Source organism: Schistocerca piceifrons, chromosome X (assembly GCF_021461385.2).
Source record: "Schistocerca piceifrons isolate TAMUIC-IGC-003096 chromosome X, iqSchPice1.1, whole genome shotgun sequence".
NCBI lineage: Eukaryota > Metazoa > Arthropoda > Insecta > Orthoptera > Acrididae > Schistocerca > Schistocerca piceifrons.
Window position 1 is genome coordinate 282,658,823 of NC_060149.1, and position 288,358 is coordinate 282,947,180.

Consider the following 288,358-nt stretch of genomic DNA (forward strand, 5'->3'; position numbering starts at 1 on the left):
CGTCGCTAGGTATTTAGTTGAACCGATAACCTTCAAATTTGTGTAGTTTATTGTCTGACCGAAATGTAACGGCTTTCTTTTTAGCACTTATGTGGAGGACCTCACATTTTTTGTTGTACAGGAAGAACTACCACTTTTCGCATCACACACAGCCTACTCCTCCCTAACAGATAACTGGTGTTGTCGATGTTAGCGTCCCCATTCTACGGGATGATCACTACCAACAGTGTTAAAATCACACGTCCATTAGAGACTGTGGAAAGATTAAGAATTGATTCTAGGATATTGCCACATCTATTGGTGTTCAGGAACCGGACGCTTCCACCGCTCTTCGCCTTGCAGATCAAATACCGGCTGTGAATTTTTTTCCACCGCCATGTTTCGAACAGGCTATCTCAGAATTGGGCTCCACCGCACAATCCTGCGTTTGCGACATCGGCTACGACAGTGGGTAGGATCACAAATCTGAGGAATTTGTTATCGCAGCAGACAATACTTAAATATTATCGGTCTTTTTGTGTTTCTGCATTAGAGGGTGTCCTTCGATAGATAAACTGATCGTTCTACGAAGCAGCCATTCATCAGACAATGCTAAATGAAGGATTACTTCAGGTTTCTCCACTGATTACGGTCGTCAGTAAGACAAATCCACATAGTTTCTGCATATTTTTAAATGTGATGTACTACCTGTCCATTAGGTCGTGATATCGTCTTTCCTCACTCTTCCATTCCAGCAAATAACTTCCTTCAGGTATCTGTTATCAGTTTTCCTGGTAACATGTTCCATTCATTTTGATTTCTTTTTGGATAACACTCATAATTACATATTCCACACCATCCTGTTACCCGAACCATTTTTTTTTAATTTCCTGCATCTCTCAGCTACTCCCGATAACTGTTTCTCCATTGGCCGCTGAGCAAACCGCAGTTTTTGAATTATTTTCGCATTGTAAGTCCACGTCATACCGTATAAGTGAAAACTAGTGACTCATTCTCATTATAAACATTCTGCATCAGACAAATCGTAAAGCTAGTTTTGAAACGTCTGCTTAGTTTCCCTAAAGCATTAAGTTACTTTTACTTTTCTGTTCTTCCACTCTTTATTGAAGTTTGCCAGAATTAGAGGCAAGCAGCACAACGTCAACAAGAAAAAGGTGATTCAGATACGTTCCATTTACACATATTCCTCCTTCGTGGGTCAAAACTTTCTCTATGACTGCTGAAAATAGTTTGGGTGACACGCAATCTCCTTGAATGGGGGCCTGACCCAAGCCTGGATTCCTTTCTATCCTAATGAGGTCTATAGGAAGTTGTAGCATCGCTGTACCTGTTCTTCAGTATACTAAGCAGATTTTCTTATAATAGAGATTCTGTTGCACTTGAATCAAAACTTTTCACAGAATCGATGATTCTCATTTTAAATGGTAATTCATACTTGTTGCTCCGTTCTATAATTCTGTTCACAACTTGCGAAATGGTCTGTTACGTTACATCCACATCCAATGTCAGTTTGCTCCATCGTTTGATTAAAACCTAATTTTTCCCAAACGGTTGGTGATAATTTATGTGAATATCTTGTACAATGCGAAGAGAAGACGAATACTCAGTAGTATTTTACGTTTTCTCAGTCTCCCTTCGCGCGAGGCATATCCATAAAGGCATTGTTCCAGGTACCGAAATGGTGTTCCTCCTCTAACATTCTGTAAACCACTTTGCAGTTTTATTTTTCAATAGGAATGTTCTCACTACCATTATCTGCGGCCATAACGACACTGGATCTAGGACAGTGGAAAGGAAGGAAATTAGTGTCCAATGAAAACAACATCATTAGAGACGGATAGGAAAAGAATGGAGAGGAATCAGTCGTGTCTATTTTAAAGAAACCATCTCAGCGACATTCACCTCAATTGATTTAGGGAAACGACAGAAAAACTGAATCTGAATTTCTCGTTGGGTGTTGAACCCATTTCTCTCGGATATGAGTCCAGAACTTCGCTGGGTCTCCGTGCAATATTTTCTCTGATGTTTTGGGAGAGCTGACGTCGGCACTGGCTTTCTGCACTATCTTGGTTTGTATAGAAAATAAAGTGTCTCACACTTAACTTAAAATTTTCATAACAACATCACACAAAGGAATGCACATCCACATGTCGCAGACGCCATGTGTATGACGATCTGGCAGCATATCCCGACAGTTTCTACAATATTATTATACTAAATTGTGAGTGATAATACTTACCTGAAGAAAAGAGCGTAACACCCAGAAGACATGGTCGGATGTGAGTGTAACGTCGTACACGTACACCCCCTCAGTGGATATGTAAATGATTGAAGGAACGAGCCCCTCTCCAGGCTGTGGAGGCATAAGAGATGTCTACTGGCTGCCGTGTCATCCTTTGCCTTGCACTAGCATGTGCGTTATGGAGTGGTATGTGGACAGCACACCGCTCTTCCTGCCGTTTTGCAGACTTTCCATACCGTGGAACCGCTACTACTCGCTTACATACCTCATCATTTGACGACTCTGATTACACCCCATACCAGCCCTCCGATCAAGGAAAAATCCTTGGCAGTACTGGGAATCGAACCCGCGTCCTCCGCCATGGCAGCCATCTACATTGGGCACTCAGATACGGAGGCAGATTATATAAACGATTAGGTCAATGAAAAAGCGCTCCAGCTGCTGTTGGTAGCTTCATCGATTCCACTACCAGTTTCAGCCTTTATATCAGGCCATTTTCAAGTGGTTATTTTGCTGCAGAGAAGCGCCGTACAAATGATAAAAATTGAAGCCAACTGGATATAAAATGTTGAGTGTGTATTTTCACACTGTTTCTGTGCTGTTGTGTTATCTAATCACTCCAAACTCAACCTCAAAATATTTCAGTTTAGGAATAAATTGCCTGAGAAAAGAAAGTGAAGCACGCAGAGGGAGGAGGAGGCAACGAAATGAAACTTCACCGGTTGAGAAGGTGTGTGAAGCTATTTCAGTGATTAGTGTTGTGTACTACTTCGTACACAAGGGTAAGGAGAGGTGGGCTACGGAGTGGTGCAGCAGCTGTCGTCATAGGAAAGCTGGACAGTAGCAGAAATGATTAGCGAAGAAGTAAATATAGTGAACAGAAGCCTTAATTAACTTGTAGCTTTCTCAAAGCGCATGAATACTCTTTAAAAATGAATATGCAGCAATAAAGTCCAGCTAATACAATGGAAACAAGAGTATCGTAGGGTGAGGCTCTCTTAACTAATGCACAAGTGACAGTGACAGGGCTGCATCTTCGTGGCGGCTCCGTTGCGACTGGGCTTTTTGACTAAGGATGGGGCCCCTCCACGCCCACACCAACGTGGTGACCAAACCAAAAGTTCTACTGTCACCTCCGTATAACATGTTAGTTTTTGGTCAGGAGTCAAAGGATGTGGGCTGTGATGTTATCCATGCGTCTGGGTAAGATTACTCATTAACAGGGTCCATCAGGAGATAGAAAGTGGACGAAAGCGATCGAAGGGTAGCAATTGTAAGGCAGAGGAAAAAAAGTGCCAAGGCAAGCGCCAAGGGAAAAAAACCTCTGCGACAGTGCGAGGTATCGTTCATCGTTACCTCTGTCGTTGCGGAAGCTCGTTGTGTGGCTAGCTGCAGTTGCTGCGTCCCTGTAACAGTTCAAGGTCGTCATACATTAGTGGGCGATCGGTCATAGATCGGCTCACAGTGTAGGGGGGGTGTGTGGCTGGTTTGCGTGCTGTGCACAGTACGGTTTCCTTGCGGTTGCCTGTTTTTCGGCGGGTCGAGCATCTGGGGTTACCAGTAGTAGCTGTGTTGCAGGGGCTCGGCAGAACTGTCGTGTTAGTGTGCTATGGACCATAGATGTTTAGTTCCTTGCCAATAGTGTCTTTGATCTATTATGTTTCCATCTATGGTTGTGGTCGTAGTTACCCAGAGAAAGGATAAACGGGTTGCGCGAGTGTCTTGTGTTATTGTACAGTCGTGTAGAGAGTTTTTGGAACACATGCAAGATGGTATCTAGCCAATATTCCCGGTGAAGGTCCGCGGTGTGTGTGTATCGCGGAGCGTTGCCTATGGTTCTGAGTACTTTGCTGCCGGCCGGGGTGGCCGAGCGGTTCTAGGCGCTACAGTCTGGAACCGCGCGACCGCTACGGTCGCAGTTTCGAATCCTGCCTCGGAAATGGATGTGTGTATTGTCCTTAGGTTAGCTAGGTTTAAGTAGTTCTAAGTTCTAGCGAACTGATGACCTCAGAAGTTAAGCCCCCTAGTGTTCAGAGCCATTTCAACCATTTCATTTGTCCGTGAACTCCTGGAGGACACGGTTTTGAATGCCATCGTGACTAGGGGCCTTCCTAGCGGTGGTATGCATGATGGCCCATTTGAATTCAGCTGTGCTAGCTTGTCGGATGATGTTGCGCGCTGGTTGGGCCAGGATGCGTGTCACCTCCTGGTCGGTCGCAAGTGTGAACGTTGGGTCTGAGGGATCCAGGTTCGGTGTGAATGATGCTGCGAGTGTGAGGGCTTTCTCTTCCGCAGAATATGCCGGTCCGTCGGGCCCTTGTAGCGTGGGTGCGCACAGTGTCTCCCTGGTGAAGTGTCGGGCCATCTGCCACACGCCAGGTCGCGTGGTGTCCAGCCCTTCGAGTTTCTGGTTTCACTGTTGTGTTTTAAATGTTTGTATTTTGTCCCGGATTATTCCCTGGAGCCTGTTCATGTGCTGTTTGAAGTGTTGGAGCCAGGTACGCTGCCAATATCTCCTGAGGTGGTTCCTCATTGAGATAAGGCCCAGGATCACCTGGGGCAGGGCAGCACTGTGTTGTTGTGGTGTGCGGATCGGTATGGTGTCGGTTATTGCGTCTTGGACGGCGCTGGTGAGGGATTCAACTACCTCATCAATTTTAGCTGTCTCGTTAATCGCGTGGGTGGGTGGGATGCGACTTTCAAACGTTTCCTTGAACAACGTCCAATTCGCGCGTCTGTAGTCTAACATCCTGCGTTGATCCATGTGCTGCAGTGTTTCTTCAATGTACAGTATAACGGGTTGGTGATCTAAGGGCAGATCGTTTTCAACGGCAACGTTGAGTGTCGTTGTTATGCCCTTGATGAGAACCATGTCTAACACGTCTGCCCTGTGTCCCCTCCGGTAGGGAATGTGCGTCGATTCGGTCGGCGCTGGGCCGTGCCTCGCTGCGGAAAGGGTGTGGGGCTGTCGCCGACTATCTTATATTGCGGCGGCAGAGAGAGAGCTCACGGTATGGAGCCACTGGAGATATGGCTCACTGGTTGTGCTCCATCGGGTTCGCCAGGTCCTGCGCTACAGCTATCGGCCTCTGACAGAAACTTTCGTTGCCGTTACCAACTGTGGGACACAAGTGGAGTTTAATCGATCTATGATACCAAAGAAACAATTCGAGTCAAAGTTACAAAGAACTTGGCGATATGAGCCCACTTGTCAGTATGATGTTACACCCCTTCTAGCCTAGATGCATGCACTGATATACACTACTGGCCATTAAAATTGCTACACCAAGAAGAAATGCAGATGATAAACGGGTATTCATTGGACAAATATATTATACTATAACTGACATGTGATTAGATTTTCGCGCAATTTGGATGCATAGATCCTGAGAGATCAGTACCCAGAACAACCACCTCTGACCGTAATAACGGCCCTGATACGCCTAGGCATTGAGTCAAGCAGAGCTTCGGTGCCGTGTACAGGTATAGCTGCCCATGCAGCTTCAACACGATACCACAGTTCATCAACACTCCTGACTGGCGTGTTGTGATGAGCCAGTTGCTCGGCCACATTGACCAGACGTTTTCAATTGGTGAGAGATCTGGAGAATGTGCTGGCCAGGGCCGCAGTCGAACATTTTCTGTATCAAGAAAGGCTCGTACAGGACCTGCAACACGCGTTCGTGCATTATCCTGCTGAAATGTAGGGTTTCGCAGGGATCGAATGAAGGGTACAGCCATGGATCGAACACATCTGAAATGTAACGTCCACTGTTCAAAGTGCTGTCAGTGCGAACAAGAGGTGACCAAGACGTGTAACCAATGGCACCCCATAACATCACGCCGGGTGATACGCCAGTATGGCGATGACGAATACACGCTTCCAATGTGGGTTCACCGCGATGTCGCCAAACACGGATGCGACCATCATGATACTGTAAACAGACCCAGGATTCATCCGAAAAAATGACGTTTTGTCATTCGTGCACCCAGATTCGTCGTTGAGTACTCCATCGCAGGCGCTCCTGTCTGTCATGCAGCGTCAAGGGTAACCGCAGCCATGGTCTCCGAGCTGATAGTCCATGCTGCTGCAAACGTCGTCGAACTGTTCGTGCAGATGATTTTTGTCGTGCAAACGTCCCCATCTGTTGACTCAAGGATCGATACGTGGCTGCACGATCCGTTACAGCCATGTGGATAAGATGCCTGTCATCTCGACTGCTAGTGATACGAGGCCGTTGGGATCCAGCACGGCGTTCCGTATTACCTTCCTGAACCCACCGATTCCATATTCTGCTAACAGTCATTGGATCTCGACCAACGCGAGCAGCAATGTCGCGATACTATAAAACGCAATCGCGATAGGCTACAATCCGACCTTTATCAAAGTCGGTAACGTGATGGTACGCATTTCTCCTCCTTACACGAGACATCCCAACAACGTTTCACTAGGTGACCCCGGTCAACCGCTGTTTGTGTATGAGAAATCGGTTGGAAACTTTCCTCATGTCAGCACGTTGTAGGTGTCGTCACCGACGCCAACCTTGTGTGAATGCTCTGAAAAGCTAATCATTTGCATATCACAGCATCTTCTTACTGTCGGTTAAATTTCGCGTCTGTAGCACGTCATCTTCGTCGTGTAGCAATTTTAATGGCCAGTAATGTAGTTTCGAAAGGAGACATAAAACCATTGTATCCTCTCCTGAGACAAGCTGGTCCACAATTGTAGTATCTGGTCCTTGGCACTGGGGCGCTGCTGTCGTCTGAGCTTGTGCCATCGGAACTCCCTCAATCATTGGCAATTGTGACATCAAGTTATATCCAATGGCATCCACAACATGACGCCAGGAGTAACACCGCTGTGCCTCTCCAGAATATTGAAAGAATAGGACCTCTTTCAGACCGCCACCATACGCACTGTTGTTGGTCAATCCAATGTCGTGCAGAACCGCAATTCATCGCTAAACACAGTGTGATGCCTTTCATGAGCAGTCAATACTTCCCAGTCACGGCACCACTCCACACACACCCATTTGTCTACATAGCCTACACATGGGATGGTAACTCCCTAGTCGGGCTGCTGCTAGTCTCCGACCATAGTGCAGGATGACACAGAATATTGTAGTGAGTTCGTTACCTGCTCTCGACTGGCACGCCATGATGTGAAGGGATTATGATGCGCTTGGTGCACCGTACGGCGGTCGTCCCTTGTTGTGACTGGACGTGGTAGACTGTAGCCTTGACGACGAGTAGGCCTGCCAACACGTTCCCATCTAGTCCAGCATCAGGCCACTGTCACATCGGTGTGCCCCACAGATGCGCACATTCCATAATTCGACCAGCCTGCTGAACGGAGACCAACAAAGAAGTCTCCGCGAACTTCACAGTGATCACTCAATATCCGACGCTGTTCTCGCCCCTTATATCCCCTACCAGGTCTAGTAACAACACTAAACACGAGCAACACTAATGTTTTGTGGTTGTCATTCTACCTGTCACTCTTAATCTTTTACACACCCACCAGTGGTGTGTACATGTACGAAGAAGTTACAATGATGTCTGACCATGTTTTCTTGGTGTTTCACTTTTTTATCAAACTATGTACGTTATTTGGAGAGACTAACTGATGGAGGAGGCACATGTACTGTTTATCCTCATTTTCCATACTGCTGTAAAGTTTCGTGTTTTAATTGGCCGATTCCTAATCATGCAGTTTATTTGCTACTCCATAACGATACCTTGATATAAGTAAACGTTGTGTGACTTGGGCCTCCCGTCGGATAGACCGTTCGCCGGGTGCAAGTCTTTCGATTTGACGCCACTTCGGCGACCTGCGCGTCGGTGGGGATGAAACGATGATTATTAGGACAACACAACACCCAGTTCCTGAGCGGAGAAAATCTCCGACCCTGCCGGGAGTCGAACTCGGGCCCTTAGGATTGACATTTAGGCGCGCTGGCCACTCAGCTACCGGGGACGGACTACGAAATGTTGTTATTGTCATATTTGGTGTCAACAGATTTTCTTAAGTGGAAACTAACTACGTCGATAAATTAGAGGCACATCACTTCGCTGTCAAGAACACTGTTAGGGTGAATCACTTTGTTAAAAAAATGCATTTTACAATTAAAAAACGAATTTTCAGTGAGCTTCAATATGAAACTGAACAACAAATGTCTGCTCTGTATTGTATTTCATCACTGAGACCAGAATGAACTCAGTGAATATAGGTACGCAATTATGACTATTAATTGCCACCGGTTTTAGTGCATCAGTCACCTCCGCATAGCCGGCCGAGATGGCCGAGCGGTTCTAGGCGCTACAGTCTGGAATCGCGCACCCGCTATGGTCGCAGGTTCGAATCCTGCCTCGGGCATGGATGTGTGTGATGCCCTTAGTTTAGTTAGGTTTAAGTAGTTCTAAGTTTTAGGGGACTGATGATTTCTGAAGTTAAGTCCCATAGTGCTGAGAGCCATTTGAACCATTTTTGATGCTATCAAAATTCATGTTTTGATACATAACCATTTGTCCCCGTCTGGCTTTCTATTTATTCTTTTTCCGATTTGTTAACTATTGCCATTTCGCGATGTAATCGCAAGAAGCGACTTGCTTTCTAATAATGGCACCTGCATGCATTGCTACCAGGAGTCATGAACAGAATCCAATTTCTGGGTGGCCTAACGTATTGTCAGTAAGGAGTCTAACGCGAATCAGGACCATGGCCGTCGTCCAAAAGGCGGGGAAGTGTAGGTGTTTAAGTATGGCATTCGTGATGTGTGTGAGGTAGTCTACTGCTTTGTCCGTGAAGCCGGCCGGTGCGGCCGAGCGGTTCTAGGCGCTTCAGTCTGGAACCGCGCGACCGCTACGGTCGCAGGTTCGAATCCTGCCTCGGGCATGGATGTGTGTGATGTCCTTATGTTAGTTAGGTTTAATTAGTTCTAAGTTCTAGGGTACTGATGACCTCAGATGTTAAGTCCCATAGTGTTCACAGCCATTTGAACCATTTTTTGTTGATAGTTAATGTACACACACTACATCTAATTTTTATATTACTTTTGTTCTTAATTACAGCGTCCAGCGACAATCGTAGCCTAAGAATTTAAATGACAAAATGTAATGAAACAAAAGTTAGTTAGTGACGTATTCCATAGATCATTTTAACGATTTTTTGAATCTATGTGTTGAAGAACGAGTCAGTTTACAGGACTTATATGCATGATTAGTTTTAACATAATTGTAACATTACTGAACATACCTATTTTCAGTCCTACTCATGCAACTAAAGTTTAAGCTAATGATTTCTCTTTTTCTTTTTTTTTTTTAAAAAAAAGGCTACTAGTTTTTAAACATAAATTTGTTTATGGAATTAAAGGAGTTTCGAAAAGAAATGATTTTATTGTTGTGTTAAAACTTGCTCTGTTACCTGAGCGACAGTTTTTGTTGTTTGGCAATTGATCAGAAATTTTTGCTGCTGCATACTGAACTCCTTTATGACTCACCAGTAGCTTTAATATTGTGCAATAAAGATCATTTTTCTTATTGATTTGTAGTTATGGGCATCATTATTTTTTCTGAAATTGTGATGGATTATTTATGGCGAATTTTATTAGCGAATATACACTCCTGGAAATTGAAATAAGAACACCGTGAATTCATTGTCCCAGGAAGGGGAAACTTTATTGACACATTCCTGGGGTCAGATGCATCACATGATCACACTGACAGAACCACAGGCACATAGACACAGGCAACAGAGCATGCACAATGTCGGCACTAGTACAGTGTATATCCACCTTTCGCAGCAATGCAGGCTGCTATTCTCCCATGGAGACGATCGTAGAGATGCTGGATGTAGTCCTGTGAAACGGCTTGCCATGCCATTTCCACCTGGCGCCTCAGTTGGACCAGCGTTCGTGCTGGACGTGCAGACCGCGTGAGACGACGCTTCATCCAGTCCCAAACATGCTCAATGGGGGACAGATCCGGAGATCTTGCTGGCCAGGGTAGTTGACTTACACCTTCTAAAGCACGTTGGGTGGCACGGGATACATGCGGACGTGCATTGTCCTGTTGGAACAGCAAGTTCCCTTGCCGGTCTAGTAATGGTAGAACGATGGGTTCGATGACGGTTTGGATGTACCGTGCACTATTCAGTGTCCCCTCGACGATCACCAGTGGTGTACGGCCAGTGTAGGAGATCGCTCCCCACACCATGATGCCGGGTGTTGGCCCTGTGTGCCTCGGTCGTATGCAGTCCTGATTGTGGCGCTCACCTGCACGGCGCCAAACACGCATACGACCATCATTGGCACCAAGGCAGAAGCGACTCTCATCGCTGAAGACGACACGTCTCCATTCGTCCCTCCATTCACGCCTGTCGCGACACCACTGGAGGCGGGCTGCACGATGTTGGGGCGTGAGCGGAAGACGGCCTAACGGTGTGCGGGACCGTAGCCCAGCTTCATGGAGACGGTTGCGAATGGTCCTCGCCGATACCCCAGGAGCAACAGTGTCCCTAATTTGCTGGGAAGTGGCGGTGCGGTCCCCTACGGCACTGCGTAGGATCCTACGGTCTTGGCGTGCATCCGTGCGTCGCTGCGGTCCGGTCCCAGGTCGACGGGCACGTGCACCTTCCGCCGACCACTGGCGACAACATCGATGTACTGTGGAGACCTCACGCCCCACGTGTTGAGCAATTCGGCGGTACGTCCACCCGGCCTCCCGCATGCCCACTATACGCCCTCGCTCAAAGTCCGTCAACTGCACATACGGTTCACGTCCACGCTGTCGCGGCATGCTACCAGTGTTAAAGACTGCGATGGAGCTCCGTATGCCACGGCAAACTGGCTGACACTGACGGCGGCGGTGCACAAATGCTGCGCAGCTAGCGCCATTCGACGGCCAACATCGCGGTTCCTGGTGTGTCCGCTGTGCCGTGCGTGTGATCATTGCTTGTACAGCCCTCTCGCAGTGTCCGGAGCAAGTATGGTGGGTCTGACACACCGGTGTCAATGTGTTCTTTTTTCCATTTCCAGGAGTGTATATACTGGGAAAGTGCAGTTAAAATGTCTAATTCGTTGAAGAGGTACAAGATGACTGAAGTGAACACCTCATATTATCCTTACTGTTCCCTTTTGTACGATCAATACTTTTTTCTAAGTGATGAGTTATCGCAGAAAAGTTTTCCGTAAGACAATATAGAGTGGAGATTGGAAAGTATGTTAGGAGGCTGATTCGTTTGTTTCAAAAACTAGCAGTTATTCAAAGAGAAATAGCAGTTGAACATAATTGTTTGAACAGCTCAGTAATAACTTTCTTGCAGTTCGAGTTTTCATCAAGTTGAAGTATTCTGCCCTGTTTGCTGTCTCCCATTGATGTGCTGTATCAATTGTTGATACGATTCCATTTGTTGTACGGAACTGAACTAGAGCGAATTATTCTTAAAAGTTACGCATTATGTGCGCGTCACAAATGATAGACGTGCGCTCGAAACCACGCTCTCACCAGTTTTCATTCGCTAATGAGGCAGTTTCGAAACGTATGCGTTATCGGTGATTCAAAATTAAGTTCTATTAATCATGAATAAAGTATTTGTTTTGTTTAACTTATGTGTCTTTCCCGTACACCGACTAATGCGTACTAGTGATTCACAGGTATTTGTCAACATTGTCACGAAACCCTGGCTGAGAGAACCGTTTCCCTATGCGAAACACGGAATGAGTGCATCTTTGTGAGCTTGTATGTATGTTTAAATGTGTGGGTTCGCAAGCAAAACAAGTTTTTTTTTTTTTTTTTTTTTTTTTTTTTTTTTTTTTTTTTTTAAGAAACGTTAATTCCGTTGAAACCGAGTGCGGTGGAGTAGTGTTCGGACTCCAGACTCACATTCGGAAGTAGTAGGGTTCAAATCCCTGTCCAGCCATCTAGTTATTTTTCTCTCTGTTTCCCTAAATAGTTTAAGGCAATGTCGGAATTTCGTCCCCTTTCCTCCCAAATCCACAGTTAACCAACCGCTATTTTTTCTTTTTCTTTTGAGTTACACTACACCTGGTGTATTCTATTCCGTCCTATGATCACAGATGGATTCATAAGGAACATCATTTATTCTCAAAGCAGATTCTCTCTCAGTAGAGTTTTGGCTGCACTTACAGTAGCAGGAATATCATCTGAATCGTGTAAAATGGGTGATTGTATTTACGAGACTGACTGATATCAGCAACAAATGAAATTGGAGTTTCATATTTTTATTTTATTTTGTGCACGTTTCTTATAGCGATTGTATTTTCCTGCGCCATGCTACTAATTATAAGGATTAAAGTTTGTTTTTTGTTGGTCATTTTCAGGCCCTCAGCTACTGACGAGAGAGTTGCAGGTAACAGGCTACAGATGCAGTCTTCGCATTTCAGCAAAACACGTGTGACTGCTGCTTGAAACACTTCAGAAGAGCAGACATCGACGGCCGTCAACAGAAAGTTACTACGGAAGCCTATATCCCAAACGACGACGGCCCCCCACGTCTTGCAGGTAAGATGCAGAAAAACAGAAGTATTTCTACGAATTAAAAGTAATGCACGGCCACTAGGAAATAAGTGTCCAAGCCGACATTGATATCGTCATTGAGCTTGACTGTAAATGAATCGATAATTATTAGTTCTGTATTTGTTTATTTCAATTTTTGAAGCAATACTGAAATCATCACCTCATCAGCTGTTTACAGATACCTCAATATTCACTTTCGCTCTCATTTTAAATGGCTGCTAATGTAACGAGAATGATTGTCCCATTCGAAGATGTGAAGAGTATGACGCGCGACTATTGCGGATACATGTTGTGTGTAGCGCAATTGTAGACACGATATGCGAGCAGTCTGTTGCAGTCGCGTCTGCATTGAATATGGCACAACGTCGTGATTTAACCGACATTGAACGTGGGATGATAATCGGTGCAATTCGCATAGGACATAGTATATCTAAGATTACACAGAAACTCGCATTTCCCGACATCAATAATTTGTATAGAATAAATCTTTAGTGTCGCACAGACGATGTTTTCAAACACAGGACCACTAAAAGTATTTAGCGAGCTGAAGTCACGTCCCCTCTGCAGAACTATACAAGGCGAAAAATCATCACCAATTTCAATGTATGGAAATGGCGCACTTTATAAATCTAAAACACCTAGTATCCTATAAAGACAATATCAGTAAGTCCAGAGTTGGAATCAGTAAACTCATACAAATACCTAGATGTAACACTTACTAAGGACATGAAATGTAACGAATACATATTCTTTGTCATGGGTATGGTAGGTAGCAGACTTCGGTTTATTGGCTGAATATTAAGGAAATGCAATGATTGGACAAATAGACTGCTTACAAATCCCTCGTGTGATCAGTCTTAGAATATTTCTCATGTGTTGATGATGATGATGTTTGGTTTGTAGGGCGCTGAACTGCGCAGCCATCAGCGCCCGTACAGAGTCCCAATTTTGACACAGTCCAATTGTTTTCACAATCCAATCTAGTCAGTGTCACGAATGATGATGATGATGATGATGATGATGATGAAATGATGAGGACAGCACAAACACCCAATCCCCGGGCAAAGAAAATCTCCAATCCGGCTGGGAATCGAACCCGGGACCCCGTGATCCAGAGGCAGTAACGCTAGCCACAAGTCACAAGCTGCATACACATTTCTCCAGAGCGTGTTACCCTTACAAGATGGAGCTAGCAGGGGAGTTTGAACGTATAAGGAAGAGGGCGGCACGAATGGTCACAGATCTGTTGACACGCGGGAGAGTGTCACAGAGATGATGAAGCAATTGAACTGGAAGTCTCTTGAAGATAGTTTCCGTCTAACTCGAGATCGTGTATTAACCAGGTTCCAAAAACGGACTTTAAATGATGACTCTAGGAATATACAACAATCTCGTACATATAGCTGCCATAGAGATCCTAAGGACAAGATTAGATTAATCACAACACGCGCAGCGGCAGTTAAATAACCATTCTTCCCGTGCTCCATACGTGAATGGAACGTGAAACCCGCAATAACCGGGTCATCGGGACATATCTTCCATGAGGCACTTCATAGTCGTTCGCAGAGTGTATATGTAGATGTAGATATAGAACTCATTTCTACCAGGAATGTGCGCAGATACATGCACCGCAAAGACTTCTTCGGCCAAGGACCGACTAGTGTCACAGGTCCTTCCCATGATTTATTATGACTCAGTCCGTATACGTAAACCTTGCAATAGCAACATACTGAACTGAAATGAAGCTATAAATCCTATTATTGACCCCGTTTTGAGTCGTAGACCTTTGGCTTTGTATCAGTCTCATGAACAGTGTCAGGCTGACTTACGGTAGTTCTCAAAACGTAGGAAGACCTTCAGAGGATCAAAGCTTAGTACAGTGATTGGCAGTTGACCCTGAAAGTAAATAAATGTCACGTCTTCGCATAAATAGGGAGAAAGGCCCATTACTGTATGATTACACGATTAAGTAAATATCTATGGGGAACTTAAACTTACAACTTACGACCAGTTCCAGCTTCTTTTTCTTTCCTTTAGTGCTGTCGTCTGCCAGCGGTCTTGTCCCAGTGGTAACACCGGCTCCCGTCAGATCACCGAAGTGTAGAGCTGTCGGGTTTGTCTAGCACTTGGATAGATGTTCGGACGGAGTCTGACTTTGTTATTTCTTCCCCCCGCTCGCTGTAGGCTCGATATGGGCTGTCAGTGGTACAACACCGAACACTTCGGACAAAAGCTTTAACAATATAAACAGACACACCGAACAAGAATAAAGTATGCAAATTCGAGAACTTTTGAAAATCTATAAGAAGATGAATGTTTCCTCCTACAAAATTACACTGTTGTTGGTATTCATATTTTTAACATTAAAATAAAAAAATAAAGGTAAAGATAAAATATATATTTAAAACACGTCGAAATGGACGGAGATGTTCATTTAAATGGAGCACCGCACCATCACCAAATACTGAAAGATCTGTACTGGGAGAAATGGGGTGTTCTCTAAGGTTGGAAGGTGTAGGTGAAAGATATAGGGGTCCACTGGTAGTAACTATGGAGATAAAATTGGGTGCTGGAGTGGACAGTGGAAAGATATAAAGTGAGGAGGAGTTTGACAGGTGGGCAGAGCTGCTCTATAAAGAGAAGAGCAGATAGGAAGAGGGAGGGAAGAATGTATGGGGAGAAATGGAGAGGGATGGGGGAGTGGGGGCGAGCCCTGATGAGGAGTAGTATAGGTGGGGACGAGTTATAGTTGGTAGGATGAATAAATATTGGGATTGATTTTTATTGTTAAATAGAAAGAGTTTATGGAAGTAGCGTTGGGATACGTTCAGCAGTTTGTGTAACAGTACATATGATTGGATGTGTTACTAAAGGCGCGGCAGCATACCAAGATTCGTGATCAGCGGAGAAACGATGATGTTATTGGAATCTAGTTTTCAGATAACATAGGCTACACGAAGTGTTCGATGTGGGCGAGGAGGGATGGGAATATGATTGGGTACTAGGTGATCTGCGTGGGGGAAGGTAAACGGATGCGGAATGCGATGTGGAATGTATGGCGTTCCAGGATTTAGAGAGACTGATTAAACTTAGTAGGAGCAGATGTTCATACGAAATTTGCATATTGTAGGGAAGGAGAGGGGGGGGGGGGAGGGAGATCGGAGCAAGATTTTGAAGGTGTATACAGTAGTGGAGGCGTTTAATTCTCAAGTTCGACCAGGTAGTAGTTTAAGTTTATTGTGGGATTTCTGTTGGATGGTTAGTATCTGAGGTTTGCATGTTAGTTGCCGGTTAGGGGTTATTCCAAGGTATTTTAGCACATTATTTAACTGGACAGGACGGTTGTAAATGGTGAAGTACAAATCATTGAGGGGGAAAACTGCAATTGTTCGTCCCTTAATTATTGCCTGGGTTTGGAGGAGTTGATCTTGTGGAACCATTGGTTGAATTCGAGGTGGTTTCGGAGGGATCGTTGGAACTTAAGGAGTGTAGGGTAGAGGGTGATAAAAATAGTGTCATCTGTGTATTGAAAGAGGGCCTGGTGGGTGTGGTTTGGGCATATTGGCACTGTAGAATAGATAAAGGAGAGGAGAGAGGGCGGAGCCTTGGGGCACACTACAATGGGATGGAAGGTGTGGAAATTGTTATTGTTAATAGTAACGAAAGCAGTCGAACGCGCTGCTCCCCAGTATGAATCCGCCCGGCATATTAGTGTCGAGATGGTGTGCCGGCCAGCCTGTGGATTGTTTTTAAGGCGGTTTTCCATCTGCCTCGGCTAATGCGGTCTGGTTCCCCTTATTCCGCCTCAGTACACTATGTGGGCAACTCCCGGGCAAACACTGTTTCCACGTACGCCATCACTTCTGTCTCTATGCTGATCATTTTTGGAATACAACCAGCTTAGTGACAGAAGTGATGACACTTTCTGCAAGACCTGACCATCATTTTGCAGGACCATGTTCAAGCACGTACAGTGCAAGCTGTTACTGATTTGTTTGACTGATGGGGCTGCTAAGTGTTATACCACCTAATGCACTCCCCTGACTTAAGCCCTCGTGAGTTCAACTCGATTTCTAAACCGAAGGAAATCCTTCACGGCATTCGCTTCAGAACTGCTACAAATTCGTCGGGCAACAGACCGCGCCACTCGAACTGTCAACACAACTGACACTGCTAAGAGTATCTTACGACTTCCACATCGCTGGCAACGGTTTCAAGACATTGCTGATGACTACTTTGAAGGTCAGTAAAACTTTGAAACACGTATCTATTTTGTACGAGCCGTAAATAAATAGTTGCCACTATTAAAGCTCCAAACCTCGTACTTATGAGTTACCGCTGTATGTACGTAGAAACATATTTAACAATTTTTTGAATGAAATACTTAGCGCCTTTGTATTTTGTTAATTGTTGTGTTCAACACAGTCGTCTATTATAGGTGCCTAAGAAACCTGCTTTCTCGGATCGCTAGACAACAATTCAAGCAAACCGTATTAATAGAGTTTATTACAAAATGGTTCAAATGGCTCTGAGCACTATGGGACTTAACATCTGTGGTCATCAGTCCCCTAGAACTTAGAACTACTTAAACCTAACTAACCTAAGGACATCACACACATCCATGCCCGAGGCAGGATTCGAACCTGCGACTGTAGCCTAGAACCGCTAGACCACCGCGGCCGGCAGTTTATTTCAGTAAGATAAATAACAATACTTAACTTTTCGTATTCACAAAGTTGTGTCGCAAGCAAATGGCGACATGCAAATCATCATGCAATCAATATACTGAAGTGTATACAATTCCAATGCAAGTAAAGCAATACAGTTCATGCCTTTGTGTCGTCTTAGAGAGGGGTCTGTCAGCATACTATTGACTGACGTCGTCTCACAGCCCTCTCTGCTCTTCCATTCTTGATCGTCGTGCCGGCACTTGCCGTTACGCCGGAACATTAATTATGTTTTTTATTCTAAATACCAAATAACGTCAAAATAACTGTTCTTCTCATTCATGTTTGTTGTTAAAAAGAATTTTTGATGAAAGCCGTTTCATCAGTTTATGTTCTTATTTATGCAAATTATAGGTTTTCCATTGTCATGGGATTGTAAAATGCAAATCTTTTTCGCGTTTACATATTGTGTCTCTTTTGTGGACGAACACCCATTGTAAGTTCTCATGGAGTCTTGGCCAAGTTTCACTGAAAAAAAGGAGACAGTTAAATGAAGATAAAGAAGGGAGAAAACTCTTAAAATCCACCACTATAACGTGAGTGAGAGCAGCGATAATGGGGTAACTTTCGATGTTAGCAGACAACACGGCTCTCCTCCCGCTACCGACGACGATGGCGGAACTTTCATCCCGAGAATCCTTGACGCTGACGTCCTGTTCCGTTGCGTTATTTTGGTTGTTTGAGTGGATGCCACCCTTTTAAATGCATTATGGACGATTTTGACGTTCCGTTCCGTGGCGTCCAGTGCGAATGAACCCTTAGGAAGCAGGTAACGGCAAACTTTTCTATAATGGAAGGTATTCTGTTCAAAAAAATGGTTCAAATGGCTCTGAGCACTATGCGACTTAACTTCTGAGGTCATCAGTTGCCTAGAACTTAGAACTAATGAAACCTAACTAACCTAAGGACATCACACACATCCATGTCCGAGGCAAGATTCGAACCTGAGACCGTTGCGGTCGCTCGGTTCCAGACTGTGGGGCCTAGAACCGCACGGCCACTCCTGCCGGCGGTATTCTGTTATTTGCAGTTGTATCGAAAGTATCGGAACAATCGATTGTTTCAGGCATAATCGGAAGCGTCAAGTTGACGACGACGTCGGTATGGCACCCTGTGTAACACATTACGAATGTAAGGCCGTGTCTTTTCATTGCATTCACGTAGAAGCTTACATGTTTTGACAACACCAAGGGACTGTAGACTTTAGTACGTGACATAAATTTCTGTTCGGTACGTCTACCCGTTCCTGAGAGATAGTGGTCTTCACTGACGGACACTCGGATAACAACTTGCATAAAAATAGTTTTTTGCGTGATTAACTATAAATTAACAATTTTCGGATTTTTTCATTTACTTCTACAATGAAACCTAGCTTCTTGCCTACTTTCAGGAACTCCCCTGTAGGTTTCGATGAGTGAGTTTGCGAGTATCACAATATTTGACGTAAATGGCATTATCTTCTGACAGCTTTGATGTTAAATCTAAATTTTTTGCATCGCCAAGGGGCCATAGATCTTAGTATGTGACATAAGTTTCTATTTAATGAGTGTACCCGTTCCTGAGTGAAGGGGCTCTTAAGCGACGGACAGACAGTCAGATAACTAATGACAAAAATATCTTTTTCGCGTGATATAATTACAAATTAACAATTTCCGGCATTTTTCCTGCACTTACACTGTGAAACGACAAGTATCCTACAGGTCTTGAGACGTAAGTTTGCGAGTATCATCATATGTGACATAAATGGCCGTATCTTTTGATATCATAGACGCAGAAACATACATTTTTTACATCGACAAGTGGCCATAGACCTTAGCATGCGACATAAATTTCTACTTGATACCTCTAACCGTTACTGTAAAAAAGATTCTTAACAGTCAGATAGACAGACAGACAACAAAGTGATCCTACGTATTAGAGTTCCATTTTTACTGACTGGAGGTACGGAACCTTAAAAATCTATGGTTAGTGTCAGGAGCCGATGACTCCCGATGTCTTTTCATTTCATCAGGTTTTTCTTTCATTTCAATCTTCGGTTTCTATCCGCAGCATACTAAAAAGAAGAACACGAGGCTTTTCTGAACTCCGCATAGCAGACGGCAATAGCCGCACGTGTGGCTCGTAGGTTCCAACCTTGTAGCGGACAATCTCTAAAGGATATGACTTTCCTTCCACCGCTAAAAACCATTTCTATACGTCAGCTATATTTTGTACGCAGAAATGTATTGCGTAAAACGCACCAAATGTAAACTGGCCAGTGGCTACATTTTTCGCTGCAAACTTTTCAAAATATGCTTGGTGTTGTACGCTGCTTTGAAGCATCACAAATAGTAAAGCTGTAAGGACGGGCGTGACTCGTGCTTGGGTAGCTCAGTTGGTAGAGCATTTGCCCGCGAAACGCAAAGGTCCCGAGTTCGATTCTCGGTCCGGCACACAGTTTTAATCTGTCAGGAAGTTTCATCACAATAAGTGTCGGCAATAACGAAAAGAAAACAGGTTTCTTATCAGGTTGTGACGTGTGGCTATATGGTGGTTTTTTTTTTACTGAATAGTTTCCTCAAAGTCGAATCAGAGAAGAGAGGCACAGCAGAGGAGCCGGCCAAAGTGGCCGTGCGGTTCTAGGCGCTTCAGTCTGGAACCGCGCGACCGCTACGTCGCAGGTTCGAATCCTGCCTCGGGCATGGCTGTGTGTGATGTCCTTAGGATAGTTAGGTTTAAGTAGTTCTATGTTCTAGGGGACTGATGACCACCGCAGTTAAGTCCCATAGTGCTCAGAGCCATTTGAACCATTTTTTTGAACACAGCAGAGGAGAACACGCGTGAATCGCAAAACAGTGGTTTTTATTTTTTTTACACGAAAGGTAGAAGTTTTACTTAGAAACTAACTACAACAACAGATGTAGCTTTGGTTCATCAACATAAAACTTATTATTTTTAGGCAAATCAGATAACTCCATATTGCGCTCCCCGTGTATCGTACAATCCGAGTTGCGTGAAGCGACCAGCATCTCTGTGGTTGTAAGTACCTAGAGGGAGAGGGAAGCTTGATCCACCCCTCGCTACCCGAAGGCCACATTAATTTGCTTCAATCCCTCATGTCTGTGTGTGTTGCAGGCGGTGCTGGAGGCGTAGGGAGGGTGGCAGCAGCGCGGCGCCATGCTGGTGGCGCTCCTTGCGCTGCTGCCGTTGGCGAGCGCGCTGCCGGAAGTCATCCGCATCGGTAAGCTGCTACTCCACTCTTCTTTCATTCTAAAGCTTGACTAGTGTTTCACGATAGACTGCCGGGCTTGTATCACGTTGTAGATAACAATGTGACAATGAAAACTGCTGACCATAAATTATATCACTGATTAAGTGTATATGGGCAAGCGGATGCCGTAGCGTGGTTTCAACAGAGATTGCAAATACAGAACTGAATACGGGTTACGACACCCAGCGCCCTCCCCTTTTCCAAACTTACTTCCAGTGGCATGTTATAATCTGTACACGAGATAAGATGACTGTTGTGATAATAATGGAAGGTAAGGAGTAAGCACTTAATAGTAAATTGCAGACTAATCATGTAGATAAAGGTTTAAGTTGGTTTTCATACATAACGGGAGAGTTACAATCGATAAATATTTCAAATGTTGGATATATAAACGAAACACGTGCAAAGGTGAAGATGGGAAATCGCGTAACTGAGGAGTTTGAAATTGTGACAGGACTCAGGCAAAGAGATGGAGATGAGTTGTCCCCTATACTGTTCAACTTTGCCCTCGAGAAGATCGTACGCGAGACCTTCCAAGAGAACGAAGGGATCGAAATCGAAGGAAAGAGACTGGCATACTTAGCCTATGCAGACGACATCTGTTTACTCTCTAGGTTTGAAGAGGAGTTGGAGCAAATGACCAAAGCACTAAAGGAGGCTGCCAGCAAATTTGGACTAAACATAAACGAAACCAAGACAGAGTACCTCGTTATGACGCGTGGTCATTGTCAGACTGCTGATCATCTACAATAACTGCAGGTTGGGGACCATTCCTACAAGAGAGTGCAAGAATTCAAATACCTAGGGGCACTTTCCACTGAGAACTCGTCATGTGAAGCAGAGATCAATGCCAGAATACAAGCAGGAAACCGATCTTACCACAGCCTAGCACAACTGCTTCGGTCCAACTATCTCTCTAGACAGTCCAAGATTCGACTGTACAAAACCCTGATCCAGCCTGTTGTTCTATATGGCTGTGAGACATGGAGTATCCGGAAACAGGACTTCCATAAGCTCCTTGTTTTTGAAAGAAAAGTGCTTCGGAAGATCTTCGGTCCGGTTCTGGATGCAGATACAGGGGAATAGAGGATCAGATACAACCAAGAGCTTGAGGAACTATACCAGCAGCCCAACATAGCAGGAACTGTCAAAGCCAAACGAATGCAGTGGGCCGGCCATGTGGCCCGGATGGAGGATCACAGATGGTCTCGGAAGCTCCTGGATTTCACACCTACAGCAAAGAGACCTCCAGAGAGACCCAAGAAGCGTTGGAGGGATGGACTCCATGAAGATTTAAACCAAGTGTCAATAGATGTGAACGGATGGCAGATAGCAGCAATGGACAGAATACAGTGGAGGAGGAAACTTGTAGATGCGTGCGGTCCACTGGGCCTGATCACGTAGTAGTAGTAGGATATATAAAATTTAATGCAACAGATGTCCTAGTTTTTATATAGGACAGACAGGGACGGCTTTCAAGACCCGTTTTCGTGAGCAGTTACTCAACAAATATGGCGGGAGTTCTTATAAGTCAGCTTTCGCAGAACATCTCTAAATTGGAAAACCCATACGTATCGACTTTACTCAATACGAAAATTTTGCATGTATTGGATAAATTGTGCAGAATGAATCTTCAAGAAGAATTTGAAACTTATAAACATTTCCGCCTTAACTCTACGGATTTGCTGATCAACTCGCACTGAAGAGTAAATTGTTTTCTGACTGTACAGCTTCCCCGTTAAGTGATTTAAAGTGTCCTGCTTCATGTCGAACTCTTGTTGTATTGAATTACAAATTAGGAGCTGGCTTGCACACACACTTTAATAACTCTTTCCGGTCATTTCATTGCCTCAATTTAGTATGTGCCATTGACTTTAATGTAACACAGCTTTTTTTATTTTTTAACTGTTATTTCTTGTCAAAGTCACGAGCTACAAGTAAGTACAGTATGTAACTGCCGCACTCTTGCTAGCTAAAATGCGCACTAAACTTCCATGTTCTAGGCTTTGTTTAGCGGTTCGGGCAATAAGTGGTGTAAGCTCACGAACCTCTTGTCGACCACTGTTCACGAGTCTGGGTATTTTGACATTGGCCTCTCAATATACATATTCCTTACTGTCATTTCTTGTTATCAATACTAGCTTATTCCCAAGAATAAGCAGCTTTCACTCAGTTAATACTCGACAGAAATCAAACTTGCATTTGGATCGGACTTCCTTCACTCTTGTGCAGAAGGGTGTGCGGTGTACTGCTCCATCCATTTTCAGTAAGCTACCACTAGAATTCAAAAATCTTAGCAATAATTCATGCGCTTTCAAATCGAAACTGAAGAGTTTCCTCATGGGCCACTCCTTCAACTCTGTCGAGGAGTTTCTTGAAAAATTAAGCTGATTCTTGTATTGTTGATTGCGTTTACTTAACCTTATGGATTGACCTATTTCGGTTTCATAAAAATTTTATTTTTACCTGTTATTACTTTTATGTTGTAATTTCATGTACTGACACTTTCCATGACCCTGGAGACTTGCTCCTCTATTTGGTCCTACGGAACTTAACGTGTAAATAAACAGATAAATAAATGAGCTGTAGGCAATAGTTCCACATGAAGTGAACTTGTAAACTGGTGCTGAAGTCTCTAGTACGCTCCCGGGTCGGCGGTCTCCGTTCCCTGACATCGTACCCAGAGGGCAGCTCAATTACTTGGGTTTTCTGCAAACACGCTTCCGGATGCCGGCCTCCTCTCCAAAATACTGAAAACTTCAACGAATCGCCGCTTCTCCATTGGCCCATGGCACCACCGTCGGCTCATAATAAAATATAACGTTTTACCTGGCTTTGCATAGCTCGCTTTACGTCTAATGATATTTTTATACATGTTTGTTTGTTTAACAGTGGATCCAAAGTTTAATTATCTATTTACATACTTATGTTAAACATTTTATATCGTTTTATAATGTTCCCACTATTCCATACTTTTATTAAGGTTCTATCAACAGTAACGCTCCTACTTTTTATATAGGTATTCTCGTCATGTCCTCAGTATGTTCGTTGACATTCGTCTTGTATATTATGCGTGGTTTGCAATTTGACAGTCTGTTGCTTGCTACTCATCTCATATATTTTGTATTCTTTTGTGATATAACTCTACTGAGTCTGTAATGAAGGTACATTTTGGTTGCCATGCTTAAATATTTTAAATTTGTTTAACAAACCTGTTATACTTCTCTGCTGTTCAATTTCTGTACATGTTTTTCATATACTGTTTTTATACAGGGTGTAAATTTTAAGTTGACAAACTAGAATAACTCGAAAACTAAGCTTCACACGAAAAAATGTGTAGAATCCAAAGTTGATTTTTTCGAGGGGGACATCTGCTGGTGCTAAAATTAGCCCGCCACCCCAGCCCCCTGGCGGTGGGCGGGAGGCAACTTTAAAATTTCAAATGGGAACCCCCATTTTTTATCGCAGAATCAGATTCTACATAAAAAACTATGTATATTTTGTCTTAAACATTTGTTTTGATTCTTGGTAGTTGACGCTGTAATTTAAGAAAATCCATATTCTCATTTTTGCGTGGAAAATTGTTACCGATAAATAAAAAATACTTATTTACTTCGTAAATTTTGATTCGATAAAACTAAAACTCTCCCTCTGTCCCCATAGGGTGGGGTTTGAGAGAGAGGAATTAGAGTTTTACAAATGTTGACCCAAATAGTAATATTTTCCGCAGATTCGGATAAGTTTTGTTTGTTTTGTTAAATCAAAAACCAGAGGAAATCGCTTACTGGTCACTTATGTGACAAGGACTTCTTAACTTTTACTGCTTTGAGCTTGTGATTTCTCCACTGCCACTATGGCTAACAGCTCTTCTTGCTTGCTAATTTCTTTGTCCGCTTGCCTGTTATCTGTTTAGTGACCTGTCAGCCATCACTGTACAACTTCAAGGGAATCCGCTAGTTGCTTCGATAAAATAAAGGCCCAGAAGCTTAATTTTACCCCATGGAACGACAGAATCATCCTTTTAGTATTGGTTAGCTGATTGAGATGTATTATATTAAGATGAGTCCTGTCCGTCATTGGACTGATAAATATTCCACAGCGGCGGCTTTCATTGAGTGCACCCACTTAATTATGTATTTGAGAAGACTGAGGGATTAATGATGTCAATACATAATAACATACCTATTACACATATTATTCACCACGTTTAATTCTTACACCTAGCTCGTAGCGTTGCGAAAGTTTTAAAGAATTCCTGTAATGCTTGTTACGATAGACCACTATTCGCTCACTACGGAAAATGACTGTGCGTGTCTGACACAGCTTCTTAACCATCAAATATCGCAAGAAATTCGTCGAATATCCATAGTCTGTGCGCTCATCCTCTCTCGCTGACATGTATCGTAAGCACATAAAATAATAATTTTTTGGGCATTACATGCTCCCTGCTCGGCAGATTATCGTGGACCATTTTCTGATTTCATTTCCACTACAAGATTTTAAACACCGATATCTGTATTCATTTCAACAATCTCCCACAGAGTACCATTTTTGGGCCACTCCTGTTCTCGTATTTAGATGAAATGTATTCGTAGTTGCGATAACGAATAAACCTCAGCTATATAAGGGAATGACGACAGTAAAACGTTTTGTTGGACCAGGACTCGAAACTGGATTTCCCGCTTTAAGAGACGGGTCGCCTTAACCACTTTGGCCGTCAGTACGCGACTCATGGCCAGACCCAGACTTCCATATGTCGTCGCTCCTACTTCACAACCGGTACTCGTACACACGTTATGTAATTCTTGTACAGGGGAGGACATTTTAATTGGAAGTCGTTGCCTGGTATCGGCGTATAAATACGATATTGCAATACATGTGTTGTTAAGAAGAACGATACAACGTTCCTTCGGAAGTGCATGAGCAGGTTGTGACGCAGGGACGGCGACGTATGGAAATTATGGTCTGGCCGTGAGTCGTGCACGGATAGCCAAAGCGGTTATGGCGACCGCTCGCGTAAAGTGGGAAATCCAAGTTGAGTCCCGGTTCGGCACAAATTGTAATTGTCGTCATTCCCTTGTACAGTTGATGGTTATTCGTATTCGCAACTACGAATACACTACATGTATTTCATAACGGCTGAAGTCGCCGCAGTGCCTGTTCTTTCAGACATGAGTGCACCTCCGTAGGAACATTGCATCGCTCTTCTTCACAACACAGGCAATACAATATCGTATATATAAATGACCCTCCATCTTACACTGATAAAACACAAATACTCCTCTTTGCTGATGTTTGCAACATAACCAAGTCCAACAGAACTGCATCAGCAGGAGAAGCAATGAATGAACTTTTGGGAGTGATGCCGATTTCTGGCGCCACTCTCTAGGGTGAGCGGTGGAGTGACAGACCGGTCGTCGATAAAAATATTTTATTAGGATACAATTACACATCTCGTCGTTGACAATGTGATGCAGTCACATCCCGCTCTGGCAGGCGACTGGTTTCCGCCCCAGCGATGAGGTGCACGTGTCAGTGTCCTTTGTTGCTGAGGTGAGGCCGAGCAGCGACCGGTGATCTGTCAGTGGCCTAAGACCCTGACGTCAGCAGAGCATTTCTTCTTTTTGCTGCGACTGCATTTTGCTGTTGAACGCCCGCTCCCGGGCGACTATGGTCCAATTCACATTCATACCATGCTCTGGACGAGACCCACTGACCTCTGGCAGAAGTCTGGCGGCACCAGGTACGGACGGTAGGTTGATGGCGCTGTTGCATGTAGTTCGACAGGGGAGACTTATCCAGAAAGCAGCTCGTCCAATCTGGTCCGAAACCGTGTCTGCAGCTGATGGTACCACATCGTGTCGTCGTCTAACATGGCCGTGGCGTCGTGGTGGAATGGCAGGACTCAGAATGATCTGTCTCAAAGCTCAAAGCTATTTATACGGCGCTGGGGCGCATTAGTTCAACTATTGCCCAGCCGCAATTCACATAGCTTATAACATGGTTTTTCTTCCCTGATGGGGTGACATCGTCCCGCCCACTTCAACCATTACCGCTGAGCAATGCACTTTTTGCCGAGCACAGTTAGCCTGTCTCGCAGTCTCTTCTGCACATATTGGTATAACTTACATGTCACCACACTGCGCTTACTGGCCCGCTGTAGCTAACGCATTGCTCCTCGGGTAATAATCAGTTTCTTAACTTACAAACATTGTTCAGTTCTGTACAAGTTAAGATTTTGCATCATCAGTAACAGATAACAGCAGGGGGAAAAGGAAATAAATCAAATGGATTGTTGAAAATTCCCAGGTGTGCATACTGATCAGAGCTGTAATTGGAAATCACATATTACATATCTTCTCAAACGGTCGAGTGCAGTAATATTTATTCTATGCGTCACTGCTGATTTTGGCCATGAAAGCATTGTGAAATCTAGCTTACTTTGCGTACTTCCTTTCACTGATGTTATAAGGAATAATTTTCGTGGGCAGTTCTACTCATAGACAAAAGGAATTCATGATATCCAAGAGTCCTGTACGAATAATATCTGGTGTCCACTGTTGAACTACATGCACGCAACTGTTTTAAAAAAAGGTGCATACTGTCAACAGTTCAACAATACATTTACTGTCTTAAGAAATTTATAATGAAGAATCAGGGCCGGCCGCTGTGGCCGAGCGGCTCTAGGCGCTACAGTCTGGCATCGCGCGACCACTACGGTCGCAGGTTCGAATCCTGCCTCGGGCATGGATGTGTGTAATGTCCTTAGGTTAGTTAGGTTTAAGTATTTCTAAGTTCTAGGGGACTGATGACCTCAGATGTTAAGTCCCATTGTGCTCAGAGCCATTTGAACCATTTTTGAAGAATCAGGTACACTTTGAAAATAATATTAGCATTCATAAATGCAACACTAAGAACAGAACGGCCTCCACTATAGCGAACTTAACCTTACTCTTCCACAGAAGAAGGAAATTATGGAACCACAAAAGCATTCGTCCACTTTCCTTGTGAACTGAAGCTATGCTCTAAAAACAAATTGAAATCGTCTCTATCTAACAACTCCTTGTACTCTCTAGTCTAGATGAATGTTTGAACAGACAGACAGAAAAACATGAAAGAAGACAGAATCATGAGGCAGTTACATCACTAGGTCCGCAGATGGCCGACATCGTTGACAGAAGAAGAAGAAGAAGAAGAAGAAGAGGAAGAATGTATGCGGTTACGTCATATTTTTGAAATTCTGCGGTAAAATGAGATTTAAAAGATCCATTTGTGTAAATGGTCAGCTTCTAGTAATATTGTCACAAGGATAATGTATGTTATTTGTATTGACACTTTCCACACCATGGCTAGATGTTAAGTCCCATAGTGCTCAGAGCCATTTGAACCATTTTTCCACACCATGGCGAGTTGTCGCGAATATGATCGATAGAATATGTGCAACATGCAGGACACTAAACTAAACTAAATTAAGCTAAGGCTTCACTCTTATGCAGTCACAAAGTGGTAAATGACTCGACGCATACAAATGTAGCTCAGCAGCATCGTAAGTTCAGGAAGAGTGCAGCCGATCTAAAAAAGGCCCTTTCTGTTCGCCATCTCCCCCCCCCCCTCCTCACTCTCTCTCTCTCTCTCTCTCTCTCTCTCCCTCTCTCTCTCTCTCTCTCTCTCTCTCTCTGATTCTTTGCCAGTAGCAGTTTATTAACACTGTATTTTACTGGCGTGTACTGTGAACATGTAATTGCTGAGCGTTTCTTGGTGCGATAGGGGGGCTGTTCCACCCGGCGGACGACCGGCAGGAGGTGGCCTTCCGGTACGCCGTAGACCGACTGAACGCCGACCGCAGCGTGCTGCCCCGATCGCGGCTCTCTGCGCAGATCGAGAAGATATCTCCACAGGACAGCTTCCATGCCTCCAAAAGAGGTAAGCATCACACTCCGTCTAGCAAAATCGCCTGTACTGTTCCACATTATTTAAATCACGTGAAACTTCAGCATTTCTTTATCACTAGTAAAACCCCACCTCCGAACTCCCCGTATAAAACGTCATATCTCCCGAACAACGGATTGTACAAGGATATAGTTTTACAGTTACATTCAGTGGTGTAAGTGGATACTGCGTGCAACATTCATCACGAATAGAGTCAATAGTAAAGAAATAATAGATTAAAACGGCATGTCGAATGCTGCAGTTTTATTACATCAAAAGCGAACATTTTTTAAACGTTAAACGTTTTTCCGTTCACCATTTTTCCACGTGGGTCGGGGAGAAAAAGTTTTTTAAAGGTTTGCAATAATGTGTAAAGTTGTTCAGAGCTGCTAACTGCTCTCATTCTCAAATACTGGGTGAACGTAGTCTGGGTAATTAGCGCTTCGTCAGTTACGTTGCCTCACGACTTATACTCAGATTCTAACTGTAATACCTGATTTATTTTGTTAAGGGGATACGTAATCACCTATCCCCGCAATGTTAATATATGCCTACTATAGGGAACATTTTCTCACAAACTACTGGAGACAGAGAGGTAAAAATTTTACTGTATGTGCATTCATATGTTACAACAATACTGAAACAACAGTTTATTGTCAAAGTATTTTCTTACAGAGATACTGTACATTTATTTTTAAGTAAATTTTTTCCATCGCTTTTTACTAGACTATCACCCCTAAGTCTTTTGTAAATCAAGTAATTAAAAAATCGTTGTTTCAGTATGTAATAGGGACCTATGTCACTACGTCATAAAAATTTCAGACTTCTAGGTTGACCAGTACCTGAGATAATGTTCCTAGATGAAGTAAAAAGTAAACTTACGGGAAACGGAGAAAGAAGATTAAAACATTCCTGATCCGTAGCTAATACCCCCTTCACAGTCTTCATAATCATCTTCAAGTCTTCTTTTGGCACCCCTCTGCACCTGTTTTGCTTTTTTCACTAATGTCTTGATTATATTATCAGCATGCCTTAGTCTGTGCTGATCTAAAAAGAACATAGCACGTACCGTACGGGAACCAACACACATACCCAACTTTTGAAGGACCTGGCATTTAGTTATATTTCCAAGATTGAAGGTTGCCACAGCATCATACACACCAAAATGTAGTGTATTAATTCCGACAAACACTGTTTTTGGGAGACGATGCCATATCACACTATTCAAGCACTCGTTGGGGTTCTGCGTTTTTCCGTGAAGACATTTCATCAGAAGACTTCTGTCAGCCAGATCTCTGAAAATGGGCTTTATTTCTGCCATGATGGCTGATGGTAGACTGTGGTGGTGAATGTATTTCTCTCCTGTTGTTAGTCCCCTATTGTATTTACACCAGCTGTTTTCACCTTTGGGGCACAAACCATGTTGTGGATGCTCATCCGTGGATGCGGTGTGGAAATATAAAGCCCATATAGCTCTCCTCATTTCTTCAAGATTGCCTGTATTTTGCCTGATTGCAAGGCCATAGCAGTTCTGAATGTGGTCTATTATGGAATCAGTCAATCTTCCTCTGCCATCCAAGGTTTTCCCATCATCTAGTTTTTTCCCTTTCATAACTGATTTTAACCTTCTCAGCCTGGCACCCATTCTCTTCTGCACATGTCCTATACATTCAAGTTTGCTTATATTTACACTGTTCCCATATGGTTTGCTTTCCAAAACTTCTTTGAATGCTTTAGAGTCACCATCTCCCAGATATTTGACATAGCGAACATTATACCACTGTGAAGAGCGATGAAAAATTTTCTTCACCCCAGCAACCTCCATGCCACCACTACTACCATAATAATTAGCAATACAGTCATCACTGTGTTCATTTTTCAGCCTGCCTGTGCACCTACAGTATTTAGACATTATTGCAACATCAATAACCTTGCCAGTATCAACACTAGTTGCTGTTACAACACCATTGTTGGAGGTGTGGCCCCTTTTCTGCCACGTGCCATCAAACGCCACTGTGAGGTCACGACTGCCGTCATTTTCTTCCACTGCTTCTTCCACAGCAACCTGCATTGACTTCTGTGCTACATCTTCAGCTGCAGATCCTAGTACATAATTGTAAGCTTCAAACTTTGAAGGTGCACTTGGAAGATTTAGAACACCACATAGCATATCACCAGCTGCTTTGCCCTTACCAATTGCTCGCAATCCATAAACTAACCTAATATTTACACTATAAAGTTCAGTTTTCTTGTATCCATTATTTACAGTTACTGAAACCGAACTTGGAAACTTACAGCTGTATTTACAAACACTGCATATTAAATTAAACTGGGCAGCCAGGCCAACATGGGATTCTACTTTCAGAGAAACGTTTCCATGACATTTTTTGCAGCACAAACTGTTTTCAAGAGCTTCACACAATATATTCGTATCAATGAGTTCAAAAACTTCATTCCCTCTATCAAGTAAATTATATTTCTCTTCCAAATCTCTTAGTTTTTTATGAGAAGCACTGTTTTCATTTGGTGTAAGTTCGTTCGGCAAATCAGTAATAAGTGGATTCACATTTTCCAACAGTGATGATGATGAACTGCTTTGCTTTGCTAATGAATCATTATTTCTTTTCTTTTGCCAGTTCACATGCTTTTTAAATACTTTTGCTTTAGCTCTAGGCATTTTCACTGCGAAAAATGAAGCACTAAATACGAAATAACTCAACAACAACTACTTTCTTATATCACACTGTTTACAAAACAGTCCCGCCACAAAGTCAAAGAGTAACTTGAGGAAGCCAGAGAGAAACATTTTCGGGCAACTAGTGTATAAATAGTCGCTGAAAACCGGGATATTTGAATTCATGTCACTTTAAAGGTACTGCCAAAAAGTTCATGGTCAGCCACGAGAGACGTGTATAACTAAAGCGCAATACCCGATCTCACAAATATATAAAAATAAAATAGTTATAATTGTAGTAGAGCTATGTATGATACGTCATTTTAAAGAGGAAACATGGCAGAATATAATACGCCAATAAAAAAAAATTCGATTTTTTAACCCAAAATCCGATTCCGTATCCCCTTAATCCAGTAACGTGAATTTATAGTTATTAATGAATAAGTTACTCTAGCATTTCAGATTTTTAAATTCGGTAAACAAATTTTTGTCGCCCCTTAGATAGGCTACCTGCAACTGAGTCTCTTTCCCACGTTCACCGTTTAATAATACAGGGTGGGCCATTGATCGTGACCGGGCCAAATATATCACGAAATAAGCGTCAAACGAAAAAACTACAAAGAACGAAACTTGTCTAGCTTGAAGGGGGAAACCAGATGGGCTATGGTTGGCCCGCCAGATGGCGCTGCCATACGTCAAACGGATATCAACAGCGTTTTTATAAATAGGAACCCCCCCTTTTTTATAATATATTCGTGTAGTACGTAAAGATATATGGAAGTTTTAGTTGGACCACTTTTTTCGCTTTGTGATAGATGGCGCTGTAAGAGTCACAAACATATCGCTCACAATTTTAGACGAACAGTTGGTAACAGGTAGGTTTTTTAAATTAAAATACAGAACGTAGGTACGTTTGAACATTTTATTTCGGTTGTTCCAATGTGATACATGTACCTTTGTGAACTTATCATTTCTGAGAACACATGCTGTTACAGCGTGATTATCTGTAAATACCACATTAATGCAATAAATCTTCAAAATGATGTCCATCAACCTCAATCCATTTGGCAATACGTTTCACGACATTCCTCTCAGCAGCGAGTAGTTCGCCTTCCGTAATGTTCGCACATGCATTGACAATGCGCTGACGCATGTTGTCAGGCGTTGTCGGTGGATCACGATAGCAAATATCCTTCAACTTTCCCCACAGAAAGAAATCCGGGGACGTTATATCCGGTGAACGTGCGGGCCATGGTATGGTGCTTCGACGACCAATCCACATGTCATGAAATATGCTATTCAATACCGCTTCAACCGCACGCGATCTATGTGCCGGACATCCATCATGTTGGAAGTACATCATCATTCTGTCATGCAGTGAAACATCTTGTAGTAACATCGGTAGAACATTTCGTAGGTAATCAGTATACATTGCACCATTTAGATTGCCATCGATAAAATGGGGGCCAATTATCCTTCCTCCCATAATGCCGCACCATACATTAATCCGCCAAGGTCGCTGATGTTCCACTTATCGCAGCCATCGTGGATTTTCCGTTGCCCAATAGTACATATTATGCCGGTTTACGTTACCGCTATTGGTGAGTGATACTTCGTCGCTACATAGAATGGGTGCAAAAAATCTGTCATCGACCCCTAATTTCTCTTGTGCCTAGTGGCAGAACTGTACACGACGTTCAAAGTCGTCGCCACGCAATTCCTGGTGCATGGAATATGGTATGACTGCAATCGATGTTGATGTAGCTTTCTCAACACCGATGTTTTTGAGATTATCGATTCTCTCGCAATTTTCCTGCTACTGATGTGCGGATTAGCCGCGACAGCAGCTAAAACACCTACTTGGGCGTCATCATTTGTTGCAGGTCGTGGTTGATGTTTCACACGTGGCTGAACACTTCCTGTTTCCTTAAATATCCGGCGAACGGTCCGGACATTTGGATGATGTCGTCCAGGATACCGAGCAGTATACATAGCACACGCCCGTTGGGCATTTTGATCACAATAGCCATACATCAACACGATATCGACCTTTTCCGCAATTGGTAAACGGTCCATTTTAACACGGGTAATGTATTACGAAGCAAATACCGTCCGCACTGGCGGAATGTTGCGTGATACCACGTACTTACACGTTTGCGACTGTTACATCGCCATCTATCACAAATGTGGTTCAACTAAAGCATTCATATTTCTTTACGTACTACACGAATATATAATAAAAAATGGGGGTTCCTATTTTTAAAAAACGCAGTTGATATCCGTTTGACCTATGGCAGCGCCATCTAGCGGGCCAACCATAGCGCCATCTGGTTTCCCCCTTCAAGCTAGACGAGTTTCATTCTTTGTAGTTTTTTCGTTTGATGCTTATTTCGTGAGATATTTGGCCCGGTCACTATCAATGGACCACCCTGTATACTCCGCGCACCAAAATTAAAGGATCACTTTTTCGAAACCCTGTAATTATTTCCAGATTGCTATTTATAAGAGGGACGTTTGGCTCAAGCTACCTTCCTCTGAAATTATGCAAAAGTGTGGCGCCCTGTGATTTCATCCTCGAGCTCGGCTGCGCGTCAAACAGCACGGTGGACACATGTGTAACAAGGTGAGCTCAGAAGTTCGTGTAAGGTGTTACGTGGTTTAATGATGCCACATTGGAACAAAATTTCAGAAGAATTCTGACCATCGCCACAGTGGACGTGCCACTCGATACGAAGAGTGTTGCAACTTTCACCCCTTCTTTCGACTTCTCCGTCATGGAGGTTAGAACCGCGACAGCCATCGTTGAAATCATGCGGTTTTCTTATGGGTGAACGAGTCAAACGTTCCACACACACCGTCTCTCTGAAACGACATTAAAACACCTCACAGCGTGGCATAAAGAACGTCAATGAAAACACCCCTTCCCTTGACGCAATGGTTCCCACACATTTTGCGGTCGAAAGCGACAATTTGCAGTGCAATGAGCAACAGGTCGACGTTCTTGACCATCTTTGACTCTACTGACGCCCAACGGACGCTCCAACCCTTCTCGTTACACTCCACTGACACTTCATCGCTTCTCTAAGGACATCGTGGGCTAAAAGTCCCACCGAACGTGATTGCACCACTTCTTTGGAGTGCACTGCGACCAAGGTTTTTGCTCTGGTGTACAGTGTGCAAACACAAGGTAGCGTTCAAAACCATTCGACGAAATTTGAACGCTATCTGAAACAATAAAGAGGGCTTTTGCTTTTTCAGCTCTCCTGTTCTATGACAGGTAATCTGTAACTGGCTCAATATACACTACTGGCCATTAAAATTGCTACACCACGAAGATGACGTGCTACAGACGCGAAATTTAACCGACAAGAAGAAGATGCTGTGATATGAAAATGATTAGCTTTTCAAAGCATTCACACAAGGTTGGCGCCGGTGGCGACACCTACAAGATGCTGACATGAGGAAAGTTTCCAACCGATTTCTCATACACAAACAGCAGTTCACCGGCGTTGCCTGGTGAGACGTTGTTGTGATGCCTCGTGTAAGGACGAGACATGCGTACCATCATGTTTCCGACTTTGATAAAGGTCGGATTGTAGCCTATCCCGATTGTGGTTTATCGTATCGCGACATTGCTGCTCGCGTTGGTCGAGATGTAATGACTGTTAGCGGAACATGGAATCGGTGGGTTTAGGAGGGTAATATGGAACGTCGTGCTGGATCCCAACGGCCTCGTATCACTAGCAGTCGAGATGACAGGCATCTTATCCGCATGGCTGTAACGGATCGTGCAGCCACGTCTCGATCCCTGAGTCAACAGATGGGGACGTTTGCAAGACAACAACCATCTGCACGAACAGTTCGACGACGATTGCAGCAGCATGGACTATCAGCTCGGACACCATGGCTGCGGTTACCCTTGACGCTGCATCACAGACAGGAGCGCCTGCGGTGGTGTACTCAACTACGAACTGGGTGCACGAATGGCAAAACGTCATTTTTTCGGATGAACCCAGGTTCTGTTTACAGGATCATGATGGTCGCATCCGTGTTTGCCGACATCGCGGTGAACGCACATTGGAAGCGTGTATTCGTTTTCGCCATACTGGCGTATCAACTGGCGTGATGGTATAGGGTGCCATTGTTTACACGTATCGGTCACCGTTTGTTCGCACTGACGGTACTTTGAACAGTGAACTTTACATTTCAGATGTGTTGCGACCCGTGGCTCTACCCTTCATTCGATCCCTGCGAAACCCTACATTTCAGCAGGATAATGCACGACCGCATGTTGTAGGTCCTGTGCGGGCCTTTCTTGATACCGAAAATGTTCGACTGCTGCCCTGAAAACGTCTGGTCAATGGTGGCCGAGCAACTGGCTCGTCACAATACGCCAGTTAGTACTCTTGATGAACTGTGGTATCGTGTTGAAGCTGCATGGGCAGCTGTACCTGTACATGCCATCCAAGCTCTGTTTGCCTCAATGCCCAGGCGTATCAAGGCCGTTATTACGGCCAGAGGTGGTTGTTCTGCGTACCGATTTCTCAGGATCTATGCACCCAAACTGCGTGAAAATATGATCACATGTCAGTTCTAGTATAATATATTTGTCCAATGAATACCCGTTTATCTTCTGCATTTCTTCTTGGTGTAGCAATTTTAATGGCCAGTAGTGTAGTTGCATGGGTCGTACCGAGGGTGTTACCGAACTGGGAGTCTTAGTAGGGATGGCGGTTGTCAATGAAACAACTGGTTTTCGGTTATATCGATTTTTTAACAACAGTTTTACCTGACTGTTAAAACCGCTGAAAATAACCGATTTCTGAAACAACTAATTTTTGGTTTTTTATTACGATTATTTCCTGTAATAAACACAGGAGTCGAACAAAGACTGAAAAATTCTGACTCCCTCACTTTTAAGACAAATAAAATCAAAATATTAAATTATATAAGCAAATAAAACAAAATTTAGTCCGTCCACCGATCGCTGCTTTACTCGTAAAGTGACAAGTGGCTGAATATCACCAGTATTCTCTTATCGATTCTAATTTGTTCATACTCTGTTCAAAAATCATGTTTTAATTAAGAATCGTACCACTATTTGGACATTACGAATAGTCAGTGGTAAAGGGCTAAAACTGCGGTTGAAAAACTCTATATTTCATGTTAATTTGCTCGTTTTCAAGGGCTACAAACAGATAAAGACATAATATGTAGACACAGGCAGTAGATCAGCTACTTTCTATTTTTATCGTAAACTATGAATGAATTGTTAAGTTTTGTACTTATATGATATTACAAGTTTGTTGTGACTCCACCCAAAAAAAAAAAAGTTCAAATGTGTGTGAAATTTTATGGGATTTAACTGCTAAGTTCATCAGTCCCTAAGCTTACACACTAATTAACCTAAATTATCCTAAAGACAAACACACACACCCATGCCCGAGGGAGGACTCGAACCTCCGCCGGGACCAGCCGCACAAGCCTCCGATTTTTAATCTTTTAAAGCAAATGGACCGTTGATATCATATTACGTAAAATACTCCCAGACCAGTGATAGTGAGCCGGCCGCTGTGACCGAGCGTTTCTAGGCCCTTCAGTCCGGAACCACGCGGCTGCTACGGTCGCAGGTTCGAATCCTGCTTCGGGCATGGATGTGTGTGATGTCCTTAGGTTAGTTAGGTTTACGTAGTTCTAAGTCTAGGGGACTGATGACCTCAAATCTTAAGTCCAATAGGGCTTAGGGCCATTTGAACCATTTTTGAACTAGGAATAGTGCCATTCTGTAACACATCTGAAGTTTGACGACGACAGTGAGGAGCTACCATGTAGATCAGATGGGTCAAGTCTTGCGCTTGTACTCTCTAAAAGGCCACGCCACATGGTAACAGGTACATTGTTGTCTCAACAACGATGTACCAATTCTTACGCCATGTTCTTGTTGCTCGTGTCTGCAGGAATTATTAAAATAGTACTGATAGCTTTTCCCATTGTCTATTATAACGTAATATTTCAAAGCAATGAAAGTTTTAGGCAGAAAAATTTTATTTTTATTTACTTCATTAAAAACCATATATTTAAGGTATGCTATTATGGCTACTGCAGTTTTTTACTTGGTTATTAGTAAAAAATAAAAAAAACAATTGTTATAACCGAAGCCAACAAATATGAAAAACGCCGATTATTCGGAACTAAAATACCATTATCGGTTTTAACCAGTTGGTTTTTCCCACCCTAGGTCTTAGGGGCAGCCTTTGCCGTTTTACTCACGCACATGTTAATGTTGCACTCCCGCGTGATCACGCCACCGGAGGGCGGGAAACAGGAGGCTTGAGAAGCATAAGCATCCTTTGCTATTTCGATCACGTTCTAATTTTGTCGAACGGTTTTGAACGGTCCCTTGTGGTTCCAACCTGAACGCGAGAGCAAAACTTGCGGTCGCGCTGCACTCCAAAGGGATGCGTTCACGTTCAGTGGGGATGCACCCCACAGTGTCTTTATACAAGGTCTGAAACGTACGATAGTGTCAGCCAAAGGGATGCGTTCACGTTCAGTGGGGATGCACCCCACAGTGTCTTTATACAAAGTCTGAAACGTACGATAGTGTCAGCCGTATCGAAGGTTGTCAAAGTCCTTTGTTCATCACAATGTGAACTGCCGTTTACGACCGCAAAATGTGTGGGAATTAACGCCTCAAGGGAAGAGGTGGTTTTATTGACGCCATTTATGCCAGTCTATAAGGCCTTTTCGTGTCAATTCCGCGCAGCGGTGTGTCTGAAATGTTTTCCTTGGCCACATACAAGAAAAACGCATGATTTCAACGCTGGGCGTAGCTGTTCTAACCTCCATCGCGGAAGTGTTAAGAAAAGGGATGAAATGGGGGTAAGAGTGGGTGTGACGACCTTCCCATCGTGCGACACGTCGATAGTGGCGTTGGACAGAATTTCTGTGAAATTTTGTGCCAACGTGACATCGTTAACCCACATTACATCTCACATGAACGTCTGAGGTCTGGCCTCTTTAATGCGTGTGTCGACATCTAGCTGTTTGAAGCGTCGAGCCCGAGAGTGATCTCGCATTATCACAGAGGAAGTTCCTAGGTACCTTTGAGGCAAATTTCAAATTTATATGTCGCAATGGAAAAGTTAATACCTGGAGGGAAAGCGACGTTCTTTTCGATGAACACTACTGAGAAAATTTAGACAACCGGTGTCTGAAGTTGACTGCAGAATGATTCTGCTACCACCAACACACATGCCGCGTACGGACCGCGAAGACAAGATACTAGAAATTAGGAACTAGAAAGCAAGTGGTACAGAGTACCGTCCTCCACGCACCGTAGGGTGGCTTGCGGATTATACTTCTGTTGCGCAATGCAGATTGGTGGAGACTGTCTCTCACGCGTGGAACACCCCAATTCAAAATCCAATATCTTTAATTGATTGTCGAGGCTTTGCTCTTTACGTGTGAGAATGAGTTTAGTCATCCCCTTCAACAAGAATACTGGTCTGGCTGGGGCGCTGTAGATGGCGAAGAATTGGTACTAGGCGGTCATTTGAACATCCACCACTGACGTAAGACATGGTAGCGGTTTGTATGTGCCAATGTGTTAAATGGAGTCAATGCATTAAGACTGGTCGTCGTGGAGAACTGACAGAATGGCAAAAAGGGGCTTTCAAGTTTGGACGTATCTACGACCACACTATGATGCAGTTGCTCGATTTGTTGGTGTATCAACACGGACAGTAAAACGTGGCTATTAGGAACGATCAACCACTCGCAGCCGTGTAACAGGACGTACGGACAGCGGTCAGAAACAGGGTCCAACCGATGACGAAAGGAGATGAGTGTTACGCCTTTTCAGTGACATTCTATTTCAAACGCGATTGCAGCTGCTGCTGCCAGAGAATGTAGGTCCATCCAACCAGTTTTCATGTGAACTTTGTGAAGGAAACTACAAGCAATGGGCATTTGGAATCATGTACTACGCAAAAAGCCGTTGCCCACAGCGGCACATGTAATTGCCTGTTTTCAATGGGCCAAGCAACATGGGAACTGAACAGTAGCTGACTAGAGGCGTGCAGAGTAGTCCGACGAGACTCGAATTTGCCAATTTTCAAATAATACAAGGCTTCGACTGCATTGATTCCCCAATGAGGTGTTTAACTCAAAGTGTGCGGAGGGTGTAGTTCCGGCCGGAGGTGGTTCTGTGATGTTTTCATGGTATTTTTCACACCACGACTTGGGCCCCCTCATTTAGTTTACAGTCAACGTGGAACAGGTAGTTTGTTTCAACGTTCTCGGTGACCAAGTGTTGCCTTTTCTTACACGTCTTCATGATGAGCACTCTGTTGGCACTCGAGTCTTCCAAGATGAGAACAGCCGTGTTCATAGGGCTGCGCGCACACGTTCCTGATTTGACGAACCCTCAGATACCATGTCTCACCTCGACTGGCCCGCTATATCACCCGATCTAAAACCCATAGAAAATTTCCTGGACTCCAGAACAGCGTTTAAAATGGGGAGTCAACATTCGCGCAGTTTGATAGCTCTACGGTGTTTAATCATCAAGGAGTCGCTTCTGCTGAATATGACATACTTGAAGAAACCTGTGGACCCTCTTGAGGCTGTTCTCAAAACTAGAGGCATGTTATAGGGTATTCGTGTGATTTTTCGTAGGGGTGGATAAGTTTTTGTTTGGTGCGCTGAATATGGAGACAACAGCAGAGACTACCACTGTAAATTGATGTCAGATTTCTGCTAATTTACATGCAAATTCAGCATATAGTCAAAAAATTTGGAGAAAATAGTCTTCGCTTTAGTCTTCTACATGCGTCATAAAGCTCCATCACAATGATATGAAAGTCGACATTCGATATCTGTGAAAAACTAATTCCAGTTTCAGACAGACTTCACCAACCGAGTACCGCAGGCTCAAATTCTCAGTTGTGCGATTAACACGATGTTATGCCCTCCCTAGAACAATGACTTATGGTGATACGATATCGTGATGGACAAATTCGTTAATCGTTCTCATTCTGAGAAAACATCATTCCATCGTAACGTCCATGTCGACACTGTACTACCGGCTGATCATGTCAGTCATCCGCGAATCAGACACCAAAAAGTTATTTAACAAAACTGGGAAGTAATATAAGTGATATTGAAACATAAGACTCAATGATTTCGCACCAGTCGACCTAAGATTGCGCATCGGTTACGTGGAGGCAAGTGGAATAAGCATGATGGGTTTGCGTCGAATAAAGTAACGCCATTCCCTCATCTTTTAGTCTGCAGTATTTGCATCCCTTATCGGACAATTGTGCTTTTCAGAAAAGGTAAAATTTCCTGAAGTATTATGCCGTGGTCGAATGTATTCTCTAAATCGATGAGGTCGAATATTGGGATGATTCCCCTGAAAAGGACATAGTCGATTTCCATTTCCATACTTGTTCAACTTCGGTTTGTGTTCATTTCGCAATTACGTCGTTATCGGCGGAAAGTTACACCTTAATTTCCTTTCTTTTTGTTTTCACGGATTGGTTAAGTTAGATGAACATACCGTCTTCCGCCATTTCAGTGAGTTGACGTTTCTTTACCAGTACCACCACATACTTACTACGTTTTTGTAATTTATACGTACGTCAATATATTCCGTTGTACTGTATCTTCTGTGTTTCTGTTGACGGCCTGAATCCTAAATCCTCGTGCTATCTGTCTGTATAATCTGTCGTACATAGTGATTCCCTTCGTTATATGCACACTGATCTACACCAACATCCGTGTCGTCAGACTTCTTCGCTGAAGTCAAAAGTGAATACCTCGGGATAAATTTCCGCCTTGACATGGATGTAGACTGTTAATGTATCGTTAGTTCGCGCAATCTTTAACTTGCATGTTTCTAAGATGTGTGTGATGATTGTAAACGAAAGAGAAAGAAAGTTCTTCATGGTGTAAGTTTTTCGAGCAAAAACAACCGGCACTTCCATATAATTAGTGAACTGGGTATATGGACGTGATGCCGAAGGCAAATTTAGAAAAAGAAAAACGTGATGTTACTACTCGTTGCACGGAAACAACGCATTTCTTGTTTTGTTGATACAGAATTATTTATGATAGATAAATGAGAAACCGCACGTAGTTCAGCACTTAATTACGCGTCATTTATATTCATGAGATAGTATTGACTGACTGTGCTATGCAGCTGAATGCACTCACGGACGTCCATAGGCCTAGATGACTACGAACCACTTGTATATTTGTTACTGAAACATTCAAATGTTACAGATGTAAAACGAAAACGGTGTACTGCTTTTCTTTGTCGTTCACCATCCGAGGAATCACGTAGAGACATTTTTAAAATATTGGCAGTCTTTTTACTCTTGGTATCGAGTTCATTGTTACACCTGGCAACTTTATGTAAGTGTTCCAATATATTGGCACTATTAGATTACTCTTTAATTATATTTCAGTAATCATAAAGCTACTCTACGTGACATAACGCCATCAGATAACTGATGTTACTTACACTCCTGGAAATTGAAATAAGAACACCGTGAATTCATTTTCCCAGGAAGGGGAAACTTTATTGACACATTCCTGGGGTCAGATACATCACATGATCACACTGACAGAACCACAGGCACATAGACACAGGCAACAGAGCATGCACAATGTCGGCACTAGTACAATGTATATCCACCTTTCGCAGCAATGCAGGCTGCTATTCTCCCATGGAGACGATCGTAGAGATGCTGGATGTAGTCCTGTGGAACGGCTTGCCATGCCATTTCCACCTGGCGCCTCAGTTGGACCAGCGTTCGTGCTGGACGTGCAGACCGCGTGAGACGACGCTTCATCCAGTCCCAAACATGCTCAATGGGGGACAGATCCGGAGATCTTGCTGGCCAGGGTAGTTGACTTACACCTTCTAGAGCACGTTGGGTGGCACGGGATACATGCGGACGTGCATTGTCCTGTTGGAACAGCAAGTTCCCTTGCCGGTCTAGGAATGGTAGAACGATGGGTTCGATGACGGTTTGGATGTACCGTGCACTATTCAGTGTCCCCTCGACGATCACCAGTGGTGTACGGCCAGTGTAGGAGATCGCTCCCCACACCATGATGCCGGGTGTTGGCCCTGTGTGCCTCGGTCGTATGCAGTCCTGATTGTGGCGCTCACCTGCACGGCGCCAAACACGCATACGACCATCATTGGCACCAAGGCAGAAGCGACTCTCATCGCTGAACACGACACGTCTCCATTCGTCCCTCCATTCACGCCTGTCGCGACACCACTGGAGGCGGGCTGCACGATGTTGGGGCGTGAGCGGAAGACGGCCTAACGGTGTGCGGGACCGTAGCCCAGCTTCATGGAGACGGTTGCGAATGGTCCTCGCCGATACCCCAGGAGCAACAGTGTCCCTAATTTGCTGGGAAGTGGCGGTGCGGTCCCCTACGGCACTGCGTAGGATCCTACGGTCTTGGCGTGCATCCGTGCGTCGCTGCGGTCCGGTCCCAGGTCGACGGGCACGTGCACCTTCCGCCGACCACTGGCGACAACATCGATGTACTGTGGAGACCTCACGCCCCACGTGTTGAGCAATTCGGCGGTACGTCCACCCGGCCTCCCGCATGCCCACTATACGCCCTCGCTCAAAGTCCGTCAACTGCACATACGGTTCACGTCCACGCTGTCGCGGCATGCTACCAGTGTTAAAGACTGCGATGGAGCTCCGTATGCCACGGCAAACTGGCTGACACTGACGGCGGCGGTGCACAAATGCTGCGCAGCTAGCGCCATTCGACGGCCAACACCGCGGTTCGTGGTGTGTCCGCTGTGCCGTGCGTGTGATCATTGCTTGTACAGCCCTCTCGCAGTGTCCGGAGCAAGTATGGTGGGTCTGACACACCGGTGTCAATGTGTTCTTTTTTCCATTTCCAGGAGTGTATATTGTCCATGGGGACTGATGACCATAGATGTTAAGTCCCATAGTGCTCAGAGCCATTTGAACCATTATATTGTCCATGCTTTTTTCGCAGTACTTCAACCCATGTTACTGTGCAGTGTTTATGTTACTGTGCAGTGTGCCACCTGCTTCGGAGCGGCGTGGCGGCCATCTTTGGACCCCAATCTGGCCAGACGGCGAGCCACGTGCAGTCCATCTGTGACACCATGGAGATCCCCCACTTGGAGACGCGCTGGGACTATCGCCTCCGTAGAGAGAGCTGCCTTGTCAACCTCTACCCGCACCCCACAGCACTCTCCAAGGTCAGTAAGCTTCTGTTTTACATTACACTGCAGTGGACAGTCGAGATGGTCGTTCCGTTAAATCAACTGAGATATTCATTGATATTAATACCATGTCGGACCTCCTTTTGCCCGGCGTAGAGCAGCAGCTCGATGTGGCATGGACTCAAAAAGTCGTTGGAAGTCCCTTGCAGAAATATTCAGCCCGTCCATAACTGCAAAAGTGTTGCAGGTGCTGGATTTTGTGCTCGAACTGAGCTCTTCATTATGTCCCATAAATGTTCGATAGGATTGATGACAGACTATCTGGGTGGCCAAATCATTCGCTCAAACTGACCAGAATGTTCTTCAAACCAATCACAAACAATTCCGGCCAGCTGACAAGTGCATTGTCATCCATAAACCGTCCATAGTTGTTTGGGAGCATGAAGTCCATGAATGGCTGCAAATGGTCTCCAAGTAGCCGAACATATCCATTTCCAGTCAATGATAGGTTTAATTGGAACAGAGGGTCCAATCCATTCCAAGCAAACAGAGCTCACACCATTATGGAGCCACCACCAACTTGTACAGTGCCTTGTTGACAGTTTGTGTCCATAGCTTCGTGAGGTCTGCGCCACATTTGAAACCCACCATCAGTTCTTACCAACAGAAATCGGGACTCACCTGACCAGGCGAAGGTTTTCCAGTCGTCTAGGGTCCGACCGATATGGTCACGGACCCAGGAGAGGAGCTGAAGACGGTGTCGTGCTGTCAGCAAAAGCCTCGCCTCGGTCGTCCGCTGCCATAACGCATTAACGCCAATTTTCTCCCCACTGTACGAACGGATACGTTCGTCGTACGTCCCACATTGATTTCTCTGGTTATTGCAACCAGTGTTGTTGGCCTGTTAGTACTGACAATTCTACGCAAACGCCACGGTTCTCGGTCGTTAATTTTGCACAGCATACAAACCATACTTAAAAGTGTATGAAACACTAGAATTTTCCAAATCTATTAAAAACTGCGGTAAAAATTGAGGTAATTAACTATAAAATTTGTGTTTTTTCTAAACATGAAGTTTTAAATATAACAGTTCATTCGTTTTTTCATAAATTAAATAAATTCTAGAGTTTCATACACCTGTGAGTATGGTATGCATGCTGTGCAAAATTCAACGAAGAATCTCTCTAACTTATGAAGAAAAGTGCACCTATAGCAACAAATGCAGCCATTAGTAAGTAAAAAAATGATGAAATTTCGCATGTAAAAAAAATTATTTAGTTATGTTTTCAAACATCCACTGCAATGAGTGTGAATCCTGAATCCTTCCTGGTATTGCTGACAAAGTTTTATGAATTTATTTGTAAAATTATAGACACTGGAAATTAAAATGTCCTGTGATGCCTCTCCTGCTCCAAGTCGGCCCGTTTGACGTCCTACCCCCCTTAACTGAAGACAGTCGGCCACTGTGCTGTGCGTGGTGAGAGGAAATGACTGCAGCCGGCCGCTGTGGCCGAGTGGTTCTAGGCGCTTCAGTCCGAAACCGCGCTGCTGCTGCGGTCACAGGTTCGAATCCTGCCTCGGGCATGGATGTGTGTGATGTCCTTAGGTTAGTTAGGTTTAAGTACTTCTAAGTCTAGGGGACTGATGACCTCAGATGTTAAGTCCCATAGTGCTGAGAGCCATCTTAACCATTTTTTGTAATGCCTGAAATGTGGTATTCTAGACACACTTTTGGCACTGGGGATGTCGGAATACTGAATTCCTGAACGATTTCTGAAATGGAACGTCCCATGCGTCTAGCTCCAACTACCATTCCGCGTTCGAAGTCTGTTAATTCCCGTCGTGCGGCCAAAATCACGTCGGAAACCTTTTCACGTGAATTAGCTCAGTACAAACAACACTCCGCCAATGCACTGCATTTTTATACCTTGTGTACGCGATACTACCGCCATCAATATACGTGCATAGCGCTATCATATGACTTTTGTTATCTCAGTGTATACGTCAATGGCTACGAGAATTAAACATTTAACAATGATTCCACTTCCCCTGATATCAGAGCACAAACACACACACACACACACACACACACACACACACACACACACACACACACACACTGATCAAAAGTATCTGAACACCTATTAGTGGTCATTAATGTGGTGTGTGTCCGCCCTCGCCTTCATGACGAGCTTTAACTCTGCTGGCGACGCATTCAGTGAGGTGTCTTAATGTCTGTGGAGGAATGCCAGCCCGTTCTTCAAATGGTTCAAATGGCTCTGAGCACTATGGGACTTAACTTCTGTGGTCATCAGTCCCCTAGAACTTAGAACTACTTAAACCTAACTAACCTAAGGACACCACACACATCCATGCCCGAGGCAGGATTCGAACCTGCGACCGTAGCAGTCGCGCGGTTCCGGACTGAGCGCCTTAACCGCGAGACCACCGCGGCCGGCAACCGTTCTTCCTCAAGAGCCGAAACCAGAGAAGACAGTGGTGTTGGACGCTGGGGTCTGGAGTGAAGTCAACGTTTTAACTCATCACACACGAGTTCTGTTGGGTTCAGGTTGGGACTATGGGCATGCCAGTCCATTTCAGGAATAATATTCTCCATAAACAATTGCCTCACAGGCGCTGTTTATGGCCGGGTGCATTGCCATGCTGATATAGTCTTCGACTCCGCACTTTGCCTCTACAGTACGCAGTACAGAACGGTCTAAAGACTGTTCTTACCAGGCTTTATTTAAGTTATCATGGTTGTAGAGTCCGCCCCCGGTAGCTGAGTGGTCAGCGCGACAGACTGTCAGTCCGAAGGGCCCTGGTTCGATTCCCGGCTGGTTCGGAGATTTTCTCCGCTCAGGGACTGGGTGTTGTGTTGTCCTAGTCATCATCATTTCATTCCCATCGACGCGGAAGTCGCCGAAGTGGCGTCAAATCGGAAGACTTGCACCAGGCGAACGGTCTACCCGACGGGAGGCCCTCGTCACACGACGTTATTATGGTCGTAGAGGATCACATGTGACTGACTGTTCATCTTTTCGAGCCTCATCTAAGACGTGTGGCCTAAAAATGTTTTACGCCTTCCGTAGTCGGTTTTCTAATGAAATTTTAATACATACTGTTTAATTTAGTCGATATCTCAACAGCTGAGTAAAAGAAGAACGAATAATTGTATTGTTACAGAATAGCGTTACAACAGATCATAGATTTTAATGACCAAGATGATACATAATCTTTACCTAAATCTTTACTCCCAAATGAGAAAGCAATCGGATCTGTGTTTTATGTCAAAAGGTAGATCATTACAATGTCATTTCTCTGCTAGCAGCCGTAACAGTTTCTCTGTAAACAGTTCTCTGATGTTTTCAATATAGGCTATTTTCTCCATAGAAGGTTACATCTATTCCCTTAGACTACAAAATAATAACATGCTGGTGAATCGCAGAAGTTTGGTTTCATAATATTTTTATTCATATTTATTTAGCTAATTACATTTTTATCATTTACTCAGTCCATAGTTCTCATTTGCTACGTAGGCACTTTCAGTTATCACTAAGTTGCCTCCGTACTATTTATGATTTTATGTATCTGATATTATGTTAAAATAAGGCACGACCATGTGTTCTAATGAAAGACGGGCTACATCCTCCGCGATTCAATACAATTCAAGTGAGGTTAGGTAAGTTTTCTTATCTGACATATATATATCATCCAGTTTTTGGAGTTCTGAAGTTGTCAGCAATAAAACACAAGGAGTGGAAGGTATTACACGTCTCTTTGCATTCGCACCATGGTGTTCGGCAGGCTATGGTCTCACGAGGTAGGATCGTCTTCCTCCCACATTGTATTATACGTTTCAACTTACATCATAATCCCGTCCTAGAGTGTGAGCATTTGCACTAGTTACAACCCTAGGCGTGCGATGTGTGAGTCAACGCATGTTACGTACTACATTATAAACTGAACCAGAAAGTTGAACGAAAACGAATGGTATGATTTTGAACGTCATAATTTCTCCCGGAAGTTTCTGTGGGTGTGTATCACGTGCAGTGCTTGCAGTGTGTGCAGTGACTAGCGAATAGATAGCTCAGCACATGGTAACTGGAAAAAACGCGTGGTATTTAGCACAGAAAGCGTAACTGGTGAAGTTATATTAGTCTCAGGATGTACAGTTTCACGGTACAGTCTTTAATAGCCATAATTTGTAGTCACTGAGATATTGTACTGTAATTCCATTATGTTCTTATATAATCTTTACATACTGTGTTTATTCATCTCATTAATTACCAACAACAGACAGCAAAAGGCCATTCCGACTTATAGCTTGAGGTAAAGGATAAAGTTGTAATTATATATTCTCTTTAAATCTTCTGTGGTCTTCGCAGTTGAAGCTGAGTGAAGGGAGGTTCACTTTACAAGTCAGAACAATTTTGCTCCCGCATTTTTAAAACCTCAACCAGTCGTCGTCTCTAATGACTTCACTGTCGCTGGGACTTAATCGCTAAAAGCAGTTAAGACTCATCAAGTTAGATGACACAAGAAATTACAGTGATTTCCATAACTAGAACGGATAGCATGAACATCAATAGCTGTGAAACCCCTTAAACAATGAACACCGGGGTTGAGAAAACTACCAGTATAGTGTTACAATACATAAGCAAATTCCTACCAGCCGCGCGGGGTACCTGCACGGCCTCAGGCGCCTTGCCACGGTTCGCGCAGCTCCCTCCATCGGAGGTTCGAGTCCTCCCTCGGGCATGGGTCTGTATGTTGTCCTTAGCGTAAGTTCACTAAGGTTAGATTAAATAGTGTGTAAGCCTAAGGACTGATGACCTCAGCAGTTTGGTCACACAGGAACTTACCATAAAATTTCTTAGCAACGGTGGTTAATTTCACTCGTATCATAGCAGATGCTCGCGTATTTGTCTGCAACACGGTAGTTAGTTCTGTCAGAGTCAAGCAAGATAGATGGGATGGCGAATTTGACACTTTGTTATTGACGTATCAGCAGCGATGAATCGCCTTCGGCGGGTTGGAAGCAGGTCAATCTCAGACGGTGGTGGCTTGGCCAGGCGATTAAGCGATCGTATTCCCGTTGTTCATAGACTACAGTGGCAACTTCTTACCTAAGGTTCGGCATCCAGTGTGTAAAGTGCCTCGCGGCACTCCAGTGGCCATTGTCTGCTGTTGCACAGATGAAGGAATATCACCATAACTCCATTCCAACTACGATCTGTCCCTACTGTAGTCATAGGAAGTGTGGTACTATTCAGATAGGTAGGCTGAAAGCATCTTGATGATCTTATGCATGCAAGGAAACAGACGAATTACCACTCATGATAGGAGGAAGTATTTGCAGTGAAAATGCCACCATAGCAACTAGATTCCAAACTAGTGGGCGATAGTCATGTCTACAATGAGTCTCGAGTTAACTTGCAAAGTGGCAGCATGTGTGTTTTCATGTGGCGAAAATTTTAAACTGATTTCCACTCATCCAGCGCCTGCGAAACGAATAGTTGCAGGATGTTTCATATAAGGCGTTTTTCTCAATAACTTAATATATGATTTTTTGTGGATATATAAAGAATCATGTGTATAAAATTTTGTTTATTTCTTGCCGGTTTCGGCCACAATGGTCATCTTCAGATGCTACAAAAATTAAGAAAGCTTAAACACTGAAGCGCCAAAGAAACTGGTACAGGCATGCATATTCAAGTACAGAGATATGTAAACAGATAGAATACGGCGCTGCGGTCGGGAAGGCCTAAATAAGACAAAAAGTATCTGGCGTTGTTGTTAGATCGGTTACTGCTGCTACAATAGCAGATTATCAAGATTTAATTGAGTTTGAACTTGGTGTTATAGTCGGTGCACGAGCCATGGGACACGGCATCTCCGAGGTAGCGATGAAATGGGGATTTTCCAGTACAACCATTTCACGAGTGTGCCGTGAATATCAGGAATCCAGTAAAACATCAGATCTCTGGCATCGCTGCGGCCGGAAAAAGATCCTCTAAGAACGGGACCAACGATGACTAAGGGAATCGTTCAACGTAACAGAAGTGCAACCATTCCGCAAATTGCTGCATATTTCAATGCCGGACCATCAACAAGTGTCAGCGTGCGAACCATTCAACGAAACATCATCGATATGGGCTTTCGGAGCCGAAGGTCCACTCGTGTACCCTTGATGACTGCACGACACAAAGCTTTACGCCTCACCGGGGCCCGTCGACACCGGCATTGGGCTGTTGATGACTGGAAACATGCTGCCTGGTCGGACGAGTCTCGTTTCATATTGCATCGAGCGGATGGACGTGTACAGGTCTGGAGATAACCTCATGAGTCCATGGACCCTGCATGTCAGAAAGGGACTGTTTAAGCTGGTGGAGGCTCTGTAATGGTGTGGGGATTGTGCTGTTGGAGTGATATGGGACCTCTGTTACGTCTAGATACAGCTCTTAACAGGTGACACGTATGTAAGCATTTTGTCTGATCACCTGCATCTATTCATGTCCACTGTGCATTCCGACGGACTTGGGTAATTCCAGTAGGACAATGCGAAATCCCACACGTCAAGAATTGCCACAGAGAGGCTCCAGGAACACTCTTCTGAGTTTAATGCGTTTAAACACTTCCAATGGCCACCAAATTCTTCAGACGTCAACATTATTGAGCATAACTGGGATGTCTTGTAACGTGCTGTTAAGGAGAGGTCTCCACCCCCTCGTACTCTTATGGATTTATGGACAGCCCTGCAGGATTAATGGTGTCAGTTCCCTCCGGCACTACTTCAGACATTAGTCGAGTCCATGCCACGTCGTGTTGCGGCACTGCTGCGTGCTCGCGGAGGTCCTACATGATATTAGGCAGGTGTTTCTTTGGCTCTTCAGTGTATTATAACCTTAAAGAAATTAACAATTTTACTAGGTCTGCTTGTGAACTAATCTTGCTTGATCAATGGAACTCGTAACTAACTAACTAACCAACAAACCTAACTAAACAAAGTGCAATTCAAATACATGTAGCTCATACCTAAAGCGAAATTCGGCGAACACACGTTCATACGTTTTCAAACTGAATGTAAAACCAAAAATCAAGGAATTGTGAACTGTAGGTACAACTGAGTGTAATTTTCTTTCCTTTCTCTTTGCTTTGGATACACACGTTCTGTATAAGACAATCCTTACAACAGGAAACCATAAAATATGACAAATACTCCAATAATAATTCAGTTATACGTGAGATACAAAAATTGAGTGCAGTTGGCAATATCAGTAAAACCATATTTTTGGAACAAAGTAAGGTATTCACAATAGAAGGAACAAAGCTTATAGCTATGCAGTTCTAGCTGCTGGATGTTTAAGCCACTGCCCATAAGATTACAAAGACGATACGGTCTGGACGACAAGGGCGGTATTTTGCTGTAGCTCGCTGGCACTCTTCTTCCGGCTGCGAGGTGCGTTTACATTTGCTGGGCAGATGCTAGCAATAAGATATTTGACTGTTCTCTAGAAATTGTCTTAAATGAATAATTATGTCTTTTATGATCCTAACATGCTTCTTCTTTCTTGAATTTCAGTATTCTTTTATAAAAGCGGAAATGAAATTTAGATAATGTGAACGCCCGCTGAAACGCTCCATTCGAATCATGTGGTGTCCGTGACATCACTGGTTAGCTCGCTGCTGTCATAGCACTAATTCACAGTGATGTCTCGTTCTGGAATTTACGTTCCGGAAAACGGATTAAAAATGGTGTGTGATACCACACTGTACAAATATATCTACAAAAACTCCTGAAAAGTTGTTTTTGAGTGTTCCAGAAATGAGAAGGTGCGTAAAATGTGGTTGCACTGTACCGGCAAATTGGCACCACGTCGACGAAGGTCACTCACATACTTAAAAATGAGTTGACCTGTGAAGTTAACATTAACTTATCTCCGATATATGCTTTTCCACTGTTAGAACGAAGGATAGCTTCATTCAACGAAATTAAACACCTAGTTCATATTGTCGTTTTACCTAACTACACCTCAGTTAATCGGTAGCTCAGTTGTTAGAGCGGTAAACCGTCAAATTTTATAAGACGATGTCCATAGATCGCTGTTTAGAATCTAACCCAAAAGAACATTTTTATAAAACGACTTCGCTGTCGCCTCACATGAAAATCGAATCACAATTACAAAACTTCATCACACGTCACTTTCAAAAAAAGATATTTTCTACTTATGGGACCACACACTTTTTACTTTATTAGAAACAATGATTTTATCTTCGTACTGTCTAGGTAGGATCCTTATTGTTTAAACTTTCGCATTTTATCATCTTACATAAAGATGAAATAAGTCTGCTTCAGATGCTAACGCAGTTTACACTCACAAACATCACAGCCCTTACGTTTCCGTAACCTGCTTATTGTACGCACTTTATATCTCCGTGCAACCTCATCGTCCTACACTACATTATACTGTGGACGTATGGTAATATCTTCGCCACTAGCAATGCTTTCCAAAGTAGTGAACTGTTTGTTCGCAAAGTAAATGCATTTGTCCTCTGTTGTTGGTTTCTCAGATTAAGATTAATGTGAAGCTATATGTGATACATCCCGCAATCGAAACAACTGCTGCAATGACTTCTTGCTAATGCTAGTTTCGTATTTCGTGAAAAACTTTTTGAAATATGTGACTCTTCCAGGATTCGAACACACGACCTCTTTCACTGCAGTCAAATGCTCTAGCCGTTGCTCCACGGAATGCCCTGTAGCTGCATCGTCTCTTCTGAATGTGCTCTACACAGGAAGTCAGCACTAAGTTTTACCAAGAATAATTTTGCTGTGCTTTTGGTTTTAGCTCATCACTGATAGTCGACTATCTAGTTGCAATATACGACCCCATTTGCAAAACTTTATAATTCCTTAGTTTTGAGCGAGTTTAATGATGTTGCAGGGAGCAGGGAAAAGAACGTCCGTCGTTGCACATATCACCGCTCTAGAAGAGTGGAGAGTAAACGCAGCAACTTTCGCCAGGCTTCCACAATCGGCGTTCCCCAGATTCCTTTCTATTGTTACTTAAAAGCGGTAATAGCGTTCTCCATCACTATATAGCTAAACTTTTCACAGTCAAAGTACGTAAAAACCTCGTAAATTTGGCTAACGATCCTGTAACACAAGTATACCTCCGTCTTCCTCCTGGCCTGTGACGTCGCCAGAGCATCAACCAATAACAGACCGTTTTAGATCACGTGACCAGACCTTGATATTTAATGATTTTTAAGCTTTAATTACATAAAAATAACAGATATTTTGTAAGAATATTGAGCGTAAATGCTATTTAAATGTTATAATCAATTAGAATAACAACAGTCCGAACCATATTTTTAACAAAGGAAAATAGCCTATTGACGGCGCGGCCCAGACAGCACAGTGCAGCACTCGGTCGCAGGGAGGCCCCGTCATCATTTGGAGCATGTATGTACGACCCAACGACTGCCTAAACTGAACAGAGGATCATAAATATAAAAATATGCATCTGTTACAAACTTATTCTGTTCTATTGATGATTTCGTCTGGATCCCTCCTGTTAGTAATATAAATCTTCTAAAATGTCTAATCGTTCACTTTTTTCAACTTTATATCAAATTTGTAGTTGCTCGTCAGTGCTACCAATATTATGTCCCTTTTAATGCATACGCTAGCCTAGTGCTTTCTTATTACCGGCATAGATGCGCTCTTTAAATCTCACGTCAAAGGACCAGTCAATATAACTTTTTAGGTCGAATAAACGGTTACCGGATCTTAAGCATCCGTACTGGGTAAGCTTAAAAAGATATAGCGTTCTTCGCAGCCACTACATGACATTTCACAGAACCCCGATTTCCCATATTTATTCTTCTTACGTGTCGAGTTATGATTGACTCTGGCAAAAGTCGTCAGGCGTATTTTCTATGGTGCTTCGGCAAATATTTGAAATTTAATTTTCTGCACTGAGTAGCTGGAGTCACCCCAGACGCATTGAGCCCATCACGCATTTCATGTGACACCCACTGCCGACAGAAAGAGTCCGTTGATTTCCCGTTGCAAACAAAATGGTTTTTAAAGCGGTATTTTTCGTGCCCATTCGATAGAGCGATCCCAGATTCGTCTAATGGGACATTTGTTTTATCGATGTGTATGAACTGGGCCAGTAGAACACAATGGATAACAGTACTCCAGCAGCGGTAGCACCGCCCTGGCCCGTGCTGACTGCTACCGCCAAGCATGCAGCGCTACTGAATCGCTGCTGCTTTGCTGTTAATTCTTCGTGTTTTACTTAGGAAAATTTGTGGTAAGATCTTATGGGACCAAACTGCTGAAGTCATCGGTCCCTAAGCTTACACACCACTTAATGTAACTTAAACTAACTTACGCTAAGGACGACACACACACACACACCCATGCCCAAGGGAGGACTCGAACCTCCGACGGGGGGAGCCGCGCGGACCGTGACAAGATGCCTAAGACCGAGCGGCTACACAGCGCGGCGTCGTGTTTTATTGCTCTTGTTAATACACATCGGTAAAACAAACATCTGACTAGACGCTCTATGGAATGGGCACGTAAATTGCGATTTAAAAATAATTTTGTTTGTAATGGGAAACAAACTGACGCTTTCTAGTGACACTGGGGGTCACATGATAGACGTGACGAGCAGTAATTGTCTGCGCTGACTGCAGATACACAATGCAAAAACGAGATTGTAAATATCTACCGAAACGGCAGAGTAAATGAGCCTGACGATGCTTAGGAGGTGTATTAGAGGTATATTATCGAATATCCTGAACACAATGACAACGATTACATTCAAAAGACAGAAAACTTCTTTATGAAGAATAATATTGCAGGGGTTAAAAAGGACCGACAAAGAGATTCCAGGAAGAACTGAACAAGAAGACAGATAATTTGAATTTTCTCTTTTCACATAGAGATAGAAAGTACCTAAAGTTTATGAACACACCTACACATCTCCTGAGGGCACAAATTAAATTGCATAAAGAGATGAAATCAACCACTTCGATAGTTAATAAAACAGACTGTCCTAGATATAAAATTAATAGGGAGCTCACCGAAATATTGAAAGCAAACTTTTTATAAAAAAGTCTACGATATTAATAACAGTGCGACCATCGACCAAGAAATAAAAGATATCGAGATATCGTGTTACGTTTGCGTGAAGAGATATCGAGAGCTTGTGAACAAATATTAGAATTAAAGAAGCCTTAGATATTATAAAATTAAACCTTCTGTGCAACAAACGCTGGGACAAGTTAAAATTATAGAACTGATAGATATGCCACAGACTGTTGCGTTATGTAATTATTTTCTGTTTAACAATAAATGGTCGGCCGGAGTCTCTGTGCGGTTCTAGGCGCTACAGTCTGGAGCCGAGCGACCGCTACGGTCGCAGGTTCGAATCCTGCCTCGGGCATGGATGTGTGTGATGTCCTTAGGTTAGTTAGGTTGAAGTAGTTCTAAGTTCTAGGGGACTGACGACCTCAGATGTTAAGTCCCACAGTGCTCAGGGCCATTTGAACGACGTTCTGAAATATATAGACAAAACACAAAATAGAATTGAGCACATATTTTGCATAAATGGTGTTAAAACTGCCTTCAGGAAATGAGATAGTTTATAAACAATGGTGCATCATCACTTGCCACATATGAATAATAAATATGGGAAATCAGGGATGTGTAAAATATCTTTCAGTGGTTGAGAAGAAAGCTATATCGTCCGGACAGGATAGGCTCGCAGATGCATGAAGAGGGACATAATATTGATAATGCTGACGAGCAACTATAAATTTTACATGAAGCTGAAGAAAGTAAACGGTTGGACATTTTGAAAGAAGGTGAGATTCGTATTACGAAATACAGTGAACCAGAAAAACTCCTCAATGAGTAGAACAAGTTTGCAACAGATGCATATTTTAATGTTTATGACGATCAGTTCAGTTTAGGGAGTCGCTGAGTCCTACATACATGCTCCAATTGATGATGGGGTCTCTAAGCGACTGACTGCAGTCCGGGACGTGCTGCTCTGAGAATGTAAATGCACCTCGCAGCCGCAAGAAGATTGCCAGCGAGCTACAGCAGGATGCCTCCCTTGCCCACTCCGTATCGTCTCGTCTTACCTTTGTCCACCTCCGTAGCCGGCAAGGTAACTCAGAGTTTTCAGTCAGGGGGCTGGTTGCCCCTGTAATAAAAATAACTGAGTGATTGTATCATAGGTGAACTAGAATGGGTGTCATGAGACGTCCGCTCCGAGCAAATACAAAAAAGGGGGTCAGTGGGTTCAAGTCTCGTCTGGGTCGGGGATTTTCTCCGCTCAGGGACGTGGAATTCTGATGTCTTAATTATCATTTCATCCTCATTGACCCCCAGGTCGCCCATGTGGCGTCAACCAAAACGACTTGTACTAGCCGACTGGTCTACCCGACGGGAGTCTTTAGCCACAGGACATTTCATTTCATTTCTAAGCTTTGGTCAGTGGTGTAGACATCTAGCGCTCAGAAGTGCAGCGCCGTCAGCGAGCGGAAATTTTTACTATAAGGACTGCTTTTTTGTTAATTTTATTGCAATGTTATTCTATTGATTTAAGGACCTGCACTCTATTTTTATCTTTTACTAGTAACTGATTGTAATATTGTTGTTATATTTGTCATATTTTATGCTTTTCAAAAGTAGAGATTGTCTTATAGAGGACTTGCGCATCTACCGTAAGCCTAGGGAAAGAAAAGTACACTCATTTCTACTTATATAATTCCTTGATTTTTGGTTTTACGTTTAGTTTGATAGTTCATGAACATGTATTCACCAAAAGCCACATTTACCTATGATCCACATTATTTCATTAGCACTTTACTTGACTCACATGTGGACCTAGTAAAAATATTGCTAATTACTTTAAGATTTTAATATAAACATTTTTTAATTTTCTGTCGCATCTGATGATAATTATGGCCGAAACAGATCATAAATATCTCAACGAAAGTGATTGTGTCAAGAAATAAACAAAAGTGTATAATAAGTCAGTCACCGGCACCTTAAACGAAATGTTTTTTTTTCCCAAAATCATATAAATGTCACCGAATGTACAACCCCTAGGCGACTTCAAAAAAACGCATCGACAAAGTTTGTTGCTCGTTGACACCAGCAACTTTACATCTCGCCCACAGTTCGTTTAGAAGGCGCGTTGAGTTGTGCATCCAGAAAAATTGTCACTCGTCTGAAAAACTCACTTAAATAATACTCCACTACCAGATTAGCTACCAACACAGCCAATTATGTAGGCATCCAGCATGATGCATCCATCCCTAACTAAAAATTATAGAATTTTGACTGAAATAATGTGTACACCCTTAGTTTAAATACATTAGCTACACGATAGAAAAGAATAATTGTCTATTTAAAAAGTTATAGCTCGTTGTGTCACTCTCTGGACGATAATTAAATAAATTGTGTTCGTAAATTCACTGGAAGGGTAACGTTTCTTACGTTTACCTGTATAAAGAAATATTTCTTAAAGAGAAACACCTTATCTAAAACACACTATTTAAATGAGACAATGTTTAATTGTAAGGTGGTGTATGTTAAATTTGGCGGAAAAACTTCCATGTCTTTCCAAATTTAATCGGAACTGAGCAGGTCTATAGAGTTGACACGCTTGATGCTTATGTATGTCTCTGTGATGACACAATAGATGAGGACTTCATCCTACGAAACGACAACCCTCTCCTGTGTAAGGTACAAATATCTTAATCAGTAAACAATTCAGTGCATGGAGTGACATGTGCAATCTCCCGAGAGAATCCCGTAAACTATATTTCGGATTCTGTTCGTAGCCCCTTGCCGTCCTAAGAGCTATTTTTTTCCGAGTAGAACTGTATTCACTTACCAAGGAACTCATCCTTAGATACTGTTGTTAACAGTATCACGCAAATCCACAAATCTCTGTATGCACTGGATTGTTACTCAAAAGAGTCATACAGCTTACGTTACTTTCGCTGAACTAAACTAACACACCCATTTTGCAAGTTCCAATATAATTTGAGTTGTGGGATTAATTCTTACTGTGGTGTACCTTATCCACATCGCACCATTTGCTGTGTGCCTTGACTAACTTTCATCAAATTAGAATTTTTAATTTAGTGTTATTTTTGCGCTTTTTCTTAGATTTGTAGAAGTGGTTTGTTCCGCAACTCAAAATGTTTTAGTTTCTGTACCAGATACCAATACTTCTGTTCCAGGCGTACGTAGACTTGGTCAGGGCATGGGGCTGGAAGTCGTTCACAATTATCTACGAGAACAATGAAGGATTGGTGCGCCTGCAGGAGCTGCTAAAGGCCCACGGACCTTCCGAGTTCCCAATAGCCGTGCGTCAGCTAGGCGAAGGCACAGATTATCGGTAAGCTGCTACTTCCCTTTCATTAACCCTTTCTGCGTTCGTCAATGTCTCACGTGTCTCAAGCGTCGTGAAAACTACTTCATTGTAAGAGCTAAGTCTTCATTATTTATATCTACGTGGGGACTTCAAATAGTAAGTTACATATTATTATTGCAGACCAAGTAATTTTTATTGAGTGCTGCACTACACGTCAAAGTGACACTGACAGATGATGCTATTTTTTTAACAGAGTCACCAGGTTTCTGCAAACAATGGTCGGAACGTTCTACCAGTCGTTCTGTTCCTAGACGACAGAAATCCGCTCCATGTTCCATTCGAGAACCGTTGTGTGAACGTCCTCATCGTTGGAAAATTTATTTCCCTCGGGTGTTCTTTCAGCTTGCCGAAAAGAAGAAATAGCATGGTTCAAAATCTGGAAGATGCTTCGAAATCTCCCATCGAACACGTTGAAGCAAAGCTTGTGTTGTGCGCGACATGTGGGGTGTTAAATTGTCATATGCAGGAGAACAACGCCTTTGCTTAATTTTCCACACCTCTTGTTGCTTACGCTTTGCCCACAAGAATCATACTGTCCCGCGTACTTCAGCTTTGGAGTACGTTTTCAGTTGCAGCGTCATTTCACTCGCACCCTAAGATGCACCTATTATCCGTACCGCAGCAGAACTCTGTCTGCAGGAAACTTGAAGAGGTACTGTCTTTTGATAATGCGAAAATGCGGCACTCTTGATGCGCAATGGTCTTAGCGTGGAACGATATGTGTGACTTACTTTCTGACGTTGCCTACGTACAAGCAAAGAGAGAGCTACAAAAGTTACCACTGAGAAACGCAGCCATTTTTGTGCATAGTATGTCTTGTGACGACTGGTATTCACACCATCGCAGCCTTTTCGAGAAGTAATCGGTAAGCTACACTGGTGTCCAAAATTAAAGCAACAACTCGCGATTTTCCCGTCCTGTGTCTAATTCACTGTATAACCATGCAACCTGCCAACAGATGTCCATACGATCATGCTCTGCACAGAAGATGGCATTCCGCTCAACGGTCAACCACGTCAATGATGGCGACAGGACGCCTATCAAACGGTGTAATGTTTGTTGGGTAGTCCCAAATTCACAATCGCTGTACACACAGTCACAGACGGTGCAGTGTTCAAATGATTCAAATGGCTATGGTATTTAACTTTTGAGGTCATCAGTCCCCTAGAACTTAGAACTACTTAATCCTAACCAACCTAAGGACATCACACACATCCATGCCCGACGCAGGATTCGAACCTGCGACCGTAGCGGTCGCGCGGTTCCTGACTGTAGCGCCTAGAACCGCTCGGCCACCCCGGCCGGCACGGTGCAGTGTGGCACAGAGAAGACTCTGCGGTGGAGAGCCATAAGAAGAATGGAAGCAGGACAGTCGCAAACTGATGTGGCCAGATGGCTAAATGTGAATCGTTCTGGTGTTTCTCGGATGTGGCGACAGATTATAGAGACCGACACTGTATCCCGAAGACCAGGGCAGGACTGACCACGTGTGACATCAGAAAGAGAGGACTGTTATTTGGCTGTAAGGACACAACGGTACCGTCTTAGTACTACACTGCAACCGGCATCCGACCTCACAGCATCCACTGGTCGTGTTGTGTAGAGGCAAACGGTGTACAGAAGGCTTCGGCAGAGTGGCCTTTACTGTTGGAGACTTGCTGTACGTGTACCTCTGACGCGTCTTCACAGAAGGGAACATCTACAGTGGAGTCGTCAACCTGCCATTTGGACGGTCGAACATTGGCCAGTGTTCTCCTCACAGATGAGTCCCGATTTGGTCTGGAGAGTGATTCTCGATGGATTCACATCTGGATGGAACGTGGAACATGATTTTGGGACCCAAACATTGTAGAAAGAGAGCAATATCGAGGAGGATCCCTAATGGTGTGGGCAGGGTGTATGTTGACCACTCAAACACGCCATCAGGAAATTTTACGAGTGAATCGGAAAGTTTTGACGGCTTTCAGGTATCGTGACAAGATCTCGGGACCTCATGGCGGCGAGGTGCTGTGGGTCTACACTTCATACCAATGGACGATAATGCTCGCCATACCAATGGACGATAATGCTCGCCTTCATAGAGCACGGGTAGTTGCTGTTTTCTTGGAAACAGAAGATATTGCATGTATGACGTGGCCTGCTCGCTCTCCCGGTTTGAATCCCATAGAACATGTCTCGGATGCAGTAAGGAGACGGGTTGCGTCACGTCAGCATCGACCAATTACTCTCCACGGCTTCTGAGCAGCTCTGCAGGAAGAATGGGCGTTATGGCCTTAACATGAGACTTATGACATCATTCAAAGCATGCCCCGTCGTTGTCAGGCCTGTATTGCTGCCAGAGGTGGTCACACCCCATGCTGAGCACATTAAATAGTTGTCGGAATGTGAGTGCAAATACGTAAATTGGGAAAAACGAAGTACATTTTTGGCTACCCTTAAGCATGTTGCAGTTGCTTACGATCTGTATTCTTTACATTGTGTCTACTTTACTATCACCTGTTTATACTTTTGTGACAAATTAAACGAAACCTTGCTAAATTTCCGTTCGTTTCTTTAATCTTGGACACCAGAGTATATTAACGGAAGAACAGAACTGATAGCTTCTGGCGCATTTTCTGCAGCCTCTATGAGGTCGGTGTCTGTGTCAGTGACATGAAGTATTGTGGTGCCTGGCGTATCGACCGATATTCCTCGCAGTTCGCAGTGTAGACCAGATATTCTGGACATTTATGTTATGAAAAGCTTATATTTGCGGGCATCAGCTTCAATAAATAATGGGCTAAACTCTGACCATAATTTGATTGTCCTAGATTTTCCCAGTGTCTAAGACTACGCCAATAGGATGGCGGCACCTACTTCTGTCATAAAACATTTTAATGAGTTGGTAAGGCAATACGTAGAGGAACTCCCACAAGTGAGTACTGAAAGTGAGGTGGACCCGGCTGGCGTGTATTTCATGCGAGTCCTCCATATCTGTGATAGCGAGTGGCAGGCTAGCTAGCTACCGATCCGACCCTAGCACTTGGGACTTTTCCCTAGAAATCACTCCCCTCATCGTACCCCGCGCGGACTTGGGCGTCTTGCACGGTCCTCGCGGCTCACCCCGTCGGAGGTTCGAGTCCTCCCTCGGGCATGTGTGTGTGTTGTCTTTAGCGTAAGTTAGTGTAAGTTAGATTAAGTAGTGCGTAAGCTTAGGGACGGATGACCCCAGCAGTTTGGTCCCATAAGACCTTACCACAAATTTCCAAATTATTCCTCATCGTTACCAAACGCACGACTCAACACCAGTGGCAGCGATTTTGGGACCCAGCTCATCGAAGAATGGTTAGGCAGCTTGAGGTCCATGCCAAGAACGCTCTGCGCGAGCTCAGAGTTCACAGCCAGCATGAAATTCTTGGATTTGAAGAAACTAATGACAAACTCCCCCCCCCCCCCCCCCCAATGAACCATGGACCTTGCCGTTGGTGGGGAGGCTTGCGTGCCTCAGCGATGCAGATAGCCGTACCGTGGGTGCAACCACAACGGAGGGGTATCTGTTGAGAGGCCAGAAAATGTGTGGTGCCTGAAGAGGGGCAGCAGCCTTTTCAGTAGTTGCAGGGGCAACAGTCTGGTTGATTGACTGATCTGGCCTTGTAACACTAACCAAAACGGCCTTGCTGTGCTGGTACTGCTGAAAGCAAGGGGAAACTACAGCCGTAATTCTTCCCGAGAGCGTGCAGCTTTACTATATGGTTAAATGATGATGGCGACCTTTTGGGTAAATTATTCCGGAGGTAAAATAGTCCCCCATTCGGATCTCCGGGCGGAGACTACTCAGGAGGACGTCGTTATCAGGAAAAAGAAAACTGGCGTTCTACGGGTCGGAGCGTGGAATGTCAGATCCCTTAATCGGGCAGGTAGGTTAGAAAATTTAAAATGGCAAATGGATAGGTTAAAGTAAGATATAGCTGGAATTAGTGAAGTTCGGCGGAAGGAGGAAGAAGACTTCTGGTCAGGTGAATACAGGGTTATAAATACAAAATCAAATAGGGGTCATGCAGGAGGTTTAATAATGATTTTAAAAAATAGGAATGCGGGTAAGCTGCTATAAACAGCATAGTGAACGCATTATTGTGGCCCAGATAGATACGAAGCCCACGCCTACCAGAGTAGTACAAGTTTATATGCCAACTAGCTCCGCAGATGACGAAAAGACTAACGAAATGTGTGATGAGATAAAAGAAATTATTCAGATAGTGAAGGGAGACGAAAATTTAATTGTCATGGGTGACTGAAATTCGATAGTAGGAAAAGGAAGAGAAGGAAACGTAGTAGGTGAATATGGAATGGGGGTAAGGAATGAAAGAGGAAGCCGCCTGGTAGAATTTTGCACAGACCATAACTTAATCATAGCTAACACTTGGTTCAAGAATCATGAAAGAAGGTTGTATACATGGAAGAAGCCTGAAGATACTGGAGGGTTTCATATATATTATATAATGGTAAGACAGAGATTTAGGAACCAGGTTTTAAATTGTAAGACATTTCCAGAGGCACATGTGAACTCTGGCCACAATCTGTTGGTTATGAACTGTAGATTAAAACTGAAGAAACTGCAAAAAGGTGGGAATTTAAGGAGATGGGACCTGGATAAACTGACAGAACCAGAGATTCTAGAGTGTTTCAGGGAGAGCATTAGGGAACGATTGACAAGAATAGGGGAAAGAAGAAGAAGAATGGGTAACTTTGAGAGATGAAATAGTGAAGGCAGCAAAGGATCAAGTAAGTAAAAAGACGAGGACTAATAGAAATCCTTGGGTAACAGAAGAGATATTGATTTTAATTGATGAAAAGAGAAAATACAAAAATGCAGTAAATGAAGCAGGCAAAAAGGAATACAAACGTCTCAAAAATGAGATCGACAGGAAATGCAAAATGGTTAAGCAGGAATGGCTAGGGGACAAATGTAAGGATGTAGAGCCGTATATCACTAGGGGTAAGATAGATACTGCCTATAGGAAAATTAAAGAGACCTTTGGAGAAAAGAGAACCACTTGTATGAATATCAAGAGCTCAGATGGAAACCCAGTTCTAAGCAAAGAAGGGAATGCAGAAAGGTGGAAGGAGCATACAGAGGGTCTATACAAGGACGATGTTCTTGAAGACAATACTATGGAAATGGAAGAAGATGTAGATGAAGATGAAGATATGATACTGCGTGAAGAGTTTGACAGAGCACTGAAAGACCTGAGTCGAAGCAAGGCCCCGGGAGTAGACAACATTCCATTAGAACTACTGATGGCCTTGGGAGAGCCAGTCCTAACAAAACTCTACCATCTGGTGAGCAAGATGTATGAGACAGGCGAAATACCCTCAGACGTCAAGAAGAATATAATAATTCCAATCCCAAAGAAAGCAGGTGTTGACAGATGTGAAAATTACCGAACTATCAGTTTAATAAGTCACAGCTGCAAAATACTAACGCGAATTCTTTACAGACGAATGGAAAAACTAGTAGAAGCCGACCTCGGGGAAGATCAGTTTGGATTCCGTAGAAATGTTGGAACACGTGAGACAGTACTGACCCTACGACACATCTTAGAAAATAGATTAAGGAAACGCAAACCTACATTTCTAGCATTTGTAGACTTAGAGAAAGCTTTTGAAAATATTGACTGGAATACTCTCTTTCAAATTCTGAAGGCGGCAGGGGTAAAATACAGAGAGCGAATGGCTATTTACAATTTGTACAGAAACCAGATGGCAGTTATAATGGTCGAGGGGCATGAAAGGGAAGCAGTGGTTGTTTGCCTGCAAAATAGCTATTAGTTGGTGCAATCACCTCCTCGTTTGAATGAAATCTTTGTCCCGCCAGCAATTTCTTCAAATTGAGGAACAAATAGTAAATGTTCAAATGTGTGTGAAATCTTATGGGACTTAACTGCTAAGGTCATCAGTCCCTAAGTTTACACACTACTTAACCTAAATTATCCTAACGACAAACACACACACACTCATGTCCGAGGGAGGACTCGAACCTCCGCCGGGAACAGCCGCACAGTCCATGACTGCAGCGCCCGAGACCGCTCGGCTAATCCCGCGCGGCAGCAGTGGTTGGTAAGGGAGTGAGACAGGGTTGTAGCCTATCCCCGATGTTATTCAATCTGTATATTGAGCAAGTAGTAAAGGAAACAAAAGAAAAATTCGGAGTAGGAATTAAAATCCATGGAGAAGAAATAAAAACTTTGAGGTTCGCGATGACATTCTAATTCTGTCAGAGACAGCAAAGGACCTGGAAGAGCAGCTGAACGGAATGGACAGCGTCTTGAAAGAAGGATATAAGATGAACATCAAGAAAAGCAAATCGAGGTTAATGGAATTTAGTCGAATTAAATCGCGTGATGCTAAGTGAATTACATTAGGATATGAGACGCTTAAAGTAGTAAATGAGTTTTACTATTTGGGGAGCAAAATAACTGATGATGGTCGAAGAAGAGAGGATATAAAATGTAGACTGGCAATGGCAAGGAAACCGTTTCTGAAGAAGAGAAATTTGTTAACATCGAGTATAGATTTAAGTGTTAGGCAGTCGTTTCTGAAAGTATTTGTATGGAGTGTAGCCATGTATGGGAGTGAAACGTGGACGATAAATAGTTTAGACCAGAAGAGAATAGAAGCTTTCGAATTGCGGTGCTACAGAAGAATGCTGAAGATTAGATGGATGGATCACATAACTAATGAGGAACATTGAATAGAATTGGGGAGATGAGAAATTTGCGGCACAACTTGACTAGCAGAAGGGATCGGTTGGTAGTACATATTCTGAGGCATCAAGAGATCACCAATTTAGTATTGGAGGGCAGCGTGGAGGGTAAAAATCGTAGAGGGAGACCAGGAGATGAATATACTGAACAGATTCAGAATGATGTGGGTTGCCGTAGGTACTGGGAGATGAAGAAGCTTGCACAGGATAGAGTAGCATGGAGAGTTGCAACAAACTAGTTTCTGGACTGAAGTCCACAACAACAACAATATGAACAACAACAACAAACTCTGGAAAATTTTGGCTGTGTCTAAGCAACGGAAGAAGCCCGCCAGTTTAGCAATTCCGCTCCACAGTGAACACGATCTAGCCTACGCCGACGACGTCAAAGTGAAAATTATGGCCAGATGGCTCGAGAAACTATTGCTATCTCACGGCATCAGTAATAATGCTAGTGATCCGCCGGGAACATTGTTTCTCGGACGCGTAACTCAACTGAGCGCAGAACGGGCGGGTAGGATATTTGACACCCTGGATGAGGACACTGAATACTCTTATCAAACGTCAGGCCAACCACATAGCACTTGGTTCCGACCGTATTCGGGCTCCTCTCCTCAAATAACTCCCTCTCCGAGCCATTCCCATCCTACTCACTTCCACAACCGCCGTCTCTCCTAATCCTATTTGCCCTTGGCGTGGAAGACAGCTATAATTATTACCCTTTCCAAGCATCAGAAAAATCTGCACTTTCCTATAAACTATAGACCCATCTTAGATCCACCTAACTCCGTGATTTCATTCTTAAAATTCTGGATCGTATCGTAGTGTAGTCACATCAGAAATTCGACCACAATGCCCTTCTCCGCAGACAGTACGGATTCCGCGACGAGCACACCACTATCTGTCAGTCCCTGCACTTGGTCGAGTGTATTTTTACAGCGAAGATTTAAGGAGGGGCACACAGGGGGTGTATTCCTTGACACAGAAAAGGCTTTTTATCACGTCTGGCATGATGGCTTGATACATAAATTGGATTCCATAATTTGTCCAGGACATATCCGCAAGATGCTTGATTCTTTCCTGAGGGAGGCGTTCTTCGTCTGAAACGAGCAGCATTGCAGCAGTACAAAACCCGTACTGGTTGGGGTACCACAGAGTTCGGTTCTGAGACCTGTGCTGTATTCTATCCATATCAACGCCATATCCAAGGAGGTGGGAGAGAAAACAGCCCTGTACGCTGATGACACTGCACACTTCTGGTACTGCCACAACCTCAGTTACATTGTTAGGTACGTCCGGAGACATCTGGGCAAAATCATCAATTGGTGCACTGTCAGAGACATGAAAATCAATCATTACAAGAGCCAAGCAACTCTGTTCAGCTCCAGGCTCTTGCTCCCTAACTGCCAACTCACAATAATGGTGGAAAGAACTTGGCTTAGATATCTTTGTCGCACCATAGACAAGAGAATGACTTGCAGGTCGCACCATAAATAGTATGGCCAATAAGGGTTGTGGTCTGTTTTACCAATTTTATCCACTCTTCTAGAGTGACGCACTTTCTGACAACGCGAAACTGACTATTTGACGTGCCATCATACTTCCGGTCATCTTGTATAGTTCGGAGTATACTCAGTGGCTGTCGACGCAGTCAGCAAACAGTCTGCTCAGAACAATGTTTTCGGGATTGTAACGGACGCTGCCCACTATACTCTCAACACACACATTGGGAAACCATCCAGCTATCACATCATCAAGAAGAAATCCATCGAACTCTGTACAAAATCTGCTACTTCAACCTGCGAATCTTATCATTTCATTAGGCCAGAAACCTCCAAATTGGCTTCAAAAACGTCCTAAGGAGACCCTCACACGACACTTTCGCGGTTAACACACATTTCAAACTGAGCAAACAGTTACACTCCACACAGTCATATCCCCTCATTTTCCACTCATCTACGGTACAGAGCACAGTCTAAGTTCGAACGGGTATGAAGCCCTGGGGAGCTTCAGTTGGTTATTTCTGACCAATACTGTTGGCAGTACTGTAACATATACGTTGCGGCACTCCAGGACAATCACGCGCAGCGGCCGCATCCTACTAAAGGTAACAGAATGAGTGCATGTCCAAGCCCGGCAAACAAACCCACCACCTACCCTTGCAACAGAAGTGTGCCAGATGTCCTCGATATCTGTCTCGTTAAGAGAATCCCAAAACTAACTTCAGCAGAGGTCATACATGCGGATTCTACTAACCACCTTCCCGTGGTATTCTCAACAGCAGTTCAACTCAACCCAGCCACAAGCCGCCTTAGCACCACCAAGTCGAACTGGGTTGAATATCGGCGACATGTGGGACGAAAACTAGGAGAACATGCAATCGACGCCAACATCAGAGTAGATCATTTTAGATAAAGCCAAACGTTCTAGTATGTGCTGTGTCTGAAAACACAATTTTCTGTTTTTCTTTTTTTTTTCTTTTAATGCTTCTATGTTCAGTTTTACAGCAACCGTGGGCAAAAGGGAGAAATCCTGTATCGTCATTCAAATGAAATGTTAGGTCGCTCCTAACACGGAGAAAGAGCAGTGAGAGGCCCAGGATGAAATCTTGTGGGACACCATCGCAATTTCTCTCAATACAGGTGATGTAGCGTCCTTCTATGAATTGCTTGCACACCATGGTGCAGTTTTCTGCATTTTTTGTTAAATAAGAACGAAAAATGGCATTTGCTGAAAGAGGTATTTCATAAAAACATAACTTCTAGAACAGAATATTATGGTTAACACGCAAATAATCCCTTGCTTATGCGATAATGTATACTTAAAGATATTCCTATGTGTCCAGCACACCTATCAATAGCTACGACAGTTTATCGGTCCAGGACAGGAATTGACTTACCAAACACTCTGGAACATTATCTAAAGAAAGAAACTGTTAGGTAGTTATTGACATCTGTGAGATCACTTCTTTTATGGATAGGCCTAATATTGGCATTTTAATATCTTTAGGAAATTATCCTAAATCAATCATTTTTTATTCATGTGACTAAAAGTGTTACATACATTGTTCAGCGTCAACTTTTCAGTGTGTTATCGTAAAAATTATCAACCCTAGATGTACTTTTTCTTTCGTGGGTATTTGTTTCCCTTAGTTTGTCGGCATTTGGATACAAACTTATTCAGAAGCTTTTTTTTCTTTAAAGGAAAGTTCCAGGCTAGCCGTAATAAGGTTAATATTCTTTATTACGATAGCTGTTTCGGCTTTATTGCCATTCTCAAGTGACGTCTGGTTTAATTTTACGTCCATACTGCATATATTGCAATACGGACGTCAAATGAAACTAGACGTTACTTGAGAACGGCAGTTAAAACGATACAGCTGTCGTAATAAAGGATATTAAACTTATTGCAGCTAGTCTGGACCTTTCCCATTTCAGAACGTCATATTATGACGTGTATTATGTTGTGGGCCAAACGAAAAATTATTAACAAGTATGTTGAAATTATTGAATGGGATCATTGAAAATTTTGAAATTTGTGCCAGGCAAAAGTCTAATACCCTCATATCCCACGGAAACTAACACTGGTCCTTCAGAAGCACGTCTAGGAGCTCTTAAATTAAATTCTGATGTCACGCTGAGCAGCGTAACTTATCGATTGCTGCAGACATATAAAGGCTGAACCAGAACTGCACCGACAAATTTTCGGCGGTTGTTCAGGGATAACTTCTGAGTGCTTTGCTGCAAGGGATCCACAATTCCGGCGGCCCGTTATAGCGATATTGCATTTTGTCTGATTTCTTGCCCCAATTAGCGTTTTACCTGTATTAGATTGAAAATTGTGGCCAGCAGTGCAAAGGTCTACGTTATGCGCTTTCTTGCTTCCGTCTGCTCACGTTTCCTGCTGTTGATAACAGAAATGACCTCCTTACCCCATTGCGCTCGAGTTTTGATTCAGTAGTGCTCGGTTCTGCCTAAGTTTTTGTTTTCCGGTAGTGTTAGTTGTGTATTAACATAGATACACAGCAGTGCTATGGAGAAGTTTATTGTTGAAGAGTTGGGCGATATGCACCTCGTGCATGGGATCACTGAATGCAACGGAAGAGTAGCACAGCAACGATATGCTAAGCTGTTTCCGCACCGATGGCAACCACTTTCTCGTCTCTGCATAGACGCCTATGAGAAAATGGGTCCTTCCGTATTAGAATGCAAGATACTGACTGTGTAAGGTGATGTGTCGGCAGCTGGGCCAACACCTTGTAGATCGAGATGGCTGAAAATGCACGCTACACTAACGCAGACGGGCGTGAAGTACTGGAACAGGCTACGTAATTAATGCTATGAAGAAAAGTACGTAGCTGGATTAATACTTATCTTTAATCAATCATTGTGGTACATCGCTCTTGACGATACACAGGAGACTTTAATTACAATCACTGTAAGGCTAATGGCGCCTTGCTAGTTCGTAGCCATTAACTTAGCTGAAGGCTATTCTGTCTCTCGGCTAATGAGAGAGAAAGGCTTCGTACATCTAGTCGCTAGCTAGGTCGTCCGTACAACTGGGCGAGTGCTCGTTCGTATCACGAGACCTGCCTTGTGGTGGCGCTAGGTCTGCGATCACACAGTGGCGACACGCGGGTCCGACGTGTACTAAATGGACCGCGGCCGATTTAATCTACCACCTAGCAAGTGTGGTGTCTGGCGGTGACACCACATTCCTCCCCCGCAAATCGGCGAACGGTCGTGAGATAAGGCTTCCGCCCGCCGTGGGGAGGACCCCATGTTGACGTATGCGATGAGGTGGGGAGCCTAACAACAGGCGAGGCTGTGCCACCCGCACCCGGCCATTCGGTCCGAGGGGAGCTAGGAAACGCCTGAAAACCTAGTCCAGGGTACACGTCAACATGCGGTGTAGGCGCCCGTAAAGAGACAGGAGGGGCCGAAGGGTCGACCTCCATTGCGTCGGGGTAGCCGACGCGCGATGACGTCATGTGGTCCGGAGCGGGCGGGAGTTCCATGGCGGAGGACAGCTGGTCACGGGAAGCGATTGGCGGCGCGTGACCCTGGGAGGCGCTTGGCGGCTGCAGCGAAGCGTCGAATGCGGGCGGCGCCGGCCGGAGTACCGGCGGCTGCGGCGGCGGCGGCGGCGGCGGCTGCGGCGGCGGCGGCTGCGGCGGTGGCGCGTCGCCATGGGGCAAAATGGAAGGCATCGTCGGTAACACCTGGGGATGAGGCGAGCCAGTAGATGGGTCCCCAGGGCGCTGACCGGACGGCACCGTCGCTGAAAGCAGACGGGGAGCGGCAGAACCCGTGCGACGACAGAGGCGCAGCTGATTGAGATGCTGACGCACCTCACCAGAGGCCCCCAAAACCAAATACACTCCTGGAAATTGAAATAAGAACACCGTGAATTCATTGTCCCAGGAAGGGGAAACTTTATTGACACATTCCTGGGGTCAGATACATCACATGATCACACTGACAGAACCACAGGCCATAGACACAGGCAACAGAGCATGCACAATGTCGGCACTAGTACAGTGTATATCCACCTTTCGCAGCAATGCAGGCTGCTATTCCCCCATGGAGACGATCGTAGAGATGCTGGATGTAGTCCTGTGGAACGGCTTGCCATGCCATTTCCACCTGGCGCCTCACTTGGACCAGCGTTCGTGCTGGACGTGCAGACCGCGTGAGACGACGCTTCATCCAGTCCCAAACATGCTCAATGGGGGACAGATCCGGAGATCTAGCTGGCCAGGGTAGTTGACTTACACCTTCTAGAGCACGTTGGGTGGCACGGGATACATGCGGACGTGCATTGTCCTGTTGGAACAGCAAGTTCCCTTGCCGGTCTAGGAATGGTAGAACGATGGGTTCGATGACGGTTTGGATGTACCGTGCACTATTCAGTGTCCCCTCGACGATCACCAGTGGTGTACGGCCAGTGTAGGAGATCGCTCCCCACACCATGATGCCGGGTGTTGGCCCTGTGTGCCTCGGTCGTATGCAGTCCTGATTGTGGCGCTCACCTGCACGGCGCCAAACACGCATACGACCATCATTGGCACCAAGGCAGAAGCGACTCTCATCGCTGAAGACGACACGTCTCCATTCGTCCCTCCATTCACGCCTGTCGCGACACCACTGGAGGCGGGCTGCACGATGTTGGGGCGTGAGCGGAAGACGGCCTAACGGTGTGCGGGACCGTAGCCCAGCTTCATGGAGACGGTTGCGAATGGTCCTCGCCGATACCCCAGGAGCAACAGTGTCCCTAATTTGCTGGGAAGTGGCGGTGCGGTCCCCTACGGCACTGCGTAGGATCCTACGGTCGTGGCGTGCATCCGTGCGTCGCTGCGGTCCGGTCCCAGGTCGACGGGCACGTGCACCTTCCGCCGACCACTGGCGACAACATCGATGTACTGTGGAGACCTCACGCCCCACGTGTTGAGCAAATCGGCGGTACGTCCACCCGGCCTCCTGCATGCCCACTATACGCCCTCGCTCAAAGTCCGTCAACTGCACATACGGTTCACGTCCACGCTGTCGCGGCATGCTACCAGTGTTAAAGACTGCGATGGAGCTCCGTATGCCACGGCAAACTGGCTGACACTGACGGCGGCGGTGCACAAATGCTGCGCAGCTAGCGCCATTCGACGGCCAACACCGCGGTTCCTGGTGTGTTCGCTGTGCCGTGCGTGTGATCATTGCTTGTACAGCCCTCTCGCAGTGTCCGGAGCAAGTATGGTGGGTCTGACACACCGGTGTCAATGTGTTCTTTTTTCCATTTCCAGGAGTGTACATCGCGCGGCCGAGGCAGCGAAGAATGCGCCCTGCGAGCCAACGCCGTGAACCTCGATAGTTGCGATAAAATACAACGTCGCCTGGAGCAAAAGCAGGAGTCTGCCGCTGCACAGGAACCTGATGCGGCGGATGCAGCAAAGACATCAAGGTGCGATGAGGACGATCGTGGAGCAACTCAGCCGGCGAGCGACCATCTCGGGGCTGAGAGCGATACGAAGACAAAAAGAGCAACAATGTGTCCTCCCGAGAATGCGACTCTTTCAATTTCAACATCTGTGACTTGAAAGTCCGGACCAATCGTTCAGCGGCACCGTTTGACTGAGGCGAAAACGGCGCGGATGTCAGATGTTGAATACCATTGGCCTGGCAGAATGACTGAAAGTCTGCGGACATGAATTGTGGGCCATTGTCGGAAACAATAGTCTGCGGAAGACCTTCAATGCAAAAGATAGCAGACAACGCTTGGATGGTGGCGGAGGACGTCGTGGAAGACATCCGGACAACAAAAGGAAAATTACTGAAGGCATCGACCAGAACCAACCATCGAGCATTCCAGAATGGACCAGCAAAATCAATGTGCAAGCGTTGCCAAGGGGAAGTGGCTTTTGGCCATGGAAAGACTTTCCGCGGCGGTGCGGATTGTTGTTCGGCACACGCCATGCAAGAAGAACACATATTCGTAATCGCAGCATCGATTCCGAACCAAGTACAGTGCTGACGAGCAAGTTGTTTCGGTCGGACTATACCCCAATGTCCTTGGTGAAGAAGCCGTAAAACAGAGGACTGTAACGAACGTGGGACCACGACTCGGGACTGATCATTATCAGAACGCAACAACAAAACACCACGTCGAACAAAAAGTCTCTCCTTGTGAGCAAAAAATTGGCGAACCAACGGATCCTCGATCCGAGACTTTGACAAAGGCCATTGCGTAGCAACAAAACGCAAAACAGTAGCAAGGACAGGGTCAGCAGCTGTGGCTGTAGCTACACGACGAAAATCAATCGGAAACGATTCGACCACTGCATCGGTTTCCGAATCAATGAACATGCAAGCAAGTTCGGAAGAATCGAATGCTTTATCCTCAGCAACCGGCAAACGGGACAACGCATCGGCGTTTCCGTGCTTAGCAGTGGACCGATACAAGATATCGTAGCGGTACTGCGAAAGGAAAATAGACCAGCGAATGAATTTCTGCGCTGTACGTGGAGGTACAGGCTTGTTCGGATGAAAAAGCGATGTCAAAGGTTTGTGGTCTGTGATGATGGTAAAATGACGACCATACAAGAAATCATGGAACATAGTAACACCAAACACGAGAGCCAAAGCTTCTTTCTCTATCTGTGAGTAATGTCTTTGCGCAGATGAGAGCAATTTGGACGCAAAGGCAATAGGGCGATCATGCGAGCCAACTTTGTGCGCAAGGACAGCACCGATCCCGAAATCCGATGCATCTACCATCAACAAAAGGGGTTTCCGGGGATCGAAAGGCGTGAGGCAAGTATTAGAAAGCAACGCCGATTTCAACTGGCGAAAGGCGCGTTCGCATTCCGTCTTCCAGAGAAACGGAACACCTGCACGGCGTACGCGATGAAGCGGAGCTGAAAGAGAAGAGGCATGGCGCACATTCACTCACACCTTGTGATTCTACATTGTTCAATGTTCTTGCGACCTCCGGACGCAATGCGTGAGGAACATTGCGCGCTCTGAAAAATTGCGGTTGCGCGTTGACCTTCAGTTCCAAATGTGCTGCATAGTTTTTAGCGCAACCTAAGCCCGGTGCAAAAATGTCTGCAAATTCTTCACATACACTAGAAACACTGTCTGAAGGCACAGTTTGATTCACTGATAGCACCTGATTGACAATAGACATGTGAAACAACTGAAATAAATCTAAGCCAAACAAGTTCACTGCAGTAGAAGAACGAAGAACGTAAAACGACACAAGTTTTGTTTGTCCTTTATATGTTGCAAAAAGAGTGCACTGTCCTAACACAGGTATTGTCTGTCCTGAATAACTATGTAACTTAACAGTTGCGGCACGCAACGGAGGTGCGCCCAGTTGTTTGTACGTGTCGTGATTGAGCAATGAAACTGCAGCTCCGGTATCGAGCTGGAATGGTATCACTTTGCCTTCAAAGTCTAAGTCCACAAAAAGTTTATTGTTCTGCTGACGACAAGAGCGACTGTTTTGTGCAATTTGAACAGACACTGGTACAGAATCACTTGCTAATTGACGTGATTTCCGGCGACGTCGACGCACAGTTTTTGTGGGACGAACACAGTCACTGTTAGAGAAAGTGTCACTGGACTAAGTGGAATTAACTACATGAATGTCCATGGGCGAAAGTCCACGATCCGGAGTGTCCTTGGTTCGATTCCGGCGTGAAGCAAAGGGCCGGGAATGATTGTGATTGTCTGATCGGAGCTTTTTCTGGCAAACACTTTGAACATGTCCTTTCCTATTACAGAAAAAGCAAATAGCTTGGCGTGACGGGCAATGTTCACGCGAATGTCTAGTAGCACACCGCGGGCATGATTTCACTGCATTTGTGGGCTGGCGCGGCACACGTGGCTTAGACCGCGGCGGCAGCTGCGTTTGTTTGTGCGATGGCAGTTGACCGGGCCGCGCAGCTCGCCCGGCGGGCCGGTGAATGTTACACACTGCTGGCGAAGTTTCAAAAGATTCCTGAGCACAGTCAAGTGTGTCTTGTCTATCCAATATGTCTATCACTTGTTGAAGGGAGGGATTAACAAGTTTCAAAATTTGCTCCCGTATGCGAACATCAGAAACGTTCTGTGCAATTGCATCACGTACCATTGTATCTGAATAAGAAAGACCACAGTCACAGTCAAAGGCACAGTCCCTAGTAAGTCCTTGCAATGTTGCTACCCACTCCCTATTAGTTTGACCGGCCGTACGTTTTGTACGAAAAAACGTATACCGTTTTGCAACCACATTAACTGTTTCTTTGAAATAGGCATCTAAAGCAGACAAAATTTCCTCGTAGGACAGAGTTGCGACGTCGCGTCGGGGAAACAATTTCACTATCACACGGTAGGTGGACACACCGACGCAAGAAAGCAAAAACGGCTGCCACTCATTACCTTGAATTCTGTAGGCTGCGAGATGGAATGCAAACTGGCGGGACCATTCCCGCCAAGTCTCGTGGGTTTCATCAAAACTTCGAAATGGTGGTGCAACGGCAGGTTGTGGCTGCGGTACTGGTGAAGTGGCGGCGGCCGCATCGGTTTGAATGGCACGTTGACCCTGGACGAGCTGTCCAAGGGCATCCAATAACGCCTGCGTCTGCTGATTCTGCAAGCGATAAAATTCGGACAGTACATCTGGAGAATCTGGCGAAGCCATGACACAAATAAATCAGAGCAAAGTAAAACACAAGATCCTTTGTAGACTCGTCGCCATGTGATGTGTCGGCAGCTGGGCCAACACCTTGTAGATCGAGATGGCTGAAAATGCACGCTAGACTAACGCAGATGGGCGTGAAGTACTGGAACAGGCTATGTAATTAATGCTATGAAGAAAAGTACGTAGCTGGATTAATACTTATCTTTAATCAATCATTGTGGTACATCGCTCTTGACGATACACAGGAGACTTTAATTACAATCACTGTAAGGCTAATGGCGCCTTGCTAGTTCGCAGCCATTAACCTAGCTGAAGGCTATTCTGTCTCTCGGCTAATGAGAGAGAAAGGCTTCGTACATCTAGTCGCTAGCTAGGTCGTCCGTACAACTGGGCGAGTGCTCGTTCGTATCACGAGACCTGCCTTGTGGTGGCGCTAGGTCTGCGATCACACAGTGGCGACACGCGGGTCCGACATGTACTAAATGGACCGCGGCCGATTTAATCTACCACCTAGCAAGTGTGGTGTCTGGCGGTGACACCACATAAGGCATACAAGAACAACGGATATGGAAGAAATGTATTACACACGATTCCTGACAACACTGTCTCTAGTAGTCGGTGTGTTGCACGAACTGAACTCGAAGTCAGTCTACTGCTTTGCTTTTTTGAGAGTCTTACATGAACATCAATTGCACCCATATCCGCAGAAGATAAAATCATTATAGCCAGTGGACTTCCCATTTAGAGTGGTGATTACTGATCCGTTCCTACAGCAATGTCCAAAACAAGTTTTCTTGATCTCGTGTTGTTTATAGACAAGGCCATGTTTGCAACAGAGGGCATGTTCAGCAGCAGGAATAGCTATGTATGAGGTGGCAAAAACCCATATTCAGTGGTGTGTCGAACCTATCAACAGACGTTCGTTGTGAGTGTATGGACTGGTCTTGTCGACAACTGTGTGATTATACCTTGTCTACTTCCTGATAGATTGATGGGCGTCGTGTACAGAACGATCCTTTAAAGTGTCCTCCCACAGTTCCTAGAAGATGTGCCGCTGAGAATAGCTCAGCTTATGTGATTTCATTATAACAGAGCACCGGCACACTTTGCATTCGATTTAGTCAACGAAGACCTCTCACTCACGACACTGTACGATAGTCAGTTTGGACGACAATGGATTTGTCGTAGTGGTCCTGTTCCGTGGTCAGTTCGATCACTAGACATGACACCAATTGACTACTACTTCTGGTGGCATATAAAGGGCCTAGTTTGTGAGACTCCGGTCAATACTCGCACGAACCTGGTTCTTAGGGTTATCGTAGCCTCCAAAGTAGTAAACTAAAGTCCTGAAATTTTTGACCGTGTAGGACAGTCGATGGCGCGCCGCTGTTCACTCTGCCGTGATCATGGTGGTCGAAGTTTGGAACAGTACTTGTAAGGGAACCGTTCTACATTGGTCACGTGCTGTGCTGTACACTTTCAGAACAGACTGGACACATTGTGCTACAAGCGTACGTGTTTCGTCTGAGGGTTACTGCGTTACTCCGTGTTCTGTGTTGCGTGTTGTACATTTTGATCATTGTGAACTACAGGCTTCTTCAGTGTGTGAAAGTATTTTCACAGTAACAAGAGTAAATCATAATTACGTTATTACTCTGTAACGAGCCGCCAGACACCGTTGGTCCTTGTACCAAAATACTCAGAAGGTAACCATGAACAGCCTCTGAAAGTTTGTCGCTGGAGTTCTGGTTCACCCTGTGTAGTGTTAAGTCGCTGGTCTCGTGTCTGATGTAGTCGATGACGACCTCTGCACTCACGACACTGTACGATAATCAGTTCAGCTCCTAATTCCTGGTATATGTGTCACACATTACATTATTCGGCTCTGAGACTTTCCCTCCATTGGGCCTTTCTACAGAGTGTCCCAGAAATATTGCAGTAAGTTTCGAGGGACTGTAGAGTTTGTCTTGAGGACAGGAACCCGTGTCCGGAAACGTCATCCAACGGCGCTACAGAGCATCGAAGCTATAGGTGCCGGCGCCTGCCGCTAGCCCAAACCTTCAGCAGCAAACGTGACTTCTCAAGCTGACACAGTTTATTTTTCTCTTGTACATCGAAAAAAACTGGAGATTTTAGAGGGTTTATGGACAAAAATAAACTTCGGATGGAAACCTGTGTCTGAAACAGACACCCACCGAGCCAACAGAGCATCGCATTCTTGGAAGACAAAGCCTGTCTACGCAGCAACTAGCACCATTTTCTCCGTTGGCGAATGTGACAATCAGTCGCGATCGTTGAGTAACGAAAGACAATGCGAGACATTCGGCCTACATTTCGTCAGCGTACAAAGATACATTTGCTGCCGATGGGGTGACCCAGAGGCAGGAGCCGACTCCTGTAAATTCGATGCTCCATAGCGTCTTTGGACGACGTTTTCAGACACGGACTACTATCCCCAATATGTTCCTTAAGACTTGCTCTACAAACCTTCGAAGTTTGCCGCAAAATTTCTAGGACACTCTGTATAAGTTTTTGTACAGATTTTTCCAAGTATACATCGTCATAAGTGGTCAAATCTGCATTTATTAGATATAAGTAATTAATAGAGGCAATTATGTGAATTCTCACGTCGCTAAATGATTCACACATGCGGTTATACCTCTTCAAAGTAACTGAAGACTTTCGTCCTTCTGTGCACTGAGGAGCATCCCTCACAAATACCTACAGATCGAGGTACCGAATTGGTTGAGACGCCTGACTCACCGTCGGATGGGAAACTAAATTAATTTTCAAACAGGAAACTTTTTTCCAGCACTACAGAGTTCTAATCGTGGCATGGGCCTGCCGGAGGAGCTATACCTTGTTCCCCTCCGCCCACAGAATAGTTCACAGAATGGCGATCAGAAACGTTGCACCACCAGCTCTTATCTCGCCTGTTGGCTAAATATTGGCTCCTCTCGAATCCGAGTTCAGTGCCTTAACCACGGCTCCATCTCACTTGATTGCCGTCATCCATATGGCGCAGAACATACGTGACAAATTAATTGTAATCAGGGAAAGTCTGGAACCGCGCGACCGCTACGGTCGCAGGTTCGAATCCTGCCCCGGGCATGGATGTGTGTGATGTCCTTAGGTTAGTTAGGTTTAAGTAGTTCTAAGTTCTAGGGGACTGATGACCTTCGATGTTAAATCCCATAGTGCTCAGAGCCATTTGAACCATTTGAACTCAGGGAAAAATATGGACGTTACATCTGTTATGCCAGTATTGCCCTACAAATATCCACGAAAATCTGTCACATTCACACCTTTTGTTTCAAACTTGTGTTTGGACTACATCTAGTACTGAGTCTTAATACATGACTTCTGTTAGTTGTAAACTTCTCATGTTCTTTCTTTCGTCCGGCTCAATTGTAGACAGACATACAACGATGCAAAATAAATCACAACACGAAAAAATAATTAATGCAGAGTAATGAAATTTCGGGAATACATTTGTTTAAGTAACATATTTAAGTGATTAACAAGGCAAGGTCACAGGTTAACGTCAGCGCGAGATAAGCCAATGAAAATGTGAAATGCTGCTGCATTAATACTGATATGTCAGTTTGTGGAATGGAGTTCCATGTCCGTTGCACTTGGTCGGTCAATACAGGGGCGGTTAATGGTATTTGAGGAAGACGCCGGAGTTTTCGTCTGATGATGTCCCATATATGCTCGATTGGAGATAGATCTGGTGATCGAGCAGGCCAAGGTAACATGTCGACACTCTGTGGAGCATGTTGGGTTATAACAGCGGTACGCAGATGAGCGTTATCTGGTTGGAAAACATCCCCTTGAATGCTGCTCATGAATGATAGCACAACATGTCGAATCGCCTGTCATATACAAATTTGCAATAAGGGTCCACGGGATAACCACGAGAGTATTCCTGCTGTCATACGTAATCGCACAGTAGATCACAACTCCATGAGTAGGTCCAGTGTGTCACACAGAAGGGTTGGTTGCAGGCCATCAAAAAATGGTTCAAATGGCTCTGAGCACTATGGGTCGCGCGGTTCCAGAGTGAAGCCCCTAGAACCGCTCGGCCACTCCGGCCGGCGCAGCCCCTCAAATAGCCTCCTTCTAAACAATACGGCCATCACTGGCACCGAGGCAGAACCAGCTTTCATCAGAAATCATGACAGACTTTCACCCTGCCCTCCAACGAGCACTTGCTTGACACTATTCAAGTCGCAAATACCGGTGTTTTGGAGTCAGTGGAACGCATGCTACAGGGCGCACGGCTCCGAGCTGTCCTGGAAGTAATCCATTTCTTACAGATCGTTGTGCCACTGTGGCGCCAATTGCTGATCAAATTTCAGCTGCAGATGCAGTACGATGCGCCAGAGCCCTACACCAAACACTTTGGTCTTCTCTCTCGGTAGTGAGACGCGACCGTTCAGAGCCCGGTCTTCTTGCGACCGTACATTCTCGTGACCACCGCTGCCAACAGTCATGTATAGTGGCTACATTCCTGCCAAGCCTTTCTGTAATATCGAAGAAGGAACATTCAGCTTCTCGTAGCCCTATTACAAAACCTAGTTCAAACTCAGTGAGGCACTGATAATGACGTCTTTATCGGTTTACAGTCATTTTTGATTAACATAATTCAGCACGTCCAATCTCAAAAGTAAGTAACGCTCACTATCGTTACAGCGTGTATTTAAAGCAAACCTGATTTGCATCCTCATAGTGGCACTACTAGCGCCACTCTTAAGCGACTGGCGCGAAATCTGAATAGACATCATCTTTCAGATGTAGACACACGCCTACCATCTTTCGTTTATGTCGCACAACTCGTTTTTGGTGTTGGGATTTTTTTTTCATCAGTGTAGTTTAATATTTCCAAAGGTAGCTACGAATAAATCAGCATTTGGCTGCTAACATGAATACAGTAAGGTTCTTCAGCTGTTGTATAACATGAAAATGAACTTGAGCTTCGTCTCTGATAACCTCGTTGTTGAGGGGACGTTGAACCCTAATCTTCCTTGCTTCTTTCCTTCATGGACGACATTAGTCACTCCAACAAGTAAAATCGTTTGAAATTGTCACAAGTATTAAACAGGAACGTGCAATCTCTCCCAAGTTATTTTCATTTTTTCTTGCTGCAACCTGCCATATTGTAACAACATTACCACCAGATGTAGAAATAGGGTAAAGGACTGAAAGAGGATTACTAGACGTCAAAAGATGAAGGACCAGGACATGGTTTTCTTCAACTAGAGTTCTTGCAGTCCAATACGCTGATAGCAATGTAATTTTCGCCAACTCAGAATAGGCTCTACTGGATATTCTAAATGCTTTTAAATGATTATAAAAGCATTGGTCTACAATCAGCATCAAGAAGACCCATATCCTGACTCGTCCCATTTTTTCAAGCTGTCTCTCCTACTATCACAATCAATGGCGAGTTTCAGTAGAACATAGAACATTCTCCCTACCTTGGCCGTCACTTATTAATACCTCGGCAGCCACTTATTAATAAACGCAAACGTTGAAGCTCAAATCCATCATAGATTTCTTAGCTCTAAGTAATGCGCCTGTGAGGCATATGTAAAATAATATAATAGCACTGTTCCAACTATTTATATTGCGATTTCCCCGTATACAGGATGTTTCACAATTCATGTAACGCATTATTAGAGGTTGCGGAGGGGAATTACAGACCAAGTTTTAACATAGGAACCCATCTCCAGAAACGTCATTCAACGACGCCATAGAACGTCAAAGTTATGGGCGCCGGCGCGTTCAGAGTAAAGACAGATCGACTGTAAAAATTATATCAGTAAATTCTCGAAGTATTCGTAACATATTTCTCGAATTTACTGCCTTCCAGGAAAGTTCTCAATCTCAAATTATTCTTAGGTCTTGAGATGACTACAACCTGAAGTAAAATGCTCTCAGATACTTAGCGAGTGTTGGAATGTTTATCGGAAGGATTGATTAGACGTCGTAGGAGGTGGAGTGTTCACTGCACGCTACAGAAATATTTTTTCTACTGAGGTTGAAACTGAGTGTGATAGTGAAATTATCTAGTTGCGTATAACAGGTCTAGGTGAAACCAAGTTAATTGTTGGATGTTTTTACCGACTGCCCGACTTCACTGTGACAGTTCTAGAGTCATTCAAAGAAATTCTATGGTCAGTTGTGCATAAATACTCATATCATGCACTACCAGTTAGTGGTGACCTTAACCTACTGAGTATAGACTGAGACGTGTATGGATTCACTGCAGGGAGTACAGAGAAAGAGTTCTGTGAAGTGCTTTTGAACGCATTTTGCGAAAACTGAAAAGAATCCTTAAAAATACAATGGCAGAATCGATGAACAAACGACATTGTCCTCGAAGAAGCAAGTTCAGCAGCATTGAGCCGAAAATAATCAAAAGTCAGCTGGTCATGTGGTCCGTATAACGGACTGTCGTCTTCCCAAGCAAATCATTTGCATGGGTGCAAAGGACGCACAAGGTATGCAGGGAGAACAGCATGCAGAGTACAAAGATGAGCTGAAGTGCAGCGCGTATAAATGATTGATGAGTACAGAAAAATGAGAAGTTACAATATCTTATCGACAATCAGGCGTCGGTTTCCTGATGAAGATGCACGAAATTCGAATGAACTGGAACTTCAAATGCATGAAGTCGATAAGCGGCAAACAACGAAGGAATTACTGGTCATTCGAAGAATCAACCATCAGCTTGCGGTGATCGGTTTAAGCATAAATTTGTGTAAGCGATTTCAGCTCCAGAATCGGTCTAAACAGTTATCAGAGGATCCGCAATCAACAAGCATCTGATGTGCCAAAAGAACGCATTCCCGTTAGCGAATGATGGCCTGTTATGCAATGACAATACTTTTGCGTGCCAAACATTGTTGTTGATATGAGTATGCTTCATGTTGGCAATGTGACACGATGCCGACACAAATATTCAGCTTGTCGTTGACGGGATAGATTCTGCTAGTAGTAGTGGTGGTGCACAGAGCACAGATGAAAAACATTGGTTCCTGGCAGCATTCCATACGAGTTGCCTGGCTCGGGTTGCTGCATGCCTGGGCGGATGCTTTCTTCAATACGACTCGCTGTGGCTTGTCGGTGAACACGCTTCCGTGATTTGAATTCCTATAATCTTGGTTTCGAACTGTTTCTTGCATTACCTTTGAGTGATTTAAGAAAGTAATACTAAATTTAGCATGCGACACGTACAGTGGAAACGAAGATTCACCTCTACACTCTCTTACCTAACTCGGTGTGTTTGTAAGAAAAGTTCAGCTTGTTATGCGGAGAACTTCTGGGTACTCGAAATGTATGTGCATCTCGAAGTGGGAAGTCGTAACGCAAAGGAAATAGCACCACACATTCCCAACGGTTTTGTGCTCTTACGTCTCCAGTTTTTTTTAGTGTCTCAGATAATTATTGAGCCGCTAAGGGCCACCATTTTACCGCCGGCGGATGCATTTCTGATCTCGGACGTAAACATGTTCGAGTGAAGTAAAGCGATACGCCGGCAGTTGAATACCAGAGGCACTGAACATTGGTCCAAGGGTACAGACCACGCTCCCCAACGCAGGCGTCGGCGGAGAAGACACTTGAAGCGTTAGCCAAAGGAAAGGAACGCCCTAATCAGGTGGAGGAAACTGAAGTAAATATTGACATTTAGCTTTGACTTTTCAAAGCTTCTGGGTACGGTGTGTTCAAGTAAAATCTGCATTTCGAGTTATGAAAGGTTACAGAAATATCTGTAAGTTAGGTTCTTAAAGAACCCGTACAATGCGCGCAGCGTTGTGACGGTGTAGATGGGTATATACCACATAGACTTGAAGCTCTTTCGCCTATACCTGTTTGAGAGAGTGACAAAACTTGAAGATTAAATGTTGACAGTTTTCACGGTAATGACTATCCTCAAGGGAAACCGATGACAAACGAGTGGTCGTATCCATTGAGCTGCCGTGAGAACAGCCTCAGTGTTAACGAATAACCTGGTATGGCGGCGACTCGCTATGAGTATATCACGCCACTATTGTGCTTGTAGGCTGTGATATTCTCATTTTGTAGTGAATCGGACGTGATGGTGGCTCGGCGTTTGTGGGAAACAGAAGTAATTTTTTTAATATAATTGCGAATTTGTGTTGAAAGAAGAGATGAAAGATACGTTGTTATGAAGGTAATAAAAGAACCCGACCCGCTGAAGTGCTAATATGAACGTGAAATTTAATGACTTACAGTCAAATCTATTTTTCAAGAAAGTGTTGTATAAAATGTGTGTGTAATCAATGAAAGGGATGTCTTATTAGCGGCACTGTGGGGCCGGCACGTAATAAAGTAGGAGAATATACTTAGTACATCATGTCCGACAGACAGAAATCATAAGACAGGCATAGCGAAATTAAACCTTGATGCATTCTGACGTTTGAGAATACTCGTACCTGCCGTAATTCTCTCATCAATTCTAGTGAAAGCAGACGGTTGACTTCCTGTAAGACGACATTAAATTAATGCAGTTTAACAAAGCATGATATTAAGTGCCAAACAGGTAGGACACTCCCTCTTCGTAACTGTGAATCATTAAACCTTCCTCGATTCATGAAATCATTTGTACACCACGGTTATCGTGATAGGAGTATTACTAATTATACTGGATCTGCACGGTGATCGTGAATAACTACAACTAGCAAGGATTTCAGGTAGTAATGTAGAAGTTACGTAGGGCAACGTAACACCAGAATACAAAAGCATGAGCTAGAAGACAAGTATTCGACAGCGTAGTATGTTACTTATTGTTACCGGCTACAAGAGCAAAATATCAATCATAGCGTTTCTGTTAAGGCTTAACTACAAGAGGCAGTAGCTCGTCTGGTCTTTGGATCACAAAGCACGAAGTTATGCTATTATAAACACTAAGCTTTAGACTGAAAATATTCCGACATTTAGCAAGGCACAAGCTACGATCTGGACAGACTCTACCTGAAAGAAAAGCTAACGCCTATGCGCTCAAATACAGATACACCTGTTGGATACGACAAACACGAAGCTGTGCACATACATACTGCAAAATGTATACTAAAGAGCCGCCATTGTCAACTATGCATCCATAGCCACACACCCTACGGTAGCTTTGGAAGTTCAGATGCAGATGTAAATGTCTTCGAAGAAGGAAACTTTTGCAGTTATACTACTGAAAATATCTTGAAGACAGTCGTAATATCCCCAGAGATTCACAATCGTCAAACCTGTCATCCATTGAGCATGTGAAGAATTCGATGGAACAGTGTCTGGGCCCTTCTGCATTGCCAAAAAAGCTGCAACAACGAGTGAAAATCACTTGATGCAGACATTCTACGCCTCTGTCATAGTCTCTAAGCACGCCTGCAGAACCGCCTGTAGCTGTTGGAGCTCCGAAATATACTAAAATAATTAAATTAGAAAATTTGTCCATAGGTGACTATGGTCGTCTACTGTGCAGAACTTGTTTAATATGTGAATTAAATTTCATTCTTGTCGTACTATTGCTTCGGGGTGTTCATTTTTAATATTCCCCAAGTTTCTATGCAAATAACATGAGATTCATGTAAGTAGATGAATATCCGCTTTTTCGTCCATTACATTTCAGGAGAGCAGCTGCATAAATGTCAACGTAGATCATGGTTTCGCAAAATGTGAAGTCCCTGCAACTAATATCATCTTCATGTTTTCTCCTCCCTTTCCTGCTTAAGAGATTCCCTTTTAAACTTATCGACATCAATATATTGCAATTTGGTGTAATAATCCCTGTCCGCTGTTCAAAGTATCGAGAGAGATGTTTTACAAAGGGCAAAGTACATTAAGTCGCACGGAACTGTTGGGTTTAAGTTTCCCAATAATATTTTCAGTAGTATAACTGCAAAAGTTTCCTTCTTCGCAGACATTTACATCTACATCTGAACTCCTAAAGCTACCTTAGGGTGTATGGCTATGGATGCATAGTTGACAGCGGCGGCTGGTTAGTATACATTTTGGGTGTTCACAAATTTTTACACTATAACAAATTTGGAAGTGTGAAATATCACATGCTGTATAACAGTTACGATTTCAACCGAAATATTTCAAATGGCTCTGAGCATTATGGGACTTAACATATGAGGTCACCAGTCCCCTAGAACTTAGAACTACTTAAACCTAACTAACCTAAAGACAGCACACACATCTATGCCCGCGGTAGGATTCGAACTCGCGACCGTAGCGGTCGCGCGGTTCCAGACTGAAGCGCCTACAACCACTCGGCCACAAAGGGCGCCGCCAGTAATAATAATAATAATAATAACATGCATAACTTTTCTGACGAAAGAAAGAATTGGTTTTTTGAAATTTTGTTGTCTTGTACATAATTACGTACGGTTTAGGGCCAGAACGACATAATGTGAAGCTTTCGCTACTCTCAGTTTCTTCAGCCAAGTACTAACACGGTATTACTAAAGTATTACTCTTCACCAAGTCTCATCTTCTGAAGCAGGAAAATAATATAATTTCCTCTTATGAAATTTTCTGTCCGTCCATTTACTGCGCACAAAAGTTAATGTTAATTGTTAATACACGTTACGCTGCACTGCAGCTACACGTTAAATAGAGAAAACTGTACTGCATCTACTTTTAAATCGCGCAAATGTCTCGATCACGTTATGATTGGAGAATGTAATATCATTCACAATCTTTTTCTCAATTGCAAGCATTGCAAATGCCGAAAGCGTATTCTCCGTCATTGTATTTCGAAGAAAGGTTTTCATCCTTTTCGTTGCTGAGAAACAACGTATGATAAAATCCAAAACTTAATATACAGTAACACATTCAGAAGCCCACAAAATAGGTTTTGGTTTCTCCAACTATAAAATATACTGGCGTTCGATCTAATTTTACGATATAGTGAGTGAATTGGCGTATCTGAGGAATGTGCTATCATCTAGCGGCATAAGTGAGTGGGGATATATGTCTGTCGCAGTGTACTACCATCTGGTGGCAATGACGTAAACTTTGAGGGGTAAGGGTTAGCTGTGCACGCCATGAACCGTGTGTAATATTGCTACATGAATTTTGCTATGCTGATATCGGTGCTAATTGACAATGAAAGTGGGTTAAAAGCCGTGATCTGTCTGGGGACGTTAACCGTGGATTACTGGGCAACTGTTTTTTATCAGATATTTAGTCTAGGTTTACCACATTACCAATCAGACTAAGATTGATTATAATCTTTTACAGTCATACAACAACCGGTAATATATCTATATATAAAAAGGAGAATTTAAATAAAAAGAAAGAAATCAGTTTATATTTGGAAATTTATTTTAAGATTGTTCATTGAAATTTCAGCATATTATACGTGAGTTATAACTGAGCTGGTGCCTTATTTACGATTGAAAAATGTGAGATTGTAATCTCACGGAACACATAAAATATGGAGCCAAGATTGGGAGACTGCATACGACACTGCATTCAAAAAAATAACTCACGAAGAACATTGAAACATAAGCAAGAAGAAATTAACCACAACCAACAGATTCAGTTTTTATACCCAAAGAAATTACGTTCATACCACAATCCTGTCCGTCATGTAATTACCACACACTGGTATACTAAATTCATATTAACTCTTTGTGAAGTCTTCGCAAAAAGAATAGCTGAGGGCTACTTTGATGATTACACCACATGCTCCACGTGGTCAATTTGGTTTACACAAAGCGTACAACTCCACAATAATTTTGATAATTAAAATACATTAGATCGAAAAGCAATTGACAAAAGCAAAACCTTGAACTGGTTACTAACGTCTCACTATTAACCTGATGGGTCAAACAGTTATATAAGCACGTGGTACTGGTCTCGCAAAGTACACTCCACGTGGGTTGAACATAAAGAAAAGCATAAAGAAAAGTTGCTATATTGTAAAATATTGTCCAGACGAGACGTTATAATCACACAAGCATTCACATTTAAGATTGATGAACTTAGTTAGAGTTACTGATCAACACGTGGTTCCACTTTACTCGCAAAGTAATGACAAACCAACTACCCCAAAATAATCTGAACTTCACACGAGAATTACACTACGCTGCAATTTAAGATAACCTTAGATATTTTAGAGCTAAACCCGAGATAAAGATGATTAAATTTTCAGTTAGGCTGAACTTAACAAATCCATTGTCCTATGGACTTAGCAGACACGCGCTTAGCCGGAGATCTTACCACTTCAGACGCTCGCCACCGCCAGACTGCAACTGCCTACCGCCCAGCGTGCTTCCTGAGGGTGGCTCACAAAGACCAACGGAAGTGGCCAGAGGGGCAGCTTCCTATACCAACATGACAACGGACGGACAGGACCATACTAAGGATAGAAACCTCTTTGCTTTTAGGAAGCGTAGCTACCTGTTCCGACGTTGGTCCTACTGTTCTCTAGCAGACAGGCTTGTCTGCTACCCTCAAGCATGCAACTACAAATACATTTGCTCATTCATACTCTCACACAGAAGGGAAGGGGGATGACAGTATCTTATCATATACAGTATATAACAGAAAGCGGATGTAGGTTCAGTATGAGACTGTGTGACATGAAATACATATAAACTGTGTTTTAAAGTGTAGTAGTGTGACAGATCGTTCTTGTTTACGTGTAAAAGTAACACGTTCCACTACTCAGTCTCCTCCTAGATAGTCAGAAACGCCACAGTAAATTTAGAAGAGGAATTTATTCCATAAATGACAACAGATTTAAGAAATCAAACATGAAAGGAATCCAACAGAGACCTTTCACGTGCACATTGTTTATCAAATCCGTATATGTTGTTGTTGTTGTGGTCTTCAGTCCTGAGACTGGTTTGATGCAGCTCTCCATGCTACTCTATCCTGTGCAAGCTTTTTCATCTCCCAGTACCTACTGCAGCCTACATCCTTCTGAATCTGCTTAGTGTATTCATCTCTTCGTCTCACTCTACGATTTTTAACCTCCACGCTGCCCTCCAATACTAAATTGGTGATCCCTTGATGCCTGAGAACATGTCCCACCAACCGATCCCTTCTTCTAGTCAAGTTGTGCCACAAACTTCTCTTCTCTCCATTTCTATTCAATACCCCACATTTCGAAAGCTTCTATTCTCTTCTTGTCTAAACTATTTATCGTCCATGTTTCACTTCCATACATGGCTACACTCCATACAAATACTTTCAGAAACGACTTCCTGGCACTTAAATCTGTACTCGTATATATTTGATCCCTAAAGCAATTACGTCATGCCAGTTGCGTATGCGCAAAAGCTCCTTAAAGCGTGCACTACTGAAGATGTCCTCGCGACACTGATGCCAAGTTTTATGGAGTCACGAGTAGCAATGCAGCACAGCGCGATAGATTTAAGTGTGTGTATCTTAGAATACTGCATCTACGCTACGTTAAACAGCGTTCAAAGAAAAATAACCAATAAAACCGCAAATATCGGACGTTAGGGTGTTTATGAGCTCTTGTGCTCTTACATAGCAGAGGCTACTGACGGTTGAACAGTCTATTTTTGCCCTCTTCGTATTCCATTCATGGATAGTACGCGGTAAGAAGGACTGTGGTCCAGTCTTGATCATTACTTCTTCAAGAAGAGTGAAAGTGCGTTCTTAAGTAGAAATACTGGGAGCATTGTAACTGTTGTATTGTTGTTGAGGATGAAACAGAGGGGATGGAGGAACGTCACATGCTGGAATATCGCTTACTCTCATCTAACAGTACCTAAGGAACCGCTGGGCTTAGCGTCCTCTTCCGGGGGACAAATGTCTAACAGCAACATTACATATGCAAACACACATATCGATTTTGCCGCCAGATTACGGTGTGTAAACCACATAACACACTGGTGTGCAAAACCAAAGGACGTAAGTAACTTTCCCATGATGTGTCACTGCCAAGTGACATAGATCGATGATACTTGGACCATACACAGAGAGAACTTCTACGACATTGTACAAAAGTTAACTGAAGGAAATACGCAATGACACGAGCAGAAATGATACTTTTATTCAGATAATAATCATAATAAGCACACTGAAGTCATCGCGATTCATTACGGTCCCCTGTGTATTACAAAAGAAGGAACATAGTTGTTAACAGGCTGTGTGGTCACCACGGACGGCAGTGTACGCTGTGCTACGTGCTCCCACGCTGGACACAAGGTTGGTAAGGAGTTGTTGTGGTGGGGTAATACATTCCTCCACCAGCGATGTTGACAACTACTGGATGGACCTTGCTGCATGTGTCCCCAACACATCCCACACGTGATCGATAGGATTTAAACCTGAGGAATTTGCAGGGCATCCATTCGCCGAATATCCTCTCGTTCCAAGAGCTCCACCACATGAGCTGTTCCATGCGGTCACGTATTGTCATCTATAAAAATGAAGTCAGCGCTGAATGCACGCATTAAAAAACACACATGGAGAAGAAGTGACACAATAACGTTGACTGGTGAATGTATCGCGTTCAAAGATTTGAAGGTCCATGCAAACTTCATGCCTCCTCGCACCATAATACGTGGACCACGAAAACGATCATGTTCGACAATGTTACTGGGTGCATTGCGTTATACAGGGTGTTACAAAAAGGCACGGCCAAACTTTCAGGAAACATTCCTCACACACAAATAAAGAAAAGATGTTATGTGGACATGTATCCGGAAACGCTTAATTTCCATGTTAGAGCTCATTTTAGTTTCGTCAGTATGTACTGTACTTCTTCGATTCACCGCCAGTTGGCCCAATTGAAGGAAGGTAACGTTGACTTCGGTGCTTGTGTTGGCATGCGACTCATTGCTCTACAGTACTAGCATCAAGCACATCAGTACGTAGCATCAACAGGTTAGTGTTCATCACGAGCGTGGTTTTGCAGTCAGTGCAATGTTTACAAATGCGGAGTTGGCAGATGCCCATTTGATGTATGGATTAGCACGGGACAATAGCCGTGGCGCGGTACGTTTGTATCGAGTCAGATTTCCAGAACGAAGGTGTCCCGACAGGAAGACGTTCGAAGCAATTGATCGGCGTCTTAGGGAGCACGGAACATTCCAGCCTATGACTCGCGACTGGGGAAGACCTAGAACGACGAGGACACCTGCAATGGACGAGGCAATTCTTCGTGCAGTTGACGATAACCCTAATGTCAGCGTCAGAGAAGTTGCTGCTGTACAAGGTAACGTCGACCACGTCACTGTATGGAGAGTGCTACGGGAGAACCAGTTGTTTCCGTACCATGTACAGCGTGTACAGGCACTATCAGCAGCTGATTGGCCTCCACTGGTACACTTCTGCGAATGGTTCATCCAACAATGTGTCAATCCTCATTTGAGTGCAAATGTTCTCTTTACGGATGAGGCTTCATTCCAACGTGATCAAATTGTAAATTTTCACAGTCAACATGTGTGGGCTGACGAGAATCCGCACGCAATTGTGCAATCACGTCATCAACACAGATTTTCTGTGAACGTTTGGGCTGGCATTGTTGGTGATGTCTTGATTGGGCCCCATGTTCTTCCACCTACGCTCAATGGAGCACGTTATCATGATTTCATACAGGATACTCTACCTGTGCTACTAGAACACGTGCCTTTACAAGTACGACACAACATGTGGTTCATGCACGATGGAGCTCCTGCATATTTCAGTCCAAGTGTTCGTACGCTTCTCAACAACAGATTCGGTGACCGATGGATTGGTACAGGCGGACCAATTCCATGGCCTCCACGCTCTCCTGACCTCAAACCCTCTTGACTTTCATTTATGGGGGCATTTGAAAGCTCTTGTCTACGCAACACCGGTACCAAATGTAAAGGCTCTTCGTGCTCGTATTGTGGACGGCTGTGATACAATACGCCATTCTCCAGGGCTGCATCAGCGCATCAGGGATTCCATGCGACGGAGGGTGGATGCATGTATCCTCGCTAACGGAGGACATTTTGAACATTTCCTGTAACAAAGTGTTTGAAGTCACGCTGGTACATTCTGTTGATGTGTGTTTTCATTCCATGATTAATGTGATTTGAAGAGAAGTGATAAAATGAGCTCTAACATGGAAAGTAAGCGTTTCCGGACACATGTCCACATAATATATTTTCTTTCTTTGTGTGTGAGGAATGTTTCCTGAAAGTTTGGCCGTACCTTTTTGTAACACCCTGTGTATGAAGGTAGTATCTGTTCCCGAAAGAACAGATACCATTGATGACCGTGCAGCTTTTCTAGAATGAAATGATAATTAAATCGGCACGAGTAATGACTGTGATGGGCAAACATCTACTAGGCGCACTACGAATGTAGTGGTGTGAACATGTTGGGAATTTGGGTCTCATGGGGAGCGTGCAAGGGATAATTCCCTGCAGGCGCGCTATCCTCTGTGCTTTCGGTGGCTCAGATGGACATAGTTTCGCCGGCGGACGGCGTGGAGGTAGGACGTAGTGTGCTGTGCGCTGCGCCGTCTGTGCTTCCGCGTGGAAAGTCTTGCGCTTGCTGCGTCTTAAAACTCTGTTTATAGAACACTTCGAGAAGTAATGAGTAGCATGCAGTGATGGCCCAACCAAGTCGAAAAAATACGTTGAAACTTACCTTTGATCCTCGATATGCCAGACCCAGGTCGTTTGAAGTAGAAAATTGGTTAGAAGAAGATGTGAATCTCTCCTTTAATGATGTAATTGGGATCCACCTGTCGATTGTAGCTTGTGTCGTGTTTGTTAAAATGGGTAGTTCCGAGTTGCGCGAGAAAATAGTTGAGTCTTCCGGAGGTGTCATGAAATTTAAGCACTCAGATGGAAACGTTGGTGAAGTCACCGTTGCATATGCTGGTTTTGGCATTCGCACAATTCGAATCTTTGAGTTGCCTTTTGAGATTACAACAGACCAAATTAATGCTGTAATTTCACCCTTCGGGAAAGTGCTCAGCAACTTTGCCGAGAAATGGTCAAGCGCGCGTAAATTCCCAGTACTAAATGGCGTACGGCAGCTTCGAGTAGAGTTACAATAGCACATCCCGTCGTACATCAGTGTCTGCGGATATAGAGGGATTGTAATTTATGACGAACAACCGCGAACCTGTGCCGCCTGTAACAAGCCTTGGCACGTTCGCGCAGAACGTATACAGCGGCGCGTTGCACAGCTGCCGGCCGGCGAGGCCACCAGGCCACCGGCGATGACAACACTGCTGGAAACTTACGCCGCCGTGCACGTGAACGGCCGTCTGCTTCCTCAGCCCCTGAATCGTGTGCAAATACAAATTCTCCAGACACTGAAATTCCGATGGACGTCAGTGCCGTCATAGCTGACGACCTACAAGAGTCCTGCCAATCTACGGACACAGTTGAAGTTCCACCGAAACAAGCACCTGCAACTGTAAAGGCAGCAGATCCGCCGGAAGTTGAAGACCGACACACCTTGCAGGAAAGCGACACTAACTTGGATACTGAAGAAAGTCCGTCGAGAGGCAATTCTCCAAAGAAAAATAAGAAACGCCGGCTGGCGCGCAAAGGTGCAGAGGAGACAGCTCCCACACTCCGACAAAAAGCGAAGGAAATGTGGTGTCACCGCCAGACACCACACTTGCTAGGTGGTAGTTTAAATCGGCCGCGGTCCATTTAGTACATGAAGGACCCGCGTGTCGCCACTGTGTGATCACAGACCTAGCGCCACCACAAGGCAGGTCTCATGATACGAACAAGCACTCGCCCCAGTTGTACGGACGACCTAGCTAGCGACTAGATGTACGAAGCCTTTCTCTCTCATTAGCCGAGAGACAGAATAGCCTTCAGCTAAGTTAATGGCTACGAACTAGCAAGGCGCCATAGCCTTACAGTGATTGTAATTAAAGTCTCCTGTGTATCGTCAAGAGCGATGTACCACAATGATTGATTAAAGATAAGTATTAATCCAGCTACGTACTTTTCTTCATAGCATTAATTACGTAGCCTGTTCCAGTACTTCACGCCCGTCTGCGTTAGTCTAGCGTGCATTTTCAGCCATCTCGATCTACAAGGTGTTGGCCCAGCTGCCGACACATCAGGAAATATAGTAGCCAACAGATCTATAGCAACACGAAAGCGACACCAGTTTCTGAGGAGCGTTCCCCTTCTGCGCTGGAAAAACGAGACGTCCAAGGAAAGCCAACAACGAAAGCATCCACCCACCCCCAAGAAACGAGTCACTCTCATGAAGCTTCACTCGTCCCACCCACGACGACAACCTCAACCAGCTGGGCAGACGAAAGCGACCATAACAATGCCGACGAAGAAATGACAGAAGTTTCAGAAACTAAGACAGACCGTAAGCTAGCCCCACAGGTGGCTGATTTCTTCAACGAAGACGTCTCCGCGAACGAAGATTCTAAAGAACAAGGACACACTACTGAAACATTTGCTACCGGTGAATATTATTAAAATGCGTTTTAAAGCTGACGCTTGCGAGACAAAACAGAAGAATGTTTTTTAAAGTTAGATCAAGCAGAACGAAGAATGTCTGACATACAAGCATACAAAATCGCGACAGTAAACCTTAATAAGATTCATAGTTCCTTAAACTACAGAACTCAAAAGATTTTATATATGCTTCTGACAGTGACATTATACTTTTACAAGAAGTGACAGACATTGAGCTTGGTAACGTACCTGGCTTCAACGCCATTACAAACCCAGGGCATGGAGCGGAGATTGGCTCGGCTCTGCTCACAAAGGAGGGCATAGTAGTCCAAGATGTAGTAAAACTACCAAACAGTAGAGGCATAGCGGCCACAATAAACAAAATACGGCTCATTAACGTGTATGCCCCTTCAGGATCCAGTAACAGGCACCGCAGAACGGAGTTCTTTAAAGAGGAAATCGTCCCACTATTTGGAACTCGATATGAACACCTTATCCTGGGAGGAGATTTTAACTGTGTTTTGCATGCCAAAGACCAAACTCCCAATTTCAACAAGTGTACTGAACTGGAACGTATAGTTAATGACTTACGACTAATAGACTCATGGGAACATATGCACGGTGCAGCCCCTGGCTTCACCCTTGCCACAAGTCACTCGGCGAGCCGTCTCGACAGGATATATGTAACGCACAATTTGAAACACCTCATTTTGCAGTCCGAAGTATGGCCTACCGTTTTTTCGCATCATGCTGCATACATATGCACAATCAATCTGATAAAACAAGGGCCCTTCCGAGGTAGAGACACATGGAAGCTCAACGTGTCACATCTGGTTCAAAATGGTTCAAATGGCTCTGAGCACTATGGGACTTAACATCTGAGGTCATCAGTCCCCTAGAACTTAGAACTACTTAAACCTAACTAACCTAAGGACATCACACACATCCATGCCCGAGGCAGGATTCGAACCTGCGACCGCAGCGGTCACGCGGTTCCAGACTGTAGCGCCTTTAACCGCTTGGCCACACCGGCCGGCGTCACATCTGGTAGACCATGCTTGTCAGGAGGCATTTTACAAGGTATGGCGAGAGTGTGAAAGCAAATTTAGCTCGTACAACTCTGGCACTGACTGGTGGCCGAAACACGCCAAACCTAAAATACGGAGGTTTTTCATAAACTACTCAAAAGACAAAAACGTTTGGTACAAATCAACTATAGAATTTTACTTTCAATGTCTAAGGGATTTGTACAAGTCCGATGCAACAGTTGTGGACATCTACGAAAGAATTAACAAAATTAAAGCAAAAATTTTAGCACTACGGCGTAAAAAACTGGAAGGCTACCAAATAAGGTCGCGTGCCCAGAATATAGCACAGCACGAGGTCACTTCCATTTATCATGTCATTCGTGAAAGCAAACGGGCGTCTCGCAAGATATTAACTGAAATAACAACTGTAGATGGAAGAAAGCTGACGAAGCAAAGAGAGATTAAAGAGGCAATAGTACAGCATTTTCAATCCTTAATGTCTAGTCAACCGGTTGACGAACAGCTTCAAGACTAGTTAATGATCAACCTCCAGGGCAAAGTATGCCACGCGGAAGCACAAACTCTCATCTCGCAAGTGACTGAAGAAGACGTAGAAGAAGCTATATATGGAAGCATGAAAAATAAGGCTCCAGGGGCAGATGGAATTCCGGCGGAATTTCATCGCAGATTCAGTGGCCTCGTAAAAGCCAAGTTTACTCTCATCTACAATGAACTGCTAAACCCTGAAAATGACATCCCGAAAGAATTTCGTGAGAGACTCGTAGTGTTAGTGCCAAAAACTACCAATACGAAATCTGTAAGCGCTCTGAGGCCAATTACGCTTTTAAACAGCGATTACAAAATCTTTGGCCGCATCCTCGCTCGCAGGCTGAAAACCACAATGACCAGCGTCACTGGCCCTTATCAAACAAGTGTGGACAAAGACAGAAGAATTCTCCAAACCCTCTGTGATTACAGGGATCTAATGTCAACGGCTGACGTCTGCAAAATAAAATGTGCACTCATCTCACTCGACTTTGATAAAGCCTTCGACAGGGTTAATCATAGTTTTCTCCTTCGCACCATGGGCGCAATGGGCTTCCCACCTAGATTCATTGCGGTAGTAAGAAATACATTAACAAACTACTCAGCCAGATTTGTCATCAACGGACACATTAGCCACCCGATTGACGTCACCAGCTCCATTAGGCAAGGGTGTCCAATGTCAATGGCACTCTTCGCCATCGCCATCGAGCCCCTGCTTGCCTCCCTTATGAAACATCTACAAGGACTACAAATACATGGAGAAAAGATCGTGTGCAAGGCGTACGCTGAGGGTGTTGGCTTCCTAGTCGTGAATGGCGCTGAAGTACAGAGCGCACTAGCCGGCCGCGGTGGTCTCGCGGTTCTAGGCGCGCAGTCCGGAACCGCGCGACTGTTACGGTCGCAGGTTCGAATCCTGCCTCGGGCATGGATGTGTGTGAAGTCCTTAGGTTAGTTATGTTTAAGTAGTTCTAAGTTCTAGGGGACTGATGACCACAGCTGTTAAGTCCCATAGTGCTCAGAGCCATTTTTTTTAGAGCGCACTACGAACAGTAACAAAATTTGAACAGGCATCTGGTGCAAAACTTAATAGAACAAAGTCGGGGATTTTCAACATCGGCCGTGGAATTGGGACGCAAACGCAGGACCTGTTACGCGAGCTTGTAACCATGAAATGTCTCGGCATAGATTTTAAAAGAAATATCAAGCACACTATTGCTGCGAACTATCGAAAATTACTTAACAGCATACGCACCTCTGTACAAGCACTAGTATTAGGAAACTCGATGAACTTCAAAAAGTAACAGTGGCAAATGTATACATCACATCCAAAGTTAATTATGTAGCACAAGTTCTACCACCACCTGCGACTTTGTTGAAAAGCATCGCATCTGCACTAGGACACTTTGTGAGCCGCGAACGTATTTTCAAAGTCAAATATGACATTCTGATGCTCCCTACGAAATGTGGTGGGTTAAATCTCACCGATGTCAGCAAAAAAGCGCAAGTCTTATACCTTGCTACCACATACAAACAATGGAAAGAACCAAGTGGTACCCTTGCTGCACATTTGTTAAACGAAATAGCTCCTGCTGACGTCAATGCACCTATAAATGTTCAACACATACCCAACGGACTATACCACATGAAATACTTTTTCGTAGAATACAGCTACATACAGGCAAGGATTCCTGAAAAAGACATCATGAAAGTAAAAGAATTTTACAATAACCTGAGATGAAAGACAAACCCAGAAACGACGTAGAACAAAAGTATCCTTGTTATAACTGGGAAATAATATGGGAAAATATTCACTGTCGGAACCTGCCAACGTATGTCAAATCGACCTGGTACTCTGCTGTAAACAGAAAAATTACGACGAACTCTAAACTTCACTCTATTCGATTGGCCGAGTCACCGCTGTGTACATTATGTAATATATCAGATACCGAAGAGCGTAGATTGCTGTGTGACAGGGTAAAAGAAATATGGCTCTACATAAGACAAAAGATAGCGAGAGTCAGCAGAACTACGCCCAATGCCGTTACGACTGCTGAATTTTTAAACCCTGACGGTGTACCTTACCCTAAAACAAAACGAAACGCAATTAAGTGGTTGAAAGGCCAAACGATGCATTACATCCTAACAAAAGAATCAAGCAATGGGGAGGACTTCTGGGTATACCTTACAACTGAGCACCACAAGTTGATGTGTACTAAAAAATATAAAGAAAATTACGCAAATTTTTTAACTAAAACAATACTGTAACCAATAAAAATGCGTCATTTACATTACACATCCAAGCATTTCGTATATTAGACGAATGATTTTTGGTTAAAGTTTGTACTGCACGTAGCAGGAGGAGGATTTCCAACAGAAAGTAATCAGAGAAGATCATCAGTATAGACCAGTTAAGCCTATGTGTATCTATTACTTTGTTTTGGGGGAAGCACAGTGATGAAACTGGTATACACCCTTTATTTAGTTTCTGTCTTTCTTTCCTTTTCTTTTCACAAGAAGACACATTTATGTTAATTATGTGTAAAATCAAGCAGTAGAAGCCCACTTTACTTCATTACCTTCTGAAGAAGGAAATTTTACTTATCAGCAATAATGAGTTTGCTTCTTTTAGTTTTTCCACGCACGGAGAACGAAGTTTACAGATGCAGTTACATTTCCATAACAATTATGTGACTGGCTTCTCAATGGAATGTACATTTATTTTTATTCAAGCCATGTTGCAAACAAAGGCAACAGAAGGGGCATATTTCGTTTGTCGTTCAGAAGAAGCGTATTTCCACATCATCAAGTTACAAACATTCTTTAAAGGCGGAGAAGCCGGACCGAGAAGGCAATACTTGGCGAGCGTAAAGGACGGCTTGAAGGGGAGGAAGGAGACCCGAAAAAAAAAAGATGGATACATTGTCGGCCATGTAAGCAGAAGAGCCCGGCTTCGAGTCCCGGTCGGGGTAAACATTTTCAACATGTCCCCTATGATGTATATCACCGCCTGTTTGTAGCTAGTCTGTCGATTTAATTATCATTTCATGCACTGCGTTATCCCACTTCTCGCCATTTGAGGGTACGTCCGGCATTTCACCAGAATTTCGGAGGAAAGGGTGTGAGTCCCGCAGTGCCGCGATCACGTTAGACTTATGCGATTAAAATCCTGGGAAGGTTTTATTGCACATACGCCGTTATATACAGGATGAACCCGAACTCTACAACAAAATTTCGGAGGTTTTTCAGGGATATTTGCTGATTATTTTGGCGTGAAGAACCCGTGGTCACCAGTGACTTATTACACTCAAAATGCATTTCATTTGATTTATTTCCTCCATTTATCTTTGTATTGCACTGAAAATACCTGCACAGCAGAGGAAATGAAGACGGTATGCGCTGTGTGTCTTGTTTTCATTACCTCACGACATTTGCTGCTGACAAGAGTAATGTCCACATCATTCGTCACCACCAAGCATCTGTTCAGTACGGATCGATTCCGTCTTCGGTTTGTTTTTCCGTCTTTGTCACTTGTTCGTTAACAGTGATGCACAGAAATATGTAAAGGTGTACTGACGAAGAGTTGACCGACGTGGGTTTCGTATATGGATTCACTGCACCCAACAGAAGAGCTGCACACCGACGCTACGAGTGAGCTGTATCCGCAGCAACACAAGCAAAAATGGCTCTAAGCATCAGTCCCCTAGACTTAGAACTGCTTAAACCTAGCTAACCTAAGAACATCACACACATCCATGCCCGAGGCACGATTCGAACCTGCGACCGTAGCAGCAGCGTGCTTCCGGACTGAAGCGCCTAGAAACGCTCGGCCACAGCGGCCGGCGCGCCACAAGCACGCCACGGTACTTTTGCACCTGTACGTAGACGCCTACGAGAAACATCTTTATACGCTTTTCCGCTTTTGTAAACGTATTCCAATGCAGGCAAAGGTAATTACGGTAACAACCGAATAAATCATTATTACATTGTTACTCTGCAACAAATCAACGGAGACTAAGGATGCCTCATACAAAAACACTCAGAAAATATGTAGGAATGACACAGAACATCGTTTACTTCCCCTTGGTTATGAATTTTGACTATAATTATAATAACACTCTACCACACGTAACTTCATAGTCTAATTATACCAGCACTGTACATATATCGATTTAAAGCAAGAGAAAGAACCAGCCAAAAATTCACTTCTGTAACGTAATATAGAACAACCTACCAGACATTGTAAGCGGGGGACTAACAGGGGTGCGTGACTTAATTTCAACAGAGAACCTACCATCTGAGGCAGCATTACTTGAAGCCCAGTCGCACATACTTGAACTGTGAACCTACCTGCCCTTACCTGTGATGCCGATGTTCTCACTCTGCACTCCCACACGTGAAACCTGGTTCAAGCTGTCATGAACGCAACACTTCAGAAGCTGTCTGTACACAATAAAAGAAGGAACAAATTAGTCTGGTAAAATTAGGTATAATATTGAGGCCTTTTTCCTCCAGTTAAATTGGTGTATTATGCAAATCTGACAACAACAATCGTCAGAATTCAAAGAGCTTCGCGACTGAAACTAATTCCGACCGACAAGTCAGTTTAACCCTAGTGAATTAGCTACGTGTACATACAATTACCACCGCCACTTTGTTGCCCTGCTATGCGGGATTTAGAAATGAACCGACAATATATTTTTGGATCTGCCGGCCGAAGTGGCCGTGCGGTTAAAGGCGCTGCAGTCTGGAATCGCAAGACCGCTACGGTCGCAGGTTCGAATCCTGCCTCGGGCATGGATGTTTATGATGTCCTTAGGTTAGTTAGGTTTAACTAGTTCTAAGTTCTAGGGGACTAATGACCTCAGCAGTTGCGTCCCATAGTGCTCAGAGCCATTTGAACCATTTGATTTTTGGATCTGCTGGTAATGAGTCGCACAATTTGTGCAAGACACAAAAGAAGTTTATCCCACAGTCACAACCAGACAGCCATCAGCGATAACCTATCACAACACTGACACACAACTAGGTAATTAACATCGCCCAACTTAGCGACATCTGGTTGCGTGACATCATATGATGCGCCATAATCTTCGTTCAATTAACCTGTCTATAACTAAACATGCACACACTGTCACCAGCAAAATTACAATTTGAAGCACCAATTAAAAGCACTGCCTATGTGATTGTATGTATTCAGACTTAACATCAAATGAACAAATAGAAAGCTTATGGTGTAACTAAGGTGGACCGCCGTCTAACATAGATCCTACCTCAGCCAAGCTCCATCTTGTTATCGTCTACAGAACGGTATATCACTCCTAATCATAACATGTTGGCTTTTTGTGAAGTCAGACAAGCCACTTTAGTGACCATTTTGTTATCAAAATTATAACATCCTACATTGGTTCCTTCAGTGGAAACTGTTCGAGAACACTCTCTGAAATAATTCTCGCTTCGTTCCTACTCTCATAAAATATGGTTTTTGGATGGACTACTTTTGTTTGCCTAGCTGTCCATCCCTTGGACTAGTCCACCATCTAGTTGCCAAAGGTGTCTGCTCTCACAAATTGTGTCTAACTTTTACACTGATTAGTCAGAATATTATGATCAGCTACCTAATAGCTGATATGTCCACATTTGGCGCTGATAACAGCGTCGACGCGTCGTTGCATGGAAGCAGTGAGGCCTTGGTAGGCCGCTAGAGGGAGTTGGCACCACATTTGCACACATAAGTTACCTAATTCTCTGACGCCACGTCCAATCACATCCCAGATGTGTTCGATCAGATTCAGATCTTGTGAGTTGGGGGGACATCACATCAATTGCAACTCGCCACTGCGTTCCTCGAATCCCTCCATCACACTCCTGCCCTTATGACATGGCGCATTATCTTGTTGAGAAATGCCACTGCCGTAGGGAATCATGATCGTCATGTAAGGGTGGACGTGGTCTGCAACCAGTGTACGATAATCCGTGGCCGTCATAGTACATTCTACGAGCTCCACTGGTCCCATAGATGCCCATGTGAATGTTTCCCAAAGCAAACTAGAGCCGCCGCCCGCTATGCAACGCCCTGCCACTGCGTCAGCGTCCAGTGCCAATAATCATATGCCCATTTCAGTCGTAGTTGTCTATGTCATAGTGTTAACGTTGTCACATTCATAGGTGGCCGGCTGCGAAGGTCCATTGTTAGGAGTGTTCGGTGCACTGTGAGTTCAGGCGCACTTGTATTCTGCCCAGAATCGAGGTCTGCTGTTTCTGATGTTAGTTCCGTCACAGTTCGCTGCCTGTCCTGTTTTAACAGTCTGCCCAGCCTACGATGTCCGACATCTGTAATGAGGGGTGGCCCCCCAACCCTGCAACCTCTGGACGTGGTTTCGCCACGTGTTGAAGACACTCATGACAGCACTTCTCGAACACTCAACAAGTCGTGCAGTTTCCGAAATGCTCGTGCACAGCCTCCGGGCGATCACAATCTGTCCTCGGTCAAACCCAGGTAGACCGCGCGCCTTACCCGTTCTACAGACGGACAGTACGCTCACTAATACTAAATGCACCGTGCGAGTGTCTGACTAGCTGTCAGCATCACTGTCACGGCTCAGACAGTCGTACTTTTTTCTCTGGAGTTCTGTTTCATCCTGTATACTCAGAGTCGTCTGTAAGATGAGGGCTGTTTCAGTGACTACATTTGTGCATTGTCAAACTTGTAGGTGACGGCTTAGAAAATTGCAGCAGTCCTGGTTGACACAAAACTACAGCTGATGATCAACCATCAATAACATATCCCATGCGCAGATAGTGCGCTCACTTATATTTTCTTTCCCCTCTTAAATATTCTCTTTCTACAAATCAAGGCTAAAGTAGAAAAATAAAGATGCTTCAAAACGTTATGATATGAAACTTTCTCGAAATGCAGAAAAAAAGTCACAACATAAACAAAATGAAAAAAAAAGTCAGGCAACGTCTTTATGTTCGATTATAGAACATGTTTGAATATACGAAATTAATTTGTCAGTTTGGTGCACCAAAAGGATTGTCAATATGGAGGGTGGCTTGCTATAATCAGTAACTGAGCACAATCAGCAAAGTGTGATATTGTGAATATTGAGTATATTGGAACCTCATTGGAATTGAATGCTGTTCTTCTTGAACTTAGTATCAAACGGTATACCATCCTCGTGTTTCTCTTCAGACCAATATAACATATCGCAACATAAGAAACGTACACTCTCACAGCTGTTTCATTTATGAAAGCAGTCACTTTTTTATATAAATAAATCTAACGTGTACAAAAAATGACTCTGGTAGTTCATCCGTCATGATGCATGATTAATGTAATGGCAGAGCTCGACCCAATGTATGAGACGTACAACAAAACATCCCTGCAATTTTCATTAGAGCGAGGTTTTCGTTTTTGGAGATTTCAGATAAATTTCACTTGAACTACTTATCTTTCGCGAATCATCAGACTTGTTCTTAAGGGTATTAATATTTCTTCTTGTCTGTGGTCGCATGCTGCAATTTTCGAAGAGTATCAAATACAGAAACAAAACATTACAGTTTCTTGAATCATAGAGACATGATGCTATGCTTAACAAATTTTTCTGTTTCAGGCCATTGCTAAAACAAATAAAAAATTCGGCCGAATCTCACATTGTGCTTGACTGCTCGACATCACGGATATACGACGTACTCAAGCAAGCACAACAAATTGGAATGATGAGTGATTATCACAGCTACCTAATAACTTCATTGGTAAATACTGATTTTTAACACTGATTTTTACTATAGTATAATTAGTCTTGTAATGTTAAAATATAAGACTTATACCAATCTGAAAATGTATTATTGTTAACATTTCTTTGTAAGGTGTCATGGGGACCTTAATATTTTTTAAATTATAACTGTGGATGTTTACAAATGTGCATATATGCATGTTCCATTTCTCCATCTAAACCACTGGACTGATTTCAATGATTTCAACCAAACGTATCATTTACCGTCTGGAAAGAACCACTGTGGAGGTATGAACCAGCGTGGGGCTGAGGGTGAAAAAGTATCGTAGCTCTAGACGTGTGAATGGCCAAATTATATTCATCCAATATTTGATGTTCAAATGTGTGTGAAATCTTGTGGGACTTAACTGCTAAGGTCATCAGTCCCTAAGCTGACACACTACTTAACCTAAATTATCCTAAGGACAAACACACACACCCATGTCCGAGGGAGGACTCGAAACTCCGCCGGGACCAGCCGCACAGTCCCTGACTGCAGTGCCCGGGACCGCTCGGCTAATCCCGCGCGGCCATCCAATATTTGAGAATGAAAGCATTTCCTGACTTTCAACCAACTTTGCCCGTAGTTTCAAACCTACACGATACTTTTTTCTAGTTGGGTAGCCTCACAAAACGAAAAAAGGAAAGATCGCTTATTGCATTTTCGCTGTTCATGCAGAAAAACTGTCACATCAGATATGAAGTTATAATTTATTACTCATTTACTACTAATTCTGTTCGCAAAACATTTTGCAGACAGTATTCAAATATACCCCGGAGTGTACCTGCTAACACATAGTTCACGAGATATAATGTCAGAAACACGGAGATGCGTGGAAAACTGGCTCGTCGTGCATGACGTTTTAATTTATTCCTTCTTTACTATTAACCCCGTTTGTAACAATTTTCGCAGGCAGTGGCCACATATAGCAGTGGATGTACCTGCAAAATTATATGATTGTGCGACGAATAGTTCTGGAGATATGAGGACACATACACTGAGGTGCGTGATAACGAAACTTCAGGGCGAAATATGTGTACAAATATGAGTGAAAACTGTTAAACATATGTGACAAGCGCAAACGCATGCAAAGCCACGTGTAAAAAGCTCTTCCTTACCCCCTGCATCGATTTCGAATTTCGTCTCATATTATTCAATATCTGGAAAGAAATACTTTCGTGGTAACAGTCAGCAACCTCCTACTGGGTTGGGGTGATAATGCCAGTGGGAAAGGAGGAAGAGGAGATGGACAAACAGAGAAGGGGAAAGAGGAGATGAACACAGACAAGGGGAGGGAGAGATGGACAGAGAGAGTGGGAGGAAGAAGTGGATGGACAGAGTGGGTGGAGGAGGCAGGCAGAGAGAGGGGAAGGAAGGGATGCACAGAGAGAGGATAGGAGGAAATGGACAGAGAAACTGAAGAGGAAGAGATGGACAAGGAGAGGGAGGAAGAGGAGATGGACAAAGAAAGAGATAGATAGAGGGAGGGAGCAGGAAGTGATGTACAGGGAGACAGGGTAGAAGACATAGCAGAGGGAGAGGAGGAGGAGGACAGAGACACAAAGGAGGAGGAGATGGACTTAGAAGGGGTGACGAGATGATGGAGGGGAGGAGGAGATCAACAGGGAGAGGGGAAGGAGGTGGTGGACATGTTAAGGGGGAGGAAGAGATGGACAGAGGAACAGGGAAGAAGAAGGTTGACTTAGAGCATGCGATGGACAAAGGGCGGAGCAGCAGATGGAACGAGAGAAGGAGGAGGAGCAGATGGACAGTGATAGGGGGCAGAGCAGATGAACAGAGAGAGGGGCAAGAGTAAATGGATAGAGTGTGGGAGTGAATGAGGTAGACAGTAGGGGAGAAGGAGATGTACAGGGAGGGGTGGTGGGGGAGATGGCCAGAGACAGGGCGAAGGAAGAGATGGACTAGATTGCTATACATATGTAGCCCGTTACTTCCGTGTACTCAGCTAGTCATTAATACTTCTAACTTTTTTTCTAAGTACAGGCATATTCAACCAAGAGCGGCTGTTTCAAAATAAAACGCTGTATATTTTTAACGTCATTCGATAGCATTTGAATACGGAAACCGTAAGTCAAAGTTAGTTATTTACTCAGTAAATGAGCACTGCGAGTAAATGCGGAAATACATTTCCGTCATGAAGAAAAGCATAGTGTCGATGGTTTGTCGTTGTCTACCTCCGACCTGTTATGAAGTGTCAAGTGTGTATCTGTGTCTTGTGGATTACTGCAATGATGGGCATCGTGAAGTGGTTACAATTTGTGTGGTGCACAATACAGCGATCTTCCTCTGTGATGGTCAGAAGTGGTCGACTGGAACTTTGACGACTAGTATGTCTGCACTCATGTTCCCATGTAGTGCAACATCGGACCACTGTCACATTGAGAACGAAAGTGTGTGTTGAATGATCGTAGCTGATTGTCACTGAACGTGATTGTGACGAAAAATAAGAGGACGACAGCTGCAAAAGTCGCTGCAGAGCTGAATGTCGTACTAACGAATCCTGTCAGCATCAAAACAACACAAAGAGGGCTGCAGAAGCGCAGAATTGCAGGGTGAGCTGGAACTGTAAAGCCGCACATCAGTGTTGCAAATTCCCATAACAGGAAAACGTTGTGCCAACCTGGGCTATAGAGCAATGGAAGAAAGTCATTTGGTCAGATGAGTCTTATTTCATACTGTTTTCAACTTCTGGCAGAGTTTAAGTCACGAGTGCGAAACATGGCGAGGCTTTGATGATGATTTTGACAGTCGTATTGTGGTATTCCATATAGCATAGCACTCCATCTTCAGGCCACAAGTGGCCCACCGGGACCATTCGACCGCCGGGTCATTCTCAGATGAGGATGCGGATAGGAGGAGCGTGTGGTCAGCACACCGCTCTCCCGGTCGTTATGATGGTTTTCTTTGACCGGAGCTGCTACTATTCGGTCGAGTAGCATCACGAGGCTGAGTGCACCCCGAAAAATGGCAACAGCGCATGGCAGCCCAGATGGTCACCCATCCAAGTGCCGGCCACGCCCGACAGCGCTTAACTTCGGTGATCTGACGGGAACAGGTGTATCCACTGTGGCAAGGCCGTTGCCGGTGTTCCATATGCCACGTCGTTATTCGGTAAGGCCGAATTACTGTGAAGGGCTATATGACCAGTTTGGCTGATGAGGTCCATTCCCTGATGTTGTGTTTGTTCCTCAGTGGTGGTGCTATGTTCCAAGACTTCAGGGCCCCTATTCACACAGCATGCATCATCCAGGACAGGTTTTGTGACCACGAGGATGAAATGTCACATCTATGCTGGCCACCACAGTCACAAGATCTCAATATTATTGAGCCTTTATGGTCAACTTTGGAGATAAGGGTATATGATTACTAACCACCTCCATCTCCCTTGTCATCAAATAAATTTTAGGTTAGTCGGTCTTCTGGCGTAACCACAAGCGCCCGAAAGAAGACGAAGAACGAAAGACCAGAGAAGGCGGTGAAACGACGTCGGCCAATGGTGCGCGGAATAGGACCGCAACAAGACAGGAGCGCCCTAAAACCGAAGTAAATATAAGCGGCGCTCCCGCCAGCCTTGGCCGCTCAGATCGGCTCAGTATACAGGCATTAGTGGAAAGTATTCGAGGAGTATTAGCACGGCCTAGCAGAGAGTGCTATGAGAAAATTAGTAGTGATCCACAAACTGTGTGACAGACTTTCCTGAACATTGTGTATAGCCACGACTCGCATTTATGTTGCATGTCACCCATCGCTTGAGACGCCTTTGTACATTAAAGTTTTGTCAATCTGCTTTCTAGAAATAACACCACTAGTGTTATTTGCTTGAATTGTTCTATAGCATTCCGAGAACGCAGCATCCCTTAGGCAGCCTATACGAGACGAGTGGGCAAGACCCAACAGTCAGTGGGCTCGAGATATGTGGCGCTATCTATTGCCCTCCGTTTATACCCTTTTACACGGTCCATTCACATTAATGTTACCGCCTGTCAGTAGCCTGAATGACCACCTTTTGCAGCGCGGACGTGCAGAAAGAGAGTCACTGAGATTCTGGAAAGTACCAACATGGATATGGAGCCATGTCGACTCCAGCGCCTGCGCCAGGCTTCTCGGATGAAGATCCATGACGCCAACAGCTCGATCGACAGATTCTCGATTGGGTTTAAATCCGGGGAGATCGATGACCAGGGGAGTACAGTAAACTCACCCTGATGCTCTACAGACCATGCACATACAGTTTATGACTGTTTAGAATTTCGAAGAATTTGCATTACAAGCATTACATAAATCCATAATAATTAAATATAATTGAACGTGATGAGGCGACTTAAATTAAAACATCATGTGTCAAATTCTTCGTAAAGCGGTTATTTTTGTTGACTGATTACAAGGTGTTACGTGGAGTAGTGAGAAAAAGTGACAGGTTAGTGTTCACTTGAAGTGAAGTGTCTAAATAAATCATTCACGCTATAAATACTGAGAGATCGACTTGCTGCCCATTCTGAGATGTATTTATAGGCGATTTCATGTGGGTGGTGCTCTCGCCAAAAGTTGTGTGAATGCAAATTAAGTAGTAGAGATTCCAGTTCTGCACAGCAATTAAAATTCGGGGTCTGGTCGCACTGATGGGCCACACAATTAAAATCACCTGCGACGATGGATGGCGAGCGCAAATTGCGGAGTAAATGAATTATCTCCTCTCTGAAAAAGGACTTTCGAATGGCTTTCATGTTGGTACCCGAGGTGCGCATGTACTCGTATTAAAAATGCGAATGCTACGAAAATTAAAGGCAATACCTCTTCCCGAGGGATCAAGGGCACATCGCGAGCAGTTCAGCATATAACGTCGCCGTTCCGGCTTCAATACCTATATTTAAAACACATTCAGACCCCGTTATATTTTAAATTTTTCTGGTAGTGACCTCGTACAGTACAAATTTGTCAATTTATAACTCGCAGATATGATGTCACGATTGCAATAGTTTCATAGGCGCAGCGATTCTGTGAAGATTGATCGATGTCATACGGTAACTCTGCTAAATATGAGCTTTTATACGATTAAGAGACTAGATCGTCAGCCTGTTCTATTTTGGGGTCATATTTGAGGTCTGGTGATTGAACTATGAAGACAGGAGACGATTTCGAAGAAGTGAGTGCCCGTATAAATTACTTGTGCGTCTTCCAAAGAGCGTCGGTTGTAGGTCCTTGATCACTCAAGAGATTGACACTACGTGCATTTCTCAAGTGTTTGCGTTCTCGCTCTTTGAATTCCAAACCTTGGCCGGACTGTGATAAAGGGGTTCTTAGGCGTAGATGGAGGTTTCTTAACTATGGATAAACTTTCGAACAACATTGCCTATAAGATCGACTTAGCCGTTAAAGGAAAACTTTAGCATAAATGAAGCTAGGAAGAGAAATATTTGGTCACCATATCAGACTTTGGTTGAGGGAGCGATGTCTCGTCATTGTGTCTCGTATGCGCTGCGAACGACTGAGAAATGGCGAGGTTTATCTTTAAAGTACAAACTTCGTTTGTTGCAGATGATTGGGCCATTGTACACATAGACAATTTGGGGCGAGTTCTATCGACACCACATCCGGTATCACGCTTACAGGAGACGGGTATTCACAGTTTCCATTTTTTTCGGAAGAAATAACTGATTGTCACATAAGCGTACATAGAGATAGACCCGCTTTGTTGAGATACCACTCAATGTGGGAGGTTTGTTGGATTTAAGTCGTGGACATTATCCCTGGAACTGAACAGTGTCGACACACAGGACAAGTTTCCTGGGCTGGTCCTAATAAACAAGTAGCGCCTTGGTGTCCATTTCTGCCTAAGGTGGTGCATGTTTTCTGAGATCAGTCCGTAATACGTGGATGCCGTTGTTCACATTCAAGTGGGTGTTAGTGGCTCATTGCTTCTGTTTAACTGGTACACAATGGCATACTTCGTATAAGCGTCCTGAAATGTGTCTGCCGGTCCTCAAACGGCACATTGAAAATCCTCGCTGTTCTCACTCTACGTCCGATGTTATGTTATCACTTGACAACATTTTCCCAAGGTCGCAATAAAATCAATTTCACCTTGAGTTTCAGTAACCGTATATAGATGTACACTGAGGTGACAAGAGTAATGGGATAGTTCCTAATATCGTGTCGGATATAGTTTTGCCCGGCGTAGTGCAGCAACTCGACTTGGCATGGACTCAACAGGTCATTAGAACTTCGCTTCAGAAATATTGAGTAACTCTGCCTCTATAGTCTTCCATAACTGCGAAAGTGTTGCCAGTACAAGATTTTGTGCACGAACAGATATCTCGATAATGTCCTGTAAATGTTCGATGAGATTCATCTCAGGAGATATTGATGGCCAATTCATTCGCTCGACTGTCCAGAATGTTCAAATCAGTCGTGAACAATTGTGATCCAGTGACATGGTGCACTGTCATTCATAAAAATTCCACCGTTGTTTGGGAACAGTGGCCGAACATAATCATTCTAATTCAATTTTCGGTTTAGTTGGACCAGAGGATGCAGTCCATTCCACGTAAACACAGCCCACACCGTTATGGAACCACCGCCAACTTGAACAGTGCCTTGTTGTCAACTTGTGTCCATGGTTTTGTGGGGTCGGCACCACACTTGAAGCCTACTATCAGCTCTTACCAACTGAAATCGGCACTCATGTGACCAGTCCACGGTTTTCCAGTTGTCTAGCGTCCAACCGATATAGCCACGAGGCCAGTAGAGGCGCTGTAGGTATTGTACAGTTAGCAAAGGCACTCGCGTCAGTCGTCTGCTTCCATAGCCCATTAACGCCTAATTTAGCCGCACTGTCCTAACTTACACGTTCGTCGTACGACCCACATCGATTTCTGCGGTTATTGCGAGCAGTGTTGCTTGTCTGTTAGCACTGACAACTCTAAGCAAACACCACTGCTCTCGGTCGTTAAGTGAAGGCCGTCGGTGGTGAGAGGTAATTCCTGAAATTTGGTATTTCCGGCGCACTCTTGACACTGTGGATCTCGGAATACTGAACTCCCTAATGATTTCCGCAACTGACGTCCCATGCGCCGATCTCCAACTACCATCTGTTAATTGCCACGGTGCGGCCATAATCGCGTCGTAAACTTCTTAACATTAATCAACCGAGAACAGATGACAGCTTCGCCAATGCATTGCCCTTTTATACCTCGTGTTCGCGGTGCTACAGCGATCTGTACATATCTGTACTGTATCGTTATCCCATGACTTTTATCGCCTCAGTATATCTCGCAGCGCTAAATTTTGGTGTGTGCCCATCTGGTTACAAAACCTTACCGAGGTCCTATGGCTTCCAAACATGTTAAACATATGGACTCTGCTAATCATCTGTATTACTAAAGAGGCAAACTCCCCATCGCACCACCGTCAGATTTTGTGGTAAGATGGACCAGTGGATAGCCCGTCAAAACTTGAACAAAGATCAAGCGTGAAAACAGGAAGAACCTGTACTGAACTGTGAAAAAAGAAGCAAAATAGAAACAGTGAGCGGTCCAAGCCCAACATGTGCAACAACGAACGAATTGAAAGAACCACCGCATCGTAAATGTGTGGTGACGGTGTTCGACTACAAAGCCGGAGATCCGTGTTCATACTTCACTCGCGCCCTTTTTTTTGCAAAATTATGAACTTTCCGTCTTGTCGTTTGACGTGTCTGTTCTCCTTCTGTAGTCTTGCCAATTGTCGTAATATACATTGGTTATAGAATATGAGTTATTTGGTAAGAATATATTACCATCGCAAGTAAATGTTATAAAAAATGGTTCAAATGGCGCTAAGCACTATGAGACTTAACATCTGAGGTCATCAGTCCCCTAGACTTAGAACTACTTAAACCGAAATAACCTAAGTACATCACACACATCCATGCCCGAGGCAGGATTCGATCCTGCGACCGTAGCAGCACCACGGTTCCGGACTGAAGCACCTAGAACCGCTTGGCCACAACTGCCGGCGAATGTTATAAATAGTGAGAGCAGGTGAGATGCTACGTAGACCTCTGACAGAAATGGAAACAACAGAAAAACCCGTGTGAACTATGTTGCAACAAAGGAATGTAGGAGACAAAAGTTCCAAAACGGTTTGAATACAGCGAACAGACACTTCAATGACCGGACGGACAGTTCATTATTTTGTGGAAAAAAATATATATGGGCTATTCAGTTTCGCTCGATGTTGCACATCGTTGAGCTAGGAACGTTCACTGTTTCTGTTTTGCTTCTTTTTTCACAGTTCACTACAACTTCTCCCTGAATTCACTCTTCATCTGTATTCAATTTTTGACGGGCTCTCCACCGGGCCATCTTACCACAAAATTTGAAGAGGGTGCGATGGGGACTTAACCTTGTAAGCAACGAGCACGGCACCCACACCCAGTTGCAGGTTGCCTATCTCAAGGCTTCCAAGGACACGGAAATTTATTTTTCGGTAGTTCATATAGTGACAAAATTTTAAAAAATAAAATTGCTGACGTAATTTCCTAATTAAAAGGTATTATATTATGTGAAAAGTTCAGCACAATAAGACAAGTACACTACTGGCCATTAAAATTGCTACACCAAGAAGAAATGCAGATGATAAACGGGTATTCATTGGACAAATATAGTATAACTGACACGTGAACACAATTTCACGCAGTTTGGGTGCATAGATCCTGAGAAATCAGTACCCAGAACAACCACCCCTGGCCGTAATAACGGCCTTGATACGCCTTGTCATTGAGTCAAACAGAGCTTGGATAGTGTGTACAGGTACAGCTGCCCATGCAGCAACACGGTACCACAGTTCATCGAGAGTACTGACTTGCTCGGCTACCATTGACCAGACATTTTCAATTGGTGAGAGATCTGGAGAATGTGCTGGCTAGGGCAGCAGTCGAACATTTTCTGTATCCAGAAAGGCCCGTACAGGACCTGCAACATGCGGTCGTGCATTATCCTGCTGAAATGTAGGGTTTCGCAGGGATCGAATGAAGGGTAGAGCCACGGGTCGTAACACATCTGAAATGTAAGTGCCGTCAATGCGAACAAGAGGTGACCGAGACGTGTAACCAATGGCACTCCATACCATCACGCCGGGTGATACGCCAGTATGGCGATGACGAATACACGCTTCCAATGTGAGTTCACCGGGATGTCGATAAACACGTATGCGACCATCATGATGCTGTAAACAGAACCTGGATTCATCCGAAAAAATGACGTTTTGTCATTCATGCACCCAGGTTCGTCGTTGAGTACACCATCGCAGGCGCTCCTGTCTGTGATGCTGCGTCAAGGGTAACCGCAGCCATGGTCTCCGAGCTGATAGTCCATGCTGCTGAAAACGTCGTCGAACTGTTCGTGCAGATGGTTGTTGTCTTGCAAACGTCCCCATCTGTTGACTCAGGAATCGAGACGTGGCTGCACGATCCGTTACAGCCATGCGGATAAGGTGCCTGTCATCTCGACTGCTAGTGATAACAATCCGTTGGGATCCAGCACGGCGTTCCGAATTACCCTCCTGAGCCCACCGATTCCATATTTTGCTAACAGTCATTGGATCTCTACCAACGCGAGCAGCAATGTTGCGAAACGATAAACCGCAATCGCGATAGGCTATAATACGAACTTTATCAAAGTCGGAAACATGATGGTACGCATTTCTCCTCCTCACACGAGGCATCACAACAACGTTTCACCAGGCAACGCCGGTCAACTGCTGTTTGTGTATGAGAAATCGGTTGGAAACTTTCCTCATGTCAGCATCTTGTAGGTGTCGCCACCGGCGCCAACCTTGTGTGAATGCTTTGAAAAGCTAATCATTTGCATATCACAGCATCTTCTTCTTGTCGGTTAAATTTCGCGTCTGTAGCACGTCATCTTCGTGGTGTAGCAATTTTAATGGCCAGTAGTGTATTATAGTTTTAAACTGTGCATATGTCTTGAGGCAGCGTAACACACTGCTTACAAATATCCTGACTACATTCATCCAGTATTTGAGAACAAGAGCACTTACTGACTTGCTACAAACTTTAGAGAATTCACAAACTCTTCTGTTAACCATAATAACAGTAAAGCATGGTACGGAAAAACAAAAGCTAGTCTTAGAATATCTGCATACTTTGTGCAGCATCTCATTATTCTCAGTTCTACGTAATTTTAACACAGATATATTTGATCACTTCTTCATTGCTGGCATGTATGTCCAGACATTATGAATCCCACGGATAACTGCATCCGAGTATACACTCACTCCTTCGCTAGAATCCAATTGCAGAAAAAACCTTTCAAGAATTTTAGCTTGGAATACGAGTATGTACTAAGTTTCACAAAATATAAGGTGCAGTCAGATGAAAACGAGATAAATGGAAAAAAGCAAGTAAACTGTTTATTATTTCAAAAGTCAACGACATAACTGTTAATACATTTATTCCACTTTAGGACAAGATGGTCAATTCCTTCGTGGGAAAATGTTTGCAGTTGCCTATGGAACCATGATTATACCCAGGCGTGCATCTCTTCGTCCGAAGCATAACGACGGTCACGAATGTCTTCCTTTAGGGCCACAAAAATATGGAAATCACATGGGGAGAGACTGGGATTGTATGGAGGATGTGTAAGAGGATGTGTGTGGGCGGGCTCATCTCTTGCTAAGGCTTTTTCGAGTACGCTGCAAAAGTTTCTCTGGGGAGCCCTTACACAATCTCCATACAGTTCCAACCTCTCCCACTACGATTTCCATATTTTCGGAACCCTGAAGAAAGACATTCGAGGCCTCAGATTCGCTTCGAGGAAAGAGGTACACGCCGGGAAACAATCATGTTTCCGTAGGCAACCGCAAACATTTTTACTTAAAGGCATTAACCGTCTTGTCTCACGGTGGGATAACTGTATTAACAACTATGGCAACTACTTGTGAAATAATAAACAGTTTGCCTCCCTTCTTTCCATCTGTTTCGTTTTCATTTCACAGGCCCTTATAAATGAAAGTAAAAACATAATCTTCAGTGGTTGACTAATTGTCACTGCCATTAGTTTATCTCTACGTGATTTTTTTCCTTCCTTTTTTAAGAGCTTGTGTTTAGATTACTCATCGCAACAATGCACAAGATGTACAAAACCTTGAAATTAAACATAACTTATCCCGACCTTTGTTTCAGGATCTTCATAGTGTCGACCTGGAAGAATTCAAATACGGCGGTACTAATATCACCGCATTTCGTCTTGTGGATCCAGAGAAGCCAGAAATAAAGAAAGTTATCCGTGATTGGGGCTACGGCAGCTATGGCCGGAAAGCAGACATGGGTCCAATTAGGGTAAGTAGTAACCTTTTATAACGGATGAATTCAGCAGAAAATTGTAATACCTTAAGTGATATCAATTCGACAAAAACTGGGTACAGTAACGAATACTGAGTCTACAGTCTGTGCCTGCTGCTTCAAGACACTAAAACACTACACATTGTTCACAAGAACCGGTAAACACAAGCACGACTAATTTTTTCAGTCCCTAATCGCATGTAAGAATTTCATTAACGATTATATCTGGAAAGGCAAGGGGAGGGGGAGGGAGATGGGGGCAATATGCTACTGATAATATCCCCCCCCTCCTCCATTCGTTTCTGATTCCGCAGTCAGCACCTATGTACACTTGTGTCCAAGATCTAAACATGATCTGGAAATGGGAGCATATTTCCTCGACAACGGCTCTGGAAGGTTACCGAAAAACGTTAAGTTTAATCATAAGACACTTAACATACAAAAGCGTCCAGCACATTTAATTATAAAAGTTTTTAAATCGAAGATAAACGCATTTTTCAAATAGTAATAAAACCGGGAAATTGCTTTCGCAGTAACGGGCAGTTAATTTGGATGTTATTACCGCTAAGTGCCACGCCCGTCCGGCAGTAACGTGTCATACTGACTGTGATGTTGTTCAAGAGGCCTATTGGAGAGTCGATCCCACTCCCGTGTAAGAGCTATGCCGGACCTGGAACTGGTCACTGGCAGGCTGCAATTCGTCTCCCCAATCCACTACAGACATACTCCTAACGACTCAGGTCCACAGACACATCTGGGCAGTCTACCCGCTGCGTATCTTCAACTGTGAGAAATTCATTTATTAGAGCAGCTCAATATTGGCAAGAGTTATCGCTCTCGAACAGGAAGTCGGAACAATTGCACCTATAAGATCTCCGATATGCAGCTGCAGTACTTCTCTGTTAATTAAGGTGTTAACAATATTCGTCCCATCTGCTACCGAAATGAAGAGCTTCATAAGCACATCCTATGACATGCTTCCCGACACCTGGACACCATCAACACCAAACTGTTCTCTTCCAAAACTATTTCTGTAACTGTACATTCTTGGTCGACCTTGTACTGCCCAAGTGAAAACTTTTATTGATTCGAACCGCTGTCAAAGACCTGAAATGAAACATGATGGTATCTCCAACACTGCCGATATCTGTGCCTGGCCTGCTTGGAGGGTGATATATTACGTGTGTAATACATAACGTTTCAATATCTTTGAATGAAAGGCCCACTAAAAATCATGGAATACTACTTCCCCATACAAAGAGCGTAAGTCTGGTATCAGAGGGTCCTCAGACACATTAAGAGTTCAAAATGGTTCAAATGGCTCTAAGCACTATGGGACTTAACACCTGAGGTCATCAATCCCCTAGACATTGAACTAATTAAACCTAACTAACCTAAGGACATCACACACATCCATGCCCGTAGCAGGATTCGAACCTACGACCGTAGCAGCAGCGCGGTTCCGGACTGAAGCGCCTAGAACCGCTCGGCCACAGCTCATTAAGAGTGATTATTAGTATTGTCTAATCTCTGTTTCATCGTTTTCTGATTATTCTTAACTTTCGAACGTTAGTATAGGTGACACTGTAGGACTCACATTCTGGAGAATAATAGTAGAAATTTATCCTGATTTTTTTCTTTAAATAAGACAACGGCTGTTTCCTTCCCGTACTCTTATTAAGCCTTATTACCCCGACAAGGAACGGACGTAAGTCTCTACCCTTCCTACACTGGTGTTCAAAACCTAAGGACGAAAGTAACTTTTGTATGATGTTTCACTGCCAAGTAAAATAGCTCGTGAAATCTGGATCACTCATAGAAAGAACTGCTACACTGTAACTGAAATGAAAGTGCAATGAGACGATGAGACGAAGAAATAAACACAATAATTACACTGAAGTCACCGAGATTTATGACTGCCCTATGAACAATACGAAAGGCGAGACATGGTTCTTAACAGAGCATGTGATAACTACGGAAGGCAATGTATGCTGCGCAACGTATTCCCATGCTGACCACAAGGGTTGTAAAGAGTTCTTGTGGTAGGGCGTTCCATTCCTCCACCAGAGTGGTTGACGGCTGCTGGATGGTCATTGGTGTACTTGAACGTGCTGCAAAGCGTATCCGCACGCATCCCACACGTGCTAGACGGTATTTATGCCGGGAGAACTGGCACACTCGTTCACTCAACGAATATCCTCTCATTTCGAGAGTTCCTTCTCTCGTGCTATTCGATGCGGTCGCTCATTTTCATTCATAAAAATGCAGTCAGGGCCGAATGCATTCCTGAAAAGACGCACATGGGAAGGAGTACAGTGTCACATTGCCAAGTGACTGCAGCGTCAAAGATTTTGGAGTACCCTTATGTATTATGCCTGCCCACTCCATAACATCTGGACTACCAATATTCATAGGGCGAGAGGCGAGAACACGTAATGCACCCAGTAACACTGTCAAACGTGATAGTTTTGGTGATTCCAGTGTTATGGTGTGTGTAAACATAATGCTGCTTCGGCATACTGTCCTCCAAACCTTATAGCACGGTACTCTCTCCGCTCAACGTTATTCTGACTCTGTACTCCTTCGCCATGTGGGTCTTTTCAGGGGTATATTCGGCTCCGACTGTATTTTTATGGATGATTTGGCGTGTGGGATGCGGTGACACAAGAACATCTTACAAACCTTGTGGCCAGCATCTGAGTTCGTTGCACAGCATGCATTGCCGCCCGTAGTGAGCCGCCTTTTGTAATGTCCATGGGGCCATCATCAATCTTTGAATAAAAGTGTAATTTCTCGTCTCATGCCGTATCCAATTACCTTCCGTACTATACGGTAGCAATTCTTCCTGTGTATGGTCCAAGTTTCATCGAGCTGTGTTACTTGGCAGAGTCACATTATGCGATAGTTACTTTCGTCTTTCAGTTTTGCACGTAAGTGCATTTCCCGACGCATCCCCCAAGACAAATACATGCCTTTTTTGCAGCCATAAATACCCCAGTTTCAACGCTGTGCTAGCTGTTCCATGTACACTCACGGCCAGTTGATTCATATGAGGGTCGTTTGAAAAGTCCGTGCTAAGTCCGAGAGATTGCACCACCGGCGAGTATCGAGGTCATGTTTAGCTAGTAGCATCTTTGGAGAGAACGCACACTAAGTTTCAGCCATATTGGTATATTTCTTTGTGTTTGGCATTCGTGTGAATCAAGGAAGTCGAGTGATTGTCAAAAAATGGACGAAAAAGAATTTCATGTGGTGATTAAACATTACTTTATGAAACGCCCCAGGAGACTAAAGAGAAGATTGATAAACATTAAGGTGACTCTGCAGCTTCGATTAGAACAGTTTATAAGTGGTTTCAAAATTTTCAGAGTGGCCATATGGGGACAAGTGAAGCTGAACGTTCTGGACGCCCTGTGGAGGTTACGACTCCAGAAATCATTGATAAAATCCATGATATGGAGATGGATGACAGAAGAGTTAAGGTGCGTGAGATTGCTAGTGCTGTGGGCATCTCGAATGAATGGGTACATAATGTTTTGCATAAACATTTGGACATGAGAAAGCTATCCGGAAGATGGGTTCCGCGATTGCTCACGCTTGACCGAAAACGGAATCGTGTGAAGTGTTGCAAGGATTGTTTGCAGCTGTTCAAGAAGAATCCGCAGCCGGCCGCTGTGGACGAGCGGTTCTAGGCGCTTCAGTCCGGAACCGAGCGACTGCTACGGTCGGAGGTTCGAAACTTGCCTCGGGCATGGATGTGTGTTATGTCCTTCGGTTAGGTTTAAGTAGTTCTAAGTTCTAGGGAACTGATGACCTCAGATGTTAAGTCCCATAGTGCTCAGAGCCATTTGAACCATTTGAAGAATCCGCAGGACTTTAAGCGTTGTTTCGTCACTGTGGATGAAGCATCGATACATTACTATATTCCTGAGACCAAACAACCACCTAAACAACGGGTTACCAAGGGAGAACCTGCACCAAAAAAGGCGAAGACCATTCCTTCGGCCGGAAAGATTATGGCGGCTGTCTTTTGGGATTCGCAAGGGATAATCCTCATCGATTATCTGGAAAAGGGTAAAACTATTACAGGTGCATATTATTCATAGTTATTGGACTGTTTGAAACCGAGCTGCAAGAAAAACGCCGGCGATTGGACCGCAAAAAAGTCCTTTTCTATCACGACAATGCACCAGCACACACCTCAGCAATTGTGGTCGCAAAATTAACGGAAATAAGATTTCAACTCGTTTCACATCCCCCTGTTCTCCAGACTTGGCTCCCTCGGACTACTGTTTGTTCCCCAATTTGAAGAAACGGCTGGGGGGACAAAGATTTTATTAAAATGAGGAGGTGATTGCAGCGACTAATAGCTATTTTGCAGACTTGCCCAATTTCCATTATTCGGAAGGGATCAACAAATTAGAACAGCGTTGGAAGAAGTGTATAGGTCTAAAAGGAGACTATGTTGAAAAATAAAAAAGGTTTACCCCAAACACGTAAGTAATTTTTATTTTTGCACGGACTTTTCAATCGCCCCTCATAGATATCTGCTGTGAGGAAGAGAAACGGCTCATCTTGCCATGACGCTTATGTTACTCCTTGGAGAGGTCATCTGAACTGACGAATAGCGCTATACGTTGATGCGCGTACGCCGAAAATCACATGACGCGATGCAACCAGCTTTTCAAAAGCACACCTTTCCATGTAGGTGGTGGAAGCGTTTTTGTGCAAATAATGTTAATATGGGATGAAATGGTAACCCTGATGCACCTGTCATCGCCTCTTGCAGGTAAACGATACTGACTTTCCGATCTTGCGTATCCGATTGTTCTCCTCAAGCACTTCGCAAGCCATCCATATCTATAGCAAAACAATACACCATGCACTCGTTTCTGAAATTTATCAGAATGCTTTGACATCTAAGAATATGTGCCTGATTGCGCATCCAGGTACAAACTATCTCCGCGATTGTGAACGGCAGTTGAGCGGAAGTGGGTGAGGATGGCTTCCGATCGCTAACGCTGAGCCCACGCCACGACGCGGCAGCAGCAGCGTCGTCAGGCGAAAGGGAATGCTACAAGCTCCTAGATAGGTTTATTCAGTTCAGTTGCTCATGAATGTACGTGTAGTGGGGAAGTAATAGTTCTTAATACACTACGAAGATACATTCTTGGAATTTTATGAGTTGCTCTGCTCGTGGTGCCTCAGCATTTCTCGAGGTGCTTCTATGGTTATCTGTCTCTATCATATCACTGAAATTTTCTTAGAGATTAAAAATACATCGTGAAATGTACAACATTCTTTAAACATTCTCAGACTCTTCCGTCATTCCAAACTGACAAATGTTGTAGAAATTCATAGTACTAAAAACAGGTCGCTAGAAGGCCTTAAAACACAGTTTGCTCGGAGATATACTGTACTTTCTTAAAAGTCTCATTTTTGACGTAGGGAATATAGAAATAATTATTGCTTATGTCTCTCTGCGAGCTGCAAGTAGACTCTTAGTATCTTCACGACTTCGCAATTATTTCTTCTCTTGAGGCAAATAACGCGTTCTTGTGCGATGGTGCATGACGTGTGAACCCTAGTGGTTGACGAAATAAAAGTAACTAGATCGATTCACTGTTTCTTGCCTTTCGATAAGTTTTTATGGCACCGAAGTCTGATTAAAAAAGATAATTAAATCAAATTTAAAACCGATTCTAACTAGCTTCGGTCTAGTTTGAAAATGCCTTCTTAGTGATAACGCAGTACTTTTGTCCTGTTCTGGAGCTTTCATCCACGCACATAAAAGTAATTTCAGACGTGCACCAGGGAACTGCGATAAAACAGTTGTTGATTTTATAAGGTACTGACCCTGTGAGCGCCATTATTTTCAATCTGACATGCGATTATCAATGAGGAAGTGTTATGTTTAAGAAACTTGTATTATCCAGTCGGATTTGGACTCGCATACTGGACGAGATTCGTTCAAATCCCTGTCCAGCCATCCACATTTAGGTTTCCGATGGTATGCCTGATTCACTTAAAGCCTATGCCAGAAAGTTCACTTTAAAAATAACTAAGTCTATTTCCTTGCTTATGCGTGTTATATCTGTCTCTAGTGACAGCCCATCTGACGGAACATTAAACACTCAACGTGTAACAGACCCCTAATGCAGTGAAACACACTCATGGGTAAAAAACCACAGCACCCAAAAATAATTAATGTAGAGTAATGAAAATTCGGCAATAAATTTGTCTAGGAAACACATTTAGGTGATTAATATAACAAGATCAAAGCTTAATGAAAGCGCGAGATAAGGCATTGCAAATATTGAATGCAAGCATGCTGACGTGAATACATTATGTTGTAGAGGTACCGGATGTCAAGTTAGGGGCTAGACTTCCATACCTTTCACGCTTGGTCAGTCAATACAGGGACGGCTAGTGCTGTTTGTGGACGATTCTGCAGTTGTCATCTGATGATGTCCCCTATATGCTCAATTGGAGACGGATCTGGTGATTGGGCAGACCAAGGAAACATGTCGGCACTTTGTAGATCATGTTGGGTTACAACAGCGGTATCTGGGTGAGCGTTATCCAGTTGGAAAAAATCCCCTGGAATGCTGTTCATGAACGAGAGCACACCAGGTCGAATCACCAGATTGAAGCACATATTTAAAGTCCGGGTGAGTGGGGTAACCACGAGAGAGCTCCTGCTCTCATACGAAATCACACCCGAGACGATAACTTAGGCGTAGATCCAGTGTGTCTAGCATTCAGACAGATTGGTTGCATGCCCTCAGCCGTCTTCCTCCTAGCCAACACACGGCCATCACTGGCATCGAGGCAGAACCAGCTGTCATCAGAAAACACAACAGACCTCCACCCTGCCCTCCAATGAGTTCTCGCTTGACACTACTGAACTCGCAAATGGAGGTGGTTTGGGGTCAGTGGCATGTACGCTACAGGGCTCCTGGCCCGGAGCTATCCTTGAAGTAGCCGATTTGTAACAGTTCGTTATGTCACTGTGATGCCAACTGCTGCTCAAATTGTTCCTGCAGATGCAGTACGATGCATTGGAGCCATACGCCGAACACGACGGTATTCCCTCTCGTTAGTGCCGTGAGGCCGTCCGGAGACCGCTGTTCTCGGAACCGTACATTCTCGTGACCACTACTGCTGGCAATAATCTACAGTGGATACATTCCTGCCAAGTCTTCCTGCAATATCGCAAAAGGAACACCCAGCTTCCCGTAGCCCTATTACGCGACTTCGTTCAGACTCAGACAGGTGTTGAATAATGGCGTCTTTGTCTGCTTAAAGGCATTCTTGTCTAACATCAACTCACCACACACAGTCTCAAAGTCAACTAACACTCACGACCGTTACAGCGTATATTTAAAACAAACCTGATGTGCGTCCTCATAGTGGCGCTACTAATGCCACTCCTATGCGACTGGCGCGAAATCTCAATAGGCATCATCTTCCAGGTATAGAAACATGCTTACCAATTTTCGTTCATATCGCACAACTCCTCGGCGTTGCGATTTTTTTTTCTGTCAGTGTATTAACTTCTACACTTCGCCAACGAAAACTCATAGTAACCTAGGACTCCAGGATTTAAAGACTCAATAGTGGCTTCCGTCAAGTCAAGCAAATGCCTTTGCTCTACATCTGATTTCACTGTGGTAGTCCATTTGTTCTTAGAGGCTTTCCCTCTAACTGTGGTGGTGAAGATTCTGTTCGTGAGTCTGCAGGTGTTTATGCGAATGAAATATCAATAGATAGCCAGTCGCCTTTTCCTTATAGATGTGATTACGTCTTTTTGGAGATGCTAGGCTACAGCTCACTGTTGTGTCTGATCCTGTAGATGCCATCTTCTTCTCTTATTGGCCCTAGTATTCTCCTCACGATTTTCCGTTCCTTGAACTCTAGTTTCCTGACTGGACCCTTCGTGTTCATCAAGAGACATTCAGAAGCGCTTAATACTGAGGGCTATACTACTGACTTGTAATATTTCACTTGCATTTTCCAAAGTCCACTCTGTTCACATAGAATCACATAACTGTAATTCTCCTCGTGCTACACCGTTGAATGTAATCGAGAAAAATCCTAATGTATTCTATAACACACAGCTATTAAAACAGTAATGCCGGGTGTTTCAAAATGAATATAGAGGTTTTAGGGCTTTATTGCGTTTATTACATTCAACTTTCAATTACAAATAACACATCAAATGAAAGAGCAAGCCGTCCGCTGTGACCGAGCGATTCTAGGCGCTTCAGTTTGGAACCGCCCGACTGCTACAGTCGCAGGTTCTAATGCTGCCTTGGGCATGGATGTGTGTGATGTCCTTAGGTTAGTTAGGTTTAAGTAGTTCTAAGTTCTAGGGGACTGATGACCACAGATGTTAAGGACTGAATCTGTTGTTAAAATACAAAGTGTGTTTCGTATCAGTTCCATTGTAATGTTCCAAGTGATTAACAACATCCGTAGATGCTTTCATCGGTTTGAAGACACTAGCTGTCTTTGCAAAGGGAAAAGTACGGGACAACCAAGACTGATTGAGAACTTGTTGATTGCGTTCGAACTCACTTAGCTCCAGCATAACACACTCACAACTACACAGAACACTGTTGTGACCATGACTGACACTTGGAACCTTTCGAAGACACTGCACAGGTGCCGACAGTGCTCAAATCCGACAAAGCAACCTACAGACTTAGCTAGCATACGCATTTATGCTCAAGTACGCAGTTTTTGCAGTGTGTCCGTATTTTTGTCCAATCCCTGTAGGTGTTGCACATTTCTCGCTCAATTGGGGCTCACCGCGAACTCCAACATAGATTTTACGCAGCTACTTGTCGGTGGCAGTTGACTATTTTACATGTCGTCTGACTATTTAAAGACTGACGTATGAATAAGTTGCTATTTCAGAAACTATGTTAAGTTTTGCTACCTAGGGTGGGATTTAAGGATTAACAGTAATTTGGTTTATGAAATATGCTGTGGTCTACAAAAATATATAAACAACAGAACCATAGTAGTATATATCCGAGTTGGGAATTCCGTAGCTACACGTGTGGCAACCATATTCAAATTTATAATGCTTTATATTAGTTTAGTCAAGTTTTTAATATGTGGCTTAACTGCTTAATGAAGGATATCATTCAATGCAGAAAAATTAGATCTACGAAAGTATATGCATGAAATCGGGAGTTAAATAGGTCTTATGACACAGAAGACAATAGTAAGTATGGTTGATAGCGAACTTTAACTACATACATATTTTAATTTGATTTTGTACGGCAAATCAAAATATGTTCTCAGAAAGGGTAGAATGTGTGCTTTCCAATTAATAGTGCCGCTAATTCAGATCCTGTTGATTATCTCAGTGTAAATTTCGTGTCTCGTATAGTAACGGTATAAAGTTTTCAGATGTTTTTTAATTAACATGATCCAAAGCAAAACCAGTTCCACTCATGGAATCAGTACATTGAAAGGAAAAGCCAGAATATTAAATCTAAGTGCGAATGCTTTATTTATAGGTTTTTGCAATTTTGAGTAAATGCAGTATACCCCAGCTGAAATATTAGGTTGATGCAGAAGTTCGTAGCGCTTTTGTTTTGCATGTTGGTATTCCGGTTGCTGTATGTTTATTTTTCACGATTGTCATTTTGTATTTGTAGTTCACTGTTGCTGTTGAGTTTACATGTTGTCATACTGTTATTTGGAAATGATGTGTGGAGCTGTGGAGGCTATAAAATGGAGTGAAGTGTTGAACATCGGAACATTTCCGACATATACTTCATTTTGAGTTCAGTAAAGAGGTGACAGCAGAGGAGGCAGCTAGAAACATTTGCACCGTGTATGGGAATAATGCCATTGGACAGAGAACTGCAAGAAAACGTTTTTCTCAGTGTAAGGAGGATCGTTATGACATTAATGACTCATCACGTTCAGGAAGACCTTCGGGGTTAGATGAAGATCGTTTTAACGCATTAATGCACAATGATCCATGGAAGTACTTTATTTATCCAGAAACACTTTATACTGCATGTATTTCGTCAGAAAATATACATTACGATGTACATATCCTATCAATACAAGGGAGCACAGTCTACTCGAGAACTGGCAGGTATAATGAACTGTTATCAATCCACCATCGTGCGATATTTGCCTGTAGTGGTTCTGTACGCCGTTCCATTAGCCAAAAACCAGCGAGTGGCCATATGTGCATCTCTGCTTCATCAGTTGGCTTGTGAACAACACCGAACATTCATATGCTGTATTGTTACTGGTAACGAGAAACGGTGTCTTTACGGTAACATAAGGAAAAGGAGGGAATGGTTGAGCCCAATCAGAACAGCAGTTCCCCTTACAAAGACCTGCACGCACCCATAAAAGATAATGTTATGCATCTGATGGAACAGCGACGGTGTGATGTGTTACGGATTGCTTCCTCGAGGTGTAACCATCACTGCTGTCGTTTATTGTCTACATCTGAGACGTCTTACAGACGAAATCCTAGAACAACGGCCAGGAAGACTGCGTGTGTGGCTCCACGATAACGACCGCCCCCATTCTGTTAGACTGACATAAAACATTATATTGGTGTTGGTTGGGAAGTCATTCCGCACCCACCATATTCACCTGATCGTGCGCCCTCAGATTTTCACATTTTCCGCTCCTTGTCGAATAATCTTAAAGGAACTTCCATTCCGGATGAAAATGCGCACCGAATATGGCTCGACGAGTTCTTCAACTGAAAACCACTTGACTTCCACAGTCGCGGAATCGAAGAGACCTCAGCGGTAGTAGACTGTGTTGTAAATAGTGAAGGAGAATATACTATTGATGACTTAAGTCTGTTATGTGTATCTGTTGCGTTTATTAAACTTATGGGATGACGCGACGATATGCACCAACCTAATATAAACGGGAAAAAAATCGATTGTTTGGCAAGAGTGAAATATGAACTGATGGTATCAGTTCCAGCTTGCTTTGTTATAAGGCGTGTCATTATTTCAAACTTTAATGACACCACGTTTGAAGGAGCATTAAACACTACATAAAATATATAAGAAAAGACGTGTCTCCTTATAAAATACAAAGTAATTAAAGAAAATATCAACAACTAATTTAAAACTGCGAATGCTCCCATTTCTTCTCTGATATTTGCAGTAAAATACCGTGATCATAGAGCTGAAAAGTTCCTTATAATTCGACATTGCATTTAATGCACACTAAAGTTGTGCACCACTCTGTCAATCTAGGAATTGTATTTCATCCTCGGCAGAATGGAAGCCTAAGTCTTGTATGCAAGTTTTTTGATGATACATGCATCTATAATACTGTGATTTGAAACACCAACTCTGCCTCCACTATCTAAAATGTAATACAATTTCATATTGCCAATAAATGTAAAGTGCAACCTACATTCATTTCTGAATTAAAATATACTTTTTCATTTAGACAGAAGTGAGTATGAATATAAGATCTTCAGTGAGTTATTAATTTTTACGTATAAATAAACGTGAATATTAATTTGTTAATTCAAAGCTTAATATTCTGTTGACAGACAGAAACAGCGCTGATGTATGATGCAGTTCATCTATTTGCCAAGGCCCTTCATGACCTTGACAGCAGTCAAAGAATTGACATTAAGCCTCTTAGCTGTGATGCAGTTGATACATGGCAACATGGATACAGCTTAATCAATTATATGAAAATTGTAAGTTCACTTCCTCTTGTAGAATTTTATTGTCTTGTATTTGTTATCAAAATTGTACAGCATGAGAAACAGAAATCAATTTTATGATTGTGATGTAAATAAATTGTTAGGAGCAAGTAGGCTGTCATTGTTACATACAAGTTTTCATATTTGAAATATACAGATTTTTTAAATATGTACTGAAACTTGAGAGGCAAAATTAACAGCATTATATCTTACAGATGGTACTGTAAGTCAACTATAGAGTGTTCAGTCAACACACAAGTAATTGGAAGACTGTGAAGGCAGTCTGAACATATAATTATATTCATCTGTCCTTTAACTTAATATCAGAAAGTAGAGTGTATTTAAAGTAAGATGCCCTTAAACGTTTCACTTTACTTTTCATATGTTTTGTTCTCTTCAAACTTGAACACAATACAATTTGTCACAGGTAACTGAACTACTTTTGAAGACAGGGAAATGAAAAAGTCTCAAAATATGAGGGACAATCAAAAAGTTTCCATCTGAAGGCATTGCTGCAGCGTATATCCAACTTACCATGACTCCAATGTGGACATATAAGCACCTACAAGTCGTCAAGGAATTGGTGTGCGTTCATGTCTTTCCGAGGTGCATGCAGTAAATGTGGGAACATGAGCTATGGTGACATTAGTGTCCAGACAGAACCAATGTGTTGTTATTCTTTTCTTGACTACCATAGGAAAAACACCGGTGGACAATTATCGAAGATTGAAGACTGTGTAAGGGACAGCATGTGTCTCAAAAACCAACATTGTGGAATGGTGCACCAAGTTACATGCTGGATGCAATTTCACACAAGATGCTGGTCAATCCTATATCACAAACGTTGTAACACAGAACTTGTTCCAACTAATGTGGGAGACACTCTGGTATCTTCCCTGTAGTCCTGATACTCCCCATGTGCTTGTGCTTAGCATGCCTTCAGTCCCTTAAAAACAGCCTTGCAGGGTTGTCCTGTCAGATGAGGATGTGCAGCAGGCAGTTACAGACTTCTTTGCACAGCAAGACATGGGGTTTTACAAAACAGGTATTTTCGACTTGGTGCATCGGAGGGAGATTGCCTGATTGCACACAGTGATTTCGCCTGGTTGGCATACCAATTGTGGACTGTGTATCATTCAAATGGAAACTTTTTAATCGTTCCTTATTATTCCCGTTTAACAACAATCTTACAATGAAGGCAATTCATCAAAAAATTGAAATCAAATTAACAGATTCTGAATATATTTTGCATGTTAAATTCATAGTGTATCTTACACTAACATTTACGGAGCACTACCATGTGTTGTTTTAGGTTGAAATGCAAGGCCTGACAGGTGTCATAAAATTTGATAATCAGGGATTCCGTAGTAACTTCTTGTTAGACATTGTTGAACTCAATAAAGATGGTCTGAAGAAGATTGGTACCTGGAATTCTACTGAAGGTGTCAACTTCACTCGAACATATGGTGAAGTCTACACACAGATTGTTGAGAGCCTACAAAATAAGACATTTGTTGTTACCACAATTCTTGTGAGTATAGTAGGTTGTTTATTTGTAATTATTTAGACTTTTTTATTTCTTTCTTCAAGATTCTGTTCTTACAAGCACTGAAAATATGCACTGCTGTCAAAGACTTAAATTGTTTTAAGCATCCATTTTCTTATCTTGACATCTTGACTGCTCAAGATTTTCTAAATGATAGCCAAACAATTCAAGATACTGCATATGGTGCCTGGAGGAACAACTTAAACATTTAATAGAAATTGAACATTTGTCAATATGTGGGCTGATTTGAACGCCACAATGTTTTGTTTTGCATGGCCTTGTTGGAAGTAGCATCTCCAATCCTCATTTCTCCACCCTATGTAACAGTTCATCTATCTAATTGTAGGTCAGCCTCCTAAACCTCCTTAACCTAGATTGCAGAGCATAACATAACTTGGTATTCTTCACCTAAATCATTATCATATTTATTCTTGACCTACTATTCACCGACAACTAGAGCCTGGAATGAAACTTAGTCTCAGTTTCATGAAAAATCATCAACTGATTTGTCAGAACTTGTGCCATTGTTGTTTTAGTGGATGATCACTGAAATCAATGACATTCTGTTTATTCTGTCTTTCAACTGTAGCTACAGTAATTTAGTGGGCCAAATAGAAATGAATATATATGTCACAGTACCTTAGGTGTACAAGATAGCATTATTCAGTCTATATAACCAGGTGACAAACATGCATTGCAGCTTATTTGCTTTTAACACTGGCTGTATTATGCAACACACACACACACACACACACACACACAACGAAAACAGTGTGTCATGGTGCAGTTTTGCACAGTTTCACTCACTATGATTTCTTAACTAATCAAGTACTATATTCTAGGTGTAAAACTAAATGAAGGATGGGTGAACTTTTGAAAAATAACAATGTAAGGCAGTAAATGGATACTTTAATAAATTCTGTGCTCTAATATTCAAGTATAAATTACTGAGACAATGGGACTTATTGAACTTCCTTGGGATTTCTGTTGAATATGTTACAAAGTATTAGGGTCTATGCTTTTTCTGCCATATCTTTAACATTCTAAATAATAGGTTGTAGTGTTGTGTGATGTGTAATACTTTAGCATAATATTCTGAACGTCAGAACATCACTTACATGTTGTATACTGAACCTCTGGATGCTATCCAAGTGGCAGGCCTAATACTACAGATTATGTGTATCTTGCTCAGGATCAGCTCTTATGCACTTACATGTAACAGTACAGTTTTATAACACTGCTTTCATGTATTTTGTGTATGTAAAGGTGAGACATTAGCTGGTATTCTAAATTTTAGACATTAAATGTTTTTGCATACCCTTAATTTCATACTAAAATGCAAAGCAGTAAAAACAATTAAATGTATTTCACTTACACTTGCAGTAGGCTAATTTGTGAACATATTTGTAATATAGGAACAAGGAAAAAGTACTTATTATAAATATATTATAAAATGTTACAGCTGATGACCTTTGATCACATTTAGCACAAAATGTTCACAAATCTTTAAGTTATTTGTAATGTATGAAGGTTTAAGTGGCCCTTAAAGTGTTCTGTGTTAGTGGTGCCACATTAATTTTATGTGAAATTTTTACCTTATTTATTTAGGCACTTCAGTGTGATAACATCCAAGAGTTCACCAATTGATATAAGAATTCTGGATCGAGAAATATTACATGGAAGAATCCCCACTCCTAAAGTGTCACAGTCACCTTCGTAGAAGGAACTGTACAATGTCTGTTATTCCATAATTTTTGAACAAGTTTATGGCAATGACTTGGGCAGAAAGTATTCTTGAGCCTGCACAGTCCTTGTCTCATTCTATGAGGTTTGATCACATACTAAAAGTATGTTATATCAGGTCAAATCAAGCATTTAAAATTCTGCAAGTAAAAGAAGTCATGGAAATTTACTAACAAGCCCAAATGAGAACTTCACAATCTGCAAGGTATTATCCAATATATTCAAAGCACTGGTAGTAAGCCTTGTGTATGTGGCAGATTGTACATGATGCAGCTGTTATCAATAATTTTAATTCAGTACTCACAACTTTTATTTTGAGCTGAGATGTAATTCAATTCAAAATTTAAATTGTCTTGGAGAAATTGGTAATATTTATACCTAGTATTAACACATAGTTTACTATATATCTGAATACTTTCTGGAAGCAGCCGAAAAATGTTTGTGCACTGTAATACTTTAGTAATCCTTTAAATGCTGTTACTGAGGAAAGAATGGTTATTTGGTAATCTCTAATACTGTTGCAGTTTGGGTACAATGCAAGAATATTATTGGGTACAATGTAAGAAAAGTACTTACCAGCATAACAACAAATAAAGAGGGTGACATGACAGATTAAATGCTTAAAGGAGATCCATTACTGAATCAAGCTTAAGATTTGGTGAAGATGCCCTGTGCATATGAGAAAATGACAACCCTGTACGCATGAATGATGTTCTTATAATTGAGATGGACATGAGTTGTGGATAGATTTGCTCCCATCATCATTTCACAATATTTACACACATGAGCTCTTCATTTATCATATTGCTAGCAAGAAAGCCCATGACTTGTTCAGCATCATTATCTCATGTACACATTTTATTAGCTGTTACAGTGTGAGAGAAACAAAAACTCTATTCAACTGATCCACTCTATATCAAATTAAGATCTACGGAAGGTTACTTTAGAGTGGTATTCGCTAATTTAATATTTATTTTTAGATTGTGATATTTGCAGTCGATATTTGTTCCCCCTTTGCATTAGATTATCTCCTAGAAAAGGTACAACAGTCTGTGTCTCAAACACTTTTGTCACTATTTTATGGAATCTTGTCTCATGAGACTTTGAAGCTTGAAATGCCACCAGCTCAACAGAAATTGCTGAAAGATGATTTGACCAATTTTGTTCAATCCATTTTTTTGGAATATTGTCTAACACACCTCATATATTCCATGAAGAGAATGAACACTTTGCAGTACTGTTGTAATAGTAATGAAAAGTCCATGACTGTTCGTAAAATGATAACATGATACCATGCACAAAGTAATCGAGTCAGTTGTTTATTGTTTAGTGAGTCAATACAATAAAGATCTCATGTTATTGCATAAATTTAATAAATTATCATATTTTTATTTCATATCATTTACTTTTAAAGTTTCTTTGGGCGCAGATGATTTAGAGTGTAAATTACTGGTAACATTTCAATTTATCTAGTTCATTTTTATCCAAAATATTAACTAAATATTAATTTATGCTTCTGATTTCTGAATTTTCCGAGAACTCTTTGCCTGAACTATTCTAGGAAAGCCACTGACATATCTAGAAGGCCAGTGGAAATCTCTAAGCCACTTCTTTGAGAATATAAGTCCAGTTTCCAAGCACAACATTATTTGTTTATGAAGAAGCAAATTGAACTGGTTGTAAATAAAAGTTTGTGCTACCATCATAAAAAACACACATAGCTAATTTTCTGTTCATTGGTGGGCTTTTGTTGAAGGGAATAGACATGTGCTACACTTTAATAACAGTCACTGCAGTATGTGAGAGAAACTTTCAAAACTATTTTTCTTGGTGACCATTTTCACTGTTCTTTTAAATAGTCCTAAGTTAATGTTCCTTTCAAAAGTTGAAAAAGATTTGCTTACGCTGATGTAACTTCCTATAAATTTGATAACACATAATAGACACAACAGGTGTGCATTCAAAATTTTGGGATATTAAAGAGCAAAAATTGAAAGTATGCTTAATTACAAAATTCACTTAGGTATTGACTTAATACATAGATGCGGCATCATGATGAACTGAGCAGTACTTATACATAGCATTTGGGTAAATATTTTATATTGCTTTCAACTTTACAAAGACCCAATTTAATGGAGAAGTCCTGTGTAATATAATGTCAGCATGGGGAAGCCAACTCAATAACTGATTGTTCCTAACTGATCACACATTATATATGAAACATTTGAGCATCTAAAAACATTAAAATTTACTTTTATTAGCAGGCATTTGAAATTGTAAACTGACTTTTAAAGAAAGTTTCTATAGGGTTTTTTTTTTGGGGGGGGGGGGGGGGAGGAGATTTGAGTGTTTATTGTACTATCTGACTGAGCTGATAAATAGCCACTGATAACATAATGAGCCTTTTCCCTCTGCAGAAAAATCCACACTGTATCAAAATTTCTTGGTAGACTGAAACTGTGTGCCAGACCAGAGCACAGTTTTAATGTACCAGGAAGTTTCAATACAATGCACACTCCAGAGAATGAAAAAGTCATTCTAAAAGCCATCTCCTAGGCCGTGAATAATGTTTCCCCGGAAAATCATACCTCCCAGGAGTGCTAGTCCAACAAGGTATGCAGGAGAACTTCTGCATTGTTTGAAGAGTAGGAGAGAGGTGCTGGTGAAAGTAAAGCTGTGAGGCTGAGTTGTATATTGTGCCTGCAAGTTCAGTCAGTCAGAACATTTCCTGTAAAAGGCAATGTTCCAGGTTCAGCACACAGTTTTATTCTGCCTGGAGGTTTCGTCATCTATTACCTTTATAGTACAACACATATGACTGTATTTTAATTTCATTTTATCAAACAGTTACTGTAATACAAATTCTTTCTTTGTTTTTTAATTATTTTTAAACATGAACACTATTCTACCAATTTTGCAATATTATGAAAAGGATAGTTGCCACTCACTGTATAGTGGAGATACTGAGTCGCACAACAAAATGACTGTCTGAAAGTGAGATTTCGCCCAACAAAACCTTCTTTGAAATTAGACAACGTACACACACTCACGCAAACACTGTGTGTGTGTGTGTCTAATTTTGAAGAAGGGCTTGTAGGCTGGAAGCTCACTTTCTAACAGTCTTTTTGTTGTGCCTATCTGTGACGCAGCATCTCTGCCACATGGTGAGTAGCCACTATTCTTCTCATAATATTGTTACATTCCATCCTGGATTGTCCATTATTTGATTTTACCAATCTTGTGTGTATTAACAGGAGAAAATGAAACTATAAAAGGATAATTAATAAACTAAACTTTTTACGACACTGTATACCATGTTAAACATTGTTAAAGGGAACTTATGAATAAAAAAACTGTATAAAATGATTCCTTGTGCTTCAGATATGTGATTGATGAATAGCTTATACAAAGTTGATTTTGAGACTTATCTTTTTCTTTAGTATGTACTTAATTTGCAAGCAAAAACGTTTTTATATCTGCCTATATACAGATTCATATGGATGTTTTTCAGTACAGTTTCATGTGTATTTGAATTGCAGAGTTCTCCATATTGCATGAGGAAAGAGTCAAGTGAGAAACTTACAGGAAATGCTCAGTTTGAAGGATATGGAATAGACCTAATACATGAGATAGCAAACATACTGTGTTTCAATTACACATTCAAACTAGTACCTGATGGTAGATATGGATCATACAATCCTGAAACTAAGGAATGGGATGGAATGATGAAAGAACTCCTTGATCAGGTAATGAATTGTGTCACACCATTATAATTTTTATTTTCTGTGACAGTCATAGTAATAAAAGTTAATCATGTTTCAGAAAGCTGACTTAGCTATTGCTGATTTGACAATTACATATGACCGAGAGCAAGCTGTGGACTTCACAATGCCATTCATGAATCTTGGTAAGTTATGCTTTTATTTTTGTGCCCCAACCTTTACATATTTAGATCCTTTACTGTCTCCAGACGTAACAAGGCCACCCAAAACATACTATGATGTTATAGCACACTAAAATATTTCAGAAGTTCAACATTTTAACTGCAATTTATTATTGTCTTATGTCAGAGTGAGAAACTGTACTGCATACACAGACCTGACATCTGAAAATGCAGTTTATTCAGAGTTCACTTAATTTGTTTAAGTTGTGCTTTCGTCATTATTAGTTCTTTTCAAAGTAATTGTTCATGTTGCATTTGGTGTGCTCCTCCTTCAGTTCTGACATGGAAGCTGGTGTGCACACAACCACAAATTATTTGGCAGAGTTCCTGTCCAAGCTCATACATACAATGCCTTCATTCATTAGATTCAATCTGTTGCCTGTTTAAGATGCTTGTGTCATTGTAGTACTGGTCATCAAGATATCCCCCCTCCTTTCAATATATGATATGATTCAGTTTTGATCTTGAGTGGTACTTACATTAATGCTCAAAAGTGAAACACATGAATTACTTTTTGAAGCAAATCTTTTGTGTAGTGTTAATATCCTAATTAGAGAGAACTATTTACAAGTGTTATATTATTGCATATGCTTTTAGTGCTCATGCTACATACGAAGTCATAACACCAACTGAAAGTAGTGGTGGAATGGCTTATGAAAAGTAGTAATTATGACCAACTTAGGCTTTATAATTCCTTTCTTCAAAGTAGAGACACACAGATGTAAATGCATTTCTAATGCTGTACCATGATAGGTTACAATTAATTTTGGGGTGTGGGGGAATGGAGTAAGGAAGAGTAGAGGAGAGGAAAATAGAGTCAGTTAGACAAGCAAACATGGTGGAGAGGATGCATGTAATGACAGAGATACAGTAAAGAGGGCCATGAAACATAAAGCATTTATGCACCAGTACAGAAAAAGGTATCTGATCTGATTTTTTTTATTTGGTCCTGTAGATTTAATTTTGTATGAGGAACATATATTTTATGCAGGACTAGTCAAGGAACACTGAGCGAATGCAAGGGATAGTATATATATATATATATATATATATATATATATATATATATATATATATAGAGAGAGAGAGAGAGAGAGAGAGAGAGAGAGAGAGAGAGAGAGAGAGAGAAAGGGGAGGGGGAAGGAGGATAAAAAGCAAAGGAAGAAGATAAACTTAATAAAAGTAGACATTATAAGACAATAATAAGAAAAAACGAAAGAAAGTGGAAACTCCAAAACCAGTAAATGTGAGGGATTGAATCAGAACAAGAGATGAAAGAAGAGATGGAGGATCAGTGATGGAAGGAGAACCAGGGACAGAGGTAGAAAAACTGTGATTTCAGGCCAGGGATCATGTCAAACAGAAGGATTTACTTGAACTGCAGTTCCAAAGAGAGTTCGTTTTTGGGGTGGGGGTTAGTTGAGAAGTAAGTGTTAAAATTAATTGTACTGTAATGAGCAGCAAGCTCATCCACTGGGTCATCAACTTAAGCAGTGACTATTAACGTGAATGGCCTACAGGTTGGCTGTCATCACTACATCAGTGCTCCATAGTGATTTCTACATTTTTAGTAGATGTTTAATTTTTTTGTAATGTGGGGTAGCACTGTATGATGAGGAGAGTCTAATTAGCAGTAGTGTAAGGCTTATCAGGAAAATGAAATTTGTAGTGTATTTGCAAAGTGATTGCTTTTCCAGCCTCCTGAGTGTAAAACATTACCTATGGCAATAAAGTTGCAGACCTACAAGGGAAAAACATGTACTCCAATATGACCACCTAAGCACATCAGGCACGAAATTAGTCATCCTTAGGAAACATCATACTAATACCATGTAACACCATCTCTATCCTTGATAATGACCTCAATTTGGTGAGGAACTGAGTCCACAAGTTTCTTTAGATATGCCCTGTCCTTCCGAAGTCACCAAATTGTAAACAGTAAAGCTACGAAATTGTGGGAATGGTGGTGGATATGTTTCATCTGCTGTTCCATATGTAGTCAGGTATTTTTATGGGATTAAGATCAGGTGATTTAGCAAGCCATTCAAGGTGCTTTAAGGTGTCTTGAGTGTTTGACAAATCAGGAATATATCTGTACAGCCCTCTGAACATGGCCATTGTCATACTGAAAGACAATGACAGTGTTCGAGAATTTTTTCCTGGAAAGAAAAGAAAATGTAGTAGTAGTAAGTAGTAGTAATAGTAATTATATTCATCCATGGAACACATCTACAAAGATATTGGACATATCATGGGTTACAGTTTCAAACTAGATAAAAAATTATGTACCCCCCAGGGGGTCCACAACTCTTTCGTGGATACGTGCGTGGCGAGCACGGGGCCCCGAGCCATTGCAGCCTTCTTTCTCTCCCGGGCTGCATTTCCTTTCCCTTCCCCTCCTTTCCCCTCCATACCCCTTTCCCCTCGCCCTCTCCTCTCCCTCTATTGGTGTCCTTGCTTATGTTGGCCCCCGCTATCCTCCTGGTTCTGTTGGTTTTACACTCTGGCTTTGTTGCGTAATCATCTCCTCCTTTTGGCATTCCTTGGTCCCCCTCTGGGGTTTGACCTCCATTCCAAAATTTCTCTTCCGTAGTGTGAGCCATTTGGGGAAGAGCACCTTACCTAGTGTCTCCGACGTGTGCCCTCCTAGTATATTCCACCTTTTCTTCTACGTCGTTGTCTGATGCTAGGGTGCATAGCCAGCACGGTAGCCAGCCCGTGTGGTGGGGTCGCTATGTACCCTTTTGGTTGAGCCCCCTGAACACACAGGGATCACACTTCTGATACCTGAGCTGTGACCTCCTCATGCATGCCTTGGAGTGGTTGCTCGTCATCCTGGAGCATCGGAACTCCCGGCAATGGCCGCCGTGCCAGACGGCCCTTGCTGTGGCTGGGTGGCGCCCGTGAGGAGAGCCCCTGATCGGAGTGGGTGGTATCAGGGCGGACGCTATGCAGATGAAACGCATAAGGGTCCAAACCTCTGGCCGCTCTTCTGCGGCCGTCTCTCTGCGTGGTACTGATTCCTCAAGTGCTGCTTCTCTTGCCCCTTCGGCCTTCCCTTCTGTGGCTACCCCCTGGGAGGAGGGTCAGGCCCGTCGTCTAGGGGCAAAACCTTTCCCCCGTTATCTAGTTTGCACCAGGACTGATGGAGATACTTTCACCAGTGTCAAACCTTTATTCTTTGTGGAACACATTGAAGACAAGTTCGGCGAAGTGGACTCCCTGAGCAAGATGCGGTCGGGTTCGTTACTGATAAAAACTGCTTCGGCTGCCCAATCTGCGGCCCTTCGTGCCTGTACCCATCTTGGCACAATTCCCGTGTCCATTACCCCTCACCAGTCTCTAAATATGGTACAAGGTGTGATTTTTCACAGAGACCTCATCCTTCAAACTGATGAGGAACTTCGGGACAATCTCGGACGGCGGGGTGTTCACTTTGTTCGGCGTGTTCAGAAGGGTCCTAAAGATAATCGTATTGATACTGGTGCCTTTATCCTGGCCTTTGAAGGGGATACCCTTCCTGAGAAAGTTAAGATTATGGTCTATCGCTGTGATGTGAAGCCGTACATCCCACCTCCTATGCGGTGTTTTAAGTGCTTGCGTTTTGGCCACATGTCTTCTCGCTGTTCCCAGGACCCTCTCTGTGGTGACTGTGGACGTCCACTCCATGAGGGGAGTCCCTGTGTTCCCCCTCCTGTATGTGTAAATTGTCATGGTAGTCATTCTCCACGTTCAGCAGATTGCCCAGTCTATAAGAAAGAAAAAAAGATACAGGAGTATAAGTCTCTTGATCGTTTAAGCTACACAGAGGCCCGTAAGAAATATGCACGATTGCACCCTGTGTCCATGACATCTAGTTACGCCTTGGTTACAGCTTCATCCCTTCCTCCCCCTTCCTTACCCCCGTCCCGGACCCCTCTCCTTCCCCCCCTCCCCTGCGGCTCCCACACCTTCTCCTCTGGGCGCCGCTCCCCCTCCCCAGCCGGAGAAGTGTCCCACTCCTTCGGCGTCTGCCGGTCAAGGGCGCCTCTCCCGGGATGCCCCTTCCCGGCACCTTCCAGGTCAAAGGTCTGCTGCAGCGCGGCGACCGCGAGAGCCGCGGTCTATCGGCCCCCAGGTCGCCCGGTCTCTTTCTGTTCCTGATCTTGCTGCAGCTGGCTCCATTATGCCACACAGCCCTCCTCGATCTCAGCCTGAAAAGAAGAAGAAACATAAGTCCCGGGACAAAGAGCCTCTGGTGTCACCGGAGGTCCCTTCCCCGGTTTCACAACCGGATTCTGACCTGTCGTTTATGGATGTCGCCCCCTCCTTGTCGGTGACGGGTGGGGACCCGGCGGTATGACTGGATTTAGCGTGTTCAGCCCTCATTTAAACCATCGTTCTGTGGTTCTCCAATGGAATTGTAATGGCTACTATCGTCACCTTCCGGAATTGAAATCCCTTCTTTCGTCCTACTCAGCAGCTTGTGTGGTTCTCCAGGAATCTCATTTTACTGATGCTCACTCACCGACCCTCTGTGGGTTCCGTGTTTTCTGTCGAAATCGGGTCGGACCCTTGCGGGCTTCTGGTGGCGTTTGTACGTTGGTCCGTACAGACATTGCTAGCACGTGGATTCCTCTCCACACTACATTGGAAGCAGTTGCTGTTAGGGTCCACTTAGACTCTGCAGTCACAGTATGCAATCTTTATCTCCCTCCTGACAGGACTCTTACACCTGCTGCCTTAACCACCCTTCTTCAGCAACTTCCTCCTCCCTTCCTCCTCCTTGGGGATTTTAATGCTCATCATCCTTTGTGGGGCAGTGCCTTTCCATCTAGACGAGGTCTTCTTATCGACCAATTTATTGCAGACCACGACCTGTGCCTTCTTAATGATGGCTCCCCTACTCATTTCAGTGCTGGTCATGGTACCTTTTCTGCCATTGATCTTTCTCTTTCTTCTCCCTCTCTCCTCCCTTCATTACACTGGTCGCCACACGACGACCTTTGTGATAGTGACCATTTCCCGTTGATTATCACGCTCCCTTCCCGCTCCCCGATGGAGAGGTTACCTCGTTGGTCTTTTCACCGCGCCGATTGGCCTCTATATACTGCACAGGTCGAGTTTTCTCCCTCTTTGTCGGGTTGTATTGATGACGTCCTACGTGACGTGTCTGACGCGATTGTTTGCGCTGCTAACCTTGCTGTCCCGCGCTCATCTGGACAATTTCGTCGTCGGCAAGTCCCGTGGTGGAGTACGGCCATTGCCATTGCCGTCCGTGATCGCCGTCGAGCTTTGCAACACTTTAAGAGGCACCCATCTGTAGCCAGCCTTTCTACCTTTAAGCGCCTTCGCGCTAAAGCCCGTTATTTAATCAAACAGAGCAAGCGGATATGTTGGGAACGATTCGTTTCTTCCCTTGGTTCCACTGTCCCTCTGTCACGGGTATGGGCTACACTTCGCTCTCTCCAAGGTTGCCATCGGCAGTCCACCCTCCCAGGCCTTCACCTCCCAGATGGCATTTGTACGGACCCATTAGTTCTTGCAGAACATCTTGCGACCCATTTTGCAGTGGCATCAGCGTCGGCCTCCTATCCAGCTGCTTTCCTTCATCAAAAACAGCAGGCTGAAGCTGTCACCTTATGTTTCACCACTTGTGAGTCAGAATCTTACAACGAACCTTTCACTGAATGGGAATTTCTTTCTGCTCTATCTGCTTCTCATGATACGGCTCCTGGCCCAGATTCCATTCATAACCAGCTGCTTCAACATCTCAGTGCTCCACAACGGCACCATCTTCTTCGGGTGTTTAACCGTATCTGGCTCCAGGGTGACTTCCCTTCTCAGTGGAGGGATAGCATTGTGGTTCCTGTCCTTAAGCCTGGTCAGAACCCCCTATCTGTTGACAGCTATCGGCCAATTAGTTTGACCAATGTTGGTTGTAAGTTACTTGAACGGCTGGTAGCCCGTCGGCTCACTTGGGTCCTCGAATCTCGGGATCTATTGTCCCCTTACCAGTGTGGCTTTCGAGAGGGACGATCTCCAATCGATCATTTGCTTCGCTTGGAATCCGCAGTTCGGCAGGCTTTTTCCCAGCGCCGCCATTTGGTTGCAGTGTTTTTTGACCTTCGCAAGGCCTATGACACGGCCTGGCGCCATCACATCTTACTAACCCTTCATCAGTGGGGTCTTCGGGGCCCACTCCCGATTTTTATCCGCCAGTTCCTGATCCATCGGTCATTCAGAGTTCGAGTTGGTACTGCTTTTAGTTCTCCACGGACCCAGGAGACGGGCATCCCACAGGGTTCTGTCTTGAGTGTCCTTCTTTTCCTCATTGCTATCGATGGACTTGTGGCCTCTGTCGGTCCCTTGGTCGCCCCTGCCCTGTATGTGGATGATTTCTGCCTTTGGGTTAGTTCCTCCTCGATGCCATCTGCAGAACGGCAGCTCCAGGTGGCTATACGGCGTGCCTCTGCATGGACCCTCTCCCACGGGTTTCAATTCTCTCCTTTAAAATCGCGGGTGGTCCACTTCTGCCGCCGTACTACGGTCCACCCTGATCCAGAGCTCTATCTCGCTGCACAAAGATTGCCTGTGGTTCCACAGTTTCGTTTCCTAGGTCTTCTTTTCGACAACAAGCTCACTTGGCTGCCCCATATCAGACTCCTGAAGGTAGGATGTTTCCGTAAACTCAATGTCCTTCGCTTCCTTGCCCACTCCTCCTGGGGTGCGGACCGTTCCCTCCTCCTCCGTCTTTATCGTGCTCTAGTTCTGTCACGTTTGGACTATGGTTGTCAAGTTTATGGTTCAGCTGCTCCTTCCACGCTGCACGTGCTGGATCCAGTCCACCATCGTGGTCTCCGTTTGGCCACCGGTGCCTTCCCTACTAGCCCTGTTGATAGTCTCCTGGTTGAAGCTGGGATCCCTCCCCTTTCTGTTCGGCGGTCCCAGCTTCTGGTGTCTTATGCCCTTACTATCCGTTCTTCTCCCGCTCATCCTTCCTATTCTATCCTATTCCCAGACCATGGACGTCGCCCGCCTGACTCCCGCCCTCGGGCGGGTTTACCGGTTGGGCTGCGCCTTGCGTCTCTTACCCGTGATTTTCGGCTTCCTTCTTTGTCCTGTCTTCCTCGCTCCCTCCCCTTCACCCCTCCTTGGTTAGTTCCTCGGCCTCGACTTCGGATGGATCTCCGCCGCGGACCGAAAGATTCCATCCCCCCGGTGGTGTTCCGTACCTTTTTCCGCCAAATTTTATGGGAGTTTCGGGATGCTGTTATTTTTTACACTGATGGCTCTAAATCTGCTGATCATGTTGGGTATGCCTTCACGTCCTCTGTTGGAACGGAAAATCATCTGCTGCCACCCACATGTGGGGTGTTTACTGCGGAATTGATGGCAATTTCCCGGGCCCTTACCTTTATTAAACAATCCCAACACAACCGCGTTTTGTTATGTACGGACTCGATGAGTGGCCTTCTTGCTATTGACCGATGTTTTTCGCGCCATCCCTTGGTCTCTGCCATCCATGACCATCTCGCTGATCTTCACCGTGCTGCTTGTTCCATTAACTTCTTATGGGTCCCGGGCCATGTGGGTATCCCGGGTAATGAGCTCGCTGATCGTTTGGCTGGGGGAGCAGTTACTTACCCCCCGTTTTCCGTAACCCCTCCTGCAGCGGATTTACGGCTTCACATCAAATCCCACTTTGCACAGTCATGGGCCAATTCTTGGGAGGCTACTCCACTGTCTAATAAACTTCGTGCCATTAAGGTGAATACAGGCCCATGGCGTTCTTCCTTTAGCCTCTCCCGCAAGGACTTGACCACACTGTGTCGTCTCCGCATTGGCCATACCAGGCTGACCCATGGTTTCCTTTTGCGTGATGAGCCACCCCCGCTATGTGGTTGTGGAGCCTTCCAGTCAGTGGCCCACATTTTGGTTGAATGCCCCCTTCTTTTGGCTCTGCGTGTTAAGTACAGACTCCCACACACTTTACCTTTGATGTTGGCTGACGATTCCCGGATGGTCTCTCTGGTTCTAGGTTTCCTCCGGGAGAGTGGTTTTTATTCTCAGTTTTAAAGTTTTTAATCTCCCTCTGGTGTTGGGGCAGGGCGGTGAGTGTTTGGGTGTCTCCCACTGTAGGCAGTGTTCAGAGATTCCCGATTCACCTCCCTGACCGGAATCCTCTTTTCTTTCCCTTTTACTCTGTTTTTACCCCTTCTTTTTAAGGCTTGGTTAGTTTTTCTATTCCCATACGTACTTTCTGCATTATAGCAGTTGTACCTTTTAAGTCACAGGTGGTCTTGCCTATGCTGTTTCAGCATAGTGTTGGGTTCGTTCTCTTGCCAACTTCCCTCATTTGTTTTTACTAATGACAACGTGACTGCCCTTTTACGTTTCCCCTTTATCCGTTTTATTTTTCTGACTATACTGAGATGTCCCGTTAGCAGAATGGAGTCTATTTGAAACAAGGGACTGATGACCTTGCTGTTTGGTCCCTTTAACCTCAAACAACCAACCAACCAACCAACCAAAAATTATGTATCATTTATACAGGCATTTACGTACTTAAAGCTTTAGTTCGACAAGTGCGGGTCAAGTACCTAACTATGACCGCATAGCAGGAACCATCATAGCATTTACTTGAAGTAATTTAGGAAATCCAAGGAAACATACATCAGAATGGCCAGATGTATATTAAACCCTGAGTCATCCTGAATACCAGGGCAATCTGTTTAAAATAGCACAACCTTATTCAGTTTGTCATTCATCTACAAAACTATCTTGTTTATACATTCTAGCGAAGAATTTGTTCTGTAATGTAAAAAGATAGTGCTGCTCTGTTCACTGATTTCTCAACACCGATTACTGCACACACTACAAATACTATTCATACCCACTATCAGCTGACATGATAATGATAATATTTGTAGAGGTAACAATGAATGCATTACTATCTATTAGTATGTAATCTTACATAATTAGCTCGTGGGGTAAATGAAGTTAACTTGTAAAAAATTAATGCTCCCCACAATATTCATAAGATCTGTTTGAATCCTACACATGTGCATTTAGAAACTGGGGAGGAACCTACCAGTTGTTAAAAATGAGGGTCCCGTGTTACTTTGAGTATTCATGAAAAATTACATGTCACTCAAATGCAGTGAACATTAATAAACTGTTTTCAGATAAGCTGTGAATGTCAACTTAAAAATACAAAATTTCAGATCAGAAAAGCAAGAAATGGTGCACAATTAAAAAATACAAAATTCTATTTATGCTGGTCCATGCCAACACAAATTTACTGCCTTCAGTTGCTTAAAAATTGAGGTACAAAACACATCAACAGCTAAACAGTGCTGTGTTACCCCTAAAACATAAACAAAACAATATGCTTACACACCCTACAGCAATTTATTGTTGTTCTGTTACATCGAAAAATTTATGGCACACACTATTCCAAATAGCACACACAGGTGTGACAGTTGACATTTCACATAATACAGTAACCGAAGCAAGTGTGTATTTAGGTCTTACTTACTAAATATTAACTTCAAAATAGGAGGGTAAGAATTACAAGAAATTAATAGGCATAACCCTAATTGTTGTGTGGCTTATCAGAGTTCAAGTCACATGGGGCTGGGGCACAGGCAGTTATGATCCTCACAGAACACTGATAGTTATCATAACTTCTACTGAACTGAGGTGTGAGATGAGAGGCATGAGGCAGCAGGGTGCTCACCTGATGCAGCTATTCCGCTGCCAGTTAAAAACTTGACACTAGTGTACTGCGAGTAGTAGGTGGGGAGGCATGGCTGGTAATGACACGCAGCAGCAATGGCTGCCATGCCTGTGATGGTTGAAGAGAGTGTGAAGGAGGGGTGGTGGCAACATGTTCTTGAGTGGCATTGCTTATCAAAAATATGACAGGTGTGTGCAAGGCCATGCGTTTTTGCCATGTGGTCCTCTACTTGTAGCATTATGTTCACAGGGGGCTGCAGAATGACTGAAAGCTTTCTTATTTCAACACTGCAGAAGTAACTCTTTTTTTTTTTTTTTTTTTTACTGGTAACTCACTACATAACCATCCTCATTATACCTGTATCTTTTTGCATTTACTGTCAATAACAGCAGAAAGTTACACACATAAATTATAAAGGATCTTTTAATACTAGTGCACTTCATCTTCACATTATTGGTCATATTATAATCCCTAGTATACATAATGTATGCTCATGAGCTTCATGTGTTGTGGTAAATTATCATCCCTTAATACTTGACTACCATTTGCTGCTTTCTGGAGGTAATAGCAGAAAGTAAAACAAAATAAAAAGTTTTATTAGTCATTTTGCACAAAACAGAATATTCGATACAACTTGTTCACTTCACCTTTATCATTAATCATCTTCACATTATTACTTATATTATAAACCTCAGTATTCATTATTTCTATTATATTAACATAGTACATCATTAGGAGATGAGATACTGGCAGAAGTAAAGCTGTGGGTACCGGGCGTGAGTCGTGCTTCGGTAGCTCAGTTGGTAGAGCACTTACTCGCGAAAGGCAAAGGTCCCGAGTTCGAGTCTCGGTCGGGCACACAGTTTTAATCTGCCAGAAAGTTTCAGTCACAGTGGTTTGCAGAATATAGATGTAGATATTTAACAAAGGCCCAACTCTTACCTGTACTCAGAAGATTTCTCTGATGCAAATGATTTGTTTATTATCTAGGTCTGCTCATTTTCCTTCCTCCCCCCCCCCCCCCTCCCCCCCGGTTGGAAATAACATAATTGAAATCATTGAAATTAGTGCATTATTATTTAAAGCTTTGTATCTATTTTAGGGAATTGTTTTGTAATTTCTCTATGATATCTGAAAAATACTCATTCATGAAGTTTGATGGGTGGTGTTCATCCTTTATCACTGTATCGATGTTCCTTACATATTTTTATTGTGCTTTTGTTTCTCTCTCACCATTTCCTGTTTTATCACACCCCAGACTGCTTTGCTTTTATTCTTTGCATTGCATATTTTTGATCATTAGACGACTTTTCTGCAACAGTCAGCACCTTCCTATAATTATTTTTGTACTTGTGGGAAAGGTAACATCTCTGAATCAGTATTACTATTTTTCATCAAACAGAGATACTTAGGGTCTGGGAAGATTTTCTAGTACCTGTTTATAGAAAACATTTCTACTGCTGTAGCCTCTTTTGTAAATGTCATTTCAGAGGTCAGTATAAGTACTATTGAAAATTCAGAAGATTTCTCATCTACATTGGTTTCTCTATACACTTAGTTCTATCGTGAAAAATCTTGCATTTTGATTTCTGATTGAAGTCTTTGGTGTGCTTTCAGTCTGAGGATTTTTTCCATACCTGATTTTTGCATTATTATTCAGCAGAAATTATCTGAATCCAAGATCTTGTACAGTTACACCACACTTGTTCCTATCCATATTTGTGGGCAAATTGTCAATTACTATTGCTGTCATTGTAGTTACTATGTTGCAGTGTTGACCAACAGGGACATGCCAAAACCATGGAAGATGTTTATGCCTCCACACAAAATTACATTAATGTTTGCGGTTGTCACTTTATGTAGAACTTCTGTTAATATGTGTAAAAAAGAAAAAAGAGAAAAAAACATTCTTCTCACTAACTGTGTAGAGACCAGACTAGAAAGAAGAGTCAATTGCCCTCTTGACTGCAACTGTAGCTGCTGAAGCAGGCCACAGGGATGGTTCATGTGACCCTATGGTGTCAGGACCTGGGATCAATGTGTGAGTCACTATATGGCTGTATCACTTGCATACTGCTTACAGCATGTTCTGGCAGGATGTCTAAATACTACTTAGTGTCATCTGATACAGAGATCAGGTTCCTCCTCTTTTTATGCCCATACTTGCGGCACAAGATTGGGGTGGGGGGGGGGGGGGCACATAGCCCACCCCTAACTCTCAGTGAAGGTAAAAAAAGTAGTATAATCAGGTGTTTTCCTTTCAAGAAAATCATGTAAAAGTTGGTGTTACACAGGTGTCCAACAGGTTCAGAACTAGACCTTTTTTATGGCTACTTACAAGCTGCCATTCATCTTGCAAAGTATTAAAAATACTCTGTACCCTCATGTCTTGCACCCCCCATCCATTATAAGATGAAATTAGGACCAATAACTTACACATTACAAAATGATGGTTAGCCTTTTAATTTGAGAATAGTTTCTTTGAGCAGGATTTAATGGTTCAGCCATAAATGTTGTGGGTGTTCTTAATCAATGGCTGATTTGTGTGACAAGATTTATGCTATGTCATGTTGCACAGCTGTAATTGTGAAGCCTAAGAGTTTTCCTGTTACAAAAGTTGTGATAAAAGATTCAGGTTGGAGTTTGGACTTTAATAAGTTGAGACTTATTGCATTCGTTAGTTCATAGTAATCTGGCCCTGTTTTCTCTTAATTGGACTGCAGGAAATGAAGTTTGCATAGCACTGGATTTGAGTATTCCATAGTAATTTGTTTATCCTAAAAAAGACAAATTCCTTTATGATCCTGGCAGTAAATATTTTATCAGTTACCTTCACATGTTGTTGCATAGGATTTATAGCTTTGCAATTTTCAAAACTTTGACTATGATAAACTGACGCTGCAGTGTTCATCTTTGTCACACCAGTTTAGAAGCTGTCACGAATGCAGCTAAGTAAAACATCAATGCAATTAATTTTTTGAAGTCCTACCACCTCTTCAGAAATCCTTTCTCTTCGGTGACAAGGTAAGGTTTAGTTTTCATCAGTGATCTATTGCACTCAGGGAGGTCTTGTGAGGGCCACAGGCCCGTAAATTTCTACTCTGAGGTTTTTTTTTTTTTTATTTGTAGCGTCTCATTTCCAGTTTTCTATTTATCTAGTGCCTTGGGGACAAACTACCAATGCCAGGGTTCTGCTCAGGTGGTACCTATTTCTCTGATATGACATATGACATGTCGGATATAGAGGAATGTTTGATACAAGTGTTGGCTGTGATCAGTGACATAGGAAAAGTGTGAAAAACACCATAAAGAATATGGCAACTGTAACATGATGTTGCTGGCAACTTTTATTTTGTTCAAGTGGGCTAAGCTACAGATCAGTCTGTCTCCACAACCGGTTTTTTGTGCTTGCATGTTCGTTGGGTTCACTAGCTAACAACAAAATTGTGAATATATGCACCAAAAGGTGACATAACAACACCCATTAACATTAAGTCACTGACCAAAGCTGATGACTCATACTGAACATTCCTCTTGATCTGACAGTCTCAGTCTGTCTAATTTCTTGTGAATTGTTGGGGATATGAGTTTGATCATTTCTACAGAAGGTTCCTTATTGAGCTCCTCATGCAGTGTCTGGATGCGCATGTATTGTGAAGCTCTCAGTATCCATCAAAGGACTTTATTTTGGAGTGCTGCATTTGGGTCTTGTTAGTGAGGCCCTGAGGCCCCATAATGTGCTCCCACAAAGGATGTTTGGTTGTACAATTGCCTTGTAGAGACTAATGTTTGTTGAGATGTTGAGTTCCATACTGTGGAATAATGGCATCAGTTCCTTCGCCATGCCAGAAGCTTTAAGTTTTAGGTCTTGCATACATCTATGAAAAAAAGGTGCCAATCCAGTGTCACTCTCAGATACTTGACAGTTGAGCTCCGTGGTACCTCTTGACCTTGAATATTAAGTCTTGCCCTTGGGTATCAGCACCCATGGCTGAAACTGAGCCAGTGAGACTCACTTCACCTGTTGTAAAATGTACTGAGTCTCTTGTCAATGGGAGGCAAACACAAAGGACTAGGGTCTAATAATCATCGGCCGTTGGAATGTGTGGAGAATTATGCTGCTACTTAGGGAAATGGCTGGTATGGGAAGGAACACCAATTGCACTCGGTGTGTATGTGTGTGGGCCTCATTCAACATGTTGAAAAAGACTATCGCAACAGTTATTGTGGGCTCAGTATGTAACCAGCTGCACATTGTGGCACACACTGGGATGGGACACATGATACCTGATGTCTGGTCTTGAGGTCATACTTGGACCATTCTGGTGTCCGGCAGAGAAGCTCAAAAATACCAGCCTCACTCGCATAGTTTCAAAGAAACTCACAACCTGGAGCATTGTCTCCATTGTCTGGGATGACACCAGATGTTATAGTTCGTTCTGAGTTGAACGGAAGTCTTGAACCAGAGATTGCAAAAATTCTCTGACCGTTTAGGCTCTGACTTCCTGCATTTGCTCCATAGGTTTGAGAAGTGTAGGGTCCACCTAAATGGACCAGATGTGCAGAACCTGCTACCCAGGTAGCTGACTGTATGTGGGGTGCACACAAGTCTTTTTTTTTTTTTTAGATTAAGCAACTTTGCATCTGGTCCAGATAATGACAACTGTAGGAGACCCATAAATATTGGTACAAAATCCAAAGAAGTGTCCCCCCACAGGTGATGGTATTAAAATCCTAGTGGTTAACTGCCAAAGCCTTCACAACAAAGTGTCGGAGAATGTTTTTGAGAAAACCTCAGTCCACTAGTGGGTAAATTCCCAATCATACTATAATCATCAGAGATAACTTTAATCATCCAACAATCAACTGGGATAATTACAGTTTTGTGAGGGTCATGACATGACATTGTGTGAAAAATTACTAAATGTCTTCTCTGTGAACTACCTACAAAACATGATTCAGGACGCCACCCATGATGGATAGATATTAGGTCTAATGACAACAAAGAGACCTGACCTCATTGAGGATGTTTACATCGAAACTGGTATCAGTGACCATGAGACAGTTGTAACAACAATAATTACCGAAGCACAAAGGCCAACTGAAATAAGTAGCAATATTTATATGTCCAGTAAACTAGATGAAGGAGCAGTAGTGTCATATCTCAGTGAGGAACTTGATACTTGTAGCTCAGGATAGGAGCACATAGAGCAACAATGATTCAATTTTAAAAGAATACTTGACCAAGCACTGAATAGATATGTACCCAGTAGAACAATGTGTGATGGGAGAGATGCTCCATGATATTCAGTCAATATAAAGAATCTCCAAAAAGTGGGACTACCACATAATAGGTGTAAAACAACGCAGAGAGCTATAGATATAGAGACATGTTGAATGAAATGCATTTGGCTGTGAAGAGAACAATGCATGAAGCCTTCAATGACTTCTTGTTGTTGTTTTTGTTGTGGTCTTCAGTCCTGAGATTGGTTTGATGCAGCTCTCCATGCTACCCTATCCTGTGCAAGATTCTTCATCTCCCAGGACTTACTGCAACCTATATCCTTCTGAATCTGCTTAATGTATTCATCTCTTGGTCTCCCTCTATCATTTTTACCTTCCATGCTGCCCTCCAATGCTAAATTTGTGATCCCTTGATGCCTCAGAACATGTCCTACCAACCAGTCCCTTTTTCTTGTCAAGTTGTGCCACACAACTCCTCTTCTCCCCAATTCTATTCAATACCTCCTCATTAGTTACGTGACCTACCCATCTAATCTTCAGCATTCTTCTGTAGCACCACATTTTGAAAGATTTTATTCTCTTCTTGTCAAAACTATTTATCGTCCATGTTTCACTTCCATACATGGCTACACTCCATACAAATACTTTCAGAAACGACTTCCTGACACTTAAATCTATACTCAATGTTAACAAATTTTTCTTCTTCAGAAATGCTTTCCTTGCCATTGCCAGTCTACATTTTATATCTTCTCTACTTCGACCATCATCAGTTATTTTGCTCCCCAAATAGCAAAACTCCTTTACTACTTTAAGCGTCTCATTTCCTAATCTAATTCCCTCAGCATCACCCGACTTAATTTGACTACATTCCATTATCCTCGTTTTGCTTTTGTTGATGTTCAGCTTAATATCCTTCTTTCAAGACACTGTCCATTCTGTTCAACTGCTCTTTCAATTCCGTTGCTGTCTCTGACAGAATTACAATGCCATCTGCAAACCTCAAAGTTTTTATTTCTTCTCCATGGATTTTAATACCTACTCCGAACTTTTCTAATGTTTCCTTTACTGCTTGCTCAATATACAGATTGAATAACTTCAGGGAAAGGCTACAACCCTGTTTCGCTCCCTGACCAACCACTGCTTCACTTTAATTCCCTTCGGCTCTTATAACTGCCATCTGCTTTCTGTACAAATTGTAAATAGCCTTTCGCTCCCTGTATTTTACTCCTTCCACCTTTAGAATTTGAAAGAGAGTATTCCAGTCAACATTGTCAAAAGCTTTCTGCAAGTCTACAGATGCTAGAAATGTAGGTATGCCTTTCCTTAATCTTTCTTCTAAGATAAGTTGTAAGGTCAGTATTGCCTCATGTGCTCCAATATTTCTACGGAATCCAAACTGATCTTCTACGAGGTCACCTTCTACCAGTTTTTCCATTCGTCTGTAAAGAATTCATGTAAGTATTTTGCAGCTGTGACTTAGTAAACTGATAGTTTGGTAATTTTCACATCTGTCAACACCTGCTTTCTTTGGGATTGGGATTATTATATTCTTCTTGAAGTCTGAGGGTATTTCGCCGGTCTCATACATCTTGCTCACCAGATAGTAGAATTTTGTCAGGACTGGCTCTCCCAAGGCTGTCAGTAGTTCTAATGGAATGTTGTCTACTCCCAGGGCCTTGTTTCGACTCAGGTCTTTCAGCGCTCTGTCAGACTCTTCACGCAGTATCCATATCTCCCATTTCATCTTCATCTGTATTCTCTTCCATTTCCATAATATTGTCCTCAAGTACATCGCCCTTGTATAGGCACTCTATATACTCCTTCCACCTTTCTGCTTTCCCTTCTTTGCTTAGTACTGGGTTTCCATCTGAGCTTTTGATATTCATACAAGTGGTTCTCTTATCTCCAAAGGTCTCTTTAATTTTCCTGTAGACAGTATCTGTCTTACACCTAGTGAGATAAGCCTCTACATCCTTACATTTGTCCTCTAGTCCTCAATGACTTAGCATAAATAATATTGTTGAGAGATCTGTAACAAAACTCAAAACAATTCTGGTCATGTATAACGGCTGTTAGTGATGCTAAAGTTAGTGTCCATTCACTGTCAGTTGAGACAGGAACTGAAATTGAGGTTAAGAAAGCAAAAGCAGAAATGCTTAACTCTGTTTTCAAATATTCCTTTACAAAGGAAAACCCAGGATTATTGCCCCAATTTGATTCGCGTACAACTGAAAATATGAGAGAAATAGATATTAGTCTCAGTGGAATTGAGAAATAGCAGAAATTGTTAAAACTGATCAAAGCTCCAGGGCCCAATGCAAGACCATAGTGAAAAGGGGGGGCAGGGGGTTCAGGGTGTCTGGATACCCCCCCCCCCCCAACCCCCACCCACAAAAAAAATTCACCTAAAGGAAATTATACACAACATAGTTGCTGTGTAGTGAAATTGAAAGGTATTTTAATTTTCAGTTGTACAATGAAAAAGAGATACGCACTATTAGTGGTCATCAAGGTCTACAGTAGATTTAAACTATCTATACATCCATAGTACTATTGGCTATTGCTTACCCCTATTTTAGCCAAGACCAGTTGTTGTTATTGTTTGAGCTCAGTTATTGTTATGCAAATCAGTTCAGTTCTTACTTACAGCTGAATTTAATGTAAGTGCTACCACTTATTGTTTCTGTGCTGTGTGTTTTGTTGTGATAGTTTTTTAATTATGGATAAGATTGTAGCAAGAAAGAACACGAAAATAGATTTTGATTCATCTACTAGCAATATGGTAAGCTAAAAATTTGTACACAGTAATATAATAGCCTAATTACATATCTATAGCAGTTTAATGTTAGCACTGGTTTCATTCTTTGGAGGGTGGTAGAACTTTGGGGTGAAATATTTGAGTATTTCACAAGGCAGCAGAGAAGCAAACATCATTAGAAATGACAAATTAAAATCAGTGCATAAAAATACACTTGGATTTGTCTGTGTCACCCAAAAAGCACAGTAATTAAAAATATTGCCCAAACAGTGATGGTTGCATTTCTTTAAGAAACAAAATTACCCAATATTCTATTAGTAGCCCAATCTGGTCACCCGAGCGGTCCTCAATTGTGAAAACCAACCCCCATATGGAAAAATGAAAAGGGGTTTGTGGAAAGTGGAAGAAGTATGGGATGACACCAGATTTTATAGTTCGTTCGTTCCTAAAAGATTTTTTTCAGCGGACTGCTTGAATTCATCAGATCTGACTGCACTCTGCATTCCTCCTTTCCCCTTTTGTCCAAAATCTACTTATGCTCTTGTAATACAGTAAGAACTGAGGCCAGCAGTTACCTGCACAATTAAATCTTAAAATATGCAGGCATTCATGCATCATCAAATGACAAAATGTGCACAGTTAAAGGAAAAACATGCAATCTTTTGTTGTTATGCATTTTATTTTATTTTAAAACAATGTACAACAATCTGTTTTTCCAAATTCTCCACCGACTTGGGGTAATTCTACTTGTTAGCATGCTGAGCTAGCAATCCCTGGATTCAGGCGGAGAGTGGGTTGAATCCATCTGCCAGCAATCTTAAAAATGCTCTACTGTGGTTTCTTGTTTTCAATTTAGGCAAACGCCAGGGTTTTCCATTTTCAGTTTAGGCAAATGCTAGAGTTGATCCATACAATAGGCCACCACCAATTTCTTACAAATACCTTTCTTTCGTGAAAGATTCCAATTCCTTTAAAGATACTGCCCCTTTGCTTAAATGAAAAGAGCTACCTTGAGGGTAAATCATCTCTTCGGAGACCCCTGGCACTAAAAGCCATATGATAAATAAATAATAATCCAAATTCTCCACATTTAGGCTCATGCATTTGTCTGCCAGGACATTCTTTAATGCAGAAAATAATCTTTCTTACATTGCAGGAAGTGAGAGATACATACCTAAATGAGGAAAGCTGGGAAAGCGTAAGACTGAATAATTACAGATCCTGTGCATTACTGCAACCAAAAATTGTGCTAACTTCTCTGTCAAACAGAGATCTCTTTATTCCAGAAGCCCTGTTAGTAATAATCACACATCCAAAAAATTAGCGCTCGTCCATTTCTGATCACTTCCTCAGCTCATATCCAGACTGAAAGAAGAGAAGTGTAAAATGACATTGGAGCATGAAGGGAGATTGATGAATGATTGCCCTGTACCTATGTACAGGAGGGGTAGCAGAAGTGACCCATAAAATTATTGACCAATACCCTTGACATCCATTTGTTGTACATTCTTAGAATATATTATCAGCTGAAATGTAATGGGGTATCTCGAACAGAATGGCCTCCTCCATGACAACCAGCATGCATTCTGAAAACCTAGATAATATGAGACCCAACTCTCACTTTTCTCACATGACATACTGGCAGGCACGATTCAAGGCAGTCCGGTAAATGCAATATTCCTGAGTTTCCAAAACACATTTGATCGAGTATCATATCTATGACTATTCTCAAAAGTATAATTATATGGGGTATCAAGCAAAATTTGTGACTGAATTGAGCATCTTTTGGTAGGAAGGCCACAGTAAGTTATCTTAGACAGAAAGTCATTGACAGTCATAAAAAGTAACTTTGGGTGTGCCTCAGAGAAGTGAGTTAGGACTCTTGTTATTCATGTTGTATATTAATGACTTGCAGGCAATATTAATAATAACCTCAGTCTTTTTGCAGATGATGCAGTTATCGGTAATGAAGTACTGTCTGAAAGTAGGTGTACAAATATTCAGTGAGACCTTTATTAGATTTCAAAGTGGTGCAAAGATTGGTAACTAGCTTTAAATGGGCATAAATGTAGAATTGTGCAGTTCACAAAATAAAAAAATAATATCCTATGATTATAATGCCAGTGAGTCACAATTGGAATCAGTGAACTCATACACTTAAGTGGATGTAACAATTTCTAGGGATATGAAATGGAATGAGCATATAGTCTATCATAGGTGAAGCAGGTGGCAGACTTCTGTTCATTGGTAGAACACAAAAGAAGTGCAGTGAGTCTTTAAAGGAGATGGTATGCAAAACAGCCATGTGACCCACTTTAGAATATTGTTCACATGTGTGCGACACATACCAACTAGAACTAATAGGGATTATTGAATGGATACAAAGAAGGGCAGCACAAGTGGTTTGTTCAACCCATGGGAGAGTGTCACAAAGATGCTGAAAGAACTGATCTGGCAGGTGCTTGGAGATACACACAAACTATGATGTGAATATGTACTTAGAAATTTTCTACAACAAACTTTAACTGCTGAATCGAGGAATATATTACAACCTCCTGCGAGCTAACCTCCCGTAGGTGTTCAGGCTCACATGTGACCCCTCTTTGTCGAAATTTCTTGGCTCAAACTCGTCTAGGGGTTGAACTGCACGTGTCGCATTACACGTCCTAAATTAGAAATTTGTGACTCTATGGTTAAATTTTATGGCTGATGGCAAGTTTGTGAAATTGTATAAAATATACAAACTTAATATAACATATAACAACAGTAATAACACTATTGGGAGCTATATTAACAACCCATAAATGATGTAGGCCAAACAGTTGCAATTTGGTTAGAATAATGTTTATTCAGAAAGCAAACTAATAGCGAAAGTGGTCATATTTAAATTACTATTACACTTGAGCGCATATCCATTTGACACAGTTTGATCATTCACAATTTCATTGTGAATTACTAGTCCAACACTCCATCTCGTAAAGTATGCAAAAGTTAGAGTTCACACAATACGAAATTTTCTAGGTCGTTTCACTTCTTAGCTACCTAAAGACTGACTGTCCGCTTCCACATCTCCACCAGCACTGTCCCTCTTCCTGTTCCTGGCCGCATTTCCCACGCACCCAACATCCTCACTCAACTGACTAATGCAGTTCCCTTTCCTGAAGCTGTCCATCTGATTGACTGCAGCTTATTCTATATTATTTTACATCTTAATATATTTAAATAATCAAAGCTTTACCACCTTCATGTTCTAAATAAAGTAACAATAATATCCATTATATAATAAATGTTACATTCTTTTACATAAAACCAATACAATTTCCTTCTTAACTTTGAATGTCACGGCCAGTAACCTTGCACCAGTGTGATTTCTGATATATAAATAAAAAACAAAAGTAATGATTATGCACTAAACTTGACAACAAATATTCTATTACCTAGTGATTCAATAAGTTGTCATGCTGTCATCGTTCAATGTGTTTTGTGTGGAGGAAATGATGATCTGATGCTTAACTGAAAACTTAAATTTACTATATCTTTTAAACAAATAAAGTTACACAGTTGATATTTACAACATTTGTCATTTTAATTATGCGCTTCTGTATGAAATATTGATTGTTACAATCGACTAAAGTGTTCATATTTTAGCATTCAGGTCTTTGTTACCTGATTACAGAGTTGATATTTACAACATTTGTCATTTTAATCATGCGCTTCTAAATGAAATGTCTATCGCTAAGATTGACCAAAGTACTGAGATTTTAGCATTCAGGTCTTTGTTACAAAACTTGTTAATTTCACTTTAACAGTAAATCCTAAACGATTATAGATATGATCAGTGTTCAAGTTTTATTGGAACGACCATGAAAATTTGTTAAGGATGGTAGATTAAAATTACTGTGGCTTCATTCCCTGAATTACTACAGAATTAAATAGTTTTCATAAATGTTTCTCTTTATGGTTGTTCTTAGGTCCACCATATTTAACACTGATACGTCTCCATGGCCACAAACAGCTTCTATGGGGTTTCCTTATGACGTAGGTTCTCGTCTGTCTCACTCGCACACTACAGCACTTAGGCCTCATTCAGCACAATAGAAGCCTGTGAATTTCCCCATCTTGTGGCGAATCTGCGCTCTTTGTGGCACATGGTCCTGGACGACAGGGTTCGTTTGACAATTCCTGAAGGCTGACTTTTTTGGCCATATACTTAAATGGGAGTGAAATGCTCGTTAACTCACACCCCTATGTATTGCTTCAGTAGGTATCACAAAGGCAAGAGTACAGTATACTTAAATGGGAGTGAAATGCTCGTTAACTCACACCCCTATGTATTGCTTCAGTAGGTATCACAAAGGCAAGAGTACAGTATGCACAGAATCGACTAAGCAGCCCCTATACTGTATGCTTAACAGTGGTTTGAGGAGTATAGCGGTAGTTGTTGATATAGATGCACCACATATTTTACACTGGATTGGAAAATTTACACTATTAAGACATAATCAGAGATTAACTTGTTCATGAATGACTAATAATTTTCTTAGACTAACTACATGTTCCTCCCAGTTAGAACCTGTTATAATACTCCCAAAATAGTTGAATATGCTGGGATTTTTTGCCTGAGCTGTTACAGGTAGCACTGAAAGATCAGTTATGTGCTATGAGCTGTGAAAGGTAGGTGTTTGAATGTATGCTCTCTGAAAAGGCTTTTAATCATTATTATTTTCTGAGACACTGTGTCCAAGGAAGTTGGAGGAGATCAATTTTGTGAAAGATTTGACCTGATTATATTGAGAGTAGCTTTTGTGAGTGATATGTAGGATTTGCGTCAATCAGGGATTTTGCATTCACTGGTCACTTAAACTAATATTACAGATGGAAGGTTCCATTTGAATTACAAATCACTGCTAGCGGAGTTCCCACTGAATAGATACTATCATTTCAATTAAGTCCATCTCCTATCAGTTTTCCAATGCTGCTTTAATGGTATCTTAAATTGGAAAACAGATACCATAATAAGAACATTACAAGATTTGCAGTAACCTACTGCATTCTGTTTTAATGTGATGTAGATAAGTTGATTAGCTTCATTGCTGCCACAATGATGCCTTGGTCAATTATGCATCAGAGCACTGTATTACAAATTAATGAAACTGTGTCTACATCTACATCAATATTCTGGAATCCATCTCACAGTGCATGGCAGAGGGTACCCTGTACCACTACTAGCCCGCATCATGTAGGATGGCAAATAGATGCAGAGCAGTAGGGAAGCATAGAGGGGATGAGATCTGCACATGCGTGGCAGCACGGAGTGGGCAAACAAAGTCCACATTGCCAAACTGTGTTGCTTCAGACGTTAATCAGGTTCATTTGCCTATGGTACATGTTGAAAAGCTTCTTCCTGAAGTTTTTCAGCATGCTGCAAAGACTATGCCCATGCTGAAGGGGGGATGTTGTCTATTGCTTCATGCACAAGCAATTCAGTGTCTATTAGCTTAAATTTCTTTCCCCCCTCTTCCCTCACATATAGCCGTTAGCCTTTGTCCAAATTAATTACATGGGAGTATACTAACAAAAAAAAATTCAAGCCTTTACATTCTGAAGCATACTTTATATAAATTAACAAACTGCAGGAGTTCGGTACAAGTGTGGTTTATACTGTGGGAAATATTTTTATTTTTAAGCCAGGGCAGGTTTTCTGGTGTTTGTACTTGGTGTTTCATTGGTAACAGTTGTATGATAACCAGCATGGTTCCTATGGAATCTTTAATACCACCAGTACTATCACTCATTTTCCAGCAGGTCTTTCAAGAATGCTGCTGATTCACCCATGTTTCATCAAGATACTAGTCTCTTGCATTGCCTCCTCCATTTGTATTGCACATCTTTATAAGGACTGTGGTTCATGGTGCATCTATGTCATATCTATCAACTAAAAACTCTCTCTTGTCATATTTGGAACCAATGTGTTTTAAAATTCTCTACGTTAAAAAAATGCTACCTTTGAAGCCAATTTTCTCATGAATAATTGTAAAAAGTTTTTGTGATGTCACATATTTATCACCATTCACACAGAGTGCTTTGAAACATCACTGTCAAAACCATCCATTTGTGTTACAGGATTTTTGCGATTTTGATGCTTTGCAGGCGACACAGAAGCAATTTTTCCTAAGGTTCCTACAGCTATGGCGCTTTCGTTTACAAATATATTTACAGTTGTCTTACTGACAGCAAATGCTTCTGCAGCCCGTTCTTGTGTCTTCCTATGTCAACAGTATGAGCCCTGCTTTCAAATACGTGTTTGAAAAAGTTATGGATGTGGTAGATAATCCCACTCGTCTGCTTATACATTCACAGCTGTATTGATGCAAGATAAAAATAACAAAAAGAAAAAAAATGGAAAGACAGACAGTCAGATGAATAATTCAGTGATAAATGGAAATGAGCATATGGCATCAATTGGCTGGGAGGCCCCTGTCCAGGGAAGTTCGGCTGCCAGGTGCAAGTCTTATTTCAGTCTACACCACATTGGGCAACTTGCGCACCAGTGATGAGGATGAAATGATGATTAGGACAACACAACACCCAGTCCCCGAGCAGAGAAAATCTCCAACCCGGCCAGAAATCGAATCTGGGCCCACTTGCATGGCAGGCTAGCAAATTACCACCCAGCTAAGCAGGCAGACAAATGAAATGATCATACTGCATTGTTGGCTGGGATGTCCCAGTTGGGTTCGGCCGCCAAGTGCAAGTCTTTTTTTCATTTAGCGCCACATTGGGCGACTTGTGGCTGATGATGAGGATGAAATGATGATGAGGACAACACAACACCCAGTCCATGAGCGGAGAAAATCTCCAACCCAGCCGGGAATCAAACCCAGGCCCAGTGCATGGAATTCAGTGATTTCCCTAAATCACTTCAGGCAAATGCCATGATGGTTCCTTTGAAAGGACAGCTGACTTCCTTCCCTAATCTGATGGGACCAATGACCTCGCTGTTTGGTCCCTACCCAAATCAACCAACCAACCATTGTGGCTAGCCGTTCAGAAAGAGAATTAAGCTCATTGTCTGCCAGTAGTTAATAGAGGAGGATGCGCATAATGGCTGAAAACTGGGTCACCTTCCTACAACATATTGCCAACTTTAGTCATTTCCTTTCCTGTTCCACTCACAAGTAGAATGAGGGAAAAATGACTGTCTATATGCCTCCATATGAGCCCTAGTTTCTGATATCTTATGTTTGTGGTCCTCACGCGCAAGTATGTTGGAGGTAACGGAATCATTCTGCAGTCAGTTTCAAATGCCGGGTCTCTTAAATTTTCTCAATAGTGTTCCTTGAAAAGAATGTAACCTTCCCTCCAGGGATTCTTATTCAACGTCCTGAAGCATTTCCATAATACATGTACATTGTTCGAACAAATCTAGTAGCCCGCCTCTGAATTGTGCTGATGTCGTCCTTTAATCTGACCAGGTACGAATCCCAAACATTCAAGCAGTACTCAAGAATAGATCGCACTGGCATCCTGTATTCAGTCTCCTTTGCAGATGAACCACAGCTTCCCAGAATATCCCCAATAAACCAAACTCAACCTTTCACCTCTTCTACCACGAACCTCACATGCTTGTTCCATTTCATATTGCTTTGCAACATTATGGCGAGATATTTAAATGACATGACTATCTCAAGCAGGACATTACTAATGCTGTGTTCAAACATTACAGGTTTGCCTTTCCTATTCATCTTCAATAACTTATGTTTTTCTACATTTAGAGCTAGCTGCCATTTATCACACCAGCTAGAAATTTTGTCTAAGTTATCTTGTAGCCTCCTACAGTCACTCATTGATGACACCTTACCGTACACCACAGCATCATCAGAAAACAACTGCAGATTGGTACCCTCTCTGTCTGGCAAATCATTTACGTATATAGAGAATAACAGTGGTCCTATCGCACTTCCCTGGGGCACTCCTGACAATACGCTTGTCTCTGATGAATACTCACTCATGAGGACAACATGCTGGGTTCCATAACTTAAGAAGTCTTTGAGCCACTCACATATCTATGCTCGTACCTTCTTGAACAGCCTGTAATGGGGCACCGTGTGAAACACTTTCTGGAAATCTAGAAGTATGGAATCTGCCTGTTGCCGTTCATCCATAGTTCACAGTATATCATGTGGGAACAGGGCAAGCTGAATTTCATGTGAGCGATACTTTCTAAAACCATGCTGCTTTGTAGACGTAAGCTTCTTGGTCTCAAGAAAATTTATTGTATTCAAACTGAGAATATGCACAAGGCTGCAGCTAACCAAAGTTTGGAAAATTGTTCTGTAATTTTGTTGGTATGTTCTTTTTCCCTTCTTATATACAGCAGTCACCTGCGCTTTTTTCCAGTCACTTGGGACTTTGTGCTGGGTGAGAGATTAGAGATAAATGCAAGCTAAATTATGGGCCAATGCTGTATAATACTCTTTGAAAAACCAGACTGGGATTCCATAAGAGCCTGGTGACTTATATGTTTTCAACTCCTTCAGTTGTTTCTCTATACCAGGGATGCTTATTGCTATGTTGTCCTTACAGGAGTCTGTTCAGTGGTCAGACAACAGTTCGTTTGTATGATATTCCTGCATGAATGATTTCTTGAACATGAAATTTAAAACTTCAGTTTTCCTTTAGCTATCTTCATCTGCCTCACCAGACAAGTCCACAAGTGAGTGGATGGAAGCCATAGACTCGCTTCATGATTTTACATAGGACCAGAATTTTCACGGCTTCTCTGCCAGACCTTTTGATAAGGTATGACGGTGGTAGTAGTTGTATGATTTGCACATAGATCTTTTTCCAGATGCACAAATCTCTAATAACCTTCACTTGTTGTCATTTACATGTTCTCTTTTGAACCAAGAGTGCAACAGTCTCTCCTTCCTCAGCATTTTCTGAATCTCATTGTTAAACCATGGTGGGTGTTTTCCATCATTAATGCACTTACTATACACATTATTCTCCAGACCGCAATTTACTGGCCTCCTTAACTGATTTATTAACTTTCATAACCATAGTTGCTATAATGATACCATCATTGCTAATCCCCATTTCAATTCTGACATTGTCGATAAGGTCCAGCATATTTGTAGCTACAAGGTCTAAGGTATTTCCATTGCATATGAGCTGTGGAACCAGCTGCTCAAGATGACCCTCAGAAAACACGTTCAAAAGTACTTCACATGACTAACCAGTTTCTTTCTGTCATTGGTGGCATTCTAGTCTGGCTAGTACTACATGATTTTCCTTATAAAAATTGAAACTAAACAAACTGCATATTTCAGAAAATGATGATGACTGGGGTCCAACAAAAGGTTACATTTAAAAACTAAATACATTTTTTGTTTTGACCACAAGAAAGCTTGTTGATCATCAGGATCTGTTATGTATAATGAACTAGTAGTGAGGCCGAAGATGTTACTGGTATATGTCCTGAACAGTGGCTTCTTTTGAATGGGGGAAATGACAGTGGCAGTAGAGACACTGCCAGTGGACAATATTCTTCCAATGTTTACAGCTACTGTAGGTACACATTTGATGTAGCATGGTGGTTTCCATCTGATGCCACTGATCTGGTAATTCCATGAAATTGAGAATTGTGGGCTTCATTAAAATATTTTTATGTTGAATTTGGTAGTAATTTTATTAACCATAGCTTGAATGATTCAATGAACTGCACCGTGACCAAGACAAGACAGGTTGGCAACACAACCCACACAGGCCAGCCTTAGAGATAATCACTCAACAAATCCATAGCAATAGTTCATCAGTGTCAAAACAATAGAGCAAGACCATACAAACAAGTCTAATTCCAAGCTAAATTCGTAGTAATCCATAAGTAATTGAGAAGTAACCAGTATGGAGAGTAACACCGCATTGACAGCCCTCTGGCTATAGAGTCTATTAATTCAGACCTGTGTTCAGTGACAAGGATCAAGTGAGCACTTATAAAAGCATTAGGTGATTAAGCTGCATCATCACCACTTGGAGTCTGTCCACCTGATGACACTGAAACATCTGGTGGAGATGCAAGATATCTCCCCACCTCTTTTCTTTTTCCAGTCAGTAGGGGCAGTATTGGCTGTTTTTTGGGGTGGCCACAGTTGCAAGAGAGAAACTATAATTGGAATCCCTACCAAAGTTTCTATGGCGATTTATGGAAGGTTTCCATTGATGCTGTTATTATCCAAAGAAGTGAGAATCAGTGGCTCAGCTCCCATGAGTTCTCAGTGTCATTCAGCTCCCTGGGGTTTGGCGCTTTCAGATCTTCTTGCTGACATGGCTGGAAATTGTAGACTGATCTTGACCTAAACGCAAGGTGAAGCGGTACTGTGAGCATTGTGTCCTAGGCCAGTTGTTTAAACATCTTGATCTGTTGGTGGTGGTATATTTGACCATATATATCCCTGACAGGGAATAATTTGTGGCCTAATTGCCTGATGATAGCAATCTGGGTTGGATGTGAGCTCATAATGGTATATTTGACCATCTATAACCCTGACAGGGAATAATTTGTGGCCTAATTGCCTGATGATAGCAATCTGGGTTGGATGTGAGCTCATAATGGAAAGTCCAGATGGAAGAAGGTACACTGTCATTCCTGCTCAACCACTGGCCTGAATTGAGGTAGGTCAACAACCATGAGGTAGCTTTGCTCATGCAGAAACGTGGTTAGACTGCTGTCATTGCCTGCGTTGACTTGCAAGTCCTCATAAAAGATGTTAATGAATCTTTACTAGAATAATGAAGGAATTATTTTTTTAATTTTAAATGTCCATTCAGCTTCCCCATTGGAACAGGGCTAGAATGATGAAGTGAGGGCATATTCAATGGTATTTGTCCTGCAGAAATTGGCAGGTGATGCTGAAGTAAATTGTGGCCCATTATCTCAGACACTGGTACACTGTATCACTGAATGACATACATACTACAGATTGTATATTTGATGGGGTGTCCACTACTATCAGCTACATATCACCAAAGAATAAATCCACAATGTTGATGTGGATTATGGCTCATGTGGCTTTGGCCATGTTGTGATGGTACTGTCTAGTTGGAGAAACATGGTGACCATAGACCATGTTTTCAATGCTTGCATCAATTCATAGTCAGTACAGAAAAATTACAGATAGCATTTTCATTTACCGGATGTTCCAATGGAATCTGTGCTGCGAGTCCAGTGTCCTTTTTGTAGGACTGCTGTAGTAAACTCATTATGGTCTTTGGACTACGTATTTAACAGTATGTTAGGTTCAGACTGTTTCCTAAGGAAAAATATATTTTTGGTATCAATTCATAAACTTTCAGAATGCATTGTGACCAACTAATTTGGATGTGATGTATTACTTTATATAGTAATGGGTTTTCAACTGTTGTATGTACAACTATCTGTGGTTCAGTGGGGAAGCCATAGTGGTTTCTCATAAATCACTGCTTTGAATGCAGATATAGAAATAGATGACAAGTGGAAACCCATGAGATGTTCTGTGAGCTGTGAATAAATGGCATTATTAATAGTGTTGTTGTTGTGTGTTGTTTTGGTCTTCAGTCCTGAGACTGGTTTGAAGCAGCTCTCCATGCTACTCTATCCTGTGCAAGCTTCTTTATCTCCCAGTACCTACTGCAACCTACATCCTTCTGAATCTGTTTAGTGTATTCATCTCTTGGTCTTCCTCTATCATTTTTACCCTCCACGCTGCCCTCCAATACTAAATTGGTGATCCCTTGATGCCTCAGAATATGCCCTACCAACTGGTCCCTTCTTCTAGTCAAGTTGTGCCACAAATTTCTCTTCTCTCCAATTCTGTTTAATACCTCCTCATTAGTTATGTGATCTACCCAATTAATCTTCAGCATTCTTCTGTAGCACCACATTTCGAAAGCTTCTATTCTCTTCTTGTCCAAACTATTTATCGTCCATGTTTCACTTCCATACATGGCTACACTCCATACAAATACTTTCAGAAACGACTTCCTGACACTTAAATCTATACTCAATGTTAACAAATTTTTCTTCTTCAGAAACGTTTCCTTGCCATTGTCAGTCTACATTTTATGTCCTCTCTACTTCAACCATCATCAGTTATTTTCCTCCCCAAATAGCAAAACTCCTTTACTGCTTTAAGTGTCTCATTTCCTAATCTAATTCCCTCAGCATCACCCGACTTAATTCGACTACATTCCATTATCCTAATTTTTCTTTTGTTGATGTTCATCTCATACCCTCCTTTCAAGACACTGTCCATTCCATTCAACTGCTCTTCCAAGTCCTTTGCTGTCTCTGACAGAATTACAATGTCATCAGCAAACCTCAAAGTTTTTATTTCTTCTCCATGGATTTTAATACCTACTCTGAACTTGTCTTTTGTTTCCTTTACTGCTTGCTCAATATACAGATTGAATAGCATCGGGGAGAGGCTACAACCCTGTCTCACTCCCTTCCCAACCACTGCTTCTCTTTCATGTCCCTCGACTCTTATAACTGCCATCTGCTTTCTGTACAAATTGTAAATAGCCTTTTGCTCCCTGTGTTTTACCCCTGCCACCTTCAGAATTTGAAAGAGAGTTTTCCAGTCAACATTGTCAAAAGCTTTCTGTAAGTCTACAGATGCTAGAAATATAGGTTTGCCTTTCCTTAATCTTTCTTCTAAGATAAGTTGTAAGGTCAGTATTGCCTCATGTGCTCCAATATTTCTACGGAATCCAAACTGATCTTCCCCGAGGTCGCCTTCTACCAGTTTTTCCATTCGTCTGTAAAGAATTCATGTAAGTATTTTGCAGCTGTGACTTAGTAAACTGATAGTTCAGTAATTTTCGCATCTGTCTACACCTGCTTCCTTTGGGTTTGGAATTGTTATATTCTTCTTGAAGTCTGAGGGTATTTCGCCTGTCTCATACATCTTGCTCACCAGACGGTAGAGTTTTGTCAGGACTGGCTCTCCCAAGGCTGTCAGTAGTTCTAATGGAATGTTGTGTACTCCGGGGGCCTTGTTTCGACTCAGGTCTGTCAATGCTCTGTGAAACTCTTCACGCAGTATCGTATCTCCCATTTCACCTTCATCTACATCCTCTTCCATTTCCGTAATATTGTCCTCAAGTACATCGCCCTTGTACAGACCCTCTATATACTCCTTCCACCTTTCTGCTTTCCCTTCTTTGCTTATAACTGGGTTTCCATCTGAGCTCTTGATATTCATACAAGTGGTTCTCTTTTCTCCAAAGGTCTCTTTAATTTTCCTGTAGGCAGTATCTATCTTACCCCTAGTGAGATAAGCCTCTGCATCCGTACATTTGTCCTCTAGCCATCCCTGCTTAGCCATTTTGCACTTCCTGTCGATCTAATTTTTGAGACGTTTGTATTCCTTTTTGCCTGCTTTATTTACTGCATTTTTGTATTTTCTCCTTTTGATCAATTAAATTCATTATCTCTTCTGTTAGCCAAGGATTTCTACTAGCCCTTGTCTTTTTACCTACTTGATCCTCTGCTGCCTTCACTATTTCATGCCTCAAAGCTACCCATTCTTCTTCTACTGTATTTGTTTCCTCCATTCCTGTCAATTGTTCCCTTATGGTCTCCCTGAAACTCTGTACAACCTCTGGTTCTTTCAGTTTATCCAGGTCCCATCTCCTTAAATTCCCACCTTTTTGCAGTTTCTTCAGTTGTAATCTACAGTTCATAATCAATAGATTGTGGTCTGAGTACACATCTGCTCCTGGAAATGTCTTACAATTTAAAACCTGGTTCGTAAATCTCTGTCTTAGCATTATATAATCTATCTGATACCTTTTAATATCTTCAGGGTTCTTCCATGTATACAACCTTCTTTCATGATTCTTGAACCAAGTGTTAGCTATCATTAAGTTGTGCTCTGTGCAAAATTCTACCAGGCGGCTTCCTCTTTCATTTCTTAGCCCCAATCCATCTTCACCTACTATGTTTCCTTCTCTCTCTTTTCCTACTTTCGAATTCCAGTCACCCATGACTATTAAATTTTCGTCTCCCTTCACTACCTGAATAATTTCTTTTATCTCATCATACACTTCATCAATTTCTTCATCATCTGGAGATCTAGTTGGCATATAAACTTGTACTACTGTTGTAGGTGTGGGCTTCGTATCTATCTTGGCCACAATAATGTGTTCACTATGCTGTTTGTTGTAGCTTACCCGCACTCCTATTTTTTTTATTCATTATTAAACCTACTCCTGCATTACCTCTAGTTGATTTCGTATTTATAACCCTGTATTCACCTGACCAAAAGTCTTGTTCCTCCTGCCACCAAACTTCACTGATTCCCACTATATCTAACTCTAACATATCCATTTCCCTTTTTAAATTTTCTAACCTACCTGCCCAATTAAGGGATCTGACATTCCACACTCCGATCCGTAGAACGCCAGTTTTCTTTCTCCTGACAATGATGTGCTCTTGAGTAGTCCCTGCTTGGAGATCCGAATGGGGGACTATTTTACCTCCGTAATATTTTACCCAAGAGGACGCCATCATCATTTAATCATACAGTAAAACTGCATACCCTCGGGAAAAATTACGGCTGTCGTTTCCCCTTGCTTTCAGCTGTTCGCAGTACCAGAACAGCAAGGCCGTTTTGCTTAGTGTTACAAGGCCAGATCAGTCAATCATCCAGACTGTTGCCCCTGCAACTACTGAAAAGGCTGCTGCCCCTCTTCAGGAACCACATGTTTGTCTGGCCTCTCAACAGATACCCCTCTGTTGTGGTTGCACCTACGGTACGGCTATCTGTGTCGTAGAGGCATGCAAGCCTCCCCACCAACGACAAGGTCCATGGTTCATGGGGTGGGATTAATAGTGTACTGTCCAATAAAGGTAAGGGTTCTGAGCTTGAGTCCTGCAGAATTTCAACTTGTCACAAAAATATTAACTAATGGTTTGGTTCACAAACCAGACTGAGTATGGGTTTCATTAAGTTTTTTCACACTTGTATAGACAAATACTAGGCTGGCTTCTCATTTCATCTCAGAAACACAATATACAGTTGGGTATATGGTGAAGTATGAATTTATATGCAGAACAAAGTTTACATATTATACAGAAAGGTGGAGTATATGAGTTTCCCTCATTATAGTAACTGATATTGGTGGCAAAATGGTGAGCTTCAAGCCACAGAATAAAAATAATTAGTAAATTGTGGATGGATAGTCAGTCATCATTAGTTGACCCTATCCGAATGAGACAAACATTGAAGGAAAAGAAGTATAGCAGCAAGTTCAAATGTTATGAATTAAAAATCCTGATATCAGATTCTGTTTTATATTCGCAATCACAACAGAGATATTGTGCATCAGTCAAACTTCAGCTTTGCATCATACTGCATACAGATACATCTAAACAAAATCTATTGCTCTATTGAAGTGTTACACTGAAGATGATTTTTTTTTTTTTTTTCAGACAGACAGTCAAGGGAGGACAATAATTAATAAGAGTTGCAGTGTTATCATGACCTATAGCAGGCAGAAATAGATGGCTTAGAAAAGTAAGAAATTAATGAGGGAAACTTTAAATGAGGTTTTGTGGCAAAACCAGGAGAGAAGCAATTAATTAGAAGCACATTTCAAATATGCAAACATGGCTACAAATGGTAGGTGCACACCAGTAAGTGTGCACAAACTCCTATGACAAATATTGACTAGTCAGTATGAATGGAAATGCTGAGAAAATATTAATACTATGTAGTCTACATCTACATCTAAATATACATCTCCTCTACATCTACATGATTACTCTGCAGTTCACAAATAAGTGTGTTGGAGAGGGTTCATTGAATAACATTCAAGCTATTTCTCTGCTGTTCCAATCTCAAAGAGTATATGAGGAAATGACATTTAAACCTTTCCATGATTTCTCTTATGTTATTGTGATGATCATATCTCCCTGTGTAGGTGCCCAACAACAAGATATGTTCACACTCTGAGGAGAAACTTGGTGATTGAAATTCATTATAAGAATCTGTTACAATGAAAATCACCTTTCCTTTTCCTTCCTTCCCCTTCTCCCCCCTCGACTTTGTTTACATAAAAACACCTTTGTTTAATGATTGCCATCCCAATTCATGTATCATATAGTCTCTCATTTTATGACTGTTTCTCAACATGCAATTGTTGCTGCTACATTAAAGTTAATTTTTGTTTTTGTGCTGTATTGCATAAATAAGACAGTAATGTCTTTGACTAATGTACCTTATCAAAATTTTGGTTCTGCTTTAATAACATTCAGTCTCTGAATTATAAATGTCTGTGCTACCTGGAGAGATGATGACATGCACACTACTAATGAGCATATGTGAATCTGAGAACCTTGACTTAGAACTCTGTCAGTGGGAACAGGATGCTTTTGACTCATTCACTGCACCTTTGCACCTATATACACTATATTTATGGGACACTTATTATAAACTTGACTGTTTTATTTATATATGCTCACTTCATATGTGAAAAAACATTACTGAAATGCAAAAGTTATAAAATTGGTGTGTGTCTAACTTAAATTTGTTTATTTGCAGGTATCAGTATACTCTATCGCAAACCAATAAAACAGCCACCAAATTTGTTTTCATTTTTGTCTCCATTATCTCTGGATGTGTGGATATACATGGCAACTGCTTACCTAGGAGTTTCAGTCCTGTTATTTATACTTGCCAGGTAATTACTTTTATTATTTATTAGTGTACTAATTTAAATATTTTTCTAAGAAACTGTAATTTAAATAAAATTCATTATGATATTCATTCTTAGTGATACACCCAAGGTGTTCATTGCTGCTAGTGTGTTTGTGATTTAGGCAAAAGAGTCATCCTTAAAAAATCAGGTTTCATGATCCTATCAAAATGGTGTTTGCTTGCATTTCTCTGATCTGCTGATTGGCTTATACATATTTTCCTGTGAGGATATGTGAATTCATTGAGATTAAACATTTTTTCATACACAGAAGTTTGAAGAATGTTGAGCTCCAGAAGGATGTCCTAAAAACTATATGCAATTCAACAATAATTCTTTCTAACTGGCCCATTAAACCTGATTATTTTCATAAGTAAATATAAATACATGTACATGTACATTAACCAAGAATGTGCAGTAGTAACATTGATGTTGAGCACCATAAAGCTAGTCTATCCACCCCACCCCATTTTAACAAACAAAATGAGTTAAAAATTATATAAATCATACATTAGTAATGCACTGAAATAAAATTCAGGATTAGGTATCTTCTTCAGCTTTCCAGAAGAGTACAAGCATTCTTTCTGTGTGGATCAATCATAAAGTACAAGAACAATGATCCAAAGGTTGGGAGTTTGATTCCTAGACAGCCATAGGAAATTCATCTCTCACTTATCAGAACTTTCATCTCTGGCAAGGTATGTTAATGTGAAAAATGCCAAGTTGCACCAAGGTCAGAGTTCATATTAAATTGTACTCCCCCCAATAACTGGCTGAATAAGTTAATTCAGATGTCAGAGGAAAGCATAGCATACCACCTGTAATAGGACAATACCTAGTAAAGCACTATGGTTTTCAAACCAAACTTTTTACGGTATTCATGGCTACAGATGCAGAAACCAGGTATGGTCACATATGAATTTTACTTACAAGTGTTTTGGGATTTTTCATGAAGTTGGCTTGTTTTCTGGATTTTTATAAATCATATTTTTTTTATTTGTGAGTAGTAGAGACTCCAGCTACTGTCCATTATATTTGCACTATTCCAATGAATGACAGAATGTAGGTCAATGAAGTGCCTAACACAGATTGTTCTCAAACTTACAGAGCTTTAAACAAACTGTTACTTGAATAAAATGCAGAATTATGAACACTTTTTGAACTAATAATTGCACTAAAACCAGTAAATGCAATACAATGCTGAAGCAGATGCATAGCAAGGCTTTTTATTGGAACTATTGATAGCAGTAAAGCACATCAGTTAGTGAAGATTAGTTAATAGTGTTTAAATAAAGCTGATTAAAGGTAAGAGGCAGATGTCTGTATTTAATTTGTCATAAATTGATATTTCATCACTGAATAAAATATAATATTACATTTAAAAACAAGTTGCTCTGGGAAGTGATAATTGGAAAATTTTCATGCATACTCAGTATCCAGTCAGCCTGAAAACATCTGCATCAGAAAGTATTTTGATATGCCACTGCAGTAGAATATCATGTTCAGAAATAGGTTATCTTTGACAACAGAATGAAATTTTCATTGTTTTGTGTTTAGGTTTTCAAACAAGGGTTCCAATTTAGTACAAGGCTATGCCAGGAAGGTTTATGTTGCCGTGGAACACTGTAGAACAACCCAAGGAATCTGACTAAACCATTGTCTACTATACAAGGTGTTCAGAAATTCCCATTGCAGGCTTCTAGGACTTGTAGAGGGGAGTGAGTACATAATACACTATGTGATCAGAAGTATCCGGACACCCCCAAAAACATATGTTCTTCCATATTAGGTGCATTGTGCGGTCACCTACTGCCAGGTACTCCATATCACTGACCACAGTAGTCATTACACATTGTGAGAGAGCAGAATGGGGTGCTCCTTGGAACTCACAGACTTCGAACGTGGTCTGTACGTGAGATTTCCACACTCCTAAACATCCCTAGGTCCACTGTTTCCGATGTGAAATACTATTTTCATCTGGTTGGTGGTATTCAAGATAACAGCGCAAAAGAGAAATAATTTCCAAATGCACCCAGAATTCTGTATAGGATGGAAAGTGAGTATTTTGTTCTTAACAAAATATTTTAACCAATTCTGCACAGGTATGAAGCAGGTGTGTAGGCATCTTTGGAAATGCAAAACATTATTTGAAGTGAATTTTGTCAGTCACTTTTTCTATCCAGATATTTGGACTGTGAGTGGAAATCTCCAGCAACACTGCAAGAAAGAGTGTCCATTTTAAAACGTGCTCCATCCATACAGTAGACAATAACCATTACCACTCAATAGTTGTCAGTATACATATGTAGTTGAAATAGGTGAAAAATATGCTGAAAACTACAGATTTTTTTTCAAGTAGATACTCTCTTACTAATTAAAGCACTTATTAAAAGTCTTTTAACTATAAACAAAATATGACTATTCCATAAACATGTGACATATGTGATATATTGTTAACTCTAGTTTATAATTAGCATATATTATCAGAGCAAATGTTATACTACATCTGTAAGTATGTAAATATCTGTTATGTTTTCATCCTTAACCTGTAATGTGACGGTCTATCTGATATCTTGGTAAATGTGTTCCATGGATGAAGAAACCTGCTAATAATAGACTTTTCTTTTCATTAATTTATACCTCCACTCAGTCAATCTGCTTTTCAGGATTCTCCCCCTCCCCCAATTAGGTATGTGGAACATCTTTTACAAAATGAGTAAAGGGAAATATTACTGACTGTGATATTTTACAAAATGAGTAAAGGGAAATATTTTTGACTGTGATCTTTTACAAAATGAGTAAAGGGAAATATTTCTGACTGTGATATTTTAAAAAATGAGTAAAGGGAAATATTTTTGACTGTGATCTCATACAAGACGAGTAAAGGGAAATAAAGCTGGGTGTGGTGGCAGTGACAGAAAGTAAGCAAGCAAGCAAGTAAGTAAGAGAGGACAAATGCCTCACTAGGGATTATGAATAACATATCTTCAATGTGTAACACCTGTTGCTTCCTACATGTTCTCTTTTTTTTCCCCCCTTAGCTTCTGATAAGGTAATAGTTGTTTTTTGAAACTAAATTTCTGCAGATCTAAATCTTTTTTATTACTGCTAGGTGTAGCAAATATTTCTATTTTCTTTCAATGTTAATTATAATCTTTTCATCTTTCTGAGTGTACATCATGTTTAAACAATGTTTTTTTTTATTATTATATGGGTATGTGTCTGTATTACACAACCAAATGAATATGAAGAAACACAGATATTTAAAAGGAATGAAATTTATTTATTCTCGAATCAGAAACATACAAATTTACAGTAGCCATACACATCAATAAATATGTACATATACACTCCTGGAAATGGAAAAAAGAACACATTGACACCGGTGTGTCAGACCCACCATACTTGCTCCGGACACTGCGAGAGGGCTGTACAAGCAATGATCACACGCACGGCACAGCGGACACACCAGGAACCGCGGTGTTGGCCGTCGAATGGCGCTAGCTGCGCAGCATTTGTGCACCGCCGCCGTCAGTGTCAGCCAGTTTGCCGTGGCATACGGAGCTCCATCACAGTCTTTAACACTGATAGCATGCCGCGACAGCGTGGACGTGAACCGTATGTGCAGTTGACGGACTTTGAGCGAGGGCGTATAGTGGGCATGCGGGAGGCCGGGTGGACGTACCGCCGAATTGCTCAACACGTGGAGCGTGAGGTCTCCACAGTACATCGATGTTGTCGCCAGTGGTCGGCGGAAGGTGCACGTGCCCGTCGACCTGGGACCGGACCGCAGCGACGCACAGATGCACGCCAAGACCGTAGGATCCTACGCAGTGCCGTAGGGGACCGCACCGCCACTTCCCAGCAAATTAGGGACACTGTTGCTCCTGGGGTATCGGCGAGGACCATTCGCAACCGTCTCCATGAAGCTGGGCTACGGTCCCGCACACCGTTAGGCCGTCTTCCGCTCACGCCCCAACATTGTGCAGCCCGCCTCCAGTGGTGTCGCGACAGGCGTGAATGGAGGGACGAATGGAGACGTGTCGTGTTCAGCGATGAGAGTCGCTTCTGCCTTGGTGCCAGTGATGGTCGTATGCGTGTTTGGCGCCGTGCAGGTGAGCGCCACAATCCGGACTGCATACGACCGAGGCACACAGGGCCAACACCCGGCATCATGGTGTGGGGAGCGATCTCCTACACTGGCCGTACACCACTGGTGATCGTCGAGGGGACACTGAATAGTGCACGGTACATCCAAACCATCATCGAACCCATCGTTCTACCATTCCTAGACCGGCAAGGGAACTTGCTGTTCCAACAGGACAATGCACGTCCGCATGTATCTCGTGCCACCCAACGTGCTCTAGAAGGTGTAAGTCAACTACCCTGGCCAGCAAGATCTCCGGATATGTCCCCCATTGAGCATGTTTGGGACTGGATGAAGCGTCGTCTCACACGGTCTGCACGTCCAGCACGAACGCTGGTCCAACTGAGGCGCCAGGTGGAAATGGCATGGCAAGCCGTTCCACAGGACTACATCCAGCATCTCTACGATCGTCTCCATGGGAGAATAGCAGCCTGCATTGCTGCGAAAGGTGGATATACACTGTACTAGTGCCGACATTGTGCATGCTCTGTTGCCTGTGTCTATGTGCCTGTGGTTCTGTCAGTGTGATCATGTGATGTATCTGACCCAAGGAATGTGTCAATAAAGTTTCCCCTTCCTGGGACAATGAATTCACGGTGTTCTTATTTCAATTTCCAGGAGTGTATATACACAAATTGTATTTATATTACATGTTCCCAGTACTTTGCAACCTCCAAGGTGGTTGGAGTGGCTTGCAGGAGATCAGTCTTCATGCAGGATGTAGGGCACAAAAGGCACTGGAGCATGTGGCTTGTGGTTTGTTCTTGTCCACAATCAGGACGTATCTTCTGTTATGAAGCCCCATCTCTTCAGGTTGTCTCTGGATCGTCCAAATCTTGATCGTAATCTGTTTAAAGATTTCCACACCAGCCAGCTCTTGTTGTGTCCAGGTGGTAGTTCTTCCACTTCTGGTGTCTGCAGGTGAGGCATCAACTTCTTCCATAACTCCAGCCTTGCCTTCTCTGGTGAAATGATGAGCTTCTCGGATGTTCTCAGGAAGCTCTTTCGTGATCTCAGCCGTTGCTGTAGTGGATTATGTCCGTGCAGTGGATGGGCACTGTCCAGTTCCACTTTCAGTCTCTCCTTGTTGGCAGCCACTGTTCTGCGTATCCATGGTGGCGCTTTTCCAGCCAGGCAGTAGAGCTTTTCAGTTGGGGTAGGTCTTAAGCAACCTGTGATCAACCTGCAGGTTTCGTTGAGAGCAATGTCTACTTGTCTGGCATGAGATGACCTGTACCAGACTGGAGAAGCATATTCAGCAGTAGAAAAGCACAGTGCCATTGCAGAACAGTGAATTGTTTGTGGATGTGATCCCCACTGTTCCCCTGCTAGTTTGCGAATTAGGTTGCTTTGAGCGGAGATTTTCATTTTGGTGTTCTTGCAGTGAGTTTTGAATGTCAGAGTTCTGTCGAGAGTGACTCCCAAGTATTTAGGTGCGTGATGATGCTGGAGTTGGATGCCTGACCATGCAATATGTAGCTCACGATTAGCTTCCCTGTTCCTTAAATGAAAGGCACACACTTGTGTCTTCGAAGGGTTTGGTCTGAGTTGGTTCCTATTGTAGTAGCTTGACAGTGTTCTAAGTGATGTTGTCAGGCTTCTTTCCACTCTTTCAAAGCATGAGCTCTGCGTAGCAAGGGCTAGGTCATCTGCATATAAGAACCTCCTTGTGCCTGGGGTCAATGGCTGGTCATTGGTATAGATGTTGAAGAGAAGTGGAGCCAAGACGCTTCCTTGAGGTAGACCATTTTTCTGCGCTCTCCAGCGACTGCATTGTCCTTGAAATTCAACAAAAAACCTGCGGTTTTGGAGGAGGGTGCTGAACAGTCTAATGAGGTGGGCGTTCTTGATCATATTGTATAGTTTTGCATGGAGTAACTGATGATGGACCGTATCATATGCTGCTGTGAGATCCACGAAGACCACGCCGTTACTTGACGAGTTTCAAAACCATCCTCTATAAACTGAGTGAGATTCAAAAGCTGCCCTGTGCAGCTTCTGTTTGGTCGAAATCCTGCTTGTTCGGGTATGAGAAGAGGGCCTATTACTGGTAGGATTCTATTCAGAATCATACGTTTGAACAGTTTATAAAGGTGACTCAAAAGGCTAACTGGTCTGAAATTCTTGGGATGATTTGCTTCCTTTCCAGGTTTCAGAAGAGCTATCACCCTGCTCTTTCACCAGATCTTTGGTATTTGGCACTGGTTCATGCAGTTGTTGAAAAGCTGCAGGATCCACTTTCTTGTTTATGGGCCGAACTTCTTGATTTGCTCCATACGGATGTTATCTAGACCGGATGCTTTGCCAGTTTTGCTCTCCTTAATAGCCTTGTTTAATTCAGATATCTCGAATGGGAGAGTCAGATCCTTCGTTTGTTCTTGGGCCTCTTGCTGTACTTTTGGAACTTTGATTCTATGGCTTCCTTTCCCATTCATGAGCAGTTGGTGTGCTATCTGATCTGCAGTAATGTTGCAGTGTGCTGTGGATCTGGTTGGGTCATTATTGAGGCGTCTCAGTAATCTCCACACTTTGTGACTGTTTCTGATGAGATCAAGTTCTTCCATAGTTTTAACCCAAGAATTCCTTTTGGATTCTTTCAGAGATGCACTAAGTTTATTCCCAGCCAATAGTGTTGTCTCGCCGAATGGATCTTCTTCGAATAGTACCTTATACTCTGTAAATTGAGCACTGAGTTCTGAAGTTAGACCAGGAATGTATGATGTTCGACAACCCCGAGGAATTGCAATTCTGGAGCACCTCTTTACAGCCCTCACGAAAGTATCATACGAGTCAGGTGAAGGTTCAATATTGAGAACTGCAGCGTACAGCATTTCTGTAAACTTCGGCCAGTTGGCTTTCCTGAAGTTAAATCTCCTTCTGAACGGAACTGTCTGTGGTCTAACTGCTGCGTAAATTTCGCACATGATCGGTCTGTGCTGTGTATTTGGAATAGGGTTGCAGACAGTTTTTATGCACTGTTGTGAGATGTTCTCGCTGCAAAATATCAGTTCAGGGTTGTAACCGCGTTTCCATCTGCCAATGTTGAAAGGTGCAGGTTGCTTAGGGTCATGTATAAGGCTCAGATGATTGCCTTCCGTCCATTCTTGTAATGCTGTACCATTCTCATCATCATGCTCATAGCCCCACGTGGTGCTGTGACAGTTGAAGTCACCAGTCACTATTTGTGTGTGTTGACTACAAAAGTTATCAGGTAGATCGATTTTGAGATCAACGTCTGGTGGTTTGTATACAGATGTGACTGAACAGCCTTTGATTTCCAAATTTAAGATTTCAATATCATTTGCTTCAGTAAAGGCTGATGATATTATCTGTATATCTGGTTGGACAAATATAGCACTTCCGTATTTTGGGTGTGGTCTTTCCGTAGTCAGTCGCATTCCGTTTATTTTTGGTCTGTGCATTTCACAGCTTCTGTGGGTCTCCTGTATGCAGAGTACATCGCACTTGGTTTGTCTGCACAGCTCTTGTAACATTTCTTCTTTTGGTGATGATATACCTTCTATATTCATCGATATGATGGTCAACTGTGGTCCTGAAAAGGACCAAGATGATGTACATGAAAGGAGCCTCCACGAAGATTGCAATGATTTCCGACCAAGATAAGACTTGCAATTGGGCGTACCCTGGGCATCAGGTTTCTCTGGCGGCTGATCCTTTCACACCAGAAACATCATCTAGGAATGAAATAAATTCAGCAGATGACATGTGAGCAGTGAGGTGTGAAGTTGCTGTTAATGAAAGAACAGTGTTGTGCTAATCATCTTCATCACCATTGTCATCATTATCTGCTGTTGAATGAAGGCCTCTTCCAGGGCTCACCATGAATTCTTCTGATTTAATCTTCCAGTCACATTCATTATCTATCATCCATTAGGTCAATTTCTACATAATTTCTTATTAGAAGGAACACAGCAGTATCATTCTAGTGCTTGAGCAAATGGACTAATATAAAAAAGTCATTTTATGCCTTCAGCATCAGATAATTTGTGATGTACTTTTGTTAAAAACTGAGCAGAAAGTACTGTATAGAGACACTCCAGCACTTCATTCAAAATCCACAGTAACTCTACCATTTTGAGTTGCAGAAAAAGTCAAGTTCAGTACATTCAGTACATATCGCATCTAAGTGAAATGCAGTGTGTCATTGGCCTCTGAAAATACTACTGAAATGTAGGAATTCAAAATGTATGCACTATTGTAGTGGTTTAGTGACAGGACTAACGTATGAACTACATCTGTTTTTTTCCTTTATATGTGTTTTCTGCAGCACACAAAGAATGGCTTTCCACTCTGTGAGTTATGTATATTGCCACATTTGAAAATCACAATTGAAAAGTATATCTGCCTGCCATCGACAATAGGTAAAGTTAAAATTTTTAAAGATTACTTTTTATATGAGCACTGTTCAACCACATTTCATAGCTTTTGTGGCTTTATTTCTTACTACCTCATGGGCATATTAACAAAGATATTCAGTAGATTGAAGCTATGCATTTTTATGCTCATGGTATTTTCTTATTAATCTCATTAGAGTACACATACAGTATTATTAATGATTATTGTCAAGGGATATATACCTTCATTTTGAAAGCAGAGAAAGGAGACTAGTAAATTTTTCATATTTTGAAGGGAAAGCTAGATGAGTAATCTTAAATAAGAAGGCACCTTCACCATATATCCAACATAATTGTGACAAAATACGAAAATAGCGAAGTAATGTTTTCTTTATAAATAATGTAATTCAGGTGAAGTTTATTTGTACCTCACAATAGCACATAGAGATCTTTTGCAGTTAATATTTTATTACTTTGTTGTTTATTGTTTAATTGTTCCCTTGAAGAGTGTTGAGCTGAATCTAATAAATAAAGTATTACTGTAGAAGGTAACTATAGTGCTGTGTATAGCACAAAGTAATTTTTCAGGTTCACTCCATATGAATGGCAGAATCCCCATCCTTGCAACCCTGATCCAGATCACCTGGAGAATCAGTTCACTCTACTCAACTGCATGTGGTTCGCCATTGGCTCATTAATGCAACAGGGTTGTGACTTCTTGCCCAAGTAAGCTCTAGAATGCACGTCCTTCGTAAGCAACACAAAAAGTTCCACAACTTCACAAATCTCTACAACATTGGTGCCATTTATTACATTACATTTACTTAGACTAATAGGAACCTTTGTCACACAAAGAGATTTCTGTGCATTCAAAAATACCATGGTTATACGTGAAAGGGAATATTATCCTGAATCACAATTTAATTGTTAATTAATGAACTCACTCAGTGGGGCGAAGTGGAACTTTGTATGCTGTTGCTCCGAAGGTCGTGCTTACTCTGCATTTTTGCATGATATTTTATTATTTTTCCTTGCAGATTCAGTCCTTATGAGTGGGACAATCCTCACCCTTGCAATGATGAGCCTGATGTATTGGAGAACCAGTTCAGTCTGTTGAATTCACTATGGTTCACGATTGGTAGCCTGATGCAGCAAGGTTCTGATATAGCTCCCAAGTAAGGTTATGCTACATCCTTTGATGTGGCTTCACAACAGACTTGATAAGCAAAGATTTTAAATAGAGACACTCCCACAGAATTGAGTTCATGAAACTGCATATATTACCCATGCTTTATTAATTCCATGATACTTTTAACAACTCGTTTTATTAAAAGAATTATGGTTATATTGTCAAGGAAAAGTGTCTAGAACCATTTCAGGATCATATTATTCATGTGACAATGTAAAATAATTTGATCAGTAGAATGTAACTGATCGTAAGCTGTATCCATGGCAACAACTTCACATTTAATAATAATAATGTTTACAAGTACCTTTATAAAATAACCAACCAGTATTTTTCGCATTCTTACAGTTCTACCCCTTTTAATTTTTATTTCTGTAGAACATTGTAGCATGTTTCACACATTTTTACTCACAATGTAAAAGCTATAATTGTACTAGGTAATTTTCCTATTTACTATAAAACACTGATATAATATATACAGTATTGATATAACTTATCATTTCTATTCTTGAGAAATATCATAAAAGTTATAGAAAAAATTGATCAGTTAGCATATATTGCCCACACAAGCTATTATCGCATGTGAATCTTCCATTTCATGTTATAATTTTATGAAAATAAATATTTCATGATTACAGAGATAAGTTATAATAATAATAATAAATAGATTAAAATTATGAACATCTGGAGTATATTTCCACACTTCATAATCTATTTTAAGCTTTCTTGAAAGTCTGCTTATCATTTTAAATTAATACTCCTTTGTTCCTTTCTGTTTGTAACAAAAGGAAGACAGTGTTGGCAGACAAATAGTCTCATAGGTGATTTCTGCACCACAGTTTCGTGTTGCCTAAAACCATACCAGAAGTTTAGTAATGCATAATGATGATAATACAATATTTAAATGTAGTACAACCTTTTAAAACATCTTATTTTAACTGATTCCTTCTGTTGATTTTATTTTCTTTGAAAGACTCTTTGCAACTTTGACTTACTGATGAGCAATTGAATTAGAGACACCTATCTAGTAACATGTAGCACCTCATTTCTCCTTAGTGAGACTTGTTAACACCTTCATGTCTGAAGGGGAGTTCTTCAACCTACTCTGAAACAAGTTAGGAATAATACAGTGCTGAGTTGTGTTACTGTAAGCACAAGCCACATTTGGTGGAGGGTAGAAGGGGGAGAGGGACAGGAAAGAGCTATAGACAAACAAATGGTGCACATGATTGCACTGTTGATTTTCGTATCATTCATTGGTCAAGGACAATCTTGGATATATTTGGTCCCATGTAAATGACCAACACATGAGAACAACTTAATCAAAAACCTGAATGTTACCATTCTGCCAAAGTGAGTTTTAATATGCTTATACTCTGTCATTAGTTTGTACCAACATGTAACATGACCTTTCTCTATGATTGGCAGTCTTCCAGTGCTCATGCTTATCTTTGTGTCCTGTGATGTATGGTGAGCAGCTGTAAATATGTTGCACAGTACCCTGTGTCTATGGAGTACCATGCAGAAACCAAAGATGTAACTACTCATAGACTGGGTGAGTAACTTTCCACACTCTCACCCATCTATCTTCTGATAAAATCAATGATATGTGCTGGAAATTCCTATCATCAGGACATTGTAGCCCATGACAGCAGACACTAGTGGCACTAATTTTTCTCTGAATCGGTAACCCTCAATATGAGGCCACATGAAAAGCTTAGTGCTGCATAGCTTTAGAAATAGTGTCCTATGCACTGAGCATTTAAAATCTGTGGTAAATGCACCAATAGCATGTATCTTTCTCATCTTGTGCTCAGATGAAACACCAATTGGCAGGACAAGTTACAATGACATTCCAGTCCAGTCACAGTGTGCCATGGTGGGAGGAGCCCTCTAGCAATGAAAGTAACTCTAATTCAGTTGCTCCTGAGTGTGTATCTAACTTTTAGGTTCATTCATTACGCTGTTGTACCAGTGACTGTATTGTATATTTTTAGGGCAGTTTCAACACGGATGGTTGCTGGAATGTGGTGGTTTTTTACCTTAATTATGATATCATCCTACACAGCCAACTTAGCAGCTTTCCTTACTGTTGAGCGAATGGATTCTCCAATTGAGAGTGCGGAAGACTTAGCAAAACAAACAAAAATAAAATATGGTGCTCTCAGAGGTGGATCAACAGCAGCATTTTTTAGGGTGAGTTATTTCAGTTCATAGCAAAAAAATATTGAATTATTAATCTTTAGGTTACATAAATACTTACCATTTTAAGCTCACTACAATTTTTTCCTCTTTGATCATAAGGCTGGTAAAAAGTTAAATGGTGCAGTTGAATTAAGATAGAAAAGTGTATAATCAAAGTAAAGAAAGATTTAAAATGTGGATTTTGTATAATGTGGCTATCTATTCAATCTGTGAATAAGTAAAATACCAATTCTGCATAATGACAATAATATTTCAAGAAGTTCAGTTGCTGGTTTGGATAGCTGACATGTCTTTGACACAAATATTTTGCAAAGGAAAAATCTTTGAAGGAGATTTTGAGTATTCCATGATCAAAACTGGCATCACACAAAGAAATGCCTAATCCCCAATATCCTTCAATCTAATACCAGGAAAGCCCAACAGAGAATTCTAAAATCGTCAACCAAGATTAATAAAAGTAGGTGCTGTCCATGCAGATAATGGGTCAGCGAAAACACTCAAAGCTTTATTGACATACCTTACTGATATGGACAAGTGTTTACAGCACTGGACTTTCATTATAGAGCAGTGGGGTTCAAATTTCTTGTGGTTTTTCTAAATTGATTAATTCCGAATGCCAAAATACTTCCTTTGAAAATACTGCAGCTACTTCTCTTCCCTCTTCTTCGGCTTGACTTCCTTAGCTAGTGATGACATTTTTGACAATTTGTTACACCTAAATCATCCTTTCATTTTCCTTCATTGATGCAGTTTGCATTTACAGCAAATGGGACAAAAACAGTATAGCAAATCAATGAGAAAGAAAAAGAGTTTATGGTCACCAGTAGTTAGTAAAATTGAATGGCACCTTTAATAGCCATTAATTTGATATTCTAAGGAATGGACATCTTTAAATACTTGTAAAACATCTCTTGTGAATACCATAGCTTTTACATCAACATTAAGGCAAAATAATCAGCAGCTAACAGAGCATACTTCAGTTTTACTTCACGTGCAAAAAATTCAAAATTAGACTCCATCATTCTTCTTTACAACTAGCAATCCTCTGTGGATGTAAACCTGATATGAATGCACAGAATAGAAGTGATGCATGAATTGTATTCACAGTTGCAAATACGGCTGACCTTCAGCTGCATAGTGGAATGACCAAATTGAAAATTTGTGTTGGACCATTCCATAATACAGCTGAAGTTTTCCTATTCCATAATGCAGCTGAAGGTTTCCCATATTCACAATTGTGAATACATTTCATCTGTTTCAGAACAGCTGTAGTTGCCACAGTGCCTGTTCGTTTGGACATGCATGCACTGCAGTATCGGAATATATTTGAGCATATATTATATATGTACCATACTGTACAATTCCTGTTTTTATTTGTTCTATGGAGCAAGTGTGTACATAGCTCATAAATGAGCTGCTCTGGAACAGGTTGAGTAAGGTGCCTTATTGAAGTGTGGGTGTAGCTTACACACGTTGAGTTCTTAGCTGGCCGACACAATCATTATCTGCATCTGGCTGAAATAGGAACCCAGCATCAGCATCATTATCATCATCACCATCACCATCATTTGCTTCACCACCAAACAATAAAAACAGTAACACTGCGTTGTTAAGTGCCATAACCAGAAGACGTGCTTTCTCAGTGCTCCACAATTTTCACAATTTTGACTGTGTACACTGAGTTTGACACACTAGTTTAGAGGGTGCCACAAACTTAGCTAAGTAAAACAGATCTGTACATTTCACCCATTTATTTAAATAGATAAGCCAACTTTTGGCTTTCCTTTTGTGTATGATCATATGTGGCAGAAAAGTCCAGTTCAAAATTTTATAGTCTACTGTTCTGCTGTTCATGCCATTTTCATGTAATATTTTATCTGTTGTGCCATACTTTGTGTATATTTTGACATATTGTGTGTTTTTGAACAGCTGTGGGTGCCATGAAAAATTTGTTTTATCGTTAATAGTAAACTTAATTTGTGCTTTTTAAAATCTTGAGATGAGAGTACCCTCATTCAAAAACAGTTGTTCCCAAATGTTATATATGTATTTTTGAGAATTTTTTGAAATAATGTGTGTCGGGTGTAAGGTATTTGGTAGTAAATGAGTGGTGCTGATTTAAAGTTACTGTAGCATATATTATTACTAACATATCATGTTCTATTTAGTTTTTTTTTTCTTTTGACAGAAGTGTACATCATCCCATATTAATTTTATTTTCAAGTTTGTTAGTGAACATAACCTAATTACTAATTACTAATTTTATTGAGGTTTTCCAGTTGTCACAATAGATATCTCTTTTCAGCTATTAATCACTCCAGTTTTTAAAGACAATTGATAAAACATATAGCACACCAGAGCCGTAAATGAAAAGAGGATCTGCAAGCTTTGTTTACTGTTCTGTAAAATATTGCACCAGCCACAGTGCAGCACCATTGTGTATGCAGTTCTCAGGTGCAGAAAGAGTTAGCTGATGTTCATAAGCAGCTGGAAATCCCCCTGACTACCATCAACAAATTGGAAGCTGCTGCAAATAGGTGTGTTGGGAGGGCTACCAAGAGTCACGTATCGGGGACACCAGAGGTATCTCAAGTACTATCTTCTCTCATTGATTTTATCTCCTCTACAGAAAGTAAAGAATCTATCACTAGCCATCCACTTGATTGTGAGTGCCATGCCGATGGCAGGTCCAGGGCCCCGTACAGGAGAGACAGGGACCAGGGAGAAATCAAGGTGTTAACCCTTCCTCCATGTCAACAAGTTCAAGGCTCTGTCTTCCACTGAGACCAAAACTAGGCCAGTGAGACTCAATTCACTTGTTAGAAAACTTAGTTATCCTGTGTTAAGGGAAGGCAAATGGAAGAGGGTATTGGGCTATTAATCACCGGCACTTAAAACATCAGGTGAATAATGAGAAATTGCAGCGAGGGGTGGGAAGGAACATCTTGTGCACTCAGTCTGTGTGTCTGGGACTTCATTGACATGCTGAAGAAACTGTTTTGACAGTCATTGAGGGAACAATATGCAACCAATTGCAGATTAAGGCACATGTTGGAACAAAAAATGCCTGGCACCTAGGCTCTGAGGTCATACTTGGATCATTCTTCTGTATAGCAGAGAAGGTCAAGAGTACCAGGATGGCTAACAGTTTCAACAAAGCTCACAGTCTGTAGCACTGTCCCCAGAACTGATCATCACCACCATGTTCATAGCTGAGTAGAAGACCTTTGAAGGTCCTGTGACAAGCTAAGCTGTGACTTCCTAGACATATGCCATAGGGTTGAAAACTCTATGATTCCCCTAAATGGCTCAAATGTGAACTATACATCAGAGACTACTACCCAGGTAGCTGACCATGTGTTGGGTGCTTATTTAGGTTTTTTAGATTAGGTGACTCTCCATCCAGCCCAGAAAACAACACTTGTAGGAGGTCCAGAAGTGTTAGTGTATGATGAAAGGAGTGTCCTACCCACTCTCTCCACAGGCAAGAGTATTAAAATCCTTGTGGTAGATTGCAAAAGCATTGCATCAAAGTTCCAGAATTTGAAGTACTCCTGAAAAGCTTTGTAGGTCACATAATACTATGTACAAAAAACTGGCTAAAACTAAACTAAACCCTACCCGAACAGGCCATGAAGGCCTAACAGTACCAATCAACCACCATGCCATCATCAGTCCACAGGCATCACTGGATGCAGATATGGAGGGGAACATGGTCAGCACATCACTCTCCCGGCCATGTCTCAGTTTACGAGACCAGAGCCAGTGCTGCTCAGTCAAGTAGCTCCTCATTTTGCCTCACAAGGGCTGAGTGCACCCCACTTGCCAACAGCGCTCAGTAGACAGGATAGTCACCCATCCAAGTGCTAGCCCAGGCCAGCAGTGCTTAACTTCGGTGATCTGGCAGGAGCCGGTGTTACTACTGTGGTAAAGTTGTTGGCACAGAAAGCTGGTTAAAGCCTGGAATTGATATCAGTGATATTTAGAAAATTGATGTGGTATAGACAAGAAACCCAAATCTACTGAGAAAGAAACTGAAGCTGCATGTGAGACTGTTTGGGGCAGACTGGGTAGCAGGGAGAGCATAAACTTATAACTGGATCCTTGCATCGGCCACCATGCACATTCCAAGATGTAACAAAAAGCTGTAGAGAAACTCCAGTTTGCTACTTCATAAGTTCCCCGATCGTACTGCAATCATCAGAGGAGACATTAATCATCCAACTGTTTGTTAGGGAAATTGTAGTTTTGTTAGTGGTGGATGTGACAAGACACTCTGTGAAACATTACTAGCTGCCGTTTCTGAAGACTACCTATAACAGGTAGTTTGAAACCCCACTCATGATGGAATGTAAGCATGCCAGACAAAAAATTGTTCAGCCACAGGAGACATCCTGCAAATACCATATAACACCACCTCTAGCTGTGGTAATGGTCTGTGTTTTGTGAGAAAGAGTGTCCACTAGTTCCTTCCGTTATGCCATGTTCAAATGAAGTTGCTCTGATGTTTGGATCCCATAGAGCTATCAAATAGTGAAGATGTTGGTTACTAGGTTTTGTCACACATTCCCAATAGTTCCAGCCATTTCATCTGGGATTAAAATTAGGTAAACTGGTGGACGATTCAAGCTACAATAGGTTACCTAAGTGTTCATCAGACAAGGAATGGGTGCATTGAGGACATAACTGTTGTCATCTTGGAAGATGGGAAACTCCAGAGCATGCTCATCATGAAGATGGAGGAGGAAGGGCAACACTTCAGCACCAAGAATATTGAAATAAACCTATCAGATTATGCCCATGGTAAATTGAGTGAGTGGGCCTAGGTGTAGCTACAAGAAACAACCTCAAAAATCACAGAACCACCTCTGGCATGAACTTCCTCCCCCACACACTGTGGGTTAAATGTCTTATTGGATGGTCAGTGCACTCAGAGCCTTACAGTAATTGAAATAAGCCAAGATTCAAACTTGTCAGACCTCCCTACATGATTCCAGTCAGCTACTGTCCAGTTTTTATATTTTTTGGCCCACTGAAGATGAAATTCCATACGTGATACTGTGAGAAATGGCCTTTTGCAAAGTACTTGATTCCAAATGACCACTGCATGCAGTTCGCATCATCACAACTTTCACTCAGAAAGTGGTTGACGTGGATATAAAATAACTGGCACCAACAGTTCCTCTTACACCTGAAACCACTTCTGATTGACAGTGTGTGACACTCACCTCCAGACACTCACAGGCCTGTTTTTCCAGTATTAATCTATCTTTTTATATATATAGTGTCACTATTTCAGTATTTAATGCCTCAATGTCCTTTTGCAGCAACTTTATAATTTCGTTTTTTGAGTCCACTGTACTTACAAGATAGGCTGTTCCAACTCATAAACAAATGTAGCATGTCCATGGAACATCATCACTGATGAATTTTAGGTTCACTTTTGCACACTTTTCGTGCAACCAGTAATTGCACTTGACACACAAAATACCCATCACCACTCATTTTTCACATTCCCGACATGAAAAACTGTTTGTTTTTTTTTTTTTTTTTTTTTTTTTTTTTTTTTTTTTTTTTTTTGACAAGATCAAAACGTTCCTACACTTTCCTATCAGCACCTTCTTGACTAATGTTCATCTCTGGCTCAGTTAATGTTATATTTATGTTGCTGGCAGACACTACATTTCTCATGGCTAATGGTGCATAACAATTTTTAGTGGTTCTTACATAGCTGAGGACAGATACTGCATCAACTCGTATAGTATTGTGCCAGTCTCTTCTAACACCCATACATTCCATTATATTTGCAAAGTTTTCAACATCAGAAGAAAATACAATTGGAATCACTGAAGTGAATTTCTAATAACTGATCAACTGCCATTGAATTCAATGATTTAATCTCCTTCAGGCTCTTTTCAGATGTATCTTTGTCGCATTTTGGGTGCATATTCATGTTCACTGTGGGTAACTGTCTTTAAATAACTGGCATATTGAGGGTTTTGTAATCGCTTACTTCACTTATCTAGCAGCATTATTGACAGTGTGGCCATTTGACACATCCATTCATAACGTAATTACACACAGCAACACTGTATGTCAATTTTCAGTATAGTTTGTCTGTTAAATTTATTCTTATTTAAGTGTTTTGGTAGTGAGTGCATGATGGTACATCAAAACTTTCATAATTTCAGGAACATTTTGAACATATTTACCACTTTACACTTGTGTTCAAGGATATCTACATCTTGTTTTAGGATTCCAATTTTTCAACGTACCAGAGGATGTGGTCATTCATGGAGTCTGCTCGTCCAAGCGTTTTTACAAGCTCAAATGTTGAAGGAGTGGACCGTGTTGTGAAAGGAAAGGGCAGTTATGCTTTTCTAATGGAATCGACATCAATAGAGTATGTTATTGAACGGAACTGTGAGCTGACCCAAGTAGGAGGACTTTTGGATTCAAAAGGCTACGGAATTGCCATGCCACCAAGTAAGTCCAACAGTGTGTGAGTAATAATCAAAACTTTACCTTAACCCATTTTGCACAATTTTAATTTTTTCTTTCATTTTTAATTGTACCTCTAAAAATTTTTCTTTGGTGTCACTGTACTTTTGAAGCAAAGTGTCAGAGAGAATTATAAATAGACAAATCAGTAGGACTGAAACAGAAAGCCACCCTCTTGTTACTAAATAAGGGCTGAAGACGCTCAGAAAGCCTCACTGTACTGAGTAAAGGCACTGCAAAGTCCAAATACATCTTGTTCCATAGAGGCCAGGTTGCTGGCCATTTGGAAGATATCTTTTCAGGAGCCAGTTGATGTTTGGCACATTGGGTACATACATCTGTTGCTCCATGTCCTCATCAACCTCATCCAGTACACATGTCACCACAGAGTGGTTTTTGTAAAGGGCATTTTCCAGTTACTTTGATGTAGGAGATGGAGAACTTGCATTTGCAAATGGAAGAGAGTCCACAACAGGGAGTTGATGGAGGCTTGCAGGGAGATGGGTAGCATTGTGCTACCTTGGTAGCTGTTGTGGGAAAGTTTTGCATGAAATTCAGTACTGTTAATCTGTAAGGAAACAAACCCCTCCCCTCTGTCAAACACTAGAGAAATAGCCAAGAGGAGATGAAATGCATCAGAATTGCCACAATAACTGATGGGCTATCAATAGATTTAGTGGCAGTAATTACTGAGTAACAAACTATCAGTGCTGTGATTCCTGCTCTGATAGCGCTACAGTCTGGAACCGCGCGACCGCTACGGTCGCAGGTTCGAATCCTGCCTCGGGCATGGATGTGTGTGATGTTCTTAGGTTAGTTAGGTTTAAGTAGTTCTAAGTTCTAGGGGACTGATGACCTCAGAAGTTAAGTCCCATAGTGCTCAGAGCCATTTGAACCTGCTCTGATAACCTATTGTGCATACTGAATTATCCCTATATAGGACTGCTCCTTTAACTTGACTACTAAGAGATCTGTTGATGAATTCATTACTTTGCTGCTGAGGCACTGTTCAGCATATACTAAATAGCAACTGGCCAACCATATATAAAAACAGTATTAAAGTTGTTAAATGTAGACCACAAAATACTGAAAATATGGTATGCTATGACAGTGAATACAATAATAATGCTGCTTCTCATAGCTAAAGAAAGGTCTGTGAATAGTGGTGAAGTTTAGAAAATTGACACAAAACTCAAACATGTCTACAAAACTGAAATTAAAACAGCCAAGTGTAAAAGAAATGATAGCTATATTTTGAAATCTAAAAATAGTACTAATGCAGAATGGAATATAATTAAAAGTGAAATAAATCAATCCAAGAAAGATAATACCATTGTCATAGACTCCAATGTATTGGATGAATACTTTGTAAACTGTACAAGCTGTCATCATTCAAGCTGCAACAACAGCTCAATTGCTGAGACACTTGTACCCCAAACAAAAAATATAACTACATTCTCATGGTCTAAAATTACTCCTTACAATATTAGCAAAGCAATTAACAAGCTTGGATATTCTAAAACAGGGCACTATGACGGAATGAGCAGCTCTGTCATAGAGAGCATAGCAGATGAAATTAAAATGCCATTGCTTTTTCTAGCCAACAGAATTGTGGCAGATAGTATTTTCCCTGTAGCGCTTAAAATCACTGTTAGACTGTCAGTGTTTAAGAAAGGAGAAATATGCCTCCCTAGTGACCATAGGACAATCTCAGTCTCAGTTGTATGAAAAATAATAGAAATCTGTATACATAAATATGTGACTCTTTTGAAAATAACAGGTTATTGACTGCAAACCAGTTTGGCTTTAGATCAGATCTGTCAACAGTGAAAGCAACAGGAAATATGTTAGATATGATTTGTGATGCTGTTGGAAAAAGAGACAAGCTACATGTGCTACACTTATAGACTTGAGGAAAGTCTTTGACATGGTGTCACACAGAAAGTATAAGCAAATAATCAGGCATCATAGATGCTTAAAATAAAATGTGGAATCCCACAGGGGTTGGCTCTCGGACCCTTTCTCTTGATTGTTTATACAAATTTTTTCTCAAGTCATATACCAAGTGAGAACATGATCTATGCTGCTGATATCATATTGGTAACAACAGGTGTAAACTTATAAATCGATATGACTAATCACTGGTGTCTGGCCAACCAGCTGTCCATAAGCAAAACAAAATGAGAAGAACTGTATTTCAGTCCCTTAGCAATGAAGTCTGAGAATAAAAATGTGGAATTACTTGGGCTTTTGATCAGTAAGTGACTACATTCTTTCACTCAAAGCTGCAATATGGAATACTGTTGTGGGGAAATGCAACAGAGTCGACTTGCAGAAGAAAGCCGTTAGATGTATTCTAGGTTTGCCTCTAAGAGATACTTGCAGAAGTCATTTTAGATGACATAATATTATTACAGTCCCCACCTTTTACATCTATAGTTTACTAATTTATGCCAAAGAAAATTTAGACTAAGAAAAATGTTCATTTGCATAATACCAGAAGTAGCCACGTGATAGATTTACCATACTGAAGACTTTCTCACACATGCAATAGCCATAAACACATGAGCCTGAAATTCTTCAACAAATTGCCAAAAACAGCTCATTTGACTGCCTTACACAATTTTAAAAAAGTTTTAGAAATGTTATTAAAAGAGCAAGAATATTACACACTTGATGAACTCATGGACAGTGATTTTCAAGACTTGCGCATTGAGTAGCTGTACTTTTCAGTAAAATATATCTAATGATTATAAAAGAATTCTGTATTTACACACCTGTAAATAAATCTACTAGTATCATTGTTTCAAGTAGTCATACGTAATTGTAAACTAAGTGTTGGTAATTAATATTGACAAGGGCCACAGTATCAAAATATACTGAATGGCTTACAATGAACATTCTAATTCTAGTAAACATTATAGTTTATTGTAGGCCCCTTCACAGACTGTTGTCCACTTTAACTGTTTCTCCATCTTTCCTAGCTAGTTTAGCACATAGGCAGTGGTAGCCGTAAGGGGAATAAATTTCACATAACCATTTTTTACCCATGAAAGGTTGTAACTCATTTTATATTCTTAGGTATTTGGATCTTTCCATTTGCTTCTAAATGTTGTTCCATAGGACAGATACCATCTTTATTGAGCATGGTGACCAAGATATTCTACTTCTGTTTGGAAAAATATGCTTTTTGCAACCTGCACTTGACACCAGTTGTCTACAGTTTCCTGAATTAGAGATACAGATTTGATAACTATTCTTTTTGACTGGACCCAAGAACAACACTTAGAAGGTGCAACAGGCCTACTAAAAAGACTGTGCTTACACCATGCTTGTCTGCCCTATTCTGGAGTACTGCTGTGCGGTGTGGGATCCACATCAGGTGGGACTGACAGGTGACATCGAAAAAGTTCAAAGAAGGGTGGCTCATTTCATACTATCATGAAATATGGAAGATTGTGCCACCGACATGATACATAAATTGGAGTGGCAATAATTAAAACAAATGCGTTTGTCATTGCAACAGGATCTTCTCATGAAATTTCAATCACCAGTTTTCTCCTCTGATAGCAAAAACATTCTGTTGCCACTCACCTACATAGGGAGAAATGATCATCACGATAGAACAAGAGAAACCAGGGCTTCCACAGAAAAATTTAAGTGCTCATTTTTCCCATGCACCATTCAAGAGTGGAACGGTAGAGACACAGCTTGAAGGTGGTCCATTGAACCCTCTGCCAGGCACTTTATTGTGAATAGCAGAGTAATCATATAAATTTAGACGTATGATAGTACTTACATCATCAAGTTTTCCAAATGTCATTGGATCAGTACTGGTGCACTTGCATTGCAAAAGGGCAGTTCTTTATGCTGGTATAGGCCAGGAAAGGTAGGTGCAAGGGGCGTTTGAAAAGTCCATGCAAAGTCCGAGAGATTGCACCACCAGCACGTATCGAGGTCGTGTATAATTAATAGCATCTTTGGAAAGAACGCACACCAAGTTTCAGCCATATTGGTCTATTTCTTTGTGCTTGGCATTCGTGTGCATCAAGGAAGTTGAGTGATTGTCAAAAAATGGACGAAAAAAGATTATGCAAGGCAAAAAGCCGCAGGGGACTAAAGAGAAGATTGATCAACATTACGGTGATTCTGCACCTTCAATTCAAACAGTTTCTAAGTGGTTTCAAAATTTTCGGAGTGGCCATATGGGCACAAGTGATGCTGAACGTTCTGGATGCCCTGTGGAGGTTACGACTCCAGAAATCATTGATAAAATCCATGATATGGTGATGGATGACAAAAGTGTTAAGGTGCGTGAGATTGCTAGTGCTGTGGGCATCTCGAATGAAAGGGTACATAATATTTTGCATAAACATTTGGACATGGAAAAGCTATCCACAAGGTGGGTTCCGCGATTGCTCATGCTTGACCCAAAACGGAATCGTGTGAAGTGTTGCAAGGATTGTTTGGAGCTGTTCAGGAAGAATCCGCAGCCGGCCACACTGCCCGAGCAGTTCTAGGTGCTTCAGTCCGGAACCGCGCGACTGCTACGGTCGCAGGTTCGAATCCTGCGTCGGGCATGGATGTGTGTTATGTCCTTCGGTTAGTTAGGTTTGAGTAGTTCTAAGTTCTAAGGAACTGATGCCCTCAGATGTTAAGTCCCATAGTGCTCAGAACCATTTGAACCATTTGAAGAATCTGCAGGACTTTAAGCGTTGTTTTGTCACTGTGGATGAAACATGGGTACATTACGATAGTCCTGAGACCAAACAACAATCTAAACAACAGGTTACTAAGTGAGAGTCTGCACCAAAAAAGGTGAAGACCATTCCTTTGGCTTGATAGGTTATGGCGACTGTCTGTTGGAATTCACAAGGGATGATCTGGAAAAGGGTAAAACTATAACAGGTGCAATTTATTCATTGTTATTGGACAGTCTGAAAACCGAGCTGCAAGAAAAACTCCAGCGATTGGACTGCAAATAAGTCCTTTTCCATCACGACAATGCACCGGCACACACCTCAGCAGTTGTGGTCGCAAAATTATTGGAAATAAGATTCCAGTTCGTTTCACATCCCCCCCTAGTCTCCAGAATTGTGTCGCTCGAACTACTATTTGTTCCCCGATTTGAAGAAATGGCTGGTGGGACAAAGATTTTATTCAAATGAGGAGGTGATTGCAGCAACTAATAGCTATTTTCCAGACTTGGACAATTCCTATTATTTGGAAGGGATCAACAAACTAGAACAGCGTTGGACAAAGTGTATAAGTCTAAAAGGAGACTGTTGTTGTTGTGGTCTTCAGTCCTGAGACTGGTTTGATGCAGCTCTCCATGCTACTCTATCCTGTGCAAGCTTCTTCATCTCCCAGTACCTACTGCAGCCTACATCCTTCTGAATCTCCTTAGTGTATTCATCTCTTGGTCTCCCTCTATCATTTTTACCCTCCACACTGCCCTCCAATACTAAATTTGTGATCCCTCGATGTCTTAGAACATGTACTACCAACCGATCCCTTCTTCTAGTCAAGTTGTGCCACAAGCTCCTCTTCTCCCAACTTCTATTCAATACCTCCTCATTATTTATGTGATCTACCCATGTAATCTTCAGCATTCTTCTGTAGCACCACATTTCGAAAGCTTCTGTTCTCTTCTTGTCTAAACTATTTATGGTCCACGTTTCACTTCCATACATGGCTACACTCCATACAAGTACTTTAAGAAATGGCTTCCTGACATTTAAATCTATACTCAATGTTAAGAAATTTTTCTTCTCCAGAAACACTTTCCTTGCCATTGCCAGTCTACATTTTATATCCTCTCTACTTCGGCCATCATCAGTTATTTTGCTCCCCAAATAGCAAAACTCCTTTACTACTTTAAGTGTCTCATTTCCTAATCTAATTCCCTCAGCATCACCCGACTTAAATAGACTACATTCCATTATCCTCGTTTTGCTTTTGTTGATGTTCATCTTATATCCTCCTTTCAAGACACTGTCCATTCCATTCAACTGCTCTTGCAAGTCCCTTGCTGTCTCTGACAGAATTACAATGTCATCAGTGAACCTCAAAGTTTTTATTTCTTCTCCGTGGATTTTAATACCTACTCCGAATTTTTCTTTTGTGTCCTTTATTGCCTGCTCAATATACTGATTGAATAACATCGGGGATAGGCTACAACCGTGTCTCACTCCCTTCCCAACCACTGCTTCCCTTTCGTGTCCCTCAACTCTTATAACTGCCATCTGCTTTCTGTACAAATTGTAAATAGCCTTTCACTCCCTGTATTTTACCCCTGCCATCTTCAGAATTTGAAAGAGAGTATTCCAATCAACATTGTCAAAAGCTTTCTGTGAGTCTACAAATGCGAGAAACGTAGGTTTGCCTTTCCTTAATCTTTCTTCTAAGATAAGTCGTAGGGTCAGTATTGCCTCACATGTTCCAACATTTCTACGGAATCCAAACTGATCTTCCCAGAGGTTGGCTTCTACCAGTTTTTCCATTCGTCTGTAAAGAATTCGCGTTAGTATTTTGCAGCTGTGACTTATTAAACTGATAGTTCGGTAATTTTCACGTCTGTCAACACCTGCTTTCTTTGGGATTGGAATTGTTATATTCTTCTTGAAGTCTGAGGGTATTTCGCCTGTCTCATACATCTTGCTCACCAGACGGTAGAGTTTTGTCAGGACTGGCTCTCCCAAGGCTGTCAGTAGTTCTAATGGAATGTTGTGTACTCCGGGGCCTTGTTTCGACTCAGGTCTGTCAATGCTCTGTGAAACTCTTCACGCAGTATCATATCTCCCATTTCATCTTCATCTACATCCTCTTCCATTTCCGTAATATTGTCCTCAAGTACATCGCCCTTGTACAGACCCTCTATATACTCCTTCCACCTTTCTGCTTTCCCTTCTTTGCTTATAACTGGGTTTCCATCTGAGCTCTTGATATTCATACAAGTGGTTCTTTTTTCTCCAAAGGTCTCTTTAATTTTCCTGTAGGCAGTATCTATCTTACCCCTAGTGAGATAAGCCTCTGCATCTGTACATTTGTCCTCTAGCCATCCCTGCTTAGCCATTTTGCACATCCTGTTGATATCATTTTTGAGACGTTTGTACTCCTTTTTGCCTGCTTCATTTACTGCATTTTTATATTGAATTCAGTATTTCTTCTGTTACCCAAGGGTTTCTACTAGCCCTCGTCTTTTTACCTACTTGATCCTCTGCTGCCTTCACTATTTCATCCCTCAACGCTACCCATTCTTCTTCTACTGTATTTCTTTCCCCCATTCCTGTCAATTGTTCCCTTATGGTCTCCCTGAAACTCTGTACAACCTCTGGTTCTTTTAGTTTATGCAGGTCCCATCTCCTTAAATTCCCACCTTTTTGCAGTTTCTTCAGTTGTAATCTACAGTTCATAACCAATAGATTGTGGTCTGAGTACACATCTGCTCCTGGAAATGTCTTACAATTTAAAACCTGGTTCCTAAATCTCTGTCTTAGCATTATATAATCTATCTGATACCTTTTAGTATCTCCAGGGTTCTTCCATGTATACAACCTTCTTTCATGGTTCTTGAACCAGTTGTTAGCTATGATTAAGTTATGCTCTGCACAAAATTCTACCAGGCGGCTTCCTCTTTCATTTCTTACCCCCAATCCATATTCACCTACTATGTTTCCTTCTCTCTGTTTTCCTACTCTCGAATTCCAGTCACCCATGACTATTAAATTTTCATCTCCCTTCACTACCTGAATAATTTCTTTTATCTCATCATACACTTCATCAATTTCTTCATCATCTGCAGATCTAGTTGACATATAAACTTGTACTACTGTCGTAGGCGTGGGCCTCGAGTATATCTCGGCCACAATAATGCGTTCACTATGCTGTTTGTAGTAGCTTACCCGCACTATGTCAAAAAATAAAAAATGTTTACCCCAAACACGTAAGTAGTTTTTATTTTTGCACAGACTGTTCAAATGCCCCTCATACCATAAACCATTAGTTTACTTCTAGATTGCAACAAAACTGGGAACCTAGGCACCAGACATACCCAGAGGGATTAGTGTAGCTGATTTGCATGTGTTGCGTCCGTCAGCTCCTTGTGGTTCTTCTAACACTGTTCCTGTTGCTTCTGATGTTGCTATTGCTTCTTCTGTTGTTCCAGTTGCTTCTTCTGTTGTTACAATAGCTTGTGTCAATGCTGTTATTGCTGTTCCGCATCTTTTCTTGATGCCATTTGATCTCATCACCAATTTTCTAACTATGCAGAATGTATTTACTGGAACACTTTCAAGCAAGTACATGTGGTGATCGCTACCTCCCAGTTCAAATGCAAGCACAGCTGTTGTTGTAGTAACATAGCTAAACAGTCTGAAGGGAAGCTCATGCAAAAACCAGTAATTCGATAAAATTTGTAATGACATTATAACCACAGGAGTTCAAAATAAGTCCAAGGAAAGTCTTGATCAAAGTGTTGTCATCTAAAATAAATGATACTCGAAACAGGTAAAGGGTGGTGGTGATTGGACACAAAGTGCCTGTAACTGTTTTCAGTCACATTTCTGCATGTGCCTGCCCCCCCCCCCCCCCTACACACACACACACACACACACACACACATGCATGCGTATACAGAGGGAGAGGGGGAGAGAGAGAGAGAGAGAGAGAGAGAGAGAGAGAGAGAGAGAGAGATCCTTTTGGTGTTCATGTTGTTGGTAGTAATTAAGGACTGGAGAGAGAAAGGCTATGGGAGATTGCAAAGAGTAGGAAGGAGAAGGTAGCAGAACAACAGTACAGAAATACAGAGAGGGTTCTTATAGACAGGATAGATAGATGTTATTCGTACACACGATTAAGAAGAAGAGAACAAGCAGTTACCCGAGATAAGCCAGAAAATGAACAGTTAGTAAGAAAGCAAGAAATGGAAAAAAGAACTCAGGAAAACCAAATGACATAAAATATTAAAAATAGTAACAAGAAATAAATATAAATGGGAAAATTGTGAATACCAGGAGACAACAAGAGAAAGCAATGAAACCATAACAGAAAAAAAGAAGACTGTAAGAGCAGTCTGTACTTAAAGCACAGAAGTGCTGATGTAGTTGGGAAGAGGATGTATCCCACAGGACACAATTTGAGAGCGAGACATGAATTCGTAATTGCAGCAGATATCACTGGATGGATAATTTTGGTGTGATAGAAGAGCATACACAAAATTACAAGCATATTGAAGTGACAATGGCTTGAGGATTGAGGAGATGACTGTGGAGGTGTTGTTGGCTTAATTTGAGGAGGTAGGCTGCATGCAGTAGCCTGAATGTGCTAGTCTATAAAGACAATCTTTCCAGTGGGAGCTCCATGTGCAGCCATGTTAAGACTCCTCGGGGAGTCGGAATTATGCATTCTCATAAACATGACTAATACATGTCTGAAGATGAATGTCCAGAATGTACTGGATTTCTGGTTTGGGATGACAGTGAGTACATTTCATAGGTAGCCTGCTTGGTATCTGTTGAATGCTATCATGAGTGTAAAGATTACATTAAATCATTTTACTATGTGATTAAAATATCTGATATATGTGTACCTGTTATATGTATACATATAAATTTAAATTGTCCTTTGTCTTGTCAGTGAAGTCAGTAAAGAGATCTAGTGAAATCTTCTTAAAGGAAGGCACAGTTAATGTGATAATAGCTGCTGTTCCTTATTGTACAATAACATATCCTATGTTTGTTATCAGAAGACTACCTGTATGCAGAGAAATGATAAGAATGCATTCCAGTTTAATACTGCAGTGCTGTGTTGCATCTCTGCAGCTCGCGGTCCAGTGACTACCACTGCTACCTCTGGATCACGGGGTCCCGGGTTTGATTCCCAGCTGGGTTGGGGATTTTCCCTGCCCAGGGACTGGGTGTTTGTGTTGTCCTCATCATTTCATCATCACCATTTGTGAGAGTGGCTAGATTGGACTGTGTTAAAAATTGCACGGTGTAAAAATTGGGCCTTCTATGGGTGCTGATGAGCGCGCAGTTGGGCACCCCATAAACATCATCACAACTGCAATGCTGTGTTGTACGTTGGCAACCGTAATGCCCTTGTCGCTAATGACAAATGTGTGGAAGGTGGCAAAGAATCTATTGCCATAGGAATCTGGACAGGCAAGCAAAAGATTATTTGACACAAATGCAGTTTGAATAAATGTAATGCACTCAACTTATTCTGAAGAACTGCTATATTGTTGACAACTTGTTAGTGACTAACAATAAGCAGAAGTCTGACACTGGGCATGCATCTATATGCACTGAATGTTTGCCAGTAGAGCTAACTGTCAACAACATGGAGTAATGTTCGGCACCAACTAGCAACACAGAACTCTCACTAGAAGCACAGAACTACATGTAGAAGTAGAAGTAGCAGTAGAGACTGACACCCAGGTGATCGCCACTTATAACACCATCCTGGCACTCCCCATTGGTCAGCAGTCCAAAGATTCTTCACTGGTGGCAATGTTCAAAGCCACAGCACCCACAAGAAGCTATGAGGCCCCAGCTCTGGCAATACTGATAACCTATGATACTACAAACAACTTACATCCTTCCTTACTGGTGCCCTTTATCCAGCCAATGTTGGGATGAGACTTCTCCTATTTCGCAGAGAACCACACCCGTGTATATGATGGTATTATGATGGGGTTGCCGTTCCCAGCGGCATTTTTAAAAGCCACTACCCAGCTCCATCCCCCTTCCCATCCCCCCACCCCACCCCACCCCACCCCACCCCCCCTTACTGGGGAAGAATCTGTGTACCCCTTTTGTCTGCATGTAATGTAATGGCATGGTCAAATGTGACATCATTCTTCAAATAGCTTGTGCATCATTTATCTGAGGTGGGATGTGGGAACACAACATATTTGGCACAGATTCATTTATACACAACAAGACATTGTAGAATGTATGATGAAGGGTACTGCATATGAATATTATCAATTTACTGTCCTGTTACATATGCATATGGAGTGGGAGAAAGACGACTGTATGCAACAGTATGTTTCCTAATCTCTCTTACTTTACTCCTGTGGCACTTATGCAGCATACATAACAGAAGCAACAGAACTGTTGGCTAGACTTCGTTGAATAATCCCATTCTTTCAAAGATTCTCTTTTAAATTCCCTGAGCATTTAAATTATTCCATGATATGAAATATACAAACCTTTTATGATCCTAACAGTTCTTGAATACCTTTGATGTTTGCTGTCATACCTAGTAGATAGGAATTCCAAACACTGATGGGGTACTTTAGAATATGTCATATTAATATCTTGTATGCATTTTGATTACTGATATATCACACTTTTTGAGAATCCTCTCTCCAAATCAGAGTATTCTAGTGGCCCTACCAATCACTTATTTAACTTGCTTGTACCATGTTTTATTTTTTCATAGCCCTTAGATATTAAAATGATTTGGCAGGCTCTGGAAGTATACTACTAATCTTATAGTGTAATACCATCAGTTTCTTTCACTTTTTTATAGGCACAGCATACTGTCATCACCCTTTTATTTAACTGGGTAGATAAAAAATCTATTAACCAAGCAGCAGCAGAACAATAACATAAAAGACGATTGTTATTGGCAAGCTTTCGGAGCCAGTGGCCCCTTCTTCAGGCAGAAGGGTTGAAGGGGAAGGAAGAGGGGTGAAGGGAAAGGACTAGAGAGATTAGGAAATGGGGTAGATTTGGGAAAGTCACCCAGAACCGCAGGTCAGGGGAGACCTACCATACAGGATGAGAAGGAGAGGCTGATTGCTGGGGACTGCATTGAACAAGATTTGAAAACCTGAGAGCTTAAGGGTGGAAGACAGCATAACATGCAGACAGAGATTACTGCTTAAACATCATGCATGAGTTAATAATAGTGAAAAGCTAAGTACATTGTACGTAACAGAGGTGGAAGGGGGTCGGTGAAAAATAGATTGGTGAGACAATGAAAGATGTAGAAAACTAAAACGGAGTGAAGCAAAGAGTAGTTACAGTGAGGAAATGCTGAGACAGATGAAATTAATGTAAATTAAGGCCAGGTGGGTGGCAAGAACAAAGGACGTGTTGTAGAGCTAGTTCCCACCTGCCTACTTCTGAGAAACTGGTGTCTTGGGGAAGAATCCAGATGGCGTGTGTGATGAAACGGGCACCAAGATCACGATTGTCGTATTGTAGAGCATGCTCTGCAACAGGATATTGTGAGTTGCCAGTATACACCCTCTGCCTATGCCCGTTCATCCTAATTGATAATTTGGTGGTAGTCATGCTGATGTAAAAGGCCGTACAGTGTTGTATAACAGCAGGTATATTACATGTGTCATTTCTCAGGTGGCTCTCTCTTTGATAATATATGTTTTACCAGTTAAAGGGCTGTTACAGGGGTTGGTAGGAGGGTGCATAGGGCATGTCTTGCAGTGGGTATGGTCCCAGGGGTTGTAGCCGTAGGGTAGGGAAATGGGTGCAGAAGGAGCATAGGGTCTGACAAGAATATTTGTGGAGATTGGGAGGGTGATGGAAAGCTATTCTAGGTGTGGTGGTCAAAATTTCAGACAGAATGGATCTCATTTCACGCCATGATTGTAGGAAGTCATGGCCCTGTCGATAATGCTGATTAACACATTCCAGACCAGGAATGTCAGCAGTGGTGTGCTCCAAAGTTGTTTTTTGGGGGGATCGGCAGTATCAGGATCGGATGTGGTGGCCCAGGAAATCTGCTTTTTAATTGGGCTGGTGGGGTAATTATGTGCAGTGAAGATTGAAGTGAGAATGATGGTGTATTGCTGTAATGAGTCTGCGTCCAAACAAACGTGTTTCCCTCGGATGCCAAGGTTGTATGTGAGGGAAAGGATGGCAACTTACATTTTGACACCTAGAATAGCTTTCTGTTGCCCTCCCAATCTCAATATTCTTGTCAGTTCCTATGCTCCTTTTGCACCCATCTCCCTACCCTGTGCCTACTACCCCTGTGACCGCCCCCACTGCAAGACTTTCCCTATGCACCACCTATAACAGCCCTGTAACTGGCAAAACGTATACCGTCAATGATTTTGGACACCGGGGCGAATTCGCACAGTATGGCTTATTTGCTCTTTGCCACTGCATAGAAACAAAGAGTTATTTATTTTAACATCCGTGCACCAGTTATTTTAAGCACAAGATTGCATTTATCGCTTTTGACAACTTTTATTTTGCGTCAATTGTTTCCCTAGGTGAATAACTGACGAACAGTAAAGTGGAAACTTTCTATTGTTGCGCCAAGCATGAAGTTATTGTAACTGTAATTGTCAACACATTCAGTAGCTAACAGCATTGACATAATTTCTGTAAAAGTTTGTTGAGTTTCTCGGGCAAGGTTATAAAATAATGACAGTTTTTGTAAAACTGTGTACTGTGTGGGGTGATTTCAGACAATGCCAAGAATGTATAAGAGCAGGAGAGGTGCTACAGTATGGTGTAATTATGACCCGGAACTTTTAGATAAAGCTGTTTGTGATATCCAGAGTGGTAAATTATCATACAGAAAAGCGTGTGATTTGTATGGTATACCTAAATCAACCCTACAAAATAAAGTGCAGAAAGCACATCCAAAAAAAATGGGAGGACAGCCAGTACTAAATAAAGAAGAAGAAGAAATGTTGAAGCAAGGTATCTTGACGGCTGCACATTGGGGATTTCCCTTCACTAAACTGGATATTAGATATTTAGTTAAAGTCTACCTTGATAAATCTGCCGAAAAGAGAAGAGATTTCATAATAATTTGCCAGGAGAAAAATGGGTGCATTTATTCCTTAAAGGACAGTCAGAAAATCTTTCTGTTCGCTTAAGCGAAAATATTAAACGAGCTCATGCAGAACTTATCTGTAATGTATAAAATTCATTATATCATTCCATATCACTTATTTGTAACAAAGGGCTACCTTAAAATGTGTAAAATGTCACCAAAATCAAATAAAAAGCACATAAAATTTTAAAAAATGCAGTAACTGTCCGAATTCGCCCTCTATATACTGTAACTTCGGACAGAGATTTAAAAAACACATATGTCTGAAGTCACCCCAATCCATGGGGTGACTTCGGACACTTTATTTAACTGCCTCAGATAACTCTACCTACACATACACTTTCTAGTTCTGGGATATTTTATTCGTTACACATATACCCTACCACTTGCATAACAATCAATTTAATCTAACAATATATACGAAAGTTACAATCAAAATAATAACAAAACCGTTCAAAATCACCCCGTTTGACGGTACTGTCAAAGGGAGAGCCACTTGCAAAAAGACACATGTCATATACCAGCTGTTAAATAAACATGACTACCACCAAATTATCAATTAGGATGAATGGGCATAGGCAGAGGGTGTATACTGGCAACTCACAATATCCTGTTGCAGAGCATGCTCTACAACATGACAATCGTGACCTTGGTGCCTGTTTCACCACAAATGCCATCTGGATTCTTCCCCAAGACACCAGTTTCTCAGAAGTCCCCAGGTGGGAACTAGTACTACAACACGTCCTTTGTTCTCACCACCAACCTGGCCTTAATTTACATTGATTTCTTCCATCTCAGTGTTTCTTCACTGTAACTACTCTTTCCTTCACTCTGTTTTAGTTTTCTACATCTTTCATTGTCCTACCAGTCTATTTTTCACCACCACCCCCTTCCATCTCTGTTATGTACAATGCACTTAGCATTTCACTCTTATTAACTCATGCATGATGTTTAAGCAGTAATCTCTGTCTGCATGTTATGCTGTCTTCCACCCTTAAGCTCTCAGGTTTTCAAATCTCGTCCGATGCAGTCCCCAACAATCAGTCGTTCCTTCTCATCCCTTATGGTAAGTCTCCCCTGCCCCGCAGTTCTTTGTGACTTTCCTGAAAACTACCCCTTTTCCTACACCTCTCCCGTCCTTTTCCTTCACATCTCTTCCTTCCCCATCAACCCTTCTCCCTGAAGAAGGAGCCACTGGTTCCAAAAGCTTGCCAGATACAACTGCCATTTATGTGTGTGTTCTGCCACCGCTTGGTGAATAGGTTTGTTATCTACCCAATTAAATAATTTTGTCAATAATTGATTATTTTCATTGCCATCACTCTTTGTTAAAATAGAGAATTCAAAACATATAATTTCAATTTAATTGCAGATTCTCCATATCGCACTGCTATAAGCGGAGCTATTTTGAAGTTGCAAGAAGAAGGAAAGTTGCACATACTGAAAACACGCTGGTGGAAAGAAAAACGTGGTGGTGGGACATGTCGAGTATGTAATAGCAAAAATTTACACTGTAATTTGTTGCACAGTCATTATAATAAATTGAATATCTATGGTATAACTGCAAACTTATTATTAATTTTATGAACGTTTCTAGCTCTTGAACTTTAGTTTATGCCATCTCCTTCTTGACATTAACTATAAAAGATTAATTGAACATGCTATTGGAAATAAAAAACTGCTGAAAGGAATAAGAAAGCCCACAATGTTACCTCAAAATTGTGACCATAAAACACCAAATATTTCCTTAAGTGCTATATAATCAGAATCATTGTCTGATGAATTCAAGTAGTGTAAAAATAATGAAACTGGGAAAATGTCACAAATGTAATCTTATTTTAAGATTAAGATAAGCTTCAAGTATTTAAAAATGGAATTTTTATGATATCAAATGCTGATGAATGAAAGAAGTAGTAAAATCTGAAACAAAATAATTATCTCAGAAGTGTCAATCATACCATGCAATTTCACTGTTCAATGTACACTCCTGGAAATTGAAATAAGAACACCGTGAATTCATTGTCCCAGGAAGGGGAAACTTTATTGACACATTCCTGGGGTCAGATATTTTGATACATCACATGATCACACTGACAGAACCACAGGCACATAGACACAGGCAACAGAGCATGCACAATGTCGGCACTAGTACAGTGTATATCCACCTTTCGCAGCAATGCAGGCTGCTATTCTCCCATGGAGACGATCGTAAAGATGCTGGATGTAGTCCTGTGGAATGGCTTGCCATGCCATTTCCACCTGGCGCCTCAGTTGGACCAGCGTTCGTGCTGGACGTGCAGACCGCGTGAGACGACGCTTCATCCAGTCCCAAACATGCTCAATGGGGGACAGATCCGGAGATCTTGCTGGCCAGGGTAGTTGACTTACACCTTCTAGAGCACGTTGGGTGGCACGGGATACATGCGGACGTGCATTGTCCTGTTGGAACAGCAAGTTCCCTTGCCGGTCTAGGAATGGTAGAACGATGGGTTCGATGACAGTTTGGATGTACCGTGCACTATTCAGTGTCCCCTCGACGATCACCAGTGGTGTACGGCCAGTGTAGGAGATCGCTCCCCACACCATGATGCCGGGTGTTGGCCCTGTGTGCCTCGGTCGTATGCAGTCCTGATTGTGGCGCTCACCTGCACGGCGCCAAACACGCATACGACTATCATTGGCACCAAGGCAGAAGGGACTCTCATCGCTGAAGACGACACGTCTCCAATCGTCCCTCCATTCACGCCTGTCGCGACACCACTGGAGGCGGGCTGCACGATGTTGGGGCGTGAGCGGAAGACGGCCTAACGGTGTGCGGGACCGTAGCCCAGCTTCATGGAGACGGTTGCGAATGGTCCTCGCCGATACCCCAGGAGCAACAGTGTCCCTAATTTGCTGGGAAGTGGCGGTGCGGTCCCCTACGGCACTGCGTAGGATCCTATGGTCTTGGCGTGCATCCGTGCGTCGCTGCGGTCCGGTCCCAGGTCGACGGGCACGTGCACCTTCCGCCGACCACTGGCGACAACATCGATGTACTGTGGAAACCTCACGCCCCACGTGTTGAGCAATTCGGCGGTACGTCCACCCGGCCTCCCGCATGCCCACTATACGCCCTCGCTCAAAGTCCGTCAACTGCACATACGGTTCACGTCCACGCTGTCGCGGCATGCTACCAGTGTTAAAGACTGCGATGGAGCTCCGTATGCCACGGCAAACTGGCTGACACTGACGGCGGCGGTGCACAAATGCTGCGCAGCTAGCGCCATTCGACGGCCAACACCGCGGTTCCTGGTGTGTCCGCTGTGCCGTGCATGTGATCGTTGCTTGTACAGCCCTCTCGCAGTGTCTGGAGCAAGTATGGTGGGTCTGACACACCGGTGTCAATGTGTTCTTTTTTCCATTTCCAGGAGTGTATTTATTTATTTATTTATTTATTTTTTTTGGTTACGTAGGTCTTCCAATTTTTTTTTAAATCCCAAATGGACAAAAATGCTGCTTAGACCCTATCTAAATTGCTGTCCTTGTTTTCCAACTTCCCCAGCCAGTCTCTCTTTCCTCTCTGAAGGGATGTTTAGTTCTCAGACCCGTTGTTTTCTTTTCAAATGATTTTATTATTATGCGAACACTTGAACATAGCAACTTGAGGTGGGGTTGTTTTGAACTATGGTTGTGTATGATACTGGTCTGGGTTCAGCCCTGTTCAGCCTCATTTAGGACACAACCCAATTTCAACAAACAATTGCTTGACACCATTTACTGGATGCTTTGTGTACTCCACTTTGCCATTCATTCATTGTTGTTTTCGTATTTTGAACTGAGTGAAGAACTAGTCCTCATTCATCACAGAATTGGAGTATGACTCCCACAACAACAGAAAGGATTGGCAATTGCTTTGACCTCACACCAGTGCTTTCACAGCAGCACAAATCACTTGTATAAAACTTCCAGCCCTATGAGGGGAAAGTGGGACTTGTTCCCCCTCAACTCTTTCCTCCTCATGACAGTATAATTTCTCATTTGTTTATTCTCTTGGCCAAATCCCACATTAAAGTGTCTGCATTATACCCGCACCTTGAGTTTCACCTCCTGAAGATAAGTGACGTCAACATTTTTCTCAATTGAGTTATAAAATTTTCTTGATGAATATGATGCATTAACTGTTACATCATATGAAAGTTCACTTTATCATATTACAAAAAAATGTACACGTGAAGTTCCAGCTGTCCTACTATGTGTAATTTTTCCCTGTCAGAAAATCATTAAATGTGAAGACCCAAATTTATACACTGTTTAATATCCTCATTTATCCAAAATTATGAGTTCTATTATATCAGTTTTTATGTTGTTCCTTAGGATGACACCTCCAAGAGCAGCAGCACAGCAAACGAGCTTGGACTGGCCAATGTTGGAGGTGTTTTTGTTGTGCTGATGGGTGGCATGGGTGTTGCTTGTGTGATTGCTGTTTGCGAGTTTGTCTGGAAGTCACGAAAAGTAGCTGTTGAAGAAAGGGTGAGGAACATTCTGCAAGATACATAAAAGAAAGGTCTTTTTCCTTAAAAAATCATTAGCATTTGTTAATAATGTATGAATAAATGTGTTGGTATAAATAAAAATAATATGTAACTTGTGTGAATTACGATATTAATTGGTTGAGAGAAGTATACATGTCATGATGAAAAACAGACAAACATATATTTTTCTTTGATAACTGAGAGGCCACACAAAGCAGTATAAAGCAATGACAGTAGGAAATGGTATAAATGTGTGCTAATCAACATTAATAATGAGAAAATCAGGAACATTTAAGAGATTTAGCAGGGTACAAAGGTTCTAAATTATCTGGAAATTCTGTAGTAGATACACACATGAAACTTATTTTACTCCAGTTAATGATGGTTTTACACATTGAGTGGGATGTAACGAAGTCTGTAACAGAGATATCTCACATAGATTTAGATTTGCAAAGGATTTAATACAGACTGAAATGTGCCTGAAGCACCACTATTTATGACAGAATAAAAATATGGGAGGGGAGAAATTATGTACGTTTTCAGTTTACAAGTAAGAAGAAGACACAAAATGAATTCCAGAATGACATATACACTCATATGGATAGCTAAAGAGTAAATAGGTGGCACTGCAATATAGGGAGGACTTATTTCAAATTCATACGACCATTATTTAAACTATTTGGTGGTTGCCTTTCTTCTATCAGATAACCACATAGTGTTTGGTATTAAATTATTCAGCATTATAAAATACACTGGAAAAGTGGCTTATCTCTTTTATGGAAGTATTTGGTAAGTCTTAGATGTGCCATGTCTTTGTTGCAACCTGCCTGTTGAGTGACTGGGGAATGGAAAGTGAGTATTTGACCAGTAAATTCAGCAGTACTTCTGGAAGAGCAATATGTGAAGTTTTAAAATTAGATTAATATATCCATAACTGTGGATATTTTGATGAATTGCACCCTTTTTATAGCTGATTTTGTAATACATCTAAAACATTGTATTGTAGCAAGTATGCATGTTTTGCAGATAGTTTCTTTGCACTGTCTCGGGTATAAAGTTGTTATCACAAGGATATTTTGCTGTTGCTAGTGAATGCAAATGTCAAAAAAATATTACTGTTAGATTTAGCAAGAGGATAACCATACCAGAAAACTGTTACATGAAAGAAACAGTAGTGAGATGGCAATAAGTGAAGTTCTTTTTTAGAGTAAGACTGGCAGCTTATATTTGATATTGTGTTGAGAAATGAAAAGAGAATAGAATCTTTGTATAATATGCTAGGAATCTCAATAATGCAGATTTGCAAATGCATAGCAATAGTACAGTAGTACATCATGATTACTGTTATTTCTCTGCTTTCAATAGATTCAAAGCCAATTTTTATCTGCATGAATTTGTCTTGTAACCAGTGAATTATTTTCGATTTTTGACTCATGGTAAGAGGCAACTATGGAAATTTGCAACTGTCCTTGTATTCATTTTTCACTTAGCAGGCCGCTTCAGTACATATATCTAACTGATGACCTCGCTGTTAAGTTCCTTAACTTCCAACCAACCAGATCAATACATTATTTTTATTCCCTAGCAAAAAAAAAGTTACTTTAACATCAAGTCTTTAGAATACCACTAGACAATTATCCCATTGAGCCTTGTTTTTGTGAACTTTCAGATGTAAAGAAATTCAGTATTTTGTAGTACTTTGTTGTGCACTGACAAAGAAGTCTTGTAACATTGTCTTTTATTTGTAGTTTATATGTCCCCAAAAATGGAATCCCCACATTTCATGGAAAATTTAACAACATTAAAAATATCTTGTACTATTTCATTGCTGATTTTTTTAAAATGTATCTAATACAGTGGTTGCATTTTCTGTCAACAAAGGCATATGGTTTTTCCACATAGTATTATCTCAACTTGTCAAAGTAATTTGCTTGCTAATCATCCATCATTGCCAATGTTAATAACTGTACGTACATGATTTATTAGGGACTCATGACCTTAGCTGTTAAGTCCCATATCATTTCACACACACACGATTTATGTTTTGTATTTAGGATTAACAAGTTTGTTGAATATCATACTGCTTTGTGTAAGTTATAAACATTCTGAAAATTATTACTGGTGCAGTCAAAAAAACTTATGTAAATATTTTCCTTCAGTATTGTACAGCAGCTTTCTTCATTGAAAGTTGAAAGTGAGTGTCTGAGAGTTGTGCACCAGTTGCCCCTTCATTGTTGTATGTTTAAATGGAGATTCTTTTTCCTGCATGGTGTGTCATTTAAATTTCATTCATCACAGTCATAAATGTGCAACTCAGTTCTTTTCTTTTGCATATCAAATTAATGAATTCTTATTACATGTGAGTAGAGAGGAGTATACAAACAGCTTGTAGAAAATGCTTATTTTTAAGGAAAAAATAAAATGCATATAATTTAAACAATTTAAATTCAGACAGCATGAAAGGAAATACATGTAAATTAATATATTTTCCTTCACTTACAGTACCTGGACTCTCACTTTGTACTAAGAAAGAGTATAAAATGTGAAGATATCTTGTCTAATTCCAGTGTAAATGTTTTTCCTCATTTCTTTACAATTAGTTTGGTCTAATAGGGTATCAGATCACACAAATTGTACAAGCCATCATACAAAGGCTATTGATTGCTATATACCTTCTTGATGTTATTCTCTGCTTCAGTATTATGACTTGTTGCCCATTTTAAAAATAAGGATGAATGTAATAAATAGAAAACTAAACTTAAAGTAATCTCTCTCTCTCTCTCTCTCTCTCTCTCTCTCTCTCTCTCTCACACACACACACACACACACACACACACACAGAGTGATTTCGTATGTTGCAAAGTTGGCGTGCAAATCCTGATTTGATTGCTTTTGTTGGAATTTAATTCCAGTCCATACATTTCAGATTTTTTAGGCATTTTAATGCTAACCACTTCATGACAGGATACATGAGTAAATTTATATTCTTTGGAAGTGTGCTGCATTCTGTTGTTAACGACTCTGTCAAATATTGTTTTGTATTTGCTTACATATATGAGAAACTTCACGCAATAGTTGTTCTTCGTTTCCATGTACAATTCCATGTTTGTAATTCTTGATGCCTTTAGCTGTCCGAGAGTTTGTTCTACTGTATTTGGAGGAGAAACATTTGTTGAATATACTCATTAATTCTCATACAAAAGTGCTGTAGTTGGACCAAACACTGCTTGCTGAATGACCAAGATGTTTCATTCATTTTGGAATAAATGTATTCATATTTTGTTGACAGTGTTCCTGGCACTTTTCACAGTATAGGTTTTATTTAAATTTGGCCATGAGACAAAATGGCTGCTCAGATATCCCCAAGTCTAAAATGAACTTTTCTGTGCCAACATAACTGATACAGCTTACAACATTGTCTATACTTTTTGTAGCAGTTTCTGTTACTCTACTGTGTTTGCTAAAATTTAATGCTAGGCTGCTTGTAGATACCAATTCCTTCAAAGAAATGGCAAGTCTGGCATCATCTCTTATACTTATGTTGGAGTGAGCACAAATAGTCTTTTTATACAACTTTTCTGTCTGAAGCCTACTCAACGATGTTTCGATTTGTCAACAAAGTTTCAAATTTGTCTGGAAATGCACATGCAACTGAACAGCCAGTGCTACAGTATAAGCTAATAATTAACATTCCATATTCCACAAATGTTATGCAGCATCTTTGAAATAACAGTTGTTCATTCAAGCCATTAAAATTTTGGCTATAATTTTTATTCTACACAGTTTAAAAGTAGCATACAAAATTTTTGCTGACTGGAAACATTTGTAACATTTCTAGTCACAGATTTCATTAGTTGGCATGGGGTTTCTGACAACATAAGAGCTGAAAAGTTTTCACCCTACTAACTTTACTATTATAAGATGAGAGAAATTCATATTGTTCTATTAATTTGCAAGACCATGATAGCAATAAGTTGATCTTGTAAACATCAATATAACAGTAAACACAGTACTGTGTTAGTAACAGAACAAACAATGCTGCCTCAACAAATCATTTTCACAAAATGAGACATCCGAGCATACTTAACAAGTAAAGTTCCAGGTGACACGTGGGACAAAATTATCATTTACAATTAAGTAATTCCAGATCAGCCAAAGAAATATTATCCAAAAATAATTAAATATATGAATTTGACATATATATATTCAATGTCTATCTAATTACTCACACTATTTGGTTGCAGTTAAACAAAAGTATAGATACCAGATATTTTCTAATTTATTTACCAGAAAGATGCTTTGATCATTATGTAAAATGTGTGACTGGATCAACATTTAGCAATAGTCATAAATTAACTTTGAATATATTTTTAAAAAATTGCACTTATATGAAAACCACATTAGTGACTTCTAATCTGCTTTACCCTTCAAGATTTTTTAAAATTATTTTATTTACCTATTTAAAAAATTAGACCTCTTTTTTAGCATCTTGTTACTTATTTGATAAATATCTATTAACAAATAAAACGGCTCAGTTATATAAGTTTGACACTGTACAGCATGTAAAAGTAAAGAAAAGGAAGCAAGAAACTTTTGTTGACATATAATCTGTCTAACTATAAATAAGTTGTAAGATGCACATGATAATGTAGTTCTGTATTATGTGCATGCAGTTAACTAGAAAAATCATTCCTTATGTATGACACACACAGGAACTGATGAATTAGCTAGTAAAAAATTCATTACGGTTGGTACAGTAACTCCATAGCTTGGTGATGTTATGACAGGAATAAAAATAAGTCATACTTACCATCATTATTTTGTTGTAGCATAATTTCTATTTGATTTTGCTTATACCCAGTATTGTTCTAGCCACCTTTCCACTAAATTAAACCCGTTAAATGACTGTTAAGTTCACCTGGTCTTAAATGATTGAACTACTGCTTACAGATCCAACAGAAGAAGCCTAGTCCAAAATATACCTCACGGATTTATACAACTCAGTAATACTCTGTAGAAGATCTTAAATGAAGCCCACAGGTACTTCCTTCCAAACAAATATTCTCTCTAATCAAAGGCTTTCTTAACAAATGAAGTTAAGGAAATCTTCTACAGTTCTTGTCTATTTTTATTTTCTCCTAATAACCTGTTACCCATCATCCTATTACATTAGACCCATTAGATTACTGTTAAGCTGAACATTTTATGAAATTGTCACTAGTGGATCTAATAGGTGAATTATACCTCAGTGTAAAAAATAAAGTTTGTTTTTCAGTAAAGCAGTGCACATAATTGTAAATAAAACCAGTGAGTATTTCATCTGAAAGTGAAATGTTCAGAAGTTTATAAATGTTATGCTGAACTGATATCAGCTTATTTTACATATCCAAGAACACAAGAAGATTTCCTTAAACTGTGTCTCAGTTGTAGCATGACCTGCTATCTCTGTAAAGTCATTAATAATATTTTGGTTACCAGATTTACTTATCAGGTAGAACGGAAAAAGTTTGATTAAAAGGATACATACTTATGGCTAAACTACAGGTACACATTATGTGCATGAAATTCACACCTGAAAACATTGCAAACCTTTATATATGTTTCTTCAGGGACATCACTATCCAGTATCCAACCCATATACATAATAAGAAGAGATAGTATTTCCTCTAAATTAGTACAACTGCATTCAAGTTGTAATGGGAAATAAAAACTGCTCTTAGACAGATGATCTTATACAGTTTTATTAAAATTGTAAATACAACTGTTGAGGTCAAATTAGTATGCAAATAGTAATTCTGTTGAAGAATTAATGCAAGAAAAAAAGAAATTAAATTTAGCTCTGATGAAGGAAGATAGATTTAAGAAGAATCACAGGTGTTTCAGTACCAAACAGTATGTGTAATTCCAAATACAACACTGAAGCCAAAGATATTAAATCTTATACCATGAGCAGAATGTTCATTTCTTAAGTATTCTTAAAAACAGAATCCAAGATTCTGACACCTCCCAATTTAGCGAGTGCTTTTGCATGGTGTTATTGCCCAATTCTGGTTTCTGTTACTGGTTGTAATGAACAGCATAATTTATCATTCTTCATGTTTGCATTTTCTATTGTAAAAAAGGATACTTAGCTGCTCACTATTTTCAAGCAAAACATGTTTTTGTAATCAAACTTTGAAATATCTTCCTGTGTGTGTTGTACAAAGGAATAACCATTACAGTAAGGTAGGTACCACATACCTGTCAACTTCAAGTAGCTTTGTTTCTGTTTTGCAATAAAATTTTAATACAGTAAAAGCAGAATAAATATTTTTATCGATTGTAAGTAAGCTTGTGTGTACAACGTAATATTCAAACTTCCCTCTTTGTTGGAATCTACCCCTGCCACCTCATCCTTTACTACCTTTCACTTACATTCATAACAAGGCACAGTTGAAATTTCATGAGTCATTTTTAAAGTTGAAAGGAGTAAATAATTTCATTTTACATTTCACAGGAAATATTTTCAATTTTTTGTTTGCTGTATTTGTGAAATTGTAAGTAATGTATAGGTGCAGAGATAATGAAATATGTCTATAATGTAGGCATTAAATCACTCACACAGAGATGCTTCACTTCTACAGTAGGCATACTGTTTTTATCATAAGGTGCTCCATGGGACTTTGTCTTTAATTGTGATGATTTCCCATGTATTTCACAGAAAAGGCTATAGTTAATCATCAATGAGTGAATGTTTAGCTTGATAGCAGAATTTCAGATACAGATGAATTTGCATTTATATATCATGATGAAGCTTATATGAGCAAATATTATTAACTATGAAACTGCTTTGTTGGTATTTTGTGTTTTGTGCTCTATGTTGTCCACTCATTCATTTCTGCCTACTGAATATCGAGTCTAAAATCTGCACATGAGTGAAGACAATTTTCAGTGAAAGATTATTTATTCCCTCTCTCTCTCTCTCTCTCTCTCTCTCTCTCTCTCTCTCTCCTCTCCCTACCCCCCCCCCCCCCCCAAGACCTCCCTCTTGTCACAGAAGAAGAGTGGTGGTAGTTAGGTGAAAAATTTTTTCTTAAAAATATGTTTAAATGATTTATTGACCTTCTTTTTAGAACTCATCTTTTGTAATCATCAACTTCATTGTCATCAGCCCCAAAATAGCAACAACAGTAACAGCAATTATAATTTCAGTTATCATGCAAGTAGTCATATTTTAGTTGCTACCCTACTACAATCATATTTCTATAGCATCTTGGTATAAAAACTGTCAGTCTTTTTGTCATGAAAGTTGTTCCATTGGCTGTAAGAAGCATTTCACTGATGCAGCATATTATGTCTACTGAACAAAGTCATGTTCTGCTTTAAGGACATATGCATGTTGCAGTTCCTCTATTGGCTGTAGGATGGAAAATGTTTCTGCTCAAGCCCCAATATTATTCATGAAATTTCTTCTGTGTAACAGTATTTTTCTCATATAATGGACAAACCACATAGTGTGAGACTGGAACCAGCTGTCTACAGAGAGATGTTATGCTGGCAGTAGTGCACAGAGATTATTGCATAGGACTGAGGCTTGTTTTGACTGTCTTTAAATATCTCATAATTTTTATTTTTATTGCCATTACTGTTAGATTTGAGCTTAATATTATTATGGCATTGTTGAACCTCAGTTATTCTATGGAAGCAAAATGCATTTTGTGTGTAGTTAAAAAAATCCAGCTTGTAGTTGAAAGAAGGATAGTTTGCAAGAACTTAACATTGTAGAAAAATACTTCTTTACTTTTTAGTACTACTTCATTAATTTTCACCAAAGTAGAGTTCACCTAATTTTTTTTTTTTTTTTTTTTTGACCTGCAAGAACTGCAAATCACACATAAAGATATGGAAAGATGTCAAACAAAAGGTGAGATGTACTTTTCTGATAAATTGATGGCAAAGACAATGATACATTCGTTAAACCATTTTTCCAGTACTGAGAAAAAAATTTAACTGGCAATTGGAGATTAAATTTCAGTCATTTTCTTATGCTGTTAGTGGACAAAGTGTATGTGGTGGTTCTATATTGTGTGCCTGTATAGTGTGAGATGATACGAAACCAAAATAAAATCTGTAGAGTGGGAGGCATACTTCAGTTGGTAAAGCATCCTTTAGCAGCTGAGGAGCCGACAATCAGATCTTGATATCTGATTGGTTCTTTACAGTTTTAATTGCGCAGTAATGTTTAGATTAAATACATATGTTAATCATGATGAATAAAGAAAATGATTTCTGTAACACTCAACTTGAGAAGGAAATCAACTTTAATTTATTGTGTTATGGTATCCTGTTTAAGTATTAGCTTCACACCCCTTTGCAAGAAGCTAAATAAGTAAGGTTCCTACATTATGGACCAGAAGAATAGTTTAAAATAACAGGATGACACATTTACTCTTATGTTTTGTAAGTATGCTCTATAAAATTCCTAAGGTGCATTAACAGAATGACTTGACAGACCTTACATTTTCTAACTGAATCTTAGCTTGTGCATTGCTAGCATACTCAAAATAGTTAAAATGCACATTAGCCAACATGCAGATGAAAAATATTCTGGTAAGATATTTCTGTCTGTGCAATAAGCCTCAGAGCCCATCTACTAATATTTGGAGGACTATACTGCAGTTTACAATAAAGTAAACATTTGGTTTAATATTTTCAGTTTTCTGTGACAATTATAGGACAAAGTAAAGGATATTAATAAAGAATAACACAGTTCATTGACATTTCTTGTTCATTATAATAGTGTGTGCATCATGTGTTCTGTTTGTTGTTGCTTTTAGAGTAACTGTTAAATGTTTCTTTTACTATGCTTATTTAATTTGTATGTTGCTTTCCATCATTTCTGAATCACTTATTTGCTCATCTCTTTGTTCTGAAAACTTTATGTATCAGGTCTGTGCTCATTTGTCTTTTTTTCACTAACCTCCCTATAAACCATCTTAAGTTCTCTGGCAATGCCATGAAGTTTTTCTTAATCTGTTTCATTCTTAATTGTTCTTTTCTGTGTCGATGAGCAGTAATTTAAGAAAACCAAAGAGTTTATGGTCAGAAAATTAAACATTTATGCACTTTATCCTCATAAGGTTAAATACAAAGATACTGAAGTAAAAACCGTAAGGGTATAGTAATTTATGCAGTGACTAGAAATGGTCTATAAAATGTGATATTATTAGTTTTCTCTTGTTACCTAGAGCTCTGTTTATGAATACATACATAAATAATAGAAATACATTGAAGAGTGTCCTTGACAAGTGTTATTTACATTTACTCTTCCAGATGTATCTTATGTCTTTTGTGTAACTGACTTACTCATTCCCATGTTAAATCCACTCACATCCCATGTGAGCATCAGCATATACTTTGAGTAATGGAATAAGAAGTCAAGGTAAGAACAGGAGGTATATATGCATTCTGGCACTTCAAAGAATATGTAAAGGAAAACAAAAGTTATTGGTTGGCTAAAATATAGGTGCCAAAACAATGCAGAAAGCTTTATATCAGACTTAACTGTTAGCTACAAATAGTGCTGGCAACAAAATAAAGGATTAATTTTTCAACAAGAAGTAATTTTAGCAGTTAGAATGTTGTATAAAGATAATTAATTTAATCTGTAATGACAGAAAGTGTAAAAGTTCTTGTTTCTGCTTGTGATATATGTCTTCTGTTTTGAACAGATTTGTACAGATGAGTGTCTGTATATAAAGGACATTGTCCATTTCCACTGTATCTTTGAAAGCTACACAAATAAAATGCAATTAGAGAAAACATAAGATTTTGATTAAATTATTGCAGATTTTTATTTGGTGAATGTATGTGTAATACAGTCAGTCTTTTAAATAATTTACATAATTTGTCCAAAAGTCACACATTCTTAATGCCAGCTGTAAGAACTATTTTCATACTTTTTCAAGTGTCCTGATTTTAAGTCTCAAATTTTCATTTACCAGTCAGAAACCTTAATTCGTATATACCTCTGAACAGTCATGTGGCTCTTTCCATATCCAATATTATCCTACCTGTGTTTAGTTACAATTTTCATTTTTTTCAAATTTTTATTAGTGAGGGGAATAGCAAAGACTTGTCCTTCAACTAATTTAGCACTATACCTACTGATGTTTCATAAGTGGTCGCAATACATTTCATTTTTCTTATATTAACTGTGTTTGTTGAAGCAAACTTTTTAAATACAGTAATAAGTTAATCTATGTAATGTGTATGTGAAACAAAGTAAGCATTGTTCTTGAATCTGACACAAATTGTTTCCAAGTCATATGTTGTCATCCTCTGAGGTTAAAACTTCCATAATTTTAACTGCCATCAGACATCTTACAATATAATTATCTGTAAAGTCTTACTTAATTCAGCAGTAAATATAAAATATTTCTGTAGTCTGATGATTAGCAGAAAGTGAACATTTTGTGCTCGTCACATGTGGCACTAAATCATTTGCCTCTGTGCTTTTTGTGTGTGTACAAAATTAGGTTAGAACAGATAAAATAATGCAAATTGAAGATATCACTGCACCTTTAAGGACAACACAAAACACAATGTTGTACACAGTTAATAGAAACCCTGCTGAGGAACATACTCTTTCTCATTAGTTGAAAGAATGATTAAAAGGATTTTTATGCATGTCCCTCCACAACTGCATGTTAATACTAATCAGAACTAACTTTCTCAGTTTAGAAAAAGGCTGAGTTGGGTTGAAAGTTGAATCCTTATATTTCTGTTCGTGTGATTTTATTTTCTCATCTTTTCATTTTTCATAGTATGATGTACCGTCTCTACAGGTTTCTATATCACATTCTAGGATCCTAATTTTCAACATCATAAACAGAAAATAAATGACATGTTAGTTTTTTTCCTCACAATAACTTTAAGTTTCTTGTGGCAGTATGTGGCGGTATCTTTCTCATAAAATGTTGTAGTATTTACAAAAATTTGTTCACAATACCTCATGAATTTATTGTATTAATAATAAATGAAAACTATACTCTGAGAAAAAACAAATAAGAAAGCATTCAGTAGATCACAGTAAACAAGAATCTGTAACGTACAATTAATCTTTTTCGAGAAACTTAACTAAGTTAAGGTAGATGTTGATGCCACTGAATTGTAGCTTGACAATTGAAGTTTTGTTCTCTGATAAATTTGGTTTATTAATAGATTTTGTTTATGAATTAATAAACAAATGGCATGTCCCTTAATCTGTAAATATTTTGCATTAATAAAGAAATTAAATTAAATTTCTTATCTCAGTTATTTAGTTCATTCATTGAGCTGACATAGTCACTGTTAACTATTTCATCTATTAGGTGAATGAGGACTGGTACTTCACAAAGCACAATTCCTGTAGCAGTGAGCATTGAATACAATGTTTAAATGTTTATTTTACATTTCTAATGAAGGCTTAGATGTATACACATAATGAATTTTAGAAAACGTTCTTTTTACATAAACTGTTATGGAAATTATGCTGCCCTTCCGCCCGTTTATTTTTTTATGTTTAGCTAAAACTATTATTCTGATTTTTAAATCTTGAAGTCATTATAATAAAATACTGTTACAATGTATTTGATTTTCTGTTGTTGCAGTCATCTATCTGCTCTGAGATGGCTGCAGAACTAAAATTTGCTCTACGTTGCCGAGGTTCTACTAAACCAGTGCGCAGGAAGAGACATGTTCAGACAGAGGAAGAACATCCTACTCAGTTTATGCCTCTTGGGGCTTATGGACAGTATGATTTTATTGGCAAGGAACTGCTACCTTGATTCTTGGAGAGAACAATTATCACAATATGTTGTAATCAAAACTGAGAATAAAAATCCTTGCTTATTTGACAGAACCATTTAGGGACTCTGTGTCATGTACTTCTTCATGTGAAAATAAGGAACATTTATTTTTAATTGTTGGTAATCTACTAATGATCCATGCAGTTACTGGTGTAATAGATTATATTGCCGACAGTATTATCTTCATTTCTATCTGTTACATTATTGTTTTTTTTTCTTTTTTTTCGGGGGGGGGGGGGGGGGGGAACTGAGATTTTGTTTATGCATCTTTGTTTTACCAAGTTTGTGTACATATTAATCTTTGTTAAGTAATTTTAGTATGTGTGTCTTTTTGAAAACTTTTGTGTTGTAGTCATCTGCTGATAAGAGTTTGAATTATTGTTCCTGTAGTTTGCAAACCACATCAGGCAGTTTTGATATTCAGAACTTATTCTGGTAACTCAAACATATATTTCTTTGATTTCCCACTTTGATATTTACTGAATGGATGTTATTCTTAAAGACAGTTATTAGTGAAGTTTGTTTACAAATTTTTAGATCCTGCTTTGTTATTGTGCAGTACAAGGGGAATATAATGTATTATGTTACTGGGTAGTATAAGATGTATGTGTATGACCACCAGTGTTAAATTTCTATTATATAAAAAAGACATTTTCACAGATAAATGTTTGTACTATGGAAATTTTAAGGAGAAGGACTAACCAGGCCTATTCTAGATCTTTGATTTTCTTTATGCTCCTCACTAATGGTAGGCTTTTGTATCTCAAGTGATAAATAAATCAGTCTTTTTACGGTTCATTTTTTTCTTTGTTAGTTTACAGTGGAGATGCAGATGATATGTTATGAAAAATATCAGTAAGTACAGGTATACAGAACATGTTACACTTAAACTAGGTTAATATGTCATTCTTTATCATTATACTCACTGTACACCCATGAACTTTTAAAATATATTGAACACATTGCTCTAATCCGATAACAAATTTTGTTTTATGAATCAGAAGGCAGTGTTCTCTCTAAATTAAGCAGTACAGTGAAACGATTATATTCCTTATTTATTAAGATGCAGTTACAGTTTCATTTTAAACCTTTATAGGTGAGAAAAATTAGATTCTGATATGAGCTGCTTTCTTCCCTGATCACAAGTGCTAATATCTATTTTTTGAGTAAATATAGATACTGACCATTATCTACATGAAACATTCTTTGACATCTTTATATACACAGTATTATTTTATGTTTGTTGGATGAATAAAACATTTGAAACACTTCTGGTAAGCTAATCATACCATACTCTAAAGTAAACACTATTTGTAACAGAAGTTATAAGTATAATAGTTAACAAGAAAGCAGAAAAAGTTCCATGAACATAATGAATAATGAATTGTAACTGAAATTCATAGTATGTGTGCATACATCTCGTGTATGGTTTCCTAATTTTGTGTTATTAATTACGATTGTAGCAGTTAGTTCTGTCAGTGACAATGAGATGCAAATCCACACCAAATTCTCTACTCCAAAACTGACTACAAATGATTGATAATGTTCAAATTGGTGATATCATGGGTCACAGCAGGTGCAGCGCTTCATCACCATTGTTCATCAATTCACATCTGTACAGAGCTCTCACAATGAATATGGGAATCATAATCTTGAAAGATGGTGTTATTCTTAGAAAACCACAAAGCTACCTAAAATGTTTAAGTAATGCTCATCGTAAAGCAACAATAAGTCCCATATAAAGCATGAAATTCCATACAACACCATCTCATACTCTGCTCTGTGTTTCACAGAATGGAAAAGGCCATATGATGCATAAGCTTATTTGGTCTCTGTGAACTATAAAACCAACATTTAGGAACAAGGTGAAGAACTAGTCAAACTGTTCCTGTCATTATTGTTTCATATTGTTTAGTCTTATCCTCATCTATGTTGTGCTAACATATTCTTAGTGACAATCATTTAATTGGAGATAGCCACTGAGCTGTAGATGATAGGTTTGTGCAACTTTAATTTAATCTTTACACACAGCCTTTTCACTCCAGTGCTGCATATGGGGTGGGTTCTCCAGTACTGTGGTGAATCCAGTGTCAAGAATGCACAAGCAATTTGTTCTTTACTTATTGACTGTTGACTCCCAGCAGCAGCTCAGTGGTGGCTGCTAGTATAGTCTGTCTCACGGGCAGTGTGTGACATACATGTGGCAGAATGCTAAGGCAGTGCAAAGTTGGCTAGCAGTGACAGTGTCATTGCCAGTAAAATAATGTCAGCTCTAGTGCCGCAAGGCCAACCAGCTGGTTGTCGTGCATCACTCATGCCCCACAATAGGTGGCAGAAAGCATGCATGCTCTCCAGGTTGAATGTGGGACACTTGGTGATGGCCAGTGCATCAGGTAATGGTGGCCACTGAGCAGCATTGTCGTGGTTGGCTCCGTTCAAAGACTAGAACCATCAAGGCTGGTTGGTGGCTTATAAACCAGCAGCTCTGACTAGTAGTTGATGTTGTGATGCTGCTCAATGAGGCCTATGTATCTTGCCATACAGTCAACTGGTGACTGGCAAGGAGAGTGCACCAGTCAAATATAGGAAGCAGAATGATTTTGTTGGCTGAGTCAAAAGCATCTATACTCTGCCTGGGTTTGTTTCCATAGTAGACAGGCTCTCATCATTTACTGCACTGTGTAAATGTTTTGTTGTGCTATACCATCTAGCAATACAGCCAGCCACCAATGACAGAATACAGGATGGCTGATTTGTGGCTGCCTGATGACAGCTTTCATTAGGGTTGTTATAGCCCCCTGCCGCAGAATTAAAGCTGTGATTGGCCTGCATATTACTTGCCCATATGTGAAAGCCTGCTTGCTGCTTAGCCCACTTCACTTTTCCTCCAGTGGGAGAATTCAGTCCTATAAATTCCTGGCTGCTGCCGAACAAGTGAACTGGTTAAAACGACATTGTACTTCAGTTTCTACAATCTTCCTTACCCTTGCAGTGCACTCTCTCCCATATCAATATTTACAGCTTTTACACTTTATAACTGTCTGCTGTTCTTCACTAAACACTCCAATACTGAACACATGGTGACTGGTACACCCAGACTGTCCTGTCACTTATGCTTACACTTTGTTTTTGGCCCTCTGTTTTGGTAGGTAATTGACTGGAAGATCAGATAGGCAAATGATTCTGTGCTGATGGCTACACGGCCAAGTTTAAGAAAGTTTCCAAGGCTGAAATACGCATTACCATGAGTCATTGCTGATTCCTGTTGAGTATTGCTAAATATGAAGGTATCAAGGTAGCATTTAGCTAAGTTAGATTCTTGGCTGGCAGGATTTCAGATGATTTATCAGATAGATATAACAAAGGATATGGTAGGTTCAGAGCTGTAATCCTTGAAAATATGGGCAGTGGCCAAGGATGTTCTGTGGGCATCTCCATGCATCTGTTTCCCTGAAGAATAGTTAAGTTTCAGATGTCACCAAGAGTGTCTGGAACATCATGGAGGGGTGTACCATAATGTGCACACTCTGGCATTAACACCACTTTTGTGCATGCATGAGTCTTCCTATCTGCAGACAACCCATCCATCTGTAGCTCTAGAGGTGCAGCAGAATCATATGGTGCTTCTCCTGGCCATCTTTATGGGGTCATTGCCTAAGGAAGGGAAAAATCAAACCAGGTCATCTCTACGCTGGCCTATCTGTTGATCTTAGCGGGTGTGACAAAGTACACATAAAACTTCGTGGCAGATTAAAATTGTGTGCCGGATAGAGATTCGAACTCGAGACCTTTGCCTTTTGTGGGCAAGTGCTCTACCTACTGAGCTACCCAAGCATGACTCACATCCCATCCTCGCAGCTTTACATCTGCCAGTACCTCATCTCGAACCTTCCAAATCTGCCAGGTAGTTTCATATCAGCACACACTCCACTGCAGAGTGAAAATTTCATTCTGGAAAGTACACATAGACTGCATGAGAGTGGCTTGCTAATCTTGTCACCCCTCTTCTGCCTTCTTACTCTCCCTCCCTCACTTTCTTTAGAGACCAATGCCGACAGCTGTGATAAAGCCTCCAGGACACCCTGAAAGGGTCAAACATGTCCAACATGGATGGCGGTGGTTCGAGTAGGAAGTGGAAACTGTACATTCACCAGTGAGGTCATCTTAACCACTTGATTTAGACTTTTCTAACAAGCATAATTTTTTTTTTTTTCACTTTTGAGGTGTGAGGGCTCATTAACATCACCCATTGCCCTACACAATATATAGGTAACTTGGCATTCCGTTGTCCCATTTGCTCCTGCTGTTCTGTGGTCTTCATGTTTGCCTTTTCCACTTGGTGCCATACTATTCTTAAGATTTTCTCATAATTTCCACTGATACTCCACTTTCCCTCAATTTGGATTTCACTGTCTCAAATCATGATGGCACCTTCCATCCATATGCTACTTTTTATGATAGGATTCCTGTACCTTCATGCACTTTCAAATTGTACATAGTTACTATGTAAGGTTACAGAGTATGCTAGTCACCATGATAACAGCTGATATTATGACACAATATCTTCCTTATCATCAGCTAAACCCATTCTGTTCTGCAATTTGTTTGCAGTAACAAATGACAAAGCTGATTCATTAATTCTGAGATGAAATTGGTACGCTGACTTGTAATCAATGTACCTAATTTCAAAACCCAGTTATTAACAATGGATTGTGCCATCATCTTGACTTGTTGATTTGAAATAGCCACCATTGGCAAATTAAGGGAAAAATGATCGATTATTAATACATTATGATTCCCTGCCAGTATTTGGCTAAAAGGATCTAAGATATCCAACCCGATAATCTCAAGTAGTTCGCTGGGCTCTAGTAATCTCTGCAGTGGAATGCACTGATGACTTAATTCAGCTTGTTGCACGTGTAGGACACAGTTCCTCACACACAGCAGAATATCCTGTTTATGTGCCCACCACCAATACTCTTCAGTTATACATCACTCTGTTGTTCTATGATTTCCATGCCCTGCCAATACATGATCATATACCTGTTTTAACACTTCATTCTGCAGTGTACGTGGTACCACAATATGGACTCCGAGCTTTTTTTGTTTCCATAATAAACCGTCATGCACAATGAACTATGGCTGTCTTGTAAATCAGCAACTTGCACCTTTTGCCATCCCATAGAGGTGATAGCTACGTGATGTAACACACACGTTTCCTGACTCAGGCCATCAACATTTCCATGTGATGTGCAAAGCTGATGAACTGATGAATCACCTTAAAATCAAAGTCTCTGAGTGTCACTGCCCAGCATATTTAGCCATTGGCTGGAAATTTAAATCCTAATAGTGATTTCAAAGTTACATGGTCTGTTATGACCTTAAACTTTCAGTCACACAAATGACATTGAAGATACATTATTCAATATATGAAACTCAGCACATATTTCTCAGTCACAGAGAATTTATTTCTATTTTATTTCATCCTGCCATAGTCCTGTCATGTTTCATACCATTAGTAGTTCCTATAGACTGTCAGTCCACATGGGGATAAACATTAATTTATAGGTAAAAATGAACAAAGTAAATGAGAATATTCAATTTACTATGTTTAATTCTAATGTGCTAAGTATATACCTTTTATAAAGCTATAAATTCTGTCCAGTTTCACTAAAATGTGTGAACCAACATCCCAAAGATGTTCAGGCTCACATGCGGTTCCTCGTCGTCGAAATGTCTTGGCTCAAACTCATCAAGGGGTTGAACCGCACGTGTTGCATTACTCGCCCTAAATTAGACACTTGTGACCGTTTGCTTAAATTGTCTGTCTGATGACAAGTTTGCGAAATACAAAGTTGACATAATATATAATAACAGTAATAATAATATTGGGAACAAAATTAACGCCCCTTAAATGATAAATGATGTAGGCCACACATTTGTGATTTAGTAAAAATAATGTTTATTCAGAAAGCAAACTAATTGAAAAAGTGGTTCTGTTTAGTGTTACTGTTACACTAGAGCACATATCCATTTGACACAGTTTGATCATTCACAATCTCATCCCAAAATACAAGTTATCTACGCAAAAAGTTAGAGTTCACACCAGGCACCCGGCTGCTCGCTGTTCAGAGACTAAGTCCCGCGATACCACACAATGCGAAATTGTCTAACTTGTTTCACTTCCTGACTGCCTAAAAACCGACTGTCCGCTTTCACATCTCAATCCAAACTGTACCCTATGGTGTCTCCAGCCAAACTGTCCGCTTTTGCATCTGCAGCAGCACTGTCTTTCTGCCTGTCTCTGGCCACGTTTCCTGCATGTTGAATATCCTCACTGAGCTGACTAGGGCAGTTCCCTTTCCTGAAGCCATCCATCTGATTGGCTACAGCTTATTCTACATTATTTTAAAATTTAATATATTTAAATAACCAAAGCTTGACCACTTTCACGTTCTAAATAAAGTAACAATAATATCCATTGTTAAATTCTTTTACATAGAACAAATACAATTTACTTCTTAACTACGAATGTCACAGCCAGTAGCCTTGCACCAGTGTGCTTTCTGATAAATAAAGAACAAAAGTAACTACACTCCTGGAAATGGAAAAAAGAACACATTGACACCGGTGTGTCAGACCCACCATACTTGCTCCGGACACTGCGAGAGGGCTGTACAAGCAATGATCACACGCACGGCACAGCGGACACACCAGGAACCGCGGTGTTGGCCGTCGAATGGCGCTAGCTGCGCAGCATTTGTGCACCGCCGCCGTCAGTGTCAGCCAGTTTGCCGTGTCATACGGAGCTCCATCGCAGTCTTTAACACTGGTAGCATGCCGCGACAGCGTGGACGTGAACCGTATGTGCAGTTGACGGACTTTGAGCGAGGGCGTATAGTGGGCATGCGGGAGGCCGGGTGGACGTACCGCCGAATTGCTCAACACGTGGGGCATGAGGTCTCCACAGTACATCAATGTTGTCGCCAGTGGTCGGCGGAAGGTGCACGTGCCCGTTGACCTGGGACCAGACCGCAGCGACGCACGGATGCACGCCAAGACCGTAGGATCCTACGCAGTGCCGCAGGGGACCGCACCGCCACTTCCCAGCAAATTAGGGACACTGTTGCTCCTGGGGTATCGGCGAGGACCATTCGCAACCGTCTCCATGAAGCTGGGCTACGGTCCCACACACCGTTAGGCCGTCTTCCGCTCACGCCCCAACATCGTGCAGCCCGCCTCCAATGGTGTCGCGACAGGCGTGAATGGAGGGACGAATGGAGACGTGTCGTCTTCAGCGATGAGAGTCGCTTCTGCCTTGGTGCCAATGATGGTCATATGCGTGTTTGACGCCGTGCAGGTGAGCGCCACTATCAGGACTGCATACGACCGAGGCACACAGGGCCAACACCTGGCATCATGGTGTGGGGAGCGATCTCCTACACTGGCCGTACACCACTGGTGATCATCGAGGGGACACTGAATAGTGCACGGTACATCCAAACCGTCATCGAACCCATCGTTCTACCATTCCTAGACTGGCAAGGGAACTTGCTGTTCCAACAGGACAATGCACGTCCGCATGTATCCCGTGCCACCCAACGTGCTCTAGAAGGTGTAAGTCAACTACCCTGGCCAGCAAGATCTCCGGATCTGTCCCCCATTGAGCATGTTTGGGACTGGATGAAGCGTCGTCTCACGCGGTCTGCACGTCCAGCACGAACGCTGGTCCAACTGAGGCGCCAGGTGGAAATGGCATGGCAAGCCGTTCCACAGGACTACATCCAGCATCTCTACGATCGTCTCCATGGGAGAATAGCAGCCTGCATTGCTGCGAAAGGTGGATATACACTGTACTAGTGCCGACATTGTGCATGCTCTGTTGCCTGTGTCTATGTGCCTGTGGTTCTGTCACTGTGATCATGTGATGTATCTGACCCCAGGAATGTGTCAATAAAGTTTCCCCTTCCTGGGACAATGAATTCACGGTGTTGTTATTTCAATTTCCAGGAGTGTATTATGCACTAAACTTTACAACAGATATTCTTTTAGCTAATGATTCAGTAAGGCGTATTGCTGTCATCGTTCAGTATGTTTTGCGTGGAGTAAATGATGATCTGATGCTTAACTGAAAATACTGATAATTTAAATTTACTATATCTTTTAAACAAATAAAGTCACAGAGTTGATATTGACAATGTTTGTCATTTTAATGATGCTCTTCTGTATGAAATATCGATCGTTAAGATCGACCAAAGTGTTCAGACTTTAGCATTTCAGGTCTTTGTTACAAAACTTGTTATTTCAGTTTAACAGTAAATCCTAAACTATTATATATATGATCAATGTTCAAGTTTTATTAGGATCACCCTGAAATTTTATGAAGGATGGTAGTTTAAAATTACTGTGGCTCTATTCCCTGCATTAATACAGAATTAAATAGTTTCCAGAAATGTTTCCCATTATAGCCGATCTTATGTCCGCCATGTTTAACACTGCTATGTCTCCTTGGTCACAAATGGCTTCTACTGGGTTTCCCTATGATGTAGGTTCTCGTCTGTCTCACTCGCACACTACAGTGCTTAGGCCTCAATAGACAATAGACGCCTGTGAATTTCTCCATCTCCTGGTGAAACTGCGCCCTTTGTGGCACGCGATCCTGGACAACAGGACTCATTTCACAATTCCTGTAGGCTGATTCTTTTGGCCATATATTTAAATGAGAGTGCAATGTTCGTTAACTCACAAATGGTAAGTTTCTGAATATGTTACAACATTTATTTACCAGATGTAGCACTGCACTAATTGTAGATATGAAAAAGGGGATGCTTACAAGTAACCATGGCTTGTGCAAGTAATAACAGTAATACCCCATGTGGTCTCCAATCCATCCACCAGCAGACGACAACTGTGCATTAAGGTCACCCAGGAGGAGTCTGACATCATCTCTGGGGACTTTTGCACGTCACTTTCTCGAGGGGCGACCAGAATTTTTCTGTGGCCTGTGGGTCTTTCTTGTTACTTTGGTTAGTGCTGGCGTGTGTGTTGATCAGTGTGTACTTTTTGTTGGCGCACTGAACCCACATAGTCATCAGTAGGTTGTTTACTGGTGTAACTTGTTTTATGGATTTAATTACGGTTTTGTGAACCATGCAGGCCATCCCCAGTAGTGAAGCGCCTGTGGCAATGCACTTGTCAGTTTCACTTTTGAAAATGCATTCAGATTCTGGGGGACCCAGGCTTCCATGAAAACAGAATAAATCAGAATTCTCTGGCGAACTCCCACTCGCAACAGTAACACTCTCATACAGCCTGAAAAGCTGCACAGCCTAGTGACAGAACTTGTTGCACACCAGGAGACATGCATCACAGACAAAGACACCATGGACTATGGCAAATACCACATCTTCAGAAGCAAAACTGACAGGCACATTGCCAAAGGCACTCCACTGTTGGGGATGGTCTTCATGGTTCACAAGACCATAGTCTAATCCATAAAAGAAGTTACACAAGTAAATGACTGACTGATGATTATGCGGGTTCAGAGCACCAGCAAAAGTACACATTGTCAACGCACACGCCCCCACTACCCAGAGTAATGAGAAAAACCCATTGGCCACAGAAAATTCTGGCTGACCCTCAAGACAGTGATGTCCAAAGTCCCCAAAGATGACGTCAAACTCCTCCTGGGTGACTTTAATGTACAGATTGGTAGAGAAAAACAACACAGGAAAACAGTCAGAAATTTTTGAGCGCATATATTTACTAACAAAAATGGCACACAGCTCATAGAACACTGGCAACAGAACAATGTCTCATGTTGACATCCGTCAGAAAACCTGGTGCTCACCAGTCAAGGAGTTAGGTGAGCTGCAAATCGAGCATTTGGCAGTCACATACCCAATACAGAAAGAGATCCACAATGTGCAGGTACGCAGGGGAGCCAACATTGACTCGGATCATTACCTCACACTTATCAAAGTCAAATTCACCCCAAATACAACTTCCAGTAAGAAACCCCCTTACCAAAATTTGACACAAAGAAGATCACAGACTCTGGAGCGAAAGAAGTGTGGGAAAAACAACATGTAAATGACTCAAAATTTCCACTGAAAAATCACAGAAAAATCACAAGACCTCGTTCCTCTGAAGAAGAACACCAAACACCCTTGGTGGGACACTGACTGTGAGAATGCACTGGCCACAAGGAAAGTTGCATACCAGAAATACAATAGCAAAAAGTCCCGAGAAATGTTACAGGCATTCAACGAAATACACAAAACAACCACAAAAATTATCAGACAAGCCAAGAGAAAGTTCATGAAAGAACAACTGTACTCCATAGAGGGCAACTTCTGTAACTACAATACGAGAGATTTTTTTGGACATTTGTAGGGCAAATCTGAGGATACACAACACTGAATGTCTGCTTCAGAAAAAGTAATGGAAAGTTGCCACTGACAAATAAGGATAACTGCAAGGTGCTGGCACAGTATTTCTCAGAACTTCTGAATTTCCCAGAACCCACAGAGAGATTTCCGGAGGAAGAACCGACAGAGAAGCACACACACTCTCTACCCCCCGACACAAGAGGAGGTCCACAGACACATCCTCAAACGCAAAAACAATAGAACATCTGGTGGAGACGGTATAGTGGCCGAACTACTGAAAAACCTCGGACCAAACTCACTTAGAGAACTCTCACAGATTATCACAGACATGTGGACATTAGAAAAGCTGCCAGATGACTGGAAATACACAATGATTCATCCATTATGTAAAAATGGCGACTACACAGACGCAAAAAATTACAGGGGCTATCCCTACCACAAATCACATACAAGATCCTTTCAGCATGCCTATTCAAAAGGACACAGGACTAGCTGGAACACAAGATCGGCGAGTACCAGGTGGGCTTCTGACCTGGTCAATCCTGTGCAGAACAAATCTTCAACTTGAAGACTACGCTGAAAATCAAAGCCCTCAGAAATACTCTGGGCATATGCACTTTCCTTGACTTTAAGAAAGCATATGACTCAGTTGACCACCAGTCATTGTTAAACATCCTAGATGAACAATGTTTGGACAACAAGACACTGCAACTGATCAAACGGACACTGAAAAACATGACATCAAAAGTTAAATTTAGGGGGGGGAGAGGGGGGGGGGGGGGAATCTCTGAACCCTTTAAGATTAGGACAGGTGTTCGTCAAGGTGATGGCCTCTCACAACTCCTCTTCGACCTAGTATTGGACAAAGTCATTAAAGAATGGGAGAAAGAGCTGAAATTACAAGGATACTGGAAGGCAGTGCGACTAGGACGACTCAATTATAACCTGGAAGTTGGCTGTTAAGCCTTCGCAGACAACCTGGCACTATTTGCAGACAACAAAACCACAGCAATCAGGCAGGTAGAAGCATTCAAAGAGTGCGCAGAAAAGTTAGGCTAGAGATCTTGTCCCAAAAAACAAAGTTCCTCTGCATGAAATTCAACCTACTGAATTTAAACACAAAATGTGGCAAGATCAACAGAGTAATACATTTTAAATACCTGGGAGAAGTGTTCGAACTGACAGGAAAGGAGAAAATCATGCAGGGCACCAGGTTACTGAAGATGAAGAGAGCCTTATACAAAACACAGGGTATCTACAAGAAAAAATGACTGTCCACCTGCATCAAAATTCGTCACTAAAATACTGTAATCAAACCTGAGGTGCTATACGACTGCAAGACACTGACGCTACACACGAAGGGTGACCTAGAGAAGATCCTCACAGAGGAAAGAAAAATTGTTAGACCAAAACTCACAGATGAAGGGTACAAGCTACACTTCAGAGACACCACAGAGAAGTTGTCCAACCTTGCAGCAGACATAAGAAAAAGGCGACTAAAATTTTACAGGCACATCAGCAGACTACCACAGACCAGACTCACCAACAGATACATACAGAGGCTCAAAACCACTACACCTTGGATGGCACAAATCAAAATTGCTCTGGAAAAAGCACAGGTAGATTCAGACAAAAGCGTCTATAGACTCAAAATACACAAGTGGGAAGTAATGTCAGAGAAGACAGCACCTAAAGACCAAAGTGGACCAAAGAAAGGAAGAGGGCCTTTAGCGAACGAATGAAAGAGTACTGGAAGAACAGGAAGAACAAGTAGTCATAAATGCTTCATGTGGTCTGATAAAGGCTGGTAACATATGTAATAATAATAATAATTATTATTATTAATATAACAGGATGAGAGACACACATTGGTTACAACAGTTCTTCAGTTTATATAGCTCAGTCTTCCGTTTTTAAACATTCTGAACAAATAACATTTTCATGTTTCAATCTGAGATATCTTGTACATTTGCAGCAGCTGTACTCATGGCAAATGTGTCTTGTGCAACTGTAGACAGCACACAACTTGTCACACATGTCTTTGCCCCCTTTCATTGTGTTAAACATGACTATCGTTTCTGCTTTGACTGTCTCCATGTCAACACTGTCATCATGGTGAAGACTGGATACTAGTACAACATTTTTGCCTTTCTTAGGAATATTTGATACAAGAGTGTGAGATTTTCCAAAGGCAAACATATTTGAACCCTTTTGATGCTTGCTTGACTTAATAAATTCAAGTGGCAATTCCCAATCCCCCCACCCTCCTTTTTTTGTCTAATAAAGTTAGCCAAAAATCATTTTTCAGAATTTCAGCCAACTGAACACTGGTAAACCAGTTATCCACTGTGGTGTTCCTGCCAGTTCCATTGATGGAGGTGCACAGTCCCTGAACTACAGCAGCTAGATTATTACTTACATAATGTGGTCTCTCTGGTTGCATTCCAACATACACTTCCATACCAATAGTGTAATATGTCGTGGCGTTGCAAAGAGGAAATATTTTTGTTCCATATTTGTTCAGTTCGTTAGGTATATACTGTCTAAACTGACAACTGGCTTGAAATCTCTCATGACTTCTCATGTATTGTGATGTATGCAAAAAGAGTATACACTGTTTTGATATTCTGGACAAATATGTCAAAAATATTTCTTGTTGGAGCTAACTTGTCATATTTCAGTCTTTTTTTCTCTTGTTAACTTGTCGTTAAACTGCAGAGATCTGAGGAGAAAGTGAAATCTAGATAGTGACATGGTGAGCCTGAAAATTTCTACCCCTCTGCCATCAGTCATCCACAGATCGTCTGCATTTAGATGGTTAGACTTCACCATTCCAGCCAGATATTAGAGCTTGAATTTCACTTGCATTCATAGTGTAGCAGTCCCGGTCTGTGGAAAATTTACCTCTATGGGAATCGATAAACAGGTTCATGCTTTCTACTATTGTGCTGATAATATCATCAGTAAGAAAGTGCTTTCAAATTTCAGTTTACATTTTCAGATGTTATACAGCAGGCCTTGCACCAGGAAAATGAGTTGTTATATTTTTGGACCTGGTTTTCACATTTTTTGGAGGTACATGTTTATTTCACTTCATAATCTGATCTTTTTCAACATATACTGGACCATCTGTGATGTCAATGGCATCTTCACAATCAAGACTCCTCTTGTTGTGTATCTGAATTCTCAGATTGCTCCTCTACCTCATCTACACTTTCTTCTCATTAGCCATCATAGTCACCTTCCTGATCACTCTCTGTCAGAACCTCAGCAAGACACTTTCTAATTCTTTCACACACACTTTCATCTGCATCCATTCTGCAAAAAATATATAAATAAAATAATTAACTAACCTGGATCTAATTATACAATGTAACTAATAGATGGTAACACTTCAATAATAAGAAATCCCTTGAGAATTAACAGTAATATGGCCATAATGGCTTAGCTTTTACTGATACTCCTAAAGACAACACCGCAAATTACACAGAACGCTGTTGCTTGCGTGGGACTGTGAATCCACAACTGTTGACCATTTCACTACTGCTACTCAAATACAAACGAAAAAAAGGAGTAATGTAGTACTGCTGATTGTAGGAAGGTACACAGGTTATGTGATTCCTAGGCCCAACAAGATTAAAATGATGAAAAAAAAAATTCATCCATGCAGACTAACAGTTTGTGTGCAACTACTGCAGGGTTAACTGGCATGACACATATGTAACTGTATGATCTGCCCTGTCCATTTCCTAATTTAATACACAGCTGAGCACATGGTCACTCACTTTACATGATAGGACAAACTCCTTTTGTGATTGGGGAAAACTAATATTGATCCATGTGTTAACATCTGCTTGGACTGGTTGAACACATCAGTGCATGTTTGTACTCCACCGGCTACTGAAATTTCATTCCTTTCTTCAGTAGATGAGTGAGCAGTAATGCTATTTCTGCAAATTTTGGTACAAACTTTCAGTAATGATTCACCAGGAAAATAAAGACTGCAACACTTTTTCATACACAGTGTTGGAAAATACTGTGTGGTTTTCATTGTCTTGGGGTCCGTCTGGACTCCATGACTAACTAAATTTTCTAAACACTGTACTTCTTCCAGTGCAAAGAGACTGTTCCAGACTGAGGATAAGGTGTGCCATACGCAGCTGCACAAACACTTCAAACAACCACAATAAATGCTCTTTCATGTTACTGGCAAAGACAATTGCATCATCTAAGTACACCACATATTGTCTAGGTTTTAATATCTGAAATATCTTGTCCAATAGCCACTGACATGTGGCCAGTTGTTATAACCAAGAATAACACGATAAATATATCACTGTTCAATGGTGTATTGACACAACACTAATACAAATAATTCTGTTACCAAGCACCAAGTTATAACTGAACACATTATGGAAAATCATGTAAATTGATGGTGGTTATACCAGTGTCCAGAAACTGCAAATTCAGAATTCCAGCAAAGTCACTACTCTGTTGACATACTTACCCTGGCGAATGTTGAAGTCCAAGTTCCAGTATAGCATCCAGAGTATAAGTCCAGAGCCCAGCCAAATGAACAACAAACAGCAGGTCCGCCACAGTGTAGCACTCCCGAGTTGTCGAGTAGGACATAGCATGATGAGAACTGGCTTGTAGACGTCAGTAATGGCATTACATAAGGCCCCATAGCTAATGGAGCCAGCGGCTGGGATCGCTGTATATTGTGGATGGCCAATCACTGAGTGTTATGGGTGGCCAATTGCTGTGGTTTGAAGTGTGTGCACACAGAGGCATCCTGTGATGTTAGCAGCAGGCTGCACACAGAGAATTGTGGCCATCAACGTGTTTCATGGCCACACATAATGGAGCACTCCACTGCTCAGTGCACAGCTTTAATAGTGTTAGATACCACACCCCTTTCCCCTTGGGGAAGCATCTGCTGCGAATGAACCATGGGGTCCTCCTCCGAGTCTTCAGCATCATTAGTGACTCAGGGCACAGGAGCATATGGATGATAACACCCCAGCTGGTCTCAGCAACAGAGCAGGAGGAGCCAGTGGCACGTCTTCATCTTCATCTGGAATTACTCATGCTTGGTGACCAGGCGACATCTCGTAGTCTTGGAAGGGCAGCCTTTGGGACTGGGTCACGTCTGGGATAAGTTGCTCTTGTTGGGGTGTGGTGTTAGTCAGCTGACTGTGTGCAGAAGGTATGTGTAAGTCTGGTGTTATGTGGCTTGGGGCAGGATGGGAACTAGGTGACCCGTAACGATGGTGCAGAGAGGAGGACGGAAAGGACTAGGTGGGGACAAAGTTGATTGGTATATAGCAGAACCTCCTGGTCTGGAAGCTGCACCCTGAAAACCTTCTGGCACTGGTGCTGGATGATTGTTCCTGGAATCCAGGCTGCTTGCCGGCCAAATCCTTTCACCCACAACAAGGTCCCAGGGCGAAACTTGGAAGCTGGCAATGGTGGTGCTGCCCATGGTGTCAGCATGAGCAGGCTCAGGAGGGTCCAGGGCTGCCAGTCTTGGAGAAGTTCCACAGGACTTGTGTCTCCAGTGGGTGTGGACCTGTAACTGCTCAGAAAAAAAGTTAGTGATGCATCGGAGGAGTGATCCTGGAGTTACTTCTTCATCTGAGTTTTGAAAGTGTGGACCCATCAGATTGTGGATAGAAGGGGGGCATTGGCACGTGACAAATGCCATGCTGGGCACAGAAATCACAAATCTCCTCACTATGGAACTGTGGACCATTGTCAGTTATGAGCATTTCTGGCAAAACATCAGTCACAAAAATTGTTTCTAAGGCTGTGGTGGTGTTGGTGGTTGACATGGCACTGTAGCAAACATTGTATGAAAATTGTGAGTAGGCATCAATCACTATCAAGAACATGCCATTAAACACTGGCCCTGCAACATCAATGTGTACCCACTCCCAAGGCCGAGCACATGGTGGCCAATAAGCAAATGAATGACGTGGGGCTCTCTGCTGGCTTCGGCAGGATGGACATATTTGGATGAGTCGTTCAATTGCCTCATTCAGGCCCAGCCAGTAAGTGAACCTGCAAGCCAAGAGTTTAGTTCTGGATACCCCACAAGTGACCTTGATGCAATAGTTGCAGGATGTGCCAATGTAAAGAATAAGGAGTGACTACTTGTGAGTGTTCCACATTGGAAACAAGTAGAATTACTTTGCTGATCAGCATGAGCTGATGGAGGACATTAAAGGAGGGACAGAATGCCTCGGAAGCCTTGGGCAGCTGTCATTCAGGCCATCCACAAAGCATGTAACTCCGCACTTTTTGAAGTACCTCGTCATTACCGATTGCAACTGTGACCCAGGAGCTGGTAACGGAAAAAAAAAAATTACAGTGGCTTCTGCTTCTTCGCCTATGTGAAAACACAGAATTTCTTCTTTGTTGAACTCTGGATTGGGTCCCCATGGGAGGCAGAAGAGGGCATTAGCATTGACATGTTCAGTCACATTGTGGAAGTGAATCTCATACTGGTAGTGTGCCAAAATCAAAGCCCAGTGCAGGAGACAGTGAGCAGTCCTGTCTGGAATCTTTGCTGCTGGATTGAATAAGATGAGCCGTTTATGGTCTGTGAAAAGGTGAAACTTTGTGCCAAAAACAAAACTGTGAAATTTCTTTAATGTGAAGATGATAGCTAGTATTTCTTTTTCTGTTTGGGAGTACCTGCACTGGGTGCCAGTCAATGTTTTTGATGCAAAGGCCGCAGGGTGCTCAGAGCCATCCGCCTCCTTGTGTACCAGGACCACTCTGAAGCCTGTATCAGATGTGTCTGTTGCAATGACTATCTGTTTTGTTGGATCAAAACCTGCGAGGCTCAGAACTGTCAACAACTGGGATTTCAGCCTGTGGAAGATGCACTTGCAAGCAGGTGTCCACTGGAAAGACACCCCTTTTTCTGCAAAACTAGGACAAGGGGACAGTTTTTGTTGCTGCTATGAGTAAGAACTTTTGATAATACAATATGTTCCCCAGAAAGGAAGGACGTTGCTTAAGCATTGTTGGTCTGGGAAGTTTGATCATGGCTTTGACACGTTTATCCAGAGGATGAATGCCTGAACTGGAATGATGTGGTCGGGGTATTCAATCTCATGCTGGAAAAAATAACATTTTTCTTCTCTGCATTTTAAGCTAGCCTCCCTTGAGATGCTAAATAAAGATTTCAGATTGTGAAGGTGTTCAAAAATGGTTCAAAGCACTATGGGACTTAACATCTGAGGTCATCAGTCCCCTAGACTTAGAACTACTTAAACCTAACTAACCTAAGGACATCACACACATCCATGCCCAATACAGGATTTGGACCTGTGACCATAGCAGCAGCACAGTTCTGGACTGAAGCACCTAGAACCGATCAGCCACAGTGGCTGGCTGTGGAGGCGTTCCTCCTTGGTTCTCCCTGTTACAATGATGTCATCTAAAGAATTAATCCACCTGTCCACTTTGAGAGCTAATTGTTCCAAAAACCATTTAAAAATGGCAGGGGCGCTTGCTATCCCAAACATTAGGTGTTTCAAATGATATAGTCTGTGTGGCATGTTAAGTGTAAGAAACTGTTGAGAGTCTGTATCAAGGGAAGTTGTAGGGATGCATTCATGAGATCTCTTTCAGATAAGAAGTTTCCACCTTTTAATGTTGACATTAATTCTTCTGGCTTCAGAATCATATATATCTCAATCTCTGCCTGGACACTGAAAGTCACTTTAAATTGCTGCACAAGCAGATCTTCCCCTATGGCTTTTGCACTATGACTAATGGGGTAGCCAATTGACTAGAAGGAATAGGTTCTAGAACTCCAATTGCAGTTAGGCGATCCAGTTCTTCCTTTACTTGGTCTCTGTGAGCTAACAGAACTGCCTGGGCTTGAAAGTACCAAGGATGTGCATTATGTTTCAAGGCAATGTGTGCCTCAAAATCCTTAGTGGTCCTGAGTTCTGGGATGAACAAGTCCTTATAGTCCTGGCACAGTGTCTCTGTGTCTGAGTATGGAACAGCTTCAGGCACCAAATTCACAGAATCATCTATTGAAAATCCAAATGCCTGAAAGGAGTCAAGTCCAAACAAGTTCTCAGTGGAATCACTGTTAATGAATAAGAAGGTAATGTGGCAGGTGACATTATGATATCTTGTTGGCAGTTCGACTTGGCCATGTTCTGGGATGGTATGTTTATTATAGGCCATTAGATTTCTCTTTGTTTCTTGTAAGAGAGGAGCTCCAAGTTTCAAATAGGTACCATAATTCAGAATGCTCATGGCTGTACCAGTGTCTACTTGTAATTGACCTGGTTTATCTGCAATTTGCACTTCTATGAAAAGCTTATTTGAGGTCTCCTGATGGTCTATGGCAGCTATCAAATTAATATCCATCTGGTGGGCAAGAGGCTGTCTTGCCTGACGGGTCTTATGACATATAGAAACTAAATGGCCATTGGCAGAACAGTTTTGGCAATAGGCCCATTGGTCAGGATAGTCTTCATGTTTATGTTTTCTGAAACAATACAGACATGACGGCAAACGTTCCGATACCCAAGACCAGCTTGATCAGCTCGAGTGGGATGGGGGACATGGTTGGTTAATGGTAAGGCATCCCTGCCTGTGCTGCTGCTATGTCCAAATCACCATTAGTGTGGCTATTAGCTGCTGGCTCAGATGTATTTACATTAATAGCTGCTATGTTCATCCACATCTCCAGTTTCTTGCCTGCTGCTTGGATCACTTTGAAGTTTTGTGCTAAGTCCAAAACTTTGTCTAATGATGTGTCTTTGAGTTGAAGCACATTGTGCTAGAAATCCCTGTCTAGAGTATCCCAGATGATCGTGTCCCTGATCAGTTCTTCTGCATAGGACTTCTGCATAGAATCCTCTAAAGCCTCATCAAGGGAAGCAAAAGCTGGCACATGCTGTGTTGCTTGCATCTGCAGTAAACTTTGAAGAAGTGGTTGGAGGGTATTCAGTAGCACTTTCTGGTTCTCATCCTGCTGATGAATAAGTTGCGCGAGTAGAGCTTCCAATGTAGATGGTTGCTGGCTCATCGCCATTTTATTGTGTTATAACCAAGAACGACACTATAAATATATCACTGCTCTACAGTTTATTGACACAGCACTGATACAAGTAATTCTGTTACCAAGTGCCAAGTTGTAGCTGAACACTTTATGGAAAATTATATAAACTGATAGTGATTATACTAATGTCCAGGAAGCACAAGTGAAATGCAGAAGTCTGGTGAAATCACTAGTCCACTGAAATACTAAGCCTACTGAACATTGAAGTCCAAGTTCCAGTATAGCATTCGGAGTCTAAGACCAGAGCACAGCCAAATCAACACCAAACAGCTCCACCACAGTGTAACACTCCTGAATTGTGGAGTAGAACATAATGGAAATGGAAATGACCATTTGGCATCATTGGCCGGGAGGCCCCTTATGGGGCAGGTCCGGGCACCTTGGTGGAAGTCTTATTACATTCGATGCTACATTGGTCAATGGAGATGAAATGATGATGAAGACAACACAACACCCAGTCCCTGAGCAGAGAAAATACCCAACCCCGCTGGGAATCAAACCCGGGCTCCTGAGGATGGCAGTCTGTCACCCTGACCGTTGAGCTATTGGGGCAGACAGAGTAGGACATAGCATGATAACTGGCTTGTAGATGTCAGTAGTGGCATTAAATAAGGCTGCATAGTTAATTTAGCCAGCAGCTGGGTCGCTGTATATTCTGGGTGGCCAATCACTGTGGTTTGAAGCATGTGTTTGCAGAGGCAGCCTACAATGTTAGCAGTGGGCCATGCATGGAGAAGTGTGGCCAATGAAGCATTTCTCAGTGATGCGTAATGGAGCACACTACTGCCCAGTGTGGAGCTTTCATAGGGGTGGATACCACATGAGTGTGTTTTTCAAACCAAATGGCATATTCTGATACTGACAGTGTCTGGTGGTAATGAAAATACTCTTGTTAGGTGATCCTCTGATGCTGCCTCTAACTACCAGCCTTCTGCAGGTCCGTGTTAGGAAAGTATCTGCAATGGCCCCAGGTTATTCAATGTTCCTCTTATAATCAGATTAAGATATGCATCTATAACTGTACATTTGTTAAAGCACAAATAGTCACAACAAAAGTGATATGCACTCACCCCATCTGAACTTTTCTGTCAGGGATTCATCACAGGCACTCCTACACTTTCTTCAATAATATCATGTCGTAACTGTGAGTTGATGAATTCTTCCATTACTAGTGATGTATATGGTACTGCATACAGTACACCTGCAGTTTATTCTCAATTGGAATTCTGTTCTGTGTCACTGGGATTGCAGGGAAAGACCCACAAGGATTAATAAGATCCCCATATTCAAAAAATGACTGCTCCATCACCATCTTCTCTGTTTCTTCCAAGAAGTATGCTGTTTTCTCCCATAATGCAGCTGAACTGCTGGATTGCTTAAGCTTAAGGTCTGAATCCACTCTGTCTAAATCTCCTTCTTGTAAGATATCAAAATAGGTGGTCAATTCAGCATCTATGAACCCATAATTATATATCAAAACAGGTTCTACCTGCCCACCATCCATCTTCTGGACTCACACTACACTACTGCATACAAAACGTAATGCTGTATCAAATTTCTCAATTCCCTGCAGTGGCTCCCCTATATGCAATTTGCATTTGCTGTTATAGTGGTTCCTGTGCTTAACCACAGTAGTTTCCCTGTACCTTGTGGTACACTATCATGCAAATTGCTCTTTAGTGGCCTTCCACACAGTTTAGCTGGTTTTCTTTGAGTTAGAGGTGAATGTTGTGGTAGTGTGGCTCTGTCAACAGTTTCCCTCAGATGGAACAGTGTCCTATTGAGTTCTACCATGCACTGATCAAACAAAATTCTAGCATAATACTCAAGCAACAAATGTAAAACTAAGCTTGTGCAGTAACCACTGTCTACATGAGACAAAACTTCCATATAATCTGTGAAATTTTTGACCTCATCTGAAAACTTGATACTGCTGAAACTATACAGTGTACATAATTTCCATTCACTCCACTTAGCTCACATCATGGTGGGCCCAACCTCCTATCTGCATGAGGTCCAATCTTGCCATGGACATCTGTGATCCCATGTCCAATAAAAACCTATGTTTCTTTCATTTTCACTTGACAATGGGTTACCGTACCCACCCTGCATCCTCCACTCACACTCTCTGCTATAATTCTGCCTGAATACTTGTTCCTAATGCTCTATTTATCCATATTTCCTACTCTGCAGTTCACAGCATTCCCACTGTATGTGGCCCATCCATCCATGGCTGTAACAATTAACTATTGTGGTTAAAATTTCCTTCCTATTCCGAATCTGGGTCACTGCATCTATCTCCTCTAACACAGTTGTAATAGCTATGGTGTCACTAAGTTTGTAGGGAATTCTGCTTGTACCTGTTACACTGGCAGCAACCAAGCTGAACCTTTAATGCCCTCTGTTCTACCTGCTGGAAGACCTGCTTGTACCATCATTACTCATCAACCTGTATGTGTTGACCTTTAGCTTCCTAACTCTGTCCACATGGTTTTCAATAGACTCTCCTCCTCTTAACAACATATTGTTTAACTTGTTCTTCTTCCTACAAACATTCTAACTTTGCAGCTGGTAACAGGTTGTCTATGAGTGCCAACATGTCATATCTGCTTAATCTGAAGAAGTAGAGACTAGTGGTGGAACTGGTTGGGTACCAATATAATGGGAAAGAAATGTTCCCTTCTATCATTTCTTGATGCATCAAATTACTTGCATGGCTCTATACTGTCTGTTTGCCTGCATTTGCACTATCAAATTCAGTAAGGTCTTAACCACTGATTCATCCATTGCAAATCCTAAATCCACAAGAAAAAAGACAACTGGACAAGAAAGGATCTATTCACCAACACATCAGTGGGTTTCCTGCCACTGAACACATATAAAACTAATTCTTGCTACACAATGGAACTCATGGTTGGTGCTGAGTATGCATAACCATTAGTAAATCTCCATCTGCTTCCTTATTGTATCATTTTAAAACACTAAAAACACCCACTTTTAAAAATCAAATACTCAATATAGCTCTCCAATCCCTTAGAGTATGATCTGGGCAATTAGACACTGTGCCCACCCATACCACATGGAAAACAGTTCATCTTCACTTGCCACATGGAAGAGTTGCTGCAGATCATCAGTCCACTATGTTCCTCACAGGCTATAACCCTTCTGACAACAGTGTTGCACCTCAGCTATTTCTAACTGCAACACTGCATGTGGGATGGGTTCTCCAGTACTGCAGCAGGAGCGGTAACAAGAATGCTTAAGTAGTCTGTGCTTTATTTATTGACCAATGACTTCATACATCAATACAGTTATAGTTTCAGGTGCAGCCCATAACTCAAAGACAGTGTGTGATGTCCTTGTAGTGGAATGCTGAGGCACCAAACCAGTAGCTAATGGTGTTGACATCCTTGGTGACCAAGTAGCATATTAGCTCTGGTGCCATATGACCGGGAGTTTGGCTAGTGTGCTCCACGATGGCTACAGATGCTATACAGGCTCTCTGGGTTGAGCCCAGGACTCTCTGTGATTAGCTGGTGCCAGGTGGCTGCTGAGTAGCATTGATGTTTGCAAACCTCCCCAGTCTGTGTCGCCTGGCCACCAAAAGCTGTTGCATAGTGATTTGATTCCTGGATCCAATTATATGGCTCCTTCTACGTATAGCGATTTTACGACTATGGTGTGTGGGGCCTGAAGATGGCATCAATGTAATGCTGAAACTGGTTGCATAGAAGAAGTTCATAAAATAAATTTCTACAATACATACTGCTGTTGGTAAATTATTGTACCAAAAATACATGTCAGCTGTTGTCCCACAGTACATAATGGATCAACATAGATTAATGTAGAATGCTTCCAGTCTGAATGAATGTATCTATGACATTATCTGGCAGCTAGTTTTTCTCTTTATACCTGAACAAGATGATCAATGCAGAATACACACACACTTCCAATCACTCTTACAGAATAATGAATACAAAGTATATACATACTTAGAAATAAATATATAAAAGCTACAAAGGTTTACTGTAACGATAGTTACTAATGGTTAAATGTTTGCTGTTAAAAGCTGGTGTCTGGACAAGTAACTCAGTTATGTTTGAAAAAATGATTGTGCTAAGAGTAAGTGAGCAGAGGTACTTGTAACAAAATGTTTATGGTGGTTAAGGCTTGTTGCATATGATGTTGTGTACCTTAACTGCAATTAATTACTTATAATACTGATTAGCACTTCAGTGTAGTCAATGATATTATCACTTCTGTATTGGTTCACAATTCACTGTTGATGTCAGTTAAATGTAAGCTACATTTATACTTCACAGCAAGTCCTATCAGTAATCTCACTTGTTCTAGCAAACGTTATTGTTGTCTGTAATCTTGTTTAACACTTCCTTGAAAGTATTTAAGAAAATTATTCTTGCAATGTTAAACTACAGGAAAAGAGTGGGAAATTATATTACACTGATGTCCAAAATTAAAGTAAAAAACAGAAATTTAGCAAAGTTGCCTTTATTTTGCCACAAAACAGTATAAACAGGTGACAATAAAGCAGAATCAATGTAAAGAATACAGAATGTAAACAACTATGACATGCTTAACAGAAGACAAAAATGTTCTTCATTTTTTCTGGCTTTACAGATTTGCACACACATTCTAATCCTGCTTAATGTGTGCAGTATGGGATGAGACTATCTCTGGCAGCAGTGCAGCCCCAGAAGCAATGAGGCATGCTGTGAATGATGTCATCAATCTCTTATTGAGGCAGTAATGCCCATTCTTTCTTCAGGCTTGCCCACAAATCTTTGAGAGTGGTTAATGGGTGCTGACATGATGCAGCCCATCTCTCTAGTGCATCCCAGACATGCTGTATGTGATTCAAATTGAGAGAGCAAGCAGGTCACACCATGGGAGCAATATTATCCTTTTCCAAAAAAACATCAACCACCTATTTTCCATGAGGTCAATATCATCCATCAATATGAAGTCTAGGCATGCAGCACTTCGCAAAAATTGTACTGAGGTCCCAAGATCTTGTCACGATACCTGACAGCAGTTAAACCTCACTGATTCACCTGTACAATTTCATGAAAAGGTGTTCCAGTGGTCAACATAATCCCTGCCCATACCATTAGGAATTTTCCTGTATAGCAGTCTCTTTCCACAATGTTTGGACCTCGAAATCACGTTCTATGTTCCATCCAGATTCAAGCCCGAAAAGAATCACTCTCCAGACCAAATCAGGACTCATCTATAAATAGAAAATTGGCCCACTATTCGACCATCCAGGAGGAATATTGATGACTCCACTCTAGACAGCAGGTCTCCGACAATAAAGGCCACTCTGCCAAAGTCTTCTGTACACCATACATCACACCTAGTGATGCTGCAAGGTCAGATGCCAGTTGCCCTGCAGTACTAAGGTGGTAATGCCATGTCCTTACAGCCAAATAACAGTCCTCTCTTTCAGATGTCACGCATGGTTGGCCCTGCCCTGGTCTTAGGGATACAGTTTTGGTCTCTTATAAACGTCACCACAGCTGAGAAACAACGGAATGATTCACATTAAGCCATCGAACCACATCAGTTTGCAGTTGTCCTGCTTCCATTCTTCCTGTGGCCCCAACCTCAGAGAGTCTGGTAGGCATCTTCTCTGTGCCCTACTGCACCATCTGTGACTGTTTGAACAGTGATTGTGAATGTGGGACTACCCAGTAGGCATTACTCCATTTGATAGGTGTCCTCATGTCATCACTGATGAGGTTGTCCATTGACCGGAATGCCATCTTCCATGCAGAACATGATTGTACAGATATCAGATGACAGTTTCTATGAATATATCATGCACTAGATACAGGGCAGGGAAATAGTGCTTTGTTGCTCTACTTTTTGGACACAAATGTATTACTCCATGTGAAACTCAAATGTTAACACTGCTCCATTATATTATATGACAGTAAAACTCTCACTGCATGAGAGATTTATGTGCTGCTAATGTAACTGATATTCGGAGCTGCACTGTTACTTATTTCTTGTAGAAAATGCTATTAATGTTCATTTAGTTTGTCCATGTTTGTTCATTATCTAGCCTAAAGATTCCGTTTTTACACTGTATAAACAAACATAATGGTGGGTTTGAAGTCACTTATGTCTAATCTCGTGTTGCCACTGTTGTGAAGGAAGCTCTCTGGAGCTGGCATTCTGCTACTCTTGAAGATCACTGATCTACAACAAGTTGACAATGGTTCTCTCATTAATTACAGGAATTAATAATCCTGTAAAACAAACATTAAACTCTTTCCAAAGGGAGCAGATTGGGTTATGTAAGGTTAATAAAACTTTATAGATATAAAATTTTGCACTTTCAAATATGGCCATTTATTAACCTCAACTCAAAATCAATGATTAAAAGCTTGGCCCTCACAGTGTTTAGTCTAACTTTTTAAAAACAATTCACAGTTCAATGCACAGAAAAGTATTGGTCAATTTCCAGTTGTCAGTTACTGGAACAGCAAAATTCATGCTATGTATTTTGTCTTAAATATTATGAGAAATAGTTTGGCTTGCTGCTCATACAAATGAATCTCGAATATTCAATATCTTTTTGATATCTTTTTCTACCCAGTGTTTTCTGCAACTATCTTGAAATAAATCTTCTTGTTTTTATTTTGTCACTTTTCTCTGACATCTTTAACACTTGCACTTTCCTCTTCTGTGTCAATATTTGAAAGTAAAATGTCCTCCTCTAAGAATTAGCAAAGTTTAGTAACAATAGTGCAGCAACTTGTAATGTTCCATGTTTCACTCACTTCTCCTTATAACAATTACGTTTTCTGTCTCAAGATATAGTTCCTGATATGTTCCAAACTTACCTCTTTCCATCATTACTAAAAATGTTTTCCTTTTGACAAATTAATTAATTTCCACAAGATAGCTATGCCCTTGCATCCAAGTCCTGCCATTAGACAGACTTGTCTCTTTTATGCTCACTTTTCTTTTATACACAGGTAAAATATTCCCTACTGGGCTGAAGCGTCCAGGAATACACAGACAATTTACACATGTACAACTCAAATAATATTACTAATTTTCATAACAATTTCTGGTTACAAGTTTACACACATTAAAACATTGCTTAATAAAGGGCATCCCCCGTTTGACACAAGGCTGTGTCACTCATAAGAAAGTTGTTTAAACATATTTTGTGTGTGTGTGTGTGTGTGTGTGTGTGTGTGTGTGAGAGAGAGAGAGAGAGAGAGAGAGAGAGAGAGAGAGAGGGGGGGGGGGGGAGGGGAAATTTTCAATTAGGTGTATTGTGGATGTATGCATTTAACAATATACACTGTTCAGAAGGACTAGGAAACACATGTATCAGTGTCTGGTATGTTAAATCTACACTCCTGGAAATTGAAATAAGAACACGGTGAATTCATTGTCCCAGGAAGGGGAAACTTTATTGACACATTCCTGGGGTCAGATACATCACATGATCACACTGACAGAACCACAGGCACATAGACACAGGCAACAGAGCATGCACAATGTCGGCACTAGTACAGTGTATATCCACCTTTCGCAGCAATGCAGGCTGCTATTCTCCCATGGAGACGATCGTAGAGATGCTGGATGTAGTCCTGTGGAACGGCTTGCCATGCCATTTCCACCTGGCACCTCAGTTGGACCAGCGTTCGTGCTGGACGTGCAGACCGCGTGAGACGACGCTTCATCCAGTCCCAAACATGCTCAATGGGGGACAGATCCGGAGATCTTGCTGGCCAGGGTAGTTGACTTACACCTTCTAGAGCACGTTGGGTGGCACGGGATACATGCGGACGTGCATTGTCCTGTTGGAACAGCAAGTTCCCTTGCCGGTCTAGGAATGGTAGAACGATGGGTTCGATGACAGTTTGGATGTACCGTGCACTATTCAGTGTCCCCTCGACGATCACCAGTGGTGTACGGCCAGTGTAGGAGATCGCTCCCCACACCATGATGCCGGGTGTTGGCCCTGTGTGCCTCGGTCGTATGCAGTCCTGATTGTGGCGCTCACCTGCACGGCGCCAAACATGCATACGACTATCATTGGCACCAAGGCAGAAGGGACTCTCATCGCTGAAGACGACACGTCTCCAATCGTCCCTCCATTCACGCCTGTCGCGACACCACTGGAGGCGGGCTGCACGATGTTGGGGCGTGAGCGGAAGACGGCCTAACGGTGTGCGGGACCGTAGCCCAGCTTCATGGAGACGGTTGCGAATGGTCCTCGCTGATACCCCAGGAGCAACAGTGTCCCTAATTTGCTGGGAAGTGGCGGTGCGGTCCCCTGCGGCACTGTGTAGGATCCTACGGTCTTGGCATGCATCCGTGCGTCGCTGCGGTCCGGTCCCAGGTCGACGGGCACGTGCACCTTCCGCCGACCACTGGCGACAACATCGATGTACTGTGGAGACCTCACGCCCCACGTGTTGAGCAATTCGGCGGTACGTCCACCCGGCCTCCCGCATGCCCACTATACGCCCTCGCTCAAAGTCCGTCAACTGCACATACGGTTCACGTCCACGCTGTCGCGGCATGCTACCAGTGTTAAAGACTGCGATGGAGCTCCGTATGCCACGGCAAACTGGCTGACACTGACGGCGGCGGTGCACAAATGCTGCGCAGCTAGCGCCATTCGACGGCCAACACCGCGGTTCCTGGTGTGTCCGCTGTGCCGTGCGTGTGATCATTGCTTGTACAGCCCTCTCGCAGTGTCCGGAGCAAGTATGGTGGGTCTGACACACCGGTGTCAATGTGTTCTTTTTTCCATTTCCAGGAGTGTATTTTAGTACAGGCAGTACCTGTGATCTCATTGCATGTCTTGAGATCTTTGCTTTCAATGTAGGAAAAAACTAAAATTATCCACCATCTATGGCTTGTGGTATGTCTTACAGTCTCAGGTGACCCCTCAGAAGGAAGAGAGTACAAGCATCTCCGGGAGACACCAGCTCAACAAAGCACTGTCCGTGCAGGTGCAGAGGTTTGCGTATCTGTGTGATGCTGAGAGCTATGCCAAAGGTAGAGGCCCCTCTGCCGCAAAGGCCTTAGTTGATGGATCAGACTATGAGTATCCCACAATGTCCCATCTTCCCTATTCACTCCTAGTCCTTATCTAATTGCCTTTCCCAACCCAAGGTGTGACGCAATCCGTGCTGAGGGGTGCCTGGCACATGGGAAGATATGTCATAAATGGAACTTCAGGGATACTGGGTGACCTCCCTGAGTAAGTAGCCTTACACCATGTGGGATATTTGTTTTGTGGACCATTTAGATCCTGAAATCTCATGGGACCAAGATGGACATGACTAAAGAAAATAAATGAAAACAAACTGAGGGGCAAACTGAGACCTCAGACACACAAACCTTGGGTTCAGGACCAATGGAAGGCATTACCACTACTGAATCAGGGTCTAGACCTGTGCCAGAAGTGGGAACTGCAACTGAGAGGTTGGACCAGATCAAGATTAAAGCCTTGTCTGGGGCTCAGAGGAGGAAACTCCTCAGGGAACAGAGGCAAAAAGAAGGGGAAGAATGGCTTCCCAAAGACAAGTGGAGGGAATTGAAAGGGCTTCCACCTGAGACAGTTTTTTCTTGGGGCTCTCAGGCTCACTAAGAGCCCCAAGAAAAAACTGTCTCAGGTGGAAGGGGTCTGCAGACCCCACAACCTCGAAGACAGGCAGCTAGAGGATACGGGAGGAATCCAAGACTCCCTCCTCCCTGGATAAGCGAGCCCAGAAAAAGCTGAGGCAAGAAATAGGGAAACAGACCTATAGTACTGCTGGCTCAGTTTTTAAGATGGCAGTTATCCAGGAAGGCTATCCACTGGTAGATGCCACCTCACAGTAGGAGGAACTTGTACAGATGGTCCTCTTTGAAAAGACTGGGGGACACACTCCAGGACCCAACTTCAAGATGGTCTATCTAGTTCATGGTGTCCTCATTTTGGTCTGTGATGGGGTGCACACGGTGGAATGGCTTAAAGAGAAGGTGCCCATTATATCCCCATGGGAGGATGTGAAGCTGCAGGTCAATATGGCAGCAGAGCTTCTTAAGACTGCAATGGTATCAATATGGGCTGCTCAAGCCAAACTTCACAGAATCCTCACTAGAGTACCAACCAATCCAGGAGGTACATTGAGGAAGGAGGATGGGGAATGGGGAATATACAAAGACAGCACATGAGACACTGGATGTATCCCCTAAGACTCTGTTAAAAAAAATAGGGGTCCAGAACCTAAAAGTCTTGGCAGAGAACTGGAGAGTAATCAATCAGAATGTGGTACCAGCAGGACAAACCCTGGTGGTGGAGGTCAGAGAGAAGACTCTGAAGGTGATGCGAGAGCAGGACCTGAAATTGTTTTTAGGGTTCTCGCAGGTCACCATTAGACTTATCAAAGACCTCAAAGGCAATGATGGCAGCAAGGCAGAGACTGGAGGTGCTGCAGATTAATCTGCAGAAACACTAGAAATAAATGAAAGTCCAGAACATGCATCTATGTAAGAAATGGAATTTCTTTCATGTCAATGATGGATTTCTGCTCCAGGGACCTAGTGACCATCAGAATGCAGCAATGTCAGGAAGGTATCGTGAGGGAAACTGTTTTGGCCTCAGCATACCTTCCTTACAAAGACAGCTCTTCTCCTCCTTTGGAGGTGAGGAGAGTGATAGAAGCTTGCAATCAGCAAGGTGACCAACTGTTGGTTGGATGTGACGCCAATGTCCAAAACCTAGTGTGAGGCAGCAAGGACACCAGCAGAAGAGGTGAGTACCTTCTTGAATTTCTCTTAGCTATCAACTTGGAAGTCCTGAATAGGGGCATGAACCTACATTCAGAAATAGCAGAAGGGAAGAAGTAATTGACATAACCTTCAGTTCCATGATGATGGGCCACTATGTCAAACAATGGCATGTGGCGTTAGATCCAGCCTCATCGGACCACATGTACATTAAATTCAAGGTTGAAATGGGAATCAGACAGACCATGACCTACAGGAATCCCATAAAAACAGACTGGGAGACACATAGGAGGGACACTGACTTAAGCTTATCGGAAATTAAAACCTCGATAAAGAATCCAGTAGAGCTAGAAGAAGTAGCAGAGGCTGTCGCCTCTGCCATAGTGACCTCATATCAGGACAACTGCACATTCACCAAGAAGTGCACAAACAGGAGTGGGCCTTGGTAGAATAATAACTTGGAAATGCAAAGAAAACAAGTACAAAGACTGTTTAATCTTGCGAGACATAAAGGACAATGGGCAAAATATCATGAGGCCCTTGTCAACTACAACCTTGCAATTAGACAAGCACAGGAGGCATCCTGGAAGGTATTCTGCAAGGAAGTGGAGAGCATGGCTGCTCAAGCCAAACTCCACAGAATCCTCACTAGAGTCCCAACCAATCCATGAGGTACATTGAGGAAGGAGGATGGGGAATATACAAAGACAGCACATTAGATGCTGGAACTGCTCCTCAAAACTCACTTTCCTCAATATGCCGTGCTGGACCAAAATGTGACCCCAGAGACACAATGGTTCTCAGGCACTTGAAGAGAGGACTGGGAATTGGCCAAGGATTGTGTGGACTTCAATAAAATCCAATGGGCAGTGGGAACGTTCCAACCATTCAAGTCTCCTGGCCCAGATGGAATCTTTCCATCTCTCCTACAACAGGCAGGAGAGAATCTCATAGGAGTCTTATGCAGGTTATTCAGGGTTGGCTTAGCAGTAGGAATCATTCCTAATTCTTGGAGGGCAGTGAAGGTTGTCTTCATTCCAAAGCCAGGGAGAGTTAATTATATATTATAATTATACTGTATTATATTATATTATATTATATTATATTATGAGACCCATCAGTCTGTCTTCCTTCAGTCTTAAAACATTCGAAAAACTGGTTAATGTATACGTTGGGGAGAGGAGGCTAATTAGGGCCCCTCTACATTCAAACCAACATGCATATCAACCAGGTAAATCATGTGAGACAGATCTCCATCAGCTCATTGGGAGGGTGGAGAAAGCACTTCACATCAAATAAATAGCCCTCGGCATCTTCCTGGACATTGAGAGGGCCTTCAGGAACACAACCTTCGATTGCATGGTAAGGGCAGCAGAGGGCATGACCTAGGGACCACTATATGTAGGTGGACCAGGGCCATGCTTAGTGGAAGGAAGGTAGAGGCTACCATGATGAATGAAAAGATGGTAATTAACACCACTATAGGTTGACCACAAGTGGAGTTCTGTCCCATTTATTGTGGAATATAGTGGTGAATGAGTTCATTGAGGAACTAAATTCCAGACAATGCTTTTGCCAAGGATACGCAGATGACCTTGTCATAGTGATACCTGGCAAATTTGCTGACACAGTAAGAAATATGGCACAAGGTGCATTGGACATTGTGCAAGACTGGCGCATTAAACAGGGTCTAAGGGTTAATCATAAGAAGACTGTTGTGGTGCCATTGATGAAGAAGCATATCCAACACTCAAGTTGGAGTCTAAAGCTCTTCGGTGAAACTCTACCTGTGAAGGGGATAGTGAAATATCTAAGGGTAACCTTAGATGAGAAACTAACATGGACCCCTCACATTAAGAGCATCTGCTCCAAGGCGAAAGGCACTCTAGTCAGTACCAGAAGGGCTTGTGGTAGAAACTGAGGCCTAAGTGCCAGAGGTATCCACTGGATATACATCATGGTGGTTAGACCTAGGATTTCCTACAGTACTGTAGGAGGTGGAAGAAAGTAGAACAGTGGGTTGCAGAGACTGGCCTGCTTAGCCATAACAGGCAGAATTAGCAGCACACCAACTGCTGGGATAAAAGCCATGCTGGACATGCCTCCACTACACCTTTGGGTCAAGATGAAGGCAACAGCGGGGGCATACAGACATAAAATTGGTAAAAACTGGATCTCATTGTGATATCCAGAATTACATACTAAGATAGTGAGTGAGGTAAATATAGGAATGGCTGAGGAAATGCTGGCCAACTATATAATAACTCCCAACTGCTTCAACAAGCCTTACAATATAATAATTGAAAGCATGGAGCAGTGGGAAAAAACAGTTTTACACCATACGGGGGACATTATTTGGTTCACCGATGGGTTGAAATCAGACCAAGGCAATGGGGCAGGGGTGCACGGGGTTCAGCCAAGACTGGGGGGCATCATCTCTCTAGGAAAACTGGACTCAGTATTCCAAGCTGAAATTACTGCAATCAGGGCATGTGTGGAGGAGAATATGTGTAGGTGCTATAAGGACTGTAGCATCTACATATATTCAGACAGCTAGGCAGCCCTGAAATCATCGACAGCTCCTGCAACAAGATCTAAGATTGTTGCAGGATGCCACAGGGCTCTGGTGGAGCTAGGGGGAAGCAATAGGTAAACCTAGTGTGGGTCCCTGACCACTCTGGGATCTGTGGCAATGAACAAACTGACAGATTGGCCGGGATGGGGGCAATGACTCCATTTACTGGACCAGAACATGTCCTGACAAACACCAAGGCTATGATCAAACTAGAACTGCAGAACTGGCTAAGGAAATAACACGTAGAATAGTGGACCTAGCTCCATAAACAAAACCATGGTACGGTAATGATGCCTAAGCCATGTTTTAAAAGAAGGTCTGTAATCCTGAGATTGAACAGGAAAGAGATTAAACTCGTGACTGGACTGATCAGCCATGGGAATTTCAAAAAACACCTAAATGTAGGATCTGTGATGAGGGTGAAGAAGCTGCATCACACCTAAGCTTTGAATGCATGGCACTGGTGAGCAAAAGATACAGAATCTTCGGGACAACTAGACCTGAAGAAATTGTGTCTAACAAAAAACTGGAAAGGGACTCCTTGCACTATTTAAGGGCAATGGTTGGCTTTACTAGATATATTCGGTTTTGGTGCAGACTGTGGTGGGTTAGACCAAAGCTGTGTTAGCTTCCCTAACAAAATCAAATCAAATCAAGTGAGTACCTGTGTCTCAGTACTTTCCAGTGAGGTGAGTCACAAACTAAACCACATCACACATAAAGGATCCACTATAGGTGGAATTTAAGTTGCTAATTTTCTACAAATATGGTTTATTGGAAAAATAGTATGTTTTTTTGCTCCGATGAACCAAACATAATAAACACTCAAAAATTACTGGCAAGCTGAAGGCCTTTGCTCAACAACTCAAAGTCTCATAGTTGTTCAAGATTTCCCTAAACCAATATTTACAAAGTTCTACAGCTGCACATCCAAGTTCAACAAGAGTATACATTTAGTACATGTACAGTGATACAGTCAACATTCTACCAGAATTTGTGAACCCGGTTATGACATTCAATTGTGGAGACTGGATCATTGCCAGAGCTACAGAGGCCAGGTGATGTCCGTCAAGGAGGCTGTTGGTCAGTACCAGGCAATGGTACTGTAGTGGAGTGGATGTTTGTCTGTAGCTCTGGCTTGACGTGAATTGCTTCTGCCTGACAGTGCGCAGGCCTAAATACTGTTGTGCAGCAGAATTTCAGACGAACTATTTTAGATCACGTGGGTTGCAGATGGAAGTGGGTGCCCTCCACCCTGGTCCCTGAACCCTGATGGCACTGCTAGGGCCTCCTAGTGGAACTGCTGCAATACTGTGTTCTGTTGCAGAGTGGTTGCATGTCATATAGGCAATCCGTGACATTGTTGCGTCATATGGGTTGCCAGCCATACAAGCAGAATGCTGCAACATTTCACCCCTCCACCTCCTCCAACCCACCACCCAGGGCCGGGGCAGAGAGAGCACAGCCATGCTGACATCCTCAGGCAGTTCCCAGACATTGCCAGCAGGCAGCAAGGGGGCCACAGTGCTGTCCACATCCGTGGGTGTCAGTTCCGGGAATGTGGGCTTGACTGCAGTATCAGGTGCTGGGGTGCATGGGACCACTGGATGCCATACTGTGGTTATGTGTGGCCTCAAGAATCCGGAACAGTAACAGGCAGAAAGTCTTCCATATGTGTAATGCTGCCCACACTTTTCCATAACTGGTTAACATGCATACAGCAGACCATATTGGTGGAGAGGGTGACTTCTGCTGTGGCCCTACCAAGGTGTTTTGTGGCTATCACCAGGAGCCATGATTCCCCCCCCCCCCCCCCCTCCTCACAAAAAAAGGAGGGACCAAACAGGATCCCAAAGAACATACTGAAGGTGAAGGTGTTTGTGGGGTCATGGAGGAGAGATAGGTGGATGAATGAGGGAGAGTTTGAATGGGTCAGGCTGACCTTGCAATTTGTCAGCAGGGCAGGTTCCATTCTGAGATGTGGAACAATAGGAAGTAGGCAATAATGTTATGGCTTCATCTAGAGGGTAATGGGGAAGGAGCTTTGCTAATTGTGCCTTAAACGTGTGAACAAAATTTTTGGCTAGACCGTTGGAAGCCAGATGGAATGGGGCAGTAGGAGGCAACTGAATGCCATTCACTTCACAAACGGAACAAAATTCATTGGCAATAAATTGAAGCCCATTACCCATGACCAGAGTTTCTGGCAGCAGCCCTTGATGGAAAAGATTGTGGCCAAGGTCCAGATGGTATGATTGGAAGAGGTACCACACATAGGGAAAACTGGTACCAGCATCCTCCACCATGAGTCTGGTATGACCTGGGAATGATCCAGCAAACTCCAGGTGGAGGCAAAAGCAAGGCACTAAAGGATCTGACCATGGTAAGAAGTGGCTGGGCAAGATGGCTTACTTGCAGTGACAGTTGGCACACATGGCCACCAGGTGAGTGATTGCTGCATCAACACCCTGCCAGTAGATGAGCCAATGAGTCAAATGCCTGTTGAGGACCCCCTTTTCTCCACTCACCTGGTTTGCACCCTGTAGAAGGAGGGTGCCATGCAGAGTAGACAACAGTAAGCTTGGACATCTGGGTCAGTGAGGCTGAAGCAATCCGCAGGCCACCCCTACTGGACCAGGCGCAGAAGCTTCTTAATGACTGGGTCATTCATGGAGTGTCAGGCTACCAGCAATGGGTCTAGAGGGTGGCAAGCAATAGCAACTTCTGCCTCACTGTCCAAGTGAAATCTCACCTCCAGGCCCCATCAAAATCTGGGTCATGACTTACAGGTAAATGAGCCAAAAGATCCACACTAGGATGCTGGGTGGTGGAGCAGTATTGGATGTCATAGTTACAGGCTTACAAAAATAGCCCCCAATGCTGGAGGTGATGGGCTGTCTTAGTGGGAAGGAATGCGGAAGTGTTAAAAAGTGGCAACAGTGGCTTTTGATCTGTGAGTAACGTAAATGGTCTCCCATAGATGTGATTGAGAAACTTTTTAAAGCTGAAGATTATGGCCAGTGGGTCCTTTTCAATTTGGCTATAATGATGTTGGGCCAATGGAGGGTCTTTGAAATGAAAGCAATGTGCCATTCCACTCTGTGAACAACATGGGACAAAACCTCACCTACCCCATAATTGGATGTGTCTGTAGCAGGAATGAGTGGGAGGGAGGGATCGAATGCAGTGAGGGAAGAGGGGCAGAGGAGGGTCTGTTTCAGTTCCCCAAAAGCCTTGGCACATGCAGGAGTCTATTTCCACTTGAAAGTTTTCCAGAGGAGATTGTGGAGAGCTTCCCCTATGGCTGCTGCTCAGGGAATGAATTTTTGGTAATAATTTAACATCACTGGGCAGGGGCAACAGTTCGATTGCCTCCACATATTGTGGGTTGGGATGAATGCCTGCTACCCCGAATATGTGCCCCAATTATTTGAGTTTCTCAACAAAAACAAAACTATGCTTGTCCTTATTGCACTGAAGGTTTGCATCTCAAAGCATGGAAAACAATGTCTAAGTCCTTGGCAAGGTCCACAACATTGGTGTCAGCAATGTTGATGCCACCTAGGTACTTTTCTGCACGTGGAACATCATTTATCAGAGTTTGTAGATGATGTTGAAAACTGGACAGGATGCTGGCTATTCCAGTTAGGAGGCAGTTATGTTAATAGAGGCCAAAGGATGTATTGATGACCAGTTTCTGTCAGGAATCCACATCCGAGGGGAGCTTTAGGTAGGCATCCTTCAGATCAATCTTGGCAAGAAATAATACAATCCATGAATTGGATCAAAATGTCATCAATTTTAGGGATGGGGTAGGAGTCAACCGTGGATTGGGAGTTGATAACATTTGAGAAATCCCCACAGATTTGCAAGGGCCCATTTGTCTTCTTGTCCACTGACTATTAGAGACTCAGGTAAGGATGCCTTTGACTCTCAAATGCTGAAGTTCAAAGCACAGCATGTCACAGAGGGCGCAGGGCACATTATCCACTTTGGAAAATTTGGGGACAGCAGATGCGAGCAGAGTTATATGGTCTCAAAACCTTTGAAGCCTGATTTGGGTGGCAAAAACACTGAATTAAATGGGTAAACAAATTTTCCAGGAGATATGACATGCTGAGGGAATGGACAGTAAGTGTGGAATCATGGCTCTTAAGGCCCAGCATGCTGAATAGATCCACACCCTATAAATTTACAACCCCCAGGAACTCCATCACTATGATGTGTGCTTTGATGGAGTGGGCACCATACTGGATGGTAGCCATGAACTGGCCCAAAACAATGGATGATGCCATTACCACATGATCACATCTGGAAATCCATAGGTTGGAGGGCAGGACACTTACCTGCTGGTAGGAGTGCCAATCAATGATTTTGGTCAAGGAACCCATGTAAATTTGCAAGCTGAGAGGCACACCAGCAATGGAGACTGTCAGGGAGAGACTCGTAGTGGAGGGGGAAAACACTGATTGTACATGAGTGACATTGGGAATAGGCTTGTCTCCAGCCACTGTTTCATCAGATGGCAGATCAACATATGTGTAGTTTACCAACGTTTTGTTGGACTGACAAATTTCCATCCTGTGACCTGATTTACCACACGCTGTACATTTTGCCCACTGATAATGACATTGGTGACGGGGATGTGACATGAAAACACTGGCTACAGGACAGCAATTGTTGGGGTCAGTGCTAGGGTTGTGACACATGGCAGCAATGATGGGTGGGTCTAGTGGTAAATACCTGAGACTAGTTGTGCAGTGCTCCCGCAGAATGCAACGACTGCTCAAAAGCCCTGATGAGAAGCAAACATGACTCCAGAGAGGGGGCCTTCAATTTTAAAAAGTTCTCCTGAAGTGTATCACCCAGGAAGTCCACCAATATCATGTCCACCACTGAGGAGGATGCATAAGACCTTTGGCAGGACAGATTTTGGCACATGAAATGACAATCTCATGAGAGGCCCTGAATCTGGGCAATCCATTACCTGTAGGATTGTCCAGTGAATTTGTGGCAGCTGAAGAATTTATGGTGGGTCATGGCGATGTGCACTTGGGAATCAAAATAAGCACACAAACAGGTCTTGACCCAGTCATAAGGAATGGTGTCGAGTTCAACCTTCGGATTCAGTTGTTGTACCAGCTCCTATATCTCAGGTCTAGTGTAAGCTAACAAGAATTCATGCTGCTGCTTATTACGAGAGGGAGCCATGGACCAAGAAGTATTACTCCCTGTGCACAATGTAGTAACCCATGGTTCGAGTTTGCGGTCAAAAGGTGGGAACACCAAAGCTCTAGTGAAGAACATCTTCATCATGGAAGAGATGATTGGAGATCTTTGGCGTCACTGCAGACAATGTGGTCACTACATGGGCCATGGCTTGAAAAGCGTGCTGCATGTATTGCAGGGTGAGAAGAAGCTGTGAAGTCATATTCAAAGTTTCAGCCACTGAACACAAGAAGTCGATGAAGGCCCTCACAAGTTACTAACCAGTGCTATTGGCCTACATGTAAGTCCTAAATAAACCTTGTTGCCACTAAAGAATCCACTGTAGGCAGAACTAAAGTCACAAATTGTCCACAAATATACTGGGAAAAAATAGTATGCTCGTCTGCTCCAATGAACCAAACACAATTGACACTCACAACTGACTGACAGGCTGAAGGCCTTTGCTCAAGTCTTGTACTTGGTCAAATTTTCCACAAACAAATATTTACAAAGTTCTACTACTGCACATGGAAACCGAGTTCTACATAAGTTTACATTTAGCATGTGCACAGTCATATAGATCCTTGAAAAAACAGAATACAGTCAATGTTCTACCTAAACTGTGAACCAGGTTGTGACATCTAACCATGGAGACTGGACCACTGGTGGAGCTGTACAGGCCAGGTGGTGTCCATCAAGGAGGAAGTGGTTAGCACCAGGCAACAGTGTCATAATGGAGCAGATATCCGTATGAAGCTCTGGCTTGAAGTGAACTGCCACTGCATAGCAGAGTGTGGGCCTAAATACCACTGTGTGGTATGATATCAGAGGAACTACTTTACATCACATGAACTGTGGATGCAAATAGGTTCCCCCCAGTCTGCAACCTCTGGTGGTGCAGCTAGGGCCACCTAGTGGCTGTGTTATGCTGCAGAGTGGTTACGTGGTATGTAAGTAACCTGTGACATTGTTGTGTGAGACTGGTTGTCAGTTGTAGAGGTGGAATACTGCAACGTGTCAGTGTGTATGTGGAACATGCTTAAAAGACATGTTTGTGGCTATCCTCTTCCACCACAGACTTTCCAAGAACTCTCAAAGGCTTTCATTGAAGAATGGGAAGGTACACCACAGCTGACCTCTGTAGTCTTGTTCAGAATATGCCACATTGGTGTCAGGTAGTAATAAAGGCTCATGGAGGCATACATGTTATTGAAGCTCTCAAAGTCCAATGAAAAGCATCAAGGATGATGGTATGAATGACAGTTTTCACATTGTTTTCAACACCTGTCAGACATTTCAGTTCTTTTTATGTAAACAATTAAGGATGTAATGATGTTTTGTTGTGTACTTCATTTGTGAAAGAAAAAGGTATAATTTGGTAACATACCCAGTCCTCAATTATGACAGACATCCAGAATCAGTTTCCCCTAATTCTTTTCAGCAGGGTTTTTTATGTCACTCACTAACGAAATAGGTGAAGAGGGAATGTTGTAAAGCACAGAGTATATAGGAAGTGATTCTTCCATTTTTTCCAGCACATGTCTGGAAGAAAATGAAAGAAAAGGTCTTGGGCATATGGCCAGATTGTCATGTCATAAATTCACAGTATCTCAATGACAAGTTGTCATGAGACACACTGGAGGACTGATGCTGGTAGGCTGGAGGGGGTTCTGTTATACATTTAGGCACCTGTCACTGCTTCTGTGCAGCTGCTGGCAGGCCAGGCATTCTATACATGTTTCACACCCAGGTGACATTCTTACTCGCTACTGTTCTGTCCATCACTCCCAGTGTTACTCTGTCCAACTTGTAGTTTGAACTTTGCTTGTTCATTCTCTTGCTCTGGTCAAAGTCTTGTTTTCCTAAGCAGATCAAGAACAGGATCTCAGGTTTTACTCATACCCTCAGTCATTGTTAATAAGGATAAGGTGAAGACAGGAGACAGCGATGAAGGGAGAGCTGTTTCCCCCTGTCTTCACAACTGGTGGGTCCCTATCACTTCGGGTCTGAGTGGACTATGCTCCTTTATACTTTTTCTCAACCTACACCTCTTTTGATATGCTACTTTTATTTGTGTCTATTGGCAATACTTAGATCACCTTGCCTGTTGTAGGTAAGTACTGATTGACCATTCTACCTCCTTGGAGTCAGAAAATAATAATGGCATGATTAGTATTATATAGAGGGGTAATAATTCCAAAACAGAAAAGTTTGTCCAAAGTGTTTGGTCCAGAAATTTTAGTGGTTGTGAGGTATGGAACATATGTAGTTAGTGAATTAAACACAAGTAAAGTGATAAAGCCATAAGTAAAATAAATCTCCTTACTGGAAACAAAGAATGGCAAGACAAAAAGTATCTCAAGTTTGGAATAATGAAATATACGTCAAGTAAGGGTCATGTCTTGGAATAGGGGGAATGTTCTAATCCATCATCAAATAGAGAAAAACGGCAGACAATGCATTTAAATAACAATGACTGATATCACTGGAAATGACACACAGTGAATATAATAAGAAATTCAATTTGAAATTTGACAGATTTTCATAAACAGTGCTAGTGAAAAATGCAGTTTGTCTTAGAGCAGAGCCCATAGAAAAGATGGTGAATTGAGGGCAATATTAGATACCAGAAGTGCAGGAGCAGCTAATCAAGGAACAAGTGAAACACATGCTAGAGGATGATATAATATTTGTGTCCTTAAGTTATGGGTTGTTTGAGAACCAGAACAGAAAATAAGACACACTTATAATTTGCATCCTAAACGCTATCATTGTAATTTTGTGACATGTGGCACAGTAGTATGGATAAAAGGATGCAAAAACCCAGTCATAGGCTGTTGGCAATGCTTAGAGATTGTAGTGCCTTTATGCTGGCTGTGTACATACTGTCAACAAAGGGTGTGATGTCCTTACATGCCAAATTCACCACCCACTGCTGCTTGGACCATACGATATGTGCACTATTGCAAGACATGCACAATGTGGAAATCAGTTATGGTCTTTAGTGACAGATTTAGTGTATCCAATGCTTGTTAAGCCAACTTTAAGAGCAAGTTGCAGCATGACTACTATATACAAATGATGTCATCATACTGCTGGCATTCGTGTGATCGGGAATTGTTTTTCGTCAGTTGGAAGTCAATCTGCACTATGACATCAGTGGATTTGTTGTTGATGGATTCCATCCCTAAAGATCACAATTATCACACATTCTACTGTTTCCAGGTGGGAAAACTTGCACCACCTTATCAGACACTTTCCACAGTTAGCAGGACTGTAACGTGCCCAAGGGATGTGCCAGATAAACAGAACCATACTCTGGCAGATCTGTGACTCATCCAAGAAGAGGACACTATCCAACTATTCCTTGGCCACTTGAAATGGGGGGAGGGGGGGGGGCGGCAAGGGAGCACATTTTATTTTTTATGTATTTATTCATTCACAGGTAATCTTACAATGATACTGTATTTGTCATCATAATACTGTGACAATAAATAGCTAAAATATGCATACACAGAGAACTATATAAGTATGCTTTTAAGAGGGTAGGACAGGTGGTTGACTATGGTCTTGATGAAGGAGCCATCCCACTATTTGAACACAATGTTGCTTTTCATCTCTGCACACCTACAGAATATCTGCTGGTGACTCCAAAACTATGAACTTGCTACAATGCCCCTTGCTCTAATTCCAGCCCATTTGGAAAACTGACTCCAGGCCCTTTAATGTGCCACTGTTCCCATGCACATCTTACAATTCTCCCTCAGTTCCTGAGTCAACCACTATATTTATCTGAGGACAATGTATCTGGTGAGTTTACAAGTACACAGAGCAACGTCTCAAAGCTGACAATACATTGTTTGGTGGGAAATGCATGGCCCGGAGGCTGTCACTAGGTCTCTATTCAAGGCAGTTGCTGCTGTGCTGACTGAACACCTTTGAGCCCTTACTACATGTGGTCAACCATGTTGATGTTACCATTTAATGTTTCTTTCCTCCTTCAACCATCTGTAGAGTGATGAAATGAAAACAGGCATCTTTCAGGCAAACTCGCATTGATTGTAGGCAGCCTTTAATCTGCCAGTGATCTGACCATGTGTAACATGATCCATATTCGTTGGGTGTAACATCTGGCTTGGCTATGACTGTAATACTGTGTGCCAAAGGCACACACATTTAGAACATTTATGCTCAATGTCTCTGACCACACAAACTTGTGACTGTGGCCTTCACTTGCAAAGGTAGAGTCTCCTTTTCTGGATCTCCAACTCCCATGGTGTCCCTTCAAGGAGACTGATATTGCCCTGCCAAACTGGCCTAGATAAAATTTTCCAGTTACAAGTGATTCTGTATATTCTACTTTTCCCTAAAGCTGGTGTGCTCCACTTATCATCAGGTGAAGTATGTCAAATAGTGTTGTACATGTAAAAAGATTTTAAGTTCCTACATGTAAGCTTTCTAGCCACATTGTGAAAATTTTCCTAAATGTGAAGCTATTCTCTATTTACTGAGATACAGAGATGGTGGGTTACATAAGGAGTAAAGAAGAGTGGAGACCAGTTGTTATTGTGCAGTACAGAGTCCATTGAGGCCAGAATGTAACTATTGCTTGCTGTTATTTGTTTAAATATAATTCAAATATTGAAATTATTGTAGCATAGCTGGTCTGTCCTTTTAGTAAAGACATAGTTTATCTTCAGTGTCCACCAACCCTCCAAATTATTCTGTTATCATTATTGGTATAACTTTATTCCCAGGCTCATTTTTGTTGCATTTACTTTTACAGAGTTATTTAATGCTTTGTTTTTTATAGCAGGATGGTACAGTAGTTGAGGCTCTGGATTATTATACTGGAGGAAAAATTTCAATTCTCTTAACTTGCATTTTATGTGGTTAAGCATAAATCACTTGAGAAGAAAGCCAGGACGATACTATAACTGGCCATCTTCCTTGCCTTTTTGGGTAAACTAAGTAGATACTATATCACTGTTAATATCACCATCTTGGTGGTCATACTGCTACTACTTAGTGGTGTCTGTTGTGTAACAACGAAAGAGCAAGTGAAAACCGTAACTTTTGAAACCTTGTGGATTTATTGGTTATTTTTCTTTGAATGTTATTAAACATAATGTGGACACAGTAATCTGAAGTACACAGTACTAAATCTACTGCACTACGCTACATTGTTACTCCTCTAGCCTCTGTGAAATTTGGCATTAGGGTCACAAGCATATCTTCAGTTTTGCATGTTTTATGGAGCTTTTGCACATGCCCAATTGGCGAGATGTAATTGTGTTATGGGTCAAATACATACGCATTTGATAAAAAAACATGCACGGCTCACAGTTGCACAATTAGTCTTTACCACTCAACTACAAGTTTATGTCAATGCCAAATTTTAGAAAAGTTCATATATGAGCAGCTTCTTAACTATGTGATCGACCACAAGTAACATCTCAACAACACAGTTTCAATTTCTAAAACGTTTTGATATCGAGAAGGCTATTTATATATAGGTGCTTTGGTACTGTACTGAATTCATGAGACAGTAAATTACAATCTCCTGGTATATTCTAATGATTTCTTGTAGGAAAACTGCAAGAGGTAACATCCTATTAAGTAAATTAGAATATTCTGACATCACACAAAATTCTGTGAAATTCTTGAAGCAAAATCTCAATATGGAAGAGTCCTGCATTAAGCTGTCAATCTCTATCCAAATGGTAGCCAACTACTTGCGTGTCACACAAGATTCCTTCTTGGAACCATTCCTTTTTTTGTTTATATTAACAAATTTTCAACAATAAAATTACCAGATGATATATTTGTTTTGTTTACAGATGATACAGGCATTGACATATAGAGTGAAAAAATGTAGTTTCAGAAAGAGCTACTGATAAAGCTTTTGTGGACATTGTTAAAAGTTTGTACCCAGTTAATGCAATTGAGATTATTTGACATAATCAGTCAGGGCAGGAGGTGATCTATAAATTTGTACTGTAGTCTTCTTATGAAAACTTTTATTTATTTGCCAAGATCAATATGTTAACATATTAGTTGATCACTATTTTCAACAATATATATTGCCATCTTCAGATCTCCAAAAAATATATGCTGCTGTTGCAGGCTTAAAGCAATACAAAAAAGATAGTAGGGCCTACACAGAACACAATGACAAAAAAATTACATAGCCATACAACTGGGCAGTTGTGGTTGCATTATATAGTGATTTAAACCACTCTGTCACAAGACAAACATACAATGTGCTTTAAGATAATAAATATTGTAAAAGTTTGTTCATATTGACAGATGCACTCCCAAGTCAAAATACAATAACAGATAGACCTTTAAAGTGCAATTAAATACAAACATACCATAAGACATTTGAGGAATTACAATAACATGTCACATATGCAACCATAATGTATGTATGACTTGAAAATTGTATGGCATGAACAAAACAGACACATGCCATATAATGTGGTTTCATAATGTAATGCCATGTTGGCTATGATAGAGTAATTCGTGACTAGACCTAGAGTACAACAGAAATGCTAAATGCTGATAGATACCATCGGAAGATATGATATCAATTAGAAATAATGTAATTGGGTCCCACATTTGTATAGCATTAGAATTAACAAAGGTACTTTACCATCAACGTTAGTATGCACCAAGTAATTATAATGGAAAAAGTATACAAATTGAATGTAAAGAGATACAGTATGCTTCAAAGTGTCACAGATGGTGGTCGATTACATAGGAATACTCTTAGATTTATTTTATTCTTTTTTTAATGTAATATAGTAGAAGCAATATTAGCAGATTACATCATAAAATATATTACAAATATATGTAACAGAATTGCCTTTCGAGGTAAACTAGACAGTCGACATTTATAGAGAAACCAAATAGGATTTTACCTTATTGGTCTTTTGCGGCAAGTGAAGGATGAAAAAAATTAATAATTATATGATGAGTTGTTTAAATTAATGGGAATCTTCACTGTTCTCTGTGAATACATTTTTCAAACAGTGATTCACATAAAGAAAAACATCAATTAGTACCCAATAAACAGTTCCCCACACGAACATGAAACCAAATCAAGTCACCACCTACATCTGAGCAGAAAAAACAAAACAAAAACATAGAACAGTGTACTATATAATGGACTTAAACTATTCAACAAACTTCCACAGAATACAAAAGATAGCAGTGAAATACATGCCTTCAGACATAGCCTATAAAGTTATTTGTTAGAAAAGTGTTTTCATTCTGTCAAAGATTACCTGGAAAGTAGGAAAAATTTCTGCAGCAATGTGACTGATTTATGCATTGAACTAGGGGCTTTCATTGGTATATTCAGTAACAGCAAGTATAATCATGAAACACAGTGAGACAAATAATTGTAGTTTATATTTAGGACATGCAGTTGTACTTTTATATACCCTTGTGTCTGTATCATGTATATGTACTTGTTGACAACATCCATACAATCTATATTGTCTACAGATGGATAGAAAAAAAGTAAATAAATAAAAAAAATTCACCAAGATGTGGATCAGTGCTCTGGTAATCTCCATAGCTAAGTTTTTTAGTGGTCCCCATGTGAAGATCTGTTCCAATAAAAGTGTTTATTTCATGTTTGTTGGGGAGCTGTAATATCTGCCTGTCTGTAGTGCATACATATTGATTTGGAATGCTATGTAGTTTATAAATGTTTCATCAAAACCTTACAATATAAGTCAACTGGCTGTAGGTTCAGTTTGTTCTTTATTTCTGCAACCAGACCAATTTGTCCAATAAATAATGGCACATGGCCAGCACTTGATAGAAGAGTGAGCAGCACTGCATTGTTTTCACTTTTTTCATCACTTTCACTGTTATCCTCAGAATCACTACTGCTCAACACATGACTGTAAATTAGACTAGAACTTGCACAAACTATAGTGAATGTCAGGTCATTATCATCACTTTCACCACTGTCAACACTGTTGTCACTAGAAGGAATTTGCTCAACTTATATTCAATAACATTCTTCCTCTGTTATTCTCTTTTGGTGAGACATACTGGATGGAGAAGAAGGGCAGCGGTTAGTTCCACAAGCCACACAGAAATCTGTGTGAAGTATAGAAAATTCTATTCAAATAAGAAGCAGTTTACTTGTAGATTTATGGAAGGTCAACACATAAATATGAACAATTATGTACCAGAAATAGCCATATAAAGAAGAACTACAGAGAGAAATGCATTACACTTCCATGAATAACACCAATAATGCATGGAAGATCAGCTTGTATTGTAAATATGTGGCAAAAGTACTGCACTGTGATTCTCCTGCCATCTACTCAAACTTTAGTCAACACTTAGTTGGTTAACTGAGAGAATTATCGCCTCTGAATGCTAAACTGAGAAAAATATGTGGTTAGCCATAGCCATAGGGACATTGTTCATCATTCAAGAATGGATAGACTGTGTCACTGTTACGAGATTAAGAGTACACAAATGTTATAATACAAAAACAAATTAGCATAAGTATGCATAGTAATGCAAAACAAATTTGTGTAAGTTCAAAAACCGGTTCAAATGGCTCTGAGCACTATAGGACTTAACATCTATGGTCATCAGTCCCCTAGAACTTAGAACTACTTAAACCTAACTAACCTAAGGACATCACACAACACCCAGTCATCATGAGGCAGAGAAAATCCCTGACCCCGCCGGGAATCGAACCCGGGAAAAATTTGCATAAGTATAGCATAACATTTAATGATATATAGAGTGACAAATTTTTAACAAGTACATATTCACTTCATTTGTTATGGCAGTGCATTGTTTAGGGAGAGGAATTTGCTGTTTCACTATCAAATAACTCACTTAAACTCTACATTGGTTTTTGGCATGGATTTTGCAACATCTTTCCTCAAAATTTCACCAAGTCCACGAACTTCATTTTAGTATTTCAATAGTTGAACATTTTAATAGCTACTGTTGGAAAACTGTGCAATGTCATGGAGAGTTGATAGCTTGGGATGTCAATGTCTTTCTTACTGTGTGTGTTATAATTATGGACATCACTCCTGTTGGTGAATGTTTCATGATTTTCTGTCACATACATGAGACAGGTGAAGACATATTGACTGAAAAATTTTCATTACTCCTAGACGTATGAAGATGGGTTTGCAGTGGCCAGCTTCCTGCTTCATGTTATGATCCTTATTGTTTTTCTATAGTAGTAGAATTTTCTTGCAGGCTATAGAGTGACCCCATAGTAACAGGCCATATCTGATATGGCTTTGTAACAGTGAATAATATACCATCAGGAGATACTGATCAATTATCACATGTTTCAGTTTCCTCAGGAGATGTATGACTCATGACAAGTTTTCAAGTACATGAACAGTGTGTACACACCAAGTGAGTGAACTATCTAACATGAGCCCCAGACACTTCACTGTTTCTGCACTTTTTAGGTATCCTTTGTCACCAAAATTTTCAGTTTGTTTATAACAAACCACTGCTCAAGCAAAGCATCTACTACTTCTTGAGCATTGCTGGCATCAATGCATTTTGAGTACAGAGTTGTGTCATCTGTGAATTACAAGTACTATCCATGACAGCTTAAATCATTTACAAATGCTAGGAACAAGGTGTTGTTGTGTGTATCAGTTGGTGCTGCATTCTTCTTCTTGTAGGTTAGAACAGTAGTTTACCCATTGTTGTAGCAGCAAGCCAGTGCAGGTATTCTTGACACATGTGCAGTTATTCTTGAAAGTAGCTGTACACCACTGGTGCCTGTGTAGGATCATATGATGTGCTTTTATATTATGCTGGTCAGAAAGCAAAACTGCTAAAGAATGTGAATGGACAGGATACTAAATATGTTGATTTTTTTATTTCTACCTAAACTTTTGTGGTAGGCTACAATGATGCCCACCCTTCAAATAGTTAATTTAGAAATAGTTAGATCTAAACAGTTTATAGAGACATCATCTTCAAGTTCTAAAGTGAACTTTATCCTGGAATGCCTGGTGTTTAGCATCAATAGATAGTCATGCGGCTCATTAACAGTACCATTATAAAGGACTATTGCATCATCAACACATCATTTGTAATAGAATGTTTTTGCCATGACACAAATATATTTGAAAAAATATTTATTTTCTAAATGGTTGACAGAAATTTCTGCCAATGTACCAGCTAAGCTATTACCCATCATTAATCCTCCTGCCTGATAGTAAATATTGTTGTTAAATTCAAAATAGTTTAACGACAAAGGCATTTCAGGTAGCTCAATTAAGTCCTATTTCTCCTTGTCTAAGCTTTTTGAAGGATAACAAATTGTCTTTAATGACATCTAAGAGTTCATTTATAGGTACATTTGTACATAGATCACACAGATGGAAAAAATTGCCACACCGAAAAATAATTAATGTAGAGTAATGAAATTTCGGAAATATGTTTGTCTAGGTGACTTATTTAAGTGATTAACATCGCTAGATCACAGGATAATTTATGTGCAATAAAATCGATTGCAAATGTGAAATTCTGTCACATTAATAACCTGTGTAATTGCCAGAATGTTGAATGCAAGCACAAACATGTGCATGCATTGTATTGTGCAGGTACTGGATGTCAATTCATGGGATGGATTTCCATGCCTGTTGCACACAGTCAATCAACACTTGGATGATTAATGCTGGTTGTGGATGACGCTGGAGTTGTCATCCTATGATGTCCCATATGTGCTGGACAGGAGACAGATCTGGTGATCTGGCCAAGGGCCATGTCAACACTACAGAGCATGTTGGGTTACATCAACAGTGTGTGGGCAAGTGGTATACTGTTGGAAAATACACCTTAGAATGCTTTCTATGAATAGCAGCACAAAAGGTTGAATTACAAGACTGACATACAGATTTGCAGTCAGGATGTGTGGGATAACCACGAGAGTGTTCCTGGTGCCATATGAAGTCACACCCAGGCCATAACTCCAGGTGTAGGTCCAGTGTTTCTAGTACACAGACAGGTTGGTTGCAGGCCCTCAGCTGGCCCCCTTCTAACCTTCTAACCAACATATGGCCATCACTGGCACCAAAGATGAACCAACATTCATCATAAAATACAACAGGCCTCAACCCTTCTCTCTGATGAGCTCTCACTTGACACCACTGAAGTCACACATGGCAAATGTTTGGGGTTGGTTGACTCCATGCTACAGGGCATCTGGCATAGAGCTGTCCTTGAAGTAATCAGTTTTCAACAGTTTGTTGTGTTTGTCTGGTGCCACCTGTTGCTGAAATTGCTGCTGGAGATGCAGTACATTGCGCCAGAGCCATCCGCTGAACAAGATTATTTTTCCCTTCGGTAGTGCCCTGTGGCTGTCCGTATCCAGTCTTCTTGTGACCGTACATTCTTGTGATCACCCATGCCACCAATCATGTACAGTGGATACATTTCTACCAAGTCTTTCTGCAGTATTTGGAAGGGATGCCTAGCTTCTCATAGTTCAATTACATGACCTCGTTCAAAGTCAGTGTTGTGCTGATAATAGCATCTTTGTCATCTTCAAGGCATTCTTGACTAACATCACCTCACCACATCCAATGTCAAAGGTAACTAATGCTCATAGCTGTTACAGTGTGTATTTAAAGCAAACCTGATTTGCATCCTCATAGTGCTGCTACAGTGTCATTCTTACGCAGCTGGCATGAAACCTGAATAGAGATCATCTTTCAGGTGTAGAAATACACCTTCCAACTTTTATTTATGTCACACAACTCCTTCTTGGTGTTGCAATGTTTTTTCCCTTTAGTGAAGTTGTGCCAAAGGACACTAGAGTGAAAATGTCTGATACAGGAACACTTTGAAAGAACTTTGTGAACTCATAGCAGTTTTTTACATTGGTGGGATTTTTAAAGACATATGAGTATTTCAGTTTGTTACCAAGCAACTTGGTTAACTCATAGTTCGGGCAAGCATATGTTGTCAGCTATGACATATATTGATTTAAATGACTTATGTGTTTTAATCTGGGACTGCAAACATCATACAGATTTCATTACATGTAGTCATTATTGTATTATGAGATCCATATTGATGTGTGCAGTTGCACTCAGAGGGGTGAGCAGTGATGATGATGGGCCAGAGGGCCCAGTGGGAACACTGCCAACAATAAAGAATACTTTATTTAGCTTTGAAAACCTTTTTTGTAGCTCAGCAGGGCAGAATACACCTCACTCTGTTGACTCTGACCAGTTTTAAGGTATGGGTGGTAGCTTCTGCCCTGGTGACAAATGCTGTGTAGGCACCCTGCTTTACTGACAGCAGGCCTGTGGAAGTCTAGCAGCCTCTGTAGACCACAGTTGCAGTGTCAGGGATATTCTACTTCTTCACTGGCAATGGCATCTGGAATTGCCCCTCAGCTCCGTACATATTTACTTCGGCAGTGTGGACACAACTGTGTGTGTGGGGGTTGACTCGTTGCTCTCTGGTAGGAATGAGATAGCACTATGTCCCAAAAGGGAAGTGGGAGACTCAGTGCTCATGGCAGCAAGTGCATATGGCAGGTTGACAGTGCTGCAGCGCTGCAGCACTAAGTCCCGAGGAATTTAGTGCTGGTGCTGACAAGCACAGCCTGATCCCAGTCCCATGGCTCTTGCTGGTGATGACCAGTCAAATCACAGTCCTACGTTGTCTTGGCATCATTGTGGTGTTGCTGACCTCAAGCAATAATAATCCTTCTGCATCAAAATTTAGACAAATTGATATTGCTTCAAGGCATATTTATTCCACCAAGACCTGACAGCAAGTCACAGCATCCATAACAAGAGACTTAACCTAGTGTGGTCACATGGATCCATCTGCATCAGTTATTATTGCTGTACGGTCGAGTTTTCTGCCAAGCACGGTTCATTACATCTTGCAATCCCCTTATGTACATGTTATTCTGACACACATCTCGCCACACTGTGGCTACCAGTCTGCAGCTGCTAATGCAGTACTTCATGTTGGCTTTCACATTGCTTCTTACTATGATTGTTAAAAGACTGGATAATGACACTACACTATCCCCTCCAAGAACAAGATCTGGTCCCTCGGGTCTGGTTTTCACCTGTTCCTTTATTGATTACCTTTACCCTTAATCTGTAAACCTAGTTCTTGTTATTACATTGGCTATTCTTAACTACTATACAAGTAAATACTAATCTCCAGCTTCTAAAACCTGTTTTTTGTCCCTTGCTCATTTGACAGGTTTCTACATGGGTCATCGTTTCAGATATATAAAAAATAGGCAGAGCAAAATCAGAGTTGTGCTGGTGCTAGGAATTGCAACACTCTAGTTCATGGTTACCTGTCATCTACCATCCCAGTACTGTTCCACAAGCTGCAACAACTGTTGTGCAGTGATTCGCATCTCCCGTGTGGCTATCAACTGACTTAGTGAAGGGTCCACACTTGGCTCCCAGGTGTCATATAGGAAGGTAAGGTTTTGTTTGGACAACATCTCTAGAGGTCTGTCTGATCAGCACAGCTGTGGCTGTGCAACATTCAAGAGGGTAACTCCCATCATTGTAGCTGGTAAATGAAATGTAGGACCCATGATATCATACATGATCTCTCTGAACAATAATCCACTGCTTTGTAATACCAAACATCTTTCTCCCATTAGCTTTCCCTGCTCATAGCAACTGGTAAGCTCTACTATGCCATCATATACTGAGTACACTCAATGCAAACACACTCTCTGAAAATATGGCTGTGGTTCCGTCACCCGTTTTTGGCATGGAGAACCCCACTGCTCTATCCCCAGACAACTGCAAGATGCATGTATTTCCACAGGTCACAATCTCATGAGTTGGGCATATGGTAAACCCCTGCTCTGGCATTGTTGAAACCCACATTCAGGTATGACCTTGTGTTAATGCTCATTTTCTGCCACTAGTAATACCCCCTCCTTTCTTACTTTCATGAATCTCCCAACCGCCATGAGCTTCACAGAATAGGCTCGTACTGTGAAACATTTAAACAATGCATGCTTACTGGCTATTGTATTGGAAACTTCAGTGATAAGTACAACCATGCATTATCTTTTGTCACACCCACAGTTGTTCCATGGTAGTAGAATGGCAAGTACTGGTTGCTCAACTCCACTCCTAATTGCAGTTCTGGCAGTAATTCTCCTTGCAGCATTCTCAACCCCCTCAGATACTGCTCAGGTGACACCAAGACCATACTTAACTGCCCACATAGTGCCTGATGAATGGCTTCCGGCAAATTTGTCAACTTCATTCTTGCATCCAAAATACTATTCCCAGTGACTGCAATAGTCTTGTCATTGTTATTGTCACGTCTAATATTTGCATCCATGCTTGAACTGTCTCCAAATTCTGATTTAGAGTGCTAGGTGAGGCCCTGGAATAATCCATGATTTACTTAGTAAGCTGTTAAGCACACATGTGTTGTTGAAGACACTATTCTTCAAGTTCCAAATATGTGTATAATGCCACTCCATAGTCACTTTATTCACCTCTGATATCCTCCTCATGGCTTCTGCTGTTCTGTTTGGTTTACTCACAACTCTTTCATTTTATGTCACAAACATGGTCTTCAGCATTCTACTTCTGGCAACTATCCACCCCTTTTTTACCCTCTTTGTCTTTTGCAACACCATTCCAATCACTTCTTGCACCTGCTCTCTGAATCATGCATATGATTTGAGCAACTTCCTATGTAGCTTTCATACCTCCATAAGCACTCTGGCCAGCTGCTGTGTCTGAGCGATTCTAGGTGCTTCAGTCTGGAACCGTGCTGCTGTTTCAGTCACAGGTTCAAATCCTGCCTTGGGCATGGATGTGTGTGATGTCCTTAGGTTAGTTAGGTTTAAGTACTTCTAAGTCTAGGGGACTGATGACCTCAGATGTTAAGTCCTATAGTGCTTAGAGCCATTTTAAGCACTCTGTTACTCTTTGCTAATAATTGTACCCCCAAAAATACCTCCTCCATCCTTTTTCTTTTGTTTTGCAATTCCCATACATTAAATACTAAGTCCTGTGACCATCTGTGACTTGATAATGCTATGTCTTGCTACCTGGAAAATAGAACTACTGGATTCAGGTGATGATCCCAGAGCACCCCCACTATGTCCCTGACAAAGAGGAACAGCACTGCCAAAAGAGTAGCATTCTTCTTCTTATCTTCCTCCCTATGGCAACCTGAGGAAGGGACCATTATCACCTTCCCTCCCCTCAGAAGCCTGCTATCCCTGAACAGCATGCCTTATCACACCTAACATAAAGTTATCTGAAATAACAACAATAGCTTATACATCACACCAACAGAAAAATACCCAAATAACAAAAATACAACACAAATTAACTACTTCCTCATCCTCAACAAATACCGATCATGAGATACAGGGACATCAACTTCCCGTTCCTCATTTTTATGTTTGTTCTTTCTTGCCTCCTTCCTCAACTTCCTTAATACCTCTTGTGAAATGCTTCTGGTGCACTCTTGAGTGGCTGTAGACACCTGAGATGCACATCATTGACCCCATTGGCAACTACTGTAGCCTCACATTTACTGGTGATGTGATTTCAATTACTTGGTATGGGCCTTGGAAAAATTTTCGTTTTCTCATTCAGAATATATGGAGACAACATCATCCGCTAGCCTATTTTACACTGGGATAACGTTATCATCTTCTTCCATGCCATCCTTGCAAATTCTGTGACTGACTCTCCATTTGTGCCTCCTTTCTGTCTAATCATGATGAAAGGTGATGGCACCTTCTTGCTATACACCACCTCAAATGGCAACAACCTTGTGCTGGTGTGCAGTATGGAGTTATACACACTCACTACAAAGGATAAATATACTCTAAGGAAAAAAAAACATCATGAAGGAATAACCCAAATGGAATGAATATCAGCAGATGTGATGTACATGTGCGGACAAACAACCAATCACAATTTCAGAAAAATTGGATCAAAATGAGCAAGTCAATCAGGTGTTAGTTCACCTCTGGCCCTTATGCAAGCAGTTATTTGGATTGGAATTGAATTATAGAGTTATTGACAGCCTCTTGAAGGGTACTGTGCAAACTCAGTCCAATTGGCATGTTAGATCAAAAAATCCCAAACTAGTTGGAGGGCCCTGCCCATAATGCTCCAAATGTTCTCATCTGAGTAGAGACCCACCAACCTCGTTGGCCAATGTAGAGTTTGGCAAACACAAAGCAATGGAAACACTCACCATGGGCAGGCAGGCATTATCTTGTTGAAATGTATGCCCAGGTTGGTCTGCCATGAAAGGCAACAAAACAGGCCACCCTGTATTGTCAACATATTGCTGCACTGTAATGGTGCTGTGGATGAGAAGAAAAGGGTCCTGCTATGAAATGAAATGACATCCCAGACCATCACTCTTGGATATCAGGCCATATGATGGGTGACAGTTAGGTTGATGTCCTACCACTGTCCTGGGCATCTCCAGACACGTCTTCACTGTTCACTGGGGCTCAGTTTGAAGCAGGACTCGTCATCAAGACAATTCTTCTCAAGTCAATAAGATTTCAGGCCGAGACGTATCTGGAGATGCTTCAGACAGTGGTGGGATACCAATTTCACTGTCGTCCTTCATATGGCTTGACATCCAGGAGTGATGATCTTGGGTGCCATTTCATTTAATAGCAGGATCCCTTCGGTTATCATCCATGTCACTGTTGCAGGACAATGGTATGTTGATGATATTTTATGCCCCATTTTGTTGTCTTTCAATGCAAGAGATCCTGGCTTATATTTCAGCAAGATAATTCCCACCCGCATATGGTTACGAGTTTCTGCTGCTTGTCTTTGTGCTTGCCAAATCCTACTTTGGCCAGCAAGATCGCCAGATCTCTCTCCAGTTGAGAATATTTGGAGCATTATGGGCAGGGCCCTCCAACCAACTCAAGATTTAGTACTATATCCCACAGGAGGATATCCAATAACTCTATCAATCAATGCTAAGCTGAATAACTGCTTGCAAAAGGGCCAGAGGTTGACCAGCACATTATGGACTTCCTCTATTTGTGAAGCTCTTTCTCTTGAATAAATCATTCAGTTTTAATGAAACTGCAATCATATGTTTGTCTGTACATATCAATTGTGTCTATTGATTTCCATCCCATTCAGATAATTCCTTCATTGTTAATCGTTTTCTTTTTTTTTTTTCTAATGTGTGTGTACCAATCCAAATGGTGGGCGTTCAAATAATAACTAAGCATTTTCCTAATTGCCCAATGACCCCATTTTGTCCTTCTTTTAGTGTGCAGGTGGACTGGACTAGTTTTTTTTTTTTTTTTTTTTTTTTTTTTTTTTTTTTTTTTTTTTTTTTTTTTTTTTTTTACTAACACAACTTTGTATCTGGTCTGACATTATGATCATTCCTTGTTCTGTAATTATTCTCTCTGGCACCCCAAACTTCAGTAACCACCTATCAACTAATGCTTGCATGAATGTGACAGCCTGTTGTTCCAACATCAGCACCATCTTGATGTAACAAGAAAAATTGTCTCTTATGGTCAGCACAAAACTATTACCTGCTGGTATGTGGTTGAACAGTCCTAACACACTCACATTGTTCTGTTTCCCACATTTTAGTCCCATTCCTGGCAGCAATCTGTGCCCTCTTATAACCTAACCTTCTGTACAGCACTCTTCCTCATTCGAATTCTCCACTGTATCCAACAATGCTCCCTTCAACAACTTAACCTCCTCAGTGTCAAAATTAACCACATTGATGGGTACTACCTCTCCTCTGTCCCTCTCTTGAAAACGTGTACAATACTATGCCTCACCAAACAATCCTCTGCATCCAATACCTCAGTATACTCCAGCAGTTCCACTATACACAACATATCATTTTGTAAGTCACGCTTCACATTCACCTGCAGTGACTTCCTGGTGCCACTTGACACACAATCATGAAAATGCCTCAATGTCATTATTCATGGTTCAATTGGATTGTCCTGTACACTAGATGCTCCCCATGACAGATCAACATTGACAACAGCTTCTCCTTGTCAGAATGTGTTCCCACTGGGCTGCACTACACATCAATGTAGGTCAATCACAACATGATATTGGTGCAGAAAGCCCAATCCTAGGATCACGCTGTAGCTCTCGCTTGCATAAGACACCAGTTCCACACATTTCCCAAACTTGGTTGTACCAAATAAACAAAAATCATTATTACTAATGCCAATGGTTGTATAACATTATCCCCTGCTCCATGCAGCTATTAATTTGGTGGGTTACAATGCCTCCTACCTACTAACTCTCTTGAGACCACTAACACATGCATCCCTGTGTCCAACAAAACTTTATACTCCCTATAACCTTTCACACTCAGTATGGCATATTCTGCCTCTGTATTCATTTTTACTGCATCTATCTTTACTGGAAACTACTCTTGAAGCTCTGGGGTTCCCTCTTAAGATTAACAGGTACTTCTTACCCACCAGACCACCCCTGCAATTACCCTTATTAAATCACTAGGAGTCTACGCCATCCCAATTACCCATTCATGGCTGATAGCATTGCCTCAGCATTTTGACATGCACACATCTATCTGATCCCTCACACCTGTTGACACATTAATTTTCTCATACTCCAACCTAATCCAAGAAATGTGTGGAGATCTTCAGGTGCTCCAGCACACACCCTAGTGCTCAACCTCTTAGAAAAGCATCAACAAAACTTTGCTCAGCTTCATGCAGGAACAATTCATGTACCTCCTCACACTGCATAAACTCATAAGTTTATACATTCAGTTTCCTAATCCAATCCACAAAGTCTTCTGGTGGTTCATTATGTCTTTTGGAAACCACAATCAACTACTCACAGAATAACTTTATGTTGTTCTGTTTCTTACATTTTTGTCCCAGTCACCATCTGAGTTGATCTTTAAGTCACTGTCTTGTGCAGCACCTCTGTGTACTGTGCAAATGACTTCACTTTTATTGCTAAATGTAACCTTACCATCTGTAATAATCACTTATCTTACCAACTCAGCCAATGATCAGAGAGCCTCCACAAATACTAACACATCCTCTGACAACTTACCAGAAAAGAGGGAAATCCACTACAAGAGTTTGTGGCTTTAAACCTCAATATCCTCATTTTTCTCCACTAGTTTATTATCTGAAACTATTTTCTCTGCCCGTAACTGAGCTACCTTACTCACCAATGACCTCATTGTTGCAATCTTATGTCTCTGATTTTGCCATTGCCTTACCGTTATTCATTTTCATGACATGGAATTACACTCCAGAAACTACACAGAAATAACAATCCAACAATAAACCAGGTAGACCATTCTGTGGCTAGCTATAACACCAACCTACATCATTTGCCTAATCATGAGCCACATGGACTCTCTACATTGTATAGTCACATGTCCAAAAAGTCCACTGGTTCCTCCAGTGGTACAAAAGTAAGCCTGTTATTATCATTCCCCTAATTCTCGACTCCTTTATTGTCACCACAAAAGAAGAAAATAATCGCACTCACCTCAAATTACAATATTGTAGGCCATGACTCGGATGTTGCATTAGGGTGGGGGAGGGGGTGGCACACTCTCCACTGTTGATTGTGATGATGTTGCCTCCCATGGCATCACACTGAAGAGTTCAGTGGCAAATTGAGGGGTGAGTGGTGGTGTTGATGGGCCAGAGGGCCCAGTGGAAACACTGCTGACAATGAAGAATGCTTTATATGATTTTGATACATGCTTTTTTGGGGCTCAGTGAGGCAGAACACACTTCCCTTTGTTGACCCAGTTCAGCACTGATCTATGGACAGAGGACTCTGCCTGGTTAGAGGATGCTGTGCGGGCAGCCTGTGCTGCTGATGGCAGATCTGTGGGTGGCCAGCAGTCTCTGTAGGCCACAGCTGTGACATCAGCGGTGTGCTACTTCTCGATCGGCAGTGGCACCTGGAGTGACCCCTTGGCTCTGCATACATCCACTGCTGTGGCGCAGAGACTGCTGTGTACAGGATTTGACCTAGCTGTGACATCAGCGGTGTGCTACTTCTCGATCGGCAGTGGCACCTGGAGTGACCCCTTGGCTCTGCATACATCCACTGCTGTGGCGCAGAGACTGCTGTGTACAGGATTTGACCTACTGCTCTCTGACAGGTGTGGGATGGCAGCTGGCACTGTAGCACTAAGTCCCAGGAAAGGAACTCAGTGCTGGCAGCAGCAGGTACAGTAAGCAGGTTGATGGTTCTGTGACACTAAGACCCAAGGAACTTAGTGCCGAAGGCAACAGGTGCAGGCCAGTGTCATCATCTTGTCTGGTGTGGACCTGGCATCATGGTGCTGCTGTCAGACTCTGGTAGTGAGAGTGCTTCTGCCTCAAAATTAGGATATATCTTTGTCAGTCTGAGGTGCATTAGTCTCACTAAACCTTAGCGCCTAGTCACATCACCCAGAAGAAAAAAACTAGCCCTGATGTGGTGGCATCGATGCACCTGCTACAGTTATTTTTGCTGTGTGGCACTGTTTTTTACTGGGAGCATCTAGCCTCATCTATCAACACCCTCACACACACGTTATTTTGACCTGCACATTGTCACACTATTGCTACCAGCCTGCACTGCTAATTCAGTACTTCACAGTGGCTTTCTCACTTCTCATTACTTTTGCTAAAAGACTGATTAGCAACTCTACAATATGAAAAGACTTGATGAAGGAATATTCCCTGACTGTCTTAAGCTCACAGTTACATTGCCTGTGTATAAAAAAGGTGAAAGAAACCTCCCAAATAACTACAGACTCATTTTAATAGTACCAATCATATCCAAGTCAGTAGAAAATTGTGTGCATAAGCGGATATACAGGTATTTTGAAACCAACAAAATATTAAATGAACAACAGTTTGGCTTCAGGTCACACCTATCAACTGTAAAAGCAGTAGAAGCTTTGGTATGCAATGTTTATGAAGGGTATGAAAAAAGGGTATCAATGTCTGGAACACTTATTGACCTAAGTAAAACTTTTGACTCGGTGTCACATGACATACTCATCAAAAAGTTAAAATATTATGGCATTGAAGATGACACACTCCGACTATTCAGAGCTTATTTAAGCAGTAGGTTACAACTTGTATATGCAAAGAACCAGAGGTCAGAAATACTCCCTATAGAAAGAGGAATACCCCAAGGCTCTGTTCTTGGACCTTTTCTGTTCATTGTCTATGTTAATGACTTCTTGAATTACATACCATGTACAAACATACTATATGCTGACGATATGACAATAATAAGTACAGGAGAGAACTTACAGAGTGTACTGGACAAAAATAGTGAAATGATGCAAATGGCTAAATACTGGTGTCAGGCTAATCAGCTGTGCATAAATCAAACAAAAACAGAAGAAATAATATTTAATCTCAAAGTAACTAAAAATGAAAACAAACCAGTGTAATTACTTGGACTAATCATAGACCAAAAGCTCTCATGGGAAGGACACACCAATTATCTATCTAGTAAACTAGCATGAGTACTTTTCTTATTGTATAAATTAAGAAACAGTGTGAGCAAGCAATTGCTACTCCACTCATACTATGCTTTTTTTCATTCCCAACTGCAATATGGAATATTGCTTTGGGGTAACTCCCCAGGGGCTGAATGTATTTTCAGATGGCAGAAGAAAGCAATCAGGTGCATGGAAGGGTTAGCACCCAGAGAGTCCTGCAGAAATTATTTTAAATCTCTTGGCGTAATGAGAGTGCCAAGCATGTACATATATAACTGTCTAATATATGCCAGAGAAAATCTGAAAAAATTGAACATGAGATGTGTTGTGCATGCACACAGTACAAGAAACAGTCACCTGCTGGACTTGCCTTCCACAAGACTTGCTGTAGTCCATAATAACTATAAGTACTTAAGCATAAAATTTTTCAATAAGTTACCATGCTCAGCTCGTACAGTACCACTAAATAAATATAAGAATACATCACAAACCTGGCTAAAAAACAATGAATTCTATACAACTGAAAAATTCTTAGAAACTAATCATCAAAATACATGTTTTACCTAAGTTATGAAGAAAATGTTTTGATATTATATAAGCTAGTTATTTACTGTGGTTCTTTTCTTATGTGTGTATTTAATTACTGTATAAAACATTGTTTTACATAATGCTGAAGAAAAGGTCTGTAGTTCCTTTTCTCCCCTTTCTGTAACTATTTGAATATCGTACTGAAACTAAAACGCTCTGCAAACTTTGACGAAGCCAGTTGTATGAAAAATACTGAAAGGCTAAAAAAAATATTCTATTCTATGAAATTTATTGTCTTGCAGCGCTTTATATATTCTAGTGACAGACTGGTTCCATTAATTGTATCCCACTGTCCAGTCACTGTCACTGTCCAGCTTTATGAACACATAAGTTTTTGTCATTGAGTTTTTGTGTGTGCCCTACTGCATATTTCATATTGCTTTAAGCCTGTACACTTGGTGTATTTTCTTTTGTAGATCTGAAGATGGGAATTTATATTGCCAAAACTAGTAATCCCTTTATGTATTAACATAGCAATCTTGGCAAATAAAGAAAATTTTTCATAAGAAGAATTTTGGGAAAAAATGAGCAGTTGTTGCAACTGTTGTATTCAGTTCAGAACCTGTAAGATTTATCCACTCAAAATAATCACAGAATAAAATGACATGTTGGTAAACAGTGTTAAACTCTTGGGATTAAAACTTGATAGTTCATTTAGTTGGGGACATCATATACCAAAGCTGCTGAAAATTTTAAACAAATCTTTGTTTGCAATGTTAATGTTTTAACACAAAGATACTTAAAATTTAAAAAAAACTGGCATACCATAATTTATTTAATTTGATTCCTCAATATCATAAAGTATTATATTTTCTGGTAACTAATTAAGGCAAGATGAAATTTTCCTGTTCCAGAAGCTGGTAATTTGAATTATTCAATGTGTTAACGCAAAAACTTCTAGAAAAGGTGTGTTCAAAGAACTGGGTGTCGTAACCTCTTACAAAATCCCCTCATGGTACCAAACCTCCATAAATTTTTCTCAATTTAGACATGAGTCCATAGAAAGTGGCATTTTCTGGTGTATATAAATGATTTCCCGCAACATATCAGCCATGGAGAGAAGATACTGTTTGCAGATGACAGCAACATAGTAATCACGAGTAAGACACCAGCACAAATGTTGGAAAATCTACTGAAGTGCTGAGGGATGTTCACAAATGGTCTCAGGAAAACAAAGTAACTCTCAATGTAAAGAAAACAAATACAATATGTTTTAGAATAAACAGAAAACAGAGTTCCTTAAATTTAAAACTAGATAACATCTCCAAAGATGATGTACCCACATCAAAATTCTTAGGGTTGCACATTGACAGTCAAATGAAGTGGAATGAACATGCTATGAAACTCTCGAAAAAGATATCCACAACATGTTATGCACTTAAAGTCCCTGTATCTGCATGCAGCAGTGAATGTTTGAGAACTGTATACTTAAGTTATGTTCATTCAGTAATCAGTTATGGTATTATTTTATGGGGAAATAGTGCTCAGAATTTACAAACAGTATTTAAAATGCAAAAGACAGCAGTAAGAATTATAACAAAAAGCAGTAAGTGGGCCCACTGCTGAGAACTTTTCAAAATGTTAAAAATTCTAACTGTTCCTTGTGAATTTATATTCCAAACCATAGTGTAGATAAAGAAAAATATAGAAAATTATAGCACAAACAGTAGTTTTCATAACTATAGTATAAGAACAAGTCACTGTCTTCACCTAGACAGGAAGAATAAACATAAGACTCAAAATAGCTTCTTGTATGAAGGTGTAAAACTGTATAATAAACTGCCGCAGAAAATAAAAGAAGCAGATAACATGTACCGCTTTAGGAAAAATCTTAAATTGTTTTTGCAGGAACACTGCTTTTACACTATAAGTGAATTCCTTAGCACAAAATGATTGTAAATAGCTTTTGTTTCACAATATTTTTATAAGGAGCAAAAATGATTGTAAATAGCTTATATGTCACAATGTTTAATTACATGTAACAACAAACTGTATAAATACATGATGTACACAACTGACAATATCCATACATTTTAAAATGTCCGTGGATGGCTAAATAAATAAATAAAATAGTAAAAGACAGTACGTTACAACTGGGCATTTCTTCCCACTCGAGACTGCAAAAGTTAATTTAACCCTTCCCTGGATTACCTTAATCAGTTGACATGTAGGACTTCCCCCTACCTGTTCTCCATAGATCTCTCATTGAAGGAGTCCTTTAAAGGTGCTCTTGTAGCACTTTGGATGCATTTGGAGATGTGAGAAGTTGACCTGTGTAACTTTGAGAGTGCCGGCAAGTAATTTATTTGTAATAAATTCTGGGATGTCCTTGTGGTGACTTTATAAATGAATACAGCGAAACAGTTTGTGATTAAATAGTTGAAGCAATTCTCCAAAAAATTACGAAAAATTGAGAACATTTTTCAGATAACTAGTATAGGGAACAGACTCAGATAACCAACCCAATCACCAACTGATAAGAGCAGCATACAGCATGTGATTGGTAGCAGAATAATTTTCATTTGTTTTCAGAATTAATGGGTTTACTCTATAGTGATGTTGTTGCATCAGAGTTTTAATGACAATTAGGCTTGTCCTAGCATTTACTCTGCCAAAGGTGGACTCTGATAGTAATGTTTATTAAGGAAAAATTTTAGATCTCATGCTTGAGTACTGATGGGTTACTACTGTATAGATCACTAGGCAAGATTCTTACTCATGTCTCACATCTCCTCATTCCACTGGCTCACTACCACACCATATGATATATTTCTTACTGCTACCTGAGTGGGAAACATCTTCTCACTGTATTCTGCAGTGCTGCTTAAGGGAGCAAATTACTTCTGCTAGTTGCTTTGTCCAAATAAAATGTAAAATTTAGAAAATAAAATCCCATCCAAAATAAGAGGACTCTCATATACTGGATCTCAGTATATTTATTACATGATGAAATTTGCCATAGATAATGTGTGTCTATTTCAAACAATCAGCACAGTTCATGGATCAATATCAGAAATAAGAACAGTCTTCATAACAACGTAAAGTACTCACTTTGGTCCTGAAAGCCATCCATTACCAGGAACATATATCTTAAACAGCTTGCAACAACTACAAAACATTTAACAGCTAATAAAGTATAGTTTAAAATGAACATAAATGACATATTGGTGGCTTACTCCTACTCAACTGATCAATTTCTTAGGGTAACTAAGTGAAATATGTATTAGGCACTATAATTTGTATTATGTCCAGTCTAGGAATCATATTAATGAGTTTTATTACAAAATCAAAAGAGACAATACTTAACTTTGACAATTACACAGATGTGTCACAAGCAAAGGGCGACATACGAAATAATGAATCTTCTTTAGTATATCCAATCACAAGTTGGTGGTACATAGAGATTACACATGAAGTAACCAGAGTTGATGTATCTATCCAAGTAGCTAGTCTTGAAGTTGCTATTGAACTGGGCCACGACTAGTTGGGCATGGCACTTATGTCCTCTTCGCACAGGGGTCGCTGCTGTCGTGTTGTCGGCCTGGAGAGGGGTCATCAGCATGTGATTTGCTGACGTCTTCTCACAGCCAGCTCTCCTCTATTGCTCCTTACTGATGCAAGGGCATGCTGTAACATGAAAGCAAAGTAATACCAAACTTTGGCACATCTCCTGTGCACTAATAAGAACTGAGTTAGTAAACTTTATAAACTGTACTGTTTATTGTTTTGGGTGGTGTTTGCGTAATCAGCTTAGTAATTATCTTAGTCACTTTAATGTGTATACGTTTAAGTGAATGATACACTTCTCATCAATCTGTAGATGAAAATTTGCTTGAAAGTAATGACATCACCAACTTCACTGAAAGCCATCTCACATAGAACCTATGAATGGAATACTGGCATATTAGATCTTTTGCAACTATGTGGTATGTATATTTGCTTTTTTAACATGTTAAACATCCTCGAGGATGTCATCACAATGGGCCTATAGAACAAATGGAGAATTTAATATAATTTAGTCTTATCTACAGCATTGTTACTAACATTTTTGAATAGCTTTGCTTAATTCAGTGAACTTTATAATACTGTCATTTATTTTTATACTCATTCTTTTCTTCATCAATTGACATGTTTAATGTGAAATCTGGTTTTGTCTGAACTCAACTCCTGCACTATATTCCCTATTATTTCCATAAATTGTTAGATATACTGTTATTTCTTTTGCTTATGTCTATGGTTTCTTCATTCTTCAGCAGTTAAAGTATATTAGTTAAAATATTTTAGCTATCATTAGGTGTGGCAATGGCCTTGCCGCAATGGCTACACCGGTTCGCGTGAGATCACCGAAGTTAAGGGTTGTCGGGCGTGGTCGGCACTTGGCTGGGTGACCATCCAGGCTGCCATGCGTTGTTGCCATTTTTCGGGGTGCACTCAGCCTCGTGATACCAATTGAGGAGCTACTCGACCGAATAATAGTGGCTTTGGTCAAGAATACCATCACAATGGCTGGGAGAGTGGTGTGCTGACCCCATGCCCCTCCTATCCGCATCCTCCACTGAGGATGACATGGTGGTCAGATGGTCCTGGTAGGCCACTTGTGGCCTGACAACAGAGTGCTGATCATTAGGTACTTTTACTTATGTGTATGTAGATTTCATGAATGACAAAATCCAGATTTCTGCTTAATGAATTTGACCTAACAACTTCATGTCTGTTTTTATTCTTCTGTGGTCACAAGAGATTCTGAACTGATTATGAACTCCACTTTTCTACATACAGCTGGAGCTATTGTTTTCATCATTAGTAATTTAGAGCTGTACACCTACTTCCCACCACAGAGAAACTGATTGTGAGCTAGTTTATTAGTGACACAAAATTCTATATTTCATTGTTGTTTAGATTAATGTAATTAAACTCACTTTTGAGTCACTATGGAGGCTTGAGGTGACTACAGTAACTCGGTAAATAGTACTGAAATCATTAAACTGGTGATGGCTGCATATGATGCTTCAGTGCTACTGCAAAGTGACTTCAGTGTAGTTGTTTTGTGGTCAACAAAAAGTGAAAAATGTAAATTTTTTATCAGTTGCAATGTTATGAAGTATAGTGAGTTACTCACACTGCAATTGTATTGGTCACACAAACAAGTAGTTTCACTTCCATAGAACAATGAAACACATGATCCGGTAATCATCTAAATCCTGAATTGAAGAAAAGTGGACAATAAACTGTAGGAAAATATATATGCAGTTATACTTACCTCAAGCCACAAAATATCTCACAATAGATAAACCCAAGTTACTATGGAAAGGAAAACTTCACAGACTAGAGTTCATACACTTAAAAAGTTCCCAATTAGATATCAAGTCTTTTGTGTTATATGAACCCAAAAATGGATGTGTTACGTCTCCATGTGTCTTCAAAAACTGTAGTGATGCTGGTAAAATCTTTTTTGAACAAGGGATACTGTCTGACTACTAACAAATATTTTCATGTCTCAATAGTTAGCAAATATTTTAGTAACTAATAGAACAGACTGTGAGCTAACATCCCAAAGTTGTTTGGGCACACATGTAGTTCCTCTTGATTAAAATGTCTTGACTCAAATTCACCTAGGGGTTGAACCACATGTGTCACATTACACGCACTAAATTAGACACTTGTGACCCTTTGGTTAAATTGTCTGGCTGATGGCAAGTTTGTGAAATACAACGTTAACATAACATATAATAACAGTAATAATAATATCGGGAACTAAATTAATGATCCATAAATGATGTAGGCCACACAGTTGTGATTTGGTTAGAACAATGTTTATTCAGAAAGCAAACTAATAGCAAAAGTGGTCGTATTTAGAGTTACTGTTACACTTGAGTGCATATCCATTTAACAGAGTTCAAACATTCACAATCTCATCACGAATTACAAGTCCACTACTCCACCTCGTTAACTATGCAAAAAGTTAAGGTTTACACCAGGCATGTGGCTGCTCACCACTCAGAGACTAAGTCCCGCGACACCACACGAAGCGAAATTTTCTAAGTCGTTTCACTTCCTGGCTACCTAAGGACCGATCATCTGCTTTGTGTCTGCATCCGAACTGTACCCTTTGGTGTCTTCAGCCAAAATGTCCCTCTGCCCACCTGCGGCCACATAGCCCATGTGCCGAACATTGTCCTCGCTCAACTGACTAGGACAGTTCCCTTTCCTGAAGCCGTCCATCTGATTTGGCTGCTACTTATTCCACATTATTTTACATTTTAACATGTTTAAATAATCAAATCTTGACCACTCTCATGTTCTTATATTACATCACATAAATTATAGCTACAGTGTCTTGCAATTTCAGAATCAACAGTACCATTAAATTATGCTGCATTTTGATTAAAATCTGAGCATAATACCTTTTCCTCTCCTACACACTCCTGCGCCACATTAATTTCAGATCACACATCAAATTGAGATCCACATTCATTCTCAAACAAACATTCAAGATCCACAGATCCATCCACAATTTTGGGTTCATCTCCATTAGTAAAAAGATATGCACAGATTTCTTCCTCTGAAGTATCAATACAAGCAGCTTCAACTTTTGTAACTTCAGCACATGAAACATCATTACTACCTTCCTTCAAAAATAATTCACTAGTTTCCACCGATACACAAAGAAATTCATCAACAGCTGAAGAGATCAATGCTACACTGCCCTTATCAACCTCCTTAACAAGTTTTGCCATCACAATATCACCTGAAACATCATCACCTTCATCACTATAATTGTTACCGCTGGTTAGTACCTCTTTAGAATTTTCTATACCATCTAAATCCACCAAATTCAGCTCTACCTTACCCTTGTTTTGGCACATAGAATTGTTCATTGTATTAACATTCACACACTCTTTCATCTCACATTCATAAAACAAATCATTTACCCTAAATCATTGTCATCACCTTTATCGTTGTCTTTCATTATCTTAGGATGTCTGCCCCTGGTAGATGAATGGTCAGTGTGATGGATTGTCAATCCTTTGGGCCTGAGTTCAATTCCCGGCTGCGTTGGGGAATTTTCTCCACACAGGGACTGGGTGTTGTGCTGTCCTCATCATCATCCTATCATCCTCATTGTCTGCAGGTCACCAAAGTGGCATCAAATTGAAAGACCAGCACCTGGCAAATGGTCTGCCCAACAGGGGGCCCTATCCATATGAATAAATAAATAAATTATCTTAGGATTATGCCTTTTATGTATGATCTGAATTGAAAATTTACCTATTTGATTCTTATCTCCTACTAATTTCATTTTAAAATTTTGATGCCTTTCTGTCGATTTATTAACACCTATCAGATTTCTGTTTACTCATGTCATATTCATCTCTGGTTTATTTTGCCACCTCCGGACCTGAGATGCGGTGAAACTTAGTTTCCCGATCTCTCATTACACTGGTTCATTTTGTCAGGTGCCAGTCCTTCCAATCTATGATCTTGGTGCCAGTCCCTGTCATGAAAGTATCTGCTCTCATTACCCGTTTGAAGTTTATCATTAGATGTGTTCCTGTTACCGTTTCCCTTATCAATACTGTTGTTTGCGTTCTGTTGATAACTTCCTGGATCTCTTTCATAGTAATCACTTGGACTGTAGTTATGATTTCCACTCTGAAAACTATTTGTCTGCTTACTTTGTGGTTTAAATTTCAATGCCCATTCTAATTTTTCTACAAAGTGCAACAATACATCTATTGAGTTGCTAGGACTGTGCACTAGATCTCACTGCAAATTTTCCGGTAACCACGTTTTCAACATCATAATTTCATTATGCACTCCCAATGGATGTTTCAGATGCATTAATCTTGCAAGTTCATGTTTACAAAATTCTCTCATTGAACCGTTCCCATATTTATATTTTGGAGTCACGTTTACTTCGCTTCACTCCACAACTTGTTCAGGAAACTCTTTTCAGATATTTCATAGGTAGTGAATGTATCACTGTGTATATTTGCCCATGATTGCAGCTCACCTTCCAAATGTCTTTTCACGGATTTTATCTTTGCCTCGTTGGACATTCCCCTTACAAAACGATCCCTGAATGCTGCTAGAAGATTTACTGGGTGATATTTCCTGTCATCTGCAAACATTTGACCAATCCTGAGATCATCCACAGAACACTGATCACTGTAGAGGTTTATGTGCAGCTACAGAATCCAGTTAGCTGTTTATGGTTTGATTTTTAACTTCACTATTTCCAATTTTATGCCATATTATACTTGTTCCTTTATTTTACCTACTTCTTTCTCCCCTTTATCTATTCGAACAGATAAGTTGCTAATAGCCTCTGTCATCTCAGCTATTAGAGCATCTTGCCTACTCATACAATTTCTTACATTGCCTCCCAGATCTGCCTTCAACTTCTACACCCTATCACTGAAATTTTTCTCTGCATGATCTACCTTAGAGTCAAGTATCCCAACTTCCTCAGAAATTTTGCCCATTTCATCCCAAATGGTGTTTAATTTTCTGTCTACCAATTCCTCAATTCCACTAGCCATTTTACCTCCTTCATCTTTCACAGCCGAAACTATTTCAGATTGAACCGAATCAGTTTTGAAATTTACATCAACCATATCGGTTTTAACAGAATCAATTTTTAAATTTACGTCACCCATATCGGTTTTAACTGAATCAATTTTGGATGTCAATCCTCTTATCATTTCCATTAACTGTGACATCATGTCTCCCCCAAATTCATGTCCTTCACCTAATTTTGGACTATTTGCTCTACTAAATTCACCGGTGATCACATTCTCCCGCTCTGACTTCAGGCTAAGCGGCTCGCTATTATTATGGGATCCACACAGACTAGCCGACTGCTTAATATTAGTGATGTCTGTTATTGGTGATTGAACTACAGAACCATACATAATTTCTCTATCAGCGTAGGTACTTAGCTTTGTCATGCTGGATCCTCCTGCCATGGTATTGCTGCTGATGCTGCAGCTGAGGCCGACGCTGAAGATCTCGTAGCCTCTGCTGTGGTACTGCAACCACCGCTGCGCAATGCATTGCCATTGAAGATGCCACTGCTGGCTGGAACCGCATGATTTCGATGTCACCTCTTCTTCAGCGTTACTTTTATATCACTCCTAACCACTCCTAAAACTTGGTGCACACAACTGTTGCAAAATTCATAGCTCAGAGCCCCCCTGAAAACTGCCTGAACTGCCACACACTTGGGACCCAGGTCACAGAATGTTGTTAATTGTGAGAATTACAAGTCCACTACTCCACCTCATTAACTATGCAAAAAGTTAGAGCTCACACCAGGCATATGGATGCTCACCACTCAGAGACTAAGTCCCGTGATACCACACAAAGCGATATTTTCTAAGTCGTTTCACTTCCTAGCTACCTAAGAACCAATCATCTGATTTGTGTCTGCACCCTTTGGTGTCTCCAGCCAAAATGTCCATCTGCCTGTCTCCGGCTGCATCGCCTGCATACTGAACATTGTCCTCACTCAACTGATTAGGGCAGTTCCCTTTCCTGAAGCTGTCCATCTGATTGGCTACAACTTATTCCATATTATTTTACATTTTAACATATTTAAATAATCAAATCTTGACTACTTTCATGTTCTAAATAATATCCATTACATAATAAACATTACATTCTTTTACATAAAACCAATACAATTTCCTTCTCAGCTTTGAATGCCACAACCAGTAGCCTTGCACCAATGTGCTTTCTGATATATAAATAAAGAACTAAAGTATCTATTATGCACTGAACTTTACAACAAATATTCTATTACCTAATGATTCAATAAGGTGGCATGCTGTCATTGTTCAATGTGTTTTATGTGGAGGAAATGATGATCTGATGCTTAACTGAAAATATTAATAATTTAAATTTACTATATCTTTTAAACAAATGAATTTACAGAGTTGATATTTACATAATTTGTGATTTTAATGATGTGCTTCTATATGAAATGTCGATCATTAAGACCGACCAAAGAGTTCAGAATTTAGCATTCAGGTGTTTGCTACAAAACTGGTTAATTTCACTTTAACAGTAAACCCTAAACTATTATAGATATGATCAATATTCAGGTTTTATTGGGATCACCATGAAATTTTGTGGAGGATGGCAGATTAAAATTACTGTACTTGATTCCCTGCACTACTACAGAATTAAATAGTTTTCATAAATGTTTTTCTTTATGGCTGACCTTAGGTCCGCCATATTTAACACTGGTATGTCTCCTTGGCCACAAATGGATTCTACTGGGTTTCCCTATGACGTACGTTCTCGCCTGTCTCACTCACACACTACAGGGCTTAGGCCTCAATAAACAATAGATGCCTGTGAGTTTCCCCATCTTGTGGTGAATCTTTGCCCTTTGTGGCACACAGTCCTGGATGAGACAATTCGTTTCATAATTCCTGTAGGCTGACTTTTTCAGCCATATATTTAAATGAGAGCAAAATGCCCATTAACTCACATGACTTTCACAACACTGTCAAGTTGTTCTGGAAAGACATGTGACTATGTGTGAACAGGCAAAGTAATTACTTCACATTGGAGTGATAAGAGGTGTGTTGCATTTCTCAGATCAGGACATATCACTGAAATGTTGTAAGTAGAAAATCACTGAAAGAGAATGATGAAACCACTTGAATAATGGGTGGAGTAGTTCATATAGATCAACAATTCTCATATTATCCTCTGCTCAGATGCCGGCCGGTGTGGCCGTGTGGTTCTAGGCGCTTCAGTCTGGAACTGCGTGACCACTACGGTCGCAGGTTTGAATCCTACCTCGGGCATGGATGTGTGTGATGTCCTTAGGTTAGTTAGGTTTAAGTAGTTCTAAGTTCTACGGGACTGATGACCACAGATGTTAAGTCCCATAGTGCTCAGAGCCAGAGCCTCTGCTCAGAAAACAAGGAAGTATATGCCACAGGAACAGCCACTGTTAATAATGCTAAAATTACTTGGAATTTGTTAATGCATGATTGTTGCCAGAATCTTCTGAGGTGACATTTTGGCACTTCTTGGTGGAATCTCCTTTGGAGAACTGACTGGACACTGGAGCATATTGTCATAGTTTTGCAAACTTAAGGAGAGTATTTATAAGGTTTATTGCCATAAATGTTCATGATTGGCTATTAAATGACATTCCCATGATCGACAGAAGCATTTTCCACTGCACTAGTGACTGCAGGGCTGAGTGTGAGAGGCACTTTGTATGTGTTTATGTCTGCAAATGCCATTGGCAGATTCATAGCACAAAGCCAAACATCCAAGATGCTGGCAGCCAATCACTATCAAAATTAAAATTGTTTGTGTTTTTAGTAATCTCAGCTGCCTATTTCACTTTCCCTTTTACACTGGTATGGTGCTTTTGCTAAAATTGAATGTTAGCAACCATCTAACCTGACTGCGGGTTTCATTACGTTCAGGTATGGCTGACTCAGTTGATAGATTGGGGCACACCTGTTGTTTGTGCTCTCTAGACATTCTGTAACATTGTGACCCATTTATCAAAGTTGCACCTAAATTTACATACTCCACCAGTCTAGCCACACAACCCATGCCTGCCACCCTCTCCTCAATAATCTTCCAGAAATATATAACCTTGCCTTTCCTTGTTATACAAATGCCTTAACAACTGAAAGAATTGCAATCCATTACCCTAAAATAAATCCAGATCTGATCATTGTCCTTGTGTACAATGGCTGCACCACTGTCATTATAAACTGCACATGTTACATGGTGGAGGCTCTGCTAGCTGTGAAAGACATTCACATCTGCTGCAGTGACACCATCGCATACTCCAGCTTAATCTCCAGACCCTTTTACAGCCTCTAAAGCTTCCCACAACACTTTTGGTTCCCACTTTGCATCTAAATCTGGTCACTGTGTGGACATCCACTTCTTACATGCTGTCAAAGCTCCATAAACCCAACCATCGGGACACACTACTGTGTCTAGCTACCTGTCCCTTCTAAAAGACACTACACTCATAGACAAACACTGTTAACCCATTATCCACAGCCATGGCAGACTCTACTTTTAAAGTGAGTTAGGCAGCTGTCTTGGACATATAAA

General features: G+C 41.6%; 1 protein-coding gene, 1 non-coding gene and 1 pseudogene across 3 annotated transcripts; 2 read left to right on the forward strand and 1 right to left on the reverse strand.

Moving 5' to 3' along the window:
- Positions 1-12,585: 12,585 nt before the first annotated feature.
- On the forward strand, positions 12,586-216,247 carry LOC124721774 (glutamate receptor ionotropic, kainate 2). 2 transcript variants are annotated; one of them, XM_047246885.1, is made up of 19 exons: positions 12,586-12,763; positions 20,620-20,725; positions 28,523-28,678; positions 43,445-43,629; positions 57,877-58,034; positions 102,601-102,742; positions 113,964-114,119; positions 125,689-125,841; positions 127,160-127,378; positions 132,676-132,882; positions 132,959-133,043; positions 167,389-167,527; positions 177,082-177,219; positions 179,228-179,426; positions 185,690-185,921; positions 201,133-201,248; positions 204,114-204,269; positions 209,222-209,311; positions 215,902-216,037. In XM_047246885.1, the coding sequence occupies exons 2-18, from the start codon at positions 20,662-20,664 to the stop codon at positions 209,276-209,278; spliced, it is 2,562 nt and encodes an 853-aa protein (XP_047102841.1). In that variant the 5' UTR covers positions 12,586-12,763; positions 20,620-20,661; the 3' UTR covers positions 209,279-209,311; positions 215,902-216,037. The 2 variants fall into 2 exon arrangements, with proteins under 2 accessions (XP_047102841.1, XP_047102840.1); XM_047246884.1 differs by lacking the exon at positions 209,222-209,311 and having other exon boundaries at positions 215,902-216,247.
- Positions 19,864-19,938, forward strand: Trnar-gcg. Its single transcript has one exon. It is a non-coding gene; the product is annotated as a tRNA-Arg (tRNA).
- LOC124723260 lies at positions 105,750-105,867 on the reverse strand (annotated as a pseudogene).
- Positions 216,248-288,358: the final 72,111 nt, after the last annotated feature.

What these genes read in the sequence shown, in the direction of transcription:
- LOC124721774 (XM_047246884.1), top strand. Translation starts at nt 20,662, where the DNA reads ATGCTGGTGGCGCTCCTTGCGCTGCTGCCGTTGGCGAGCGCGCTGCCG. An exon ending in CTTCCATGCCTCCAAAAGAG is followed by an intron (nt 28,679 to 43,444) that starts GTAAGCATCACA and finishes GTTACTGTGCAG; the next exon opens with TGTGCCACCTGCTTCGGAGC. An exon ending in GTGGTGGTGGGACATGTCGA is followed by an intron (nt 201,249 to 204,113) that starts GTATGTAATAGC and finishes GTTGTTCCTTAG; the next exon opens with GATGACACCTCCAAGAGCAG.